This window comes from Odocoileus virginianus, chromosome 3 (assembly GCF_023699985.2).
Source record: "Odocoileus virginianus isolate 20LAN1187 ecotype Illinois chromosome 3, Ovbor_1.2, whole genome shotgun sequence".
NCBI lineage: Eukaryota > Metazoa > Chordata > Mammalia > Artiodactyla > Cervidae > Odocoileus > Odocoileus virginianus.
In genome coordinates this window covers 10,478,119-10,745,355 of record NC_069676.1, presented here as the reverse complement: position 1 = coordinate 10,745,355, position 267,237 = coordinate 10,478,119, and the positions used below count along the sequence as shown (strand labels likewise).

At 52.6% G+C, this 267,237-nt stretch overlaps 26 protein-coding genes, 1 long non-coding RNA gene, 5 other non-coding genes and 1 pseudogene across 63 annotated transcripts; 16 read left to right on the top strand and 17 right to left on the bottom strand.

Moving 5' to 3' along the window:
- Positions 1 to 6,996: 6,996 nt before the first annotated feature.
- Positions 6,997 to 22,628, bottom strand: MAN2B1 (mannosidase alpha class 2B member 1). The gene is made up of 24 exons (XM_070463584.1): positions 22,427 to 22,628; positions 21,639 to 21,741; positions 21,288 to 21,461; positions 20,727 to 20,920; positions 19,775 to 19,907; positions 19,409 to 19,554; positions 18,515 to 18,631; positions 15,309 to 15,394; positions 15,105 to 15,225; positions 14,942 to 15,020; positions 14,651 to 14,760; positions 14,308 to 14,415; positions 13,899 to 14,015; positions 12,932 to 13,078; positions 11,679 to 11,776; positions 11,479 to 11,596; positions 9,787 to 9,905; positions 9,605 to 9,706; positions 9,339 to 9,426; positions 9,083 to 9,163; positions 8,421 to 8,648; positions 7,790 to 7,945; positions 7,605 to 7,707; positions 6,997 to 7,245 (listed from the first exon to the last, which is right to left on the bottom strand). The coding sequence occupies exons 1-24, from the start codon at positions 22,586 to 22,588 to the stop codon at positions 7,136 to 7,138; spliced, it is 3,000 nt and encodes a 999-aa protein (XP_070319685.1). The 5' UTR covers positions 22,589 to 22,628; the 3' UTR covers positions 6,997 to 7,135.
- An 842-nt stretch (positions 22,629 to 23,470) lies between these two features.
- WDR83OS (WD repeat domain 83 opposite strand) lies at positions 23,471 to 37,612 on the bottom strand. Its single transcript, XM_020911941.2, has 4 exons — positions 37,506 to 37,612; positions 24,543 to 24,648; positions 23,989 to 24,086; positions 23,471 to 23,879 (listed from the first exon to the last, which is right to left on the bottom strand). The coding sequence occupies exons 1-4, from the start codon at positions 37,553 to 37,555 to the stop codon at positions 23,813 to 23,815; spliced, it is 321 nt and encodes a 106-aa protein (XP_020767600.1). The 5' UTR covers positions 37,556 to 37,612; the 3' UTR covers positions 23,471 to 23,812.
- Positions 24,765 to 24,909, top strand: LOC139034558 (small nucleolar RNA SNORA48). The gene has a single exon (XR_011487095.1). It is a non-coding gene; the product is annotated as a small nucleolar RNA SNORA48 (small nucleolar RNA).
- Positions 37,613 to 37,725: 113 nt separating the features above from the next.
- Positions 37,726 to 42,055, top strand: WDR83 (WD repeat domain 83). 2 transcript variants are annotated; one of them, XM_020911939.2, is made up of 9 exons: positions 37,726 to 38,060; positions 38,144 to 38,264; positions 38,348 to 38,453; positions 38,699 to 38,750; positions 38,833 to 38,959; positions 40,323 to 40,390; positions 40,482 to 40,590; positions 40,675 to 40,789; positions 41,750 to 42,055. In XM_020911939.2, the coding sequence occupies exons 1-9, from the start codon at positions 37,958 to 37,960 to the stop codon at positions 41,897 to 41,899; spliced, it is 951 nt and encodes a 316-aa protein (XP_020767598.2). In that variant the 5' UTR covers positions 37,726 to 37,957; the 3' UTR covers positions 41,900 to 42,055. The 2 variants fall into 2 exon arrangements, with proteins under 2 accessions (XP_020767598.2, XP_020767599.2); XM_020911940.2 differs by having other exon boundaries at positions 37,728 to 38,060; positions 38,702 to 38,750.
- Positions 41,937 to 45,588, bottom strand: DHPS (deoxyhypusine synthase). Its single transcript, XM_070463542.1, has 9 exons — positions 45,269 to 45,588; positions 44,544 to 44,708; positions 44,243 to 44,364; positions 44,059 to 44,155; positions 43,861 to 43,947; positions 43,348 to 43,453; positions 43,164 to 43,267; positions 42,243 to 42,368; positions 41,937 to 42,158 (listed from the first exon to the last, which is right to left on the bottom strand). The coding sequence occupies exons 1-9, from the start codon at positions 45,473 to 45,475 to the stop codon at positions 42,063 to 42,065; spliced, it is 1,110 nt and encodes a 369-aa protein (XP_070319643.1). The 5' UTR covers positions 45,476 to 45,588; the 3' UTR covers positions 41,937 to 42,062.
- Positions 45,589 to 45,619: 31 nt separating this feature from the next.
- Positions 45,620 to 53,474, top strand: GNG14 (G protein subunit gamma 14). Its single transcript, XM_070463571.1, has 4 exons — positions 45,620 to 46,022; positions 49,442 to 49,534; positions 49,623 to 49,790; positions 53,321 to 53,474. Exons 1-3 carry the CDS (start codon positions 45,711 to 45,713, stop codon positions 49,746 to 49,748), a joined length of 531 nt encoding a protein of 176 aa, XP_070319672.1. The 5' UTR covers positions 45,620 to 45,710; the 3' UTR covers positions 49,749 to 49,790; positions 53,321 to 53,474.
- On the bottom strand, positions 50,620 to 55,509 carry FBXW9 (F-box and WD repeat domain containing 9). Its single transcript, XM_020887123.2, has 10 exons — positions 55,010 to 55,509; positions 53,771 to 53,910; positions 53,564 to 53,692; positions 52,284 to 52,396; positions 52,107 to 52,198; positions 51,640 to 51,788; positions 51,436 to 51,549; positions 51,216 to 51,305; positions 51,063 to 51,128; positions 50,620 to 50,992 (listed from the first exon to the last, which is right to left on the bottom strand). Exons 1-10 carry the CDS (start codon positions 55,416 to 55,418, stop codon positions 50,918 to 50,920), a joined length of 1,377 nt encoding a protein of 458 aa, XP_020742782.2. The 5' UTR covers positions 55,419 to 55,509; the 3' UTR covers positions 50,620 to 50,917.
- Positions 55,510 to 58,512: 3,003 nt separating this feature from the next.
- Positions 58,513 to 76,815, bottom strand: TNPO2 (transportin 2). Of its 8 annotated transcripts, none has more exons than XM_070463527.1 (26): positions 76,731 to 76,815; positions 75,182 to 75,344; positions 71,055 to 71,166; positions 70,346 to 70,421; positions 70,114 to 70,263; positions 67,519 to 67,625; positions 67,300 to 67,433; positions 67,137 to 67,218; positions 66,943 to 67,065; positions 66,718 to 66,836; positions 65,522 to 65,582; positions 65,261 to 65,426; positions 64,905 to 65,057; positions 62,885 to 63,110; positions 62,508 to 62,679; positions 61,972 to 62,058; positions 61,788 to 61,895; positions 61,531 to 61,689; positions 60,974 to 61,061; positions 60,686 to 60,784; positions 59,834 to 59,929; positions 59,415 to 59,520; positions 59,088 to 59,187; positions 58,934 to 59,008; positions 58,684 to 58,811; positions 58,513 to 58,600 (listed from the first exon to the last, which is right to left on the bottom strand). In XM_070463527.1, exons 3-25 carry the CDS (start codon positions 71,151 to 71,153, stop codon positions 58,704 to 58,706), a joined length of 2,694 nt encoding a protein of 897 aa, XP_070319628.1. In that variant the 5' UTR covers positions 71,154 to 71,166; positions 75,182 to 75,344; positions 76,731 to 76,815; the 3' UTR covers positions 58,513 to 58,600; positions 58,684 to 58,703. The 8 variants fall into 8 exon arrangements, with proteins under 8 accessions (XP_070319628.1, XP_070319616.1, XP_070319623.1 ...); XM_070463515.1 differs by lacking the exons at positions 75,182 to 75,344; positions 76,731 to 76,815 and adding exons at positions 72,468 to 72,511; positions 73,778 to 74,529; XM_070463522.1 differs by lacking the exons at positions 75,182 to 75,344; positions 76,731 to 76,815 and adding an exon at positions 73,778 to 74,525.
- Positions 60,857 to 60,932, bottom strand: LOC139034574 (small nucleolar RNA ZL2). The gene has a single exon (XR_011487110.1). It is a non-coding gene; the product is annotated as a small nucleolar RNA ZL2 (small nucleolar RNA).
- LOC139034564 (small nucleolar RNA SNORD41) lies at positions 62,756 to 62,826 on the bottom strand. Its single transcript, XR_011487099.1, has one exon. It is a non-coding gene; the product is annotated as a small nucleolar RNA SNORD41 (small nucleolar RNA).
- On the top strand, positions 72,662 to 75,498 carry LOC139033830 (uncharacterized). Of its 2 annotated transcripts, none has more exons than XR_011486318.1 (3): positions 72,662 to 72,862; positions 74,529 to 75,233; positions 75,326 to 75,498. It is a non-coding gene; the product is annotated as an uncharacterized lncRNA (long non-coding RNA). The 2 variants fall into 2 exon arrangements; XR_011486317.1 differs by having other exon boundaries at positions 72,664 to 72,862; positions 74,529 to 74,926; positions 75,085 to 75,498.
- Positions 76,816 to 77,489: 674 nt separating the features above from the next.
- TRIR (telomerase RNA component interacting RNase) lies at positions 77,490 to 80,632 on the bottom strand. Of its 2 annotated transcripts, XM_020887127.2 has the most exons (3): positions 80,187 to 80,617; positions 78,207 to 78,284; positions 77,490 to 77,907 (listed from the first exon to the last, which is right to left on the bottom strand). In XM_020887127.2, exons 1-3 carry the CDS (start codon positions 80,538 to 80,540, stop codon positions 77,800 to 77,802), a joined length of 540 nt encoding a protein of 179 aa, XP_020742786.2. In that variant the 5' UTR covers positions 80,541 to 80,617; the 3' UTR covers positions 77,490 to 77,799. The 2 variants fall into 2 exon arrangements, with proteins under 2 accessions (XP_020742786.2, XP_070319662.1); XM_070463561.1 differs by lacking the exon at positions 77,490 to 77,907 and having other exon boundaries at positions 78,226 to 78,421; positions 80,187 to 80,632.
- A 674-nt stretch (positions 80,633 to 81,306) lies between these two features.
- On the top strand, positions 81,307 to 90,140 carry GET3 (guided entry of tail-anchored proteins factor 3, ATPase). Its single transcript, XM_020887125.2, has 7 exons — positions 81,307 to 82,225; positions 83,055 to 83,202; positions 86,899 to 87,047; positions 87,135 to 87,285; positions 89,007 to 89,114; positions 89,208 to 89,405; positions 89,801 to 90,140. The coding sequence occupies exons 1-7, from the start codon at positions 82,065 to 82,067 to the stop codon at positions 89,930 to 89,932; spliced, it is 1,047 nt and encodes a 348-aa protein (XP_020742784.1). The 5' UTR covers positions 81,307 to 82,064; the 3' UTR covers positions 89,933 to 90,140.
- Positions 90,141 to 94,264: 4,124 nt separating this feature from the next.
- On the top strand, positions 94,265 to 99,202 carry BEST2 (bestrophin 2). The gene is made up of 9 exons (XM_020887134.2): positions 94,265 to 94,558; positions 94,724 to 94,818; positions 96,014 to 96,247; positions 96,345 to 96,499; positions 96,867 to 96,944; positions 97,107 to 97,259; positions 97,347 to 97,427; positions 97,622 to 97,776; positions 98,384 to 99,202. The coding sequence occupies exons 1-9, from the start codon at positions 94,407 to 94,409 to the stop codon at positions 98,817 to 98,819; spliced, it is 1,539 nt and encodes a 512-aa protein (XP_020742793.2). The 5' UTR covers positions 94,265 to 94,406; the 3' UTR covers positions 98,820 to 99,202.
- Positions 99,203 to 100,848: 1,646 nt separating this feature from the next.
- On the bottom strand, positions 100,849 to 111,247 carry HOOK2 (hook microtubule tethering protein 2). Of its 8 annotated transcripts, none has more exons than XM_070463463.1 (22): positions 111,080 to 111,247; positions 110,470 to 110,555; positions 110,328 to 110,400; positions 109,254 to 109,304; positions 109,025 to 109,157; positions 108,860 to 108,927; positions 108,311 to 108,373; positions 107,920 to 108,000; positions 107,662 to 107,822; positions 107,436 to 107,576; positions 106,161 to 106,362; positions 105,767 to 105,877; positions 105,570 to 105,657; positions 105,111 to 105,180; positions 104,105 to 104,242; positions 103,937 to 104,009; positions 103,696 to 103,730; positions 102,001 to 102,083; positions 101,808 to 101,908; positions 101,532 to 101,642; positions 101,392 to 101,466; positions 100,849 to 101,314 (listed from the first exon to the last, which is right to left on the bottom strand). In XM_070463463.1, the coding sequence occupies exons 1-22, from the start codon at positions 111,122 to 111,124 to the stop codon at positions 101,048 to 101,050; spliced, it is 2,256 nt and encodes a 751-aa protein (XP_070319564.1). In that variant the 5' UTR covers positions 111,125 to 111,247; the 3' UTR covers positions 100,849 to 101,047. The 8 variants fall into 8 exon arrangements, with proteins under 8 accessions (XP_070319564.1, XP_070319559.1, XP_070319586.1 ...); XM_070463458.1 differs by having other exon boundaries at positions 101,392 to 101,463; positions 101,808 to 101,911; positions 111,080 to 111,246; XM_070463485.1 differs by having other exon boundaries at positions 101,808 to 101,911; positions 111,080 to 111,232.
- An 11,181-nt stretch (positions 111,248 to 122,428) lies between these two features.
- Positions 122,429 to 124,276, top strand: JUNB (JunB proto-oncogene, AP-1 transcription factor subunit). The gene has a single exon (XM_020887111.2). The coding sequence runs from the start codon at positions 122,739 to 122,741 to the stop codon at positions 123,780 to 123,782; it is 1,044 nt and encodes a 347-aa protein (XP_020742770.1). The 5' UTR covers positions 122,429 to 122,738; the 3' UTR covers positions 123,783 to 124,276.
- A 2,589-nt stretch (positions 124,277 to 126,865) lies between these two features.
- On the bottom strand, positions 126,866 to 129,925 carry PRDX2 (peroxiredoxin 2). The gene is made up of 6 exons (XM_020887110.2): positions 129,825 to 129,925; positions 129,206 to 129,317; positions 128,964 to 129,117; positions 128,261 to 128,383; positions 127,989 to 128,119; positions 126,866 to 127,189 (listed from the first exon to the last, which is right to left on the bottom strand). The coding sequence occupies exons 2-6, from the start codon at positions 129,306 to 129,308 to the stop codon at positions 127,104 to 127,106; spliced, it is 597 nt and encodes a 198-aa protein (XP_020742769.2). The 5' UTR covers positions 129,309 to 129,317; positions 129,825 to 129,925; the 3' UTR covers positions 126,866 to 127,103.
- A 97-nt stretch (positions 129,926 to 130,022) lies between these two features.
- Positions 130,023 to 132,800, top strand: THSD8 (thrombospondin type 1 domain containing 8). The gene is made up of 3 exons (XM_070463446.1): positions 130,023 to 130,296; positions 131,480 to 131,685; positions 132,712 to 132,800. Exons 1-2 carry the CDS (start codon positions 130,146 to 130,148, stop codon positions 131,677 to 131,679), a joined length of 351 nt encoding a protein of 116 aa, XP_070319547.1. The 5' UTR covers positions 130,023 to 130,145; the 3' UTR covers positions 131,680 to 131,685; positions 132,712 to 132,800.
- A 209-nt stretch (positions 132,801 to 133,009) lies between these two features.
- On the top strand, positions 133,010 to 137,080 carry RNASEH2A (ribonuclease H2 subunit A). Its single transcript, XM_070463428.1, has 8 exons — positions 133,010 to 133,136; positions 133,320 to 133,391; positions 133,517 to 133,643; positions 133,752 to 133,839; positions 135,367 to 135,504; positions 135,616 to 135,703; positions 136,648 to 136,771; positions 136,867 to 137,080. The coding sequence occupies exons 1-8, from the start codon at positions 133,010 to 133,012 to the stop codon at positions 137,000 to 137,002; spliced, it is 900 nt and encodes a 299-aa protein (XP_070319529.1). The 3' UTR covers positions 137,003 to 137,080.
- Positions 137,081 to 145,427: 8,347 nt separating this feature from the next.
- On the bottom strand, positions 145,428 to 152,603 carry RTBDN (retbindin). 3 transcript variants are annotated; one of them, XM_020887109.2, is made up of 7 exons: positions 152,472 to 152,603; positions 148,921 to 148,989; positions 148,106 to 148,353; positions 147,512 to 147,578; positions 147,288 to 147,398; positions 146,636 to 146,732; positions 145,428 to 145,891 (listed from the first exon to the last, which is right to left on the bottom strand). In XM_020887109.2, exons 3-7 carry the CDS (start codon positions 148,272 to 148,274, stop codon positions 145,664 to 145,666), a joined length of 672 nt encoding a protein of 223 aa, XP_020742768.1. In that variant the 5' UTR covers positions 148,275 to 148,353; positions 148,921 to 148,989; positions 152,472 to 152,603; the 3' UTR covers positions 145,428 to 145,663. The 3 variants fall into 3 exon arrangements, with proteins under 3 accessions (XP_020742768.1, XP_070319517.1, XP_070319515.1); XM_070463416.1 differs by lacking the exon at positions 148,921 to 148,989 and having other exon boundaries at positions 148,106 to 148,263; XM_070463414.1 differs by lacking the exons at positions 148,921 to 148,989; positions 152,472 to 152,603 and having other exon boundaries at positions 148,106 to 148,904.
- MAST1 (microtubule associated serine/threonine kinase 1) lies at positions 151,873 to 180,724 on the top strand. 2 transcript variants are annotated; one of them, XM_070463315.1, is made up of 27 exons: positions 151,873 to 151,991; positions 155,983 to 156,014; positions 158,017 to 158,105; positions 158,581 to 158,656; positions 160,823 to 160,901; positions 162,981 to 163,141; positions 163,261 to 163,336; positions 163,510 to 163,719; positions 165,676 to 165,777; positions 165,876 to 166,008; positions 166,088 to 166,155; positions 169,306 to 169,385; positions 169,475 to 169,683; positions 172,693 to 172,831; positions 172,955 to 173,087; positions 173,228 to 173,393; positions 173,499 to 173,600; positions 174,013 to 174,135; positions 174,646 to 174,755; positions 175,842 to 176,020; positions 176,098 to 176,345; positions 176,689 to 176,889; positions 177,077 to 177,306; positions 177,664 to 177,786; positions 177,915 to 178,051; positions 179,086 to 179,273; positions 179,371 to 180,724. In XM_070463315.1, the coding sequence occupies exons 1-27, from the start codon at positions 151,953 to 151,955 to the stop codon at positions 180,639 to 180,641; spliced, it is 4,704 nt and encodes a 1,567-aa protein (XP_070319416.1). In that variant the 5' UTR covers positions 151,873 to 151,952; the 3' UTR covers positions 180,642 to 180,724. The 2 variants fall into 2 exon arrangements, with proteins under 2 accessions (XP_070319416.1, XP_020742763.2); XM_020887104.2 differs by lacking the exons at positions 151,873 to 151,991; positions 155,983 to 156,014 and adding an exon at positions 156,172 to 156,351.
- LOC110133304 (translation machinery-associated protein 7-like) lies at positions 168,250 to 168,568 on the bottom strand. Its single transcript, XM_070463420.1, has one exon. The coding sequence runs from the start codon at positions 168,566 to 168,568 to the stop codon at positions 168,374 to 168,376; it is 195 nt and encodes a 64-aa protein (XP_070319521.1). The 3' UTR covers positions 168,250 to 168,373.
- A 259-nt stretch (positions 180,725 to 180,983) lies between the features above and the next one.
- DNASE2 (deoxyribonuclease 2, lysosomal) lies at positions 180,984 to 183,585 on the bottom strand. 2 transcript variants are annotated; one of them, XM_020887131.2, is made up of 6 exons: positions 183,202 to 183,585; positions 182,907 to 183,087; positions 182,737 to 182,815; positions 182,237 to 182,401; positions 181,948 to 182,145; positions 180,984 to 181,524 (listed from the first exon to the last, which is right to left on the bottom strand). In XM_020887131.2, the coding sequence occupies exons 1-6, from the start codon at positions 183,294 to 183,296 to the stop codon at positions 181,118 to 181,120; spliced, it is 1,125 nt and encodes a 374-aa protein (XP_020742790.1). In that variant the 5' UTR covers positions 183,297 to 183,585; the 3' UTR covers positions 180,984 to 181,117. The 2 variants fall into 2 exon arrangements, with proteins under 2 accessions (XP_020742790.1, XP_070319450.1); XM_070463349.1 differs by lacking the exon at positions 182,237 to 182,401.
- Positions 183,586 to 184,614: 1,029 nt separating this feature from the next.
- On the bottom strand, positions 184,615 to 195,301 carry KLF1 (KLF transcription factor 1). Of its 2 annotated transcripts, none has more exons than XM_070463362.1 (5): positions 194,795 to 195,301; positions 191,444 to 191,855; positions 188,508 to 188,714; positions 187,014 to 187,854; positions 184,615 to 185,270 (listed from the first exon to the last, which is right to left on the bottom strand). In XM_070463362.1, exons 3-5 carry the CDS (start codon positions 188,592 to 188,594, stop codon positions 185,095 to 185,097), a joined length of 1,104 nt encoding a protein of 367 aa, XP_070319463.1. In that variant the 5' UTR covers positions 188,595 to 188,714; positions 191,444 to 191,855; positions 194,795 to 195,301; the 3' UTR covers positions 184,615 to 185,094. The 2 variants fall into 2 exon arrangements, with proteins under 2 accessions (XP_070319463.1, XP_020742791.2); XM_020887132.2 differs by having other exon boundaries at positions 195,042 to 195,301.
- A 99-nt stretch (positions 195,302 to 195,400) lies between these two features.
- GCDH (glutaryl-CoA dehydrogenase) lies at positions 195,401 to 202,236 on the top strand. Of its 3 annotated transcripts, XM_020887094.2 has the most exons (12): positions 195,401 to 195,493; positions 195,580 to 195,709; positions 195,800 to 195,856; positions 196,145 to 196,288; positions 196,465 to 196,527; positions 196,837 to 197,007; positions 197,729 to 197,858; positions 197,944 to 198,160; positions 198,966 to 199,069; positions 199,354 to 199,479; positions 199,769 to 199,929; positions 201,691 to 202,236. In XM_020887094.2, the coding sequence occupies exons 2-12, from the start codon at positions 195,619 to 195,621 to the stop codon at positions 201,762 to 201,764; spliced, it is 1,338 nt and encodes a 445-aa protein (XP_020742753.2). In that variant the 5' UTR covers positions 195,401 to 195,493; positions 195,580 to 195,618; the 3' UTR covers positions 201,765 to 202,236. The 3 variants fall into 3 exon arrangements, with proteins under 3 accessions (XP_020742753.2, XP_070319439.1, XP_020742754.2); XM_020887095.2 differs by having other exon boundaries at positions 195,442 to 195,709; positions 195,800 to 195,835; XM_070463338.1 differs by lacking the exon at positions 195,800 to 195,856 and having other exon boundaries at positions 195,441 to 195,709.
- Positions 201,144 to 218,794, bottom strand: SYCE2 (synaptonemal complex central element protein 2). Of its 7 annotated transcripts, none has more exons than XM_020887100.2 (6): positions 218,464 to 218,695; positions 218,173 to 218,202; positions 217,959 to 218,086; positions 204,554 to 204,764; positions 202,809 to 202,997; positions 201,144 to 201,444 (listed from the first exon to the last, which is right to left on the bottom strand). In XM_020887100.2, the coding sequence occupies exons 1-6, from the start codon at positions 218,482 to 218,484 to the stop codon at positions 201,397 to 201,399; spliced, it is 627 nt and encodes a 208-aa protein (XP_020742759.2). In that variant the 5' UTR covers positions 218,485 to 218,695; the 3' UTR covers positions 201,144 to 201,396. The 7 variants fall into 7 exon arrangements, with proteins under 7 accessions (XP_020742759.2, XP_020742760.2, XP_020742761.2 ...); XM_020887101.2 differs by having other exon boundaries at positions 217,959 to 218,074; positions 218,464 to 218,694; XM_020887102.2 differs by lacking the exons at positions 218,173 to 218,202; positions 218,464 to 218,695 and adding an exon at positions 218,711 to 218,794 and having other exon boundaries at positions 217,959 to 218,092.
- Positions 218,795 to 222,173: 3,379 nt separating this feature from the next.
- Positions 222,174 to 233,482, bottom strand: FARSA (phenylalanyl-tRNA synthetase subunit alpha). The gene is made up of 13 exons (XM_020887093.2): positions 233,304 to 233,482; positions 230,039 to 230,176; positions 229,845 to 229,943; positions 229,638 to 229,756; positions 227,999 to 228,091; positions 227,778 to 227,906; positions 227,586 to 227,701; positions 224,387 to 224,471; positions 224,202 to 224,301; positions 223,938 to 224,106; positions 223,755 to 223,832; positions 223,485 to 223,599; positions 222,174 to 222,556 (listed from the first exon to the last, which is right to left on the bottom strand). The coding sequence occupies exons 1-13, from the start codon at positions 233,448 to 233,450 to the stop codon at positions 222,418 to 222,420; spliced, it is 1,527 nt and encodes a 508-aa protein (XP_020742752.1). The 5' UTR covers positions 233,451 to 233,482; the 3' UTR covers positions 222,174 to 222,417.
- TRNAR-CCU (transfer RNA arginine (anticodon CCU)) lies at positions 226,950 to 227,022 on the top strand. Its single transcript has one exon. It is a non-coding gene; the product is annotated as a tRNA-Arg (tRNA).
- TRNAG-UCC (transfer RNA glycine (anticodon UCC)) lies at positions 227,085 to 227,157 on the top strand. The gene has a single exon. It is a non-coding gene; the product is annotated as a tRNA-Gly (tRNA).
- LOC110133299 (cytochrome c oxidase subunit 7C, mitochondrial pseudogene) lies at positions 230,515 to 230,732 on the top strand (annotated as a pseudogene).
- A 5,438-nt stretch (positions 233,483 to 238,920) lies between the features above and the next one.
- Positions 238,921 to 242,750, top strand: CALR (calreticulin). The gene is made up of 9 exons (XM_020887096.2): positions 238,921 to 239,084; positions 239,445 to 239,546; positions 239,708 to 239,911; positions 240,353 to 240,447; positions 240,538 to 240,747; positions 240,830 to 240,943; positions 241,024 to 241,167; positions 241,781 to 241,873; positions 241,963 to 242,750. The coding sequence occupies exons 1-9, from the start codon at positions 238,994 to 238,996 to the stop codon at positions 242,161 to 242,163; spliced, it is 1,254 nt and encodes a 417-aa protein (XP_020742755.1). The 5' UTR covers positions 238,921 to 238,993; the 3' UTR covers positions 242,164 to 242,750.
- A 1,684-nt stretch (positions 242,751 to 244,434) lies between these two features.
- RAD23A (RAD23 homolog A, nucleotide excision repair protein) lies at positions 244,435 to 250,507 on the top strand. Of its 2 annotated transcripts, none has more exons than XM_020887091.2 (9): positions 244,435 to 244,616; positions 246,089 to 246,250; positions 246,417 to 246,598; positions 246,738 to 246,793; positions 246,923 to 247,050; positions 247,315 to 247,393; positions 247,523 to 247,653; positions 249,470 to 249,634; positions 249,719 to 250,507. In XM_020887091.2, the coding sequence occupies exons 1-9, from the start codon at positions 244,545 to 244,547 to the stop codon at positions 249,830 to 249,832; spliced, it is 1,089 nt and encodes a 362-aa protein (XP_020742750.1). In that variant the 5' UTR covers positions 244,435 to 244,544; the 3' UTR covers positions 249,833 to 250,507. The 2 variants fall into 2 exon arrangements, with proteins under 2 accessions (XP_020742750.1, XP_020742748.1); XM_020887089.2 differs by having other exon boundaries at positions 247,520 to 247,653.
- Positions 250,508 to 251,012: 505 nt separating this feature from the next.
- Positions 251,013 to 253,502, bottom strand: GADD45GIP1 (GADD45G interacting protein 1). Its single transcript, XM_020887092.2, has 2 exons — positions 253,120 to 253,502; positions 251,013 to 251,370 (listed from the first exon to the last, which is right to left on the bottom strand). The coding sequence occupies exons 1-2, from the start codon at positions 253,467 to 253,469 to the stop codon at positions 251,052 to 251,054; spliced, it is 669 nt and encodes a 222-aa protein (XP_020742751.1). The 5' UTR covers positions 253,470 to 253,502; the 3' UTR covers positions 251,013 to 251,051.
- Between the last annotated feature and the right edge of the window lie 13,735 nt (positions 253,503 to 267,237).

Below are 267,237 nucleotides of genomic sequence, written 5' to 3'. Positions count from 1 at the left end.
ATATGCAGGTCAGGAAGCAACAGTTAGAACTGGACATGGAACAACAGACTGGTTCCAAATGGGAAAAGGAGTATGTCAAGGCTGTATATTGTCACTCTGCTTATTTAACTTATATGCAGAGTACATCATGAGAAGTGCTGGGCTGGAAGAAACACAAGCTGGAATCAAGATTGCTGGGAGAAATATCAATAACTTCAGATATGCAGATGACACCACCCTTATCGCAGAAAGTGAAGAGGAATTACAAAGCCTCTTGATGAAAGTGAAAGAGGAGAGTGAAAAAGTTGGCTTAAAGTTCAACATTCAGAAAACGAAGATCATGGTATCTGGTCCCATCACTTCATGGGAAATAGATGGGGAGACAGTGGAAACAGTGTCAGACTTTATTTTTCGGGGCTCCAAAATCACTGCAGATGGTGATTGCAGGCATGAAATTAAAAGACACTAACTCCTTGGAAGGAAAGTTATGATCAACCTAGACAGCATATTAAAAAGCAGAGACATTACTTTGCCAACAAAGGTCCATCTAGTCGAGGCTATGGTTTTTCCAGTGATCATGTATGGATATGAGAGTTGGACTGTGAAGGAAGCTGAGTGCTGAAGAATTGATGCTTTTGAACTGTGGTGTTGGAGAAGACTCTTGAAAGTCCCTTGGACTGCAAGGAGATCCAACCAGTCCATCCCAAAGGAGATCAGTCCTGGGTGTTCATTAGAAGGACTGATGCTGAAGCTGAAACTCCAATACTTTGGCCACCTCATGCGAAGAGTTGACTCATCGCAAAAGACCCTGATGCTGGGAGGGATTGGGGGAAGGAGGAGAAGGGGACAACAGAGGATGAGATAGCAGGATGGCATCATCGACTCAATGGACATGAGTTTGAGTAAGCTCCGAGAGTTGGTGATGGACAGGAAGGCGTGGCGTGCTGCGATTCATGGGGTCGCAAAGAGTCGGACATGACTGAGCGACTGAACACATGTCTGTTTCAATTCTGGTTTCCTCGGTGTGTATGCCCTGGAGTGGGATTGCTGGGTCATATGGTAGTTCTATTTCCAGTTTTTTAAGGAATCTCCACACTCTTCTCCATAGTGGCTGTACTAGTTTGCATTCCCACCAACAGTGTAAGAGGGTTCCCTTTTCTCCACACCCTCTCCAGCATTTATTGCTTGTAGACTTTTGGATAGCAGCCATTCTGACTGGCGTGTAATGGTTACCTCATTGTGGTTTTGATTTGCATTTCTCTGATAATGAGCGACTGAACTAACTAACACAAAAGCTCTTGACTGATCAAGCCTGGTCCCTGGTCCCAAAGCTAAATCTTCTTGTTTGGAGATCACGAATCTGACATTGTTCACCACACGCTATCACTTCCCTGGTGGTTCAGTGGCTAAGACTCCACACTACCAATGCTGGAGGCCGGGTTCAATCCCTGGTCAGAGAACTAGATCCCATATACCACAACTAAGGGTTTGCATGGCTCAATGAAACATTCTGCATGCTACTGCAATAAAAATTAATTTTAAAAACATTTTGCATGCCACAACTAAAAAAAAATATGCCTCCCACAACTAAGACCCTGGTGTAGCCAAATAAATTGTTTTAAAAAAAGTTTTTGGAAATCCTACATGGAAATGAAGTCCTCAGGGCATCTTATAGGAACCTCCTTGACCTGCTGGGGGCCAGGGCTACACCCTCACCCCAGGCCGAATTGGAAATGATTTCACCTGCTACTTCAGATGATCAAGCATCTCTTGGGGACCCTGTCCATGATACCCGCCCCTGCACCGTACTGGTTGATCTGGAAGGGTTTCTGCCACCGGAAGGAGGCTTGCAAAGGTTTGGGGGGGAGTGTCTATGAATAGGCAACGCACTCCAGTATTCTTGCCTGGAAAATTCCAGGGACAAAGGACCCTGGCCGGCTGCAGTCCATGGGGTCGACTCCAGTTGGACACTGGGTGCCCTATCTCTGCCTCCCAGTTCCCTCTTCAAGAAGGAAAACTTTCTGGACGCACATCCAGCAACAGTGCCCTGCGCGATCCTGGCACCAAGAGGAGGACCTAGAAAATTCTCAGCAGGCGCTCCCAAATCCAGCACCAGGTGGGAATGAGGCCAAGCCCAGGGCGCCCAAATCCTGGTCACCTGAAACGCCTCAAGTCGGTCCTCGCCGGTGACGGGGACAACCGTGCGCCAGTCACCCTGCCCATGCAGTTCCCAGGTGCCCCTCTCCTTTATGCTGCAGTGACAGATTCAGAGGAGCCCTTGTTCGGAGGCAGAGAGGGTTCGTATAACTGCGCGGGCGGCCTCATGGAACTCGCTCTTTGGGCTAAGCTGTCATCCCACTTCAGCCAAGCTCCCGGGACGATATAAAAGTGGCCACCAGGCGGCGCCCGACAACCAGCGCAACCTGGACAGACCTGCACCCCCAAATAGCACTCTCCTGGGTCTCACTGGAACCTGTGACCTCAGCTCAGCAGCCCGAGGGTGACCTGGTGGGACCTGGGACACCATCCATGGAGCACCCTGGATGGCCGAGCCTGATCTCCGCCACCAAAGAGGGGTTTAGTCATTTCTGAGGAGGCATTCCCATACTAGAAAAACTAAGATCATGGCACGTGGTCTGTCGCTTCATGGGCAAATAGAAAGGAAAAAAGTGAAAGCAGTGACAGATTTTATTTCCCTGGGCTCCAAAACCACTGCGGACGGTGACTGCAGCCATGAAATTCAAAGACGCTTGCCCCTTGGAAGGAAAGCTATGACAAACCAAGACAGCGTGTTAGAAAGCAGAGACATCACTTTGCCAAGAAAGGTCCATGTAGTCAAAGCTATGGTTTTTCCAGTAGTCATATACGGATATGAAAAATCTGAACGCCAAAGCTCCAGTACTTTGGCCACCTGACGCAAAGAACCAATTCAGTGGAAAAGACCCTGATGCTGGGAAAGACCGAAGGCAAACAGAGAAATGGTAGATAGCATCACTGACTCAATGGACATGAATCTGAGCAAACTATTGGCGAGAGAGTGAAGGACAGGGGAGCCTGGCGTGCTGCAGTCCATGGGGTCACAAAGAGTCGGACATGACTTAGCAACTAAATAACAACCCACGACCCAGGCCTACATAGGGCTGTGACTCAGCTTTCTCCAGGGTCTCCCAGACCACCTCAGTTCTGTCTCCCCCCTCAAGAGGGCTTAAAAATATATAGGGGGGCATCCCTGGTGACCCAACCCCACACAGGACTTCCCCCAAACCCTGGACACCCACCAAGGTGGTCCCTAGCCCTCCTGGTCCCTGCCTCTCTCCAGAGGAGGAGTGGGAAACACTTTCTGGAAACATGTGATGAACATGTCTCCTGGGGCCTCCCTGGATGGCTAGGATCAGCTGTCTCCTCCAGAGGGAGATTTAGAAAAACGGAGGGGGGCTGTGGAGAGTGCCTCCAGCAAGTGGGCCACACAGATATCTGCAAGTGAAGTGGGAGCCCTCGAAGCCAAAGCCAGTGGCCCTCATTCAGGACTCCCCTGGTGTCTCAGACAGTAAAGCGTCTGCCTACAATGTGGGAGATCCGGGTTCAATCCCCGGGTCAGCAAGATCTCCTGGAGAAGGAAATGGCAACCCACTCCAGTGATCTTGCCTGGGAAGTCCTGCAGACAGAGGAGCCTGGTGGGCTACAGTCCACGGGGTCGCCAGAGTCAGACATGACTGAGCATGCACACACTCCAGTGACCAGGCCTTAAGTGGGTCCTTAGGTGGGCCTGGGCACCCTCCCTGATGGTCCAGGCCCCAGACAGGCCATGGGCATTCCTAAACAGCCTGGGCTGGCCCCAGTCTAGTGAGGAAGACTTAGAGGTCTTTTCAAAAGGCAATCTTGAAGGTTGGCACCCACACAGAACCTCCACGGGCTGGTGTGCCCTCACCCAGCCTCTCAGGGCCTGTGCCCTTGCTCAAGATGGAAGGATGCAGTGACCACAGCACAATGGTCCCACTCCACAGAACACAGTGGTCATCCAGTCCAGTCTACACCACCAGAGAGGACTAGACATGTTTTGGCTGGGCACCTCTTAAGATCGGGTCCCACAAACAACCACTGGCATGCCACCCAGAACTCTCTGACGAGCCTGGAGCCTGTTCACACTAGATCAGGACTTAGAAATATTGTAGGGATAGGTTTCTGCCCACTGGGACCTATACTGGACTGCAACTGGGTTGCTATGCCCTTGGGCCTCCCTGTCTGGCCCAGGCCAGACCTCGCCTCCATGAAAGGTCACATAAACTTTTCAGGAAGTGGTCTCAATGACAGAGTGATGGCACCTGAGCCCATGACTATGGGCTGGAATGTTCAGCTCCGCCCACTGCCTCTACTTATTTTTTTTTTTTAATTTTTATTCTTTTCTTTGGCTATGCTGGGTCTTCACTGCCTTGCAGGCTTTTCTCTAGTCGCGGCAGGTGGGGGCTACTCTCTAGTTGCAGTGCACAGGCTTCTCACTGCAGTGGTTTCTCTTGCTGAGGAGCACAGGCACTCGGGCTTCAGGAGTTGCAGCACACAGGCTCAGTAGTTGTGGCTGCCCCTCGGCATGTGGGATCTTCCTAAACCAGGGATCACGTCTCCTGCATTGGCAGCCAGATTCTTTATCACAGACCCACCAAGGAAGCCCAGGTTGTTGCCTCTTTGAATGGGGACATGGATATGTTTTCAGGAGGCACCACTAGGTGCCATGGGTCCAATACCAGGACCCATGCAGAACCACAGCCTGGCCCAGATGCCCATCCTGAACCTCTCTGGCTAGCCTGTGCCTGTCCCCACCACCACGGACACCTTGGAGAGGTTTACACGAATGCATCAGTGACTGGGCTCCAGGCAGGACTGAGGAAAGACCCAGGGCAACCTCCATGGGTCTCCCTGGATCCAGGTTGCCCTGGATTTGGATACATTTTTAGAAGGCATATGGATAACCAGACACGAAATGCTATCCCTGGGGCAAACAGCCTGGCCCAGATGGATCCCTGCCTCCAGAGGAATACTTACCAGCAGTTTTGGTGGGCGCTTCTTAGGATAGGGCCTGATACAGGACAGCAGACAGGCCCCCGACTATGCTGGCCAGCTCTTCCCCTCCTAGAAGGAAACTTTAAAAATTCTAGGGATGGATATTCCCTGGTGGTCCAGTGATTAGGACTTGGCACTTTCACTGCCATGGCTCCGGATTCAATCCAGGGGAATTCAAAAGTTCTGGGAAACATGAACTTTCCTGGTGATCCAATGGCTAGCTCTCCATGCTCCCAACACAGGGGGCCCAGTTTTGATCCTTGGTCAGGGAACTGGATCCCACATTGTGGTACAACTGGGAGTTTACATGCCACAACTAAAGCTCCTACAAGGACTTCCCTGGTGGCATAGTGGATAAGAATCCACCTGCCAGTACAGAGAAAACAGGTTTGATCTCTAGTTCAGGAAGATATCACATGCCACGGGGCACTAAACACGTGTGCCACAACTACTGAGCCCATGTGCTGCAACTACTGAAGCCCACACGTCCTAGAGCCCATACTCCACAACCTGAGAAGCCACCAGAGAAAGAAGCCCCTGCACTGAAACGAAGAGTAGTCCTCACTTGCCTCAACTAGAGAAAGCCTGCACGAAGCAATGAAGACCCAGCAGAGCTAAAAACAAATAATTTTTAAAATACTTAATAATAATAAGAAAGATCCTGCCAGTTGCAACTAAGACCTGGTACAGCCAAATTTAAAAAAAGAAGTCTGGAGAAGTTACATCCAGTGATTGGACCACATGCAGGATGGCAATTAGACTTGGATGCCCTCCTGGGGCCTCTCTGGTTTATCTCTCTACAGGGAGACTTAGAAAACTTTTTAAGAGGTGCATCTGGCAGCCAGATCCCATCTATGATCTGCCCAGGGGCTCCAAGCTGGCCCAGGTCCATGCCTGTTACCTACCCAAGGAGGCTGTAGACATACCTTCTGGAGGCACATCTGAAAATCAGGGGCCTAAGCATCCAAATACTGGTCTCTATGTGCACTGCAAGTAGGCGTGACAATGCACTCTCAGCCTCCAGAGGCCTTCAGGGGACCCACACAAAACTGTACTGACATCCTCTCAATTCTAAGCCTCAGGTCTCCTTCCTCTGAAACAGACTCCAGAATATTCCAGAACACCAGAACCAGGGCATGCCAGGCTCTCTGCCTGTCTCCTGGGAGGCCCACGTCTCCAGCCCACCTGTCCAAAGCCTAGCTTTGGAACCCGCCTCTGATTCTTCCTTCACACACCCTCCCCCAGGACCTCTGAGATCACCCACCTTCAGGGCCCCAAGGTAGAATCTGGGAGGCCTGCAGGGTATGTCTGGCTTTCTGGGCCCAGGACAAGCCAATACAAGCCTGTCCTCACGGGCCTCTCGAAACAGCTGTGCCAGGGATTTCCTTGGCAGTCCAGTGGTTAGGATTCAGTGCTTTCACTGCCATGGCCCTGGGGTTCAATCCCTGATCTGGGAACTAAGATCCCACAAGGCACAAGGGGTGGCAAAAATGAAAAATAAAAACACAAACACAGCTGTGTCACAGCCCGAGGGGACGGAAGAGTGAAGCAGGAGTGGAGGATGCAGCGGTGGGTGGGGTGGGATGTGAACTGTGTAGACTGTGGTCTGAGGACTCAGGCCAGCAAGTGGCCTTCCTGAAAGGACTCAGGTCAAGGGTCATCTGGGATTTGCTGACCTTGTGTTTTTGTGTTCAGTCACTCAGTCATGTCCAACTCTTTGCGACCCCATGGACTGTACCCAGCCGGGATCCTCTGTCCATGGAATTTTCCAGACAAGACTACTAGAGCAGGTTGCCATTTCCCACTCCAGGGATCTTCCTGACCCAGGATCGAACCTGTGTCTCCTGCACTGGCAGACAGATTCTTACCACTGTGCCACCTGGGAAGCCCTTGTTGACCTTTCTGGGTCATAAATTCCATTGCCCTCAAAAAAAAAAAAGGAAACCCACACTCAGCCACACCTTGACTTGAGCCTTGGTAGTGACATTTTAAAGGCTTTCATTGGTGGTAGCAACAGCAACAAGAGGAGGGGGAGAGTGGGCCCCGCCCCCGGAGGAGAGAGAACTCAGGCTGGAAGCCGGGAATCTTGTATCCAGTGGGTCTAGCCGTCCTCCTCCCATCGGACTGAAGCCAAGAAGGTACGAATTTCCATGGGATGCAGTGTGATGGTGGCGGAGACCAGACGGGAAGGAGAAGGATGGGGTGTGGGGCCTGGGGAGGTGGAGGGGAGAAGTGAGGAATGCAGACTTCCTCCGCCTGAACATCCTCTGTGCGCCCCCCGCTGAACACAGACATACCGCCGTAAATCTTTCCCCAGGCCCTCACTCCCAGACCCTTCAACTGTTTAACAGAGCCTAGATACCACCCCCAGATGCTCAAATCTCTCCCCAGGGTCTGGGCATTGTCCTCACACTCACAAGTCCCACCCCCAAGGACCGTCAAGCCACATCACTCCCTTAAACCCGTAACCTAAATCTGAACACCGACTAAGACCCTCTAAGCTCTTTAACTGGACCTGGTCAACATTCCCGCACCTCCCACACTGCCCCCCGCTCCGGGCAGGCTCCTACCCGTGTCCGTTGTCCACTGGAGCCTGGAGGCGTAGGCCAGAAGCTGGTTGGCTGCCAGCGTGGTCTCCCGCAGGTGGGTGATGGTGAAGGCGGAGAACAAGTTCTGCGGGCAGTGAAGGGCCCGGATGAGTTGGGACAAAGCGGGGTTTCCCCTCCCTCATCTCCTCAGTCTCCTTCCACCTCACCGTCAAGTCCAGGGTCACCGGGGAGCTCATGTTGCGGCCCGAGTCCTCCCCTACGGCGAACTGGTGCTCTAAGCGCAGCAGCAGCGTCTCCGGGCCCCAGCGGGCCAATGTGAGCAGATGTATGGAGGGTGGCAGCTCGCGGCGGAGACCTGAGAACTGAGGGAAAGCGCGGGGCGGGGCTGAGCCGGGAGGGGCGGGGCTGAGCCGGGAGGGGCGGGGCTGAGCCGGGAGGGGCGGGGCTGAGAGGCTTCAGAAGGCGGAGATTCAGCGCGGAGGGGCGGGCCTTGGCCGCGCTCAGGAGGCGGGTCTCAGCCAGGGAAGACTGAGCCAATGAGGGGACCGGACGGTGCCAGGTTAGCGGCAGAACTGTTCCCTTCCCAGACAGAGTTAGGACTGGGATGAATCCGGGAGAGAGACGTTGTTGGAGAAGGTGAGTGGGCGAGAGGGTTGGGCCGAGACTGCTGGGGTGACCACGCTCAGCTAAGCGAACGTTCGCTTACGTCCTCCCCAGGACGAGTAGGAACAGGCGAGGTGGGTCTCAGTTAAACCTAGGAAAACCCGCCCTCAACCCCGCCCCTCCCTCCGCAGGCTTCCTTAGGGTCCACATTCTGCCGGCCCCGAGGCTCCTCACCTGCGTGCGTGGGGCTACCTCGAGGCGATACCGCGCGCCGCCACCTCGCGCCAGCACCACCTGCGGGGCCAGGACCTCCATCTCCGCCTGTAACCGGTGCCTGGCGGCCGCAATCCCCGTTTTATCCAACAGCACGAGGTGACGTCCTCGCACCCAGAGCCCCGACCCCTCCTTGGTCAGCGGCTCCCCAACTCCGCGTGCATCGTCTCTCAGCAGCCTTCGGTGCACCTGCGGGGAGAGTGGCCAGGAGAAAGTGAGGGTTCCTGTAGCCAATTTCTGGGCCGGAATTTGGGTGAAAGTATGTGGGGATTTCGAGGCAAAAAAAAAAAAAAAGAATATTGGGGGAACGGATGAGGACGAAGGGGACGTAGGAGATCCCCAGTAAAAGTGGGGATCCGACCTAACAACGGGCTAGGGCAGAGGGTGGTAAGGACCTAATGGGGGCGTGCATAGGGTAAATCAGGGCCTGGAGGGGAGGCTTGGGTAGGGATTGGATAAAAGCACGGAGTGATTGTCTCACAGAGGAATGGAGGGCTCAGCTTAGCCGGGACCATAAACAGAGCGGTGCACCTAGCAAAAGAAACTGGCTTTGAGGTCCTGTAGAGGGCAGGAAGGGAACTGGTGGAAGGACCCTGACTTAGATGGGGGCTCAGGCCACTAACCATGAGTTCCAAGGAACCATCTCTCAGGCTACTGCCCCCCTGGGATCGGTCAGTCAGCACAGTCAGCTGCATGTTCCCATCCTGGGGGGTAAAGGGTGAGTGAGGGGCTGCACTGCTGGCCAGCCCCAGCTCCCAGGCAGGCCCCACAGGGACAGTGGAGACTGCTGAGGACAGTTGGGAGATGTCAAGAACAGGTGAACTCCACTCTGTAAAGGGGTGTCAGGAAGAGGTGGGGAGCAGGATGGGGGATGGGTACCGTGATGTAAATGCGGCTGTTGACTGGATAGTAATTTCCAGCCACGGGTTCCGTCTGGTTCAGCTTCCAGGTAGGTCTATAATCCCGCCTGGGGTGGGGTGGGATTTGATCAGGCCTGGAGTCTGGCTGCCCCCCCCCCCCGCCCCCACTCACCTACTCCTCCTTCATCCTCTCCCTCCCACAGTCATTAGGATCAGCAGATGCCCCCTCACCGCCCTGGGCCCCAGCACACCACAGACCACCCCTCGGTGCCCCAGTCTCTCCACCTCCTCTCCAGGATCTCCCGGCCGTTGCTGTCAGTGTAGAAAAGTCCGCCTGTCGCCAGCGGAGTGTCAAAGCGACTGATGACCTCCTTCCCCCAGCCGTCTCTGTACCCGATGAGATGGCAAGGTGGTGAGCTTCACTTTAACCTCACTTTGCCCTTTCCCCAGCCCCCAGCCCTGCTCACCCCACAGGTATTGGCCCCACTGTCCACTCCAGCTCCAGGTGCCGCTGTCTGGGATACAGGCGAACCACCTGGGAACACCAGGCTGAGAAGTTCTGGTGTACTTCCTGCACCAAGGATGCCTGTGGGCACATGGGAGTCGGGGCAGGTGTAAGCGTGCACCTGAGCAGAGGTGAGCCCTGCAAATGTCCACCCCAGCTGTGCAGATCACAAAGGCCTACGTCAGGGTCAACCCCACTAATAGCTTTGGAGCCCGACCCACCTTCCTTACCTGCCTAGGTATGATGCCCACACTTTACACCTCAGTCATTGCCATGTAAGTTTTTTTGAGTTTGGCATACATTCTTGCTGCCCGTGCACGTGTGCTAAGTCGTTTCAGTTGTGTATAAACTCTTTGCAACCCTTTGAACTATAGCCCACTAGGCGCCTGTCCATGGGATTCTCTAGGCAAGAATACTGGAGTGGGTAGCCATGCCCTCCTCCAGGGGATCTTCTCAACCCAGGGATCGAACCCACATGTCTTATATTTCCTGCATTGGCAGGTGGGTTCTTTACCACTAGTGCCACCTGGGAAGCCCCACCATTACCCTATCTCCCCTCCTTAGAATAGGATTCTAGCTTTGCACATGGCTTCCTGGAATAGACTGTACTTTTCAGTCTTCCCTGAGGCTTGCTGTAGCTGTGTGACCATGTTTGCCTACTGGAAAGTGATCAAAGTGTTACGAACAAAGTTCCTTGCCCCTTCCTCTCTTCCACTGGCTCAAAGGTAAATGTGATGGCTGGAGCTTGAGCAGCCATCTTGGGCCATGAAGTGGAAGGTGAATGTACAGAAGGCAGAGCAATAAGTTAGAAAGGAGGACTTTGCTGGCAGTTCACAGGTTAAGACTCTGCATTTCTACTGCAGGGGGCAGCACAGGTTCAACCTCTGGTTGGGGAACTAATATCCCACTAATATCCCACATGCCATGTACAGCTCAGCCAAAATAATAAAAAATAAGATAGAAGGGACCTAGATGACTATTGGATCATCCCACCTGCTGAGACTTTCTAATAGATGAAAAGAAACTTCCATCTTGTTTTAGGCATGGTTATTTAAGTAACTCTGTTACAACAGGCAAAACTGTATCCTAACACAATGACCCAGGTATGCAGGTATTCACTCATGTGAGACTTGCCATTACCTGCCCCGCTCCCTCCCTAAGAGGAAACATCAGTGAGAGGCCTCAGGAAACGTGCAAGCATGAGCCCCTGATTCCAACTAGATGCACCCTCAGATATCCATTCTAAGTGAGAATCACCCAAACCCTATCCAAGTGTGAACCCTCAAATCACCCTAGATAAAAGCCCTTCCTATCACAGATCCCTGATGAAATTTTCAGGCAGTTACACCTAACTCTCTGCATTCATGGGCCAAATGGGAACAGCCTACCACCAATTTCAAAAGCTAAATACAATCTTGATCCCCACGACAGATGTGAAATGCCTTTTCTATGAGCCTCCATGGCGTAACTGTCATACAACCAGCCATGACTATCAACCCTGTGTAAAAATCCTCAAGTATTCCCCTCTGGTCTTAGCCTTCTTATCTACTGGAGATGTAAATCCTCCCCACCACCCCTCACAAGGCACACCACCCTCCACATGCACCCCACCCCACACACCCTGTCCCCAAGTACCCACTCTTGACCCCCTGACCTTCACAACGTGGGTCTGAGCCCAGCGGCTCACGAACAGTGGGTTCTTCTGGTTGGGTCTGAAGATGTAGGCACCGGAGGCCTGGGAGCTTAGGTTGTTACCTGTACTGGCATTGTACCTGGGGCCAGGGCAGGCGAGAGTCAGACAAGGGACCTCAACTCTGCTCACACCCCCTCCCTGACCAGGTGGTCCTCCCTCACCAGTAGAAGGCTTGGCGAACAGGCAGCACGAGATTCTGCTCCAGGTTCTCCAACTCCATCAAGAGCCCTGTGTCAGGGTCAAACCTAGCCCGGAGGTACTGGGCAGAAAAGGGTGGACAGACATTAATGACCATCACTTCAGCCAATGGCTCTTCCCAGGGATCAGGAACAAACACTGATGTTGGGCAGGAAGGATTGAGTGTCTGAAATGCTGAATTAAAGACTGCAAAGTGGGAATTCCCTGGCAGACGGGTGATTTAGACTCCCAGCTTGCACGGTGGAGGGACAGTGTTCAATCCCTGGTGGGGAAAATAAGATCCACCCACCCTTCCCTCCTCTCTCCCTCTTATTCTGTATCATTGTTAGCAAATTCTGACAGCTCCATTTTCTAACTTATCCTCAATCTGACCACTTCTCCCCACCTCCATGGCCTTTCCTTCCCCATCTCCTGCCTTCCATGCTCATTCCCCAGTCTTTTCCCCCCACAGCTGCCAAAAGGCACCTGTAAGAGCAGAAGTGAGATCACAACCCATCTGCTTGGGACCCAGGCTGCTTGTGCAACTGAAAGAGGAACAAGGCCAGAACCCAAGATTTTTAGGGCCCATGGAAATGCATAAATCTCAATTTCTTTTAGGATCAGAAGAAAACTTGAATGAAGTAATAATGAATACATCAGGTCGAAGTCTGCATGGTTACTATCCATATTAATATCCATACTATCATGAAATATAGTTTTTAGCATTTTTCTATGGAAGGAGGAACCCACAAAGGCTAATGCTAGGACCCACAACAGCCTTAATGCAACCGTTTCTCCTGTGATTCCTTCACAGTAAAAGAGTCCTCCCCTCTGCTGGCCCTTAAGGCCCACATGATATGACTTGTCACCTCCCCCCACCCCCAACACCTGGCTTCAGTCACAATGAGTGTTCTCTGGACACCCACACCCTTCCACGTGAGGGCGCTCCCTGCCTGCCTGGATCTCTCTTACCCCAAAAGGCCACACGGCTACCTCCTCCATGTCTCTGACATGCCTCACTGCATTTGCAAACCCCTACCTCCATCAGCTCTGACATTTCTATCCAGTGTCACCCAAGGGTCCTCATAAAAGCCCCAAGAGAGGACACTGAGAACATACAGTGGAGGATGACACTAGACCGGAAACCTCAGACCCACTGACCCGCAGTCCACGTGGCTTACCGAAACATCTCAGAACTGTCACCCAGAAATGGAAGGGGGTCTGAACAGGGTCTCACCTCATTCTGGATGACCAAGACACGGGACCAGGACTTCTGGGGGCTTTGGTTAGGCATCCGGGATACCGAGTAGACGCTGAAGCCCAGGGCAGGCACTAAGGCTGAGAAAAGCAGCTCCTGACTGTCTGAGCTGGGAATCGGAACCACCTCAGGTAAGGGAGGAAGGAAACCAAGTCAAGAAGCTGGGAGGACACGCACGAAGCCACACCACACAAACAGAAAGGGGTCAAACTTGAGGAGGGCAAGGAGTCGCCACCTGCCAAATGGGGAAAAGAAATTTAGGTGTTGGGCAGGGGGCTGGGAGTGTCAGAAATGCTGAGTTAAAGACTGCAAAGAGGGAATTCCCTGGCAGTCCAGTGGTTAGACTCCACATCCACTGCAGGGGACACGAGTTTGATCCCTGGTGGGGGAATTAAGATCTTGCCAGCTGCATGGCCAAAAAAAGAGAAAAAGATTCCAAGATTCAGAAGGTGGGAAATCTACTAGGAGGGTGGACCTACTGTAGGAGGTGTGAGAAGTGAGGGAGTAAGTGTGGGAAGAGACTCTTGAGATGGGTGGGGGGGGGGGGAGAAAAACAGATTCTGGGGGGAGGAAATGGTTTAGGAGGAAGAGGTCTTCAGGATGAGGAGAATATTCATAAACAGGAAATTTTTTCATAGGGAGATATCAACAAGGGGGAGATATTCATAGGCGAGGAGTGGGAATGTTTCCAAGGGGGTATGATTTAAAGGGGCAGAGGGGAAAAGTATTTAGAAGAAGAGGCAGTAATGGGCAGATGATACTCATGGAGGAGGAGATATCCAAGAAAGGGAGGGGTCCATGGGAGAAGACATCCGTGGAGGGAGATAATCTTAAGGGAAATGTCCATGGGGATAAAGGAGAAATGCCCATGGCGGGAGGTTTCCAAGGGGGTAGGTATTCATCAAGTGTGCTATACAGGGAGGAATATTTGTGGAAATGAGCTCACATCGCTGGGCACAGTTTTGCCACCGGGGTCCCTCACGAGGTAAACGTGTTTGCTGACAGGCAGCCGCACCATCCTGTCCACTTTCCGCCCCAGGGGGTTATAAACGATCACCTGGAACTGGGGTGGGACGGTCAGAGCAGACACGGGTTACAAGAGGCCTTCTGCAAACCCACCCATGTGTGCAGCAAGGTCCCTGGGTGAGTCAAGCCTCCACGTGGTGCATTGGTCCCCGTCCTGTCCCAGCTTCACTGAGCCCTCAAATATCTTGCCCCAGAGTGTTCAGTAACCAGCTGAGCCCATCAGCCCCGCCTCCTTTTCACCCTGCCCAGAGGTTTCTCCGGTTCTCGTTCCACCCACCACCCATGGGACCTGCCCCCGGCCCCGCCTCTCCCGCTCCAGGGTGGCTCACTCTCTCTGCTGTCTGGGTGAGCGGACAAATGCTGATGTTGAGCTTGCGACAAAAGGCGAAGTCCTCCTTGGAGCCGCTGAGATGCGCCAGCGCATTGCTCATGAGAACCTGGGGAGGCGCGTAAAGCAAAAGGTCCACTCGGGACGCCCCTGCCGGTCTCCTCGCGATCCCGCCCTCAGCCCCGCCCCTGCCTCTCTCCGACCCTCCTTCCACAAGCCCCGCCCCACGAGCCGTTCTGGCGGCCACTCTGTTGCTTTTCGACCACGCCCCTTCCTAGGTCCGGCCCCCGTTTCCAGGCCCAGTCCCTTCCTGTCTCCGCCTTCCCCAGGCTCCACCCCCGCACCTCGCAAGGGCCCCAGCCTTCGGAAAGCTGGCGGGCGTAGTCGTCAGCCACGTGCTGCCGGGAGGTACCACTGACTGCATCGTGGTGCTGGAGCACCGCCATCGCCTCATCTGTAGGCAGACAGTGAGCCCGAGTGAGGTCTCCGCAGGACTCTCGGCCCGGACCCCAAGGACACGCGAAAAGTCTTGCGCGGGCAGGCTGGGTTCTTAAAGGCTTTAAGTAAGGGTCAGCAGAAGTCTGGAGTCCAGCTTCAGTCCCACCCCGCTGTCTCCTCGCCCGCCGGACACCTACTGAGGGGTGCGCTGTCCCCGGAGCCATAGGGTCCCACGTTGGCTGCCGGACCCGCCAGCGCCTCCAGCTGGTTGCACACCTGTGGAGCAGGTGGTATGTTGGGGCACCAGGCCTGTCAGGACCCCTGGGCCAGCCAGCCCCTTGGAGCCTGGCGTCCACCTACCTGCAGGAAATTGTAGCTGAGGCGCTCGTAGCGTTTGAGGGCAGGCCGGCTGGAAAAGTAACCGGTCCAGAACATGTAGGGGCCATCAGCGTAGGGGAAGAAGTCATCCTTTTTCACTGACCTGCAGCGGCAGTGACATTGAGGGCAGGGCCACCACCCACAGGGCATGCCAACCCCCCGAGGCTCCCCAGTCCCCCCAAATACCAGCTGAGGTTGGCCTTGTTCAGCTCCCAGAGGTAACAGGCAGGAGTGGAGTAGAGAACATTGACGCGGCTCCCGTTGGCCTGTTGCTGAGGGGAAGTGTGCCTGTGTGAACCCTCGGGAGCCCTTCCCAGGCGGGCCCACAGGTGTACACATGCACACAAACACAACACACATTCATGCACCCGGTTGGTTCAAAGTTTCTTTTTTTAAATACACAGTTTGAGTACAAACCAACGGTTAAGTGAAAATGAATGTTGGCCGAAGCTAAATATTACCAGCCCGGCCTGGAGGGAAATTCAGGGATGCAAGAATAAACCTGAGATTTTACTAAACTTTCAATAATTCCAATTTTATTACTTAAAACTTGCAGGGAGAAATGAAATATGACATTCTAGGGCAGGAATAATAATTTCTCAGCACTGTAAGGTTATTGCCAAATGACACAACTGTTACAATGAATGAAGGCTCACTTTCAAATGAGGGGGGTAGAGGAACAAGGTGACCTCCATGAGTTAAAGGATGTTTGTTCTGCTCAAGTTGTGTCCCCAGTGCCTTGTACCCAGTAGGTGCTCAGTAAACACTTGAATGACCTAGAGAACATTATCCTTAGTGAGGTAAGTCAGAGAAAGACAGATACCATATGATATCACTTATATGTGGACTCTAAAAAATAATACAAGGGAATCTAGATAGAAAACAGCCTCACAGGTATAGAAAACAAATTTATGTTTACCTAACAGGAAACAAAGGGGGGAAGGGATAAATTAGGAGTATGGGATTAACAGATACAAACTACACATACAATAGATAGCAACAAGGATTTACTGTATTTAGTGTCTTAGAATAACCTGTAATAGAAAATAATCTGAAACAATATATAGATATAACTGAATCATTTTGCTATATAGTTGAAGCTAACACGATATTATACTGTAAATCAGCTGTGTGCTTGCTAAGTCACTTCAGTCATGTCCAACTCTTTCTGATCCTATGGACTGTAGCCCACCAGGCTCCTCTGTCCATGGGATTCTCCAAGCAAGAATACTAGAGTGGGTTGCCATGCCCTCCTCCAAGGGATCTTCCCAACCCAGGCACAGAACCCATGTCTCTTACATCTCCTGCATTGGCAGGTGGCTTCTTTACCACTAGCCTGCCACCTGGGAAGCCCTGTAAATCAACTATACTTCAACTTAAAAAATAAACATTTGAGTGAATGACGGAAATGCACAGGACTTCATGACTTCATATGCAAACACATTTCTATCAATACATCGCTGAACAAACACTCATATACACATTTACACCCAATGTTCACTCAACAAACAATTCCTTAATATGCTCCAGATTGTGGACACAATCTATAACCAGTGGCCAGCCCTGCTCTCATGGAATTCATAGCCAAGTGCAGAGGAGAAAGACTGGTCAGTTGACTACAGTCAGTCTAGATGTAACATCACAGATATTTGTGGGCACTCCTGTGAGCCCAGAGGAAAAAGCAAGCTCTCCAGCTAGGGCCTAGTGAAGGCTTCCTGGAGAAAAAGACTTTGCAACTGGTGTCTTAAAGAAGAAACAAAAGTTTTTCAGCCCCAAGTAATAAAAATAAACAATCCTAACACTTATTATTTACCTGGCACTGTTCTACTGGTCTATGGAAGCTCATTAAACTTTCATCAATAGCCTTTTCATAACTACTATATGTAAAATAGATAGCTAATAAGGACCTACTGTACGGCACAGGGAACTCTATTCAGTACTCTGTAATGACCTATATGGGAAAAGAATCTAAAACAGAGTGGATATACTGCTACTCCCTCTCTATTCTGCCTTTCACTTTAGTTCCTTATTGCTTCTCTCTCTGACTCTATAAAAGAACCCGGCATCCAGACTGCGACAAGAAGGTTACTTTGAGACATTAGTCTGCCATCTTCTCAGTCAGACAGCTTTGTGAATAAAGTTGTAAAAAAATAAAAATAAAAATAAATAAATAAATAAAGTTGTATTCCTTGCCTCAAAAACAAAAAAATTTTAAAATGTGGGTATATGTATATGTAAAACTGATTAACTTTGCTGTACACCTGAAATTAACACAACACTGTAAATCAACTCTACTCCAATAAAAATTTTAAAAAAGAAAATAGCCCTATCAGGTGGGACCCACCACTGTGCCCATTTCCTAGATAAGAAAATTGAGGCACTGAGTGCTGAAAAACATTCCTCAAGGTCACAGAGTCAGTAAGTGGCAAAGCCAGGCTTTGAACAAAGGAAATTCATCTCCAGTAAAAGGAAGTGTGTGAGCGAGTAAGCAGGAGAAAAACCAAGTATGACAGTATGAACTCCTGGGAGCCCAGGAACATAGGTATTTGCAGGAGGAAGTGGTCAAGATGTTGAAAGCTCCTCAGGGCCCAGGGGCTTGGGGAGGACTGGGAAATGTCCTCTGGAAGGCCTTTGGTGACATAGCTGAGAACTGGTTTTGATGAAACAGCAGTGCAGCGGGTGGTGAAAAGTGAGGACATTAAAGATGGTGCCAGTAGACAATACTGGGGATGGAAGTGATGGGAGAGCGGAGATGAGGTTCTGTGCTAATGGGAGAGGGACTGCCTGCCCACACTGCCACAGGCCATTTACAGGGGCCACGACAATGGTAGGCAGAATAATGGTCACTCAAAGATGTCCATGTCTTGCTCCCCAGAACCTGTGACTGTTAGGTTATATGGTAAAAGGGAATTAAAACTGCAGAATTAAGACTGTTAATCAGCTGACTTTAAAACATTATCCTGAATTATCCAGTGGGCCCAATGTAATCACAAAGTTATCTTAAGTGGGAGAGGGAGGATAAAGAAGTGAGAGTGTGAAAAAAAGAGATAATGATAACAGGGGCAGGGTCAGACAGCTGCTATGTTGCTGGCTTTGAAGACGGAGGAGGATGCCATGAACCAAGGAATGTGGATGGCCTCTAGAAGCTGGATGAGGCAAGGACACTTTCCCCTAGAGCTTCCAGAAGAACACAGTTCTGCTGACATCTTGATTTTAGCCCAGTGAGACCCAAGTCAGACGTGTGACCTACAGAATTGTAAGGTAATATGATTGCTGTTATTTTAAGCCACTAGGTTTGTGGTAGCTTATTATAGAAAACTAACATAGCACCTATAGATAATGTATGTGACCCAAGGCCCTGGGATACAAATACATGGGGCAGGCACACTCACCTGGGCATTGACCAACTGGATGAGCTTGTCAAGATTTTTGAACCACGAGTTGGCGTTCTCATACTGGAAGTCTGAGCCCATGGTCATCACCGTGTGTTTGCTGCGGTAGAGTTTACCCTGCAGGCAAGATGGGGGTATCCTCAGGCCAGGGTGTCCTGGGCCACCCCTGTGGACAGCTGCGTCTTGGTATATATGTGGTCAAGAATGTGAGTGCACAGGGCTTCCCTGGTGGCTCAGTGGTAAAGAATCTGCCTGCCAATGCAGGAGACATGGGTTCGATCCCTGATCTGGGAAGACCCCACATGCCTCAGAGCAACTAAGCCCATGCTCCGCAACTACTGAGCCTGTGCTCTAGAGCCTGGGAGCTGCAACTACTGAAGCCCGAGAGCCTTAGAGCCCATGCTCCACAACAAGAGAAGCCACCGTAATGAGAAGCCCAAGTATCACAGAGAGCAGCCCCCACTTACCGAAACTAGAAAAATGCCCACACAGCAACGAAGACCCAGTACAGCCAAAAATAAATGAATAAAATTATTTTTAAAAAAGAAAAAGAATGTGAGTGCACAGAGGCATGGGGGTACGGGTGGAACTGTGTCACAGGGGAGCGGAGAGACACACAGAAAGAGAGCCACAGTGGTTGAGGAATTCTCTTGGGTCTACCACCCAGACGTGGGTACTGAGGTCCTGTGCCATGCCGTCTAGCAAACATGGTGGGGATGTGCTCTGGTGAAGGGGTCCACCTTTCTAATCAGAAATGCACACAAATCCAGGAGCAGGGTATGGTGATGGTGAATGGAATTTTACCTTCCCCCAACGAAGGCGAGGGATTGTCTGGGCCGATGGAAGGGCCCGGTGCGTGTGCACTAGAGGCATAGGTTCTGGACACCCGGTTACCTGGTCAGTGGCCAACTTCAGAAAGTAATCGACCAGCTCCTTTGCGTTGTACTCCGGGCTGCGCATGTCCTCCACAAAGGGCTTGTCGGCACACAGCATGTCCCAGCACAGACCTTCCGGCGGGTTGTACATGTTGGGGAGCACACCTGTGAACCACATTAGGCTCAGGGGGTGGTCATGGCCCCGAGACCTGCCAGGCCTCACCAGGGATGGATTTCAGAATTTGCTGGGCCCAGTGCAAACTGCAAATTGTGGGCCCAGGTTCATAAACTACTAAGAACTTCAAGACAATGATAGCAGGCTATAAACCAAGCCCTGGGCCCTTCTGAGCACGGGGGCAGCCCTCTTTCTACTCTACCGCCTTACTGGTGAAGAGGTCGGCGGTGGGAGGCTTCAGGCTGGCGCTGGCCCGCCACACCTGCTCCATTTGCAGTGCCTCTTTCCGCACCCTCTTGTCTTGATAATCCAGGCGTCCAAAGAAGAAGCCGTCAAAACCCATCTGGAAATGGGGCAGGGTGAAGACCAGGATGGGAGAACAAGAGAGGGCAGGATGAATAAGGGACCAGTCTTCTCATCACCAACCACCAACCTCTCAAGCACAGGGAGAAAAACCAAATCAAAGACCAGGGAGGGGAGGGGGGACCAGGATGGGGAATACATGTAAATCCATGGCTAATTCATTTCAATGTATGACAAAAACTACTGCAATGATGTAATTAGCCTCCAACTAATAATAATAATAATAATAATAATAATAATAATAATAATAAAATATGAATATTAAAAAAAAAAAAAAGACCAGGGAGGCCCTCCGGTTCATTTCAAAGGTTGGGGAAGGTCAGAAGCCCCGCAGGAGCGCAGGGAGGGAGCAAGTCCAACGCTACAACCCACCTCCACGTTCCCCAGCTCTAGGAGGCCTTCCCCTTTCCGCAGACTAGCAAGGGAAGGGGCATGATCATGGCACAGGTAATGAAGCTTGCTGAAAAACCTCAGGCCCTCCCCAGCCACCCAACTTGGCCAAGAGCCAGGATCAGAGCAAACTGGGTGAAATCAGGGGAGAGGGAAGAATCAGCTGGACAAGGGAGGCCAGGGTGTATGGGGATAGGTGATGAGGGTCAACCTAGGGTAGGACAGAGCAGAGCCAAGGCCAGAGCAAAAAAAGAATGGGATTCACAGGTCACCCAAGAGGCAGGGTCTTAAGCGGCGAGAGGGCCAGGGGTAGGGCCTGGCTCCGGTGAACTTGCAGAAAAGGGCGGGGCTTGGATAACGGAGGAGGAGTCAGAAAGAATGAAGAGGCGGGCCCAAGAGATATGAAAACCTGCGCGAACAGTGAGGCTTGCTCCCGAGAGTGGCCGAATGGGTCGATGTGCCAGGCCACACGGGGGCGCCCGTCACTGCCGAACGTCTCCTCCAGGAAGCGCAGCCCAAGTGTCATCTGGTCGATGATGGCTCCATAGTGGGTGGCCGCCTCATCGTTCATCACCCAGCCACCGTTGGCAAACTCTAGGCGTCCTGTGCCGGGAGGGGCAAAGTTCGAGTCAGTTGTCAGGGCCAGGAGTGGGGCCAGGGTTGCTGATGCCAGGGACGAGAAGACCTGCCTAAACGACCAGGCCTGAGAGGAGAAGAGGGGTCAGGGGTCACTCTCAGGCCAGTGTAAGAGAGCTATGGAACAGAAGGCCCCCTTGCACAGCAGGCTTTCTAGAGGATTCACTGGAGGTGGGGCCTTACGGATGTTTAGGAGTTCTCCAAAAAAGGGAACTTCCAGGCAGGTGCAGGCACATAGAGGCTGCACATGGCATGATAAAATCTCAGAAGCCAGGGTGCTAGAGATAGAAGCTGGGCTGGGCTTCCTCTTTTCACTTCCTGAGGGGAGGCTCACCCTGGCGCACCAGATCCCGCACGACTTTCTGTGTTTCATTTGTCTGCTGGTGCCACCAACGGGAGAAGAAGGCGATTTCCACATAGATGAAGCGGCGGGTAGGATCCGCCAGCAAGGAAGAGATGACAGAGTCTAGGATGTACTGTACGCCCGCCGGCTGGATGTTATTGTAGACTGTGGGCACAGGGGTCAGGCAATCAGGAACCAGCAAGCCAAGGGAAACATTCTTAGACACAGAAGCCCAAGCTGGGTGTTGCCCCCACCCTGATTGTCCAGGCCTGTAAAGGAATTTAAGGGGCTCTGCGGGACCATGGGAGTCCCAGGGGTCACTCCCCACCCTCCTCTACTCACTGCCATAAAAGTACTGGTCCACCGTCTTGAGCCAGCCTACATCATCATGTGTGTGAGGCACCAGGTGTACATTCAGCATGTCTGGCTTCACCTTCGGGCATGTCTGCACAGGGACCCCAAACACACACTCACTCTGTCAGTAACCCCAAGGTTAAGAGGCAGGCTGCAGTGGGGGGTTGGAAGGATATATGGTAAGTCTTGATCTAGAAGCAAGTGACAGGTGGGGATGGGCTCCCCCGAGAAGGACACACATAGTTGTGTCATAGATGTACTTCTCAATTGATAGAACTTCTCAGAGCACCTCTCGTTCATGCCCTGGGGAAATACTAGTAGTAGCTAACGTTTATTAAGTATTTGCTAATACCAAGCAGCCACCCTGGGACCTGAGGGCAACATTATCTCCAGTTTTCAGATGAGAACACGGAGGATCAGAGAGGTGAAGTGACTGGGCCAAGGTCACACTGCCAGCAAGTGGAGAAGCCAGGTTAGAACTTCAGGCAGCTGACTCCCAACCCTCAACCAGTCCCCATCACACTTACAGCCTGCTCATGTAAATGCTTGCAAAATCCAGGTAAGCCAACCCGCAGAAGCAAGACACAGACACAGACAGCCCCATTCTCAGACTAACACAGCCAGTCTCCTCAGTAACGCAAAGCATGAACCAGATCACACTGTCATATTAGCAACCATTCACTGGGCACCCACAAAACAGACCCACCCACACCTCCGGACCCTACTGGAGGCTTCACTACGGCTCTTGTACATTTCCGCTAGCGGGCCGCGCTCACCTTGTATCCCGCCGCCCAAGCGCAGGGCGCCGCTAGGAACAACACAAAGAGGAAGGAGAGAGGCGGGAGCGGTGGCCGCGGCGCGCGGGAGCTCGTCTGGGATCCTACCGCGCCCGGGCAGCCGCCAGCGCGAACCCTTGAAGGCCGCGCGTCACCAACCATAGCTCTGCAGCCGCCGCCGCCACCGCCTCAGCCTCCCGGGGTTCCCCGGCCAGGCTGAGGCTGGGTAAATGCCCCGCCTCCAGAGCCCGACTTGGCCAATGGGCACAGGCGGGGGCGTGCCGGGGCGTGACCAGGTCCATCACGAGACCGATGCGGTAGCTCTGGGTACCGCTGGGGGCGCTAGGAGCGAAAGAAGGCACTGGCGAAGTCACACCCTCAGGGTGCTGCTTTGGCCAGTGGAGCCTTAAGCGTCTTGTGGCCTCTATGTGACTGGAGTGCCCTATAGTGTCCCCCCCCCCCCGACCACCGGCGCTTAAGTCTCAGATTTTCCCGCGGATGCTGAGTTTGCCTTGGAGGTAGAGAACTGCCTAGGATTCTAGGGTATTCCATCGACTTTCAGGGCTATGGTTTGCAAAGGACCTAGCTTGGCTAGGAGCAGAGGTTAATGGGGGACCTCTTTTGTCCTATGGATTGAGACGTTAAATAAAGGAATTACCCTTACACTGCTGGGGAGGGGAGACATCCAGTCTTGTTCAAGAGATACCAGTGTCTGGTGAGCAGTGAGAACCTGACAGGTAGGGGAGAACTTCCTACCTTCCCCAGTCCCTACCAGTCCATCCGATGTGCTGACATTATCCTCACACATCTGAGAAAACCAAAGCCCAGATTCCTTAGATCAGCAGAGCTATCTGCTGAGTTGTCAGAGGGCAGAGATCACGGTTTAGTCTCTGGCAGCTGGCTTAAGGCTTGAGTCTTGCGAAATAAGCAAATGAACCAACCAAAAGGATCCAGATTGGGGCCCCACCCCAGGCCTGACTGAGTGGGAAGGTGGAGCCCTTCCCTCTATTAGGACAAACAGCCACCATGCACAGGAGAGAGGGGTCACAGAGAACAGCCCAAATGCAAAACTTTATTAACGGGTTTCAACAAGAAAATGAGTGGGTACACCTAGAAACACAGACAGTGTCTCCCCTGGGAGCAAGAAGGGTAGGAAACAAAGGTGGGGATGGAGGGGGGTAGGCCCAGGGGATTCCTTTCTCTGCTCCAGCAGTCGTGGGATCCCAGGGTCAGGGCCAGGTTCCCTCCGTCCAGCTGCAGGCCCAGAGACTGCCTCGCCCAGGGAAGCCCAGCACCGCAGCTGCCAGCAGGAGGCTGAGCAGCCACAGGTGAGGCCTAGGGCAAGGTGGCTAGAGAGGCCCAGGACATGACCCCTCTAAGCTGACATCACCAGGGGGGCGTCATGGGCTGAGGGTTCTGCAGATATGACATCACCACGGCAGAGATGGACAGCCTGAGATGGGAGAGAGATATCAGTCCAGGATGGAGAGGTGGGGGTGGAGGGGGTGGGGGTGCTCCCTCCCCTCCCCCAGGAGTCCCTCCCATCCCAGACCCAGCCTCACATGAAGCTACTCATCATCTGCTTCGTGTCCTCAGAGCTCCGGGAGTTGGCAAAGCTGATGAAGGAGCAGTAGACAGCGACCCAAGCACACCACTTCAGCTGAGAGAGGTGGGTGGACGGGTGAGTTAGGTCAGTGAAAGGCACCCCAATGAGCCATTCCCCTACCGATTCCAATCCCAGTTTCACCTGGTGTAGCTCCAACCTTGATCCCCAGGAGTCCCTCAGTCTCAGGCTCCCAAAGTTAACTCCAGGTACCCAAGTTCTGGTCCTACTCCCTAAACTGCATCTCTGACCCCACCATGTCCCCTCAGGCCTAAGAAGCCTGGCCCTTGACATCCCCCATCACCCTAAGGACCCCACCAAGTTGCCTTAAAGCCTCAGACCAACCTCCAATGTGTCCACCCTGACCCGGACCTCTGGATTCACGACAGCTCTGGCTTTCTCCACTTAGCATCACCCCAGCCCTGCACCCTTCAGTGCCGGCCCTGCTTCATTCTGAATCCAAGGGTCCCCACTGTCAGGCAGAAATATGGGGAAAGAAACAGCCCTGCCCACCTTGAGCATGAGGCCGCACATGCTGAAGATCATGCCGAGCAAGTTCATGTAGTCTGGTGTCGGATCATCCAGGGCTGGGTTACACTCACTCGGTGGGGGCTTGTACCTGCGGCAGGCTCAGGGTCAGGGGCACTCGACTTCTGCCCCTAGGATGGGCAGATGCTTCCCTGGGCCTCCAACCCACAATCTGAGACCCTCCCCATTGTTAAAAATAAAACCACAACTCCCTGGCAATGGGCAAAGAGGCACCTGATTGGTGGTGTTGCTCTTATATCAGTCAGGGGCAAAGCAGATGTCTAGTCCTTTGTTCATCCTAGCTTGATGCCTGGATTGGTAGCCAGAGCTATTTCATGCCTGGGGCACATAAAACATAGGGCTGTTTTCCTTTTTTCTGAAAATATCAGAAACCCCTGTCTCATAAGTTGACTGTTAATCGAGTTTAAGGGAATGTATTCTTGTAATGTTCTATGGAGGTGTCATGGTCATTCTGTGCCTAACTTCTGAACAAAGATAATGTAAGCAAGAAGTTAACGCAGAGCTCTCCTCTGGGGCCTTCGGGTCTAGAATACGATTCAAAAGTGAAGATCTAACATAGGTTCTATGACAGGACTACAAGAGGATACAGTAGTGACCATACAGAAATTATTTCAGGGCTATTTTTGTGAATCAGTGTGTGCATTCAGGAGCCATCCTGAGTTCAAATTCTGAGTCTGCCTTTTATCAGCAGAGATCCTAATCTTACATGGTATGTTTACTGGTTTCTTGCTTGAGGGGTTAGCTTAATAATAGTGTTTAAAATGGGGCCTGGCAGTTGGAGCTAATATAAAAAAGAAAAAAGAAAAAAAAAGAAAACCACAGGTTCAAAATGGAGTCATTTATGCTAGGCTATGCCACTAAACTGGGGCTTACTTTCTAACCTGAATGAGCGTCAGCCTCCTCCAGAAATGTAGTCTCTGACATTGTAATCATCTTTTTTTCTGCTTATGACTTCCTTGTCCTACCTTTAAAAACCTTTCCATTTCTATAGCTCTTTAATGCTCCCCTCTACTTGTCAGATGAGATGTTGCCAGATTCATGAATTCTTCAATAAAGCCAATTAGACCTTTAAAATTTACTCAGGTGAATTTTCCTCAAGTGATTTGGTGGCACAACAGGATCCAAAGTGAACCTCTGACATTCAGGGACAAGAAGAAACCCGAGGCGGCATACCCGTGAATCCCCTTCTGAGTTCACTGTCTTTCTCGATGTTATCTGGAGGCCGTGGGCAAGTTCCTCTCAGTTCTCAGCTCTGCTCTTTGTATCACGCTCCCGACCTAACTGGCTTTCCAGTCAGTTCCCCATTTGTCTGAAATCACTAGTTCCATGTTGGGAGTTGCTGGCGGTTCTGACTACAGTTCCTCATTTGACTAGAAACCAGGCCCTTGGTTCTGTTCCCAAATTCCTTGTTGGGACGTGCTGGTGGTTTGGTCTGCAGTTCCCAATTTGTTTGGAATCAGTCCACAGTCGCCATGTAGGGTCCACTCCTGGTTCAAGCCTTTCTCCAGCCCCAGGTTGCATATAGGCAGTCAGTGATGGTGTGCACAGGGCCTTTTTCTTGGACAGGCCACAGTAACTGGTTATGGCTGGAGTGTTACAGTATTCATGTCTGTCTGTCTTCCTTTGTGTAGATAAAAGGCCAGCCAAGAGAGATGGGAGCATCTCTGACCCCACCATGCCCTTTAATGAGTCTACCCATTGGCACACTTGCTTATTTTTACGACCAAGAACTATAATCTCAGAAGCTGTAAATATCTACAAAAATGGCAAAGTATGACTAAAAACTACCTAGAATTACAATGGCTGTCATGGGGAAGGTTTCTCTGAGACAAGACTGCCCTTGAAAGTGAGGGTTTCAGGACTTCCCTGGCGGTCCAGTGGTTTAAGTCTTCAAGCTTCCACTGCAGGGGTCTTGGGTTCTATCCCTGGTTGGGGAACTAACATCCTGCCTTCTGTGGGGCATAGCAAAAAAATTAAAAAAAAAAAAAAAAAAAAATCCTCAACCAAACAAAGCTTGCAAAACAGCAACTATACTTCCCTGATGGCACAGTGGGTAAGAACCCACCCGTCAATGCAAAGAACACAGGTTCCATCTCTGGTCTGGGAAGATTCCACATGCTGTGGAGCAACTAAGCCTGTGTACCACAACCTCTGAGCCTGAAATCTAGAGCCTATGAGCTGCAACTACCGAGCCTGCGTGCTGCAGCTACTGAAGCCCCACGCCTAGAACCTGTGCTCCGCAACAAGGGAGGCCATCACACAAGAAGCCCGCAAAGAGTAGCCCCTGCTCACTGCAGCTAGTGAAAGCCTGCACAAAGCAACGAAGACCCAATACAACCATAAATAAGTAAAATTTTTTAAAAAAGCAACAGACCTTTTATAAACTCTTCCTAGAATCTTCCCTACACCTACTGACTGGTCTATTATTCAAACATGTGAAACAAAGATGAATCTGGCCAACTTTAAGGCATGCTTGGAAGCCCTCCTCCTATGGTGTTTCGGTTCCATATGAGTCACTTAACCTGCTCCAGTGGCCCTGTTTGCACAGAGATTACCTCCTGAGATTAGTGGATTGATAAAAATACAGAAAAGAGGATAGGAGACCACCAGGCTGATGGAGCCAGTGACCACACTGAGCACTTTGAAACGACCTTAGAGTAAGACCACAAGCAAAAATTCCCCAAGTTGTTGGTCTTACAGTTACAACAGCTCCAAGGCCAGAGGGCTAAAATAACGCCCTCCTAGGGGTCCATCCAGAGAAGGCAATGGCACCCCTCTCCAGTACTCTTGCCTGGAAAATCCTATGGATGGAGGAGCCTGGTAGGCTGCAGTCCATGGGGCCACTAAGAGTTGGACACAACTGAGCAACTTCACTTTCACTTTCACAAATTGGAGAAGGAAATGGCAACCCACTCCTCTGTTCTTGCCTGGAGAATCCCAGGGACGGGGGAGCCTGGTGGGCTGCTGTCTATGGGATCACACGGAGTCAGACACGACTGAAGTGACTTAGCAACAGCAGCAGCAGCAGCAGGGGTCCACCATCAAAACGCTGGCCCAAGGACCACTGTCTCAAATGTAATCAACTGGGACACTGGAAAAAAGATTGTCCTCAAAAAAAAAAAAAAAGATTGTCCTCAAAGGTCTTATGCAAATTCTTCAACTTGAGTTCATCTTCATCTATCTCCTCAGTATTCTGAGGGATTCTCTGGTAAGCTGTTATCTGTAATCCCCTTAAACAGCCAAGGTGAAAATAAAATTAAATCTAATGGGAAACCTTGCCAAATTCTCGTTGATACTTATTGTTGTTCAGTTCTGTGACTCTGTCAGACCTTATCTCTGAATGCACCTGCCTCATACCTCTTGTTCCCTCTTCAGCAGGAATTCTCAAGATTGTAAGCCTTCCTTTGGTCCCTCACAGCCAAGCTATGTGCTGAGACTCTCACATGTTTTCCTGAGATGTTGTTGTTGTTCAGTCACTAAGTCGTGTCTGATTCTTTGTGACCTCATGGACTGCAGCATGCCAGGCTTGCCTGTCCTTCACTATCGTACAGTTTACTCAAATTCATGTCCATTGAGTCGGTGTTGCTATCTAACCATCCCATCCTCTGCCACCCCCTTCTCCTTTTGCCTTCAATCTTTCCCAGCATCAGGGTCTTTTCCAATGAGTTGGCTCTTCTTATCAGGTGGCCAAAGGAATGGAGCTTCAGCAACAGTCCTTCCAATGAATATTCAGGGTTGATTTCCTTTAGGATTGACTGGTTTGATCTCCGTGCAGTCTGGAACTATGTTTTCACCCCCATTCCCTTAAGATGACAACTCCCTCAGAGTGAAAAAGAGGTTTCCTAATGGGAAAAATCTAACAAAAGTTCAGAGAGAATTTCTACCTCAACCTGTACAAATGACTCTGGGACTCCTGACTGAAAAACATTCTTTTTCGCGATGACATAGCCCCAGTCAATCTATTTAGGTAGAGCTCTCCTTTCTAACTTAAAAGGGCTAAGACATTTTGTTTCCAATGGGGACTCTACCTTAAAATTTCCTGACCAACGTGAACCAGATCTTTTATGTTCTTACAATCTGTCCTTGACAGAAAGGAGGAAGAATTCCAACAAAAGTCCCTGAATTTAACTGAGGTGCCTCACAGTCTCGGGGTTCTCTCTTTATTGGGGCTGCACCAGATCTTCACTGCTGCGCATGGGCTTTCTCTAGTTGCGGCAAGCCGGGACTACTCTCTAGCTTCGGTGGCTTCTCCTGCTGCAGAGCGCAGGCTCTAGAGCTCCAGCTCGGCAGACCAGTGCACGGGCTTAGTCGCCCTGCGGCATTCGGGATCTTCCTGGGCCAGGAATCGAAATCCTGGACCACCAGGGAAATCCTCTGTGTATTATTTCTAATATTGACATTGGAAGAATAAAAAAAATACAGAGCTTATAAAGATTCAGACACACATAACTAAACCTCTCCCGCAGTTACATCAAATATCCTCTGAAGCCTAAAGCCACACGAAGCAGCATACCCACAACAGAAGACCTAATGTCCCAGGGGTAATTAGGCCTGCCTGACAGTAGTCACCACAACATGCAGATCCTGCCAGTCTGGAAACCTAATGGGTGAGGATGGTGATTTGTCCATAACTTAAGAGCTTCCCCCCTACTCCAGCCCCAGGGGAAGGTTTCTTTTGTTTTTTTAATTTTTATTGGGCGTATAGTTGATGTACAATGCTGTGTTATTTCAGGTGTACAGCAAAGTGAATTAGTTATACATGTTCATATAGCCACTCTTCTTTCGATTCATTTCCCATATAGGTCTTTACAGAGCAGTGAGTAGAATTTCCTGGGCTACAAAGTAGGTCCTTCTTGGTTATGTGTTGGATATACAGCAGTGTGTATGTGTCAGTCCTAGCCTCCTGATTTATCCCTTCCCTCAGGAGCTTCTGCAGGCTCAGCAGTAAAGAATCCACCTGCAATGCAGGAGACACAGGTTCAATCCCTCGGTCAGGAGGATCCCCTGGAGAAGGCAATGGCAACCCACTCCAGTGTTCTTGCCTGGAGAATCCCATGGATGGAGGAGCCTGGTGGGCTGCAGTCCATGGGGTCACTACAAGTCAGACATGACTGAGCGACTTCACTTTCACGCATTGGAGAAGGAAATGGCAACCCACTCCAGTGTTCTTGCCTGGAGAATCCCAAGGATGGAGGAACCTGGTGGGCTGCCGTCTATGGAGTCACACAGAGTCGGACACGACTGAGGCAACTGAGCAGCCAGTATTCTTGCCTGGGAAACCCCATGGACAGAAGGTCTAGCAAGCTACAGTCCATGGGGTCACAAGGAGTTGGACCAGACTAAGCAACTAAACAACAACCAGTACTTAAGGGTTATTAGCAAGTTATTCCCCTCTTCCCAGTTGTCCCAAACCTGGAACACCATTTTGTCATAAACTCCAGCAGGCTCAAAACACTGTTGTGGATCTTTTTCAGCCTTTTGCAGTATCCCTATAGATTCCAACAGCTGATGTCCGTCTGCCTTAACTTGGAACAATCAGCAGTAAGCCTGGACACTCATGCCTCAAGGGTTCACCGAGGCCCCTTCTGATTTCTCCCAAGTGCTCCCTCAAGATGTAAGGACCCACCAGTCCCCAGGAAATGAGCTCTTTCACAACAGGTAGATGACAACTTGCTGTGCTCAGTAACCAAAGAGGCATCCACAAAAGATTTCATTTATCTGCTGAAAAGTGAGATAAGAACTTGTCACATACTGTGGTATGGAGAAGTCATTCTAGCTAAGACATGACTGGACTTAAACTTTATGCTCATTAGAACAGACCATCTTGTGGCCTCTCAAACAGACATCTGCTTTAACCATTAAACAGACCAAAAAAAAAAGAAATGCAGTTATCAGACTATGCAGAATGTCCACTTTTGAAGAGGGGATAAATGTTCTTTCACCTTATTCCCACAATACCACTGTACAATTCCTTTGAATATGAGGTTCCCTTCTGTTCTCTAAGGTCATGCTGTCTTGCTGTGTATGTGCTAATCTGTCTCTTGAAACCTTGAAGCAATGTACCCGTTGTGTTTGATGTTTGTTCTTTGTTCGGACAAGACAGAACTGTGCTTCAGGCATCCAAATGGAGCCGGGTGGCCACGTTAACAAATCAATGAGGACCTGAATTTTCTGAACTGTATCAAATTTAACCACACCACCAGCTATTCTCAAGACAGTATCTGCTAGCAGCTGCTAACTGCAACCTTATGGTCTCAACATCTCCCCTTGTAACTATACAGTCACTTCAGACCCCAACGAATCCTTGCTTAACAAGCACCCTTATATCTTGCCAGCTCTATTATATTCTTTTTTTTTTTTTTTTTTTTGACCATACCTGCAGGCGTGCAGAACCTCCCTGACCAGGGATAGAACCCATGCCCCCTGCAGTGGAAGCACTGTCTTAACCACTGGACCACCAGGGAAGTTCCAATTATAATTCTTGACAAACAAGTTATGTAACTGCAGTTTTTGCCTGAATAAGCCTCTGCCATACTGTAGTCCAGCAAAATACAATTCAAGTGCTTTTGAATCTGCGTTTCCTGGGCCATAGGCTTCCATTTGGCTTAGATAAAATTCTTATTATAGGCTGGTTATTGATTATTTCAGTTGACAAAAGGAACATAAACTCTCCAAGGGAAAATTACAATTATCTGTAGGTAATGTTCATTACCTAGTGCTGAAGGAACCCAGCTATCTCCAACAAGGATCAGGCTAATCCAAGAATTTCCTAGGCCTACAACTAAGCGAGAGCTATGTGGATTTCTAGGCTTGATTGGCTCCTGTCGACTACGGGCTCCTAATTTCTCTCTATTCATTTCCCCACCCAATGACATTACACTTCTAGTCCGTCAGTCCCTTTCTAGGGAAGATAAACATAAGTAGGCTTTTCTGAAGACTAAAACAGGTGCTGTAAGAATGACCAGTCCTAGACCTACCTAATTACTCAAGACCTTTCCCTTTATTTGTGCATGAAAGAAATAACCAAGCCCTGGGAATGCTCACACAAGAGCATAGCAATAAACATAGCCAGTTTCTTATCACAGCATATAACTGGATTCAGTTGCCAGTGCCTATACCAACTGTCTTGGGTTACAGCTGCAGCTACAAAGTTAGTAGAAGCTTCAGCAGATCTAGTCTGAGGTAACAGCATTTATTCACAGACTCCTCATGCTGTCCAAAGTCTTCTTAACTCCTGGAACTTCTCTGGTGGTCCAGTGGCTACAACTCTGTGGGTCCACTGCAAGCAGCCTGGGTTCAATCCTTAGTCAGGGAATCAGATCCCACATGCCAAAACCAGAAGATCCTGTACGCTGCAACTAAGACTTGGAGTAGCCAAATAAATAAGTAAATAAATAAATATATGCAGAGGGGGCATCTCCTGGTCTCCTAAATGTATTAAAAAGGTAAACAAACAAAAAAACCAGTCTTCTTAACTCTGAATTGACTCAACATTTCCCTACCAGTAGATTAACCGTCTATGAGATCCTTTTGCTTCCTCCGCTTATGCACCTTTAACTTGCAACATCACTACCCCTACTGACTAAGATGAGCCCCTTAACTGTCAGGTAAGAACATCCTGATATAATCTTGTTTGCTGATGGCCCATACTCTAAAATGAAAATGAAAAAGGGACACCTTGTTCCCAAACTGATAATGCTATTACTAACCATTATGAATTACTTGAAAAGGAAACTTCCCAACAAGGGCCCATACAAGAAAGCGGCCCAACAAGCAGAGTTCCATACCCTTACCAGAGCCTGGCAATTATCAGATAACAAACTGTTAATATTTATACCAAGAATCAGTATGCCTTTGGGATCATCCATGACTTGGAGATGTTATGGAAACAAAGGGGTTTTCTGAAGTTCTCTCGGGCCCCCATCAAAAATGGGCAACAGGGACTTCCCTCATGGTCCTGCCAATGCAGGGAACATGGGTTGGATCCCTGGTCCTGGAAGACCCCACATGCTGTGCGGCAACTAAGCCCACACCCTAGAGCCTGTGTTCCGCAACAAGAGAAGCTGCCATAATGAGAACCTGAGCGTAGCAACTGGAGAGCAGCCTCTGCTCACCGCAACTAGAGGAAGCCTGCGCACAGGATCCCAGGCAGCCAAAAATATGAATTAAAAAAAAAAAAAATTTTTTTAAGGCAACAAGTAAACTACTATCTTACTTTCTGAAGTTAAGAAATTACCTGTCATTAAAGTTGAGACTCACACTGAAAAGACTGAACCAGAGTTCAGGAAACGCCCTAGTTGAGCTTCATGCGAAAACAGCAGCAACAGAATCTATAAATATCATGGCACTGAGAATTCCCTGGCAGCCCAGTGGTTAAGACTCGGCACTTTCTCTGTGGTGACCTGGGTTCAATCCCTGGTTGGGGAACTAAGTTCTGGCTTACAGAGCAGTAAAAATAAATAAGTATTATGGCACAGATGGATGAAGACCTTCTGCCTCAGCAAAACATGATCCCTCCTTGCCAGACCCTGGCCATCTTGATGTCCTTGTAACATCAGTCTGATCCTGAACAGAGAAATTAAGATGGGCAAACAATAGTTGTAAATTAGATAAACATTCAGGGCTATGGGAAACCCAAGATGGCCACGTGGTTCTTCCCAGCTCCTTGACAAATCTCGTTTTTCAGTTTTTGCATTCCTTCACTCATCATAGTGCATTTTAAGATGATTCAAATGACGAATAGACATGGGTGGGGAGACAAAATTACAAAAGCAGTTTACCACCAACGTTTGACCTGTCAGGTCTATAATCCTGGAAAAACTGTGTTCCCAGAGGCTTCAGACCTCCCCTCTCTGGACCTTCTGAGCACCTACAGCTGGACTTTATCCAACTGCCACCCAGTATGGGTTATTAATATGTTCTTGTTACCCTACACATGCTTTCCTAATGGGTTAAAGTCTTCCCTTGCCACAAGGCTAATGCTCTCACAACGGCAAGGAAGCTGTTAGAAAATGTGGTTCCAACTCAGGGTCTACCTCCCACAATCTTCAGGGACTGAGGCAACCACTTCAGTGGGCAAATCCTAAAAGCCTTAATGAAAACCTTGCAGACTCCTTGGAATTATCACTCTCCTTTTTACTTATCATCAGGCAAGGTAGAGAGAACTACTGCGATCCTCGAAAACCTCTAAACTGCTTAAACTACTCAACTCCCTCAGCCTAAGGTATTGCCTCTGGCCATGACAACTGTTCCCAGTACCCTCTCTGAAAACCTACACTCACTCCACATGGAACAGCCACCAGTAGACCAATGTCCACTGGTATACAACTTTCTGCTGATCCCTTGCTATCTAACATTAATAGGACCAGCTACTATAAGTCTTTCATGTCTTATGCTATCATTAACAGGTTTAAGAAAGAAGCCTTCCCAGATCCCAACTCAAAGGATCCTGTTGGTCACAGACTGGAGCCTGCTGACTGGGTATTCTGAAAACATCATCAGAGGAAGACAGCCCTCAAGCCCCATGGGAAGGGACCTTACCAAGTGCTCCTGACCACTGACAAAGACTGCAAGATGAGAAGGCGCGGAGCCTTGGGTACACATCTCACAGCTAAGGAAAGCGCCATCAGACATCTAGTCCTAAACAGACGCTGGAGACCTCTGAATCAAACTGACGAGGAAGAGAAGTAGTTGGCGTCAAGGTGGACTGCTTCTGTGCCAGACACCGGATCAAGACCATACGTTAACTAGACTGAAACCCTTCTTCCTTTTTCTTTTTTTACTCTGGTTTTCACCTGGAAAGATGATGTTCTCACCCTTATCACCCAGGTCATTGCTGAGGAAAGTAAGCTTTCAGACCGCTGGATTTGTCATTAAATATTCCAATTTGGGGGCTTCCCCGATGGCTTAGTGGTAAAGAATCCGCCTGCCAATGCGGGGCACACAGGTCCAATCCTTGATCCAGGAAGATCTCCACGTGTCGCAGAGCAGCTAAGCCTGTGGACCACAATTAATGAGCCTGGGCTCTAGAGCCTAGGAACCCCAACTACTGAAGTCCGCATGCCTAGAGCCTGTGCTCCACAACAGGAGAAGTCACTGCAATGAAAAGCCCTTGCACTGCAACCAAGAGAAGCCCCACACTTGCAGCAATTAGAGAAAAGCCCACAGAGCAACAAAGATCCAGCACAATCATAAATAAATAAATAAAATTTAAAAATTCCCATCTGAAACTTCCCTGGCACCCCAGTGGTTAAGACTCTGTGCTACCACTGCAGGGAGCAGTGGGTTCAATCCCTGGCCAGGGAACTACGATCTCGAATGCCACACTGCACAACTATAAACAAAACAAAAAAATTCCAATCTATCCATGGTGCTAGATACCTCCTGGTCCTCCTTGTGACCAGTTTTTCTTCTATTCTCAATGTCACAGGAAACGACAATCAAATCCGCTAAAAGTTTCTTATGCAATTCAACTTTCACAGCCAGAACAACCTATACCTTGTTTTTTCCTTTCTCCCGTCATAACCATACAGACTCAGACACAATTAACTGGTAAATCTCACTGCACTTGCACCCCCACATTCTCATGATAATCTAGATCAGATCTGCCCCTACTCACTAAGAGATCTCACCAACTGCACCTATCTTTGCAAGGTGTTTGGAGCAACACTTTATTTCAGGCTGGGAATTTCAGCTATTCCCAAATGTGCTGAAAACCTGACATCTGGCTTGAATGGGTAAATGCAGTAATCCCTGTGACTGAATCCATTAACAGTACCCCTCTAACGGAAATGGTCTATGCCCCCATAGAGTCTGTCTTTGTTCATAATGGTTATCATTCTCCTTCAGCCTCTAAATGCCTAGATAGCCAGTACAGAGGGCAATGCCTCTTAGGTTCTCCAACTGGGCTCCTAACTCTCCACAAGGGAACTAAGACGCCTCATTGGTCAAGTCCCCTGGATTTACATGATGAACTTAAAAAGAATGATGAGGATTTCGTGACTCAGGATTCGTGTCCTTTGGCAAGGCCATCAGCCCAAGAAAGATCCTTAGATTCTCTGGCCAAAGTTGTTCTTTTGTAACAGAACAGCCCTTGATGAGGGGCTTACCTTGTAGCTCAGACAGTAACAAATCTGCCTGCAACACAGGAGACCCAGTTCAATTCCTGGGTCGGGAAGATCCCCTGTAGAAGAGAGTGGCAACCCATTCCAGTATTCTTGCCTTGAGAATTCCATGGATAGACCATGGGGTCACAAGTCAGACACAACTGAGTGACTAACACACAGTCCTTGTTTATCTTTTAGCTGAGCAAGGCGTGTACATGCTGTGGTCAATACCACCTGCTACACTGGATTACCCCTTCTGGGGAAGCTGAAACTCAGTTACAAAAGATCACTGAGCAAGCCAGCTTGCGTAAGAAGGTGACTCCTTCAAGGCAAATTTTCTTTTTTTTCTAAACCAGGGATTAAACCCTTGCTCACTGCACTGGAAGCACCAAGTCCTAACCAGCACACCACCAGGAAAGTCCCGGGGGGAACTCTCTTTCATGTATTTGATTTTGCCTGGTTTCAATCCTGGAGAGCATGGCTCCAAAGTGCACTCCAAATATTGCTAATTATCCTGCATATTATAATCATAATAATCTCCTTAATGCACTGCATTAGGCAGCATATTAAAAAGCAAAGACATTACTTTGCCGGCAAAGTAATGGTTTACTTCTAGTCAAAGCTATGATTTTTCCAGTAGTCATGTATGGATGTGAGAGTTGGACTATAAAGAAAGCTGAGGACCAAAGAACTGATGCTTCTGAACTCTGGTGTTGGAGAAGACTCTTGAGGGCCCCTTGGACTGCAAGGAGATCCAACCAGTCCATCCTAAAGGAAATCAGTCCTGAATATTGATTGGAAGGACTGATGCTAAAGCTGAAACTCCAATACTTTGGCCACCTGATGTGAAGAACTGACTCATTGGAAAGACCCTGATGTTGGGAAAGACTGAAGGCAGGAGGAGAAGGGGATGACAGGGGATGAGATAGTTGGATGACATCACCAACTGGATGGACATGAGTTCGAGCAAGCTCTGGGAGTTGGTGATGGACAGGGAAGCCTGGTGTGCTGCAATCCATAAGGTCACAAAGAGTTGGATATGACTGAGCAACTGAACTGAATGCACTGTATTCTCTCAAAAGCTTTAAATGCTTAATCACAGTCACTAATCATCAAGCAAAAGATCTCCCCATGACTAGAACATCAGAAAAGTAACAAGAGAATAACCAACTCAGAGACTGTGAACCTGAAGCCAGCAAGGACCTGTGACTATCACAGGGGTTAACTATGGATAGCATGCAAAAGAACAACAAAAACTGAGAGAACCTCAGAGTAGCAGCTGAGAGTGGCGCTCATGCTTTAAGTTTTGATCACATCTCTCAGACAGTCTGATTGGGAGAGGGGAGGAGGGAAGAGAGAGAAGATTGTTAAAAAGAATACCACAGGTCCAAAAATTTGTACTTGGCCAAGCCACCAAATCGGGGCTTAATATCTAACCTAATAGAAGCTTCAACTTCCTCCAGAAATGCTCTTAATCGGTCAGTCAGGAATTTTCTGGTCAGCACCAATGAGGCAGTCTGTCACATGGATTCTCGCCCCTCTCCATCCTTCAAAAGGAAAATGAGGTAACCCCCACCTAGCAAGACCCTTTTCTCCCCAAAAGGAAACTAATCTAATCTGAAATCGTCCTTTTTTCTGTTTATGACTTCCTTGTCCTGCCTTTAAATAACCTTTTCCTTTCTGTAACTCTTCAGCGCTCCCCTCTACTTGCTAGATGGGATGTAGTCCAATTTATGATTCATTTGGTAAAGCCAATTATATCGTTAAAATTTACAGCTGAATTTTTTTCTTTTTTTAACACCATGACAGCTAGGAGCCTCACCTCAGCACTTTGTTGGGCCTCCGTGGGTCCGACATATTGTTCGCGGACATAGCGAGTCAGAAGTCGCGCCTCTTCCGCTGCGGGAATCGCAGCTTCCGGCAGCTTCCAGCTTGGAAACACAGGGTAGTTTTTAGAGTAACACTCTCAACCCTCGCGCCTCCGTTCCTATCGACGGTTACCGGAACTACTCCCCCACCCCCACCCCAGCCAGGGGATAGAGAATTTGGAGGAGCCAAAAATGCTCCTAGAAGACCATAAATGGGGAAACAAACTGGGAAGCTGGAGACAAGTTTCAGTGTTTCCAACACTATCTCCAAAAGCCTGAATGTAGAACCCGGAAGTGAGAAGTAGGAAGTAGACTATGGAGGACAATAATAAGGTTACACCCTCCCAGGGCAAGGAATGCTTCCGTGCCGGCGCGTGTAAGGTGGCGAGGAAGGGAAAGCCGAGGGATGGCTTTCCCTGAGCCAAAACCGCGGGGCCCCGAGCTGCCGCAGAAACGGTTGAAGACGTTGGACTGCGGGCAGGGGGCGATTCGAGCTGTGCGATTTAATGGTGAGCGCCCTGATCTTCTTTCCGAGCCCTCCTCCCGCCTCCTAAGGTCGGCGGCCCAGTAACCCCTGCCTGGTGTTCCCCAGTGGATGGCAATTACTGTTTGACATGCGGCAGCGACAAGACCCTGAAGCTGTGGAACCCGCTGCGGGGGACGTTACTGCGGACGTACAGCGGCCACGGCTACGAGGTGCTGGATGCGGCTGGGTGAGCCGGGGGCCAAGGCGGGATCGGGGCGCTGAGGCCAGGAACAGAAGTAGATGCTAAATTTTCTGTGCTCTGCCTTCTAGCTCCTTTGATAACAGCAGTCTTTGTTCTGGAGGTGGGGACAAGGCGGTGGTGCTGTGGGATGTGGCGTCGGGGCAAGTCGTGCGGAAATTTCGGGGCCACGCGGGGGTGAGTGCAAGCAAGAAGGGGACTTATTGAAGCAGATCTGAATTTGCATGTGGTGGTTACAGGGAGCCGCCTCCCCCCGCAGTTACAGCGCAAGGATCCTTCCCCATGGCCCCCACTTCATCAAGCCCCATCCTTGCAGTCCCCCCAACTCTTTGATCTCCTCTACCCTTAACTTTTTCCCTTGCTTTAACTTGCATTGGGAACCCTGCTTTTGTCCTCATCCTCTAAACGCAGTTCCTGTTTAGCAGAAGGTGAACACAGTACAGTTTAATGAAGAGGCCACAGTTATCCTGTCTGGTGAGTCCAGGGCCTTGGCGGGTGGGCCCAGGAGACTGCCTCTGCCCCCTAAACCTGATCCACCTTCATGCTGGCCTCACAGGCTCTATCGATTCCACCATCCGCTGCTGGGACTGTCGCTCTCGGAAACCTGAGCCAATACAGACACTGGACGAAGCCAGAGATGGTATATCCAGCGTGAAGGTGTCAGACCATGAGGTCCTCGCAGGGTGAGTCAGACCAGGACCTTGTCGCTCGCCAGGTGCCACTGAGGTTCACAGCTGTCTCTGTGCTTGGATTAAACAAATCTACTCTCCTCATTGTGCTCATAAGGCCCTGCATGGTCTGGTCTCTGTTGTGCATTGTGCTCTCCGCTTTTATGTGGTGGTTGTTCAGACGCTAAGTCTTGTCCAACTCTTTTCGACCCCATGCACTGTAGCACTCCAGGCTTCCCTGTCCTTCACTGTCTTCCGGAGTTTGCTCAAACTCGTGTCCACTGAGTCAGTGATGCCATCTAACCCTCTCATTCTCTGTCGTACCCTTCTCTTGCCCTCAGTCTTTCCCAGCATCAGGGTCTTTTCCAATGAGTTGGCTCTTTGCATCAGGTGGCCAAAGTATTGCAGCTAATTTCTGTTAAATGTGCCACACATGCTTCCATTCTGGGACCGGCATGCAATTGCTCTTTCTCCACCTGCACTGTTCCTATACTACTTAAGAGTGTGTCTGAGCACCTCCTATAGGTCCCATTTCTAGTCAGTGAGCGTGTAGAAGTGAACAAGATAGAAAAACAAGGAAAACCCCTGCCTACATAGATTTGACAATCTAGCTGGAGAAGACAATTAAAAAAAAATTCCCATGCAGGACTGCCCAAGTGTTGCCACAACCTGAGGGAGTGCTCATCCCACCACTGGGGGTGTTTGGACTGCTTAGCCTGTCAGCCCACCCATTTCCCACATACCCCCCCTTGAACTGAACATGGTTGGCTCCTTTCTCAGCCTCAAATCTCAATTCCAATGTCACCTCCTCAGGGAGCTGATGCCCCTCAGTCAAGGAGGTTCCACGTTGGCAGCAAGTGCTCCTGGCTTGGTAGCAGCTGTGTGCCAAGTCTCCGCACAGGGTCTGACCCAGAGAAGGAGCTCAGTAGAAAGCAGAAACAGATGGAATGGGACCTGATTGGCCCGTAGGTCTGAGTCTTAAAGCCATTGTCAGAATTCCACTTTTTTTTTTTCCACTTTTTTTTTTTTAATATTTATTTTTAATTTACTTATTTGGCTGCATTGGGTCTTAGTTGCAGCATGTTGGATCTAGTTCTCTGACCAGAGATTGAACCCAGGCCTCCTGCATTGAGAGCTCAGAGTCTTAGCCACTGGATCATCTGGGAAGTCCCAGAATTTCACTCTTGAATTCACTTCAGTGTATGTTTTCCGTGGCCGATCCTAAGCATGAGGTGACAGTGAAGGGTACTGGGAAGGATAGGTTCCAGCCTTGCCCTCGGGGCCCTGGCCAGGTGAAGAGGCTACAGGGACACCAAAGCTGGAGCTCTGGACCTGCCGGCCCCTGCGGTGCTTCAGCTGCAGCCACCCTGTCTTGCAGTTCCGTAGACGGCCGGGTGAGGCGCTATGACCTGAGGATGGGGCAGCTCTTCTCAGACTACGTGGGCAGTGAGTGTGACTGGTGCTGGGGGGCGGGCAGGGAAGGTGGGGACAGCCCAGGGGACCCCAGCCTGACATGCCTGTCCTCCCCTCCCCCCAGGCCCCATCACCTGCATCTGCTTCAGCCGGGATGGCCAGTGCGCCCTGGTGTCCAGCCTAGACTCCACCTTGCGGCTTCTGGACAAGGACACAGGGGAGCTGCTGGGCGAGTGAGTCCTCAGAGTCGTGGGGCCCCTCCCCCACCCCCAGTAAAACCCGCCTCTAGCCCCCACTCTGACTCCACTCACCCCCAGGTACACGGGCCATAAGAACAAGGAGTATAAGCTGGATTGCTGCCTGAGCGAGCGCGACACGCATGTGGTCAGCTGCTCTGAGGACGGGAAGGTGTTCTTCTGGGACCTGGTGGAAGTGAGCCTCCCCACCCCCACTCCACGCTGGGGTGCCTGCCCTGTCCTTCCCTGAGTCACTCTCAGGCCTGAAAAGGGCGGGGGGTGGCTAGAAGGAATGAGAGAATGAAGAAAGAAGGGCAGTCCTGGCAAAGGGCACAGCACATGGCAAAGCTTGGAGGTGTGGCGCCCGTGCATCAGTCAGGAAATGGAAGGGCTGTGGATGGCAGTGGTGGCAGCAGGATTCAGGTCAGGCGGGGCCACTGGGACTGACCCTCGGGGAGGGGGCTGATGGTGGCATCTCACCCCAGGTGAGATGGGGCTGTAGTTGTTCAGGAAATCTGAGCCACATCTGAGCATCCCCATGGTTTCCCGCCCTGTAAGCTCTGTCCTAATGTGTCTCAGCCTGGTGGGTCGTCAGAATGGGAACTGACCAGCCAGGCTTCATGGTGTCAGGGCTGGGGCTTGGCCACAGAAGTAAGCCCCTAAGAGGATGAAGGAACTGGAGGGCCCTGAAGAGTTGAGGAGCCAGCTCTCCCTTTGGGAACTAAGGAGGCACCAACGTTTTGCCTACTTCTCGAGGGTCCAGGACACCAGCACATGAAGGGGAGGGCACATGAAAGGACATTTTGCAGATGGAGAGAGGAACCCGATATGTTGAGACCATGACTGCAGGGTTATAAAAGGAGTGAGCATTGAGGCTGTCAGGTGGGCTGGTGGAGCCCAGATGGCAATCTCTGGGCACAGTCTAAAGGCAGAGCCAAGAGGATTTACTTACAAAAGGATTTGAGATGTAAGAGGAAGATCCAAGGTGTTTGACCTGAGCACCTGGAATGACAACCGACTGGCAGGCTCAATGTGGGACTGATTAAGTTTGCAATGTCTGGGAAGCAATTAGAGGCATTATAATGGAAGCCAGGGGAGAGGCGGCCAAGAGGAGGGGGACACCCTGATGACCACTACCAACCCCCTCACTCCACAGGGTGCCCTGGCGCTGGCCCTGCCTGTAGGTCCTGGTGTGGTGCAGTCACTGGCCTACCACCCCACGGAGCCCTGCCTGCTGACTGCCATGGGGCGCAGCATCCAATGCTGGCGGGAAGAGACCTACGAGGCTGAAGGTGCCCCAAGCTGAAGCCAGGGGACCCATTGCCAAGGACAGAGACACAGCCTAAGGAGGACCACTGAGATCATTTATTCTAGACATGCTGCTGACCAAGGAGTGGGGAGGGGCTGGGTCTGCAAACTAATAAATAGAGGAGGGGGCGGGGCTTCCCTGGGGCTGCACCAACCAGTGTTCAGTCCTCATTCTTCTCCGGCGTGAAGGCGTCTACCTTCTGGGCAAAGGTTTCAGCCACAAGCAGCGGGAAGACCAAGGAGGCGTCAGCATAGACCTATGGAGGGGACCCAGGTGAGCCAGGGGATCCACAGCTGCAGCCTAGGAGACCCTGTGCTCCAGCTGGCTGGCCAACCCTCACCTTGACAGGCTGTGCATCCATCCGGATCTTGCCCCATGAGACAGCTTCATCTGGCCGGGCGCCTGAGTCAGAGCCATCAAACTCCTGGGCAGTGTTGATGTAGACGGCATAGTCGGCGCCATTCCGCTGTGGGGAGGGACAGAATGGGCTGGTCAGCCAGATTCAGACTCCAGGACAGGGCACTGTAGCTAAAGACAGAGGGATGTGTCCCAGATACAGGAAGCCCTTGGTGGCCTTGACTCCAAGGGAAGAGCTCATGTCAGTACCTGGGCCAAGTGGGGGTGTCATGGGATGCTGGGCAGTGGGCAGCTTTGCTCCAGACTCGTCCTAGGTAGCAAGAGCCCACCCACATCTGCCAGAGAAGACCTCCGCACCTCTTCCCTCCCAGAGGGAGTCTGTGAGCGCCTGAGTGGCCCTCAAGGCCTTGCACTTTTCGCCTGTCACCTCTGGCCTCACCTCCTCTCACTCTCCCCTTCACTGGCCTTCAAGATGTGCTTACATCAAGCACCTCAGAACCTTTGCACTGGCCAGTCTCTCTGCTAGGAACTCATCTCACACCCATCCCCTAAGATAACCACATGGTTCATGGGGAGCAACCCCTGAAAAACCTCTGCTCACAGGTCACACTTCCTAGGAAACTTCCCCTTTTCTGAATAGCATGCCTTTCTCCTGCTCTCTTGTCATCATCCCTGGTCTTTCTTTGTAGCCAATACTGCCACCCGATGTACATGTCACCTTGTCACTGGTTTGCTGTTCATCTCCCTCACTAGAGCATCAGTTCGAGGAGTGCAGGCATCTTGGCCTGTCTAGTCCACACCTGTTAATCAGCACATGGCATGGGCCTAGTACACAGGCCCGTCTGCACAGCAGGCATGAGTACCACCCTCCACCAGGGACCACACAGCCTGCATCCCTGCTCACCATGAGGTTGGCATTGGCGATGTGGTGCTTGACCATGCCTCCACCCAGGATGATCATCCCCGTGCGCTTGGCGAAGATGGCCTGTGTGTTGATGAGCCTGAGGTCTGGGAGAGAGGGCTGAGTCAGACCACCACAGGCCCAAGCAGCCCTCCTCCCTTGCTCCTCTGGGGCCTCAACATCTTACCCTCAACAATGTCCAGGACCAGACCTGGGTTCTTATAGGAGTGGAAGAAGATCATGTCACCCAGCGAGCCATCTGTGAGTGCCGGGCTCAACACAGGAATGTGGTTCTAGGAAGGAGCAAGACAGGAGGGTGGCTGGATCTAAGCCCTGTAGGGGCAGCCTGCAGGCATTTCCTCCTCTGCCTGATTCTAGGCAGGATGCTTAACTTCACTTGGCCCTGGCACATGAAGAATGGTAGTTTGTGTTTTTCTGATTGCTGGACCCCAGAGCCTCTGAGGAGCACGGGGCCCTCCAACAGGCCCCATGGGAGCTGCTAAGTATTGCCCAACTACTTCCCAGCAGTCGAGGAGTAGAGCCAGAATACCAGATCCACAGTCAATAGCTATGGGACTGCTCTGTTTCTGAGGCTCCTTATGTAGAAGCAGGAATGAGGAGACTAGTACCAACTATCCAGGTGGCTGTGAAAAGCAACACATGCCAAAGCCTGGCATCTTTGCCCCCGCCAGTCCCTCACCTTCTGGGCCCAGTAATACACAGACTCTGGGTTGTTTATCTCCTTGCCAAGCCGGGCGATCATCTTGGAAGGTGTCCACTTCACACCCTAGGAGGGAGACACTGGCTTCAGGCAGTGGCGCCTCCCCTGATACCCACCATGCCATCAGCAAACCCATCCCCCTGCCCTGCCCCCGGCCCCAGGTTGCTCCAGTCTCACCTCTGTGTTCTGCTCCAGCACCATCTGGTCCAGAATGGGCATCAACCAGTCCTCAAACTTGCAGTAGTTGTCATTGGGCACCAGCAGGTTTCCAATCCTGGGGACAGAAGGTGTATGGACATCAGGGCCCAGGACCCTCAGTCTGCCTCCCTTACCCAGCACCACTCAGCCCCCACCCACCCACCTGTTGATCCCGTTCTCACGAAGCTCCTTCCCCCTGAGGCTGAACTCGCCCAGGTATGTGGGAGCCAAGCACTTGATGAAATCCTCCTCCACACCCCCAGCTGTGGTCACCAAGACGTCCACCTGCAGCCACAAGGCAGTGAGGTTATCCCAAGTAGAACCAACCCCCAACCCTCATCCAGTGACCCCTGTGGGGAGCTCTGCTGCAAAACAAAACTGACCCACATCTCCCTATCTCACTTAAATGGCCAGTAATCTTATTGACCCAGAGAGCCCAAGGCCACACCCCCACCAGGTCCCACCATGTTGTGCTGCACGAGGTAACGGATAGTCTCACGGATGCCTGAACTGATGAGGTTGGACGTGTAGCCCAGGAAAATGGTGCAGCCGGTGAGTGGGCGTCGGCTCTGGGTCAGGTCTGCATGTTGGTCTTCATCCTCAGATAGCGGCTCGAGTTTCTTCTCTATCTAGGTAAGGGCAGGGTCGAATTAACCTCTGGCCCCAAATTCCACCCCAAGGACCCCCGGTGGGTTTCGGTGTCAGACTCCCCGCCCAGGCTCTGCCCACTCAGGGACAGGGAACCACTTCTACCTGGAACAGGGGAAGGAACACCTCTGTGTAGGCTGCGCCCTGTTCACAGCCCAAGTCTCAGGTCACATGCTTAGGCTTTGCCCCTTTTCAGGAATCCGAGAGCATCACTTTTTCAGGCCCGACTCCTCTCCCCACCGGAAAAAGCAAACCCAAGCTCAGGTCCGGCCAGGTCTAACGGTCCTCCTCCAATTCCTCCCTCAAATGCACTCTCTAGCCCAGGCTCCGTCCCTTCCATAATACTTTCACCCGTTGCCTATAACGCCCGCTCCCCGCCCCAGAAACAGTCCACTCCCCAGCACAGAAACTCCCGGGCCCCATACTCTCTCCCACTATTGGACGAAGTACACACCTCCCTGAGAAGTCCCGCCCCCAGCTACCGCAGAGTGCTACTGGAGGCCACGCCCCCTCAACCCAGGCAGTCTCACTCAGGCCTCACCATGGCGTTGACTTGCTGTACCGCGCGCCCGAAGTTGGTGGCTTGGAAACCAGTGGTGCTGAACGCCTCTAGCAGCGCACGATAGTCAACGCCGCGGTTGAAGTCGTAGCCCCGGACCTGCGCGCTCTCGAAAGGCAGTGCCGAACTGTGCTTCAGCACAGCGGCCAGCGCCGCCGCAGGCACCTCCCTCTCCCGGGAACCCTCCATGTTCCTGCAGCTGCACTCTCAAATCAGAGCCGCCCCAAGCCAGCCTCCTGGCGGCCTCGAACTGCGCTAGGCCCCGGCACGTACTTCTGTAGGAGACTCAAGTCCTGGGGAAAACCTGGGGAGGGCCGGAAGTTGTATAATCACATGACCCGCCGCGCCCGGAATCCGGGGCTCGGCCATCTTGTCTTGTACAGTCCGTAATACGGAAGCCGCGAGGAGCCATTATTTATATCCCATGTGTTCCCAGCCGCCGAATGATTTTCACTTTTACTGCCGCCTGCTGGAAATCCGCCGCGTTGCGTGGAGCTTGCCAGTTGGTGTCTACCCTCTCAAAGAGAATTGTTTCTTGGACGTTGCTGTTAGAATTCGAATCACCAGGAGGTATCAGACAGTTTCTGCCTCGGAGAGTCTCTCGTCAAATAGAAAAATCGCTGTTCGTGTCTTGCAAGTCTCCGGAGCCTCCATATGCGGCATAACCCCTGGTCTTCTGTCTCTGGCAGCTGAGCTGCCACATCCCTCTGAGAAGTCTTCCTTGACCTTCCTCTGGGTAAGGGATCCAGGGCTGACATCTCTTTCCCTCTAGCGAGCCTTTGAGATGCTGGAGGGTGGGGTCTATAATCTCATGGGTCCTCCTAACCATGCATAGGGTTTAGTCCAGTGAGACCCCTGTAATCACTCACTCTACAATTTATGGAGTCTGCACTATACACTGTGTGCTTCCCTGGAGGCTCAGTGGTAAAGAATTCATCTGCCAGTGCAGGAGACACGGGTTTGACACCTGGGTCGGAAAGATGCCACATGCCTCCGAGCAACTAAGCCCATGTGCCACAACTATTGAGCCTGTGCTCTAAAGCCTGGGAGCCGCAACTACTGAAACCCACGTGGCCTAGAGCCCATGCTCGGCAAGAAGAGAAGCCTGCACACCACAATGAAGAGTACCCAGAGGCCTGGTAGCAATGATGTAGAAATATTCCAGCACAGCCAAAAATAATTTTTTTTAGAAAAGCCCTCTTACTGTGGCTTCCCAGTAAGAGTAATAGTTGGACTCTTCCCTGTGGCCTAAGAAAGCACTGACTTGCCTGCCCTCATCCCCTACCACTTGTCCCCACTCACTTTTCTCCAGCTCCACTGACCTGACTGATCTAGAGCCCACCAGGCTCTTTCCTGACCAAGGGGCAGTGTACTTGCTGCTCTCGCTGCCTGGAACGCCTGTTTCCCCAGCTCGTCCTCCTCTGGGCCTCAATCCAAATGTCACCTCCTCCAAGAGGCCTGCCCTGATTGTTCTTACCTTGGCCCTTGTTATTTTTCACAGTACACGATATAGTCTGTTTGCTGTTGTTCATCCCTCCCTGACTAGAACAGAAGCTCTGTGAAAGCAGGATCTTGTTAGGTTTCACTGCTGTTCTCTTCACTCTCTGCAGTGCCGGGCACACATTGGGATCTTAGCAAAAATGGATGCAACACACACAAAGACGTCAGGGTGATCTGTGAAGAAAGAAGGAGGGGTTGAAAAGGATTCAGAGAGGACAGAAGGTTCCAGACCAGGCAGGGCCCTGTGGGCTGTCGTAAGGAGGGTGGGTTTTATTCTCAGGGGCTGGGAAACCATAGGGAAGTTTTTAAAATGAAAGACTCTGATTTATTTTTTTCCAATTTCTAAAACTGTGGTAGAATACATAACATGAAATTGACATTGTAACTTTATTCTTTTTAAGAGAGAAAGCTCTGTAGTCTGTATCTTCTTTAAAAGATACTTTTTTGACTGCACTGGGTCTTACTTGCAGTATGTTGTATCTTTAGTCATGGCATGAGGGATCTAGTTCCCTGGGATTGAACCCAGGCCCCCTGCATTGGGAATGTGGAGTCTTAGCCACTGGACCACAGGAAAGTCCCCGACTGTAAACATGTTTAAGTCCACACTTCAGAAGCGTTAAGTACCTTTACATTGTTACACAACCGTCACCTCCATTCATCTCAAGAACTCTTTCATCTTCCCAAACTGAAACTTTGTACCTATTAAACACAACTCCCCATCCCTCTTTCTCCTCAGCAACTGGCATTCTGCCTTCTGGGATTTGACTACCTCACATAAGTGGAATCATGTATTAGCTGTCATTTTGTGACTGGCTTATCTCACTTAGCAGAATGTCCCCAAGTTTCATCCATGTTGTAATGTGATTTACTTATCAGATCCCACTGACTTACTGGAGGAGAATGGGGTCAGGGTGTGCAGGGCAGGGGAGACCAGACAACTGCACTGGCCCAGGCAAACTGAGATGGGGGGGCAGGACCCCAGTGCTACCAACAGCAGGGGGAGAAGTCACCAGTCTGACAACCTAATTTGAAAGTTCATCTGTAAACAGCACTGTTTATAGATGAGCTCTGTTCAATACCCTGTAATGACCTATACAGGAAGAGAATCTTTAAAAAAAAAAAGTGGATATCTGTGTATGTATAACTGACTCACTTCATTGTGCAGCAGAAACTGACCCAGCATTGTAAATCAACTATTCCGATAAAAAATTATTAATTAAAAACAAAGAAAGTTGGTCTGATGGCTCTTGATGAAAGATTAAATGTGGGAATCCTGGAAGAAAGGAATGAAGGAGTTAAAGATTGGAACCAGGGCAGTTGGGTGGGTGGTGGTGGTATAGCCACGCTCTCTAGGAAACAGACTCACTCAGAGGGACAATGCAAATAGTGGAGTGCAGTTTATTACACCGGCGGGCCCAAGGCAGAGTCTCCTCTTAGCCAAGGACCCCAACCAGCATTTGTGAAAATCTTTTATACCCCATGTGTACGTGTCCAAACCCACCACCCCAATCCCTTGAGACTTACATAAACAAAGGAAGGGTAAATACAACTACAATAATCCCATCATTCACGTGTTATGTGTTCAAACAGTCAATAATCAACAAGCCCGCAGTTACATTCCAAACAGTTAATAATCAATAAGCTTGTGGTCACGTTCCAACCAGTTAATAATCGATAAGCCTGTGATTACATCCCGATAGATACAGAAAAAGTTTATGACCTGTCCGGAGACAGGGGTGATTACAGTATGTTTCCTCTTAGGCAATGAGTAACCTGGATATGATCTTCAAGATTCCCCTGTCCGGAGGGGGTCTTATCCTTCCATTGTCGTTCCCACAGGCACTAAGCAGAGAGTTCAGAGTCCACTGGAGAGGTGGCCAAGCATGATCAGCACGGACAGGCCTCAGATGGAGTCCTGGCCCTAGGATTTCCTTCTTCAGTGGTGAACTTGGGGGATGGATATTTGGGGTTGGGGGGAGATGATCCAGGGTCCAGCTTTGGCCAAGTTAGGTGAGAGACAACTGAGAGGTGGGAGTGAGGGAGCGAGGAGAGAGGAGGGGCCTCGTGTGGGTCAGAGGTCAGGGAAGGGGCTGGGACGCAGGGGAAGCCATCAGTGTAAGTGAGTGAATTGAGTCATCTGTGGATAAGGACCCTGGGTCATGAGTATAGACACACACAGGAGAGGCAGGGCTGCGCCTGAACCAGGGTTCACGCTGTGCCTCCTCGAATCAGAGAAGGAGCCAGTTAGCAGGGGATCAAGCAGATCTGTGAGAGCCCGGGGCCACTCCACTCCCCCAGCAAAGCTGACACACGACAGCCACTGGGCCTCCTGGGCAGGGACCCCCTTGGCCTCGGCAGCTGCTCTTGCCGCTGGTGACATTTCACTCCATGAGCGTCCTGGCTTCAAAGTCTCTGCAGGCATTGTGGGGGTGGGGGGTGTTGGAGAGGCTGGGCTGGGGGAGGGCTCCAGAGTGGGGCCGCAGGAGGAGGACCGAGCAGCCAGGAGTCAGCCGGAGTCTTCAGCTGAAGTATATGGTCCCGACGGGTTGGGGAGCAGCCACCCCCAGCCCTCAGGCACCAGGGACATAGAAGGAGGTAGGAGCTTGGGGTTGGGGGTGCAGTCTGCTGCCTGTGGCTCTGCTTACCCTCCCTCAGATGTCCAGCAAGGTGACCGTTGGCAGTGACATTGGGCAAGCCCGCTGGGCCGTGGAGCAGCTGCGGATGGAGGCGGGCATTGACCGCGTGAAGGTGAGGACCAGGCTGAGGCGGGTGTGTCTGAGCAAGCGGGGCAGGTGGACGGCCCAGCCCAGGGTGGACTAACTGGGCTGGTCTGCAGGTATCCAAGGCAGCTGCCGACCTGCTGCAGTTCTGCACAGAGCAGGCCAAGAGCGACCCCTTTCTCGTGGGCATCCCAGCCGCCACCAACCCCTTCAAGGAGAAGAAGCCCTGTGCCATTCTGTGAACCCTGCAGCCCGGACCACCCAGGGGCCTCAATGAACATCAAGTGAGTGCTCCTCAGGGCATGGCTTGGCTGAGCTTCCGTGGTGGACTTCGGGTTTGTAGGGGCCAGGTGTGGGGTGTGCCTGGCCCAGCCTCCCTCCTCGCCCACGCCAGGGTCACGGCCACAGAGGCACACCCTGGACCCTGAATAGAGGAACATGCCCCTCCCTCACCTATCCCTTCCCTGACTGCCCCCTTCCCCACTGCCTATGGGGTAGCATTAGCAGGTGCCTGGTCCCACTGCACAAACACCCAGGGTTAGAGTCCTGATCTACGTATCAGCCCATGTCACACACATACACACCCACACAGTTCACACATGCAGGTACCATCATGCAGACAAGTGCCACTTCTCAAGTGTCTCCCTCTTCCTCACAGAAGCCACAGATAGGGCCACTGTAACCATGCATAGATCAGTGGTAAAGAACCCGCCTGCCAATGCAGGAGATGCGGTCTCAATCCCTGGGTCGGGAAGATCCCCTGAAGGAGGAAATGGCAACCCACTCCAGTATTCTTGCCTGGGAAATCCCATGGACAGAGGAGCCTGGCGGGCTACAGTCCATGGGGTCGCAAACAGTCGGACATGACTGAGCGACTAAACAACAGCCCGACAGGCCTCCCTGGGGACATTTGGGCACACATGATCCCTGAAATGCACCCGGGCAGGCACAGGCGCACCCAGAACTCCCCGCCCCCAGCACACACACAGCAGTGGCTGTCGCCCAGGCTTTCAGGCCCCATCTCACATACACACACCCACCCTGGGTACCCTGGTCCCAAGCAAGGAGGGACAGAGCCCTCAGGTGACACCAGGCTCACACTCCAGGCCGGAGCACCAGTACAGTAGGTTTATTTCTCCTTTGCTCTCAAGGCAGAGCCAGCATCGAAATCATAACAAAAACAGGGCCCGAGGGTGGGGAGCAGCCCCCTTGGTGGGCCTGAACGCAAAGCTCACCTCCCCTGGCGTGGGGCCCAGCCCAGGGACCCCACGTGGCCGTGGCCAGGACCCCTTGCCCTAGGCCTGTGGGGCAGGGCAGAGGCAGCACCAGCGTGGGGGGAGGTCCCCGGCCCTGAGAGCACAGGCCATGGCCCCGCCTGCCGACAGGCAGGCCCACACCCACATCCACCTGCTCAGGCCTGCAGCCTCCAGACCTCCAGCGACAGGCCCCCGGAGGCAGCCACCACCAGGTTGCCCTCAGCACAGATCTGTGAGGACAGGGACAGCAGTCAGGGGTGCTCTCAGGGGGCGGGCGGGGCGCGTGGGACAGGGCCTTACCCCATTCAGCACATTGTGGTGGCTTCGAGTGCAGATGGTCCTTGGCGGGTCTGTGGGCACGTGTACCTGGTGAGGGGCAGTGGGCAAAGGTCATGGGACGTGTCCCCAGCAAGTGAGGGTGGGTAGAGAAGAGGCACCGTCCTGGGCCCTCACCCGGATGGTCTTGTCGGTAGACGTGGTGTACAAGGCCCCCAGGGAGTGCTTGATCCCCGTGATCTGAGACCTGTGGCCCACGTCAAAGGACTGGGGGAGGGAGGGACAGGTGACACTCAGGTGTGGCTCTCCCTAGGCCAGTGCCCCACTGCCCCCCAGGGGTTAAGAGGCGGGGAGGCAGCCCAGGGAGAGTCGGGCAGGGGCGAGGGCCTTGGCAGACCCGGACAAGCTGGAAGTAGCCACTGCGGTTGGCAAAGACGTGCAGTAGGCCCTGGTTATCGCCGGCCCAGAGCTGAGGTTCCTGGTAGGACATGCAGAGCAGGTAGGAGTCCAGCTGCAGGAGGGACAGGGGATGGAGTGGCTCAGGCCAGTCCAGGCCACTCCACGCAGCCCCGGCCCTCTGGGCCCCCGGGGGAAGGCCCACCTGCAGCCGCTGCAGGACACTGTTGGCCCGGCGGTCGAACACCACGAGCGTGTGGTCCTCGCTGCCTGAGATGATGTGCCGGTCGTCCGCCAGCAGTGCCAGCACGGCGCTGGAGTGCAGCCGCCGGCTCTTCAGCAGGGCCGGGCCAGCTTTGTGGGTGAGGGGCCAGGGAGGAGGGGGACATCAGAGCCCCTTGGAGCCCCCCCCAGATCCCGGATCTCCATCCTCCATGGCCTCCTCTGGGGGCCCTCCAGTCCATTACCCCATCCCATGTGGAGACAGGGCTTCCTCTGCCCCTAGCATCCCGCACACCAGTCATCTTTGTGGCCCCCAGCTTTGGAGTGGCCAGCCTCTGGTTGTGTGATTGTTACCCCAGTCAGACTGTGAGGACCAAGTGTTTCTTTTCCCAAAATGACCCTGGAGACCCCAGGCAGTCCTGCTCTCCCCACCTAGGCCCCAGGGCCCACCTCTGGGATCGTAGACGGTCACCTTCTTATCGTAGGTGCCGGTCACCAGGATATCTGGCCGGTAGGACAGGCACAGAACAGCTGCCTTGGCCCTGGGGACACATAGGCCACAGAGCTGGGGCAGGAGCCAGACAGAGCCCTGCCCACCCAGGCCCCCCTGCCCAGGTCCCCTCACACTTTATCTCGCCAAACTGCTGTCCGTCAGCTGCCATGTCCCAGAGCTTCACTGTGCTGTCCCAGGAACCAGAGCACACTCGGTGGTCCAGCGCTGCCAGTGACCACACCCAGCCCTGTGGGACCAGAGCCATGTCCTGTGATCTTCCCCATTTCACAAAACCCAGAGTGAGTCAGCACTGAGGAGAGATTAGAGCTCAGGTCTGTGGGTCTGACTTCAGAACCCAAGACCTGCACAGTATTGTTGTGGTTTAGTTGCTAAATCATGTCCAACTCTTTGCAATCCCATGGACTGCAGCCTACCAGGCTCCTCTGTCCATGGAATACTCCAGGCAAGAATAACTGAACACATTGCCATTCCCTTCTCCAGGGGATCTTCCAGACCCAGGGATTGAACCCATGGCTCCTGCACTGCAGGCAGATTCTTTACTGCTGAGCTACCAGGGAAGCCCAAAACATGTACACCCCCACCTGATAATGTTCCTAAATCAAGTACTTCAGAGCCTTAGCACCAGCACAGGTTTGAGGCCACGTGACAATGTGATTAAGAATAGGACCTCCACAGAAATTCTCTGGTGGTCCAATGTCTAAGGCTCCCACTGCAGGCGGCCTGGGTTTGATCCCTGGTCAGGGAACTAGATTCCATGTATCTGTAAACCTGATATCTGAGCACCTACTCTACATGAGCCTGAGTGAAGCTCTTAATGCATAGTCACCTCATTCAACCTCATCCTAACTGAAACCTGGACAGAAGCAGTGAGGCCCAGAGAAGTCATATATTTTACCCAAAGTCACACGAACAATAGCAGAGCAAGACTGAAATCTATGAGGTCTGGGACTTTCCTGGGGACACAGTGGATAGGAATCCACCTATGTATGCAAGGGACACAGGTTCAATCCCTGGTCCGGGAAGATTCCACATGTCAAGGAGCAACTAAGCCCATACACCATGACTACTGAAGCCCATGCGCCCTAAAGCCTCACAGTGCAACTACTGAGCCCATGTGCTGCAACTACTAAATAAACCTGCTCTCACCTAGAGCCGGTGCCCCGCAACAAGAGAAGCCACGGCAATGAGAAGCCCGAGGACTGCAACAAAGAGTAGTCCCTGCTCACCACAACTAGAGAAGGCCACAGTGCAGCAATGAAGACCCAACATAACCAAAAAATAAAGATAAAAAAATAATAAATCTATGAGGTCTGGTGCCAAAACCCATACCCTCAGCCAGTGTCCTACCCAGGCCTCCCAGCTCCTGCCTTTGCCTGACCTCCTGTCCCCTCACCTTGTGAGTGCTGTTCTTCTGGGTTCCCAGGGTCTTGACCAGAACCTGGCTGGGCTCCACCCCCAGCTGCTGAAGGTCCCACAGGTTGACATTGCGATCTCGGGAGCCCGACAGGCAGAGTGTCCCACCCTGGGAGAGGAGCGAGGTGGTGTGGTTGGGGTCACCCTGGCCCCCAACTGCCAGGCCCTCCACCAACCCCCGTCTCACCTGAAGCAGCAGCACTGAGTCAATGGAAGCAAAGTGCCCATCGGCCAGGCAGAAGTACTCAGCCCTGCGCCCATCCTCTGCCCAGCGTGACAGGTGCTGCTCCAACTCAATGCAGGCCTTCGGCCAGTCAAAGTCCTCCTCTGTGGGATGTAATACCAGGGTTCCCAGTGGGCAGGAAACCTGCCACCCACTCCAGCTGTCCAAGCTCATCACTGGCTTCCAGGGAGCAGAAGACTTGGAGAGAATCCCACTTGGATCCCTTACCCCACCCAAGGAGGCCCAGGCTCTAGCTTTGGGACCACCATCCCACCCACCTGCCATGCAGGTCTAAGACTGCTGCTTACCGTTTCCAGGAATTGGGTAATTGGAGCCCCAGGATCACCTTACCAGGCCTCATTCTCCAACCTCAGGATGTTAAGGTCCTGCCTCACCCCTGGCTGAGGTCCAACCTCAGCCTTACCCTCCCCAACCCTCAGGCTGGGCACAAGAGCTAGGACTACATAACTAACACTTCCTGTTTTGGCCACCTGAACCAGACCCATGGAAGTGTTTCCCGAAATCAGTATCCCAAATCTGGGACCCTTGTCAAGGCACCCAAGCCCTTGACCCAAATATCTATATTTTAATCAAGCTGTTCAGTAAAGTCCCATCAATTCAGGATCACCATGCTTCATTATCCTCTAGGGACCAAAGACTTTGGTGGCAGAAGGAATGACCACCAGCCCTTGTCTGAGATCACAGGTTAGACCCTGAACTTGAGGGTCTGTGACTGATGGTATCAGGGATCCCAACCTCTAAACCATAGCTTAGGTTCAAGGGCTGTAGACTCTGGACCTGTGTCCATGTCTCACCCTCACCTAGGCCAAGACTCTAGGGTATGGGACTTTGACATCACCAGTTGCTGCCTTAGCATCTAGACCCAGAACCTGGGGATTCTTGGTCTTACTTTGAGCACCAAGCAGATTCTGACAGCCTGAGACTTTAAGTCGCTGTGGCAACCTGCCTGAGAATCATTAGATCTTTAGTTCAGGGACCACAGTTATCCAGGTGGATTTCTATAGCCTCAGGATCCCAAGTATCGGCCTCACGGTCCACCCAGAGGTCAGGGGCTTTGGTACTACCAGTAACTACCTCAGCCACCCTGAGCCAGGGCAGCCTGGGAGTTTCCTCCAGTGGACCTGGACCCCTCCCCCCTCGCCCCAGGCCTGACTTGGGCGGGCGACCCCCGGACGCGCGCACCTTCCACCACTGGGTAGGGCGCGCGTACGCGGCGCTGCGCGCGTAGCCTCCAGGTGACATGGTCACGCACGAGGTCGCGCAGCGCGTGGCAAACGCGTGGCAGGACATGGAGCACGAGGCGCGCGTCGAGGTAGGCGCAGATTTCGAGCAGCAGCTCCGGGGGTAGGCTCAGCAGGCCCGGAACCGCCACAGTCGGGCCCTTGGACGCGGCCCACGGTTCCAGAGTGCCAAGGGACACCGTGGGCGCGGGCAAAGGAGGGGCGCGCGGGGGTGCCAGCCCGAGTTTCGGAGGACTGAGCACGCGGGCCACGTAAGCCTCGGCCTGCGCGTCGGGGTCAGGCTCCAGCTCCGAGTCCGAGTCATCGTCCCAGGCGTGGGGATCATCGCGCGGCTCTGGAGGCAGCTCCATGGCGACCGGGTGGGCGCGGCTGGCCCTGCCCTGTCAGCCGCAGAGCCCGCGTCCTGTCTCCTAGGCAGCACGACGGCATTTCCGGCGCTGCCAGATGACGTTAGGCGCCAGCCGGAACCAAGCAACCTGCGTGGAAACTGGCCGCGTGATAGATGCTGGCTCCTCGGAAAGGTCTAGTTCTTAAGCTGCGTCGGCCTTGGGTTGGAAAATGCAGATTCCTGGTTCCTGCGTTTAGTAAACTAGCATGTCTGATGTTGCTGATGCAGAGGGCCATTGGACTCTGGTTTGAAAAACATGGCCCTAAAGCCCTTCTCACAGACACGGGAGCTCAGAAATAAATCCCTTTTTCCTGGTTCGAAGTCTAAGCATGCTAGATTCCTATCTTTTTTTTAGCGACCCAGAAACACTTACACTGCAGAGCCCTCGGTGAAAGTTACCTAAAATCCTACTGATGAAAACAGCATCTCATTTACCAATAGCCTCTTTTGAGCCAGGAAGGGTTAACTCACAAACTCTAAGCAGCACTAGCCCGTTTCCTCTTCTGATATGCACGTGACTCTTTGCTCAATCACCTTAGCAGACTACCCTAAGCACCCAGAGTACTGTAAGACTGATCATTTCCCAAAACGTACTCTCTCCCCTACCCCCACTATATTTTTCTCTATGGGACATACCGCTGTTTCACTGGTTAGCTTTATTTCTTCTACTAAAATGCACACACTTGTTGAATGAAAATTGGTCGTATCAGCATTCAAAATTTTCTTCCAGGTTGATGCAGGTGATCGCTGGGTTTAACAGAGGTTGCAAGACTTTATCCTGAGGCCTCTGCATCCCCAGATAAGAGATTTTTTATTTGCCTTTAACTGTTGTCCATGTTTTCCTCGGCCCCACAGCCTTGATGCTGGGTTGAGCATTCTAAAAATCCTGAGTTGTGAAACCAGCTGAAGAGTGCAGCAAGGCCTTGCTCCTTGCCACTCAGTTTAGTCTTTAGCCAATGGTGATTTTGAATCTGTGCTGTAGTGAGCTCAGGTTCTAGTGAACTCGCAGACTGTCATTATGTCCCAGAGACTGTGTTGCATGTGTTATGTTACCACATTTAATGTTTAATCTTACTTCCCCACTCCCCCAGTTATTTCCTGGTTACTGTACATCCCATTTCTAAAATTCTCCAGCCCCCCCTCTACATCTCTTCTCTACTGCCCAAACCCAAGGACACAAGAGGCCAGATGGAGACCAAGGGTTTCACAAGAAACTGATCTTTACTCAACAAAGTTCTACACAAGTGGAATCTCACGCCACCTTGGCGCCAGTCCCCAGCACAGCACAGTAACAAATGGACAGACCCTGGAGCCCGCAGGAAGAAAAGGATGAGGGGAAGGGGGGATGTGCGAACGAGAGGGACTGCAGATCGAGGCCAGTCAAGGTCTGCAGCCCTGGGCAGGGGAAAAAGGTTGAGAAGCTGAAACTTCGTTGTGCAAAAATCAACCAAAATAAATTAAAAAATTAAATAGTTTTCTTTAAAAAAAAAAAAAAAACACCTAGAAACAGGCCCCCCATCTTGGATGGAGAAGGGGTTACCAATCCCATCAGGCAGCCAATCCACACACCCCAAGACCCAGCAGAGGATGCTCCAAAGCACTGGAATTACCAGAAAATTAAATGGTTACTTTTTTTTTTCTTTTCTTTTTTTACAAATGGCTTCCAGAGACCTGCTGGAGTTTCACAGCGGGGAACCAGCTGGGTTTATGGAATGTGCACCAGTGCCCCTCTGGCGGGGCCCCAGAGGGATGGATGGAGCAGGCCCCAGAATGCAAGAATCCAGTCAACCCCCACCCCAGCAAATCGCAAATTGCAGAAAGGCCCCCAAAGAAATAGAAAGCAGGGAAAAGAGAAAAGAAAACCCCAGTATGGGGGTTGCAAGGCTTGGTTTCAGTTTCTAGGCCAAATGGGAAGTTACCACCCCTCCACCTTAGGGGAGCCTATCCCAGTGAAGGACTCCCCAAACAATCCCACAAGTTTCACTGCCCTAGTCTGGTGGGGTCTTAGGGCCTGCTGGGAACTGTGATCATAAGTCCCAGGGCCAGAGGGGGATAAGGGCGTATACCACCCTTCCCTTCCTCCAAGTCTTCAGTTTCTTTCTGGCTAGCAAAGCCTAAACCTTTGTCTTCCGTCACCATCAATTAAATGCCCTAGCCCTGGCCCTTGTGTTAAAACTCAGGGCTGAAAGAGTGCTCTTGGAAGCAGAGAAATGAACTGCCTTTGAAACGGACTTGCTTATAGCGGGGAAGGTGTCAGCAGCTCTGGCTGCTCCCAGCTCTCTTCAGCGGAAAAGGTTCCATCCAGCCCAGCATCTTCGTAGGTCACTGGGGCACAGGGGAGGGAGAAAAAGGCGACCTCTGGCCAGCCCTGGCCACTTTGGTGGTCCCAACTTTTCTGGCTGGGATGGGAGAAGGAAGGGGGACACACTGGCTGAGGCTGCCACAGAGCTGGCAAGAAGTGTGCGGAGCAGGTCCAAAGCGTGCACGTGCTGACTGAGTGGCCCCAAGGTGGCCATCCTCTTCCCCCCACCCCCGCCCCAGGGTCCCAGTGGAGGTCCCCAACCCACCCAGCCCTCCCTAATCACTGCCAATTCCGGCAAAACAGCAGAAGCTTCTTAAACTCTAGATGCAGGTTACACGGAAGGCCTTACGAGTTAACTCAGGGGTTCACTAATTCTACTGTCTCCATGCAGTCGGGGAAATGGTGGGGCGGCTGGCCCAGCCTGGCTGGCAACAGCACCCGCACATGCGTGTAGCCATGTGTGTACGTGTGAGTGTACTTGTCTCTACAAGGACCCCCCTCCCCGCCTGCTTTTCCCTTGCCTCATCCTAAGCCGGATTTGGTCGGCCGTGTTGATGCCTCCCTCCCACATGGCTGGCCCAAGTAGGCTGCCTGAGGTGACCCCAATTAGAGCAAGGGGTCCTTGCTTCCAGGAAGTCCCACCCCCCTCCCGTTTCTAGGATGAGCGTGGAGGCCCCACCCACCTGCCCACCCTCTGACCAACCTCCGGCCAGCCATGGCAGGTAGATGGACAGGGAAGGCGTCTGGATTTGGGTCCCGCTAACTCCTCCCTAACCCCCCTCGACCAGGGCACAGCGACTTCTGGACGCAGCACGCTCCCCAGCAACCCCTCTGACGACGACCTGTGGGGAGAGGAGGGCATTAGGGCCTGTACCATCAGGGCTCCTGTGACAGTGCCAGCCCTCTGTGAACACGGGCCCCACACCTGGCAGTCACGATGCTTGTCTAGACCCCGTAGAAGGCGGCTAGCCTCTCCTTCAGCAGTGGCGGGAACTGCTCCGAGAACTGCTGCCAGTTTTCCTCCCCCACTTGGTCTTTGAAGCCATGGAGGATCTGCGGTGAGAGAAGAGGAGTCAGGGGCGCCCTGGAGCAGCATGAGAGGAGGATGATCTCAGTCTCTCACCACCCTGCCACCTCCCAAGACTAGATTAGGGCCCAGCTGGGGGGGTCCTCACCTTATAAAACATGTCCCGAAGGTCATCCTTCGGGCTCACCCAGGAGGCTACAGCGTCGCAGAAGAAAATAAAGTCCTGAAACGTGACGGATCCCATGTGAGGGTCCGTCCAAGCCCAGCCCCAGCGCCTTCCCTCCGAGCCCAGCTGCCCCAACCTGCACGACGCCCCCAGGGTTGACGCCTATCATCATGCAGATCCCACGGAAGGCCGAGTCCTTCTCCTCGTTGTCCCTGATGTTCCTGAGGGACGTGCACCTGGTTTGGTGGGGTGGGGGGGAGGGGGGAGGTAAGCGGTGGGGAATCAGCCCCTGGGGCTGGGGCACTGTGGACATCTACGGGGGACACTGGGGAGCGGCGGCTGGGCTGGGGGAAGCAGGAGGTCAGGGCTCGGTGGGGCATTGTGTAATCCATGAGTGGGCAGGGCAGGGCTGGGTGGGTGCTGGCGAGGGCTGGAGTGGGGCCCCACCCGGGTGGGCACACACCAAGGCCGGATGAACTGCTGCAGCATCGGGGCCACCTCCTGCGGGCACACGTAGCCCAGGCGGCCGATGGTGATGGCTGGAATGGCAGAGGGACTCGTCAGGCGACCTGCAACCCCGAGCGGCCCGGGTACGTGGCGGGGCCTCCAGCACGAGGCGCCAGCCCCACCCCACGGGCCCCAAGGGAACAGCTCCTGCCAGCTGCCTGGGTCCCCAAGCTTGGGCCAGTCAGGGTCTCCACCCCATCCAACTTGGCCCTCTCCCAGGTCTCCCCTTAGGCCAACACCCTTTCCAGGCCTCTACCCACTGCCTTATTCCCATTACCCTCCCTGGTTCTTTCTCAAGACCTCTCTGTCAGCTATCCTCCTGGCTGGGAAGCCCCACCCCTGGGAGGCGGCCAGTGGCTCAGGCCTGGCGCCCACCTGTGTTTTCCAGCAGTGTCTTGGGCGTGTTGGGCCGGTTGATGATCTCCACCAGATTGTTGAGGACCATCTGCACATAGGGCTGCATCTCTGCCCCTAGGGGACAGGAGAGTCAGAGCCCTGGGTGGCCCACACCACTCAACCACCCACTGACCCTAACTGCATCCAGACACTGGCCAACCAGTGAGTGAACAAAAAGCCATCTCTAGATGTCCGTGGTCCAGGATCCATGGCCAACCAGAGACAGACCCGCACCCGCCCAACACCAGAAGCCTCCCTGGAGTCACTGCTGGACACCAGAGTGAGACCACACCGCCCCGTCTCCCTATGGGGTAGGCAGGGCCAGGGGGACCTTCAGAGAAGTCTCCCAAAGAATCCCAGTGGGGCTTTCAGTCAGTTGCTTAGAGAGGAAGGAGGTGATGATGAATCCAATAAGAATAGGCTTCCTGTCCCTGTGCCTCTTTGGAGAAGCCAGTTACATGTGCTCTTTCAGTCATCTGTCCCCATCTCAGATGAAAATGCTCAGAGGTTTCCCCCTCATCCCTGGCCAATCGGCACCTGCCTCAAGGAGCACCAGGGCCCTCAAGAGCAGTGGTCCCCAACCTTTTTGGTTACCAGGGACTGGTTTCGTGGAAGACAATTTTTCCACGGACCGGGGTAGGATGGCTTTGGGACAATTCAAGCACATTACATTTACTGTGCACTTTATTTCTATTATTACAGCAGCTGCACCTCAGATCATCAGGCATTAAATCCCAGAAGCTGGAGACCCCTGCTCTAGAAGGGTCCTGCCACCAGGCTGGGAACAAGCCAAAGGGAAGGGAAAGGGCCTGCCCACCTACGGGCACTTACCCATCTGCATGCAGATCTCACCGATGGCCCAGGTGGCATTGTTGCAGACAGAGATGAACTCGGGGTTCAGGTTGGTGCCCAGGATGGGCATGAACTCAGCTGGTGGGGAGAAAGAGGGGTGGTGAGCAGGGGGGGCCAGTCAGGGTGAAGCCTCCGGAAACCTGAAGGGCAGGCCCCATCAGACAGTACGAATACATCCCAGTTCGGTCACAGTACTCCCAGGTCATCTTCTCCATCACTTGAGGCCAGAGCTGGGGTCATGGGGTGTGGACGCAATGGGTGTCGTACCGATACAGGGCTTGACGTGGATGAAGCAGGCTTTGGTGAGGTCTCCCAGGAGGGCGAAGGAGCTCTGCCGGACCTCAGGCATGGAGTCCTGGGGGTCACAGGAGGGTCAGGGTGGCAGGGCTCCCCTTCCCCCAGCCAGCTAGGGGCGCAGTTCCTACAGCACGAGCTGACCCTGCCTCTTCCTAGCACCGAGGCTGCAGGCCCATCTGAAGATCCAGGACTCAGGGGCACATGAATGAGTGCCCCGCACAGGGTACCACTTAGAACTGCTTTCCATACTGATACGCTGGGGGTGGGGAAGAGATGTTGGAGGGGCTTCTGCTTTCACATTTCCTATTTTCTACTTTTTAATTTCCTACTCTGTTGACTTTTTCAATAAGATGTTACTCATATCTCATTTGAATCACTTTTTAACATAACCACCAGTTCTTTTAATAAGTTCTTTCTTTCTAATATCCTCGGGGCATAACTAAGGCCCCAAGTCCACCCCAGGCATCCCACAAAGGCTTCTGGGGGTCACCACTGTCCACTGAGAGGCCTGTGAGGGGTCCACCCACCTGCATGCACTGAAACAGCAGTGTCATGATGTTGCTACGGGCGACCAGCTGCTCCACGTGTCCACCCAGGCCCTCAGCCAGGCCACTGAGCAGGTCTAGTGCCACAATCATGAAGTCCTTGTCAGGGGCCTCATACTGCTCAGGGTGCTGGGTATACATCTGGGCACAGAAGGGGGAGGGCAGGGTAAGGGGAGTGAGCTCAGGCTGGGGCAGCAGCAGAGCGACGGGTGGTGGGGTGATGGCGGTGGGCTGCTCACCATGGCCTGGGCCAGCGTCTTCTGCACCAGGGTGACACAGCGCTGGTAGACCGGCTCGCAGTAGGGCAGGAAGCCGCTCTGCAGGGCAGTGGCCACTGATGACAGGCACTGGTAGAGGGAAGGGCAGGAGGTGAGCTTAGGTGAGTGGAACAGGGCCACGGGAGAGGGCCTGAAGCTGACCCACCTCCAGCAGGGGGAAGAGATCCTTGTCTTCGTCTTTGAGTTCGTTCCACTTCTGAATCAGCGGAGGCATCAGCTTCTGGATGTATTCCTGGAGAGGGAGCAGGAAGTTGGGGATCCCTGGGTGCGGGTGGTGGCCTGGGAACCAACACGATTCCCTCTGACTCAAGAGGTGCTCATCGTCTGAACCATGAGGTCTAGGCCCTTTTCTTTGGCTCCTGGGGTCCTCACCAAGCAGCCAGACCTCCAGGCCCTTCTAGTTCATTCCCTTCTCACCCATCCTAAGCCCCACCGAGTTGGTGCTTCCTGCTTCCCGCGGGCCCCTGAGCTCCCCCCGCCCAGCACTTACCACGCTGTCTCATAACTGTCTGTCTCCCCTACTAGACTGGGAGCAGGCTGAGGGCAGGGGCCGGGTCTGTCCGCCTGCCTGTCGAGGTCATGGCCACGTCCCTGGCGTGCGACAAGGGTCGCCACCAGGTCACTGGATGCCGAGGAGGGGACAGGGGGGATCAGGAGGAGGGAGCTGCTGTGGGGTCTCACCGGCTGGTTGAGGTGGTGGCCCACAGAGTCAGCCAGGGTGCCGATGGCGTCGTAGAGGATGAGCAGGTTCTTGTGCTGGTACTTGCCAAAGGCGAAGACAAGGGTGTCTAGGATGTAGCTGAGGTAAGGCACGAGCTCTGTGCAGGCCTCCTCCTCCAGGGTGGCGAAGGCACTGGAAGGGGCAGAAGTGTTCAGTGGGCCGCCACCAGTGGGACTGGGCTCTGGGTGGGGTTCAGGAAAGGGGCACTCGGGATCAGCCAGTACGAATACGGTGAGAAATCAGCACACTGTCAGGAGTCCTAAGTATCATCACTTCCCAGCGGGCAGCCAGTGGGGCAGGTGAGGTGAGGTCTGTGGGGCCAGGGGTCAAGGGTCACCTGCAGGCCGCCTCCTGTACCCTCTTGTTGCCATCCAGGATTCGCTTAAGCAGCTCTGTCATCAGAGGCTTCAGGTGCATGTCGGGGGGCTGGCTGACCACCCAGTGGGCATAGCGGCTCAGGGTCCAGCAGGCAATGGAGCGGACCAGGGCCTTCTTGTCCGACAGGCACTGGATGAGGTGCGGGATCAGCTCGGGCAAGTAGGGCACCATGCCCTGCATGCAGCCTGTAAGGATCGGGCACAGAAGCAAGGCTGAGCCAACTGGGCCAGGCCACATCCACCCTTCTGGGCAGAGGGGGAAACTGAGGCATGGAGGTTAAATAACTGTCTCAGAGGCACAGAGTCAGTGAAAGGCAGGGTGGAGATGGGAAATGGCATCAGACTTCCCTGGTGATCCAGTGGATAGGAATCTGCCTGCCAATGAAGAAGATGAGGGTTTGATCCCTGGTTTGAGAAGATCCCACATGTCTCCTGAAACAACTAAGCCCACGTGCCACAACTACTGAAGCCCATGCACCCTAGAAACTGTGCTCCGCAACAAAAGAAGCCACCTCAATGAGAGGCCCCTGCCTCAGTGAGTACTCTGCTCACAACAACTACAGAAAGCCTTCGCAGCAACAAAGACCCAGCACAGCCAAAATACATAAATACTTTCCATCAGTTTCACCCCATCCCAGGGCTTGTGCTGTCTACTGGTTACTTTATGTGTGTGCTCAGTCGTGTTCAACTCCTTGCAACCCCATGGATTGTAGCCTACCAGGCTCCTCTGTCCACATGGGATTCTCCAGGCAAGAATACTGGAGTGGGTAACCATTTCTTCCTTCAGGGGATCTTCCCAACCCAGGGATCAAACCCACGTCTCTTCCATCTCCTGCACTGGCACATGGATTCTCTACCATTTGGACACCTGGGAAGCTATCTGGTCACTAGTTCATAGATGGCTGGGCTGCAGAGTTAACTCAGACTTTATGGGCAGCAGCAACCCAGGTGGACAGAAAGCACCTTTCTTTTGAAACCTTTCTTAGATGTCCGTGACTTTTTTTCCTACTTTTCATCTTCCCTTTCTTAAAAAGAAAAAAAACCCTGTATGTGTCTGTCTCTCTTTTCACGGCAGATCACAGGTAAAGCACACCCCTTGATCATCCCAGCCCTGAGATCTATTTTTATCGACACAGGGTCAATTTCTTGAGATCTTTCCCACTAAAATGAAGAACACTGCACATGTTACAGCGGATCTGGGTGCTGAGGTAGTCTGAGTCTGTCTCCTCTCACAGATCTGGAAAGCCCTCTGGTAATTCACCCTGGTGCACACCATCGGGACAAAGGGAGCCAGAAAAGTGAAGGAAACACCACCTTTGCACACTTCTGATCCTGGCAGGCCAGCCTCGCAGTCAGAGCAGGTTTGAGGCCCAGCTTCATCCCAGTGACAAGAAAAGTGATATAATTCTCTTTGTAGCTGAGTTTCCTCATCTAAGAAACCCACCTCCTTGGGTGGCAGTAAGCTCATAGGACAGGGCTGCCTGGTATTACTGTAGCTGGAATTATGCTTAAGACCTCGTGGAACTGCCTTTCTTTGAACTTAAGGAGAGGGCTTACATTTGGAGGTCCCTTTCAGGCCTTTGGGCTGAGGTGGTTGTTGTTTAGTCACTAAGTCTTGTCAGACTCTTTGCGACCCCAGGGACTGTAGCCCACCAGGCTCCTCTGTCCATACGATTTCCCAAGCAAGAATACTGGAGTGGGTTGCCATTTCTTCTGCCAAGGGATCTTCTTCCCAACCCATGGATCGTGCCTGCGTATCCGGCATTGACAGGTGGATTCTTTACCACTGAGCCACCCAGGAAGCCTGATCTTGGGCTGAGGGTAAGATTCAAATCCCAGAGCTGCTTGGAGTGGGGTGAGCAGGCAGCTGGAGAGAACCTGGGGATGGCCTTGCCCCCACCAGCCCTCCCTGGGCCAGCCCCATCTCACACCAGCATGAGGCTCAGAGGTCACACGCAGTCAGGCTGGAGGGTGACTTACCCTCAGCAATGGCACCCAGCACCAGGATGCCTGACTCCTTGACCACCCACTCAGGGTGGAAGAGAAGGTCCTTAAGCAGGGGGAGCAAGTGGGGCAGCAGTTCCTCCCGGAAGACGTTGGCCAGGACATCCAGTGCAGCCGCCGAGCACTTCCCTGGGGCGGGAGGGGAAATGGGGGGCGGGCTCAGGGAGGCACGGGCGCAGGCCACCAGCCCTCCTCTCTGTAACCCCTGGGATCTGAGGCCGTGATTTGAATCTTCGTGATTTTGCTCTGCATAGGCTTCTGGTCACCTGTGAGGGAGCCCAGGGCCTGCTGTCCCCTACTCCCCACTTCCTACTGCAGGCCAGGCCACTCACTCAGATTCCAGTCGGACAAAGCGTCATCGTCATCATCATCCTCCGCGTCCTCTGAGCCGTCGGGCCGCTCGGCCTCATGGGGCAGTGTCACCGTGCGCGACTTGTGGAAGCGTGGCTTGATGTCCTGTTCGCTGTCAGGGACAGCCTCATCCTCCTCAACATCCCCCTGTGGAGCCAGGCAGATGGCTGAGACCCCCGGAGGCCCCCAGCACCCCAGCCTTCCTTCCCGCTGCCCGTGACTGGTGGTCAGCCCTAGCTAACCTTCAGCAGGATGATGTCGATTTCCGAGTACTTCATCCCTTTTACCAGGATGGGGATCAGCCTGTTGGGAGAGAGGCTGTTAATCAGGATGCAGGGGTCCTGAAGACAGCTTACAGCCTGGGGAAGAGGGAAGTGGAGAGGAGTTGCAGGCAGGAGCATCAAGGAGCCAAGGGGTAGACCAAACATAAGCTTGGAATAGTGCCTGACCCCTTGTTGTTTAGTCGCTAAGTGCTGTCCAACTCTTGCAACCCTACCAGGCTCCTCTGTTCATGGGATTCTCCAGGGAAAAACACTAGACTGGGTTGCCATTTCCTTCTCCAGGGAATCTTCCCGACCCAGGGATCACACCTGTGTCTCCTGCACTGGTAGGCAGATTCTTTACCACTGAGCCACCAGTGAAGCCTGATCCCTAACATGCCATAAAGCAGTGACACACAGCCCTGCCCCATCACCAGGCACTTCCTAGCATGGGGCCAGGTTGGGGAGCTAACAGGCAGGGCAGCCTCCCCAACTCCGCTGGAACCCATGCACCTCAGGATCAGAGATTTTGACTAGAGACTTCACTGAGTCGGGGACAGACAAGTGATTCAAGTTGATCAAAAAGGATCAGCCTTAGAACTTTTACAGAGACACTGTAAAGAGTAATGTAAAGAGAGAATGTCTTTACTCTGAGGTTCCCAAGCTAGAAGGCTGCAGAAAGTACTACTATGAGGGCAGGCTGTGCCTGAGAACAAAGTAGACACAGAGGAACTAGATCTGAGCCTAGACAGGCTGCCACTCACATCCTTTGAGCACCTGGATCCAGCTATGCCTGAAGCCTCTGTTGCCTTTTTTTTTCCTTTGGCTGTGCCAGGTCTTAGCTGGGGCACACAGGATCTTCATTGTGACATGAGGGGTTTTTAGTTGAGGCATGTGGGATCTAGTTCCCTGACTAGGGATCTAAACGTGGGCCTCCTGCATTGGGAGCAAGGAATTTTAACCACTGGACCACCAGGGAAGTCCCTCTCTGTTGACTTCATCTTTTCTACCTATAACAACCTAATTTTTAATCCATTAAAGCTACATACCTACCATTTGCGAAATAAACACACACAGGAATAAAAGCAAACCAAGACAGTTGATTGGGACAGGCTAGCACAGAAGGGAAGGCAGAGGGGTGGAGTCTGGGGTGGAGAGAAGGCAGGAGCAGCACTCACTGGACCAAGTGGGAGGCCAGGACTTCCTTGCAGATGGGCTGCTCGGCCAGCGTCAGCCAGAACTCACAGGCCTCGAGGGCCACGTTCTCATCGTGGTCTTGGGTCCTCTGCAGCATGTACTGGGGTGGGGTAGGAGAAAGACTAAGGCCCGGCCCAGTGAGGGGTGGCACCCCACAAGCCTCCCACCCCACAGCACCCCCACGGGCTGGCCCTGGCCAGGTTTACCTGGATGATGCTGTGCATGTGCGGGATGAGCCTGTCAATCCGCACTTCCAGCAGCATCACTAGTGCACGGCACACATTCTTCCGCACCTCAGGGTCATCGTCCACAGCCAGGGCAAACAAATGCTGCAGGGAAGCCGGGATCAGCTGCGCTGGGCCCTCAGCTCTCCCCCTGCACTCCCCAGCCCGTGGCCTACCTCAATGAAGGTGTCAATGTTGTCCATCAGTGCCTGGGCCCGGTCCATGATGAACTGATTCACACAGGCGATGGCGTGGGACCTGGCAGGGAGTGGGTCACATGGGTCACCCCCAATCCTACCCATCCTGCCCCCTCCCCACCCCCTGCAGACTCCCACACACCGGATCTTGGGGCTACAGTGCTTGAAGAACTGGAGGAACTTGGGGATCATGATGTTGAGGGGCCTGTTGAGGGCATCGCTGTCCAGCAGTTCGGACGAGTCCTCACAGATCTTCTGTAGGGCTCCGAAGGCTCCCTGAGTGGAGAGCAGTAGACATGGGTGGGAGTCCCAGTCGGACCCCAGCTCCCAGTCAGGCAGGCCGGCCACGCTGGTCGCCTACCTCACAGGTATTGTAATCCTCCGAGTTGAGAAGGTTGCACAGCTGGGGCAGCAGCTCGGGCCACATCTGCAGCTCACCCTTGGAAGCGATGGTGGTGATGAGAATGCCTGGGGCAGCCGGGAAAGGAGGCTGCCTCAGGCTAGGTGCAGGCCTGCCTGGCGCCCCGGCCCTCCCTGCTGTGCGATCATTCCACCAGCACACAGGCTCTAATCCCTACACACACTTTATTGTTTCTTCTTTTTTTTGGTCATGTAGCACGTAGGATCCTAGTTCCCAGACCAGGAATCAAACCCATGCCCCCTGCATTGGAAGCACAGAATCTTAACCACTGGACCACCAGGTCCCCTACACATTTTTTGAGATCCTCTTTGTCTTTCTGTGTGCCACGCCTGTATCAGGCCCTGAGATACAGCACAGAACTAAACACAAAATCCCTGCCTTTAGGAGCGGATCTGTCCAGTGAGGAAGGCTGCCTGAGATAAAGATAAATCAGTAAAAGTCCTGGGAGGCAAGATGCCAAGAGCTGAGGGAGGAAATAGAACTGAGAAAAGACTTAGCAAGGACTGAGGGTGAAGGTAACAGTTTTTAATTTGGTGGCTCAAGAAGGCCTTGCTGGGTGACACCTTGCTACCTGAGCAAAGACCTGAGGAGGTGGGGGAGAAGTCATCTAAGTCCCTGGGGAGAGAACATCTCCGGCAGGTGGATCAGCAGGTATAAGAAGTCCAGGGTCATGCACAGAATTGGTGTGCTCCAAGATGGATTGTAAGGAGCCAGAGGCACTGAGCAGAGGATGATGGGGAGAGTGGCAAGAGATGAGGGCTGGGACGGGGGAGAGGCACGTCATGCAGGGCCACGGTGGCCTCGGGGAGGACCGCGTCCTGCTTATTAGAGACCCAAGTGCGACCTGCAGTAGGCATGTGAAGTGTCAGGACTCTGGAGCAGTCTGGCAGCTGAGTTGAATATGGGAGATATCAGTGCACAGACACCATATTTAGAGCTGCCATCGCCAACACTCCAGATGACCCCGGTTCCCATGTCTGCTGGGAAAGACACTCCCTGCAGTGGGCAGACTGGCAACAGAGTGCCCAGGCCCATCCCTGTCTGTGTGACCTTGGCCCCATCACCTAAGGGCTCCATGCCTCAATGGCAATAAAGAACACCATCCTCCTAGGACTGCCCTGGCAGTCCAGTAGTTAGAATTCCACAACTTCACTGCCCGGCGTTCAACTCCCGGTTGGGAAACTAAGATCCCACAAGCTTAGGGTGATTGGGAGGCTTCAATGATTTAACTCAAGTACTTAGAGCAGAAACTGGTGCCGAGAATGAGTTTGATAAGTCCAGTTCCTCCTGGTGGCCTCAGAGAAGGCTAAGCGTCACTTTGAACAAAGACAACAGGCCCCAAGATCAACACTTCCAGCAGGTCCAGGAGCTAGCTCAAATTTTTAATACTATCTTTTTGTTCTCATTGCATTTATGATTAAGGCTACCTTCCCTTTGAAAGTGCAAATGTCCAAGGCTCAGTCGTCTCTGAGTCTGAGTAGTCCATGAGGCTCCTCTGTTCATGTAATTCTCCAGGCAAGAATACTAGAGTGGGTTGTCATGCCCTTCTCCAGGGGATCTTTCCGACCCAGGAATCAAACCTGTGTCTCCCAAAGTTAACTGAGCCACCAGGGAAGTCTACCCTGTTGTACAGAGCAAGCAAATCTGTCTCCCCTTCCCACCTTTTATTTTGCCATGCTGCACAGTTTGCAGGATCTTAAGGCTCCTGACCAGGGATTGAACTCCAGACCCATGCAGTAAGAATCCTAACCACTGTCTTGCTTTAAATAGTTATATACCATTTCCACTTTAAAGTAATATTTAAAGTTGATAGACTTAAATTTTAAAATTTTAAGTCAGTTATATGTCAATTATATCCAGTGGAATTCCCTGGCTATCCAGTGGTGGTTAGAATCACGTTTTCATTGCTAAGGGCATAGGCTCAATCACTGGTAGGGGAACTTATTAATTAATTAATTAAAATTGATGAATTACTAATGAAATAAAAATTATATCTCAGTAAAACTGGGCGGGGGGGAGTAAGTTGGGAACAAATAGTAGGGCTGGTGTTTATCAGTAGTGAAAAGGCTTGAGGTAAAATTCCTTGAAAGTTCTTAGTCTTCCTCCTGTATCTTCCTCAGGCAGCCTTTTAGAGACAAGAAGGTTCCAACACAAACCTAACCCATATTTCTCCTAAGTTATCACTGGTGAGAATTAGCAGGGAGCCCTCATATTTTAGTTTGCTATATCCTCAGAGATAACAGAAAATTCTGGACACTGAGTGACTGCCTAAGAAGTAAGAACAGCTCTTTCAAGAGGGAATGGTTCAGAGCATGAACCTGATTTGGTCACTTCTGAGCTCTGTTACTGGCCAGACCAGACTCTTCACATCTATGTGCCTCAGTTTTCTCATCTGTAAAATGGGAGCAGTAATAGTACCACCACCCACAGTGCTGGAACATTCAGTGAATCAACATTGTTAACACACTGAGGTTCGTGGCCAAGAGGGCCAGCTCAGAGCATCATCACAGGCCAACTCCCGCTGCACTCTCTCACCTATGGTGGCCCGGATGAGCGAGGAGGCGTCACCAATGTTGTTGAGACATTCCTGTTTGATGAAGTCGGCCACAGGCGGTGGAAAGCTCTGGTAATGTGCCTTCACATTGTTCTTGAGGATGAGGCCACTGAGAGAGCGAGTCGGCTCATCTGTGGGAAGAGGGCCAGGGCTCAGGAGACCACAGGGGAGAAAGTGGGGTCCGCCTTGGGTGGAGGGGCGCCAAGGGCATACCTTCCGACTTGAGTCTCGTCAGGACAAATATCAGGTAGTTGTTGAAGTCAGGAAACTGGTTCAGTTGTTTGAGTTTCTGCTAGGCTGTTAAGGGTCTTGGCAGACAGGGGCCTTCCCTGGGTGGGACTCCCCCCATTACTGCCATATAACCTCTGACTACTGGGATTGGGCAGCCAACTCCTGGGACCTCACGTGTCAACCCCCATGTCCAGAGTAAGGAAGCACTCCAGACACATGAGATTCATACAGCAGGTAGGAGAACATGTCTCAGCTTCCCACCACTCCTGAAGATCTGGCCAGAGCAGGAGAGGGTGAACAAACTCCGCTGTATCTGAAGATGAGCAGAGGCTACTCAGCTCTGCTCACTAGCAATTCAACACTGCATGCTTTTTTTCTTAAAGGGACCTCACACTTTCAAGTGAAACTTGCTTATGGTATATATAAATAGATTAAAAGTTTAAGAGTATTTTAAACGACCAACTGAAAAAAGGAAATTTTACTCACGAACCTAAACTAAAGCCAAGAACCAGCAAAAAGTGTCTCCTTCTCTGCTGGGAAAGGGACCCAAGAATTCTAATCCTTATTTCTTTGCCGAAGTCCGCTCCTGCCGAAGCAGAAAGAGCCTGGAAACTAGGGATTCGACCCCTTCCTCTCCGGGAGATGCACTTGTCGGCTGGGTCCCCCCAGACCCGGAAGGAAGGAAGGATACATCCTGCACGATGCGCTGCGTGGCTGTGTTAGGTGACTGCGAGTCTTTGAGCAACTGAAGGACCTGCTGGAGGCCTTGCTCGTCTGGCTGCCAGTCCATGGCGCAAGGCGAACTGCGGGAGTAGGGGCCAGGATCAGCACCGGATCCCGGAGGCGGCTCTGTGGCAGTCCCAGGCTGAGCCCCCACTGACGTGATGGCGGCGGCCGCGGTAGCGGGACTGGAGCGTCCTCGGAAGACAGGCGGAGGCCGCCGATCCACGCCCGCCCAAGTGCGGGGTCCCCGCCAAATGCGCCATCCACGGCCACGCAGTCGCGGGCTCGGGAGCGCGGGCGGGGGTAGGTGGAAGCGGGCCATTCGAGGCGGCGGCGGGACCCGGAGAATCCTCATCCCACCCAACGCCGGGCCATCGTCCCACCTCGGCCCATGCCACCGCGCTCGGCTGCGGGCCCCAAGGCTTCCACTTCCCTCGAGGCTGCTAGGCGAGGACCCAGCCACCTCCCCATTCAGGGGCCCTGCCCCAGAACACGACAGCGCCCCAGCCCCTGTGGTCTTTCCCGTGCCGGCACGCAGTCCAGCGATTCCCCTAATCAGACCGAGAACAATCGGCAGACAGGTCCCCGATGCCTCTCCAAATGAGAGTCTGCCAGGGCCCGCCTATTCGGCAACAGAAGCCCCCTGGACGAGTCCCTGTCGCTTCCCCAATCAGGTCTGGCCAAGCCTCCCCCCACACCGTTCCAACAACCCCACGCCCCAGTCAGCACTAACTCCCACTGATGGATCACTACTGCTTCCCCCAATCAAGTTGGACCAAGCCCCCCACCACCTCAAGCCGGAAAACGTCTTCGTCCGAGCCCTGCAGCTCCCCCTAGTTAGGCCTGGCCAAATACCCCCCGGGGCATTTCCCCCAACTGCACCCAGCTACGCCTCAAAGTCAGAGCCAGCACAGCCCTTTAGGCCGAAGTCTCACGCCCCTCCCTATCAGGGCCCAAAACCGCCGCCCCCAACTTTTCAACGGGGCCTCCCCAGTCAGACCCAACCGAGCCCCGCCGAAACAGACCCACACACACACCCGATCCTCGCGACGTCCCCCAATCAGGCCCTAAGCAGTCCCCATACACTTCCCCCATTCAGAGCCCCTCCAGCCCGACCCCAGCCGCCCCACTGGCCCAATTTTCGCGGCACGGGGACCTGGCCCGGCTCCGAGGCCCCACCCCCTAAGCCAGGCTCTGTTCCCCCATCCCCCGCCCCGGCCCATTCTCGCTGCCTCTCCAATTGGGCCCAACTAGGTTCTCGGCCTTTCTCGGTCAGGCGCGGCCCCGACGCCCGGGCCGCGCGCAGCGCAGGCCCGGAGCCCGGCGGGGGTCGACGCAAGCCAGGGCCAAGCCGGTCGGGGTCCGGGTGAGGCTCACTTACCCGGCCTCGGGCGGCAGCAGCGAGGCCTTAAGCTGCGGCTTCTCCTGAGACTCGCGCGGAAGGAGGGAGCCAAAGAGAGGGAGTAAAAAAAAAAAAAAAAAAAAGAAAGAAAGAAAGAAAAAGAAAACGCGGCTGTATATGAACCGCGGCGGCTTCCGTACACCGTTCAAATAGTCCTAAATGACCCAATCGCGAGAAGCAGCGGTCGCACGTGGCCTGGCACCAGTAAGACCTAGGCCCCGCCGAGGTCGGGTCACGTGACCAAAGAGCTGGCGGCCCTCTAGGCCTCTCTGGCCAGCTGGTCCGCCCACCGTCTCGTTTTCTCAGCCTCCCTCGCTGGCTTGACAGGAGCTCTTTGCTGGAACCAGGAGTTTGGTGGCGCGCGAGACTTTCAGGTATAACCCCCCTCAGCCAGAACCACCCGCCCCCCCCCCCCCCCCGCCCCAAGAACTGAACTGTGCTTTCCTCCCCCATTCTGAGAGTACTTAGCAGGAGTACTGTGCGAGCAAAGAATTGAGGGGACAGAGCCTGAGGTGGACTTTATGCCCCATAGACAAAGGAGGGAAAGCCAGACAAAGGGAGTGCCCGAGACTGGCTGGGTTCCTAAAGAAGCCTCTGCCATATTTTGCGTTATCTATTTACAGTGCCGTTTGACAAAAATATAGGCACCCTACGAGGACTTAAAATTTTAAACGAAGTGAAATAATAAAACAAACACTAGAGCAAAAGACCTAACTCCTTTCTCTACCTTAATCAGAATGAGGTGAAAAAATTCAGGAAATTTAAGGACAGGAAGATGAAAAAAAAAAAGACATTCCGTGATTCTTGCACCGTCTGAGGACAAAGTAGGGCACCTCTTTTCCAGGAGCAGGAGAGTCCCGGTTCTCTCCTCTCCCACCCCACCCCCATTCACGTCTCCACCCTGCTGACAAAAAAGGTGGGCGACCTTCTGCCATTCCAGCTTTAGTTTCTCCATTTGTCAAACAGATACAAGAATAGTTTGCTGGGTTAGAGATAATCCAAGTTAAGCATTACAAAACCTGCAGTAAATTGTTCCTCAAAAACGTGGTGTTTACTCCCCGAGGTTTAAGGTGGTCCTTTTACTGCATTTGGACCCTCCCTAAACCAATATTTACTGAATCAACTCGGGCTCTAATCCCAAAGGACATCTCAGTCCTGCCCGGAAGGCCGTTTTGGCCTGCAGGGAGGCACAGGTTAACTCTAGCCCGAGCCTGGAAGGAGACAGATTTCTCAGTCCAGTTGCCCTTGACAGTCAGTCCTGGCTCCGTTCATTCATGAAAAATAAATACCTAAGGCCTCTCTTGACGAAAACTGAGGCCGCCAGGATTTGGGACGAGTCAGTTGAAGCCACACTCCATTCCAAGAGTCAGGATCCTAAAGAAGACGACTCCCACCTCAGCCGGCTCCGCTCAACAGGAACCGGGTTTGAGAGACACGCGCCGAAAGCCGCCTACGCATGCGCAATGGTCTGCCCTCGTGCGACCTGAGGGCCTAGAACTACGAATCCCATCCTGCCTTGCGCAGGCGTCGCCGAGCTTACGAACTCTGGCTGGGACTCAAGCCTGAGAGGTCTAGAGACTTTCCGGAGTTGTGTTGAGCAGGACGAAAGAGGTTGAGGGGCTGTGACTAGATCTGGAGGTTGAGGGAGAGGTTGCAAATCAGTTTTCTGCTCAGGGTTAGGGGTTGCCTCAGATAAGGGTCGGGTAGGGAGCGAGTTGGAGATGCAGGAGAATTTGTTAATGCTCACCCCCCTTTCTTACTTTCTTTCCTCCTTTTTGGGGGGGGGAGCGGAGTGTGGCATCTGGGGAGTCTTAGTTCTCTGACCAGAGATCCATCCTGTGCCCGCTGCAGTGGAAATGCGGAGTGTTAACCACTGGACCTCCAAGAAAATTCTCCTCCCCCTACTTCTGATTTGTCGTTTACAGCGACTCTGCGCAAGCTTTGTGGGGAGGAGTCCGGGAAGAAGAATGTGACCGCTGCTGCCAGTATGATCCACAGTACTGGCCCTCGTATGATCACGGGTCTTTTTCTCTTCCCCAGATGGTGAATTTCAGTACTGAATCGAAAATCGGAAAGAAAGAAAAGAAAAACAAAAAGCCCCCTGACTTCTTATGCACCTATAAATGTATAAATGTATAAGTGTATAAATGTATAAATAAATGGTACTCACGACAGCCCTATACACAGCAAACTTACTTCAACTAAAAGAGCTCAGTGCAAAAAAGAATGTATAAATGTTTAAGTGTATAAGTGTATAAATGGTATTCTCACGACAGCCCTATACACAGCAAACTTACTTCAACTAAAAGAGCTCAGTGCAAAAAAGAAACTCAAAAAACTGAAGCCCAAACAGGAATCTGAGATAAGCGACAAACACATCTCAGTTTACAACAGCCTCCCTGCCTGAGCATCTCATCACTCTGCACCCACATGTCAAGGTATTTCTCAAACACGGTCCCCAGACACAAAGTAACTGCTTCACCTTGAGAAACAATAACAGCCCCCTTTAAATGTCAGTTAATTTTGACTATATGAGCATTGTTTTTACTTTAGAACTTCACTCTAAATGTTTCAATATTTTATCCCTATTTTATAGATGAATAACCTGAACCACAGAAAGGCTAAATAACTCACCGAAGATCACACAGCTAACAGACACCAGAAAAGTTTGAAACCGGGACTGTGTGACTCACCAAAACCTGAATTTGATTCTCCTCCCTCTTCACTTTTCCCAGGTCAGGGCAGGTGAGCTCAGTGAAAGGAAGTGCTGATACTCCAGAATAGAGGCTGAGCTGCTACAGGGGCGACCTACTTCTCCCACTTGTTTCTTTTTAAAGATCCAGCGGCTGTCAGTGGCTTGAAGGGAAGAGGTAGAGAAGGCGCCATTGGCTTCCTGTGTCCCCTCCCCCATACTACATCTCCAAGGCTAACATCACACCTGGGCCAGCTCAGCATTATGAAAGGAGGGAGACCTTTCGCCTCATGGGGGAAATAAACCAGACAAGCCTTACTGTGTGTTAGCAGGAAGTAAGGAGGCATGTCTCCTGTTCCAAAGTCTTATTTGTTCACTCTTCAAGCTGGGCGTGATTCAGCTTAGAGTCTTTGCACCTGCTGTTCCTTAAGCCTGCAACACTCTTCCAAGGACCATCCTCACTGCCTGTCCCACCTCCTTAGGGACTTGCAACAGATGGTGTGACCATTCTTGACCAGTTTACAGTTGCCATCTTTCTCCTCTCATCACAAATCCCCTTTCATACTCCCCCCCCCCCCATAGAATGTATAATGGTGTTGTGTATTTTGTTTCTTGTGTCGTCCCCCCCGCCTCCCCCCCACCCCAACCACAATGTTAGCTCCACTAGGACAGGGAATTTGGACTGTGTTGATACTTGCAATTCCCCACCCCTCACAGGCTGAATCTCACAGTGTAAAGCTGTGTGTGTGTGTGCTCAGTTGTGTCTGACTCTTTGCGACCCCATGGACTGTAGCCCACCAGGCTCTTCTATCCATGGGATTTCCCAGGCAAGAATACTGGATCAGGTTGCCATGTTCTCCAGGGAACCTTCCCGACCTAGGGATGGAACCCACGTCTCCTGTGTCTGCCACATTGGCAGGCAGGTTCTTCACCACTGGGCCACCTGGGAGACCCCGTGGACAGGTGCTAACTCAGCCCTCATCCTTCTGCCTCTACAGGTCCCAGGAATGTGGTGACCACCATGGTCTTTGGAATCATGATGCTCCCCTAATAGAAGAGGGACTGGAGCCTGGCCATAGGATGGGCATGCGTGCCAGGAGGCTCAGCATTCATGCCTGGGAGATGGCCCCACAGCTGGGATGCTTCAGTGTGGCTCCATAATAGGTTTGAGGAGTTAGGAGGCACAGTCATCTTAACACTTTGGTTGGCTCCATGGAGAGCAGGCAGCCAGGTAGCCTTCACTCCAAATAGGATGAGCAATGGGGCCAGGAAGCCACAGAATTACAAGGAACACTAGTGGGGGTCTAAGGGCATCAGGCTTCCTTCAGGAAGGAAGCCCTAGTATATCTTGTCCCCTAGTATAGCAGTTGCCTTGTTCTGCAAGGTGGGACAAACAAGCCCTTTTGCATTCTTTCTCCTGATCATACAAAAAAACCACAGCTTCCCTGGAAGCGCTACAAGTCACTGGCAGGACAGACCAACCCCAGTGGAACCCAGATCCTGGTCCTCTTTACTTCCTCCACTGTCAACACCCCATTAGCCCCTCTTGCCTGATCACAGCCTGGTCTCCTCCATCTCCCAGGTTCTGCCCAGACCCTTTCAGCCAGAGGGATCCTGTTAAGATATAAAACATACCATGCCGATCCTTACCACTGCCCCCCAAAAGTTTCTTCTTACGAATAAAGTCCCAAATTCTCACCCTAGCACACGAGACTCTGCATATAGCACACCTAGGCTTCTCACTCAGCCAGTTCCACTCACAGTGGCATCCTCAAAGTTCCCCGTAAAGGCCAAGCACCCTCCCTGTCTGTATTCTGGCTGTTCACTACCCCACAGACAGGCTGCCGCACTTCCGTCAGGATTCTGATCAGATGTCAACTTAAACACACCCCTCCCTGCAGTCTCTCTCCTGTACTTCTTTGCAGTCATCTCCCTGAATGGGTTCCCCTTTTTATCTGTGTCTGTTTCCTTCCACAAAGGCAGGAAGCATTTGTGGTGTTTTGTTCACTGCAGTGGCCACAGGGCCCAGAAAAACCCCGGCACCCGGTCAGTGCTCCTTGTCTTCTGACTGAACTGACAGCTCTGGCCCAGCCTAAACGGGCCTGTGCAGAGACACTGAACAAGAGCAGCAGCAGGGGTGGGGTGTGCGTCTTAGGGCCGACTCCTGAGGAGCGTTCAACCCCAGGAGGGGTTGCACCCCCGTTATCCCTGACACCCCCACATCACTGGGGCAGACCCAGCCTTTGGTGGGTGTGCAACCAGTCGAGAGGGAAGTTGGAGAGAGCAAAGAAGGCAAGCAAGCACACCAGTCCAGCACTAACTCATGTTCTTTACTTCCCAGAAGTGATGGCTAGAGGGTGGGAGAGGGGTGAGAAAAGGAAGACAGAAAGAGCCAGGGCGAGGGAGGAGAGGGGACAGTAAAACACTGTTCTATGAAGTCTCAGGAGGCAAGTGCTCAAGGTAAAAAAGAGTCCTGGAGAATCATCCGCAGCTGCGGGAAGCATGTCTGTTTCCTTCTGTGTATAAGTCCTTGGGGGGAAAGGCTGCCGCGCTGCCACTGCATTAAATAGTTATGTACATCGCAGAGAGTCCCAGGCCGTGGGCAGGCAGGGAGGGGGGTCATTTCACCAGGGGCCGCGTTTTATCATCATCACCGCACTGGTGGGCTTTGTACTTTTTCACCTCTGCCATGTACTTGGCCCATGCATCACCTTTACTTGTTAATACCTGTGGGGGGGGTGGGATACACAGGGGGTTGGGAAGGGGATGCCAGGAACCAGGGTCAGGACTGTCCTGAGACAGCTGACCCCCCCCCCCCCCCAAACAGCGTACTGGGTCTGAGATAAAGATAAGCAGAGTCAAGTTATCTAGGAGCTGGGTTGAAAGCCCCCCTCCTCCCCCACCCAGTACATCCATCCAAGGGCCAGATAGATACTGAGGAGGGAGGGACGGGGCACCTCGGCCAGGAGCTGAGGCTGGAAGGAAAAGGCAACGGAGGCAGTTCCTGCCACAACCAGTCTGCTCACCTCATCCTCCGTCTTCTGCTTCTTGGCTACTATTCCCGTCTTGAGGGCTAGTTTGTTCCCGCCTCTGCGCTTGCCCACCTGGGTGAAGGGACAGAAGACTGCAACGGTTACAGGAGCCGGGGCCCGCCCTTGGCGGCGCTGAGGCCCACTACACCTTCCTAGCCCGGCCCGGTGGCCCGTCCCGACGCCGCGCCCAGCTCCGCCAGCCGGCCGACCTGCGCAGCAATCAGAGAGGAGCACACGCGACTCAGCGCCTGCCCTGGGCCCATGATGCCCAGGCAGTCCTGGGCCCCCGAGTTGTCCTCCCAGGGAGAGAGAAGAATCCCCACGTGAGGGGGATGAGCTCTGTCCTCACTATCCCCTAGTATGGACCACACAGGCAGCAACAGCTCCCTTTATTGAGCACTTACTGTATACTAAGCCCTGTGCCAAGTGGCTTTGGACATACAATCTCCTTCCACTTTCACAGTCACCTTAAGGTGAAGGTGACAACGATCCCCAGTGGACAGATGAGGAAACACCTTTGAAAAGGAGAAGCCTGTCCCCTGGATCATGCTGACAGCAGACAGTGGAGCTGAATTCAGGGTCAGGTGTGTTGAGGCCAGGGAGCAGCATTCTTGGCCACTGCCTGACGCTTTTCCCTGACACCTAACCTGGCCTGGCCTGGCCTCTTTGAGGGCGCTCCCGCAAATGGCCCCTTGATGACCAAATGGAAAAGGCAGTGACAACTACTGCTACTCTCGTTCACAGGGGGGCACTCGGCTGCCACCCAGTTCTCACACCAGCCCAGGCCCTGTCACTTCAAATATAAGACTTAGCCTGAACTTTCCTCCCGATCCTCTATTTTCTCCCACAAACTGAAGACTTCTTGTGCACCAAGGGCTGTGACAGGCTTTACCCGACATCCCGTCCCTAGCCCTCAACCAGGTGTTAAGTGACCTGAGCTGCTGAGACTATTCTCACACTCATTTTTGACAGATGAAGAAACTTGACCGCGCCCCCACCCAAGTCCATTACTCTTAAGTCAGCACTTTTTTCCCCCCACCACAGGAACTTGCTCTCAACACCAGAGACAAAGCCAGCTCAGGGTTGACAATCAACATAGGTGCCCTTTTTTTAGCCTAGAGTTTCTCAATCTTAGGCACTAATGACATTTTGAACTGGATTATGTTTGTTGTTGGAGGGGGAGGAGAGAGTTGTTCTGTGCATTTTAGGATGTTGAGCAGCAGCCCTGCCCTCTGCTCATGAATATCAGTAGCACTGCCTCCTCCCACTCTGACGACCACAGATGTCCCCAGACTTCAAGTGTGGAGATGGGGTAGGGCGAAATCGTCCCCAGTTGAGAACCACTAGTTTAGCCTTTCCTATAAGGCTTTCCCAGTGGTAATCATATAATAAGATACCCATTTTTGCAAGCAGGGAAAATGAGGTTAGGCCATCTCAGATGCTTCAGGAAAGCAGTAATGCCTGTCATGTTCAACACAGCATATCCATCACCTAGCACAGTGCCCAGCACAAGGTAAGGTGCTCAATAAATGGACACCGGACGAATGAGAATCATGGAACTCAACAAACCTCCTAGGGTCACACAGTAAGCAGTCTGAGTCTTTCACTCACACAGCTCAGACTCCAGACTTGAATATGACCCATTCCCATAGTGGGAGATGGTCCCCAAATCCAAAGTTCGGGTGGTTACCACTCAAACAGGAATTCTAGTACCCTGGTTTTCCGATCCTGGGAACGCTGTTTCCAACGGAATTTCCCCCAGATCCCAGTTCCTGCGGTCAGACTCCTGGGGTCCCAATCTCCGCCCCCAGACCTCTCTTGTCGGGAATCCAGGTTCTGATCCTCAGCGGGTGACCCGGACGGCCCCCTGATCGGGGTCGGAGGGTGGACCTGGATCCCGATCCCCTTTCTCGGTCCCAATTCCCCAGGCCAAGGAAGACCCTGGCACCCGCCCCCACCCCCGCGGCTCCTTACGAAGCTGAGCGTGGGGCCCGGACCGCCCTTCCTCTTCGGATCCCCGGGACCCGCGGCGGCAGCGGTGGCTGGCTGATCGGGTCGCTGCGGGCCCGGGGGCGGCTCCTCCTGCCGCTGCCGCTGCTCCTCCTCCATCTTCCGCTTGAACAGCTCCAGGAAGCTGCCGTCGTTGGCGAACAAGTTCACGCCGCCCGACACCGGGCTCGAGCCCGCGCCCGACACTTCATCATCCCCGCTCTCGGGCGACGTCCCGGGCCCCGACTCAGCCCATCGGCTTCCGCCGCCGCCGCCGCCACCCGCGGGGCCCGGCGCCTCCCGACCCGGAGGCTCCGCCCGTCTCCCTCGGGCAGCCATTTTGTCACCAGGTGCCGCGCAAAGGACTCCGGGAAGGCCGCTCCCGGCCCCGCGCTTGGCGCCCGACAAGCCTGGTCCCGGGCAATGCATGCCGGGAAGACCCGTCTCCTTCTTAGGGTCCGCAGTGGGGGCGGGGCATGAGAGGCGGGGCGAATGAGGAATAAGGCCTGACGCGGCGCGCCCTCAAGCAGCTGTCCCGGCCCGCTCCGGCCCGCCCCGCCGGGTCCCGCGGAACATTATAACCCTGCTGGGCTCCTGCTGGCGTTACGCAGAGATGGTCTCTTCCGAAATGAGACTATTGTTTGGTTCTGGGTGTGTAGGTGGCTCTCGGGAGTGAGGTTCCCGCTTGGGATTCGGTGGTGTACTAGCTTTTCGGGGCTAGAATCTTCTGACACCAGGGATAATCTCAGTGAGGGGAGATACGTTGCCTGGCTGTGTGCTCAGCTGATACCTCGGAACCTGGGTCCCTAACTAAAACTAGCTAGAGGGCATATCTAGCCTGGTCCCCGAGAACAGAAATAGGGGTGTCTCTGATTAGGTACCTCTCTCTGGGATGGAGCTTTCATTTGGAAATAGAGACACAGCTCACTCCAAGGAGCTGAGAGGTTCATATCTGCAAATCAGGATATTTTTTTTATGTGCTAGAGTACTGAAATGAAGCCGCGGATATTTCTAGGTTGGAGTCTCCATCTAAGGTATAGTGTACGCAAAAGGGCCTGGGACCAAGCATGTATTCCTGCCCAGGGCAGAGTTTCAAACAGAATTGGCTGAACTGAAGTTTCCCCTCGAACCTGGGGTAAAGTGGAAGCAGGTTTTGGGGAATCAGGTGCCTTCTACAACAAGGATGCAAGCCCGCATAGATCAGGACTCACTGGACAAGGATCTGCAGACCTCGCCCACAACTGGAGTAATTCTCTCTCTAACCCACTCGCAGCGCCGAGACTGTCTTCAGCCAACTAATCGGTTCGTCTGTGATTGGTTTGCGTCAGGAACCCGATGGCTCCCAGCCAATTGAATAACAGAAGAGACGGACCTGAGGGGTGCTGGGACCCAGTTCGGAGAATAGGGGCAGGAAATGATCGACAAGAAGTTGAGCCTATGGAGTCAGGTCAGGGTGGACCTCGGAACTAACTTCTTGAAAAGGACATGGAATGGGTGTTTGGTCGGTTGCTAAGGAGAGGTTGGCGCTACCGGGACGTGAGAGTGATTGGTGAAAGTAAGAAAAGATGTAGCCAATGAAAGGAGAGCTGCTAGACTTAGAGGCCTATCAGTAAAGGGGAGTATCCTGGGATGTACCAATGTATTAATTAGACAGGGGGAGTCTCTGAAGAAAATGTAGACAAGAGGCTGACATGATGAAGCTTGGAAGGGAAGACATTGGACATATAGCTTCTATTAGCTCCTAGAAGTTAAGCTATGAGAAAATCAATTCAAGCTTCTAGCCTTGATGGGATATGATAGGAAATTTCCCCTGCAGGTTCTTTGCATGGTGCGCTCCGCCTGATCACGTGAGCCGGTTCCAAGATGGCGGCAGGGGCGGCCGGGTGGGGGGTTGAGGCAGAGGAGTTCGAGGATGCCCCTGATGTGGAGCCGCTGGAGCCCACACTTAGCAACATCATCGAGCAGCGCAGTCTTAAGTGGATCTTCGTTGGGGGCAAAGGTGGCGTTGGCAAGACAACCTGCAGGTAAAGAGGCTGCGGTGAGGGCCGGGAAAACGGGTGGGATGTACCACAGGGTGAAGGGGAGGCGAAAGACCGGGTCTTCCAGCACCAGCCGGACAGGAGAGCTGGGGCGGGGTCTTCTAGATTATACTCTCCAGAAGTTATCTGGAGCAAATGGAAGATAGCTCCTGAAAGCTGGCCGGGCACCCTCTGAGTTGGGTCATCCCTGTTCGGGCTCAAAGGCTGAACCACGTTGAATCCAGCGCACGGGGTCCGGGAGAGCACTTAGATGTCCCCATCAGGTAGACTGTACCACAGTGTGCCCAGAGTAGGGGAGGGGCACCTGAGCGAACTCTCCTAATCTGGTGAACCTTGTCATTCTCTGCCCACGTGGGGGTGGAAGGCGGGAGGGAGGGCACATGATCAGGCTCCCAGTCAGCTGGGAGAAGGGGGAGGGATCCCTCGGGCAGATTACCCCAGACAAATGGACCGAACCAAGAAGTGCAAAGGACCCTTTAGCTTAGCATTGAGGGAAGGGACACAGGGTCAGGCTATGCTGGCTGGACAGCCAGATAATGATGCCACTTTGTGCCAGCGAAGAAGCAGGCATCACACCAGACTGACACATTCAGCCAAATCTTACCACTCTAGCCAGGTGGAAGGTTCAGCAGGTGAGGTCTGAGAGGGTCCCACTGCAGAGATTGAGGCCTGATCTCACAGTGCTCCATACTCTCCTCTCAAGGCCCTTGCTGATCCAGGTCCCCTGCTCCTACGACCCTTCATCTCCCCTTGCAGACCTAGGGAGCAGAGCCTGACTCTTCACCGTCCACCTTTTGACCTTTCCTTTGCCCAGCTGCAGCCTAGCAGTCCAGCTGTCCAAGGGGCGGGAGAGTGTTCTGATCATCTCCACTGACCCAGCCCACAACATCTCCGATGCATTTGACCAGAAGTTCTCCAAGGTGCCTACCAAGGTCAAAGGCTATGACAACCTCTTTGCCATGGTGAGTGCAACAGAGCTCAGGCCCACGCCACGCCCCCCCCCCCCACCCCAACTCTGTCAAAGGCACCTCAGGCCTTTCCTGTGAACACCCACCATTAGCTACCATGTCCTGCCCATTCTCCAGCTTCTTGTCTTTCCACTTTCCCCTCTTCTTCAGCATACCCACAGGGGACTGGATGAGAAACGTTTGTGGATCAGAAAGGAAGCCAGAGTAATGAGATTAGTGAGCAAGGGGAGGGGAGGGAGACATCAATAAGAGTCAGGTGGTATAGGACCTAGCAGGCCGCTGGGAGCATCTAAGCTTTGTTTCTAAGTTTATATATTTTTTTATGTTATATTTATTTTTATTATGTATTTGGTTGCTCTGGATCTTAGGGCCAGGTCTTAATTGCAGCACACAGAATCTTTAGTTGTAGCATGTGGGATCTAGTTTCCCAACCATGGATTGAACCCAGGTCCCCTGCATTGGGAGGGTGGAGTCTTAGGCACTGGACCCCTAGGGAAGTCCCTGATTCCAAGTTTAATGGGAAGCTGTTTGTTTTAAGCAGAGTAATCTCACAGCCAAATTGTTTTTCAAAAAAGTTCCCTGTAGCTTTCATGAAGAGATTGGGTTATAAAGTTAAGAAGGAAAGCAAAGAGAACTGGGACAGTGACCAGGCTAGAAATGGTGGCAGCCAAAACTTGGTGGGGAGGGAGGTGAGAAGTGGTAAAATTTGGGATTCATTTTCATTTGTTTGTTTGGCTCCAGTGGGTCTTCACTGTTGTACACAGGGGCTTCTGTTGCAGTATGTGGGCTTAGTTGCCCCGTGGCACTGGGATCTTAGCTCCCTGATGGGATTGCGTCTGCATCCCCTGCATTGGAAGGTGGATTCTTAACCACTGGACCACCAGGGAAATCCCGGGGATGTATTTTGGAATTAAAACAATTTGAGTGCTCGGTTATAATGCATGAGGAAAAGAAATGGATTCAGTTCATCTCTGAGTTGACTCCCTGGGCAACTGAGATGGAGAAGACTAGGAGAGAAGCAGGTGTAGAAGGCAAAAATGGGGAATTTTATTTGGCTTAGTGAGACCAAGGTGCCCACTGGTCATCCAAATGGAGACATCAGGACAGTGGCTTAGTTATATGAGCCTAGAGGAAGAGGTTGGCATTGATTTGAGAGTCATTGTCCCAAGGGTGATATTTATTTAAAGCTGTGTAAATGGAATAAAGAGTGAGAGAATAGAGAGGCCCAGAAACAACTCCGGGGGCCTATCAGCATTTGGGGTCCCGCAGAGAAAGAGGAAGCATCAGTTAAAGAGGAGAAGGAGGAGCCCCAGGTGAGGTGGGAGGGAAGCAAGATAGCACGGGCTCCTGAACTTGAGGAGGACAAAGAGGCTTGGGCAGAAAGATGGTTGGCTCTGGCAGGCACATCCATTTTAAGCAGATCGCCCTGGGAATGGATGCAAAAGCCTGCCTGGAGTGGGTGAACCAAAGTGGAGACAGTGGTCACCATGATGGGAGCAGAGAAATGAGCGTAGCCATCCCTGGAGGGGAATGGGAATGAGAGTTAAGGAAGGCTTTTCTGAGAAAGGAGATGCTAAGAGCACATGTGTTTGCTGATGCAAATGCTTGAGAATTCTCTGGCAGTCCAGTGGTTAGAACTCTGGGCTCTCTCTTTACTGAGGACCAGGTTCAACCCCTGGTTTGGGAACTAAGGTCCCAGAAGCTGCTCGGTGTGACTAAAAAAAACAATGCTTCAACTGGGAGGGACAAATGATGCTACAGGAGGGAATAAGGATGCCAGCCAAGGAGGGATCTCAGGTGGGTGTCTGCTTGCTCCAGTGCATAGACCCAGGACTTGGGCTCTGCCAGGACCAGGGGCTTGGAAGGAAGGACTGGGGTATTTTCTAGGGTGAAATGAAGGTGTTGGCGGCCAGTGGCTTCAATTTCTCACTGAGGCACAAGCCCCAGCAGAGACTGAGGGCCACTTGGGAAAGAAGGTGTTTGAGGAGGGAGAAGATGTGGTATTAATACTCCCACTGGTGGATTGTCTGGCTCGTCAAATGCCCGTTGGAGATTTGCCATCAGCAGTGGGGAGCAAGGTGAAGCTGTTTGTCAGGCGTGTTCCTCAGTGTAGCCTCGGTGTAGCCATGCCAGCAAGCTGCAAATAATGAGAATGGGGCTTTTGCCAACTGAAGAGGGAAAAGGGAGTGTGTTTATGCAGAGGCATCCTCTGGAAACTGGGCTGGATAAGAGTGCCAGCCAAGAGGGACACTGACAGTGAAGAGGGGGGCAGAAGGTGGGGATGAGGTGGCCCAGAGAGATCTAAAATAACAGGAGTTGAGACAGCTGGGGTCAGAGAGTGGGCCAGTAGCTAGGAATAACCCATCAAGGGTGTGACTGGGGGGGGGTGATGTGTGGACAAGCTTGCCACAGGGAAGTGACCTCTGAGGCCAGGGAGTGGAGGGATTCACCACAGAAACCATGAAATCAAAAGGAAGAGGTAGGGGCTGCCCTGGTGGCTCAGTAGTAAAGAATCCACCTGCAATGCTGGAGACACGGGTTCAATCCCTGATGGAGGAAGATCCCACGTGCTGAAGAGCAACTAAGCCCATTTGCCACAACTATTGAACATGTGCTCTAGAGCCTGGGTGCTGCAACTACTGAAGCCTGAGAGCGCTAGAGCTTGTGCTCCACAAAAAGAGAAGCCACCGCAATGAGCAGCCTGCACATCACAATTAGAGAAAAGCCCTTGCAGCAAAGAAAAACTCAGCATTGCCAAAAATAAATATTTTTTTTAAAAAAGAGAAGAAGAAGAGGTAACACAGGCAGAAGATAGAGAGGCATTGAGTGCAGGACAGGCTAGGGACCCCAGGCTTGGTCATCCTTTCATGAATGCTACATCCAAATTGAGGACCTACTCTGTGCCACACACTTCACAGGTATTAGGGACACCACAGTGAACAAGACAGTCAAAACCCCTACCCTCATGGGGCCGGCACTCTGGTGTGGAGACAGGTGATAAACATGATAAGTAAACACCATGTGCGTGTGTGCTTAGTCGCTAAGTTGTGTCCGAATCCTTTGTGACCCCATGGCCTGTAGCACGCCAGGCTCCTCTCCCCATGGGATTTCCCAGGCAAGAATACTGGAGTGGGTTGCCATTTCCTTCTCCAGGAGATCTTCAAGAGGCCAGATGTTAAGGAGAAAGGAAAAGAGGGCAACGGGGGCTAGGGCTGCACTGTTAGCTTGGGCAGTCAAAGAAGACTCATGTTACAGGACTGATCTGGAAGAGGTCCTGGGCTGGGTGGGGGAAAAGCTAGTGAAAAGTCCCTGCAGGGACTTCCCCAGCGGTCCAGTGGTTAAGACTCCATGCTTCCACTGCAGGGGATACGGGTTCGATCCCTGTTCAGGGAACTCAGATCCCACACATTGCATGATGTGGCCTGATAAAAAGAAAAGGCCTTGCAATAGGCTCTGGCTTCCATCTGGGCGCTGAGCACAGTTGACGATCTTCCATCTGCTTGTTTGACAATCTGTGGTTGCCGGGTACCCGAAGCGCCTAAGGGAGGGGCCGTGGCACCTCAGGGGTCTCTTCAGCTGTGACCTGATGATGGGCTGTGCTCAGGCACCCCACAGGCTCCCTCAGGCTCTGTGCCTCGGTGCCAAGGCCCCAGACACAGCCGCCTGAATCTTGACCCCCTCGGCCCGAAGGAGATTGACCCCAGCCTGGGCGTGGCGGAGCTGCCGGATGAATTCTTTGAAGAGGATAACATGCTGAGCATGGGCAAGAAGATGATGCAAGAAGCTATGAGCGCATTCCCAGGCATCGACGAGGCCATGAGCTACGCAGAGGTGATGAGGTCAGGCACGGCCAGGGGTACTGGGTGCTGCCTGGGGCTGGGGGTGGAAGAAGGGGCGGAGCGGGCCTGACCCTCTTCTCCCTGCAGGCTGGTGAAGGGCATGAACTTCTCCGTGGTGGTGTTCGACACGGCGCCCACAGGCCACACGCTGAGGCTGCTCAACTTCCCCACCATCGTCGAGCGGGGGCTTGGTCGCCTCATGCAGATCAAGAACCAGATCAGCCCCTTCATCTCACAGGCAGGCAGGGCCCCCGGGCAGCCAGGAGTCCTCTGAGTCAGAGCAGGGCTCCCAGTCGCACCGTAACAAAGGCACCACGTGCCTTCTCAGTCAGCGCTTCCCAATGGGCGGATTGGGTCTTCACTGTGGAGGAACTGTCCACCCTCCTCCACAGCACTTGGTGTCCCTGCCTCCACCTCTTGAGTGCCCCAGACAGAGCTTGAAACCACATGCAGTAAGTCCACGACATATGAATGAGTTCCGTTCCAAGATCAAGTTTGTAAGTCCAATTTGTCCATAAGTTCAACAGAGTTAACCTTGGTACCCAAATAACACAATTGTCTATGTAGTTCTATACTGTACTGTTGTTGTTTAGTTGCTCAGTTGCTTCTGACTCTTTGTGACCCCATGAACTGTAGCCTACCAGGCTCCTCTGTCCATGGGATTTCCCAGGCAAGAATTTGGGAGTTGGTTGTCATTTCCTTCACCAGGGGATCTTCCCGACCCAGGGATCAAACCTGAGTCTCCTGTATTGGCAGGCGGGTTCTTTACAGCTGAGCCCCCAGGGAAGCCCATACCATACTGTAATGGGTTTATAATACTTCTTAAACAAATAATACATAAAAAACACAAAAAATTAAATATTTTTAAGCTTACAGGCCAGTACCTTAAAAAGTATAGTAGTGCAGTACAACAGTTGGCATACAGAACAGACAAGAGGAGTTACTGACTGGAGGAGAGAGAGGAGGTGGGAGGTGGTAGAGCGGAAGGATCGTCAGCGATAGGAGACAGAGGGCAAGCTGCAGTTTCAGTCGCGCCTGACATTAATGGCACAGGTTCTGGTTTCTGGCTGAAACCAGATGTATGTTTGTGTCTTTGAAAGTTCACAACTCGAAGGTTCCTATGTAGGGAACTGTATCCAGAGCCAGGTGGCCCAGGTTCAAATGCACCGCACTCTGGTGTGATACTGCTCTGTGACCTCAAGTCACTTCCCCTCTCTGGGCCATGTCTGTCAAATGGAGAGCATGCGAGTCCCCCCGCCACGGGTTATTATTAGCATGACAGGACAACCCTAATGGCCGCACGCTTCTGCACGCCACTTCCACCTCCCTGGTTATGGTGGTCCCCTGGTGGGGACTTGAATCTCAGGTAGTAACTTTTTTGTCCTATTGGTGGTTGCTCTCTCTGTTTCTGCAAGGGCTTTTCTCTAGTTACAGCAAGTGGAGATTACTCGCTAGTTGCGGTGCCTGGGCTTCTCACTGCAGTGGCTTCTCTTGTTTCAGAGCACAGTCTCCGGGTGCAGGGGCTTCAGTAGTTGCGGTACACGGGCTTAGTTGCTCCTCAGCCTGTGGGATCTTCCGAGATCAGGGATCAAACCCATGTCTCCCACTTTGGCAGGTGGATTCTTAACCACTGAACCATCAGGGAAGCCCCCCTCAGGTAGTAAAATTTGTGGAGCATTTCCTGTGTGCCAGGCACCCTTCTGAGTGTGTGACAGTGTGTTGTGTAGGACAGCAGCTCTACACATGTGGAAACTGAGGCACTAACCTGGCCATGGTCCCACAAAAATGGCAGAGCTGGAGTTGGACCCCTGTGATCTGCTCAAGGGCCTGCATCTTAAACCACTAGGAGGTGTTGGGATTCGTTTCCTCCCATCTCCCCCCTACCCGCCCTGCCCTCCACAAGACCCATGGAGTGTAATGGGTCCCAGGTAAACCGTGAGCCCTCTCCCATCCCCATAGATGTGCAACATGCTGGGCCTCGGCGACATGAACGCAGACCAGCTGGCCTCCAAGCTGGAGGAGACGCTGCCTGTCATCCGTTCCGTCAGCGAGCAGTTCAAGGACCCTGTGAGTTCAGGTCCAGTGGGCGGTGAGAGGCTTCAGGAACCACAGGGACAGGGCTGAGACCTGCCCTTCCCTGTCCTCTCTTGCCTCCCGCAGGAGCAAACAACCTTCATCTGTGTGTGCATCGCGGAGTTCCTATCCCTGTATGAAACCGAACGGCTGATCCAGGAGCTGGCCAAGTGCAAGATTGACACACACAACATCATCGTCAACCAGCTCGTCTTCCCTGACCCTGAGAAGCCCTGCAAGATGTGTGAGGCCCGCCACAAGATCCAAGCCAAGTACCTGGACCAGGTGTGCACGCCCTCCCTCCTGCCCAGTCCTCACACTTTGAGCCCAGAAGCTACGGTCTGGCCCAGCCCAGCTGACCTTTTACTGTGTCCTCTGATCTTTTGCTTCATCCCACTCTCTATTCATCTGCCTAGTCCCCTGCCCTTCACCTCCTGCTTCAGACCTGATTCTGGCCTTTGTAGACTAGCTGGCCTGGGTATCTCTGATCCTGGGGAGTGGGAGGTCCAGGCACATGGTCTCTGACCTCACTGGCACCACTCCCACCCATGACCCTGTGAAGTCCTTGCTCATATTCTCTCCCTGACCCTGAGACCCCCCCCAGCCCTGACTGTTTACACTGACCACATCCTGTCCCTGCCCCGGGGCCCCCTGACTGCCGCCTTCTGCCCCCGCCACAGATGGAGGACCTATATGAAGACTTCCACATTGTGAAGCTGCCGCTGCTGCCCCATGAGGTTCGGGGAGCGGACAAGGTCAACACCTTCTCTGCTCTCCTCCTGGAGCCCTACAAGCCCCCCAGCGCGCAGTAGCACCTCCACCAGCCCCAGCTGCCATTTCACACCCACCCGCCACCCTCCGGGGCAGAGTTTGCACAAAGTTCCCCCCCCAATACAGGGGAACCACTTGGGGGATGGGAGGCGGGGAGGGGGTCTTTTCCCCCTGGTGGGGCTGGGGGAGCTATAGCTGCCCCCCACCTCTCCCCACCTCTCCTCCCTCAATAAAATGATCTTAAACTTCTGTGGATATTGATATGATGTGGGAGTTGGGGCTTAGTATCTTCATATATGGTTGCACAGGTTGTACACTGCACAAAGATGTCACATCCAGAGAGGCATTGTCACAACAGAGATCTAATAGAGATGCATGTTTATTGTGGCAATTTTGGAAAGAGGGTTCTTTGGTAAAGGGGTGCTGTTTTCTTGGTCTTTGTGGGTCAGGGTGTCCTTTGGGGCTGTAAAGCCTGGAGTAGAAGAAGGAGCATCTGCCCACATCCTTCAGGGCTCAGAGCGTGGGAACCAAGAGGCCCCTTGGCCAGCCCCAGGCTGGCGGGGAGCGGATTAGGCCGGCAGCAGGCCCAGCACTGCCTGCTGTTTGGTTTGGGAATTAGTGGGCGCCCTGGGCAGAGGCTGGGCTTGCCAGACTGGGGATTAACAGTCTCCACCCACCTACCCCCCCCCAGCCAATTTCCTGTTCTGTGGAATGGCATGGCATCAGCCTGTCCCAGCACAGGACTGCAACAGGGTGGCAGTTTAGGGGACAAGATGACAATAAACTCAGAGGCTCAAAGGGCCCTGAAGTCCCATCCTGCCCCCGGAGCAGTCTTAGTGGCCTGTAGCATGTTTCCTGCAGTTTGAGCACCAGTCCCCTATTCTAAAATGGAGACAGAAGTGTGGCCATTCATAGGGCCGTGGCACAAATTCACCTGACCTTGGAAGGGTCAGCACACCAGCCTGAAAGACACCGAGCAGCCCGCCTTCTCCCCTTCACACTTCCCTCTGCCGCTCCCTGGACAGTCACTGTCACACCCTACTTGAGAGACCCAGGACTGGCATGATCTTGGGCATTTGCAAGTTCCAAGCTGGAGCTAAATGTGGGTGGGGGGAGAAAGGGGGTGCTTGAGGACACACATGAGTCAGGAAGTAGTGTTTAGACAGCGCACATCCAGGATCTAGGTGTGCCAGGGTGTGCATATGTAAGGGGACCCAGCCACGAGCCTAGACGTGTCCCCTCCAACTCCGTCGGGTTGCACAAGCCAGTATAGGCAGGTCCATGTCAGGGAAGTGTTTGTAACCTAACCAAACTGCTCGGGATTCAAATCCCAGGTGTGTCATGAAAGGGCTATGTGTCATCTGGGCCTCAATTTAGCGGGAATAATAGCGGGAATAACAAAGGCACCAAGTTCACTTTTCCTGCTTGTAAAGACACAATGAGATGAAATAGGTAATGCCTTTACAACAGCCCCAGGCATGTACCTGCCAAGGAGTGTTTGTTAATATTCGCTGTTACAATTAGTAAGCATGTGAACTAGCCTGGGCAACCTGCCTCCACCCCAGCAGGGGTCCAGCAGTCAAAAGTTTGTGGGGATACTGGGAGCTGGAGGATGGGAGATGAGCATGGGGGTGGGGGAGTGGGGGGAGGGCTGGCTGTGTGAGAATACATCCAAGAAAACAGGGGCCTCAGGCTGGGTATGAAGTGAAGTGAAAGTCGCTCAGTCGTGTCCGACTCTGCGATCCCACGGGCTATACAGCCCATGGAATTCTCTAGGCCAGAATCCTGGAGTGGGTAGCCTTTCCCTTCTTCAGGGGATCCTCCCAACCCAGAGATCAAACCCAGGTCTCCTGCATTGCAGGTGGATTCTTTACCAGTTGAGCTACAAGGGAAGCCAGGTTGAGTATGGAGCCCATCAACCTGAAGCCTGTCCCCTCCCCAGTTGCCTTAGCTAGCAGCATCACCCATCACCCTCTTTTATGAGCTGTCCAGCAGCTGGACAGCGGAGGCATGGGTCCGAGGACAGACAGTCCGGGCTGGTTCCTAATTACCCCGGGTGGGGCAGACACCTGCTGGGTTAGGAACACAGAGTCCTGGCTGGCCAGACCTCAGGGTGGGGTTGAGTGGAGCCATATGCACTTCTGGAGCTAGGGTGGACTGGAAAGCCTGAGGGGCACTCCAGGACGCCCCTCTTGGGGCTGGAGCCCTGAGCCTCTGCCCCTCTCACACTAGACTATGCATTCAAAGTTGAGGATAGATGGCTGTCTGTGCCAGGTTAGACTGCCCCCTGCGTAGGTGTGTCTCTGAAGGGAGGACATGTGTCCTGTATCTGTGCCAAGTGTGGGGACAAAGTTTTGTGTCCCTAAGCTTGTGTGCTCATGACAATGACGAAAGTGACTGCAACCCAGGGTGTGTGTGTGCGCCTGCCCGCCACCACCCAAAGTGAAGGGGTGTTGAGGAGGGTGTGTCTTATGGATTGATGTACAAATAAATGCAGGTGAATTTCATGAGGGATGATAGCCTGACTCCTGGATGTGACCCTCTGGGTCTGTGGGACTGTTGGGAGGGGTCAGTGTTACACAAATGTGTCTTTGCAACATGGGCAAATCTAAGGGACCACCAGACCTGGATCTGACCCCAGGACTGCGGGCTGCTGTGTTGAGGGCAGGTACTCCTGCATCTGACGTGTGGTCAGTTCAGTTCAGTCCCTCAGTCGTATCTGACTCTTTACGACCCTATGGACTGCAACACGCCAGAATTCCCTGTCCACCACCAACTCCCAGAGCATGCTCAAACTCATGTGTGGTCACAGGTGTGTTTTTGTATGGGAGAGATCAGGAATAAATGTAGGCTACCTCCCTCCGTGTGATGGTCGCCTGTGTGATGGTGTTCTGGGCTTGGGCTGTGGTCTGCACTTGGCTGGTTGTGTGACCTTGTGTGTGTCTTCACTACCTAGTACAATTATGACGGAATTCAGTGCTTGGGTCCCTGCCGTTGTGTTACTGAGTGGCTGTTTGGAGCACTGTGTGGGTGCCTGAGAGCTGAGAACCCACCTGAGAACAAACCTGGTGGGTTTGGGTTAGGGTCCGTTGGCTTTATATCTGCATGTTAGTGGGGGGCGGGGTACAGCTGTCTCTCGTGTGACTCTGGAAACCTTTGTGAGAGTGTGTGACTTCTTTCTGGGTCACGGTGATTGTGGGAGGCTGTGTTGAGGAAAGCTGAATTTACGTCTGGATCTATGGTATGTTTCCACGTGCATCTTTATGGTTGATTACAGGTGAGTTTCGGGTGACCCAGCCTCATGGAGCAGTGTGTGTACAACTGGGTTGGGTAAAGACAGGGTTCCTGCCCCCTCCCCCAGCTCTAGGGCTAAAGTTTCTGGGACCTGCCAGTGACTGACTGGGAGAAGGGACAGGGAGGAGCTAGGGAGGTCAGGGTGAATTCTCCACCCCCCGCCCCAGGTAACAAACTGAGGAGACTTCAAAGTTCTCAGGCTGCAACTGTGCAACTGACGGGGGGAGGGCCAGGGAAGGGCCACCCACGTCCACTCCCCAGCCCCCTCCCTCACAGAATCTGGCTTAAGCCCCACCCAACACTGAAGCCACCCGCCCAGCCCATCCTGTCCTTGTCCCAAGTGTCCCTGAACCAGCCATCAAGTGAGAAGGACCCAGGCCTGGGGGAGCTGGGAACCCTGAGGACAAGTTGGTCTGCGAGGGAGAATCCGTCTGAATCCTCAGGGTAGGGTGTGGAGGGCGAGCAGGGAATGGACAGAGGAAATGTCCAGGTGGATCCAGGGCCAGGGGGAGGGGGCAGAGCCAGGGTGATTGAGTAGGAGGGGGATAGACTGGGGCTGCCGCGCAGCAGAGGGAGCCAGTCTGAGGCCAGGGGAACTGTGGGAAGGGACCTGAGGGCCAGGAGGCTTGGGGGCCAGGCCTTGGAGGACTTCAAAAGAAAGCGCAGGGCGGAGAATGGGCCCAGATTGGATTAGGGGTGGAGGAGAGGAAAGGTCGAAGTGGAACTCGAGGAAAGAGAATTGGGGACGAAACTCAGTTGGAGCCCTGGGAACTTAGAAACTAAAGGGTTCGGGACTCAGGGAGCAGAGGAAAGTGTAGATGGCGTCCAGGTAAGGAGTATGGGATCTGAGAGGGCTAAAACGTAAGGGTCTTGAAGGTGGGGGACAGACGGAGAGGGCCAGGGAAGGTCTGCACAAGACGCTGGGTCCGGGAGTCCAAGGAAGAGAGTGACCTGGAAGAGGGGGCTTTGGAAAGGAGGGCTGGGGGCTAAGGTAGGGCAGAGCAGGTTGGGGGAGACGGGGACCCGAGCAAGAGCCGGAACCCAGGAGCTAGTAAGGTGGTCGGGCGCGGAATAGGGCGCAGAGTTGAGCCGGGCCCGCACCTCTCCACCCCCGCCGTAGCCTCCAGCCCGGCCCCGTCCCGGCCCCCCATTCCTCGGCCCCCAAGCCTAGGTCCGATCCAGCGCCCCCACTCCTTTGGCTCGACCGGCCCGGGCGCCGCGATGACCGTCACGTACACGGCACGCGTGGCGAACGCGCGCTTCGGCGGCTTCTCGAAGCTGCTGCTGCTGTGGCGCGGGAGCATCTACAAGCTCCTGTGGCGCGAGCTGCTGTGTTTCCTCGGACTCTACATGGCGCTGAGTGCCGCCTATCGGTGAGGCGGCCTGGGGGTGGGTGCGGTGGGGAGGGGATGGGGAGTGCCGTGCCTGAGGGAGGCCTGCGGAGGGGCTGCAGGGCGGCCCCGGAGTGGGTGCGGGAAGAGAGACCGGCTGCTGGGGACGGGGGCTCGCCGGTGACCCCGTGCCCTCCTCCCTCGCAGCTTCGTGCTGACCGAAGAGCAGAAACGCTATTTCGAGAAGCTCGTCCTCTACTGCGACCAGTATGCCAGTCTCATCCCGGTCTCCTTCGTGCTGGGTGGGTTTGCGCTCCGGAGTTGCCCATTCTCTTCATCCCAAGAAACCCATAGCCATTCCTGCTTTCCTCAAAGCCATCCCCGCACATCCCCATTTCTGCATCCTTTACGCCAGGTATGGCATCGATTCCCAGGACCTTGGAGGTCACCTGGTCAGTGTATCCCCTGAGGTTCCCCCATGAGAGAGCTCCGTGTCATCCACAGGTTTATCCCTGGTCACCTCAGGGACTCCCATCTGTGTTTGCATGGGCTTACCAGTGCCTCCCCTCACATGTTCTGGTCCCCAGTGTGTGTTAGTCACTTAGTCATGTCCAACACTTTCAGACCCCATGGACTGTAGCCCGCCAGGCTCCTCTGACCATGGAATTCTCCAGGCAAGAATACTGGAGTGGGTTGCCATTCTCTTCTCCGGGGGATCTTCCAGACCCAGGGATCAAACCCAGATCTCTTGCATTGCAGGCAGATTCTTTATCATCCGAGCCATCCCAGGGACCCCCTCCAAAGATCCCATAGGACTTCCTCATTTCAAGTCCATCCTGAGGGGCATCTCTCTGACAAGTCCCGGCTCCTGTCCTCAGTGATTTCCCATAATATCAGCCTTCCTCCCACCATTCTGGGCCCATAAGGATGGGGTGACCAGCTTGCCCTAGGTTTTCTAACTTAGACCATGTGCCCAACCCCTTCACACACCCCTGGTTCAGGGGCTCCCTATGGCCTTGGTGACAAGTTACCTGTGGCCTCCATGTCTTCACCTCGAAGTGTGTACTCAGTCGTGATCCTTGGGACGGTGCCCCACCTGGCTCCTCTGTCCATGGGATTTTCCAGGCGAGAATACTGAAATGGATAGCCATTTCCTACTCCAGGAGATCTTTCCCACCCAGGGATCCAATTGGCAGGCGGATTCTTTACCACTATAGACACCTGGGAAGCCCTCCTTCACCTCTATACGGAGATCTTAATCTCCCATCCCAGATGACATCCAGGCAGTCAGGGTGACTCAGCCTGCACCAACCTCTGACCTCAGGGCTGGATCCCCAGGTTCCCAGCCCACGTGGCCCCACATGGTATGGGTGTGCAGTTACCCCTGCTCCTGATGCAAGACCCAGGTCGGCTCCTCTTCCCTTGATCTGGGCTCCCAAACCCCTGACCCTAGTTTCCCAACTGAGCCCTTCTCCCCCATCCCCGGCTCTCGCGCAGGCTTCTACGTGACGCTGGTGGTGCACCGCTGGTGGAACCAGTACCTATCCATGCCCTTGACCGACGCGCTCATGTGCGTCGTGGTCGGCACAGTGCACGGACGCGATGAGCGCGGCCGCCTCTACCGACGCACGCTCATGCGCTACGCAGGGCTCTCCGGGGTGCTTATCCTGCGCTCAGTCAGCACTGCGGTCTTTAAGCGCTTCCCCACCATAGATCATGTGGTGGAAGCAGGTGAGGCTCCGGCCAAAACCCAAAACGGGACGCGGGCGGGGGGTGGGGGGGGCAAGGAAGGGGGCGGGGCAAGTAACTCCCGACCTCGCCCCCGCAGGGTTTATGACCCGCGAGGAGCGCAAGAAGTTCGAGAACCTAAACTCATCCTACAACAAGTACTGGGTGCCTTGCGTCTGGTTCTGCAACCTGGCCGCGCAGGCTCGGCGCGAGGGCCGCATCCGCGACAACGGCGCCTTAAAGCTGCTGCTGGAGGTGGGTTATCCGGGTAGTCATTCATTTAAAAAAGAAAACCACGGATATTGTACCCCACCCGCCCTGAGGTTGTGTCTTTTCCTGACTTGCCACGTGCCTTTCACAGGGCGGATTCCAAACACCCTTATCTAGAGCCCCGAGGTGTACACGTTATCTCTATGGGGTGGTTTCTAGGTGAATAATGCCCCTAGGTATTATTACACTAGGTATTATTACACACTCACCACTAAATACTCTCTCTAGTCCCTGGAAGCACAGGCCTGCCTCCCACTAGGTGACCACTCACCTCCATCCATTACCCCCCTACTTAATCCCCATGTGTGAGCTCACATTTCAGCCCCCTCATGACCTATATTTGCCCCACCAGGAGCTGAATGTGTTTCGGAGCAAGTGTGGGATGCTCTTTCACTACGACTGGATTAGCGTGCCCCTTGTCTACACCCAGGTAACCTGGTTGGGCCTTTTTATATCCTATGTCAGAGGCTCTGGAGCGTTGGTCTCAAGGAAAATCTAAGGACTAACTAAGACTGTCACAGTGACTAGTGATCCTAGCTCTGGTCTCTCCATGACTTTCAAGACCTGACTGGCACCCCGTTCTGTCCCCCAGGTGGTGACCATTGCTGTGTACAGCTACTTCCTGGCTTGCCTCATCGGTCGCCAGTTCCTGGACCCAGCACAGGGCTACAAAGACCACGACCTGGACCTGTACGTGCCAATCTTCACCCTGCTGCAGTTCTTCTTCTATGCCGGTTGGCTTAAGGTGGGTGGGGGTCCCAAGGCCAGGACTATAGAGGTGAAATGGGCAGGGGTTCTCAGGGCTCTGCCTACCTCCCCCCTCCCCACTCAGGTAGCTGAGCAGCTCATCAACCCCTTCGGAGAGGATGACGATGACTTTGAGACCAACTTTCTGATCGACCGATGCTTCCAGGTGAGGTTCTCTCAGTTGAGACCATCCCTAGGCTCCCAAAGCGACCTTGGCCCCAGCCCTGCCAAGACTCTTCCACACATCGCCCCTGAACCATCCTTCTCTGATAGCTGCCTTCCTACCCAGCCTGAGGGGTCCACCCTGTGGTGCCAGCTCTTTTCCATGCCCCACTCTTCCCTGCATATCCTCACGCACAGGTGTCAATGCTGGCTGTGGATGAAATGTACGACGACCTGGCCATGCTGGAGAAGGACCTGTACTGGGACGCGGCTGAGGCTCGCGCTCCCTACACCGCGGCCACCGCCTTCCTGATGCAGCAGCCCTCCTTCCAGGGCTCTACCTTCGACATCACGTGAGCCAGTGGGGGTGGACAGGGCCTCTTGGGCGGGGTCTCGTTCAGTCGCTCAGTCATGTTCAACTCTTAGGGACCCCATGAACTGCAGCACAACAGGCTTCCTTGTCCTTCACCATCTCCTGGAGTTTGCTCAAACTCATGTCCGACTCACACTCAAACTCATTGAGTTGGTGATGCTATTCAACCATTTCATCCTCTGGACACGTGACTGTGGGTTGTGTCTAATTGAAGGGGCAGTGGGTGACCAGGACAGGGCTAAAGGCTACACCCTGGAGATTCTGAGCTAAAAACTACAGTCAATAGGACTAGGATGAGGTGTCAGGGATCCGGGTCAAGGTCTGGGGCCGGGACACTAAGGGCTACAGTCTATGAGGATTGGGTGGACCAGAAGCGACACGAAGCAGAGCCCCAACTAAGCCTTTTAAGGCCCAAGTTTGCTCATAGCCAGAGCTAGAGGATAAGGCCAGGCTCTGGGGGGCAAGCCAAGACTTCTGGGAGAAGTGGAACAGTGAGGTGGGTGGAGGCAGGAAAAGTAGCATGCCTTGGTCTCAGCTCTGTTGAAGACGAGAGAGGCGGCAACGCTGATCCTCTGTCTCTCCTGCAGGCTGGCCAAGGAGGACATGCAGTTCCAGCGTCAGGACGGCTTGGACGCGCCGCCGAACGAAGCACACGGCGACTTCTTGCAGCGCCTCCTGCCAGGGGGCGCGGGCATGGCCACAAGTGGCCTGCTGGGCCGGCGCGTGTCCTTGCTGCGCCGCAAGAACAGCTACGTGTCGGAGGAATCTATGGCTACTAACTGCGCGTGTGCGGGCGCTCCCGACGGCGTGGTCCCGGAATGTGGCTGCGAAGACCCGCTGCTCGACTTAGGCCAGCCGGAGCCAGAGTCTGAGCCCCCCACCGGCCCCGAGTCGCCTGCCTCGGTCCCGGCCTCCAGGCCGCCCGCTGAGCCCTTTACCGCGGTGCCGATGCCTGGGACCCGGGGGCCGGCTCCGCCCTGGCTGCCCAGCCCCATTGGCGAGGAGGAGGAGAGTCTAGCCTGAGACCTTTGAACCCTGAATTTCCAAGGACAGGGAAACAAGCCTGCCTGCAGCAGTTTGGGTCTGCATAAGCTGCGTGTGGACTCGGCCATCCCCCTTCTTACCTGTCTGCGCCCCAACTTTACGTCTGGCACAGAGGGTTGGAGCGCCTCCTGTGGACCGAGGACTGCATTAAGGGAGGGGTATCCTTCCAGCTTTTTTGAACTGCTGGTCCTTACCACCAGCTCTACTTCCCGCCACTGCGTGAGAAGCTTTTATCCCTGCGCCCTGCCTTTCTTCTTTCTTTAGAATAGACATATAAGTGAGTGCCCATCTCCTGAGCTGTGTGGATGAAATGAAAGTGGCTTTAAAAGAAATGTTTGGTACATAACAGGTGCTCAATAAAATTGTAGTTTTTTTTTTTCCCTAAAAACTCAACTCCTGGCAGGCGTTATGCTAGGTATGCTTTAAGGATTATTTGATGATGTCCTGTCCACTTCCAAATTCTACTCTCTGAAATGGCCCCATTCAGTGCCCATGGTTTTACTCATTCATCAATATAGGATTCACAGGTCCCAAGACCACGCTTTCTCCCCCCAACCTTTTGTTTATTTATTTTTGGCTACGCCCTGCAGCTTAGTTTCAGGGATCCTAGTTCCCCAATCAAGGATTAAATCTGGACCCGTTGCAATGGAGAAGTCCTAACCACGGAACCGCCAGGGAATTCTCCTGCCAGCCTTGCTTCTGCAAGTGACCCCTCTGCCTCTTCAATGCTCTAGGTCTTACATCAATCATATGTAGATGACTCCTGAATTTAGAAGTCCAGCCAGGGTCCCTTCCCACACTGTAGATGCAGAGAGCCACCTGACTACTCGACATCTCTGTGTATGGATCTCATGGCACCTTGAACACAACATGCTCCCCTGTTCACAGGGGAACACACAGGAACACAACATGACAGGTCCCTGTCAACCCCCCACTTGCTTATCTTCCATCAGCTTTGCTCTTCCTGAGGACAAAACCTAGGAGTCATCTTCAACTCCTTTAAAAAAAAAAAAAAAAATTTGTTAAAAAAATTTTTTATTTATGTGGCTGCGTTGGGTCTTAGTTGTGGCACGTGAGATCTTTGCTGGATCATGCAGGATCTTTTGGTTTGGTGCAGGCTCAGTTCCTCTACAGCATGTGGCATCTTAGTACCCTGACCAGGGATCCAACCTGTGTTTCATGAATTGCAAGGTCGATTCTTAACCACTGGACCACTAGAGAAGTCCCTTTAATATATATATATATATATATAATGTTTTGGCCAAGCAGAGCTGCAAGTGGTGTCTTAGTTCCCCAACCAGGGATCAAACCCAGGCGCCCAGTAGTGGAAGCACAGTGTTAACCACTGGATTGCCAGGGGAGCCCCCAGGTTCTCTCTCTCTTTCATGCTTCTCCTTATCAACCCAGTAGCAAATCCCATCAGCTTAATCTTCCAGTTGTATCCAGAATCCAACCATTTCCCATTCCTCTAGGATTCCCACTCTGGCCAGAGCCCTCACTATCATGCAACCACCCACGTGGATAGTGACTCAATCTCTCAGCTCTGACCCTAACAGCTCCACAGTCTGTTTCTCCCACAGGACCAAAAGGAGCCTATGAATGCTTGAATCAGGTCATATGCATCCTTTGCTCAGAACCATCTGTGTTTCCCACTTCACTTGAATAAAAGCTAAGAGGGACTTCCCTGGTAGTCCAGTGGTTAAGAATTTGCCTTGCAATTCAGGAGACTTGAGTTTGATCCCTGGTTGAGGAACTAAGATCTCACATACTGCAGAGCAACTAAGCCCCTGGGCCACAACTACTGAGCCCACACACTCTAGAGCCCATGCTCCACAACAAAAATAGCTCCCACTCACTGCAACTAAAGAAAGCCTGAGCCAAAATGAAGACCCAGCTCAGCCAAAAAAAAAAAACAACAAAGAACATAAGCCAGGCTTTTCTTAAAAGCAATGATCTTAGCCCCTTGCCCACCATCTCCCCTTCCCTCAGTGCCCAGAGTCCTGCCAGGTCAGATTAAAAGTCTTTATTATTTTTCTTCTCAAATATAAAATCACTCTATCCCCTGGCAGCTCACTAACCCCAGGGAAAAAATCAAGAATAAGAACCACATTGCTAAAAAGAGTAGGCCCATTCCTGCCTCCCACCTGCCTCCTACACTCTTGTCCCAGCTGGGAGAGAATGGGGCAGAGACTGTGACTTCAAGGCTCTCAAGCAGCCAACTGAGGCATAATTCTAGGCCCCCTGTGAGTTGGGGGAATCCAGGGTGGATTAAGCTGGGCAGGTGGCAGGATCCTGCGATTCATCAGTGCTTGTCGGCAGGGCGCATGTTCAGGGTTGCTAGGCGTCCCAGGGGTCCACGGCGAGCATTGGTGGCCAGCCGCTGCTGTGCCAGGAATGACTGGGCATGGGCAGGGGCCCGCTCTTCCCCAGCTCGCTGCTGTAGAGCCATGCCCTGGAGGGAGGGAGGGGCAGAGCTGGGGTCAGATGAGCCTCCAGGACACCAGCAACCCCCCACGCTCCCAGTACTTCAGACAGGTAATGGTGCACTCACCATATTATACCAGGCACTGATGAGCAGCTTTTCTTCCTGCTCCCGCTGATTTCGACTCTTGTCAAAGTCCATCTGCTAAGGAGGGAACAATCAAGGGACTGGATATACTGGGAGCAGTGAGAGGGGGTTAGGATACCCACCTCCAGGTGCCGAATTCGGACGTCCCGCTCCCGGAGCTGTGTCCTCAGGGCATGGAGATCCGGGGGAGCCCCTCCAGGTGGCTGCTGCTTGGGTTCCAGGCTCTGTATGACCTAGGGTGGGGAAAGACACAGTCACAGTGACCTTGGCCCCACCGGCCATGATGTAGAAGTCTGCGATGTGATACGGTAGGACAGGTGTGGGGACAGGAGGCAGAGAATGCCAAGTGGGAAGCAGTGGCCTGGGCAGGACGCCAGCGGCGCACCCAGCATCCTCACCAGGCGCGCCCTGTCCACATAGCGGCGGTATCGCTCCTCCATGGCCCGTAAGTCCACGTCCTTCTTTTGCAGGCTGTGCTGAAGTTCCTCGATACGCCGGGCTGCTGGGGGGACAAGGTGGCCCCTAAGCTTGTGCTGAGCTGAGCTTAGGGGCTCCCGCCACCCATCCAGGCCGCTTAGCGCCCCCCCTCACTGCTGCTGTCGGCGGGGGGCTCCAGCTCCTCGATGTACTCGCGCTTCCGCTGCAGCTCCAGATCTGCTTCATGCAGCTTCTGCCTGTAGGTGGGGAGCCAGAGGCAGCCTCAGTTCCGGGCCCATTTCTCTGCTTCCCAGAAGTGTTCCTGCAGACCTCTCTGCCTGACTCCAAGCCTGGGGGCTATGTGCCCCGGCACAACCATCTCTTTAGCCATCAGAGCCGCAACCCTCCATGACCCTCATCAGGTGGCCCCTGGACCAGCCCTCCCTCCATCTGTCCACTTCTCTCCATTCCACAGCCCACATGCTGGTCCAGGCACCATCATCCCTTGCCAGCCTTCTACTCTCCATTCTCCACCCATCAGCCAGGGATCTCTCTAGAATGCAAATCTCTTCTAATGAAAGGAAATATAAGCTAATAGTTGGCATTCTGCCACCTGGAGCAAAACCCCAAAGATCCCCCTAAGTGAGCCTAATATCATGTATCATGGACTTGGAACATGCTATAACATCTAATAGTGAACCTTTGGCTATATCTACTAAAATTACAAAAGCATATGCCCTGAGAGCCACCCATTCCATTTTTTGTGTGTGTGTGATACATTTGCACATAAACAAAATGATACATATATAAGATTGTACTTTGTTGTACAGGTTGAAATTGCAAATGCCTAAAAGAATGAGTTAATTATGATATTACCAAAAAAATGCTATATGCCAGCCCTTCTGGACCAGAATTCTACAGAATTAAGCCCTAATGCCTCCAGGTATTCATCCTCTATAAGGAAATAACTATCTGTGCTCTAGGTTGGCATTAGGTACATTCCAGTCTTGGCAGAACTGAGAGAATAGTCATGAAAATCATTTTCTGTAAAGGCCAGTTTCCCCATGGAACCCCCATTGATAAAGACTGCTATATCAAGAAATTAATAATAAGGTCTCCCTTTATTTATTCATAAGAAGAAATTTCCCCAGTTAACTGGTTAAGTAGGGAAAGCAAAGTGTACATATTATACTACCTTTTGTGTAAATAAGGAATGAGAGTAAAAATCTATATTCATATTCATTTGAATTTGCTTTAAAAATTACAGAAAAATTTCCATAATCAACTAATAGGAATGGGGGTGGAATGGGGCAGAAACTGAGTTAATGAGGGAAGACTGAGATGTTTACCTTCTATTTCTGTATAACTTGGTATACCTTTCGGTTTTTTAAACTATAATTGTGACAGCTAATTAAAATAGTTTCTTTCTTTCTTTAAGAAAGTCCTTTTTAATAAAGAACTATATTTTTTGGGAATTCCCTAGCGGTCCATTGGTTAGGACTTGGAGCTTTCACAGCTGTGGGCCCAGGTTTTATCCCTAGTTGGGGAACTAAGATCCCACAAGCTGAGCTGTGTTGCCAAAAATGGGAAAAAAAAAAAAAAAAGTTTATCTAGTTTATCTTTTTTTAGCAATGCAAAAAAGTAATAAAAGGTGACTACCACTGTGTCACACAACCTTGCTGAAATTCCCTGACTCCCAATTGTTCCCCCAAAATAGTCCATACACCTTCCTTTGGTCTATAAGACCCTGGGTGAGCTGACACTTCAGTCTGTGTGTCAGCTGACCCCCTGGCCTCATAAACAACTCCCCATGGACACCAGATCCATCCCCTATACCTTTGCCCCAATCTTTCCCCCCACCCGACTCACAGATGTTCCTCCAGCTTCCTCTTCAGCAGGATTGACTGGGAGGAGAGAAGAGGCGCTGGGTGAGTGTGGGGATGAGGTGTCCAGAGGTCCCAACCTTCTCGGAGGGTGAGGGTCAGGAGTGGCACTCTGAGCCCAAAGTACTTACTATGGACTGCACGGGGCATCAGGCAGCAGTGGGGAGATAAAGCAGCGTTAGTGGGGGCACAGGGCAGGGCCAGGCAGGGAGGAGGTGGGCACTCACGTCCTGCTCCTGCAGGGCCTTCTGAAGGTCCTCCACTTGGGCCCTCAGCTCTGACAGCTGCTGCTGGTTCAGCCTGCGGAGGTGGGGGCCCCGCTCAGTGCCTGCGCCCTCCCTCGCGCCCCCTCCAAGCTTACGCGGGAGGCCCCCCTTCGCAGGGTGGGTCCTCACCGTTGCTGCGTCTCCAGGCCATGGCGCGCACGGTTGGCCTCCTCCAGGTGGCGCTGCAGCTCCTCCTGCCGTTCCCTGTCGTCCGCCTCCTGCTGGCACAGCCGCTTGTTCTCCAACTGAAGTCGCAGGAGTGTTTCCCTGCGGACCGGGAAGGAGTGAGCAGGGCTGGGGATGGGTCACCACTCAGGCCTACAGGGCTCAGGCAGGGAAACTGGGCGGACGGGGCCGGGAGAGGAACAGAGGCCAGGGGAAGGGCCCAGTCAGACCCTGGGGTAGGGTTAGAGTACCCGGGACAGAGCCTGGAGTGGGTGGGCGGGGCGCTGGTGGGGTGGGGAAAAGTGGGCGGAGCCATGAGCAGGGTCTAGGGGTGGATGGGGCAGGGCAGGGCTACATGAGCAGGTTAGAACACTGAGATGGGGCTCAGGGAAAGGAAAACACTGCAAAGAGAAACGTTGATGTGGGCAGGACACTGATCCCAGCGGGGAATACACTGAGAACGGGGCTGTGTCCTGGGGGCAGAACCTGATGTGGGCGGCGCTGGGCAAAGGATTTTTGCCTGGGCAGTGGAGACAGATGAGTTGGACCTAACTGGTGCACTGAGGGTGGATCCCAAAGAGGTCAGGTGAGCCACCAACAGGGATAGAGTCCCGGCCAGGTAAAAGCAGAATTAGAAGTGGGTGAGCATAAAAGGACTTCCCTGGTGGCTCAGATGGTAAAGAATCTGCCTGCAATGTAGGAGACCTGGGTTGGATCCCTGGGTCAGGAAGATTCCCCTGGAGAAGGGAATGGCAACCAATTCCAGTATTCTTGCCTGGAGAATTCCATGGATGGAGAAGCCTGGTGGACTACAGTCCATAGGGTGGGGGATAAAAAGCCCAGCTAGGACTTGGGAACCAAGCTGAGTAGGTCTGGCTAGTGGTAAGTACCTGCTCTGGGGATGGGGTTGAGGGTGGGAACTGGCAGGCTCCAGTGGGACCAGAGCTCTGAGTGACTGACCCCTGGATACCTGAGCTCTGCAGGTAGGATCTCGGCTGCTAAGTTTCCCACAGCCGGTGAGGTGGGATCCAGTGAGGGGTCTGGAGAATGTGAGAAAAGTCTTCAGGTGGCGCCAGAGTTCCTGTCCCCATCCCTAGGATCCTCTTTGAAGAAGCATCTTTGGGGACTCAAGTTTGGCCAATGCCTGACTTAACACAAACCCCACACCCAGCTTGAGAGGGAGCCATGATATTGGCCTGAGTTTGCCTTTTCTCACCCCCTCAGAGCCCCAAAGGACAGCTCTTGCTGCTTTCCACTGGCCCATGTCACCTCTTTCCACTTGAGACTATCTCCAGCATGGCCTTGCTCTGCGACCCCAAACTAGACAAGCCCTGGGCACTGCCTTTTATGCTTGCCCTAAGAGCACATGTGGCCCGGTGAGGCTCCAGGCCAGCGCTCTCCCAGGCCCTGGGATGAACCTCCAACTCACCGGCCTGGGCCAGCCCCCGAGGCTGCATCTGGGCGCAGCGCAGCTCCTCATTGGCCTCTCTCAGGGAGTCCCGCTCTGCCAACAGCCGCTGGAGGGACAGGGTGCAACAGGCCACTTGAGGCAGGATCGGCCTCCTGGGAAATGGGCTTTGCCTTGATGGGCAGGGTAGGGCTTGGGCAGTAGCACCTCAGCCTCACCTCCTTCTCCTTTGCCACCGACTCATACTTTTCCTCCAGATTGCGGCACTCGAATAGCCATTTCTCAGCCTTCATGGCCTCCTCTTGCTGTTGGCCCTGCAGTTCCTGAACCTGAACAGACGTGAGGGGAGAGGACTATAGGGTGGGAGGGAGGGACAGGGACTGAGCACAAGGTCAAAGGGTGGGGCCAGAGGGACCAGCAGAAAGAAATTTGGAAGAGGCGGGGCTTGCAAAGCTAGAGCAGGGTGGGCCTGTCTAGAGGGTGTGGCCTCTATGCAAACGAGGGGGCGGGCTCTGGGTGGAAGGGCTCAGCACCTCGCTGAGGGAAGGCCAAAGTCAGTAGCCAGGCAAGAGGAGCCCCCACCCCAGTCCGGGTCCAGGCTCCCACCCGCACCTGTCGCCGCTGCGCCTCAAGCTGGGCACGCAGGGATCCGGCCCGGCGCAGTTCTTCCTCCAGCTGTCGCGTGCGCTCCGCATGGCCGGCATTGCACTCCTCCAGCTGCCGCACCTGCCGTCGAAGCTCCCGCAGCTCGCCCAGGCGGCGCCTGCAGCTGTTCAGCGTGGCTTCCAGCTGCCCTGCGCGCTCAGAGGACTGCCTAGGGGCCGGGGCAAGTGGGAAGAGGAGGTGGGGGTCTGCGGTCAATGGTTCAGCTTGGATGCGAGGCCCTCAGGGCAGGGGAAGGTGTCAGGTCAGCCTTGGGCATGTCAGCCTTGGGCATTTGGGTCACAAAGGTCAGGGGTCAGCGGGGCCTGGTGATGTTGGGGGATCACTAGGGAGCAAAAAGGAAGACCTAAACATAAATGGCTGTGTTCGTGCTCGGTAGCTCAGTCGTGTCTGACTCTTTGGGACCACCATGGCTCCTCTGTCCATGCGATTTCTCCAGGCAAGAATACTGGAGTGGGATGCCATTTCCTTCTCCAGGGGATCTTCCCGACCTAGGGATGGAACTCGCATCTCATGTGTCTCCCACATTGGCAGGCAGATTCTTTACCACTGAGCCACCTGGGAAGCCCCAAACATCAATGGTTAGCCCAAGATCAAAATAAGGGGTTTTCCAGGGGACACAAAATGACTGGAGTTACAGAAGGAATGATGGGGCCCAGAGGGTCTGAGGAGCCCCCTTGGACACTCTGGGGTCATGAGTTGGCTGTGGGGCCAATAAGGGCATTGTGGGTGCAGGGGTCATAGAAGGGTCATGGGGGATCTTTGAGGCACAGCAATGTGGGGTTCTTGAAGGTATGGTAGGGGCTCACTGGAACTTTTAACATTACAGGGGTGTCATGGGGATCACAAGAGAGCTCTTTGAGGCTACAGAAGGCACACTGAGGTTCAGGGGTGGGTACTACGGGGGCCCACAATGCACTTTGCGGTTTCAGGGATGCTGTGGCATCATAAGAAGGGGAAGTCAGTCATGTCATGGGGGGGGGGGGTGGTCAGAGGTGTCACCAGGGGCAAAGTTATTGCATCGTGGGGCCCTGGAGGGCCCACCATGGATCCAGGGACTTTGGTGTTCTCCAGAGGACACGATGGGTTCCAGGATAGTGTCGCACGGTTCAGGACAGTACTTTAGAGTCTATGAGGCATTGTGAGGGCTCACTAGGAATTTGGGGGTTACAGAGGTACAATGACGTCAGAGGGGCAGTCTGGCAGTGGGGATCTGCCACTCACCGAAGCTCATCCATCTCATCCTTCAGAGCCTGCGCCTCCTGGGCCAGGCTGGTCAGAGCTTGGTTCCGCTGCTGCAGCTCCGCAACCTCCCGCTCCAGTTCCAAACAGCGCATGCGCTCGTCCTCCCTGCCACTCTCCAGCCTGGGGAACCGCGGAAGCGTCATGTGAGGGGGCTGTACCTGCCCCAGGCCCCTGGTCTGCTGGCCCTGTCCCCGCCTGGCCATACCTGAAGTTCTCTTCCTGCAGCTGCTCCAACTGGGTCTGCAGCAGCAGCAGCTTCTTGGCAGTGAGGCCGCTGGCACCCTCATCCTCCGGCCGGCCCACCCGCTCCCTTAGAACCGCATTTTCCTGAGCCAGGCTCTGCTTCTCCTCTGACAGGAGAACCAGCTGTGGGCAGGGCATACAGATAGGCTGGAGCTGGGAGGGGAGGCTGTGCGGGCGACCCTACCCTGGGAGAACCTGAGAACCCCCATCTCGGCCCCACCTGCCGCTCCAGATCCAAACAGCGTTGCCGCAGCTCGTCCCCCTCATCAGCCTCCTCACTCAGGAAGTAGTACCTGCGGGACTAATGAAAGGAGTGGAGAGACGGCGGGGAGCAAAAAACTCAGGGATCCAGGGGAGGAGGATGCGGAAAGGGAGGCTGGGATCTCCAGGGACAGAGAGGAGGGAGCTGAGAAACCCTCAGGATCTAAGAGAGAGCTGGGACCTGAGGGGACTGGAGGAAAGGCAACTCGGGAGCCCTGGGGACCTGGCAAGAGACTAGGATCCTGGGGGATGGGAGTGGTTTACAGGCTTAAGGTCAAGCCCCTCCTCCTTAGGCAGCCCTGGAAAAATCAGTAATAGGGGTGGACTTTAACAAGGTCCCCACCCCTTACCTGGCTATCAAAGTTCCCATATGTTTCTGGTGACAGGGAGTCAGAGGTGTCTTTGGTCATGAGCTGGAGTGAGGGGAGAGGGCAGTGGGAGAACACGGAAATGAGCTGGGGCCTCTGAGGGCAGCCTCCAAAGTTTCTACAATCCAGCCTAAGAATCCTCATCCTTCAAAACAAGCCCAGTCCAGAGGCTGCCCCACGTGTCCAACAAAAAGGGAGTCCTGGTCCTTCCTCCCCCTAACCCCCAGCTGCACCGTGAAGTATTTGGGATCCTAGATCCAGAGAAGGGACTGAACCCAGGCCATGGCAGTGGAAGCACTCATTCCTAACCACTGGACCGCCTGGGAATTCCTGAGACCTGGCCCTTTTAGCATGTTAGGTTGTGACTTCGAGCTGGGAGGAGCTGGCAGACACATGAGACAGAGAAATCTGGCCAGCTGAGTTCCACACAGAGCCCAGGCCTTACCAGGGCAGAGCCTGTGCCCAGCTGCCTCTGCCCTGGAAATGTCCCCTCCCCTGAAGCTCCTTGCCACAGTGGGCACCCCCACCTACCTCCTGGATGGCTTCCATCACCACATGCTGAACGGATTCCTCTAGTGTCATGATTCTCTGGATGTGCTCTGGGGGTCAAGGTGGGGGAGACTGAGGCGGGGCTCGGAGGGGCAAGGAGGGCTTTCTTGGGTCTTCCCATTAGGGACCACCCCTATCCTCCCATACCCTGCTTTTTCTCGCAACTGATGGCACAGCCCAGAACCAGCTGAAGCAGCTTGCCAAGCTCTTCTGGGTCTGAGAACTCGCCAATGAGGCTCACATCTGGAAGGTGCTGCTCCAAAATGGGATGCCCCAGGACCTGAGGATGGGCAGGAGGAAGGGGTATCAGGGGCTCAAGGATTTTCCTCTGCTCTTCCCAACCTAACCCACTAAATCCCTTTATATAGTTACTCACATCCTGGGAATACTCCACTAGGCTCTGTAAGATCGCCTTCAGATTGCTGACCTGGGGAGGGGCAAGGAGTTGTGTCCAGGGTCCCAAAGGCCCCCAGAAGGGGCCAGGCAGACCCCACCCTGAACCTGTCTAGCTCATCCTCTTCTCTGCCTAACCTCCTAATCCCTGGTCATCTCATCCTATTTGGCCCCATTCTCTGTCTGTATGTCCTCCCTCCTAGGATTGACCTGTCTGACTGCCTGCTCTTCTTCTCCACCTGCCCATATTATTTACGTGTACCAGAGATCCAGTCACTTCTCACCACCTGCCCCACTACCCTTTGACCCTAACCATCATCTCTCACACGGATGGTTACAACAGCTTCCAGTCTTGCTGCTTCCCCTCCGTTCCTCCACAAACAGCCAGGGGGAGCTTTTCAAAGCCCCAGCCAGGTTTGTGTCTTTCCTCTACTAAATCCTTTCTTGACTTTACACAGCTTAAAATAGAATCTACCTCCCTGCTCCAGCCTGCCAGGTCCCTGATGACCTCATCTACCATTCTTACACCCCTGCTTTCTGTTCTAACCTCCCTGCCATCCATTCCTCGATCACACCAAGCTTATTCCCAACTGAAGGCCTTTCCATTTACTGTTCCTGGGGTCTGGAATCCCATCCCTCCAAATCTCACATTGGAGATCAGCCCATCTAAGGTAACCACCCACCCACTCCTAGTTGGCTCTCTCACACGACCCAGCTTTTATTGGCTTCATAGAGCTAACTGCCATTGGAAGTCAATGTTAATGCTTGTGTATGCAGTTTTTTTGTGTGTGTTACTCCTTGCTGCGCACCCAGGCCTGCTTAATACGAGAATGAAGGAACAAATACATAGTTAGCTAGTCCCCATACATCTGTCCCTCTTCCTGTCCAGGTCTGTCTGTTCATCAGCCAGGATATGTCTAACTAGTTAGCTAGTCCCCATACATCTGTCCCTCTTCCTGTCCAGGTCTGTCTGTTCATCACCCAGGATATGTCTAACTGACCGGTCCCTGATCAACTCTTCACCAGTCTGTCCCCCATTCCTGAGTCCACCTGTCACCTTCAGCCTCCGGCTGGGAGCTGGGTCCTCTGAAATGCCCTGGAGCCACGCTTCGTTGAACCAGGAAGAGTCTCTGGGGGTGAGAAGGTGGGATGAGCTGCTGGAGGACTCCTTTGGGACCCTCCCCCTCAGCCCCACTCACATCTGGTTCAGCACAAAGGCTACTGCCAGGCCACTGCTCAGGTCCTGGGGGCTGGTACAGGGGGGCGGGACATTGAATGTCTGAAGCTGAGGGAGGAGAGGAAAGTGCAACAAGCAGAATCAGGGGCCGGACCAAGGAACCACGCCCCTTTCTCAGACTCTTCTGGTCAGCAGGACCCTCACAAGGTTGGGCGGAAATTGCTGGCCAGTTGCTCCAGCAAGCCAGCCCCGTGGGGGTGTGGCCTCTGCTCACCTGGACCAACCAGAGGGGGCGTGGCCTCACTCTACCTCTGCCCAACAAACTCCGCGTGACCAAGCGAGGGCAGAAACTCAAGTCACCTGGTCCCCATAGGCACCACGTGACCAGGCCAGCTCACCTGTGCCCTCCCCTCCACAAGACCCAGCCACAAAGGGGCGTGGCCTCACCTGTTCTTTCCAGCAAAACTGCCACGTGACGGGGCAGGTGCTCAGGCCAGAGTCCAACTGCCTAGCAGGCCGACGACCCCTTCCTCCTCCCAGCCCCAGGACGGAGGGGTGGACAGAGCCAAATTCGGGGCTCCCGGGTGAGAAGAGCAAGCGTACACCTGTCCGTGGCCCCGCCCCCGACCTACCCAGGTGAGCAGAGACCCGCATAGTTCGGCCTTGTCCATGCTCATGGCTCCCGATCGGATTCGACCCCGGCCGCGCAGCCCCGCCACCGCAGCGGCGTCCAGATCAGCCAACAGCGAGCGCCAGCAGCCCCGACCTCCCGCTCGGCCTGGAGCGCCGCCCCGCCCCTTGGCGCAGGCCCCGCCCTAGACACGTGATCTCCTCCGGGCTCCAGCTCCGGCGTTCATACCCGCCATCTTGGATCCGGGAAGCCGTTTGGGCGCCTGTACTGCCGCTAGGGGTCAGTCTGGGCCAACCTTGCGCATCCCCAGGGTGGCCTCGCCTCTTTTCCTCCCCGAGCTCTTTTTGAGGTAGTGGAGACCTCGCCGTCTTTCCTCAACCGAGGTGGAGTTGCCCCACCCTGTTATACAGGCGCATTCATGTCCCTTCCCTTCAGCTGAAAGAAATTCTGCTGTCTAACCACATTATGATCGGAGCCTTTGCGCGGGAGAAAGGCAGGCCATAACATATTCTATGGACTTAGGGAACACTAAAGGTTCTTCCCAGTGGAGGGGATTTGATAGTCTCGCTCAAGGGTAGACAAGGGCATTCGTGTCCTAAGTCGAGGGCAGGATAGTTAGTCCTGGGTAGTGAACAGACATATTTGCTTACCCTGGATCCGTCCTTCACTAAGCTTTCCCACCAGCCTTTTCCCCTCTCTGAGTCCTGCGCCTCAGAACCCATTACCGGGCCGGCCTGGTCGCCTCGGCCCACCAGGGGGCGCCCGGACCGCAGGAACGCAGCCTAGAGGGGAAACGACGGGCCTACTCTGAGACCCCTGGGCAGTGAAGAAGGCTTAAAAAGAAAGTGCTAACAGTACTACGTAACAATAAACTCGCAGTCACTATTTATGGAGCGCCTACAAGAATGCAGTTCTGCGCTAAGCGATTTAAATATATAGTTGGTTGGGATCTCCACGACTCTAGGTAGCAAATGCTCTTATAATTCCCGGTGCGCAGGCGAGGAAAGAGGTTCTGGGTGGATCCGGCTTGGGGGGCTGGGAGGCGGGTAAAGCCCCGGCCGGCGTCCTCTGACGCCTGAGTTGCCCTGCAGTCCCTCCCCCGCGGGGCGGGCGAGGTAATGAGTAGTAATTAGAGGTTATTAGCTGTACCCAGAGGGAGGGGCGGGCTCTGCTTTGGGGGTGGGTCTAAGTCTGAAAGGAGGGGAGCGGCTCCCTGCAACCTAGAGTTTGGTTCTGGCGACCCCTGCCAGCTCCCCCCCACCCCCACCCCCAGCAGGTTGGGCAGGATGACAACAGCTCCCCTCTTAACACCCCCTCCCTGCATTCCATCCCTTCCCGCAGTATCGCGGGAACACAATCACTCTAGCACAGACTCCAGCTTACAGCCCACTCAGACGCGCGACCGCACACACGCAAGGGACCTCGGAGGCTCGTCTACACGCCCACATCCCCTTCCCGAGTCGTTTTCAGTCTCCATCCCCTGGGAGCAGAGCCGAGGGAAGGAGTAGGAAGGGGACAAGGGCCGGCAGTGCGGGCTTCCGTACTGGGCTTCTTCCGGCTGGCGTGAGAACAACTGCCATTTATCCCCTATCCCGCACCCGTCAGGGAGAGAGAGGGTACTGCCAGTAGGGGGAAACGGGGGATGGGCGGGCTGCCCCCTGGCAGACATGGAAGGTGAGCGGAACTACGGCTGTGACAAGAATGGGAGGCTGGGAATATTTGTGAGAGAATGTAGTTACCCAATGTTGGGGGACGTGCTGGGACCGCCAAATATTTGGGAGTGGGGTCTCCGATATTTGCAAGACCCGCAAGGATCTTGATGTTTTGGAGGAATCTAAATATCTTGGAGCATGGACTTGAATTGTTTTAACGTTGCCGTGATATTATAGGCGTTATAGATATTCAGGGACCCCAAAGTCCCCAGATTTAAAGGAAAGTCTGGGTACCCCCACTTTGAAGGAGTCACAACCCTCCATTTGGGGCGGCAAGGAATCTCATGTTGGAGGGGAGAGGGAGTTCCCTACGGTGGTGGAAAAGAGCAGCAATCCCTATTAATGGAACACAGGGAACCTGGCTGTTGAAGGCATCCGTGTGCCCTCCAAGGAGACCAGTTACAAACCCTCATTCTGAAGCAGGGATCTTTTATTTGAGGAAAAGAGTCAAACCCCCATTTTGATGGAGAGACCCCCAAAGTTTGGGGAATGCTCTGAAGACCTCCATTAAGGACAGAGATGCTGGTCGGGGCCAGCAGCCCCGAGCTGGTTTGGGGACCCCACCCCCCCTCCTTTCCCCTCTGTTTCCAGGAACAGCTGGGCCCAGCCTGGGCTGTACTGCTGGGAAGCGGGTGAGTCAACCCCTCCCTGTGGCCACAGCTGGACCCCCGCCCGCCCCCTCTGGCCTTCACATCTGGGCAGAGACCCAGTCATGAGAGCTGGGATGGGGACCCTTCAGTTTACACATTTGGAGATGGTGCCGCTCCCCTCGGAGAGTGATCACAACCTCAGGGTGGACACCGTGCCCCACCCCCATATCAGGAGGGACTCTGGCAGCTTTTCTACACTCCAGACACTGACATTCTGCCAGGACTCCCATCCTGACCCCCTCCCCTGCCGGTGTCTGTGTATGTATCTCTGAGTCCTTGTGAAATGTGTTCACATCTATGTAGATGGGAGATGGTGGGTCTGTGATTGTGTGTGCACAGGCCTGTGTCTGCATAGACCTGTGTCTTGGTGAGTCTTGAGGCCCTGGGAATTTACACAACAGGCTATGTGTGTATGATTTGGTGGATTTTTTGGAGGAGGGGTGTGCTGTCAGGGACTAGGGCACGTGTTTTTCTTTATGAGACCTTGGTGCTGGTTTAGTCGCTAAGTCGTGTGGGACCCTTGGGACCCCCGTGGACTGTATCCCGCCAGGCTCCTCTGTCCATAGGATTTTCCAGGCAAGAATACTAGAGTGGGTTGCCATTTCCTTCCTGACCCAGGGATTGAAGCGGGGCCTCCTGCACTGCAGGCAGATTCTTTATCGACTGAGCTACCAGGGAAACCCTTATTTTGTGTCTATATCCCTATGTCATTCTTTGTGTAAGTAGTGAATGACTGATAATCAGTACTTCAGTATGCCTTTGTTTCGTGACCGTGTCCTACTTTATGTCATGTGTTTTTCTGCGATAGCATGAGGCTGTCATAGGTGGCCTTGGTTTGCCCATGTCCCCGAGACAGTCTGCTGGCCCTGTATGCGGCCTTGCGGGTTTGTCTTACTTTACGTGCCCTAATTGTGATGTACGCGGACAGTATGACCATCGAGTCTGTCCCCACAATGTGTCTGTGACTCTACAGTCTCCATGTGAGGGGAGTGGCTGGATGACAACTGGATTCCTGAGGCCCGAGACTTTATCTGTTTGCGTCTTATTTTGTGTTGATGGTGTGGCTTTATAGGAGTGTCTGTATATGTCACCTGTCTGTGTGTGAAGACGGCCCTGTCTGTGTCCCTACCACAAGCGGCGTGTGACAGTGTGACCCTGCCCGCATTCGCTGCGGGGCTGGCTGGATTAGTGAAGGTTTGTGCCAACGTGTGGCAGGTGTATCTTGTGTCCGTGTGACACTGTAGATCGGAGAGTTTGTGACCTTGTGGGGGGGTGTCAAAGTCACACAAGACAGCGTACTTAGCGGAGGCAGAGGCGGTGATGTGCTCCGGGGGTGTCAAAAACCCCGAGCTCCGCTGCTCTGGGCCCCGCTCCCTGCGCTGCGGGGGCTCGTGCGTCGTGCGTGACGTGAGGCACGACGGGGGTCGCTGCCTGCGTGGAGCCCGACGCGGTCGTGCCTGCGAGCGCGGGGAGGGGTGGAAATGGGCTAGTTGCGTGCGTGCGTGCGTGTGTGCGTGCGTGCGTGCGTGCGTGAGTGCGTGGGCAGCCGCGGGGGTTGGGCGCGCGGGGAAGCGCTGGGCGCAGCCCCACCCTGCCTGGGACTGTTGGGCGCGGGTGAAACCCTGGCAGTGGGGGGTGGGGCGGGACGCGGCGCCGTTAACCCCTTCCTGCCCGACCTGAAACTTGTGGCCCCTCGACAGAGCGCGGGGGCTTCCCCAGTGCTCAGGGACCGTCCCTGACGAGGGAGGAACCCCGCCTTCGAGCTGAGAGGACCCCCCCCCCAGTTACCATGGGAACCGGAGCTTCCCGCGCAGCCTGGCGCGTGCTTCCTCCCCCCTCCCGCTCTTTCTCTTAACTCCACAGTCCACCGATAATGGGCTTCCCGCTCCTGATCTCCGGGGAAGGGGCTGGGGTCAGCGAGGCCGGGGCGTGCGTGACTCAGGCCAGCTTGAGGGTCCTCTGGCCACAGCAGACCTCCCTCCCCCTTCCCCACCCCGTGACTCACCCCTCGCGGCTTTTCCCCGTGTGTGACTCAAGCCCCTGGGGAGGGGGCTGTGGACTCTGAGACCCCCTTCCAGGCAGTGGGGGCTGAGAACCCAGTACTGGGGCCCTGGAGCCTGAAGGGTGGGGCTCTCCCTCCAGCGAGGGTCGGTGTCGTGTTCTCCATTAGCCATCTCTTACCAAGGTCACTAGAGGCGTTTCCCCCCACCCCAGAATTGGCAGTACCTACCCCACCAAAACCCTCCGGGAACCAAGTCCCCAGCCCCTCCCCCTCAAGCCCACAGGAAGTTTTGGCAGAGCCCGTTGGCGATGAAACGGTTAAAGCCGTTTTCTTATTCATTTCATCCAGGGGCCCCTTTGACTCAGAGCTAGCCAGGCGCCCCCTCGAGCCGGGCCTCTTGGGGGCCTGGGTTCATACTCCCCACACGTACCATTTTTAGAGAGGGGAGGGAAGGCTGTTGGTGAGCTGACTGGGGGTCTTGGGGCGCATGTACAGGGTTGGGTTCAGATCCTGCCTCTGACCTCGTTGCTCCCTGGGTCTCAGTTTCCCCATCTGAAAATGGGGAATCATTTTGAGCAGTTTATTGTGGCATTGTGAGATTAGGTGAATAATAGATGGGACACTTTGTTTCCAGAGCTGGGCACAGGAGCAGAGAGGGGGCTTGGTCGGTAAAAGGACCCAGGCTCCTCCTGTCTCCCAGGCCTGGGTGCTGGGTGCCCAGCAGAAATGAGTCCTTGTGGGGCAGTCCATGCCCCACCCAGGCACTCTGAGGCCATAGGGTTCATCCCGTCCACCCCCTGCCCGGGGCAGGCACCCAGGAAGTGAGAGGCGGGGCAGGAATGAGGCGGAACCTGTTGGGCCCGTCGCCTCCCCACCCCCCCCCACCCTCATTCCGGGGCCCTCATGCCCCCCCCACATACGCTGTGGCCCCACCCCCACCGCCCTGGACGCCTGGGTCCTGACCCGAGGGTGGCCCAAGGGAGGGGATGTCGGCGGAGACAGCGTCTCGGGAACATCCTGTGGACTCCTGGCTGGACAGACGGGAGAGTCAGCCCCTCCCCGGGCAGGACAGCAGTCGGCTGGGGGCAGAGTAAACACGGCCCAGAGCAGCCAGACTTGGAGGGGCGGCAAGGAGCATACACATACACAGTCACCCCGAGAGAAAGCCAGTCTACACACACAAAACTCCTGTCACCCTGGCCACAGATGACTGCCAAACGGGGACACACTGACAGGGTCAGACACAAACCTGGGTAAAGACGGCTGTCAAATGCAGACACGGTGACGGGGTAGGCCAAAGAGGAAGACCGAAATGCTGTCAAACACTTGAAAACACTGACAGGCCAGAAGCATAAAGGTAACACAGATAGGTGAACAGATAAGTGCGCTCAGCGTACAGGCAAGATGGACACACCAACAAGCACAAACACAAGGATATTGACATTCAGGTGAGCAGTGCACAGCCTGGCAGACAGTCGCACGTCCACAGGCACCCTGAGACAAATGTGACAGGCCAGAAACACACAGGCAGGACGGACACACGGACGCAAGTGGGCAACGCAGGCATGTGGACAGACTCAGAGATAAGGGACAGTCACTTTCCGCGCAAGTGCCCCAAGAGGTGCACAAGAGATGTTCAGACACAATGTTAGATCCTGACACTCCGGAGAAGGCCACAAAGGCATACATGCGCACACACACTAGCAAGAGCACCAACTCAAAAAGATTAACTCAGAAGTGAAGGAGACAATCATAAACGTATGGAGAGAAGGACAGAAAGGACACATACAGACCATGACAGACAGCCCCAGCCACCATTCCTCCACAACACACACACAGTTGCATATATATCAGATAAGCTCTGAGAACACCAGAAATCAGCCTCATAGATACACACTACCTCACTGGTAACACATACATCAGACCCTCTGGCAGACTGGGCATATGAAAGCGGACAGACTGACATATTCTCAGACATGGTCTGGCCAGATAGTCACACCCAACCCAGAGAAGCATGGACAGGCCCCAGTCAGATATTCATTAACAACGTTGGCACAAGGACACCCTGACAGAACCTGTTGGCTAACACATGCACACATACACACCAGCCACAGAACCCACATGGACACACACACAGATGGTCACAGACACACACCGGCCATGGACCTCACACACAGACCTCACACAGGCAAGCCATGGACCTCACACACAGACACACATAACACGTACAGACCAGACACGAATAGATTAGCAGTAAGAACTCCAGAACAACGTAGACTCCCTATTCAGGCCAGCCACAATACAACCTATCATATAGCCCATACACATACACACATACACACTCACCCCCCTTCCCCCCTCCATCCCCCCACCCAAAGCAGACAGGCCCTACACACCCCTGCAGGGTTGGGCCAGCACACAGACACATGCCTTGAGAAGACAGACTTCACACACTCACACGCCCTGACAGGCCAGCCACACACAAACCCACAGCCAACCACACACACGCGCGCCCCTGGACCATGATGAGGTACTGTGGGGTTCTGGGCTTGCCAGCCCTTCTCTACCCCCACCCAGAGATCCTGGCGCTTACTCTCTCCAAACACCTCCCCCCACCCCCCTCCCAGACGGCTCTTTGTCACTTCCCCTAGGAGGCCCAGCTCAGCAGCCTAGGTCCCTGGTGAGGTGTGGGCCTGTTTTCTCAGCACATCCGCTGTAAATGGGGCGCCCGGGATTGCAGCCATGCTCAAGCCCCCCAAGACCTCGCCAGCAGTGGGGGGGGGGGGGGGGGCCAGAAACAGTCTTGTGGGAAACTCCCCTCATGCCCAGCTTAGTCAGCCTGAGGACAGACTCTCCTTCCTGCTTCCAAGAAAACCGAGCTACTTCCTCCCCAGGAGAGGGATAGGGACCCCCCAAACCACAGAGGTAAGGGAGGGATGCAGCTGGCAAGCTAGGGGTTCCTGTGGGGGGGGCCTCCATGATTCTCAGCCTCTTCCTGCCAGTTGCCTGTCCACACCCAGGGGCAGGGACAAGGGAGCCTGGGTGCTATGACTTGCGGGTTCTCGCCCTGGCCTGCCCACTGGCTGACTCACAGGCAGCCCCCAGCCCAGTTTCCTGGTGAGGGCCCTGCCGGCCAGTGGGGCCAGGGTGGAGGGGGGTCACCAGGCTATTTATAAGAAGGAGAAGTCCCTCCTGCCAAGGCCAAAAGCCCCAGAGAGACCCATGGGTGGGGGTGGGTAAACTTCCTCCTTATCCAGTCTCCCAGGTCCTGGGCCCCTGGGCATGAGGAAAGTCTGGGCACAGTCTCCTTAGGCAGATGCTGGTTTGAAGCCCATGGCCTGGGCAGTACCCGGCTGCTAGTCTGGGCACCCAGCGCAGACAGAGGAGGGGGCTATCCTCACACCCTCCTCACGGGGCTGGCCTTGGCGCCAGTGGGGCGGCATGAGGGGGTGGTGCCCAGGCCACAAGGGTGAGACTGGCAGGGGCCTGGAACCGGCTGTACCAGCTCAGCTGGGCCCCCGCCCTCCCTCCTGGCCCGATCCCCACCCCCTGCTCAAGCACTCGTGCAGAGAGCATGCTGGTCTTGCCCCCAAACACACCAGCACCCCTCTGTCCTGTTCCCAACCCCCATAAAGGAGACCCTTTATGAAAGGGCCTGCAGAGCTTAGCATATAGTTGGTACTGCATACATGCCTCTCTGATTGTGATTATCTACACAAAAGTGGCTAATACTCTGGAACCAGACAGCTCAGGTTTTAGGTCAACCCCAGGGCTTTGAGCAATGGGACATGAGGCAAGTTCCTTACCTTGCTGTGCCTAAGTTTTCTAGTCTCTTAAAGGGGGCTAATAGCAAATAGCATACATTTCGCTGGGTTGTTGGAAGCAGGCAATGAGTTATTCTATGTAAACCACTTAGAAGAGTGCCTGGTCTATGGTAAGAGCCATATCTGTGTGTGTGTTAGTCACTCAGTCATGTCTGACTCTTTGGGACCCCATGGACTGTAGCCCGCCAGGCTCCTCTGTCCATGGAATTCTCCAGGCAAGAATACTGCAGTGGGTTGCCATTTCCTTCTCCTGGGAAGAGCCATATAAGTGTTAGCTATTAAAATAATAATTATTTCTCTGTCTGCTTGTCTTAAGTGTCTCTGAGTCGTGCTGTCTGTCTGCATGACTCCAACCCTGCAGTTCTCCCTGCCCAAACCCCCACCCCCATACATCCATTTTTCCTTGCTGGGTCCTTGGCCTCCATCTCTACTCTCATTGGGACAGTCTCACCTCTCTCCAGGACTCCCCTGGCATGGCTAGCCTCAGCACTGGTCAGGGCTGACTCACTGTGGCCTCCTGGCCCGTGGGACCTGCAGGTTGGCTTCCTGAGATGCTGCCCTCTGGTCAGACCTGCCCAGCCCCCCAACGCTGCCCGCTGCACCCCCGCAGGGCCCAGCCAGATGTCAGCTGCAGTTATTAGCATGGGCGGGAGACACAGACCTGGCAGCTTGCCTGCCAGACTCAGCGGCCACTGGAATCTCCCTTGAGCCTCGGGCGGGGGAGGGGAGCAGTTCAAGCAAGGGAGGGGGGGACCCAAGGGTCACAAGGACCCTCGAGATGGGGACGCCCCCAGCTTCTCGTGGGACCTTCCTCCCCAACGCGCCACTGCTCTGCTGGACTTCCCCAGCCCCCGCAGAGCTGTTTCTCTTTTGCCTTCTTTCGTTTTGCTTCTCTCCTCCACACTTGGTGAACTCTGTGCTTGACCTGTAAAGGTTGGCTAGCCCCTCTCCCCCAGCCTCTCTCTGCCCTAAAGAAACTTCCATCTATCTCCCCAAAGATAAAGGCTTCACTCTCTGAGAGCCTGAGCTCATCTTTGGTTCTAGAGGCTGGTATCCTATCTGCTTGGAAGTTCCACTTTAAGTCTAAATCGAAGCCTCACCATCTAAACCTTCACTTATTCCTGGGGAAGGGGCTCTGGAAGGGTTCCCTCAGATGAGGGCGACATCTAAGGTGAGGGAATGGATCCCCCGTTAGGTATTCTGGATGGTGAGGAGCCCCCATACTAAAACAGGGGTAGGGCCCCTCACCCACATGAGTGATGAAGGGGGCACCGCAGCCCCTAGAGATGTATGTGCCAGACCTCCTGGCAGAAAGTAAGGGCACCCGGCTCGAGGTAAGAGGCAGCCGTGTCAGCCCGCCCAGGCGCCGGGGTCGCCTCGAGGCATTGGCCCGCCCCCTCTTCGCCCGTCGGGCTGGGGGCGAAGTCCGACCCAGGCCCGCGGGCAGGCGGGGACCTGCCAGGCTGGGTCGGGCCAGGCAGGGCCTGGCAGGACGCGGCCTCAGAGCGGCTGGGTGGGGCCGGGCCAGGGGGCCGTGGGGGCCCCGGGGGCGGCGGCCGGGGCTGGTCGGGACTAGCCGTCCGGGGGCCCGGGCGTGCCCTGGGACCTGGCAGATACCGGGGCGGCCGGCTCCTGGCCGGGGCCCCGGGACAGCGCTTGACCCACCCCTTCCTGTGCCCTTATATGGGCGTCGGGGCGAGACTCCGGGGGCCGCCCCGCCCCCAGTCCGGCCGGCGGACTCCCGCCTGTTGCCATGGCGACCAGACCCCGCTCTCCGGTGGGTCCCCCTCCCTCGGGCCGGTGGAATCGTCCGGGACTGCCAGCCTCCGCCATTCCCTGCGGGCTCCGAGGACTGAACCATTCCTGGGGTGGGAATCGGTGACTGGAGACCTCTGCAGCTGGGCTATTTCAACGCCCCTGGCTTCCTCGGGGGTCGCCTGCTCAGGTTCCTCTTCCGAGGCGCTGAACCCCGCCGGACACAGGGCGGGGCGCCTGGTCCCGTAGGATTCGAGTGACGGAGGCAGGGTCGGGCTCCGTCCCCCGGGGCTGTTGCCACACTTCCTGCCGCGGCGCTCTTTCCCCAGCCTGTTTCTAAGGAAGGAGTGGGGTTGGGCGACCGCGCCCCAGCCGTCGGGCTGGGTCTAGGCACCAGGAGCCGACACGGTGTCGGTCAACCTCAGGGTCACTAGGGGAGGGCTTTGGGGTGGGGAGTGTACAGGCACCCACGAGAGGGGGAGCCGATCATGGAAGGTCCCGACCCCTCCTTCTCTCAGGTCTCAACCGGGGACCCTCTCAATATTATCTCAATTCTGAAAGGGTGCCTCGACCCTTCTAATTCTCTCCTTCACTGGGGCTTCGCAGATGACCCCAGTGACCCCCAACCTCTGACAGTATCCCAATCTTCTACCCCACGTATTTTCCTTGCCTCAGTGTACCCCAGGACCCTCACTCACTTTATGCATTTCTAGTTTCTCTCCATTCCTTCCCCTTCCCACTTGTGGGGGACTCTGCCTCTCTCCGGTGGGCTCTAGGACCCCGACTCATTTTTTGCTTAGTGGACCCTCCAGCCTCTCCCGGGTGCACTTTTGATCGCTCCTCCTTATTTTACCTGGGTTCAGCTCCTCCTGGGAAAATTCAGTCCCTCAACCCTTCTGTACCCAGGACCCCCACTCAGTTTCTGAGTCAGATGTCTCCTCCCCCGCTTCCCCATCTACCTTGCTTTACCTTCCTGTCTCTCCTTTGCGGGGTCTCTCAGTGTATTCTCAGCCCTCCATCACCTCTGAAAGACTCCAGATCACTCAGGCCTCTCCGTGTGCATCCCGGGACCACCCCCTCCCCCCAACACACACACACTTGCTCAGTACCAATTCCTCGTATTCCTTATATCAGTAAAATCATCACTCTCCCCGAAACCTCTCCCGGTGTGCCTCGGATCGCCCCAGCAGCCCCTTCCTCAAGCACCCTAGGGTCCTCTGGCCCCTCCCCCTGCAGGCGCTCCGAGCCACCCAGCCCGTGGCTGCTGTTTACAAGGACACGCGCTTCCTGACAATGACGCGAGCCGCCTCCTCCCCTTCCCCACGCTCCAGAAGGGGGGCGCGGGGGCCTGGCTCGGGCGACAGCCAATCAGAGCGCACTTCCGCGGCTGACAACCGCGGTATAAAGGCTTGTGGCTCTGGCGGAGCGGCCGGGACCTTGAGCACGGCCAGGCCAGCACCGGAGCCAGCAGGGAGCAGGGAGCAAGGGGGAAGCGACACCAAGAAAACGAGCGCGCCAGAGAGGGGCAGAGGGGCTCGAGAAGCCGCACAGAGCTTCCTCGCACAGCCTCCGACTGGCCTCTCCCGACCAGTGCCAGCCCTCAGGAACGTTCGTCCAGACACCTGATACAGGCACAGCCGCGGACTGCGCGCGGCTCGCTGCAGCGAGGCCCGGGGCGGCCCCGCAGGGACCCCCTCAGACCGCCCGGGCCGCCCGGATGTGCACTAAAATGGAACAGCCCTTCTACCACGACGACTCATACGCAGCGGCGGGATACGGCCGGACCCCGGGCGGCCTCTCTCTACACGACTACAAACTCCTGAAACCCAGCCTGGCGCTCAACCTGGCCGACCCCTACCGAAATCTCAAAGCACCCGGTGCGCGGGGTCCCGGCCCAGAGGGCAACGGCGGAGGCAGCTACTTTCCCAGCCAGGGTTCGGACACAGGCGCGTCGCTCAAGCTCGCCTCATCGGAGCTGGAGCGCCTGATCGTCCCCAACAGCAACGGCGTGATCACGACGACGCCCACGCCCCCGGGACAGTACTTTTACCCCCGCGGGGGTGGCAGCGGTGGAGGTGCGGGGGGCGCAGGGGGCGGCGTCACTGAGGAGCAGGAAGGCTTCGCCGACGGCTTTGTAAAAGCGCTGGACGACCTGCACAAGATGAACCACGTGACGCCCCCCAACGTGTCCCTGGGCGCCAGCGGGGGCCCCCCAGCCGGGCCCGGGAGCGTCTACGCCGGCCCGGAGCCGCCTCCAGTCTACACCAACCTCAGCAGCTATTCTCCGGCCTCTGCGCCCTCCGGAGGAGCCGGGGCCGCCGTCGGGACAGGGAGCTCCTACCCGACGGCCACCATCAGCTACCTCCCACACGCGCCGCCCTTCGCCGGCGGCCACCCGGCGCAGCTGGGCCTGGGCCGTGGCGCCTCCGCCTTCAAGGAGGAACCGCAGACCGTGCCTGAGGCGCGCAGCCGCGATGCCACGCCGCCGGTGTCCCCCATCAACATGGAAGACCAGGAGCGCATCAAAGTAGAGCGCAAGCGGCTGCGAAACCGGCTGGCGGCCACCAAGTGCCGGAAGCGGAAGCTGGAGCGCATCGCGCGCCTGGAGGACAAGGTGAAGACACTCAAGGCGGAGAACGCGGGGCTGTCCAACACTGCCGGCCTCCTCCGGGAGCAGGTGGCCCAGCTCAAACAGAAGGTCATGACCCACGTCAGCAATGGCTGCCAACTGCTGCTTGGGGTCAAGGGACACGCCTTCTGAGCGCCCCCTTCTCCCCCGTACGGACATTTCCCCAACCTGGACGGCTGGGCGCACGCCTCCCATGGGGCGAGGGGGCAGGCGGTGGGCACTGGCCCTGGGGCCTGAGGACGCTACAAACCACACTGGACTCCTGCTCGCCCGCTCTGCGCCCAGTCCTTCCACCTCAACGTTTACAAGCCCCCCTTCCACTATTTTTTTTTATTTTTTTTTCTGCAGAACTCAATTCATATTGAATATAATATATTTGTGTATTTAACAGGGAGGGGAGGAGGGGACGATTGCGGCGGAGCTGGTTCCGCCGCCCGGTACTCTAGCCCTCGGGGATACTGGGGAGAGGACCCCCGCCCCCTGCCCTCCCCCCTCTGAACCGTACTGTGGAGAAGAAACACGCAGTCGGTTTCTAAAGGATTTATTTTAAGCTCTGTTTTTGTGTGAGTTCGTTTATTGTCCTTTTTATTGAATCTATTTAAGTAAAAAAAAAAGTTCTTTATTAATTTCTGTTGTCTTTTTTTCCAAGCCGGGAGGGTGGAGGGAGGGGAGTACTGGGCAGCCCCCACCCCGCGGCTGTTTGTGGCTTGCTCCTGAAACTGTGTCAACCTCGCCAGCTCTGTTCAGGCATCTTACGTCCTCAGCCCGGGTATCCAACCCGTCTCGCGTCTCCTGATCTCCCGGATTGGAAGGTACAGGGTGGGTACACAGTCCAGCAACCCCCCCACCCCAGCGCCAGGGGACAGGATGCCTGGGGCGAGACGCTCAGCGCGCAGGCGCGGCACCGCCCAGCCGCGCGCTCAGGGGCTTTCCCCGCTGACGCTGCGGAAGCGCTGTCCAAACATGGGCCGATTCTGCCCAGTGACGCGACAGCGGTCTCCGGGCAGATTCCGGGAATCCCCTCCCCCGCTCTGCCGGGCAGGGCTCCGGCGCCGGGAAGGGGGCCGGGATTTTCCCAGGCTGGCGGCTACCGAGGCCCGGAAAGCCCCAGGCCTGGGTCCAGAGCGTCCGCGGTGGGCGGGCCGCGCTCCAGAGCCCCAGGAGCCACCCCAGAGTTTCCCCCATCGGGCTGGCCCCTGGGTCCTGCCCAGCCCACGCCCGCTGCGTTTGACCTGACCCGGGCGAGGGGATGCAGTTGCCTGCGCGTCGTTGCCACCACGATCCCCTCCCCACCCCCGCCAGGAAGGGCGGTGCCCGCCTGCCAGTTTCCCCTCCCGGGTGCCAGGCCGGGAGCGGGGCGACTGCCAGGTCTGGTCCTGCCGGGGCGGCTGCTCGGGCCGCCGGGCGCCGCCGCCGCCCTCGCACGGGGCTGCCTCCCCCGCAGCTAGGACGGGTGGGAGGGCGGCTGGCGAGCCCCGATGGGGAATCTGGCAGGCTTCGGAGCTGGAAGCCCCCAGTACAGCAGAGAAAAACACAAACTGAGAAACCAGGCCACAGGGCCTAGGTGCGGTAGAACAGACGTTTCATTAATTTGTTTATAAAATACTGAACGACCCGGTCCTGGGGTCACTAGCTGGGCCAGGGCAGACAGACAATAAACAAGCAAACATGATTTGGAGATGGTGGTTAGTGCCAGGAAGAGGAAAAAAAAAAAAAAAACTGGTCACAATGGTCGTGATGAATCGGGGAGGTGAGCTGCTTTAGAGAATGAATTGGGAACACGAAACTTTAATGAGGCTATTTTTCAGCTGACCACTGAGAAAATCCTGAGTAAGAGAGTTCTGCCAGAGAGAATAGTACATGCAAAGTTTCTGTGGCCAGAACAAGATCAGGCTGTTAAAGAACACCAAGCCACTGTGCTTCAGTGGAGTGAACCCACGGAGGTGGAGATGAGGTCAGGGAAGACCACGTAGGGCCTTGTGGAGGAGTATAGATAAAATTCCAAGGCCGAGGACTTCCCTCGTGGTCCAGTGGCTAAGAATCCGCCTGCTGGCTTAGTTGCTGTGGAGCAACTAAGCCAGTGTGATGTGCCACTACTACTGAAGCCAGTGCTCTAGGGGCCCTGCTTCCGCAACTAGAGTAGCCCCTACTCGCTGCGACTAGAGAAAGCCAACACTCAGCAGTGCAGGCCTAGGGCAGTCAAAATAATTTACAAATTTTAAAAACAATAGAATAAAAGCTCCAGGGCTGAGATGAATGACTTTGGAGGGCATTAGGCTGGAGTACTACTAATGGTGGTGGGGGTTTAGTCACTAAGCCATGTCTGACTCTTTAGTGACCCCATGGACCGTAGTCTGCCAGGCTCCTCTGTCCATGGGATTTTCCAGGCCAAGAATACTGGAGTGGGTTGCCATTTCCTCCTCCAGGGGATCTTCTTGACTCAGGGATTGAACCTGCAACTCCTGCATTACAGGCAAATTCTTTACTGACTAAGCCGCTAGGGAAGCTTAATAATGGGTCTATGGATTAAATGAGCATGTCAGTCCTGTGGAAGGAAATGAGGACTAAGAATGGCAACACCACTTGCCTGAAAAAGTACAGCATCAAACTTCACACCTTAGAACACTGTGTTGCTCCCAACACCTGTCTTCTTGTGTAACCCTCACCCTTCCATTTCAGGGACAGGACATAGACTTTCCAACATCTGGTGGTGCAGAAATTGCAGCAGAACTATGCATGTACCTCAAGCTCCCACTCTTGGTTCTACTTTCAGGATTGGGTCCCCACCTTCTTCCAGTCCCAGGGACCTGGTCCTAATAACCATTAATAGAGCCCCGATCTTCACGTACTTCTTTTAACATGCATTGTCTTCATTCCCATTGGTCGTCTTTATTCCCGTTTTGCTATTGAAAAGACCCAGGGTAGATCACAGCTCCTAAGCGGCTTTTTAACCCAGGCTGGCTGCTAAGGTGTGGGCGCTGCCCGGCCTGGCCAGGTTTCAGGTAGTAAGGCAGCCTGGGACTTGCTCCCTGCAAGGGGCAACAGCGCCAACCTCCTCACCTTCAGGCCACGGAGAAAGGAAGCAGCGAGCATGAAGCAAGGTTGCCACCTTGTGGTGGAGATCGGTAACTACAATGTCAGTTTCCCAGAGCACAGCCTGGAGAAAGCGGCCGGGGGTGGTACCACACCAGGACAAACCACACAGAAGACTCAGATCTGTCCCTAATACTTTATTAGTCACCTATAGGCCTGTTCTCAGTTATGTGGGCTCCAAGGAGGGGGTCACCATTCACCAGCTCGCAGCTGGGAGCTTGAGAAGGACTTGGCCTAACCCTCTGTGGTCATGGACTGTGGAGTCTGAAGGAGCAGGTCCGGCATTTCCTGGGTCAGTACAGGACACAGGTAGGGGCCTAGAGGCGGGCCAGGAGCCCAGGCGTGCCACCATCTGCCAGCCTAGTTGTGTTTGGAGAAATATTCCTTGCTGTCGTCCACATTGGGCTTGATCGTGTCACTGCCCGGTGTCCAGCCAGCGGGGCAGACTGTGGAAAAACAGGGATGCACATGTGAGGCTTGAGTGCCATGTTCAAGGGAGAGCAGTAGTGAGGGGACAGAGAGAGGCCAAGAGCATGAGCTGCAGAAGCAAAAGCCTAGAGCCAAGTGGTCCAGGCCTAAGACCATGCTACATGATGAAAGAAACCCTCCGCGCTCAGCCGCAGGACTGTCTGACATTTTTGGGGGGCTGTACCTCAAGGCATGTGGGATCTTAGTTTTCCGACCAGGGATTGAACCTGTGCCCCTCGCAGTGGAAGTTTCAACCACTGAACTGCCAGGGAAGCCCCTGTTTTATTTTTTGGCCATGCCGTGTGGCTTATGGAATCGTAGTTCCCTGATCAGGGACTGAACTGAGGCCCTTAACAGTAAAAGTTTGGAAACCACTGGACCGCCAGCGAATTCCCTGGCTGATATTTTAGTTTCTTTCCGACTTCTTGAATCACATCTTTCTCTCTTAGCCCCTGCCCCAGTGGACTTCAAGGGCCAGTGGCCTTCACAGGAGAAGATAACTCTGATCCAATTAACATTCAAGCCTTCCTTGGTACAGGCCTTCTCAAATATCTTCTGTAGAGTTCTATTACCTCCCCAGTTATCTGCCCTTATACTGGGGTAGTATCTCCCCCACCAGACTAGAATTTTCTTGCAGACCTTGAGCTGAATCTTCTCTGGGGCCCTCACATCCAGCCCACACAAGTGATAGAGCAGGCCTTGAACATATGTGTGCATGACACAGGGGCCGTGTATGTACCCACGTGTGGACACATGTGACTGGGTGTGTCTGCTCACCTTCCCCATGCTCATCTGTGTACTGGAAAGCCTGGACCAGCCTCAGAGCCTCATCCACGGAGCGTCCCACGGGCAAATCATTGACGGTGACCTGGCGAAGGACACCCTTGCCATCGATGACAAAGAGGCCCCTGAGATATTGGAGTTCACAGTGAGGAGCCGGGGCTGCCGCTGTCAGGACCCGGGGAGGGAGCACAGACACCCTGCTAGCCATAGGGTGAGAGTGGTCCCCTCACCCTGAGGATGGGGGCTTCCCGAGGTTCCCTCAGTACCTGTAGGCGACCCCCTCATCTTCCTTCAGCACGCCATAATCACTGGACAACTTTCTGGTTACATCAGCCAGCAGGGGGATGTTCAGCGGGCCCAGGCCTCCCTCCTTCCGGGGAGTGTTGATCCTGAGGGTGGGGGAGAGAAGGTTGGGACCTCAGGATGGCTGGTGCAGCAGGGTCCCTACCCTGTGATAAGGGCCTGGGTGTGATAAGGGCTGGGAAAGGGGGTGCTGGAGGTGAGAGATAAGGGGCCTGAGAGCAAGTCCCAGGGAGCCTGGCCCACCCCACCCTGAAGTGGGTGCAGAGGCTGCTTCCCACAGCTGGAGAAGACTAAGCCAATACTCTAGCAAAGTGACTTCACATGTGCAGCAGCAACGGAAGGCAGAGAACCTGCCCTGAAGTCCCCATTCTCCTCTTTCGAACTCTTAAACTGGAGTTTCCACCTGGCTCAAATAGTTCTTGAGAGGGAAGCTGCATTGCCCTGACTGAGAAAAAACATTTATCAATCCCTATGCCACAGAAACTACTTTCCAAAGGTTAATTAATGTCATTATCATGAAGGACTTGGGAGTCACCCTCCCCATTATTTTCTTGCTGGGAACCGGATACGCAGAGGTTGCCCATTGAGCAGAACACACAGCTGGGGCCCTGGAGAGGTGTAGGTTTAGCTGCACCCTCCCTCCTTGCTGGTGATCTGCATTCCTACCAAGCCAGGTGGGTGAACTGAGAATCCACGGAGACGCCCAGCACCTCGCAGTTCAGCTTGTGGAAGTCCGCAGCACGGTCGCTGAAAGCTACGATCTCCGTGGGGCACACAAAGGTAAAGTCCAGCGGGTAGAAAAAGAGGACCACGTACTTCCCTGGGGTGGGAAGAGACGAGGAGTTGGGGCTCTGGCCCTCTAGGGCCTGTGCCCCGCCCCCCACCGCGGCGCCCATCCAGGCCCTCACCTTTGTAGTCTGAAAGCTTCACCTCCTTGAAGGCGCCATCCACCACCGCGGTGGCCTGAAATTCCGGGGCGGGCTTTCCGAGGTGCGCCTTGCCGCAGGCCATGACTGAAAGCTGAGACCCCCCCCCCGCCCGCCCCACCCACGGCGGGTCAGTGAGCTCTGGACGACCCTTTGTCTTCACTTCCCAAGGTCACGCTGCATATCCGGCCGAGTTACCAAGTCAGAGTGACGGAGACACTTGCTGCCCTGCCCCGCACCCTCTCCGGGACCAGGTCGGCGCGGCCGGGAGACTTTAGGAGACCCGCCCACCTGGACAGCTAGGGCGGCCGGGCTGCTGCCGCCCGCTCCCCAGTTAGCGTGTCGGCCGTAGCGCGATCACGCAAGCCCACTCGCCCAGGAGATGTCGCAAGTTGGGGACGGGGAGCATGGGGATGCGGCCGATACTCCAAGGTTCTGGCCTCTGTTTCCCGCCCCCCACCCCCACTCCCACTCCCGCAAGGACAAAGGCAGCCGCCAAGGCGGGCGGAAAACAAAGGCCGCAGACGCTGAGGTCTGGATTGGGCCTGAGCTGCTCCAAGGAGGCCCACCCCGTAGCCCGATGCACTCCCGGTGTCCATACCTGCGTGGGTAAGGGCGGGACGCACCAACTCTCGGATGCACGGACTTGATTTCGCAGGGCCGAGCGAGCCTGGGCCCGCGTCGCCTTTTATAGTCGGCCCGAACCATGACGCCTAGGGCGCGGGGAGGTGGGCGGACTTACTGAGCGGTCGGGTCCACTGCAAGAAGCTCAGGGGAGGGGAAGCGGAGCCGGCCGCGACCACGCGCCCCCGAGTGGCGGGGGGAGACGCGCAGCCTCCGGCCCAGACCACTGCACCCGACCGCGGGGGGTGATGCGCGGGGGCTCCTCTTTGGAGCGCGCCGGGGTCGGTTGGAGTCCGGCATGGCCCGGAGCCAGGCGGCACTGCTACTGCCGTCTCTGATGCTCCTGCTGCTGGTGACCCCTGCCCAGGTCTCCCCCGACTACCAGTACTTCGGCCAGCAGGGCGAAGGGGACACCTGGGAGCAGCTGCGGCTGCAGCATCAGGAGAAAGGTAACTGCAGGCCGCGGATATGACAGTGCAGAAAGGAGCCTCATTTGCCACCACTTCACCAACTGGTTGCAGATAGACCCTCCTCCAGGGACTTCAAGTTTCTGCCTTGCTGAGCCCTGGGGGTACCTCTTGGGCTGGTTACTTTGGCTTAGTTTTCTCATCTGTAAATTAAGATAGTGTCTTTAAGCAGTTTACACGGGGAGAGGGGAGTGGACAGGCAATAAACACCAACGCAGACGTGTCCATAAATTCATGGATAAGTGCTGAGAAAGGCGGAGATAGAGAAGGCAGGGCGCATGTAAACTTCTAAAGTCAGAGAAGGCCTCCTGGCTGAAGATAGGTAACCAGTGCAGCCGGAATGACAAGCAAAAAGCCCCAAAAGCGAAGATTTAAGGGGAGGAGCGCGCCAGGGAGTCGGAGCAGCAAGTGCCAAGATGGAAAGAGGAATGGAAAGAGGGCAGTGTTGTCTGGCAGAGACTTGATGAGGGCATGAGGTGTCAGGACTTTCTGAGCCCCAGACTTGAGCTAAGACCTGTCAGCTAGGGCCGTAGGGAAGAGTCTGTAAAAGAACAGTTGTAAAGGGCGTCTGATAAATGTAGCTGCTTTAAAAGTGGTCAAGATAATTGTTTTTGTATTCGTGCATAGCCAGGGGCTTTAAGTACCTTCATTATGCTAATTATGTCCTTTAATTTACCACCTGGTAACACCGCTGGTCAGGTGACACTGGACTTGTTGGACCGGCTTGTGATCATACCCTTGTAGGGAGAAGTCACCTTCAGACGGTGGCCACCATGTGTGTTGTACCACACCCCCAACTGGACAGGCAGGCACAGATGGGAAGTGTCATTTGGCAGCCCCTCTGGGCCACTCACCAGATGTGTGAGCTTGGAAAGGTGGGTTGCTCTTCTTAGGGCTCAGTTTCCCCACCTGGGACTAGTGGGAAGATTAGAGATCATCTGTGTCGGGATAGGTGGCAGACAAACATGGCTGAGCAAATATGCTGTTGTTCAGTCGCTCAGCCGTGTCCGACTCCTTGCGACCCCACGGGCTGCAGCACGCCAGGCTTCCCTGTTCTTCACCATCTCCGGAAGTCTGGAACTGTTATTTGTTAGTATATTTCTCTTCCGCCCTCCTTAGAATGGGGGGATATAGGTTCCCCCTCTACCTGGCCCTCCATCCCTAGAATTGGAAGACTCTGTCCTGGGCCCTTGGGGAAAGTGGCGCTGTTTCTGCGACCTGGGCAAGCAGGAGCGCAGCCGCGAGGTTGTGGGCACTTCGCCGGGCCCGGTGTTCATGGACCGCGAGAATCTGGTGCAGGTGCGACCCTGCCGGCAACGGGATTGTTCATCCTGCGAGCCGAACGACTGCGACTGGAGGCTCTGAGCCCGGGTGAGCAGCGGGCGTGGAGGAGGCGCCCCCCGCCCGCGGCGGGCTGGCTTGTCCGGGGCCCTGAGTCCCCAGGGTGGGAGGGGACAGAGGAAGGGCTGTACGTGGGGGCGCGGGTACGAGGCGGGCATCGGGAAAAGGAACACTAAATCTGGGGCTTGGGCAGAGCGTGGGAAAGCAGAGCTGAGTCAGGAGATGCGAGCCTCGCTGATATCCGAGGAGAAAGGAAGATAGACGGTGGGGGTGGGGAGGGGAAAACGGAGATGGAGGAACAGAAACCCACAAGCTGAGGGCGTGAGCCCTGATGAAAGCAGAAAATAGAAAGAGATGCGTTCGTTGGAACAAATCCAGGAGGCGTGCTCCTCGCTAAGACGTGAGAAAAAGAAGGAAAAGAGCAGAGGAGGGGACGGGGGCTTGAACCCTGAGTTTGGCAGGGGGAGGGAGCCTGCGTGATGGACGAAGACTCTAAGCTGGATTCTGGAGAAGTCTGGGGTCTCTGTTCAGAGGTAGAGGAGGCTTAGCCCGAAAGAGAAGATACAAAGCGGGCGGGGGGTAGGGGGGAGGCGCTTCCGGTGAGCTACGAGGGAGTTGGGGGTTCCAAGTCCGAAGGTTTGAGTCCAGTGAGAGCCAGAATCCCTAGTATAGGGGGCTTAGACTGTGTGGCGCTCCAGGGACCTCGAACACAGGAGGGCCTGAAACCAGATGGGGGCCGGGAACTCATTGATGCGGACACCGAATTCTTGAGTCTAGTGGTATTTGACCTTCTAGGCTTCGACGGGGCTTCCCAGGTGGCTCAGACGGTAAAGAATCCTCCTGCACTGCGGGAGACCTGGGTTGGGAAGATCCCCTGGAGGAGGGCGTGGCAACCCACTCCAGTATTCTTGCCTGGAGAATCCCATGGACAGAAGAGCCTACAGTCCTAGGGGTCGCAAAGAGTCGGATACGACTGAGCGACTAAGCACAGCACAAGCTTTGATGAGGTCGAGTCCTTCAAGTCTCCCCCTCAATTTCCCCTTTTCTGCCCACTAGCCGCGGCGGGAGGCGCTCCAGAGACACCGGGGCGGAGCTTGGAAAGCGACACCGCCCACCCGGTTCCCCAAAGGCGGAGCTCCCTGGTCAGCCTCGGAAACTACAATTCCCAGGAAGCTGCACGGCAGCGGCGTCGGCGAAGGCTGCGCAAACGTCAACGGCGGCTGGCGCGTTGGGGGCGTGTCCTGCGTGCCGATAGGTCCAGAGCTGGCCCTGCTGCGGGGCCCGCGGAAAACGCGCGGAGAAACCTTTCTTTGCAGACTTCGTTACTACGGCTGGTGGCGGCGGCCGAGGCGGCATGGATCTCAGCGAGCTGGAAAGAGACAATACGGGCCGCTGTCGCCTGAGTTCGCCTGTGCCTCCTGTGTGCCTCAAGGAGCCCTGCGTCCTGGGCGTCGATGAAGCGGGCCGGGGCCCGGTGCTGGGTGCGCCCCCGGGGCCGGGTGGGGGAGGGGCATGATAAAGGGGGATGCAAGTTGCACCAGACTCTGGGGAGGGGAGTGATAGTGGTGATGGCGATGGCATTGGTTATGGCACCGAAAAAAAAGCGGTGATGATGGAATAGAGGTGGCGGCTTTCACGAGCTCACTGGACTCCCTTTTCCCCAGGCCCCATGGTCTATGCTATCTGCTATTGTCCCCTGTCCCGCCTGGAGGATCTGGAGGCCCTAAAAGTGGCAGGTGAGCACTGGGGTCCGTCTAGGGAGGGGGTTCCTGTGCATGGGCACGGGTGGGTGTAGGCTAGAGGAGGAAAGCAGGAACTGGGAGAACCAGCCCCTCCCCTTCTCTCCCAACCCTCCTCCCAGACTCAAAGACCCTGTCGGAGAGCGAGCGGGACAGGCTCTTTGCGAAAATGGAGGAGGACAAGGACTTTGTGGGCTGGGCACTGGACGTGCTGTCTCCAAACCTCATCTCTACCAGCATGCTTGGGCGGTGAGGGGTCCCGAAAGATTGGGGGGGTAGGGAGGAGGGGCAACCAGAGTGGGTTGGAAGGGATGGGTGGCTGGAACGAAGTTGACTGGGTTCTGTCCACCACCACAGGGTCAAATACAACCTGAACGCCCTCTCTCATGATACAGCCACTGGACTAGTGCAATTTGCGTTGGACCAGGGTGTGAACGTGGCCCAGGTGAGCTAACTGTCGGATTGCCCCCATTTGATCATCTCAGGATAAAATAGGAGTGTAGGGGGAAAAAAAAAATAGGAGTGTAGAAGTGCAGTGGATGACTCTGCATCAGACATACCTAGAATATCTCAGGAATGTGCGTCACTGCTGCTGACATCCTACTGTTTTTATTTTATTTTATTGTCTTTTTTTTTTTTTGGCCACACTGCATGGCATGTGGGATCTTAGTTCCGCCACCAGGGTTTGAACCCATACCCACCCCTGCATTGAAAGTGTGGAGTCTTAACCACTGGACTACCAGGGAAGTTCCCCCAACTGTTTTTTCTACCCCAAATGTTTGCTCCACTGAGGACCATTGTGGAGCCCCCAGCCTCACCCCCATCTAATCTCTCTCTCTATCCTAAAAGTTCAGTATCTAGAACGAATCCTACATGTTTGCTTGCTCCATCCTCTTCCAGCCCCCTCCCCTACCACGTGCTCCCCACACAGCAGACAGTCATTTATATTTTTGGAATGTAAATCTTGACATTTAATTTTCTGAGCACTGTGGGAATTAGGAAAACTCACAGGCAAGTGAAGAAATGAGATGAAGTCTCCAGAGAGAAATAGAAGTTGGCACTGCAGCCAGTGCTCTGAGGCAAAGAACAGACTGTTTTGAGAGAATCAGAAGGGCAAGTACACTTGAGATAGGGAATGTAACAAGAGAGGCCTTGCCGAGGAGGTGGCTCAGGTCCAGGCCTCTCTGTGCAATGCTGTGGAGACAAACAAGGACCTTTGCCTATGTAAAGAATGTGGAGCTGCCTATGCAGTGCTGGGACAGACAGACAAGGACCTTGCCCTCAGGGTTCATGACCAAGTCAGGGGAGACAGATAGGCAGCTGGTAAGCAAATAATAAAGGTGGTTTCGAAAATAATAATAGCTGTGGAGATCACTTGTCCTGTTACTTTTCTGACCCCATTTCTGTTCCAGCCATGTGGTGTCTACTGCTGTCCGGAGTACTTGACATGGTCCGGCCTCAGGACCTTTGCACTGGCTGTTCCCTCTGCCTAGAACACTCTTTCTTAGACTTCCCCATGGCTCATTCCCTCATCTCCTTCAGGCCTTTATTCAGATGTCACCACCTCAGAGTACTTTTCCTAAAATACCCCCAAACTGTTGAAAATTATAACCTCTTCTCAGTCTCCCCGATCCTTTTTTATTGATCCTCTTTCCTGTCTCTGGCCCTCACCAGGGTATCTACTCCAGCATGCTTACTGCTGTGTCTCCAACACCTCGAACAGCCTGTGGCATGCAGTAGGTGCTCAGTAAATGTAGAATGGATATAGTGTGATCAGGGAAAGCCTCTTTGGGAGGTGATGTTTGAGCTGAGACCTCTGAGAGAAAGATGCAACCTGGGCCTGGTCATGAGCTGAGAGAAGAATATTCCAGGCAGCGGGAACAGCAAATGCAAGGACTGTGAAGCTGGGTCATCTGCACAGTTGTTTTTTCTGGATGTTTGTTGACTGAGTACATTTCTCTCACCATGGCAGGTGTTTGTGGACACCGTGGGGCTCCCAGAGACATACCAGGAACGCCTGCAGCAGCGTTTTCCTGGCATTGAGGTGACAGTCAAGGCCAAGGCAGATGCCCTCTACCCCGTGGTCAGTGCTGCCAGTATCTGTGCCAAGGTTAGGCCCCCACTGGCCATGGCCAGCTCCCAGCATCCCCCTGGGCAAGGAGGCAGGCATGGCTGCTTCACGGTGTCTGTTGGAGAACCCAAGTGCCTGTTTTGCCCACAGGTGGCCCGAGACCGGGCTGTGAAGAACTGGAAGTTTGTGGAGAAACTGCCGGACCTGGACACTGATTATGGCTCGGGCTACCCTAATGGTGAGCAGATGGCAGCCACAGTAAACGAACAAGGCGGGCTTGGCGTGCTTCTGAGGTTTTCTAAGTTGTTCCTCTCAGCCTACTCTGCAGCAGAAGAGGCTGAGGCTCAGATCGGGGTTCCACTTGCTTTCGAGTGGTAGCGCTGTATTCCAGCTGGCAGGCCCCTCTTCCTTCTGCCTCCCTCCCTCCCTCTCCGCTGTCTCTCTGGAGCTCCAACGAAGCACGGAGACTGGTGGTGGACCTAAGGGGCAGAGTAAGGGGTACCAGTTCCTGTCCAGTGGCCCCAGCTTGAATCCATTGTTTGTCTTCATTAAGAGGCTCAGTCTCCCTGTTTGTAAGGTGGAAATGACTGTGCCGCATCCCCAGTAAACTCTGCTGAAGGCACACAAGGGCAGAGACGATGATTCAGTGGCTGGGGACAAGGAACCCTTTGGCACTTGGGTGGGGCCACCTAGCAAGTCTGGGATTGTACCTAGGTGAGGCCAAAGGGAGGAAAACCAAGTCTAGGCCAAACACAGACTGGGCGGTGTTCATGCTTACTGGGCACCTCATATGTGCCTTGCAGAGCCAAGCCCTGGGGATTTAGCCATGAGCAAGGCAAGCAGGGACCTCCCAGTGCCCACTGAGTTGGTGGACATGGGAAAAATGGGCATTTACCTTATGGTCCACAAATGCTGGTCCAGTGCCTGTTGTCCTTGGGGAAGTAAGCGAGATGACCCAGAGGCAGTCTCCCTGAACTTCACCTTGAGCACCTGTCCTCAGGCAGAGGGTCAGTGGGAACAGCCTGTGCAAGGGTCCCGAGACAGGAAGACGTCTCAGACAGTGATGCATCCCTCGGGTACTCAGGAAGAGGCCTGAGATGAGGTGGTGGGCCCTCAAATGCCAAACTGAGAAGCACGGCAGGGCTCAGGGCTCTCCCACTGTCCCCCCGACCCTGCCCCCAGACCCCAAGACGAAAGCCTGGTTGAGGAAGCATGTGGACCCCGTGTTCGGCTTCCCCCAGTTTGTCCGCTTCAGCTGGCGCACAGCCCAGAGCATCCTGGAGAGTGAGGCAGAAGACGTGATGTGGTAGGTGTCTGGAAGCGAGGGTGAGAGGCCAGGGCTCTGCCTTGCCTGGGAGGACTGGTCCCCCAGAAGTTGGAGCCACCACCTCTTTCCCACAGGGAGGACTCGGAGACTGGGAATCAGGAGGGACCCGGGAAGATCAAGTCCTACTTCAGTGAAAGCCCCCAAAGCTGCCCCCGCCTCCCCCATCGGTACTTCCAGGAGCGGGGCCTGAAGTCAGCCACTGTCCTCTAGAAGCCAGCCTGGACCCCCTTTACCTGCCCCCGCCACACCCGTCCCTCCTCGGTTCGTGATTAAAATTCTTCAAGGAAAGCTAAGTGTGGGGATTCTACTTTGGGATAGAAGTATGCTCTGTCTGCATCTGGACCCAGTCGCTGACTTCTGGAACCTAAACAGGGTGGGTATTGGTTGATTTAATTTGACTTTTTAAATGCCTAGTATGTTTGTTTGATGCAGAATTAGGAACCAGTACACTGAGAAGCTAAGGGCTTCCCGGTGGCACTAGTGGTAAAGAACCCGCCTGCCAATGCAAGCGACATAAGAGACACGGGTTTGATCCCTGGGTCAGGAAGGTCCCCTGGAGGAGGGTATGGCAACTCATTCCAGTGCTCTTGCCTGGAGAATCCGTAGACAGAGGAGCCTGCTGGGCTCCAGTGAGAAGGTCACAAGGAGCTGGACACAACTGAAGTGACTGAGGGTCCCACCACATACCGCACTGAGAAGCTTCCCTCCCATACTACCCTCCAGCGTCCTGGTGGACTCAATGGGGTGTCTCAGTCCTTTGTGGCCTGTTGTAACAAAATACCACAGGCTGGTGCTTTATAAACAATAGATACTTATATTTAACAGTTCTGGAGGCCAGAAGTCCAAGATCAGGGTACCAACCCAGTTGGCTTTGGGGAGGGCCCTCATCCAGATCACAGATTGCCATCTCCCTGGGTTCTCACGTGAAGGGGTGAGGAATCTGTGGGGTCCCTTTTATGAGGGCACTAATCCCACCCATGAGAGAGCTCCACCCATGTGACCTTGTCCCCTCCCAAGGTTTAAGGTGTCCTCCTTACACCTAACACCATCTTGTTTGGGGGTTAGGATTTCAACCTGAGTTTTTTGGGGGCCGTCCAAACATTCGGACCATAGCAGGTGCCTCCTAGGCCCTTCTGGAGATACCCTGGCGTGTTACTCGTGTATACACAGATACATTGTAACTGGTTCTGTTTTTAAACAAATGAAAACACAGTGTACCTTAGATAGTATACATAGCTGTTTTTAAAATAAATTGTCTATTATTTATGTTTTGGCTGTGGCTGGGTCTTCCTTACTATGCTTTTCTCTAGTTGGGGCAATCAGAGGGTACTCTCTAGCTGTGGAGCTTGGGTGTCTCATTGCAGTGACTTCTTTTGTTGTGGAGCACAGACTCTAGGACACGTAGACTTCAGTAGTTGCAATTCTCGGGCCCAGTTGCCCTGTGGCATGTGGAATCTTCACACAACCAGGGATCGACCCGTGTCCCCCACATTGGCAGCTGAATTCTTAACCAGTGGATGACCAGGGAAGTTCAGGCATGGCTCTCTTTACCACTTACATCTTAGGATAATTCAAATACGTGTCCAAAAGCCTTTCTTGTTCTGATAACAGCTGCAGATTCCTCTGTGGTGTGACTGTCCTGTTGTTTATTTAGCACCTCTTGATAGACCTTGAGTTGTGCCCCAGCTTTCTGTTAAACTTGTACGGCAGGGAATGACAGGTTTGCAGTCACCTTCTCACATTGCTGTGTCTGTAGAACAAATTTCCAGGGGTAGGTTTCCTGGGTTAAACGGACTGTGTGATTTCTAAGTTTTTCTGTGTGTCTGTGTGATTTCTAATTTGAAGAGATATATCCAAATTCCCTCTGTGAAGGTTTGTGCTCAGTGGCACTCCCACAAACAATGTAAGTGAGCATTCGTTTCCCTCACAGCCTTGCCAGCACCAGGACGAGTTTATCTCACTCCGTGAGAAGTTTGGAAGTCAGGAGCTCAACATTAAATACTATCTTTGTTTTTCTGTTTTTAAAAAAATATTTATTTTGTTGCATCCGGTCCTAGTTGTGACATGTGGGATCTTTCGTTGAGGCCCATAGGCTTCTCCCACTGTGGCACAGGGGTCAGCAGCAGCAGTGTGCAGGCCTAGAGTGCAGTGTGTGGGATCCTAGTTACCCAACCAGGAATCAAACCCATATGCCTTGCATTTGAAGGCAGATTTTTGACCAGTGGACTACCAGGGAAGTTGCAAAGATGTTCTTTTAGTCCATCTTCTATTTTGCTAATGTAGGTGGTTTTTGCCTCTCATGATCCCAGGATGGCTGCCACAGCTCTAGACATCACATCCCAACCTTCAAAGGCCTCATCTACAAGCAGCCACCTTTTCTCTTCCTGGCTGAAAGTAGACTGCTTCTATGCCTGAAACAGTCTGTTGCCAGGGGAATGGAATATCTGGGGTAAAGGATTAAATACTGATGCCTGGGGGTAGGGAGAGACTCCGTATCTGCCCATTCTCCCAACTCCTGATCCCCAGGCACACACCTTGACTTGAACAATAGGATTTTATTTCACCCTTTTTTTTTCTTTCTTTTTTAATGTCACCTTTTTGGTGTTTTTTTGGCTGCATGGCTTGTGGGATCTCTGTTCCCTGACCGGGGATTGAACCCAGGCCACAGCAGTGAAGGCACCGAGTCCCAGCCACTAGACTACCAGGGAACTGCTGAAGAGTGAAGTTTTAGCAGAAAAGGAGAGAAAATATTGGGCTCTGCCAATTCTGTGTTGTGGCGTGTGGGATCTTTTTTGGGAGGGCTGTGCTGGGATCTGACAGTACATGGACTTCTCTAGTTGTGGTGCATGAGCTTAGTTACCCCATGGCCTGTGGAATCTTAGTTCCCCCTGGCCAGGGCACTGAGTTCCCACAGGCCGTGACCAGGTGTGGAACTCATATCCCCTGCATTGGAAGGTGGATTCTTTTTTTTTTTTTTTAAACAGGACAAATCCACACTTTTATTTATTTTCAAGAAGTTTAAATCCTCGAAGGGTACAGCATCACACAGATTCTGTGTCCAGTGGCCTTAGCAGGAAGGTTACTTTGGAATTTGGCACGAACCATGCCACTGTTTCCATGAGCTCGAGTTATCTTTCCCCAGATTACTCTGGTTTTGTTAGGTTTTCCACCAGGAGTTACTGTGTTGTTCTTTGCTTTGTACACATAAGCAAATCTCTTGCCTAGATAGAATTCAGTTTCATCTTGAGCATATACACTGGAAGGTGGATTCTTAACCACTAGACCTCCAGGGAAGTCCCAGCATGTGGGATCTTTAGTCCCAGCATGAGAGCTCTTGATTGTAACATGTGGGGTCTAGTTCTCTGACCAGGGGTCATACCTGTCCCTCCTGCATTGGGAGTGTGGAGTCTTAGCCAATGGACCACCAGCCAAGTCCCGGCTATTCACTTTAGTAAATGCTCTGATGGCAAAAAAAAAAAAACAAACAAAAAAACCAGGGCATTGTGGGAGTATTATTTATGGAGTGTGTATTATTAGTCAGCCAAGGCTGCCATAGGAAAGTATCTTACACTGGGACACTCAACCAACAGAAATTAATTTTCTCACAGTTCTGGAGGCAGAGTCCAGGATGAAAGTGTCGGCAGGGTTGATATCCGAGATCTCTCTCCTCGACTTGTAGACGGCCATCTCCCCTCTCATCTCCTCCGTCTGTGTGTGTCCTAATCTCGACTTACAAGGACTCCAGCCCTGTGAGATCAGGGCCCACTCATAGGACTTCATTTTACCTTAACTATCTCTTTTTTAAAAAAAACAGATTTATTTGTTGATTTATTTTCTTTTTGGCTGCGCCGCGTCTGCCGCTGCACAGAGAAGCTACTCTATTTTCAGTCCGCAGAGCGCGGGCTCTGGGATGCGCCGGCTTCAGCAGTTGTGGCTTGAGGGTTCTGGAGCACTGGCTCGGTAGTTGGATTGCAGGGGCTTAGTTGCCTCACGGTGTGTGGGATCTTCCCAAAGCAGGGATTGAACCTGTGTCCCCTGCATTGGCAGGCGGATTCTTAACCACTGGACCACCAGGGAAGTCCTTTAACTGCCTCTTTAAGGTTTATCTATAAATACAGTTACATTCCGAGGTACCAAGTCTTAGGGCTTCAACATGACTTTGGGGGGTGGGTGGGCGCAACTGAGCTCTTGAGAGAACACCCCTGCACTCTCTGAGTCCTGTGCTGGACATGGGGAAGCTGGGGCTGACTAGTCACGGTCACAAGCCTCCACTGAGGACCTGAGAGCTCCTGGAGTGCACATGGGGAGGCCAGCTCCAGCCTGGAGCTCCTGGCCTGGAGCCTGAAGATCTGACTGGCTGAGATCTGAAGTGTGAGAGGGGTGAAACGATAACAGAAGGGTAAAAGCGGTTCTGGGCTGCTCTGGTGGCGCAGGTGGTAAAGAATCCACCTGCAATGCAGGAGACCTGGGTTCGATCCCTGGGTTGGGAAGATCCCCTGGAGAAGGGAGTGGCCACCCACTCCAGTCTTCTTGCCTGGAGAATCCCATGAACAGAGGAGCCTGGTGGGCTGCAATCCATGGGATCGCAGAGTCGGACCCGATTGCGCGACTTAAGTACACATGCATGCAAAGGTTGTTCTAGGCAATGGGGATAGCAAGTGCAGAGACCCCAAGATTGAGAAGATCTGGCTGCAAGAAGGCCCCAGAGTAGAGGTGATGAGGGCAGACCTTGGAAAGAGCTGGGACCACCCTGTTTTTCTGCCTAAAGACATCTATTTACTCCTCTGCCAGTGGCTATCACTGTAGTTGCAAAGTATAAAACCTGACTCCATTTGCTTTTGTTTGTTTTTTGTGTTTTGTTTTTTTTTAATTCACCTGCGAGGCTTGTGGGATCTTAGTTCCCTGACCAAGGATCAAACCCACACCCCCTGCAATGGACGCGCAGGATCTTAACCACTGGACCACCAGGGAAGTCCCAACGTGATTCAGTTTGTAATTCTGCCCTTTTCTATGCCATAAATGTTGAGTATCTCAGACTTGCCTCTTTCCCTCTCAGAATTATTAGAAGTACAGTTCATCTTGAAATCATTGGACCTCTGACTACTGATGGAATTTGGCTTGATAAGAAGGAGAAACTGTTACCCTTTTTCCTCCCAGCTGGTGACAAGCAGAAACTAGGGGGTACTGTAAAGCTGTAACTCACAAATATTTCTTCCAACAAAAGTCTAGTGGGACTTCCCTGGTGATCCAGGGGATAAGACTTCACACTCCCAGTGCAGGGAGCTTGCGTTTGATCCCTGGTCGGGGGAACTAAGATTGCACATGCCGCAACTAAGACCCTTGCATCACAACTACTGAGTCTGTGAGCTCCAGAGCCCATGCATCATAACTTAGGACGCCTGCATCCCACGAGGAAGGCCACCAGCATCAAGTTCACCAGGCGGTTATAAATGTGGAGTCCAGCTGTGTGGAACTAAGGCAACCTCCCTAAGACTGTGATAGAGAACCAGGAGAATCACAAAGAAGATGGAATTGGGTGGAAAATCAAGAATAAATATGTGAGTGAAAAAAAAAAAGAAATGTGGAGTTCAGGGTTCCACATCAGACCTGCCTAAGATCCCCAAGGTTTTATTTAAACTGAAGTTGACAACAACGTTTGCTTCTTGAAAGTTTCAGATGATCACTCCCACACTCCTCCGTACACCCTTATGGGTTATTCCTCTGATTCCCTCTCATTCATCCCCTTCTACCCATTTTTCATTTCCTGTCCCAAGGTCCTCCAATCTCACCCTCCCCCTGGCTTGCTTGTTGGCCTGCAGAGTGTCAGTCGAATGGATCATCCCCCTGTGTCCCCCCTTCCACTTAAACCTTCTGTGGCTCTCACACCCCTCATTAATTGGTCTAAGTGCCTTTGCCTAGCATTCAGGGCCTTCCATGTTCTGACCCCGACTTCCATGCTCTGTTCCAGGCTTTCTGAGCAGCTGGGAGTTCCCAGAACCTGAAACCCTCAGGCCTTCTTGAAATGCACTTCCCCATGGCCTGGCTGGCATTCCTTCAAAGGCTTACCTCACTCCTCTTCCTTAAATGCCTGTTTCTCTTTGTCACAATAGCAGTGCATATAAAACATCAGCAACAACGGTGATTATGGATGATGTCTGCATTTATTGAGTGTTAATTACATGCCTGGCATTTTCTAAGCATTTTATTTGATATCCCTACCATTAGGAGGTGGAGCGTAGAATAAGAGCTGTCTTTAATGACTCAATGAATAGAAAGCAGAGGTGACACTGTGTGACTTTTTTTTTTTTTTTAGCCACACTGCATGGCTTCTGGGATCTTAGTTCCCTAACCAGGGGTCGAACCCAGGCCCTGGCAGTAAAAGTGCCGAGTCCTAACCGCTGGGCAGCCAGGGAATTCCAACACTGACTTCTACAACTTGCTAATCAAAAGTGAGACAATTTTCACATTCCACATGACTCTCTTGGGACACGTACCTGTAGAACCCAATGCCTTGTTATGAGGAAGCCCAAGCCACTGGGATGAATCGTGTGTAGCTATTCTGGCTAACAGCCCCAGCTAAGGTTCAAGGCAAGGGCCAGTACCAACCACCAGATACGTGAATGTGATTCCAGTCCTATCCACAATCTGAAGTGGCATGAGAGAACTTGAATGAGAGAGCCACCCAGCTGAGCCCAGGGAAAGTCCAGAACCATGAAAGATAATAATGGTTGTTTTACACCACTAAGTTTGGAGTTATTTGTTACACAGTATTGCATAACCGTAACAATTTGTATTAACTCATTCAGTTCTCCCAATAACCCTATTAGGGGAACAATTATGATCCCCATTTTACAGATGAAGAAACTGAGGCCCATAAATGCTGGGCAATATGCCCAAAGTTACAGAATGAGTAAACGGTAGAACTGAGGTTTGAACCCAGGTGGATATACTCCAGAGTCAAGGTCATAGCCACCGTTCTCTGTGGTCAATATACCATGACTCCCTGACACACACTCCTTCCACTTCTCCTGCTTCCAGCCCTTAAATTTCTTTCAGGAGGAGGCAGCCGCTCCCCCATACATCAGTTCACGTGGCTCAGATGGAATGCATCTCACCATGGACTTTAGGTACAAACAAAACCTAGGTCAGAGAGCACAGCATCTCTCCTGACACAATTATTGACTTTAGTGATAGGCTTATGAGGAGAGTGGATCAATGAGAGCCAGCCCTGGAAGCTTTGTTGGTTTTACAGAGAAGTAGGCCCATTTTTTTCACTAAAATCATGGAGTTGCTGGCCCGTCTTTGCTAATGTGAGGAGATCCTGACTCAGAGTACAGCCAAGAGAAAGCAAAACAAAACAGATTCCTAACAACATTTAAGAACCCAGATACAGCCATTCCTGAAACTTATCACTGTCTTGGCTAAAGGCTTTGACTTTTGTTTTTGGCCATGCCTCAGGATCTTAGTTCCCCAATCGGATCAGACCTGTGCCTTCTGCAGTGGAAGTGCAGAGTCTCAACCACTGGATAGCCAGGGAAGTCCCTAAGAGCACTTTGAACTGAGTTTGTCTCTGACATCTGAAAGATGCTAGTCTGCTACTCTCAGTAGGACACTTTACTTCTTATGCTATTTCATCTTCCTTGAGGGCAAGGAATGGGCCTGATATATCTTAGCACAGTGCCTGGATACATCCACCAATCTTGTGCTATTGAACAGAAGTTAAAGGGATATCAATCCTAAAGGAAATCAACCCTGAATATTCATTGGGAGAATTGAAATTGAAGCTCCAATACTTTGTCCACCTGATGCAAAGACTCAGTGGAGAAGACCCTGATACTGGGATAGACTGAAGACAAAAGGAGAAGGGGGTGGCAGAGGATGAAATGGTTACATGGCATCACTGACTCCATGGACATGAATCTGAGCAAACTCTGGAAGATAGAACCATGGAGCCTGGCATACCACAGTCCACGGGGTCGAAAAGCGTCAGATGGGACTGAACAGGATCCTGGTGACTGAACAACAAAAGGGATATTGCCCCTGTTTTCCAGGTGAGGAAACTGTCTCTCCTATGGATAAGGAGGAGGATTAAAGACTAATGCTTACAACCCAAACCATGAGTCTGAGTCCAGTCCTTTGCTTTAGGTCCAGGAATTTCATTTGTTTTGGCTGAACCTCGAAGCTTGCAGGATCTTAGTTCCCAGACCAGGGAGTGGACCCCCTGCAGTGGAAGCTCAGAGTCTTAACCACTGGACAACCCTCTAGAGAAGTCCCCAGGAATGGCATTTGGGAGAAATGGAGGAAGGAAAGAAGACCCCTCTGGGGCTTCTTAATCAGAGGTGAATGCCGTAAAAGGGTGTCGGGAGGTATGTACAAATCAAGAAGCTTGGTGGGGCTGGTGGCACCCTGTGGGCGAGCACACCTCTCCTTGTCGGTCCTTCTTCTGGACCCCTTCCCCATTTCTGGCATCCGAATGTTCCAAGTTGTGAGATGCTCCAGGGTATAGACCAGCCCTCATTTACATGCTCGCACGAATCAGTCGCTCTAACTTTAGGACCTGAGGATTCAGGAGACGCTTTCTGGCAACTATCCTTTCCACCCATTTCCCCCAAGAAGCAGTCACATCACGTGCTCTAACTGGAAAGTTTATTTAGGGGGTAGAGGGAAAAAATGAACTATTAATACACTTGGGTTATTTCTCAAATAATCTGGGGAGGGGCGAGTCTTTGGGGACCTTGGGAGGAAGGATGGGACTCTGGAAACTAGAAGGCAGTGAGGGACAGGGGTGGGACGCTGGCTGTCTTGAGGGGCAGGGGCGGGGTCGGGGGTGGGGGAGAGGAAGCGTATCTTCCATTTAGGTCCGGGCGCCCCCTAGGGGCCGCTGCCACTTCCACTGCCACTCCCGCTGCTCGCGGAGTCCAGGATCCTGGTGCGAGAGCGGCGGGAGCGCCTGAAAATGGTTCCCCAGGCCCTTCGTGCATGTCTGGGACGCGGCAACATCGAGACGGAAATGTTGAGGCAGTGACCAGAGCCGGGATCCGACACTGGTAGCGCGTCGCCCAGAAGCGAGCGGCAAAGCTCCGCTCCGTCTGCAAAAGTCTGGGGCGAAGGAGTGGACTCAGGACCTGAGTGGGTGGAGTCCAGAGACCCAGGGAACTGTGGCGAGATCTTAGGGTAGGCTATTCCCACTTCTGGGTCCTCCCGGGAGTCTGGGGGGCAGGACCATAGTGGGGGTGAGGCCATGGGGAGGGCGAGCTCTTACGGGGGAGCCTCAGGGGGCTCCAGCGGGGGGAGAACCAGATTAAGACTGAGGCCTTGGGGAAGGAGACTCCGGTTTCTGGGCCTTTTCCTGGACTGTGGATGGGCCTAGAGCAGAGACCATCCTGTGTGTGTGTGTGTGTGTGTGTGTGTGTGTGTGTGTGTGTGCTAGTCGCTCAGTTGTGTCCGATTCTTCGTGACCCCTCGGACTACATGATCCGCCAGGCTCCTCTATCTCATGGAATTCTCCAGGCAAGAATACTAGAGTGGGTTGCCATTCCCTTCTTCAGGGGAACTTGGCAACCCAGGGATGGAACCCAGGTATCCTATATTGACAGGCAGATTCTTTACCATCTGAGCCACAAGATAAGCAGAGGTCAGGGAGAGGGCAAATCTGGACTCAGCGGCTCTTAGGGATGCTACAGATATACCTACTATGGAGACTGGGCTGTGGAAGGGGAAAGGTGGGAGTGGGGGTTTTCGGTGGCCACGCCAGTCCAGACTCTTGGGACCTAGACGTGTTAACTCAGGACACCGTAAGGGTAGCTGTCAGTCTCCTCCCTGGTTCCTCTGCCCCATGCTCACCTGCCCATAAGTAGTGCAGCCAGGCTCGCAGCCCCTCTTTTCTAGGAGTGGGAGCCAAGTCGGGCTGCAGGTGACATCACTTTCGCAAGTGGCAAACCTGGGAATGGTGTGTGGAGAGAAGAAGGTGGAGAAAGGCTCCACGGCAACGTCTTTGTGGGATTCCTGCTCTCCAAGGCTTTGCCCCATTTGTCTCTCACCAGATCCAGGCCCTGCCTCTTAGAACCACGTTCCTACAGAAACCATTCCCTAGATTTCAACCTGCCCCATATTCTCTACATTTACCCAGGACCCTGTCACTTGAGAACTCATCCTTGCCGACCACAGACTATCTGTTCCAGGCCAGTCCCAACCTTTTAGCTCTTCTTCTCAATCAAGAGACCCTTCCCTTAAAAAACAAGAAAAAACAAAACAAAACAAAAAAAACCCTGCTCCACGGAAGGCTACTCCTCCGTACTGCCAGTCATAGAAGCCAGGGTTTCCACAAGCTCTGCCCCTTTCTTCCTATTCTCTAAACACAAGGCCTCATGCCTTAGACTTGGAGGCGTTGGACTCATGCCACGCCCCTTCAGGTGCCCGGAGGATCAAGGGGCAGATCCCTAGTTTGGCCCCGCCCAAAATATAGGCCACGCCCCTCCGACACCGCCTCTCCTACCAGGCGTCGCAGAGCTCAGAGCAGAGCGGCTGCGTCTGGCGTACCCCCAAAAGCAGCAAGTGGAAGCGACTGCGAAGGGCAGCTTGGAGGTGTACCAGGAAGGATTCGCACCTGGACATCGAGAGAGACAGGACGGATAGGTCAGGATGCGCAGGGACTTTGGCCCCTAGTTGGAGCAACTGGAGCAAAGAACACAGAGAAACCCCCGAGGTGAGTGTACTCACCTGGGGCTCAGCTCCTCGCAGCGCACTGGGAGGAGCCCAGGGTCCGATGCCTCTGGTGGGTTCATCTCTGAGGGAAGAGGCCCACAGAGAAAGGGACTCCAGTGAGTTCCAATCTTGTGTCCCCAGGTAGAGCTGAGGAACCAAGACTTGGGGTCCCTCTGAACTGGGAGACCCTAATTATGTAAGTCCTCCCAAACAAAAATTAAAGACACCTCGCTTGGGATGTAAATGCAGCTTCAATTAGTAATAATCACAAATCGAAATAAGCTTGTCATTTATTACATTTCTGGCAGCGATGTAAGTTCTCATATGGTTACATATGCTCCTTTACAATATCCCTATGAGGTAGATCTGTTATTTCTCCTCCTTACTTAATGGTCCACATGAGGCTCAGAAAGGTTGAGTGACTTGCCCATGGTCACACAGCTATGAAGTTGGAATATGAACCTAGGCAATTCGTGCTCTTTAATCACCACTAGACCCAGGTGCCTCCTTCAGTCACCCTAAATCCCTCTGGTAAGGAAATTCTGGCATTGTTGTGGTTGAGTTGAGGTTTCTGGATGTTAGAATTTAGGCATAATCTGGAATGCTTACCTTCCAGGTGCAGCTGGTCTGTGCCCAGATTGGTCGCCAGCCTATGGTGTCTCTGTGATCTAGCTGGGAGTGGGTGGCTCCCTCCACAAGCCCCCAGCAGCATCCATGCCAGGGTCAGTTGCAGGGCCCAGGCCAATGCCCTGGGTTGAGTGTGACCCCTGCAGGCCATATCCACTTGAGATGAGAGGTAGCTGGGATGCAGGGTGAGGTTCAGTTGTCCCTTTCTGGTAGCTCAGGGTGGCACTGTCCTGATGCCCAGCCAGGAGACAGTGCCAGGCAGAGCAAAGAATGGGAAGCTGATGAGGAAGCAATAGCCAAACACTCTCAAGTCCCCAGGGGCCACCAAGGCCTGTCTCTGACCCAGGAGCCCCCCATTGGACTCATGTCCCCTCCGTCCCTTCAGGTGCAGATCTCACTCCTGTTTGACCACGGTTCCCCATCTCCCTCCCCCGAAACAATCTCCCAATCTACAGGACCCCAGGCAAACTCCTCCATCCTCTAAGGGGACCTCCCTAGATTTTCCAGTCCCCTCTTCTGCCCAGTAATTCCATCCTCTCCTCTGCCCAGTTTCCTCCCTCCCTCCTTCTTGATCCCTGCTGGCCCCTTTCATGGTCACCTTCTCTCTCTCGGCCCACAATCGGCTTAGGAACTGCCACCCAGGGCTAGACCTTTGGAGCCAACCTTGACTGTGGCAGGACTCGGGTTCTGCCCCTGGGAGCCAAAGTCCCCAGGGCAGTGGGGACTGGGGGTCTGTGAAGACAAGGCAATTCTTTCCCCCTCTCTTCTTCCTCTGGCCACTTCTGGCCACCTCTCACCTGTTAGTCGAACTGGAATTTAGGCCGCTGCTGAGACACCTCAGGGTCAAAGCCAGGAAACAGCGACAGCTGAAAGGGGCGTGGTTTGATGCAGGGGAGTGGCTTTCCCTCACCCCTCCCTCTGCTCCAGGTGACCAAAGACCAGAGGATCTGGGGCTCGTGTGTATATACCCTTGTGTTTGTTTTTATGTAGAGCTTGTGGCTTAAACTCTGTATATGTGTGAAGTGTGTGTGTGTGTTGGATGAGGGTGTGTTTGTGTGTCTGTGTATGTACTGAGAGTTTATATGTGTTTGTTGTGTGAGAGTATGTTTATGCAACTCGCTTGGGTTTGTGTGCATGTGTGTGTGTATGTTCAAAATATGGGTAAGGAGATCTGTAAATGTTCCAAGCCTAGTGTGTCCAGTTGAGTAAGAGTCAGATAATAAATACTGGGGAGAGGGATGTAGGATGAGGGTAGGTATCCTGCAGAAATACTGAGAATAAGTCGGTGGATAAAAGTTGTTGACTATGAATGTTGACAATGAGTGAATAAGGAGGTATCATGTGTGGAGAGGATGTGTGTCTCCCTCTAAAATGTGTGTGTGCACACCCCCTTTGAAGTTTCTGTGAATTTTTGTCCCCTGCAAACATTCCCTCAATACATTCAACAAACATTTATTGAGCACTTATGGTATGCCAGCTTCTGGGGATACAGTGTTTTGACTAAGACATGAAAATCTCAATCCTCGTAGAGCAGAAGGTTTAGTGGCAGTGTCCAATAAGAAAAACAGCCCTCCAAAATAACTAAACTAAATAAACTAAAACTAAAAGAAAGAAAGAAAAACAGCCTTCCAGTGAGTGCATGAGTGTGTGTATGTGTGTCCATGTTTTGTGCTGGGAGGATAATGTGTCTGTATTTTGCACACTGTATTTTGTGTGCACCTGGGGTTCCCTTGGTTTGAGTTATGGTTGTGTATGCCTGCATATGCTTGTGTTTGTATGTGTTGTATGTGCCTGCATTTCTGAGTGTGGGTATGTCTGTGTTTTCTGAGTACGTGTTTGGATGTATGTTTGCAGAAAGTCAGTTTGTATGTATATGTGTTTCTGTGTTTGCTTCATATATGTTTGTATGTGTGTGTGTGTTTTCAGAATGGATGTTTTGTAGAGTGTTTCCAGAATGTGTTAATAGGTGTATGCGAGTCTGTTTGTTGCACATGTGTTGGTATGTTCATGTTCATATGTAAGCTTGCAGAGTGTGTGTGTGCCTGTGCTTGTAGAGTGTGCATGTGTTTTTGTGAGCAGTGACTACTACCACAACCTCTCTCCCTCTCGTCTCGGACTAGTGCAGAGTTTTTGCCTGTCTCTTTTATGGATGTACTCCCCCAAATCCAAACCACTTCTTTGCACACAGTAGGTGCTCAATACCTGTTGAGTAAATGAATCAAGAGGCACTGTCTCCTGGTCCCTGCATGGGTACACGCTGTTGGCTTCAGCAACCAATATCCAGTGGACCTCGCCCTCACCCACCCCATCTTGGGGTAGTTCAGGGTGTTCGTGGGTCATATCTGTCCATTTTCTAGGCTGCGCCTCCTGATAACCCTTCCTTTCCCGTGACCTTCGCCCCCAACCCTGCGCTCATAATTTCAGCACGACGGACAGGAGTGCTCCAGATCAGCACCACGGAGAGTTCCCTAGGCTGCAGGCTGAATTAGGGGGCAAGAGAAACGTTCCGACCTTGGAGAAAGAAGTGCGAGGAACAAACTCGGCGAGATGGCAACACAAACACGCCAACAGAGAGAGAAACAGGTCAAGACAACTCAGGCAAAGGCGCAGAGATGAGTAGAAAAGCGCCTGGGGAACACCAAGAAGCAGACTTCGAAGTGGCTCCCTTTGACTGTCAGAGGTCGCTCTGGCCCAGTGACCGCGCCCTCCAGGGCCTTCGAGAAAGTTATGGGCTGAGACCCTTGGGAAGCCGCCACCCCGCCATGCCCTCCAATGTCAACGCTGGGGTGGGGGCTTCCACTCCAACTCTGGGAAGCGTTGTTGGCTTGGCCTCAGCTGTAGGAACACTGCGGGGGAGTGATGAAAATCGCTCCCGCTGCCCCCCTCCCCAACTACCAGCTAATCGTTCCTATAAATACAGCCCAGCCTAGCCTGGCTTCTTAATCCTGACGATGAGGGAGGGGATCGCTGGGGGCTGGGGCGGCAGGGTTCCCCAAGGAGTCTCTGCTTGGGAAGAGGGTTCGTATATGCTTGTAAGTGTTTTTCTGAGGGGGCATCTCCTATGAGGACGGGTCTCCTCAGTGCAGATACACTCTGTAAGAGACTATCTCCTTGGGATATGAAGTCTCGTGGATGGGGGCAATTTCCCATAGAAACTATGGCTTTTATGGGGTCTTTCATTGAAGGTACTCTCAGCAGGCTCCCCAAGTGAATCCCCAGCGCGGATCCTTCTCTACAGAAATGTCTCTTCTTTGGAGGGTGGGCTTTTGAAAGGAAGTGTCACCTCTCAGAGACCATCTCTTTCAGAAATGATTGTCAGGGTAAAAGGAGTTCCTGATTGGAGAGGACCTCCCTGCGGGGACTACCTCCCCGTGGGAATGTGTCTCTCTGAGGGGATCACTGCGGGGAGGGAGTTGTCCGCATAGGGAATGTATCTTAGTAAGCTTGTCTCCCTTGGGGTGTTTCTTGCGTTCGGAGCCTACCCACGAGCATGTCTCCCCCCTGGCACGTCTTTCCTTACGGGGCTCTCACGGTAGCTTGACTTCACTGGGGGCATCTGGAGGCTCCTCCCCCACGCTTTCCCCCTTTCTCCCAGAGCGGGCAGCCTCGGCCAAGGCCGGGCTCGGGCGCCCAGACGCAGTGACGGTGCCGGGTCCGCCCCACTTTGCTCCGCCCCCGCCACCTCCCTCCGGTTCCCCCCGCCCCCCCGCGCCCCAGCCGCCGCCGCCGCGGTCCCCGCGGCTTCTCACTCCCTCCCGCCTCCCTCCTCCCGCCGCTGCCGCCGCCTCCCACCTCCCTCCCGGGGGCCGAAGCCGCTGCCGCCGCCGCCATGGACGATTCCGGCCTGATTCGTCGCCGGAGGCTGCAGGTATGCGGCGGCCCCGGGTGGATGGGAAGGGGTCGGCGCCCTGGGGCGGAGCCCGGGAGGAGGCGGGAGAACTTAACGCCGGGGAGGGCGCAGGCACCCCCTCCCACGGCCTCGGGAAGCTACCCGGGGGGAACGCGGTGGCCGCGCGTCCCGCCGCGCTGGGGACCCCGCCCCTCAGGCTCTGCCCGGGGACCCAGGGATCTAACGGAGGGACATGCAGCCTAGCGCTCCCCCTCGAGGATAGCCCAGGGGCGCCCGACCCTTCAGAGGAGATAGGGGGCTCAGATCGAGATCTTTGCCCTGGTGCTCGGCCAGGCTCGGGGTGAGGGGGTGCAGGGCAAAGTTATTGCCCCAGGGCTCGCGCCCCCCAGGGCTGCAGGTGCCGCAGCAGCGGTAAACATGTTTGTGTTGCAGCCTCGCCACTCATTACCCCAGGAGTCCTCTTCTGAGTCATGGGGACCCCCTACGACCTCCACGCACCTGCTTGGCCACCGAGATTCTTCCTACTGCCCTAATTGGACAGGGATCTAGACAGTCTTCCTCCTCACCCTTCATTCCACCCCTCTTCACTACAACACTACCCTACCCCCGCCCCCACTCCGCGATCCTCAAGTCCAGCCCAGCTTGTGGGTGGGCGGGAGCGATTTTTAGCTCCTTGCAGCCTTAGAAGATGTTGGTCTCCAGGCTGCGCAGGCGCAAGAGATGTGGGTCCACTGCACGGAGTGGGATACTGAGGTTTGCTGTGGAGTGTGGGGAACTCCCACCTCCTACATGGGTGGGGATTCTGAAGTTGAGAACGGTTCTATTTGGTCCGCAGCATGTACTTTTAAGGGTTAATATGGGGGTTCGGCGTTGCCTCCAAACTAACTCCAGAGCAAAAATTGATCAAAACTTCACCCTAAGGCCTGCCTGGCATCTGGTTCTTCTGAGCCTCCTCGATGCACAGCCCCGAGCTAGGGAATCTGGAGGAGTTTATGTAAAGCCTAGAATGGGCCCAGTCTCAAGCTACATCCCTAGCCTGGAGCTTGGGATGAGGCGAGAATTCAAACCCTCACCCAGGGGCCCTCTTCCATTTTTGGAAGGGGCCATTTCAGAGGGCAAGGACTTCTCAGGCGTCTGGATGATGCTGGAACCAGCCCTGAGTTTTAACCACAGCCCAGATGGACTCTTCAGGTCTTCCTCTGATTCCCTTCTTATCCCTGGGCTGGGTTAGGAGAATGGGTTCTGATGAAAGGAAGGGAGATGCCGCGAAGACCGAACAAGTGCTGAAGCAGCCAGATAGGGTCCGCGCCGTCGGGTCCTGGAATAAAGGGGGAAAGGGGAGGAGCCTTCCTAGGGTGTCCCGCCCCCTGGGTCGGCGCCGACTCCCATTGGCTCGGTGCCACGCGGGATTTCGTTCTCTCCGTAAGACCACGCCCCTTTCCCGGGATCCTCCCATTCACCCTCCAATCCTTCCCCAAGCTCGTCTTGGCCGAGCTACTCCGCCGAGATCCTGCCCAAACCTCCTCCCTTCTGGCACGGTTAACCACTTTGCAGCCTGACTACACTCTCACACACTGGTGCAACCCCTTAGCAGCTGTCCTACAACCGTAGAGCGCCCGTTTCCCGCGTGTGAATTCGGATCGTACATCAATCTAAGTTCAAATGCCCTGTCCGCAGGGCCCTCCTTTCATCAAGGCGATGCAGAATCCGCTGGGCAGAGCAGTTCTGTAACTGGCTTCTGTTTACACTGACACCAAGGTCCAAATTCTCTACCTCTCCACATTGTCCCTTTCCTCGACGCTAAAATGTTTAGGGATGCTTAGCAGATGGGGCTAGAGTGGAAGATTTGCTAGGCAGCACTCAGAACACCTAGAGCCCTGGGGATCAGCCTCGTAGGCCACAGTGTCTCTGAGTTTTGAGTACCGGACTCCATGGCCAGAAAATCCAGATCTTGGTTTTGACTGGGCCATTGCAGTCCCCCGACAAGGCTGGTCCAAGGGGCGGCTCATTCAAGCTGATCCTACAAAGACAGAAGGAAAATCTGGTAGAGACTTTTGGTCACCCATGGCTCGGGATGTCAGAGCTACCAATCTGGACAGTGTGCCCTTTGACCCCAACCATCCGTCTGTCCTCTGTACTTGGGAATTCGATGTCCCCCTGGCTCATCTTCTGCCATGTAGCATATACATCCACAATGTTCCTATGATCTAATATTTACTGAGCAATTACTATGTGTGCTAGGCAGCATACTAAGGTGCTAGGCACCTGCATAATCTGCAGAATCCTCTAGAAGGCATGAACTATTGGAAGGTCATTTGCCAAGGTTTTAAGTGGTAAATCTGGGATTCGAACCTAGGACTTTCTGCTATCAGAGATCCTAGAAAGATCCTAGAACATTCTTCAATTCTACCTCGTTGGTGGGATTCAGTCGTGTCTGACTCTTTCTGACCCTATGGACTATAGCCCTCCAGGCTTCTCTGTCCATGGGATTCTCCAGGCAGGAATACTGGAGTGGGTTGCTGTGCCCTTCTCCAGGGGATCTTCCCGACCCAGGGATCGAAACAAGGTCTCCCACACTGTAGGCAGATTCTTTACTGTCTGTGCCACCAGGGAGATCCCTGGATGGAGTCCCCACTAAAGAGGTTTTGAAACCCTCATCTGAATCTTTCTACTTGCAGCCCTACCCAGTCCCTTTTATTCACCTTAGCCTGTGGGCACAGAACTGGCTGGAAGATGATGTTGCTTCTCCCTTCTGTTCTTCAGTGCTCTCAGAAAAGTGTCCAGATCTCTAATTTCTGGTCCCAGTGGTGGCTTCCTGTGTGCTTGACAAACAGAATGCAAACGTCTTCTAATGTGGACAGAGCTAAAACCTACTCATGGTTATCATGTTTATCACTGCCATTACTGAAAACAAGATCACCCAGCCATCACCTGATTCCCCCCTCCCTGTTTTATTTTTGCCCATGCCACATGGCATGTGGGATCTTACTTCCCCGACCAGGGATTAAACCCACATCCCCTGCAGTGGAAGCCTGGATCCTTAACCGCCTGACCACCAGGGAAGTCCCCTGTTTTACATTTTGGATCTCAGTTCTGAGCCCTGCTAACGATCCCCACCCCAACTCTGTGAACCTGGTTGAGAGTGGGGTAGAGTTACTGAGGTGTGGAGGGGTCATTCATTCATTCATCCAGTCATTCAACCTTTCCTGCTTGAGCATGGCAAGTTTATTTCTGCCTCCAGGCCTTTGCAACTGCCTCTACTTGGAATGCTCTCTCCACAGATCCTCCCATGACTGACTTATTTTTCAGCAACCCACTTAAAAGTCACCTCTACAGAGCAGCCCTCTAGCCTTCGTGTTGCCCTCCTAGCCATTTCCCATCACATCACCTTGCTTAACTAAAAAAATAAAAATAAAAATTATTTTATTTGGCAACACCGGGTCTTAGTTGTGGAACATGGGATCTAGTTCTCTCTGGCCAGGGATTGAACCCGGGCTCCCTGCATTGGGAGGGTGGAATCTTAGCCACTGGAACACCAGGAAAATTCCACCTTGCTTAGTTTTATTCATAACATTTATTTCTGTCTAAAATTATTTCATTCACTTCTACATTAATATTTGCTTCTATCCTTTAAATACTGGTCCCAAAAGGGCAGAAAATTTTATTTGTCTCATGTACTGCTGTGTCCCCAGTGCCTAGCACCGGGGTCTGCCATATAGCAGGTGCTCAAGAAATGTTTTTCAGATAACAACTCTTGTTTCATTTGCACAAACACGCATTGAGACGCCAACTCAGGAGTCCTATATGGGGCTCGGGGTCAGGAGAGGAATCACCCTGGCACTTTTTGCCCAGGACTCTATCCCTCGACCCTAGGCCGAAGGTGCCGGTGACGATGCTGATGAAGGACCTGTCCTACCGGACTTCTATCCCTCCAAAGGGCTGACAGGGCTTTTGGGCAGTGGCTGTCGGTCCTCGCTGACCTCTATCCTTTTGCTCCTTTGCCTTCCAGAAAGATTTGCCCCTGCCCCGGAAAAGCAGCAGGTGAGCCCTGGGGGAGAGATGCGCGGGGCTGGCGGCCCTTTCTCCAGCTCGGGTTGGGGCGCCAGGAGCGCGCGCGGGCGGGGCCAGGCGCTCTGGTGCCCAGCAGCGCCCCCTCCTGGCGGGTGGCAGCCGCAGGCCTTTCCCCTCCCCCGCCCTCTCCTGCCCGCTGCGGCTCCAGCCTCCGCCCCGCGCGCTCGCTCCCCGCGCCGCCGCTGCCGCTGCCGCACCTGCCACCATGTCGCCGCCGCCGGGTCATGTCTGACTCTCTCTGGATCGCGCTTTCCAATTTCTCGATGCCCTCGTTCCCTGGCGGCAGTATGTTCCGCCGGACCAAGAGGTAGACCCCCGATCCCTCAGACCCTGACCCGGCCCTTCCCCCAAAGCCGCCCTCCTGCTGCTGCTGCAGGGCGGGGCCCGGGATGCTGCACCCGGTCCAGCTGCGCCAGAGGTGCCCGCGCTGAGCCTTCCTGCCGGGGTTGGGGCTAAATGGGGGGCAGTGTGGGCCGAGACTGGGGGGGTGGACTGCACGCTAGAAAGGACCGCCGCGGGGGGAGGGGGCTGCGCCTGGTGGGGGATTGCGGCGCCTTTGTCTGCTGTTGCTGCGGGCTCCCGCAGCCGGGGGGCGAGAGTAGGGGAAGAAGGGGAGGGTGGGGGGCTTAGCACCCTCAGAACAATAGCCCCAGCGTGGCGTCCCCCCACCCCCATGCCGCGTGCTCTGGCCGCGCAAATATGCTCAGTCACTGCTCTGGGCGGGGGGGGAGAAGGGAGTGGAGGGGCTGAAGGGTCCCTCTTTGGAAGCTGGGATCCTGAGGGGCAGAATGAAAGGGGGGGCTTTTATTTTAGCCCAACCGCCCCTCCCAAAGAACACAGCCTCATATGAAAAATAGTGACATACAGCATCACGCAGGACATGATGTCACACACACATACACACACAACAGCCCTAGTGTCCCAGATACACCTGGGAGTCGCCGCGGGTTCCCAGCCATACAGTGGCCATAGGTCAGAGACATGCAGAGAACATGGGGACACTCCCAGAATCATACAGACAAGTAAGTCTGCAGGCACAGTGCAGCGTACACCCAGAAAGATGTCACTTGTGTGGTGATACACACACACACGGCCATGCCATCTGAGATGCACAGAGACACACATGTGGCAGTGACATCTGTGCAATGTCACAATATACAATATCACCTAAGCATGTCCCATGCTGTGTCACACAGATGACAGAATGACCCAGAGTCGGAGACACACACAGTATCATGGTTTTCACACATTTTCATCTGTGTCACACATGGTGGCATGCTCAGACGTGCCCGGTGTCACAGGATGTTAAACACATACATATAGATCATCTATATGATGTATCACACACGTATAGATGCCATACATGGACACACATGGTGAGTGTCACACTCGAACACAAGGACAGTGTCTCTTACAGACTGCTACACAAAAGTATAGACACAGCAGAAATCATGCATGAGGTAGGCTTTACAGCCCACAGTGGCACATCTAGTCATGGAAAAGTGGCTAGACAGACTGTGTCAGACAGACACACAAAGCCACAGGCCATGTCACACAAGATAAACTCAAGGGCTGTCACACATGATGTCACACTCGAGTGGTCCCAGTGCTGACCTCACACACCTGGTGCCACGCCTGGATCCACACAGCAAATGTCATGCAAAGACCCAAAGACACACAGACACGAGAATCTCCATTGGTATCACGTGGACATGACTGACTATCACCCCATACATGGTCACACGTGATCCATCCACACCAGGAGGCTTGCACCAACACATCATATATGCATCCTCTCCCATACACAGTCCTTCACTGCCGCCTCCTCTGAGCAGTCCTTTGGGGGCACATTCGAGCACCCACTTGGTTGGGAGACAGATGGGAGGGATCTGAGATGGGAAGGTGATGGGTTGAACCCTCAGACTCACTGGGCTAAGGCCGGGTCCGGCTCCCTGCCTCGCCCTCCCCGCAGCTGCCGCACCAGTAACCGGAAAAGCCTCATCCTGACCAGCACCTCGCCCACGCTGCCGCGACCCCACTCCCCCCTGCCAGGACACCTGGGTAAGACAGGTGATGGGTTTGCGGGCCAGACTAGCGGAGGCGGGGCCATAGGAGGGGAGTGTGTCCGTGCCACAGAGGGGCGGTCCAGAGTCTGGACACAGAGGACCTGGATTGGACAAAGGGCGGGGCCATCCTTTTGTGGGCTCGGCGGCTCCGCAGAGGGACGGGCATTTGTGGGCGGAGGCCCAGGAGGAGCTTGTTTGGAAAGGGGATGGGGCAGAAAGGAGGAGCCATCCTTAAGGGGCGGGGCCCCCCGAAAAAGGCGGGATCGACCCGGGGAGGGGCGGGGCTGACCTGGTAGCCAAAACATTTTGGGGGGAGGGGCCACAGCTAAGGGAAGTGGCCCACTCATACACGGGTGAGATTAGACTAAGGAGCAGACAAGCTGCGGTTTGGAATGCACTTTGAGGATCAGGAGGTCTGATGGGACTGCCGCCCGCCCCAGGCCTGAAGACTCCCCCTCTTTCTGCCACAGGTAGCAGCCCCCTGGACAGCCCCCGCAACTTCTCCCCCAACACCCCCGCCCATTTCTCCTTTGCCTCTTCCCGAAGGTGAGTCCCTCTCCCCAGGGTCCCAGAACCCTGGCCACACCCTCCCCCGCCACCGTCTGGGCCACCATCTGTTCCCCTCATCACTGCATCTCAGTCAGAGCCTGAGGGACCAGCAGAGTGCCCCCAAAGTCCTGGCGGGAACAGGCGCCCAGCATTAGGGGCGGGACCACAAGAAGGCGGGGCCAGTCGCTGGTTCAGAATGGGGAAGGGGCGGGGCTCCCTTTGCCGCGGAGCGAAAGCGCTTGCGCTATGCTCCCCGGGTCTTAGTCGCCCAAGCCTCGCTCTCCAGGCCAGGCGTTCCCATAGCAACAGGACAGGGTAGCAGGGATGAAGTGCGCAAGCTCAGACTGCTTGCTACCCATCGAACGACTAGGTCCATGACGTGGGAGAGGGAGCCTTGGGCTATTTCCCCCGAAGGCCCAAGAGGAGGAATCTGAGATTTCCCTCCGGAGGTCCTGTGGATTTCTGGAGTGTCCCTGAGCTGAATTTTCTGAGGAGCTTTGGCAAAATTGGGGGAGGAAGAGAGAATCTTTGATTTTGAGGGGGAAACGTCTAGGATTCACCGGGGTGTTTTGCGGATCTCTTTTTCATCGAAGTTTATTCATTCTAAAAACGTCTGAACAGTTACTGTGTTCTGGGAGCTGGGGTATGGGGTGAACCGCGTCCCTTCTGTAGCCTCGGAGTTGAGTTTGGGCAGGCAACACAGATCACTGCAGAGGCTGGTGACAGTTGTGGTGTGGGAGTCACAGGAGACTGTGGGGACAGAGGATGGCTCCTTTGGGGGGGGTGGGGACCTCCCCTTGACCATGGAATTCAGCTGAGGGCGATGGGGAGTCAGAAAAGGGTTCCACTATTGGACCGGATGTGGTCACCTGCATGGAGGGTGAGCTGAGCAAGGACACTGCCTGAGGAGAGGCGTCCAGTTCATGGGAGTGTGTGTCCCTGTGAAGGTGCAATCTGTGTGCTGATGTGGATGTGTGCGTGTTTGTGAGGTCATGAATATGTGAGGCAGCCCACGCCTGCATATGGCTCCATGGGTGTGAGAGTGAATGTGTGTGACGGTGTACCGGTAGGGTTGTAAACGTGTGTGTGGATAGCTGAGGAAACATATACCTCCATGCGTGACTCCGTGTGAATGTGTAATTTGTGTGGGAGTGTGAATGAGTGTGTAGCTCCGTGAGGATTTGAATGTGTGACTGAGTGCGTGAGGGTGTCTTCGATGTGTGTCATGTTAATGTGACAGACTAGAGTGTGTGGGGGAGTGCGTCTGTATATGTCAGAGTGTGAGTACCAGGTCCCCGTGTTTGCGTCTTTGGGAATGTACGTCTCATTTTGCATGTGACTGTGTGTGTGTTAGCCTAGAAACATGTGATATCTGGGTCCATAAAGGGGACAGTGAGGGGCTGCCCTGGGGGCTCAGATGGTTAAAGATCTGCCTGCAATGCAGGAGACCCAGATTCAATCACTGGGTCTGGAAGATCCTCTGGAGAAGAGAATGGCAACCCACGCCAGCATTCTTGCCCAGAGGATCCCATGGACAGAGAAGCCTGGCGGGCTACAGCCCGGCTGCAAAGACTTGAACATGACTGAAGCGACTTAGTGCACACACACACACATACACAAGCTGGTGAATGCCTGTGAGTATCTATGCTGAAGAGTCAGGTGGTGTGAATGTGTGTGACTTTCAGTGTGAACTCAGCTGTACTAGTAACAGGGTTGGATGTGGCCATAGGAGCGATTGTGTCTATGGGATCCCGTGTCACACTGTGTATGTGCTTATGAGGAAGGGAACTTTCTTCTCTGAAAAGACTCAAGTGAGCTTCCTCTGAGAATTTTCTCAGAGGGAATCCTCTAGGGGTCATCTTTTGGGGTCCCTCTGGGATGATTTCCTAGAGTGGACTTTTTACTTTGGGGGCTTGTTTGGCTTGAGGATGAGGCTCACGGGAAGGAGCAGAGGAGACTGAGCTTTGCTCCAGGTCCCGGGTGCCTGGCTGCTAGATTTCTTCTTTACCTCCTTAACCCTGAGGGCCTTCAGGGATCTCAGAGCATAGATGTATCCTCCCACCCACCCCCACCCTGGCCATGGTCAGAGGCTTCTCTCACACCCTGAGGAGTGGGGGGACTGATGGGGCCTGGCAGCCTCTGAGCAGGTTGGCTGGGTTCCAGGGCGGACGGACGCCGTTGGTCTCTGGCTTCACTCCCTTCGTCTGGCTATGGCACCAACACCCCCAGCTCCACTGTCTCGGTGAGTGTGGCAGGCGGGGCCGGTGGGTGGGAACTGCAGGGGGCCTATGGGACTGGCTTCAGTAAGAGCTTCGGGTTTCTCTAGTTCTCCAAAGGTGTCACCTGTCCATCTCTTCATGTTCCAAGTCTCTTCCAAGGTCCTTTTCTCCACCTTCAATATATCTTTTTGGGGATCCTACTCACCGTGGACTCAGCTTACAGATAAATGACATTAAGGCTCATGTGTTAAGCCGCTTGTCCAAGTGTCTGCAGCTGGCTAGGGCCAGGCCACCTCCTTCACCTGGAACCATTTGCTCACCCACCGGAATACCCAAAGTCTTTCTCTCCGTCTGCCTCCTTTTAGATCTGTCTCTCTGGTTCGCTTGTCCATACATTGGTATGATGCTCAGCAGACATTTATCACATGACTTTCATGTGGCAGGTGGGGCTCTACAAGCTGGACCAGGGCCCAAGGATTCAGAGAGCCCTCATGGGAGGAGTCAGATACGTAAGAAGGCATTTACAACTCGGGATGCTGGAGTGGTCAGAGCTGTGATGAGGGGAGCATAAGGCAAGGTGATGAGAGCAGAGGGAAGGCACCTGACTAAGCTGGAGGGAGGGTCAAGGAAGGCTTCCTGGAAGAGGTGGCATTGAAGCCAAGACAAAGGATCAGTAGGGGTTTGGCAGATGGAAGAAGGGAGGGAAGAGTGTTCCAGGAAGGGGGAACAGCATGTGCAAACTCTTAGCAGCAACAGAGAACTTCACACATGGGGAAAGTTGAAAATAGCCTGTGTGGCTGGAGCTTTGGGTTGGAAGTGGCAGAATGGAGGTGACGCAGGCAGCAACACTCATGCCGTGGCTTCTTGGCCAGTGTGGCAAGGTGGATTTTATTCTAAATGTGGTGGGAAGCCAGAGGAAGGTTTTTTTGTCTTATATTAAATTAAAAATTTAGTCTGAACTATTAATATTTGAAATTATGATTCTGAATGTCAAATATTGGGCTTCCCCGGTGGCTCAGCAATAAAGAATCTGCCTGCAATACTGGAGATGCAGGTTCGATCCCTGGGTCAGGAAGATCCCCTGGAGGAGGGCATAGCAACCCACTCCACTATTCTTGTCTGGAGAATCCCAAGGACAGAGGAGCCAGACGGGCTACAGTCCATGGGGTCACAAAGAGTCAGACACGACTGAAGTGATCTAGCACACAGGCATGCACATCACAGATTATGTGCACTGAGAAGATTAATAGGTAATGATGGGATGGGGAGTTTTAAGCAGGAAAGTGAGTGATGTCATGTGGAAAAAGATCATTCCGCCAGCAGAATCAGGTAGCTGTCCTTGTGTTTCTCCACTGATGTCTGGGTCTGTGGTTGCCCCAACTGCATGCCATGCCCGGACCAGGGACTAAGCAGAACCAAGTTCCTGCTCTGGAGGAGCAGAGAGTAGTAACAAATAAGTCATAAGATGTACGGTAGTAAGTCAGGAGATGAGAAGTCAGCAAGAAACAAGTTGGGGAAAGGAGAGAGAATGATGGGTGTGGTCAGAGGAGGATGCCTCAAATGTGACTTGAAAGCAAAGACTTGGAGGATGATCCGTAGTAGATGTGTGAGAGACAGAGGGAACCGTCAGTGCAAAGGCCCCGAAGCAAGAGTGTGCTTGGCTTGTTCAAAGACCACCAAGGAGGCCTGTGAGGCTGGAGCAGAGCAGGTGGGGGGTGGGGAGAGAGTGGGAGGAGGCGATGGCAGGAAGACAGGGTTAGATCTTGCAAGACCTTGTGGGCTATGGAGAGGACTTAGGTATTAACCAGGAGTAAGGTGGGAGCCATGGAGCGTTCTGAACAGAGGAGGCGTATGTGACTTGACTTGGGTTTTCACAGGCTCTCTCGGGCCACACTCACGTCTGTGTTCCTGTACTCATCTGTGTCCCTGCTCGCCTGTCTGTCGCCAGGAATCCCAAGCTGAGCCTTGGGATCCAAGGATCATAAGCCAGGTCCAGATTCTGGCCTTGCTCAGTGGCCCGCCAGCCGCGGGAGTCCCAGGCCAGGGTCCCGAGCTGTGGGGGGACCGTGGTGACCTGACCCCGGCCCTGCCCCTCCCCCCAGTCTTCCTGCTCCTCCCAGGAGCGTCTGCACCAGCTGCCCTACCAGCCCACCGTGGATGAGCTCCACTTCCTCTCCAAACACTTCGGCAGCACCGAGAGCATCACAGACGAGGATGGCGGCCGCCGCTCCCCTGCCGTGCGGCCTCGCTCGCGGAGCCTCAGGTGGGTCTGCCTCCCCCGGCATGAACGACCTGGTGGGGCTGGGGGCTGGTGCCCTGCGAGACGCTCGTCTGCAGTTTGGGAGGGAAGGGGCTGGACGCGATGGGCTTCTCTCTCCGCAGTCCCGGGAGATCCCCCTCCTCCTACGACAACGAAATCGTGATGATGAACCATGTCTACAAGGAGAGGTTCCCGAAGGTGAGGCGGGGCCGGGGGCGGCCGCAGGGAAGCGGGGCGTCCGGAGCCCTCGCTCACCTTAGCTCCGCGCGCCCCCTGGTGGCCGGCGCCGCGGCGTGCAGGCTCTTGGCAGAAATAACCTCCGGGCCGAGCCCCGCGCGGGCATCCCCGCCTTGCCTCCCTCCCTCCCGCAGGCCACCGCGCAGATGGAAGAGAAGCTGCGCGACTTCGCCCGCGCCTACGAACCTGACAGCGTGCTGCCGCTGGCCGACGGCGTTCTCAGCTTCATCCACCACCAGATCATCGAGCTGGCTCGAGACTGCCTGACCAAGTCCCGCGACGGCCTCATTACCACCGTCTACTTCTACGAACTGCAGGAAAACCTGGAGAAGCTGCTGCAGGACGTGAGTGCCCCGAGGGGCCAGCCCCACCTCGGGCTCTGAACCCTCAAGTCTGGCCCAATGTCCCTATCCTTTCCTTCACGCCACATCCATTCAGGGGGCGCCTAACATGTGCCAAGTGGCTGGTGTGGAGCCGAGGACTGAAGAGTGGAGGAGAAAGACTAGATCCCGACTCTAGATCTGATGGAGGAAGTAGGAATTTTTGTTTGTTTTCCTCACAAAATGCGCCTTTTGCCTTTATCAAAATCACTATATTGTTATACCGAGATTTTCACAATATCACATGGTGATATTGACAGTACTATTAATAATTTGTTTCTTTAAACTTCTCTGGCAGTCCAGTGGTTAAGACTCCACTTCCAATGCAGGGGACACAGGTTCGATCCCTGGTTGGGGAATTAAGATCTCACAGGCAGCGTGGCTCGGCCAAAGTTTCTTTCTTTTTTTTTTTTCACTGTTTTAATTAATTTTTATTGGAGTATAGTTGATTTACAATGTTGTGTTAGATTCAGATGTACAGCGATTTGAATCTGTTATGCACATACATATATACACTCTTAGATTCGTTTCCCATATAGGTCATTACAAAGTATTGAGTAGAGTTCCCTGTGCTATACAATAGGTCCTTATTAGTTACCTGTTTTATATATGGGGTTTCCCTGGTGGCACTCGTGGTAAAGAACCTGCTTGCCAATGCAGCAGACCTAAGAGACTTGAGTTCTATCCCTGGGTTGGGAGGATCCCGTGGAGAAGGGCATGGCAACCCATTCCAATGTTCTTGGTTGGAGCATCCCATGGACAGAGGGTCCTGGTGGGCTACGGTTCATAGGGTTGCAGAGAGCTGGATACGACTGAAGTGACTTAGCATACAGAAAGCACATCAGTACCCGTCTCCCAACTTATCCCTACCTCACCCCCAGGAAGCAGGAATTTAACTTTGCTCACCTCTGTCAGGCCTTTACTCAAATGCTGCCTTCTTGGGTGACATTAGGACTGAGAGTAGGGTGAAGCAGGTGATTTTTTTTCCCCCTTTAGAACATTAATGATTGAACAAATTGAAAACAAAATGTTAAAATTTAATGTTCAGTTTAAATATTTTATAATTAAACCAAATTTTCTATAATTTTACTTTCCTGGTTTTAATGGAAACAAGCTAATCAATAGTATTTTTATTAAAACCATTAATCATTTGAAAAACATAAAAACACATAAAGATTTCCCCACTTTTTCTTTTTTTTTTTTTGGCTGTACCACACAGCTTGAGAGATCTTAGTTCCCCAACCAGTGATTGAACCTGGGCCCACTGGGGAAGTCCCTACACTTTTTCTTTTGATTCAGTTTCCAGTATGGCATGACTTAGCCCTCTGGGATCCTGTCCTTATTTAAATTTTACTGAGACTTCCCTGGCAGTCCAGTGGTTCAAACTTGCCACTTTCACTGCTGGAACCCAGAACTGGGTTAAATCTCTGGTTGGGAAACTAAGACCATAAGTAGTATTGACTTTGATGGGCATGATAGATAAATTAATATATGGCCTGTTCGATAGAAAACAAGAACATGAGAGAAGAGTAATGGTGATTGAGGGTTCACAGTAGGTAGGGTGCAATTTTGAATTGGAGGGGGTCAGGGCAAGCCTCTATGAGGAGTTGATAACTGAGCAGAGACTTAAAAGAGGAGAAGTAGGGAGCCATGGAGAGATCCGAGGAGAGAGGATGCTAGGCAGAGGGGTTTTTAACTTGGCCTGGATTGTAGAAGTGCTTTGAAGATTGAATGACTGAACATTTTAGGACCATGTTTGCTATAATAACAGTAATGATGATTTTTACCATGTGGCCTGAGTTTTCTCGCCTGTAAAATGGGACAATAGCAGCAGTATGGTCCTTTCCTGTGGGGATGGAAGAGAAGCCTGGCCAGGAAAGGCACCTGTAAATCCCACCCCTACTATGCCCCACATCCCAGGCCTATGAACGTTCCGAGAGCTTAGAGGTGGCCTTCGTCACTCAGCTGGTGAAGAAGCTGCTTATTATCATCTCACGTCCAGCCAGGCTGCTGGAATGCCTGGTGAGGGGGCTGGGCAGGGCAGGGGAGGAGGTGCTGGAGGTGAGGGGCTGGCTAGGGCCCCTTGGAGGTCACCCTGAACGCACCCTGCCTTGCCTTAGGAATTCAACCCCGAGGAGTTCTACCACTTGCTGGAGGCAGCTGAGGGCCATGCTAAGGAGGGCCACCTTGTCAAGACAGACATCCCCCGCTACATCATCCGCCAGCTGGGCCTCACCCGTGACCCCTTTCCAGGTGCTGACTAGGGGGTGCTGGGGCCTCTGGGTGAGCCGACTGGGCCCCAGGCCTTGACTCACCCCCATTCCCTTCCTAGACGTGGTGCACCTGGAGGAACAAGACAGCGGTGGCTCTAACACGCCTGAGCAGGACGACCTTTCTGAGGTAAGGCCTGGCGGCCAGTGGACAACGTTCTGGTCTGGCCCTACTGGTCGGGACTTACCTCCTGGCCCTTTGTCCTCAGGCTGATCGAATCTCTTGTTCCCCGCTCTGAGCCTCAGTTTCCCGATCTGTAAAATGGGTTAATAATAGCTCTTCCTCCACAGGCATTTTTCTTTTCATGATTAAATACACATAACATAAAACATACATTTAAACAAGTTTTAAATGAACAATTTATTGTTATTTACTGCATTGTGAGGCCATTTCCACCATCTAGCTCCTAAACATTTTCATCATACCAAAAGGAAACCTGTACCCATTAAGCAGTTTCTCTCCATCCCCTCCCTCCCCCACAGCCCCTGGCAACCGCTGATCTGCTTTCCAGATCTTTCTGTCTCTATGGATTTTCTGGATCTGGATATTTCATATAAATGGAATTATTCACTCTGTGGCCTTTGGTGCCTGGCATAATGTTTTCAAGGCTTATCCATACTAGAGCATGAATCAGTGCTTCATTGCTTTTCGTGGCTGAATAATATATGCCATGTTTTGTTTATCCATTGTTCATTGATGGACCTTTAGGTTGTTCATTTCTTTTAGCTATTGTGTGAACAGTGCTGCTATGAATATTTGTGAACAAGTATTTGTTTGAACAACTGTCTCAGTTCTTTTAGGTATATACCTAGGAGTGGAATTTCTGGGTCACATGGTAACTCTATATTTGATTTCTTGAAGAAATCTATATGGACTTTTGAATGGGTTGAGTGTCTCTCTGTGTTAACAACTCAGTGTAGTAAAAATTACTTAATTCCAACCACAGGCCAACCACACTTCGGTAGGTGTTCCACATGTCTGGGGGAGGTTACCCACCACAACGGCCATACCTGTGTTTTCTCTGAGCTGCCTAGTGTTTTCAAAAGTGTGAAACAAAATATAGAAATCAGAAGATTAAAGTTAAAATCTGGGTTAGTGCCCTTCTAAAAAGAATCAAAAGTTCTAACAACACTGTGATGGAACCAGCTGACACTGAATGGGGGCTGGCCTATGATATGGGGTTACCTATACCCCAGTCACCCATGACTCTCTCCTGGCATGTCTGGTTCCTGAAAGCATTTGGGTTTGTGTCCTTTACTTCAGATTATATCTATGAATTCACGTACACACACACAAAAGTCTGTCCTGTATTTTAAGAAATCTCATTATACCATTATATGCCATTTAATTTTTTGAATAGGTAATGGAATGACATCACTCAAAAGTCTAAAACTCTAAAAAGGTATTTATCTTTAATTGTTGTTTGTAGGATCCTTTGTAATTCCATTCAATCAAACTTGTTAATTGAGTGATTCAAATCTTCCATCTTCCTATTCATTTTTCTTTTTTTGCCAGATTGATTTGATAGTTTCTGAGAGAGATGTGTTAAGTTTGTTTTGAGTAATTTCTCTTTGTAGTTCTGCCAACGTTTCTGTCAAACTCTTTTGGGCTACATTCTAAAGAACATAGAAATTCAATATTTTTAAACCTCATATAGATCTTTTTGTGAACTATCAATGTAATAAATCTCTTATCCCTATGAAAAATAAAAATTATTTTAAAAAGCGGTATACAGTGAAAAATCTTCTATCCACTCTTGTCCCCCATACCCATATTGCCTCAAATATGATTATATTTTGCCCCTCTTTTTACATAAAATCATACAATACATATTCTTCCTTGTTTTTCCCCGCCATTTAATAAAATACTTTGTGGAACTTTCTGAATAAGTGTACAGAACTATTTTTCATTAAAAAAGAAAAAACAACAACAAACAAACAGTGGTAAAGGACTTCCCTGGCAGTCCAGTGGTTAAGACTCTGTGCTTCCACTGCAGGGAGCACGGGTTCAATCCCTGGTTCAGGAACTAAGATCCTGTGTGCCACACGGTATGGCCCAAAACAAACAACAACAAAATAGTAATACAATCAATATCCCTTTATATTATTTCGCTCATATTTTATTTAACCAGTTTCCTATGTATGGATTATTTCCACTCTTTCAATGAGTAAGAAAATATGTGTCTATCATTTTTTTTTTTACAGAAGTTTCTTCTTAAATGTACAATAGGTTCCAAGACAACACTTCATTCTAGCTATAGGTGGCAATAGATATCATGGCAGGGAATCCAGGTGTTTAAACAGGAATGGAACTAAGGGTCATCGTTGCCTCAGGCACAAGGAACAGCTTACTTTTTGCTAGATTTCTTAGTTCCAGCGGTGGCCAGGGGGCCTTTCCTCGAGGCCTGTGCTTTTAGCTCCTCGAGTTTCTTCTGCTCCTCCTTCGGCTTCTGCCTGAATGCCTTATCTTCCTCAGCCACCTCCTTGGCTTGCTTATTGGGCTGCTTTAGGGGCTGCTTCTTGCTGCTTTTGCGGCCTGACATGGCGCCTGCCGCCCATTCCCCAGACCCTGCCACCGGAAGTGGAGCTCCCCGTTCCAGCCCCTGCGCCTCTGTGCGTCATTTCTAACATGTGAAAGCATATCTGTAGCATGAATTCAAAAGTGTAAAAATACTCTTTTAAAGTGAAAATTGCTGGATTAAAGGAAGCATGCATTTGTAATTCTGATATACACCAAGTACCTTTAATGGAGACTGTACCAATGTATACTCCCAATAGCAAGGTATAGAAGTATCTGTTTCTGCACAGCTTTACCCACAGAATATGCCAGGCCTTTGGATTTTTTTTTTCTGCCAATCTACTGTGTGAAAAATGGTATCTTGGAGTAGTTTTAGCTTGCCTATCTGTCATTATTTGTGATGTTCAACATTTTTTTCACATGGTTAACAGCTCTAAGTCTAGTTTACATGTCTTGCGTATTTTTTCTCTTCAGTTGTTAATGTTATTGTTGACTTCCGGGAACTCTTTATATATTAGGATGATTAGCCATTTTGTAGGTTTCTTTCCTAATGAAGAGAAGTTTGTTAGATGACTTCACTGTCAGTCAGCCTTGGGTTTAAGTTCTGACTTTGTTAACTCCCTCACTGTGGCACTTGGATGAAGGGCTCATTCACTGACTTTGTGCCTCACTTTCCCCATGTGTTAAGTGGAATACCAGGAGTCTCAGTCTCATGATGATTATGATGATGATGATGCCGCCGACTCCATCTTTCCTCTGCAGGGCCGCAGCACCAAGGCTAAGAAACCACCTGGAGAGAATGACTTTGAGACCATAAAGCTCATAAGCAATGGTGCCTACGGGTGAGCCACCCGGGGCTCTGGCGGGGGGAGGGTGGCGGAGGCCGGGTGTCTCGGAGGTGACGGCCGGTCCTCGCTCTCTCCCCCTGCAGCGCCGTCTACCTGGTGCGGCACCGGGAAACAAGGCAGCGCTTCGCGATGAAGAAGATCAACAAGCAGAACCTGATCCTGCGCAACCAAATCCAGCAAGCCTTCGTGGAGCGCGACATCCTCACGTTTGCCGAGAACCCCTTTGTGGTCGGGATGTTCTGCTCGTTCGAGACCCGGCGCCACCTCTGCATGGTCATGGAATATGTGGAAGGTGTGGGTGCCTTCAGGGCTGTGGGAAAGATGAGGGGATGCCCGCTAGGGGTGGCCTGCTAGAACCCCGGTCACCGTGTTGGCTATCACGGGCTAACACCTGTGTGTTTAGTTTATCCACCCATTTATTCATCCAGTCATTGTTCAAACATTCCATTTGTTTATTTCTACCCAGTCCTCTATTGATTTATCTGTTTTCTTTTTTAAAAGTTTATTATTTGTGGCTGGGCTGGCTCTTCATTGCTGAGTGTGGGCTTTCTCTAGTTGCAGCAAGCAGGAACTACACTCTAGTTGCAGTGCATGGGCTTCTCATTGGGGTGGCTTCTCTTGTTGCGGGGTACAGACTCTAGAGCGCTTAGACTCAGTAGTTATGGCACACCAGCTTAGTTGCTCTGCGGCATGTGGGATCTTCCCTGACCAGGGATCAAACCTGCATCCCTTACACTGGCAGGCAAATTTTTAACCACTGGACCACCAGGGAAGCCCAATTTATCTGTTTTAATTTCTCTCAGTATGGGTACATCCATTCCATTATCCATCCATCTATCCACCTTCCTTTCATCTGTTCATTTGCTAATCCTTTCATTTTTCTATCCATATATCTACATGCCATCTCTCTATCTATCCATCTGATTACCCATCTATTTGTCCATCCATGTGTCTGTTTATCCATTACATCTTTTTTTTTTATCCATTACATCTGTATTTATTTTATTCAAGTATAGTTGATTTACAATATTATATTACATTTATTTTTAAAGATTTATCAATTTTTTTACTGTGCTGGGTCTTCGTTGCTGTGGGCTTTCTCTGGTTGGGGCAAGTGGGGACTACTCTTCATTGCAATGCTTTGGCTCCTCATTGCAGTGCCTCTTCTCTGGAGCATGGGCTGTAGGCACTAGGGTTTCAGTAGTGGCATTTGGGCTTCAGTAGTTTCAGCTTGAGGTCTCTAGAGTGCTGACTCAGTAGTTATGGAACACCAGCTTAGTTACCCCATGGCATGTGGGATTTTCCCAGACCAGAGATTGAACCCATGTTCCCTGCATTGGCAGGCAGACTTCTAACCACTGGACCACCAGGGAAGCCCCCACATCTATTAAAAAAAAAAGTAATAGACTTCATTTTTTAGAGCAGTTTTGGGTTTATAGGAAAACTGACTGGAAAGTTCAGAGAGTCCCCAGGTATTCACTCCCCTCCTGCTGTTTTCTCTGTTACTTATAACTTGTATTAGTGTGATACATTGGTCACAACTGACAAATACTGTACATTATTATTAACAACATTATATTAGAGATCACTATGTTGTACATCTGTTTTCCATCCATCCATCTTTTTCTATAGCTAGGCATTCATTCATCCATCTGTTTATTCACCTACCTACTTAACATCCATCTATCCACCAATTTCTATTTACCTATTTATTAATCTGTCACCCATCCATCCCTCTTTCCATCCATTTACTACTCTTATTTGTATTCATTCATCTAAACCTCCACTCTAGCAGCTATCTCATTTTATCTAGTTAGCAGTCTAACCCATCTACTTATTCACAATTAATCCATCAGTTCATCCATCCCTTTACCATCCATCCAATCACCAATATATATGTTTTTCATCTGTTTATGTAACCATCCCAAATATTAGTCCATCCATCTTCCAAACACAGAAGTACTAGGTTATACACATGATCTCACAGGGCTACAGCTGTGCCACCTCCAAGTCTTAATTGACCATTAAGTCACTCAACAGATATCCCGTCATCATCTCCTTCATGTCACATGCTTTGCTGATGACACAGTGGAGACTTGGACGGACACACCTTTCCCTCATGGAGGGAATAGACATACAATGAAACATACAATAAAACTGTATAGACATGCAATAAACAAGAAAAATAAGCTAAAAGAGAAAAGGTTGTTTCATATAGTGAGGATGGCAACGAGGGACATAGAGCTCAATGAGGCCATGGACACTCTGTTTTCTGCATAATGTGTGTAGGGATTATCTGGGGTTATGGCCAGATTCAGATTTCTGGGCCCACTCTCAGAAAGTCTGATTAATCAGTTTCTGACACTGAGATAAATCTAGCTTCAGGGAAAATTAGGAAAGAGAGAAATTTATCAACTTGTGGTTTAAAAAAATGTCAACTTCAGGAATGGCTTTATCTAGGTGCTCAAATTATGTCATTAGTAATCTGTCCATCTCTTGGGTCTATTCTCCCATGTGTGGACTTCCCACTAAACAGGGCTGATAGGGCATTCCCTGGTCATCCATGGTTAGGACTTCATACTTCTACTGCAAGCGGCACGGGCTCTGTCCCTGCTGGGGGAACTAAGATCTCACAAGCCACATGGCATGGCCAAAAATAAATAAAATGAAACAGGCCATGATATAGTGAGGTTACCATCCAACAGATCCCAGTTTACATCCTATGAGCTTAGCAATCTTTGTGAAAAAAGAGGGAAAAGTCATTGACTGAACTTGGGTTACATGCTGACCCAGCAGCTAAACCTGGAAGGAAATCTGACCCTTGTGACAAAAAGGAGAAATGGAAGCTGAGGGAGACTAAAATATGAATACTGCTTACAGTACATCTGGTGGGGGAAAGTAATTTATATTTTAAAATCTCAGACCCTCAAGGTTCAGACTCCAAACCAGGGTCCATTCTCCCAGACTCAGTTCATAAGCAGGCAGCTTCAGTCCCAACCAAACTTTACCTCCACCATCAACTCCCTGCCTGACCCAACCTCTCTCTAGGGTTGGGTGTAAACCAATCCCTTCCTGTGTAAAATCAACTGATTATGCTGACTTTGGAGGATGGCTAAGACGACAAGAGAAGCCTGGCAGAGGGCAGGCTGGGGAGAGGGAGGCCCCTCTCTGAGCCTGTTTTCCTTAGCTGTAAAATGGGGGCCATGTGAGATGAGAACTTGGTGCTATGCTGCCTGCTGAGTGCTCAACTCTGGGCCAGGGTTGCCTCCCTCTTCACATGCATCTATTCCTTCACCCTCAGGGGGGGACTGCGCCACCCTGCTGAAGAACATTGGGGCACTGCCTGTGGAGATGGCCCGCATGTACTTTGCTGAGACAGTGCTGGCGCTGGAGTACTTGCATAACTACGGCATCGTGCACCGCGACCTCAAGCCTGACAAGTGAGCCTTGACCTTCGCCATCACTCCTTCCCTGTCCCTCGGGGGTCGGGGGAGCCCTGACACAGAAGGGCCAGGAGTGAGGAGGATGGTCCTCAGCTCTAAGACCCCAGTTTGCTTCTGCAGCCTCCTTATCACCTCCATGGGGCACATCAAACTCACGGATTTTGGCCTCTCCAAGATGGGGCTCATGAGCCTCACCACCAACCTCTATGAAGGCCACATCGAGAAGGATGCCCGGGAGTTCCTGGACAAACAGGTGTGTGTGCGGGAGTGGGGGTCTCCACGGGTGGAGTGACCCGGCAGGACTGTGTGGGCCCTGGGCCTGGCAAGGGGGGGCGCTGCTCCCCCAGGAGGCCCCTCCTGTGGCCAGGGCATGGGCTGACCACCTGCCCCCAGGTGTGTGGGACCCCAGAGTACATCGCACCCGAGGTCATCCTGCGTCAGGGATACGGCAAGCCGGTGGACTGGTGGGCCATGGGCATCATTCTCTACGAGTTCCTGGTGGGCTGTGTGCCCTTCTTTGGAGACACTCCCGAAGAGCTCTTTGGACAGGTCATCAGTGGTGCGTGCCTCCGCGGTGGGCAGGCAGGGTGCAGGGAAACGAGGGAGGGCCCAAGGCCTCATGGACCTAAAGGCGAACCCCCCCCCCCAACACCTTGCTCTGCAGATGACATCCTGTGGCCCGAAGGGGAGGAGGCCCTACCCACGGATGCCCAGCACCTGATATCTAGCCTCCTGCAGACTAATCCCTTGATCCGTCTAGGTGCAGGTAGGGGGTCTGCTGTGCAGAGAATATGAGTTGGGGCAGGTGTGGGTGGGTAGTGGTGTCTGTTGTCCGGAGCAGGGCTTCCAGCTCTGTGTCCCTGGGTGGGAAAATGGGTAAGCTGGGCTGCTGGGCTACCGGGCTAGCCCTAAGTGTTAGCTGTACAGTCATGTCCGACTCTTTGCGACCCCATGGACTGTAGCCCATCAGGCTCCTCTGTTCATGGAATTCTCCAGGCAAGAGTACTGGAGTGGGCAGCCATGCCCTTCTCCAGGAGATCTTCCCGATTCAGGGATTGAACCTGGGTCTCCTGCATTGCAGGCAGATTCTTTACAGTCTGAGTCACCAGTGAAGCCTGGGCTAGCCATAGCTGTCACTTAAATTCCTTCCCTGATCGAGCCCACTCCTTCCTCCCCAGGCGGTGCCTTTGAGGTGAAGCAGCACAGTTTCTTTCGAGACCTGGATTGGACAGGATTGCTGAGGCAGAAGGCCGAGTTCATCCCCCATCTGGAGTCCGAAGATGACACCAGCTACTTCGACAGTGAGCGGGGACAGCGGGTGGAATCCTTTGAGGGGGCCCTTGGGTATGACCTCGGCTGGAACCCAGTTGGGTAGACTAGTCGGCTAGAACAGAGAAGAGGGCTGAGGTCGTCCCGGGGGCGTGGCTTGACAGAGGGGCGGGGCTCAGAGAAGAAAGGAGGTTGGGGTAGGGGTGGAGCTGGACCGGAGTAAATTCTAAAACTGGGAGTGAGCCTGGATTACGAGGCGGTGCTAGGACCCAGAACTAGGCTGGCGCTGGGCTGGCGGAGGCAGAGCCAGGGTGGTGAGCACCATAGGTGGAGTCTGGGGGTGTGGCTTTATGGAGGCGGGGCTACATGTAGCCTTGGAGAAAGTGGGACTGGGACTCAGCGTGGGGGCGGGGTCTGAATCAGTTACTGGTAAGGAGAAGGGGCGTGCGTGGCCAGGCTTGTAGGACCTAGACCTGACTTTCGCGGGGGTGTGATTTGAGGAGTGGACGTGCCCGCGGTCACTGTCCACACCTCCACCCCAGCCCGCTCAGACAGGTATCACCACGTGAACTCCTACGACGAGGACGACACCACGGAGGAGGAGCCTGTGGAGATCCGCCAGTTCTCCTCCTGCTCCCCGCGCTTCAGCAAGGTGGGCCAAACTGGGAGGTAGTGGTGGGGCGAGTCCGGGGGAGGCGGGGCAGGTGTTGAGGTAGGGAATGGAGGTGGGCTTGAAGTGGGCAGGGGCTCAGGAGGCTGTGGGGAGCAGGCACACAGACCTAAGGTCTCAGACTAGAGAATTTACTGAGGGAGTGAGATCAGAGTGACTAATGGCAGAGAGGGTGGGGTGGGGGGAAGCAGAATAGTCTTGGAAGTGGCCTTTGACGTTGAAGTGAGTGAAGGCGCTCAGTCGTGTCCGACTCTTTGCGACCCCATGGACTGTAGCCTTCCAGGTTCCTCCGCCCATGGGATTTTCCAGGCAAGAGTACTGGAGTGGGTTCCTTCTCCAGGAGATCTTCTGGTCTCCCGCATTATAGGCAGACGCTTTACCGTCTGAGCTACCAGGGAAGATGCCTTCGGCATTGAGTGGAATCTAATGGGAACCTAACAGTATGGAAATGACCGACAGGAAGAGCGGCTAATCTGGACCGGGCGGGGTCAGGACCTGGGAATGGAGAGATTGAGCAGGGAGGGCGGAGCTAGGCCGTGGCGAGGCTGGGCACTATTTCATTGTGAGGAACAGCAAGTAGAGGGGGCCACAAAGAGTCTGACTGAGCACACATACAATGTAGGGGGGTACACAACCTTGCTTGGGAGAGGGTGCGCATAACTGGATGAGACTTGGAGAGGTGAGATTCTTTACGGCTTGGGCAGGGCGGGATCTAGAATATGTCACCGCCTCATTTCGTGGGGTGGGGCCAGAGCTGAAGAATTGTGGGTGGTCGGGCTCAGTCCAGGAATGGGCAGGACCCAACTTTACTAGGATGGAGCTTAGTTTGTCAGGCTACAGTAGCGAGGTAGAGAATGAGATGGTTGGTTGGCATCATCGACTCAGTGAACATGAGTCTGAGCAAACTCAGGAGACAGTGAAGGACAGGGAAGCCTAGCGTGCTGCAGTCCATGGGGTCGCAAATACTTGGACACGGCTGAGCGACCGAACAACAGTAGCGGGAAGTTCACTGGTTCAGGAGGGAAGGCAGAACCTGGAGGCTGGACTTCCCTCCACTGCCACTTGCAGGTGTATAGCAGTATGGAGCAGCTGTCGCAGCACGAGCCCAAGACCCCCGTGGCGGCAGCGGGGACCAGCAAGAGGGAGCCGAGCGCCAAGGGCCCAGAGGAGAAGGTGACCAGCAAGCGGGAGGGCCTGGGTGGCCTGACCCTGCGCGAGAAGACCTGGAGAGGGGGCTCCCCGGAGATGTGAGCAAGGGCAGAGCTGGGTTTGGGGGCGGGGCCCGAAGGGGAGTAACTCCTCTGACAATGCCCTCTTTGCTCAGCAAGCGCTTCTCGGCATCTGAGGCCAGCTTCTTGGAGGGGGAGGCCAGTCCCCCGCTGGGCGCCCGCCGCCGTTTCTCGGCGCTCCTGGAGCCTAGCCGCTTCAGCACCCCCCAAGAGGAAGAGGATGAGGCTCGGTTGCGCAGGCCTCCCCGGCCCAGCTCCGACCCCCCAGGCTCGCTGGATGCGCGGGCCGCCAAAGAGACACCTCCAGGAGATGGAACCCCCAGCGCCGGGGACTCGGAGGCTAGTAAGTGCCCCCTCTTGTCGCCTTCCCCAATTCCCCAGGGGCCATGTATGAGCGTTCAATGAGCGTGGTTACTGCTTATGCAAGTTCTCCTATACTCTTTACACTCCAACCTGGGATTCTCATCAACATGAGAAAGACCCCTATTCCATGCTCAGTCAGTCAACAAATGTGTTTAAGCACTTCTCTGTGTCAGGAGCTGTTCCAGATGTATAGGGTACCTGCTCTTATGAAATTCACAATCCAGCGAGGGAGAGAGGTGGGAAGAGCATTTCATGCAGAGGGAACACCATTTAAGAGGGCTATGCCCTTGGACTGACTCCCTAACCCACCTGCTCTGTTGCAGCTGACCGCCCAGGCGACCTCTGCCCACCCTCTAAGGATGGGGACCCATCAGGCCCCAGAGCTACCAATGACTTGGTTCTACGCCGCGCGCGGCACCAGCAGCTGTCAGGAGATCCCGCGGTAGAGAAGCGGCCTTCTCGAACCGGGGGCAAAGTCATCAAGTCAGCCTCGGCCACTGCCTTGTCTGTCATGATCCCTGCAGGTGACGCTGGGTCCAACCTGGCAGGGGATGGGCTGCCCCCATTGGTGCGTTTTCCCGGTCCACGGTGATTTGCTCTGGGATGGGCCAATGAGAGCCCCGGGACTTTCACTTGGGAGGAGGGAGGAGCAGACACAGGGAGGGCCGTGTCTGTCTGCCCTGACCTCTGACCACGGGTCTGTGTCTGCAGTGGACCCCCATGGGAGCTCACCTTTGGCAAGCCCCATGTCCCCGCGCTCTCTCTCCTCCAACCCATCCTCACGGGACTCCTCACCCAGCCGGGACTACTCGCCGGCTGTCAGTGGGCTTCGCTCCCCCATCACCATCCAACGCTCGGGCAAGAAGTATGGCTTCACACTGCGTGCCATCCGCGTCTACATGGGTGATTCAGATGTCTACAGTGTACACCACATTGTCTGGGTGAGCAGTCATGGATGAGACTGTATTCTATGGTGGGGGTGGGGAGAGAGAATTCCACCCAGCCCCCCGCCAGCACCCCACACCCACCCCAGCCGCCCCCGCTCCAAGGGATGAGGGACAGCTCAAACTCTGGAACTAGGCAGCCTGAATGAGACTCCTCCATGACACCCCCGCACCCCGTCACTTTCCTCTCTGACTCTCAGTTTCTTCATTTGTAAACTGGCGAGAAAGATTGCTCTTTCGCTTGGTGTTATGATTACTGTGCCTACAGAGTTAGGTGTCTGGAACAGAAGCTTAGGGAGACTTCCTTGTTACCAGTCCTGTTAATCCTGCCCCTATGGGGTGCCCTGTCCCCAGCACGTGGAGGAGGGGGGCCCAGCCCAGGAGGCAGGGCTCTGTGCCGGGGACCTCATCACCCACGTGAACGGGGAGCCGGTGCATGGCATGGTACATCCTGAGGTCGTTGAGCTGATCCTTAAGGTGAGTCTTTGGGGGGAAAAGCGAACTGTCAGGGGAGTGGAAGGGAGTGAAGGGTGAGGGGGGGTCCCGGGGAGCTGGAGTTGCCAGAACAGCCTCCAGCAGAGAACTTTCCCCCTTTATAACCCCAGAGTGGCAATAAAGTGGCCGTTACCACAACGCCCTTCGAAAATACCTCCATCCGTATCGGCCCTGCACGGCGCAGCAGCTACAAGGCCAAAATGGCTCGGAGAAACAAGCGGCCCTCAGCCAAGGAGGGTCAGGAGAGGTGGGTGGGGCCAAGTGCAGTGGGTGGGGCTATGACCAGCAGGCCCTCTGGAGCATTCCAGTTTTTGAGCAATGGCCAGGGCTTATGTGGGATAGGTATAGGACAAGACAGGAGAAGGCATATTCACAGGAATGTAAGTTGTGCACAGGAAAGGTGGCCGGGGCCACTATGTGTGTGTGCTAAGTCGCTTCAGTCGTGTCTGACTCTTTGGGACCCTATGGACTGTAGCCCGCCAGGCTCCTCTGTCCATGGGATTCGCTAGGCAAGAATACTGGAGTTGGTTGCCATGCCCTTCTCCAGGGGATCTTCCCAACCCAGGGATCTGGAAGACTTAACGAGAACACCAGTCTCTTACGTCTCCTGCATTGGCAGGCGGGCTCTTTACCACTCGCGCCACCTGGGGGCCACCGAGTGAAGAGCAATAATGAGAGGAAGGAGAAGGAGGGGCTGAGAAAGTGGGAGGAGTTTTGGGAAATGAAGACGTGCCAAGCTCCAAAACTTTGGGAGTAGAGCAGAGCCAGCGGATATGGACCAAGAGGGCACCGTCGAGATGACCCTGCTTTTCTGGATGCATTTAAGAGACTGGGAGGGGCCAGGAGAAGAGATTTCTACCTGGGAGGAGCATACCAGGCCAGTAGAAATAATTTCTTCCCTTACAAATAATACAGAGTTAGGAGACGTGGGTGGAGCCAGGAGAGTTTTCTGTTTTGATCAGCGGGTTTGGCCTGGACAAAGAGTGAGTGGGGATTGGAGAGAGATGCGTCAGGCTGAGGCCAGTGCTATTCTTCCTGCCCTGATAGGTGGGTAAGGAGAGGGAGGGGCTAGAAAGGCGGACGGGGCCAGAATAGGTTCTGTTTGGAAGGATGTTTCTAGCTTGGACTGTGAGTGGTCAAAAAGCAATGGGCAGGCCAGGTGGGAGGAGCCAAGTGGGACAGGGTGGGTGGTTCCAGGAGGTGCCTTGAGGCCCTGAAGTGGGAAGAGCTGGGAGCTCTAGAGTCTGGTCCAGGGAAGCTGGTTCCCTCCTTGTCCTCTAGCAAGAAGCGCAGCTCCCTCTTCCGCAAGATCACGAAGCAGTCGAACCTGCTGCACACTAGCCGCTCGCTGTCGTCGTTGAACCGCTCGCTGTCGTCCAGCGACAGCCTGCCCGGCTCGCCCACGCACGGCCTGCCGGCTCGCTCCCCCACCCACAGCTACCGCTCCACGCCCGACTCCGCCTACCTAGGTAGACCCTGCGCCTGCGCGGGGCGGGCGGCTTGTGCGCGCGGGGCAGTGCCTGGCGGCGCCCACCCACTTCTTTGCCCTCTCTCGCCCGCCCGCAGGCGCCTCGTCCCAGAGTAGCTCGCCCGCCTCGAGCACGCCAAACTCGCCGGCGTCGTCAGCGTCGCACCACATCCGGCCCAGCACGCTGCACGGCCTGTCGCCGAAGCTGCACCGCCAGTACCGCTCTGCGCGCTGCAAGTCGGCAGGCAACATCCCGCTGTCGCCGCTGGCGCACACACCGTCCCCAACACAGGCGTCGCCGCCGCCGCTGCCGGGCCACACGGTGGGCAGCTCGCACACCACGCAGAGCTTCCCGGCCAAGCTGCACTCGTCGCCGCCGGTGGTGCGCCCGCGCCCGAAGAGTGCCGAGCCCCCGCGCTCGCCGCTCCTCAAACGGGTGCAGTCGGCAGAGAAGCTGGGAGCCTCGCTGGGCGCCGACAAGAAGGGCGCGCTGCGCAAACACAGCCTCGAGGTGGGCCACCCGGATTTCCGCAAGGACTTCCACGGCGAGCTAGCGCTGCATAGCCTCGCAGAGTCGGACGGCGAGACGCCCCCTATCGAGGGCCCCGGCGCGCCCCGGCAGGTCGCCGTCCGCCGCCTGGGCCGCCAGGAGTCGCCCCTGAGCCTGGGTGCGGACCCGCTGCTGCCCGAGGGTGCCCCCAGGCCGCTGGCATCAAGTAAGGAGAAAGAGTCCCCGGGTGGCGCCGAGGCCTGCACCCCGCCCCGCGCGACGACCCCTGGGGGTCGGACTCTGGAGCGGGACGCCAGCGGCGCGCGACACCAGAGCGTGCAGACCGAGGACGGTACAGGCGGGACGGCCAGGGCCGTGGCCAAGTCCGCGCTGAGCCCGGTGCAGGAACACGAGACCGGCCGGCGCAGCAGCTCCGGTGAAGCAGGCACGCCCCCGGTGCCCATTGTCGTAGAGCCCGTTCGGCCTGGGGTGAAAGCTGAGGTGTCTCAGCCCCCGAGTGTGCATACCCCGAGTGCGGACTCCAAGGCATTGCCCGAATCTGCACCCCTGGCGCCTCCCCCACCTGAGGCCCTCCGGGGCCGGGAGCGCTGGGTGCTGGAGGTGGTGGAGGAGCGGACCACGCTGAGCGGGCCTCGTTCCAAACCTGCCTCTCCCAAGCTCTCCCCAGACCCCCAGACCCCCTCCCAAGCCCCAACAAAAAATGTGCCCAGCAGTGCCGGACCCCCAGCCCCACCTGCTTCCCTGCCGGGCCCGACCAGGCCTGAGGTGGGGCCGACCTCTCGGTGCCCTGCTGAAGCTGTGCCCTCAGCAGGCCCGACCAAAAAAGGGGCGCCCTGCCCCACGCCCCCAGGCCCATAGCAGTGGGAGCCGCTGGCCCCGCACTGTACAGCCGCCTGTATACATATGTACACATATAAATAAAGTGCGCCCCTGCTGTGTGAGCTTTCTGGAGCTCCCCTCCTCCCCTAGCAAGGCAGGACATCCTGTTTCCACCCCCTTGCCTGTGTGCTTGTTAAGGGGTGAAACTTCCTCCAGTCCTAGTTACCATAAAGAGGGGAGTTAGGTCTTGGGTGGACCCTTACTTGGGGTCCTATTCTGTGTCTCACCTATGTGCCAGCTGCCCCAGACCCTGAGCAAGCTGCAATGCTGTTCAGAGTCCCATTATCCAGCTGAAGAAAGATGAATAGTCTCATTTACCAATTTCTCAACAATTACTCAGCAATTCTGAGTATGGTGTTAAAATGATTCCCATTGTACAGATGAGTAGACTGAGTCACAGATTAAGGCACATGATTAAGGCCAAACAAATAGGACGGGACAAAATAGATTCAAACTCAAGTCCACATTGGCCCCTGAACCTTAGCTCTTATATGTCCTGCTGGGCTTCCTAGAGAGAAGACCCTGCTCTTCTTTTTACAGGGCTCCCAGGCCTTCACCAGAGGCTTGAAGGCCTTCCAGAGCATCTGGGCACACAGAGTGCCCCCACCCCGGTGCTCCTCTCTTTGGTTCCGATTCATGTCACCCACACAGGCCCAGGGCCCTTTTGGGGTTACACACCACTTGGAGTGGTCTTCTGTGGCATTGAAGGCTGGCCCAGCTGGCCCAGGGAAGGCTGTCTGAGTCACATCATATACATGCTGGGCCCCAGAGCAGTTGGAGGGCAGGATACCGGGAGATCTTTGCCAGAATTGGACCTGCAGGGTACTGCCAAGGGCTTCCGCCAGCCAGCCAGAGTACAGGTCTGCAGAAGATGGAAAGAGGACATGGACAGGGTCAGGATCAATGCTAGGGATTCCCTAGGCCACTTCCCCTCTCTGAGCTGTTTCCTCAGTTGTCAATTCCTGGCGATCTGGAGGATTATAACATTAAGAGTAATAGCCCTTATGAAATGCTTTATATGTATCACTTTGCACACAGCAGCCCTTTCAAGTAGATACCATTACTATTCCCATTTTTCAGACAGGTAAGTTGAGGCCCTGATTAAATCATGTATCACACAGCCAGAAACCAATACCTGAACACAGGTATGTTGGTTGTTTACCTTGCATGTGATTATGACTTAGATGTGTCCCAATCCCTACCCATGACCTGCCCATAGCCATGGACACACCAGACAGCCCCTCTGCAGAGAAAGAGTTCTCCAAACATCAATCTCAGGCCTCACCGTCTCCAAAGTTTCCAAATTTGGCAAAGCTCTGGAATGTGGCTCCTTTCTTTGATGTGAGTGTTACACTGCTGTTCCACGGTCCCTGGCGAACGTGATGGCCCTCGACTACCTCCTCCAGGTAGGGGAATTTCTGGGCGAAGTCCCCTTCCAGCCTGTGGTCATACACCAGCGGGTAGGTATAGGTCAGCTGTTTGCCTGGAGGACATGGGGAGAAGAAAATGAGGGACTGTTCTAAGATTCCGATCTGGGAATCAGGGACTCACCCTGCCTCCCTGTCTTCACTCACTGATATCCAGGAACTGGGCAAGAGGAAAAGATACACAGATCAGGGTCTGCCCGTATTTTTGGGCACCAGGCGGCCAGCTGTACGCAGCAGAGGAGGCATGCGGAGGGAAGTTCGGAACGCTGTGGATCAACCAGAAGCCCCCTTCTTGGTCCAGGAGCAGCACACCTGAACCAGAAATTGGAGTTGATGGGGGGAGGAGACTGCTTGAGACATCGCACACAACAAGCACACGTGCAACCAGGAACACTCTGTTTGTAGGGGGCCCGGACTGCAGGACCAGCGGGCAGTGGGCAATGAATGTCAGGACCACTGCCGAGCTCAGCTTCCACAGCCATCAGTTCTTTTAGTTCAGAGGAAGGACCACGTTGACTTAAGATACGGAAACAGATATCCAGGGCCTGGCAGAGCAGCTCACCCTCAGCCCCAGGCAGGCCAGGAATGAGCTGAAGAAGATGCATAGGGAAACCAGAACCCTCCCCCAGCCCCCAATGTGGCCTCACCCTTCGTGTGCCCACGACTGGAAGAGTCCTTAGACTCGCTGGATTTAGGCGGTTGGTCATTGTAGAGCACAAAAGCGAGCTGGGGAAGATGGAGAGGGGCAACGTGAAGCTTCCCTCAGGTCAAGCCCACCCTAGAGTCCCACCCCAGGTTCGGCCGGAGGCGTCATCACCTGGCTGTTGTTGCTTCGGTACAGCGGCAGCAGGCTGCGGCCCACGGCCCCGGTGGTGCTGTTGATGAACCCCACGCCGTCGCGCCAGTCCTCTGAGTCTTCGTCAAAGTACTTGTACCGCAGGCCGTTCTGCGTCGCATCTCCTGATCCTGTGTGGGCCGGCAGCTTGTAAACGACGAACCTATAGGTTGGGGGATGGACAGAGTGGAGGAAGAAGGGAAGGAACCTGTTTTCTCCTAGGAGTGCAGCAAGCCCCAGTGCGGCTCTGAGGAATAGTGGGCGCCCGCGCACTCACCAGTCCACAGGGTGCCCCGAGTCCCCGTAGCAGGTCAGGGTTCCTGCAGGGACCCAGAGCAGCGCGGTCAATAGCAGCGAGCTCAGCATGGCCATACAGCTGGGGTCTAGAAAAATCTGTGTCAAGAGGGCAAGGCGCGGGGTCACGAGTTGGGACAGGCCCGCCCCTGATGACTTTCACTTCCCCAAATCTGCCTGGGAACCCAACCCCAGACTTCAAGAAGATGGAGACCCCGCCCGCGGGGTGAGAAGCAGAGATTTTAAAAGGCAGTCAAGGATCCTCCCAGGGGCTGGACTTTCTTTCCGGCCGTCACACCCATCTAAGTCAGCCCCCGATCCGGCTAGCCTGGGACCTCCTCCTGCTTCCGGCCGACTAGTCCCTGATAGGCTCCACCCTCTGGCTCGGCTCAGACACGCCCTCTCCAGCGTGTTTCCAGAGTCCGCCTCCGACTCTGCTCCTGGCCAACCACAGCTCACGTCCTTCTGCTAGGCCCTGCCTCCGTCTCTTTCAATTCAGGCTGTTGTGTGCTAGCTTAGTCGATCAGTCGTGTCTGATTCTTTGAGACCCGGTGGACTGTAGTCTGCCAGGCTCCTCTGTCCATGGGGATTCTCCAGGCAAGAATACTGGAGTGGGATGCCATGTCCTGCTCCAGGGATCGAACGCAAGGATTGAGCCCAGGTTTCCCGCATTGCAGGCGAATTCTTTACCATCTGAGCGAACCCATTACCGGCTAATCCCAATGAACACTCTTACTTAACGGTGCTCCTTCCCCGGTTTATCGGTCAGAGGCAATTTTGGACTTTATCCTTTCCTGCCTTACAGCCTGAGGTCCACTTAGTGTGACTTTTGCTCCTTTAAAGAGAGCTTGTGCTGTTGGTCTTCCCCGTTTTCATTCTGCATGTCCCCCCACCCTCACTCCGCCACCGTACACGAACTAGCCAAGGGGTCACTTTGGATCATGGTAAGGTGAAAGATGCTGGGGCTCTGGGACCGAGGTGAAGATTCCTTTTAAAAAAAATTATTTATTTTGGCCACTCCACGGGGCATATGGGATCTTAATTCCCCAGAGATCGAATCCGTGCCCCCTGCAGTGGAAGCACAGAGTCCTAACCACTGGAGCACCAGGGAGTTCCCTTAGGATTCTTAGTGGAGGAAGAAGATTCTTAAGTAGAAAAGAAGGTCCCTGTGAATGTCCCTGGGCTTTAAGGCAGGAAGCAAGGACAATGTAGCCTGACCTTGGGGTGGGGGAAGGGGGGGCTGCAAGGCAGTCAGTGCCCAAGGAAGGTTGCCCGGTTTTAGGAGATAAGTGTGTAAATGTGTGTTGTTCAATCGCTAAGTCGCATGTGTATGGCCCCGCAATATCAGCTCTGGGGTTACGGCTTCTTCCCAACCACCACAGCCAAAATCCACAAATTCAGGCCAACATAAGTTTTATCTGGGAGGGGCATTTTTACAGGACCCATAACCATTCACAGCAATGCCAGCCTCTATGTGGAGTTTCAGGTGTCACAGTGTGAAGTGTTCTTCTAGAATCAGGGTCTCTGGGATGCCTCACCCTCTCACTGTCTAGGGTCACCTGTGAGCTGGTTTGATGGTCCAGCTCTCTGAGAGTCTGTCTCTTTGTCAGAAGTATCTGACTATCCATTTGAGTCCGTTTATTTGGAGGTGTGTCTTGCTGGGTCTACATGATCGTGGCTGTCTGTGGCCGAGGACCTGTGGGAACTTATGTTGGAGGCTCTCCCGGGTACGTCTATGGGCCAGTCCTTGATCTTTTGCTACATCTGTGGGGCCTAGAGTCCAGATGAGGATTCATCCGAGGGAAAACCACCCTGCGTGGATCCACTCTTGTTCCAACCCCAGTCCCCAGGAAGGTCCAAGTGCCAGAGGCGGGGCTCAAAGATGACGCTTCATGTGCAAGGCCAGATGATCGGAGCGCGAAAACGCACGTGAACAGAGCTGGCAGCGGAAGGGGCGCTGTCCTGTGTGTTTTCGGTAGTGACGGGTCAGCTCGTCGGAGCGCGCGAACCGCCAGCCACAGCCGTCCCACGTGCAGGCGTATGGCTTCTCCCCTGTGGAGATGAGGAAGCCTTGAACGCCAGTGTCCACCACACTTGGTCCCAGGGTCTTCCCTCCTAGCCTAGACGGGGACTGCGTGCATGCTAAGTCGCTTCAGTTGTGTCGGACTCTTTGAGACCCCATGGACTGTAGCCCGCCAGGTTCCTCTGTCCATGGGATACTCCAGGCAAGAATACTGGAGTGGGTTGCCATGCCCTCCTCCAGGGAATCTTCCCCATCCAGGGATTGAACCCGAGTCTCTTATGTCTCCTGCATTGGCATGCGGGTTCTTTACCACTAGCGCCTAGGGTGAGGCAGGTGAGGCGCCAAGATCGTGAAATTTAAGGAGGCTTTCACTCTCGAGGACAGCCTGAATCTACACCCAGAACCGACATCCGCGACCTTCTGTGCCTCTTCTGTACCTGCTGGCGCCAGGCGCCTTTTCATTCCCGGGGCACAAGTCGCGCTGTCTATGCGGCTGGCCCTGCTTCCTGTGTCCTCACGTCCTGCCGCCGCATACTAATGCCCTCCCAGTTTTTGTCCTTTGGCACTGCTCCCTGTGTTCCAGGCTCTTTACTGTACCAGGGGACCCTCCAGCTGCTGTTCAATCCTGTTGTTGGCCTTGATCCTTGAGCCCCGAAATCCATTTGGTGTCCCATGCCCTGTCCCGGGTGATTACTTTTTCCCTCTGCTAGACTTGGCCCCTCCTGCCTACCGTCCTGGACAGGTCTGTACACGTGGCCCCATCCCCCTAGGCACAGGCCTCCTTCCTCCTCCTCCTGGCCGTCTATTCCATGTCCCCGCCCTCCTTTGGCTCCTTGGGTCCCCGGCTTTTCCTCCTGTGCCCACCCTCCTCCGTTTCCAGCTATTTATCTTCCTACTCCAGGAACTGCCTCTGCATCTGGGTCCCTCAAACTAACCCTCCTGAGCTCCAGCACGCCCCCTACAGTCTGGCCAAGCCGCTCCCTCTTTATATTCCTGGCTATGGCCCCTGAAAGGCTCCCAGGTGAAAAGTGAGTTAGTCGCACACTTTTTGTCTTTGCGGTCCCCTGGACTGCAGCTTGCCCAGCTCCTCTGTCCATGGAATTCTCCAGGCAGGAGTATTGGAGTGGGTTGCCATTTCCTTCTCCAGGGGATCTTCCCGAGCCACGGATCCAACCCGGGTCTCCTGCATCGGCAGGCAGATTCTTTACCAACCGAGCCCCAGGTGGCGCAGTGGTAAAGAATCCGCCTGCCGATGCAGGAGACGCAGGAAAGGCGAGTTCGATTCCTGGATCCGGGAGACCCCCCCCACCCCCCCCCCACACACACACAGAGTACAGTCCATGGGGTGGCAAAGAGTCGGACACATCTGAGCACGGCGGCCCCTGAACCCCTTACTCCCACTTGCCCCAAACCTGAACCCTGCGTCTTTGGCCCCGCCCTTGGTATTCCGGCTTTCTCTCCCGCGGTGCCTCCTCTAGCCCCGCCCCTACACAGCTTGCCGGGTTCTCTGCTTTTCGGCACTTCCTTGGTCCAGGACTTAGCCGTTGGTTCCCTGAAATGTTTTCCGGGTTCTCTCTCTGTCCCCACCCGCCTTCCCCTCTGCTCTTCGGCCTGCTCCTGATGTTCCAAGCACCCCAGCTCCCTCGGCGTAGCCCTTTGCTCCGAGAATTTGCTTTAGCTCCTCCCCTTGCTCCAGTTTCCAGCTCCTCGACAGCTCCCAGCTCCCAAGGCCCCGCCCAGCCCCGCCCCTGCACCGGGGCCCGCCCCCTCACCTGTGTGCGTGCGTAGGTGCGCCTTCAGGTGGGAGCTTTTGGTGTAGCTTTTGCCGCACCCCGGGTGCGTGCACGTGTGCGCAGCCTGCCTCTTGCGTGCCCACGATCGCCGGCTGCGCTTGGATGGCGCGGCCTCCGCGGTCCCTCCTGGGTCTCCTGTAGTCCCTCCGAGTCCTGCACCCGTCGTCCCGGGCCCTAGACAACTCAGGAAGGAGTGGGGCGAGGCGGGACCGGGTGCCGGCGCCTGGAGCCCGCGGAAGAGCTGGAAATGCCCTTGGTACTGCGGCATCGGGTACAGCGCGGGGTACCCGGACAGCAGCCCGTAGGGGGCGCCCGGCGCTGCAGGCACTGAAAGACCCGTCCTCGGGAAGTAGCTGCCGGAGGAACCCGCGCCCGGTCCCGGGTACAACGGCTGCAACGGCAGCGCTTTGGGCTCGGGGGTCGGGATCAGGGATGGGCCCACAAAGGTATCGGGAGCCGGGGTTCGTGGGGCCGGGCGCGCCCAGCCCAGGTGCTCCTCAGGGCCCAAGAGCCCAGCCACCAGCCCCGGGCCGCCCGCATACGCGCCCAGAGTCTCAGGCGGCGGTGGGAATTGAGCTCCGGAGCCCTCGCCGGGCGCCAGAGCACAAGCCTGAGGCACGCAGGTCTGGGGCGCGCCGCCGGGCTCTGGGCACGGGAAGTTGGTGAGAAGGAGATCCAGGTCCCAGGGGGTAGCTGCGTCCCTGTCATCATCTTCGTCCTCCCCAGGCGCGTCCTCCAGCTCAGGTCTCACGTGGAGGGGTGGCCCAGTATGGTCGGGGGGGCCCGGGCCCAAGTCCTGCACGTCTTCAGAGCGCCACCACTGGGGGAAGGAGCCAGTAACATGGAGCTTCAGTGGACACCAAGGTATCCTGCCCATAGACGGTGGGGGCCGGATGCCCTGATGGGGGCAGGCTGGCCAGAGCCTCAGTAAAGGGGTCTTGTTTGCTTTTCTCTCATGTCAGTCTGTCCCACTCCCTCACACTTGTCCGTCTCCCCCCTCAGCACCCCCAGCTCCAGAGACGGTCTATCGGGTCAGGCTGGAGACAGGAGATAAGGCTTATATTATCTAGAGTCTCCTGCCACGCTCAGCCATGGGGGAAGGGTTGGCAGAACCAAGAATGGAAGGCTGGGGGAGGCTCAGCCTTGCCTCAGTTTCCCACAAGAATCTTCCTCCCCTTCCAGGTCCCCTAACAAGATTAATTCCTGGGTGTCCCCTAGCCACAGCTGTCATTTCCCTCATATCTGGGGGTGTCTCACTGAGCCTAGATCCCTGCGTTGTTCTGTTCCCAGCCTGTCTTCCAGGACAGAAATAGGACCTTAGACCAAGTTCAGACCCCTAGCCTGCACTGAGGACTCCCGGTCCTAAGCTGGGCAAGATGTGAATTCCAGGACAAGATGCAGACCCGGTCCCCCAGTTCTGTGGCCAGGGCCCAGAAGCCCTGCCGGCCCACCTAGACCCCCACCTGACCCCACCTTGAGGATGTCTTCTTGTGTGTCCGAGAAGGGGCCCAGGGCGGTCAGCGTGCTGATGGAGGGCAAGGCGGTCTCCGCTGCAGCCATGGCTGGCTGGTGCCCACCCTGGGGCTCAGGCCTCCTCTCCCTTGGCGGCCTCGTGGGCTCTGAGGCTCTGATGGCCCCTTGGAGGGCTCCTCTCTGCCCTCAGCTGATTGGCTGCGGCCCCTGATAAGGGACAGGCGAAGGCGGGGGTCACCGTTTCTGGGGAACAGACTTCACCCAGGCCTGTTCGGGGCTGAGTCCTGAAGCTGAGCCTGTATGCGAAGCCAATCAGATGTTCAGGGTCTAAGGGTTCAGGGGATGGGGGTTCAGGAGATGGGGGTTCCGGGGTTGGGCAGAGTGAGGCACTGTGTTCCCAAAGAAGGAGAAACTTGGGGGCCTGTTCTCAGCTACCTTCCTGGAGAAGAGGTGACGGGCACAATGGGGATTCTGGGAAGGAGCTTCAAGACCCCCTTGCCCCTGACCAGGGCCTTGCAGCTCTCCCCTTCCCCATAAACAGCAGCCACCATGCTGATGGCGGGACTTGGCATGAACTCCCTGCCAAGCCAAGCATTATCAGACTCCCCAGACGTTGGAGGCTGCTATCAGGTGGGGGCCCAGAACAGCCAAGGCTCTGTCCCTGGTGAGTGGAAGGGCCGGGGGCTGGGGATTAACTTGGTTTTCAGTTTCCTGGGTTATGAACTCCCCAGGTCTGAGCCCAGTGGCAGGAGAGGCCCCTACCAATCAGTGGTCACTGTCTACCATGGACAGCCCCACCCCCACCCTAGGCGACATGCAGGGGGTGTGGGGAGGCTGAGGCTGGTGCAACTACAACTGCTCCAGATGGGGCCTTGGGACGAGGAGGCCGCCTGCTCGCCTGGGTGGGATGGGACTGTTGCATCAGGCCATAGGAAGTACTTGATCAGGAGGTGACCCGATTGCTGCTCCCTTGTGGCTCAGCTGGTGAAAAATCTGCCTGCAGTGTGGGAGACCTGGGTTTGATCCCTGGGTTGGGAAGATCCCCTGGAGAAGGGAAAGGCTACCCACTCCAGTATTCTGGCCTGGAGAATTCCATGGACTATATAGTCCATGGGGTTGCAAAGAGTCAGACATGACTGAGCAACTTTCACTTTCTACCCCACAGTGGGGAGAGATCTAGGTTCTGTACCAGAGACCTCCACCATGGTGCCCAGGGATTCCAGGTGATGACACAGATATATAGTTCATAGTCGCACATACACATTGTGCAATTGTATAATGACACAAATTCCTGGTCCCTAAGTCACACACCCCATATAAGTCCCTGCTCTGATAATTGTATGTCTGTGCATCACAGAGACTATGAACAAACATACAATTCCCAGGTGCAGAGACAACCATCTACTACACTGTTACACAACATTATAGTCATACACTGCCTCAGACATAGAATTCATGATCGGGTGCTGACAATGACACACAATTACTCAAATCACACATAATCACACACTCGGTTTTGCCACAACCAAACAGATCCATGGAGATCCCTGGATATACTGTTACAGAACTAGAGAAGATGCTGCCACACAACCCCATCAAACACAGATGAAGCCTCAGACGCAAAAGTGTAAAACACATCTACAAGGGTTTCCCTGGTGGCTCAGTGGTAAAGAACCCACCTGCCAAAGCAGGAGACACAGGTGAGATCCCCCATGCTGTGGAGCAACTAACATGCACCACAACTATTGAACTTGTGCTCTAGAGCCCAAGAGCCACAACTGCTGAAGCCCAAGCACCCTAGAGCCCGTACTCCAAACAGGAGACGCTACCGCAACAAGAAGCCCGCGCTCTGCAACTAGAGAGTAGCCCCTGCTCCCTGCATCTAGAGAAAAGCTGGCACAGCAACAAAGACAGTACAGACTAAATAAATAAAAGTATTAAAAAACACATCCACGCAACCTTTCATAAACACTTCTGATACAGTCAGGCACACTGTTATACATCAGGTGCAGACAATCACCCACAACAATCTTAAGTAGTCACAGTCACCTGTCTCTGATACAGTATATGATTATTTAGTCACACAATTACATAATTACTAATGCCCAATGCAGGGGGCACACCCAAACACAGACAACCACACTAACATGGAATCAAACACCCTGATGGTGAAAGGTGTACAACCTCACCCAGACATAGACACATCACACCCACAGACACACAACCAGAGTTTGTGCACCACAAATGCATCACAAAAAAGGCAAAAAAATTTATCATGTACAACAAGGTGGTCCAGTGGTTTAGAAGCTGCCTTGCAATTCAGGGTACATGGGTTTGATCCCTGGTTGGGGAACTAGGATCTCACATGCTTTGGGGCAACTAAGGCTTGTTTCACAACTGCTGAGCCTGTGTGTGACAACTAGAGAGTCCATGCACTGAAACAAAAAATCCCACATGATGCAATGAAGATTCTGTGTATAGCAACTAAGATGGAACCAGCCAAATAAACAAATAAAAAGATTTTCAAATCCCAAGAGTGGTGGGTGGACAAAAAAAAAAATAATGTAAAAGCCAGCTGGACAAACCCACTAGGATGGTTATTTAATATTTATTTGTATTTCTTTATTTATTTGGCTACCCCAGGTCTTCAGTTGCAGCATGTGGGATCTTTAGTTATGGCATGTGGGATCTAGTTCCCCGACCAGATATCTGACTCCAGTCGTCTGCCTTGGGAATGCAAAGTCTTAGTCACAGGAGCAGTAGGGAAGTCCCTATGGCTATTTTTTAAAAAAGAAAAATAAGTATTGGTGGGGATGCAGGAAAACTGGAACCATTGTACATTGTTGGTGGAAACGCAAAATGATGCAGCTACTGTAGAAAACAGTTTCATGAGTCTTGAAAAAGTTCAACATGTTACCATGCTGCTGCTCACTCACTCAGTTGTGTCCGACTCTGTGCGACCCCAATGGACTGCAGCACGCCAGGCTCCTCTGCTTGTGGGATTCTCCAGGCAAGAATACTTGAGTGGGTTGCCATGCCCTCCTCCAGGAGAGTTACCATATGAGGCAGAAATTTAACTCCAAGGTACATACCTAAAAGAATTGAGAACAGGTACTGGAACAAGTGGGCTTCCCAGGTGGTGCTACTGGCAAAGAACTCACCTGCCAATGTAGGAGACATAAGAGATGTAGATTCGATCCCTGGGTTGGGAAGATCCCCTGGAGAACTCCATGACAACCTACTCCAGTATTCTGGAGAATCCCATGGACAGAAGAGCCTAGCAGGTTTTAGTTCACAGGGTCACACAGAGTCAGACGTGACTGAAGCATCTTCCCACGCACTCATGCCCTGGAACAAATAATTGTACAGTAGGGTTCAGAGTAGCATTAGTTACAACCACCAAAAGGTGGAAACAATCCAAATGTCCATTAATGAGCAGATGGATAAACAAAAAGTGGCCCATCTGTGCAATGGAATATTATTCAGCCAGAAAAGTAATGAAGTGCTAATACATATTACAAGATGGATGATCCTCAAAAGCATGCTATGTTAAAGAAGACAGTTAAGAGGTCACGTTATATAATTCCACTTATATGAAATATCCAGAGTAAGCATATCCATAGAAACAGATGAGTGGTTGCCAAGGGCTGGGGGGAGAAGGAAGTGGGGAGTGACTGCTTAGTGGGTACAAGGTCTCCTTTTGGGGGTGATGGAAGGGTTCTGGAACTATATAAAGGTGGTGGTTGCACAACACAATGAACATACTAAAAGCCACTGAATTGTGCACTTTTTTTTGACTGCTCTGGGTCTTCCTTGCTGCACTCAGGCTTTTGCTAGTTGCAGCAAGTGGGGGCTACTCTCTACCTTTGGTGCGAGGGTTTCTCATTGCAGTGGCTTCTCTTGTTGCAGAGCACAGGCTGTAAAGCTTGCAGGCGCAGTAGTTGTGGTTCACGGGTTTAATTGCTCTATGGCGTATGGGATCTTCCCAGACCAGGAATTGAACCCTTGTCCCATACATTGACAGGTGGATTCTTAACCACTGGACCACCAGGGAAGTCTGAATTGTACACTTTATTTATTTATTTATTTATTAGTTCTACCACTTTATTGCTACAACCCATCTCCCTCCACCCTTGTGCACACATGCTCAGTCACGTAACCCCACAGACTGCAGCCCGCCAGGCTCCTCTGTCCATGGACTTTTCCAGGCAAGAATACTGGAGTAGGTTGCCATTTCCTTCTCCTGAATTGTACACTTTAAATGGTTCATTTTAGAGGACTCCCTGGCTCCAGTGATTAGGACTTGGCACTTTCACTGCTGTGGTCCTGGTTCAATGCCTGGTCAGGGAACAAAGATTCTGCAAACTATGTGGTGCAGCTGCAGGAAAAAAAAAATTCTTTTTATGTTATGTGAATTTCACTTTATTCAAACAAAATGGTTGAAATTAGAGTGGTTTCCTGGAGAGGAAAGCAATCCCTCTTGAGAAGACATCTCCTTGATTTAGGATAAGGGACTAACAGGCATGTTTGGCTCTGGAAGGTGAGGCAAAAGGGTGAGGGTCCAGGGTGGGAGTACCAGGCCTCTGGGAGCATGTAGCCAGTACAGATGACAGACTTCCCAGGGTGACAAGGCCTAAGTGTAGATTTGGGCTTCCTAGTGTGCGTGCTGTCATCACCCTCTACATCCCCTGTGCGTCAGAGAACTCCAGTGCTCACAATGACCCCAGGGCAGGGAGCATTAGTGAAAGAACAGGATAGAAGGAGGAAGGCCACTGGCTCCAGGAGGAGGGATGTCCAAAAGAATAAGAGCTATGCAGAATCCCAGACATTGCAGGGTGATGATGGACTCCCTACTGAGTGGGGAGGAGGGTTCAAATCATGGATATTAGAAGGGCCAGATACACCCAAGCCCCTTGGGGATATGCAGGCTAGTGATCAGATTCAGACACAGTCTCAGTTACTCCCATCATAGTCAGAGAAAATGTGTGAGACACAGCATTCTACACACAGACATGTGGGAAGGGGTGTTCCTAGGTGGGCAGGGGAGGGCCTGTCCTGGGAAGCAGGAAGACAGGATCCCGGGCCTGGTCCTTGTTCTGCACCTGGTCCATTTTTTAAAAATATAATTTTATGGAATAGGAAATAGCAACCCACTCCAGTATTCTTGCCTGGAAAATTCCATGGACAGAGGAGTCTGGTGGGCTACAGTCCATAGGGATCACAAAGAGTCAGACACAGCTGAGCACTTCCTTCTCCTCTCTATCCCCCTCTGCCTTTCTCTTCACTGATGCTTTGAAAATAAAAAGATAAAAGAAAAATACAATTTTGTTTATTTAATTTTGGCTGTGCTGGGTCTTCATTGCTGTGTGGGCTTTTCTCTAGTTGCAGTGAGTAGGGCTATTCTTTGTTGTGTGTAGGCTTCTCATTGTGGTGGCTTCTCCTGTTGAGGAGCACGGGTTCTAGAGTGTGCTGGCTTCAGTAGTTGTGGTGTATATGCTCCGTAGTTGTGGTTCCCTGGACTCTAGAGCACAAGCTCAATAGTTGTGGCGTGTGCGGGGCCTAGTTGCTCTGCAGAATGTGGGGTCTTCCTGGACCAGAGATGGAACCTGTATCTCCTGCATTGGCAGGTGGATTCTTTGCCACTGAGCTATCAGGGAAGCCCCTGCACTTGGTCTATTTTGATCTTAAGCAAGACCATTCTGCTTTCCGGACCTCACTTTCCACAGCTGGAAAATGGACAGGTCATAGTAGGTGAGTAGCTTTCAGACAGAGATGGTCAAGCGCGATGCATCCAGATTCAAAAGCACACCACATGTATGCTCATAAAAGTGATCTAGGTAAGCATAGCCACTCACTCAGGCAGACACTCAAGCTCACAAACACAACACAGAAACAAAATCACAGTGACACATATACATATAGACAATCCCACATGCACACACACAAATATCTAGTCACATTCTCCCGAATATAACAGCCGTATTTACAAAGAAAGCCATCAAAACAGTCATGCACATAGTACCACACAGACACGTGATTACACAGAATACCATTATGTAAGCTTACAATTAGACAAGAAACCACAAAGACATTCAGCCACACAGACACAGTCACAGACAGACACACAACTGCCCATAGTCAACAGCCCACAATGTCACAGAAACAGTCAGCTCCACTCACATACAGACTCATAGTCACATAGGCTCAATCAACTGCACAGAATCACAAAGGATAGGAAATCACTTATAGTAGGGCTTCCCAGGTGGCGCTAGTGGTAAAGAACCAACCTGCCAATGCAGGAGTCAAAGAGACTCGGGTTCGATCCCTGGGTTGAGAAGATTCCCTGGAGGAGGGCATAGCAACCCACTCCAGTATTCTTGCCTGGAGAATCCCCATGGACAAAGAAGCCTGGCGGGCTACAGTCCATAGGGTCTCACAGAGTCGGAAACAACTGAAGCGACTTAGCACGCACGCACAAGCTTCCTGGCACAAACTGGCAGACAGTTTGGGCTGAGATCGTCCACCTGAGCCTACCTCCTCTCACAGAACCCCATTAAAGGACACCTCGAGATCTGGGCTGGTGATTTCTAGTACTCATTTTCTCGAGCCTCAGCTACCCGTTTTAACTCCAGAATCTCTCGGCACTCGCCCCCTACAACTGACCAACCAAGAGTGGGCCGAGCCCCCTCCTAGGGCCAATCAGAGCAGGAATACAGCGGGCCAATCGGATTGACCCGCTCGCCTTCCGCCCCCATACCGGTACTTCCGCTCCTTAAAGGGGGTTAAGGTATCTAGGCTAGACGCGCCCGCTTCCATCTGCAAGGCTGCCGTGGCCCCTTTAAAAGGCAGAGACGTGAAAGAGCAGGGTCCTAGGACGAACCAATGACAAGCCCCATTTGGCCTCTGCCCCGCCCATCCCCACCGAAGGTCAAAAGCACTGTGGCCTGTGCAGTGAACCCAGAGGCTCCTAGGTTCAGAGGCTCCAAGTGAGGATTCGCGAGAGGGGCAGAGGGTGCAAAGGACCAGGGCACTTGGTGGGAGCCGCTCTGCTCAGAAGCCTCCAAATCCCCAGGTCGGCTGTGATTGTTCTGCTTGCCCGCTCGCTGCCCACATGGCCCTGAGAGGCGTCTACGCGCGGCTACTGTACCGCGGACCTGGCCTACTAGTCTTTCGTTCATGGAGCTCGGCGACAGCGCAGACCGGTCAGTGTTGGACCTGGGGTGGAATGGGGAGGGAGAAACTTGAGGCTCGGGGACTTTTTCGGGGTGATTTTTCCCGTCCTGTGTTTGCAGAGAAAGGCGAGAAGACCCAGAGTCGATCGGCCAAGCGTAAGGACCCCTGGTTGCGCCGTGCGTCTGCACTCCTCGTCCAACTGTCCCCTCTTCCAACTGTCTGTCCGTCCCCGATGGGTTCTGTCCCAGAATCTGAGGGCTGACCAGGCGGGGAGGCAGGGCCGTGGCCAGGGCCAGAGGCGCTGAGGCAGTGAGTTTCCCGAGAAAGACCACTTTGCCAGTCCTGTTTGCTGCCCACATTAGTTGAGGGTTGAGGGGCGGGGCTGAGGATTCTGGGGGAGGGGAGGGCGTAGTGGTCGGGTGGACAGGGCTGAGTAGAGTCCCACTCCCTCCAACCCCGCCCAGCTTCGCGGCCTGAGTTTGACTGGAGGGACCCACTGTTGCTGGAGGAGCAGCTGACAGCAGATGAGATCCTCATCAGGGACACCTTCCGCACCTACTGCCAGGAGCGCCTCATGCCCCGCATCCTGCTGGCCAATCGCAACGAAGGTGCTCAGGCAGGCGGGTGGGCACTCTGGAGCTCCCACTGCCACCTGAACCTGTACCCTCCATCATGCACACCAGTTCTGCCTGCTCTAGCTGGGCCTCAGAGCACCTCTGGCTCTGGGCTAGTGCTCCAGAGGGCCAAGGCTGGGCCTGAAGTTGGGCTGTCTGTCCCTTTGCAGTTTTTCACCGGGAGATCATCTCAGAGATGGGGGAGCTCGGTATGCTGGGCCCCACCATCCAAGGTAAGGACACATTTCTCTCCATATTCTGCAGCCCTCCACTGTGTCTTGAAAAGCCCCTTTCTTTCCCTGAGCCTAGTTTCTCAGTCTGCAAAGAGAGGCTGTTATGTCTCTGTCTGAAGCAGCTGTGGGGATGAAATGAATAAACCCTCAAGCTATAGCCAGCTTGGTGCCCTCTCCTTGGGTACTCCTATGGGGCTCTGTCTCTTGGGCAACAGGAATCACTGGTCTCAAGTGGGCAGGGCTTTGTTCCCCATTGTTCTATTTCTCTCCCCTCCTGCCCGCCCCCCAACCCTGGCCCATCCTCACCAGGGTATAGCTGTGCTGGAGTCTCATCAGTGGCCTATGGGCTCTTGGCCCGAGAGCTGGAGCGAGTGGACAGTGGCTACAGGTCAGCAATGAGTGTCCAGTCTTCCCTTGTCATGCACCCTATCTACGCGTATGGCAGCGAGGAGCAGAAGCAGAAATACCTGCCCCGGCTGGGTGAGCAGCTGCCTGGGGAGCCTGGTGGACAGAAGATGGTGCCAATGATCTGAAACTCAGGGTCAGGGCTGTCCCTCAGGCCTGCCTTATGTTCTCACCTTAAGGGTATTGCCAATGGCCCCTCAGGCCCCCTGCCAGACCCTGGACGCCACTCCCCCCCTCCCCCCCCCGCCCCGCATCTGATTCTCCTAGGTCTCTCTTGACTCTGCCCCTTTCTCACCACCATCATATCCCCTGTGATTTGCTTTCTCTGCTCCCCATTGCAGTCCAAAGTTTAAAGTCTTAACTTCCCAACTGGGTCCACAAGCCCCCACATGGGCAGGCCTCTGCTGACCTTTCCAGCTGATCGCTGACTACTCCCTTGACTGCTCCTTTGCAGTCAGACTCAGTGGCTTGGAATTCTCAGTTGTACCCCTGGACTTTTGCACATCCTGGTCTCACTGCCAGGACTGCTCTTTTGCATACCTCTTCCTGCTTAACTCCTTTTCACTGCCCTTCAAGACAGTTTAGCCAACCCCTTCCCGACTCCTGTTTGGACCTCCCCCCATTATGGCATTGTGACTATGACCTGGGTGAGATATCTGTTCCCCCCACCTCCTGGGAGTGCCATGAGGGCAGGGTCAGGTCTGCCTTGGCCTGGCTCAGTGGAAAGGCCTGCAGTTTTCAGTAGAGGGTTTGGATGGGGGACCCACAGCCTCATGATCTCGTCTCATGCCTGCAGCCAAGGGGGAGCTTCTGGGCTGCTTTGGGCTCACGGAGCCCAACCACGGGAGTGACCCTAGTGGCATGGAGACCAGAGCCCGCCACAACCCATCCAACAGGAGCTACACCCTCAATGGGTCCAAGACCTGGTGAGGCAGGAGCCTGGGAGCCTTAGGCAGGTGGGCAGGGGCAGTAGGTAATGGCCAGATCCCTCACTGCCTGTCCTGCTTCCAGGATCACCAACTCACCTGTGGCCGACTTGCTGATAGTATGGGCTCGGTGTGAGGATCACTGCATTCGGGGCTTCCTGCTGGAGAAGGGGATGCGGGGCCTCTCAACCCCCAGGATTGAGGGCAAGTTCTCTCTGCGGGCATCATCCACAGGGATGATTATTATGGATGACGTGGAAGTGCCAGAGGAGAATGTGCTGCCTGGGGTGTCTGGTCTGGCGGTAAGCAGCAGCCACCTTGGGAACTGATATCAAGTCACCTGCTGCTTCTCTTTTCTTGGGCAGGCCCCTTGCTAGGGACCCAGCTGGGGAACAGATACCCATGGAGCCCAAACAGTAGTGACTTGGAGAGGCTCTGCCTGGATCACTAATGTGTCTTCAAACTGCCCCCCTCTCCTTTTTAATTTTTAGCTGTGCTGGTTGTTCATTGCTGCATAGACTTTGGTCTAATTGCAGTGAGCAGGGGCTACTGTCTAGTTGTAGTGTGTAGGCTTCTGGAGTTGTGGTTCCTGGGTTCTAGAGCACAGGTTCAATAGTTGTGCACTGGCTTTGTGGCTCTGTGGCATGTGGGATCTTCCTGGACCAGAGATCAAACCTGTGTGTCCTGCATTGGCAGGTGGATTCTTTTCCACTGAGCCACAAGGGAAACCCAAAACTGCCCCATCTTGGTGACCATCTCACTCAAGCTGGCTCGGCCCGGGATGCATAAAGGCCTGAACCAACTTAATTCTGCTTGCATGTGCATCTTCCTGTCTCCTTATCTCAGACCCTAGATCTGAGCCTCCGGTCCAGATCTTGGACTGGGGAGAACTGTATGAAAACCAAGAGTGAGTAGGCAAGAAGCGAAACCCTATGTGCATTGTTGGCTTTGATGCCAAGGCCATGTGTGACTTCAACAGTTGTGCTGAGTCTCCCTGGTTTACACTGACTGTGTATCAGGGGTGTCTGGGGAGGGGCACTTAAAAGTTAGTTCTCTACAGGTTCTCTCATCTCTTGGTGGAGCTGAGGCCCTGTCTCAACCCTACAGGGCCCCTTCGGCTGCCTAAACAATGCCCGCTATGGCATCACATGGGGTGTGCTTGGAGCTGCTGAGTTCTGTTTGCACACGGCCCGGCAGTACACTCTGGACAGGTCTGTGGGGGCTACCATGACAACTCCCAGGGGTGTGAATGAGGGGAGGCTCGGGCTCCATCACTTACCCCTCCACCCTTGGCGCTCAGCCACCAGATCTAAGTTCCCTGCTCTGTGAATTGGCCGAGGAAGTCCTTCTGAGCAGTGAGGGGCTCAGTCAACAGCAGGGCCAGAGTGAGCTGAGTAGGGACACAGCTCACTCTGGAGCAGCCTGAAAAGGCCCTGGGATAGGACTGGGGAGTGCCCTCCACCCCATAAGATTTGCCTTGACCTTGCCTGCGTAGGATCCAGTTTGGTGTCCCACTAGCCAAGAACCAACTGATTCAGAAAAAGCTGGCGGACATGCTCACTGAGATCACATTGGGCCTTCATGCCTGCCTGCAGCTCGGCCGCTTGAAGGATCAAGACAAGTAGGGGCTCTGTGTGTGGGAAGGGGCAGGGGGCTATGGCAGGAGGACCCGGTGCCTCTTCCAGGCATGGTGGTGGTTGGGCCTGGAGAAAGATGCCCGGTGCCTCTTCCTGCCTGGTGACCCTGGGGACCCCGCCCTGCCTACCTCTCCCTCACTGGGAGCCATGTATGCTACTGTGATGTAACCCTCCTCCCTGGCTGGCTTTTCCCGTGGGGTAGGGATGCCTGGGTGCCCGGAGCAGGGTCAGTTCTTTGTAACCCAATGTTTGTGACATCTGTGCTGTTCCCAGGGCTGCCCCGGAAATGGTCTCTTTGCTGAAGAGGAATAACTGTGGGAAGGCCCTGGACATCGCTCGCCAGGCCCGAGACATGCTGGGGGGGAATGGGATTTCTGATGAGTATCACGTGATCCGGCATGTCATGAACCTGGAGTCTGTGAACACCTATGAAGGTGGGGGCTGGATTCCTGGGGGGTGGGGGGGGGTCACAGTGGCCTCACATCTGGGGAAGGGGACAGCAAGGAGGGGCAGGGACAGCAGGCTCAAATCCTGCTGTCAGCTGTCTGTCACCAGTTGGCAGCATGATGTGGGGCAAGTCCCACCCTCGGTCCTGCATCTGGAGTGGCCCACAAGGGGACCATGGAAGTATACACTCCCACATTTCCCCCATTATGCTCGAGGAAGGATGTTCTCAAGCCCACTTACAGCTTACTCGGGCATCCACAGATGGGGGCACAACACCCAGTGGGCTGGTGAATTCAAGGAGGTGAGTGTGCAGCTACACACAGGAATCAGCACTCCATTTTATGTGAGAAAAAGAGAGAGAAACGGTAAATCATTGGCAGGCTGTGGTGTTTGCACCTGGTAACTGGTTGTGACTCCTGTGGGGCCCAGAACCCCTTTCCTCATAGGAAGACAGACATAGAAAAAGATAATTAAAAAGAAAAAAGATGTGGGGACTCCCTGATAGTCCCATGGTTAGGACTTGGCGCTTCCACTGCGGTGGCCTGGGTTTAGTCCTTGGCTGGGGAATTAAGATCTCACAAGCCAAGCTGTGGCCAAAAAAAAGAAGAGAGATGTACAATTCTAGTGTGAGCCACACAGACTAGAGGGAGCTATAACAGGACTCAGTCTCTGAGGGAGAAAGTGGAACCATATTAAGCCTTGAGGGAGGTGTAGGAGTTCCCTGGGCAGAGACGGAAGTAGCGTCCAGTGCCGTCTGGGTGGGGCATTCCAGACAGCAAAGGGGAGGGGGAGGGGATTCTACGGCATGACAGGGACCCTGAGGACAAGCTGAGGGGACCTCCAGATGGTTTTATGCAGGGGAGGGGGCGGGATAGATTTGCACGTTAGGAAGAAAAGAGAATTATTTTGCTCTATAAAAAGGAGGGCATAATCTCTGGTTTCTGCTTTGGGAAGCTAAGGAAGAACAGATGAGAACATGGAGGCCTGTAGAGTGTTCCCTTTGTGGATGTGGGGTGGGATGTGGGATGTGGGGCTTGGGGCAGTGGCTTCAGGATGAGGGGAGGCAGGGATCAGCTGGGACAGGCAATTAATTGTCTGATGTTTGCTTTCCTTTCCCTCCTGTGAGTAAGAAAGGGCCTGATCCATTTCCCACAGAGCTCATTAGCTCTTTCCACCTCTGCGGGAAGAAAGCATGGCTGGGTTGAAAATCAAACATTTAATCAACTGTGTGGGGTTGGGGTGGGGTGAATCTGGGAGAGTACCAAAGCTGGGCCCCGTGGTGGGGGCTGGACTTGCTGTGGTTTGGGGCCTGGCACAAAGAGCATCGGTTGGGTTTTGTTTGCTTGTTTTTGCCAAAGAAGCATTGCAAAACTCTGAAAAACAATTTTCTCAGCATGGCCCAAACGGTGGCCTTCCTTGGTGGCTGTCACTAAGAGGGGCTCTCCTGGTAGCTGTCAGCATTCGCCATCTTTGTGAATCTGTTCTTCTTCCAGAGTAGTAGCCTGTGGGGGGACATGAAGAGTGACTTTAAAAGGAGTTTGTGGGGGATTTCCCTGGTGGGCCAGTGGTTAGGACTCTGCACTTCCACTGCAAGGGACACAGTCAGGGAATTAAGATCCCTGGTTGGGGAACTAAGATCCCACATGCCATGTGGCACATCCAACATAAATAAGCAAATTTTTTTTTAAAAATAAAGGGAAATTGTGAGCTATTAAGACTGCACACTGACTCTGCATTTATTCACCCAGGCACGCATGACATCCACGCTCTGATCCTTGGAAGGGCTATCACAGGGATCCAGGCATTCGTGGCCGGCAAGTGAACCCACTTCACCTGGGAGCCCAGATGGCACCAAACCCTTCTCCAGGGAGACACAGGGCTTGGAGCTTAGTTGGAGAGGTGGCAGATGGAGCCAGTTCTTCTGGTGGGAAGTGAGAGACACTGATTTTTAAATATCAAAATTTCCCTTTTGAAGTCACTCAAATGTGTTCCTTAAAGAGAAGATGGAACTTTCTGTACTGAGTGTCTCAATCCAGTTTTGACCATGGATGGGCAGGGACTCTACCTGCCTTGGAACAGAAGCTCCTTGACAGGGGAGCAGGGACAGGGGAGGAGAGTGACATGGAAGCAACTTGTGAGACCTACCAGTGGTCTAAGTGAACTGCTCCATCCACACGGTAAGCGTTCACTCTGTACCCTCTGACCCTCCCATCTGGGGGCAAGTGCCTTAATGCTGGACGCTGAAGCAGAATGAGTGATAAAGAGAGAGAATAATAAAGAGTGTGCGTGTCTGACCCCACCGTGTTGCATCACATTTTCTGGTAACCAGTAACAGGAAAAAGGAACACGTGAAAGGGCTGTGAAGCGCGCTGGGACCCAGCAGGGATTTCCCCAGCCCAGAAGTGATCTGGACCATGTCGGAGTCTTGGGCTCGGCTGTAATAAATAAACTCAGGTGGGCACTGCCAGGGCTCGGGGCTGAGGGCAAAGGGGACTTTGTCCTTTTTGTCACCCACCACAGAGCTGACGCACAGCGTAGGAAATAACAGTCCAGCTTCTCAGCTCGGACACACCACATAACAGGGGAGCATGGGGCCATGAGTAGGATGGCCAGGGCACCAGGGCCTTTGCAGAGATAGTGGTTCCTGTGGGGTTTAGGGCCAGGCGATGCTGCTCTCTGTTGATATTTACTTCAAAAAAAAAAAATTTTTTTTCTGGCCATACCTCATGGCATGTGGGATCTTAGTTCCCCGACCAGGGACTGAACCCGTGCCCCCTGCATTGGGACCATGGAGTCTTAACCACTGGACTGCCAGGGAAGTCCCTGCTGATGTTTACTTTCATCTTAGCCCCTACAACTCTCATACCTCAGGCTGGACACACAGGTCTTTGTACACAGTCTCCACAGTGTGGCACACTTGTTTGAGCTCTGTTTCCAGGTGACTGATCTTTGCCATCTTTTGGGTGAACTCTTGGAGCTTTTCCTGGATGATCTTGTTGTGGTGATTATAAATCTGATACATCCTCTCCTCGAGCTTCTCTGTCAGATCTGAAACCTTTGAAAGAATAAGAGGTGCTCTTAGAAAATCAAACAAGAGGCATCACGAGACATTTGTTCTGATTGGTTCTTTAAGATTTCTGCAGTTTATCTTATAAAAGTGGTAAAAACAACTCTGGTGACTGGGAGTAAAATGGCCTATATGTTAAATTTTTCTTTTCTTTTTTTTAATAAGAAATATTTTCAACTTTATTCATCTCCAAAGAGTGATTAAAAACATGATTCAGGGGACAGTAAAAGGTCAAATAAAGTGGAAGAATGTGACTTTACATATATATATTATATATACTACATATATGTAGTATATTTTATATACTACATATATAATTATATAACTTATAATAATTATATAATTATATATGTGTAGTTATAATTATAGCATATTTTATTATATAATTATATAATAAATTGTGTGATTATATAACATAAATTATAATTATATTAAATATATATATAATTATATATTGCATATATAATTATATATTACTTATAATATATATATATGGAGAAGGCAATGGCACCACACTCCAGTACTCTTGCCTGGAAAATCCCATGGACGGAGGAGCCTGGTGGGCTGCAGTCCATGGGGTCGCTAAGAGTAGGACACGACTGAGCGACTTCACTTTCACTTTCATGCACTGGAGGAAATGGCAACCCACTCCACTGTTGTTGCCTGGAGAATCCCAGGGATGGGGGAGCCTGGTGGGCTGCCGTCTATGGGGTCGCACAGAGTTGGACATGACTGAAGGACTTAGCAGCAGCAGCAGCATTATATATATATGTATTAGTGTAACCTTATCCCAGATCATTTTTCTTTTTAAAAAGAAAGGTGCAAAATTATGTAAATAAACTCAGCCTGGTTAGGAGGAACATATCTAGAATGGAGACTAGAGGAAAACATGCAACAAAGTGGCCTCTCAGTGATGGTATCATCTGAATATTTTTATCTTTTTTTCCTGCTACGTCATATTTTTCTCTAAATTTGCTATGTACCAGGTAGGTAGGAATGGGGCTGAGGGAGGAAGTCAGCCTGTCTTCTAGAGATGACGTGTGGAATTCACAAGTTGTCTGACTTACAGGACACATTCTGAAGACACATCAGGGACAACTATTAATAACAGACCTGAACATAACATTAGATTTTGTTAGACAAGCCCCAGCCATGTTCAGGGACTTCCACTTTCCCAAATCATGTGACTTCTGGAGGACAAGTGGGTGTGATAACTCAGGTTATGCCTCAATCCCCTCCTGCCACAGCCATTAGCCCAGCATGAAGGTAAGGGACTAGTCTGTGATACAGGTGAACCTTGGTTTTTCATCCTGGCTCTCCCACTCAGGCAAATTATTTCCAAACCTTACTTTATCCATCTGCAACATGGGTCTAATCTCTTCTCTGCAGGATTGCTACAAGGGTGAAATGAGGTACCATATGCAAACTGTATAGAACGTGTGGGGAACATAACAGCAGTTCATTGCCTCCTCCTTTATGTTTTACATAAGGAACACCCCCTCCCTTTCCCTGGGGTTCTGCAGTACGTGGGGGGAATCAATCACCTTGATCTTGAGGCTGTCTCTGAAGTTGGTCATGAGGGCATGGTCCTTCTGCCTGCTCTCGTTGATGTTTTCGATCAGCTCCTGGGCCCTCTTCTTCAGGATGTCAATGCTCGAGTCCAGAGAGGAAAAGTAGGGTCCTGACTTTCCTTCCAGCATCATCAGCTGGCGATTGGCACTGGAGGTGGCGACAGAGGGGCTAGAAACCTGACTTCTGCAAGTATAGGAAACTTGAGATCAGCACCAAAGTTTCCTGAGAATGGCTGATCTGAATTAGCTCTGTGGTGGGAGAACCTGCATCTTGTGTTTCCCGTTGGTGACACTTGTTTCATTAACACCCCCTCCCCCACCCTGCCCCTGAGGGGAAGGGACAGTTTAAGAGTCTGCCTGCCAATGCAGGGGGACATGGGTTCAATCCCTTCTCTGAGAGGATTCCATGTTCTGTGGGGCAACTAAGTCTGTGCACCCCAACTACTGAGCCTGGGCTCTAGAGCCCGTGCAACCTAGAGTCGAGCTCTGCAACAAGAGAAGCCACCATAATAAGAAGTCCTCGAACCACACCTAGAAAGTAGCCCTCCCTCTCCCCAATTAGAGCAAGCCTATGCACAGCAACGGAGACCCAGTGTAGCCAAAAATAAATTTTTAATAAAAAAATTAAAATTAAAAAAAATACCCCCAGAAGAGTTTGTCCCACATTGTGTGTGCTAAGTCACTTCAGTCATGTCTGACTCTGCAACCCATGGACTGTAGCCTGCCAGGCTCCTCTGTCAATGGGATTCTCCAGGCAAGAGTACTGGAGTGGGTTGCCATGCCCTCTTCCAGGGGATCTTCCTGATCCAGGGATCCAACCCACATCTCTATGTCTCTTGCATTGGCAGGCAAGTTCTTTACCACTAGTGCCACTTAGGCACTAATGCCACTTGGGTACTGTACAAATGACTATAATTATGCAATTCAACTAAATGCATAGTTAGTGAAATAGTGAAAAAAGGACAGCTGTCTAAAAAAGCTAAATAGAATGAACAAAGTTGAACCTAATAAAATACAACTGTTAAATCAAGTGTGGGCAAACAACGATATATTAGGGCCAAGAGCATAAAAATTTAAAGTATTTTGTCGAGGCCTATAAGTTTTTGCTTTGCTTTAGAAAAACAAAAGTGGGGGACTTCCCTGGTGGCCCAATGTTTAAGACTCTGTGCTCCCAATGCAGGGTGCTGGGTTTGATCCCTGGTCAGGGAACTACTGATAGATTCCACATGCTGCAACAAAAGATCCTGAGAGCCACAACTAAGACCCGGCCCAGCTAAAAGAAAAGACAGTAAAATAAATAAAAACACAAATGTGGAAACTGTGGGTAATGCATTATGAATGAGGTGTATGCAAGGAAAAAAAAAAAGTTGTGATCTGATCAACAGACCCATTGGTGTTTTAAATTAAGATAAAATGTTTAAAGGGCTTCCCTGGTGGTCCAGTAATTAAGTATCAGTTTGGCAATGCTGGGGAACACCAATCCCATATGTTGTCAAACAACTAAGCCTGAGGGCCACAACTATTGAGCCTGTGCTCTAGAGTCCAAGAGCTGCAACTATGGAAGCCTGTGTACCCTAAAGCCGGTGCTCTGCTACAAAAGCCACTGCAATGGGAAACCCACACACCACAACTAGAGAGTATCCCCTACTCACTGCAACTAGAGAAAGCCTTCATGCAGCAATGAAGACCCACCACAGCCAAAAAATAAATCTTTTTTTTAAAAAAAGATAAAAGGGTTTAAGGTAAGATGCTCTTTTTTTTCAGCCAATTTTTTATCTGCCCTACACCATGCTAAGCTACCCGCTTCATCTTGCTGCACCCTCACACCACGCTTTAGGGTCTGTCCCCATCGTCTTTACCTCATCGCTGAGGACACAGGCTCAGGACGACTGTGTCACTTTCTCAGGATCCCCAGTCTGTGCAGACCTGGGTGTGGCATCCAGCTGGCCTGACCCCCGGCCTGGGCCCTGCTCCCCCCAAAGTTCTCGTTTCTCTCCTCACCCTGAGGTGCTTCCAGCTCTGAATGGCTGAGACTCGGAGGTGCCAACACAGCAGCTCTTCCACACACCAGTTCACACAAAACCATAAAGCCATGACTGCAAGCCAGGCACAGCTACTGAGAAAAACACATCTTCATTTTTGGATGCTTCCTCCATACAAATATTTTTCTTGGCTTTTCTCCAACTGCTTGAGCTCTTTCTTCTGGCTCAGGATACAACCACAGGGAAACTTGAGTGCATGAGAGTTAGGGGAGCCAGACTCTCATTGACACAGAAGTCCTAAGGCCTGAGACCCTGGCTGTGTCCTGGTTCTCAAGTTCTCCTTATCAGATGGGTTTTTGCCTTTGGGCCTTTGCACTTGCTCTCTGACAGGGAGACCTAGCCTAGGCCACTACCTCTTTTGTTTTTAATATTTATTTATTCATTTTATTTTTGGCTGTGCTGGGTCTTTGCTGCTGCACGTAGACTTTCTCTAGTTGCGATGAGCAGGGCCTACTCTCTAGTTATGGTGTGTGGGTTTCCCATTGTGCTGGCTTCTCTTATTGCAGAACACAAGCTCTAGGCACTTGGACTTCAACAGTTGAGGTACAAGGGCTCAGTAGTTGTGGCACATGGGCTGAGTTGCTCCCTGACATGTAGGATCTTCCTGGACCAGGGGATTGAACCTGTGTCCCCTGCATTGGCAGGTGGATTCTTAACCACTGAGCTACCAGGGAAGCCCCCGCTGCCTCTTTTGAAGCACCACCTATGACCCCGTGCCTATCTCTACCACTGTGTGCTTGTCCCTGATGCCGCTCTCATCTCCCCATTTATCTCTGCATTCCCAGCATCCAGTACATTTTGAGTCCTCCACTATTAACAAACGAATGAATGAAGGACACTGATCTAGTCCTCCCTACTCTGGCTTTACACAAAGCATGCAAGTTCATCTGTCTGCAGAGCCAGAAGCTTGTGTTCAGAGCATCTGTCACAAATGCTCTGTGTTCAGGCACTCATGAGAAGGTGTGCCTCTGATCAAGGCAGATATTTTATAGCAAAACCTTATTGATAGAAAACAAAGACCACTTAAAGGCTCCCTGGGCATTCCTGTAAAAAAAGGTTTTGCTGTCCTCTTGACCTGCCTCTCATGGGAAGAATAATAAAAGTGCATAGAATAAATGAATGAGTGATTAGGAAGGGCTTTCATTACCATCCACGCTCCCATGTTTCCCAAACTTATCCTCAACCCACGCCTCTCCTCTGAGCTCCCAGTAAGGTACCTGACGACCCCCAGGCCCTCTCCACTTGGCTGTCCCAGAGGCATTTCAAACTCCTCTAAATTTACACACCAACTCAAAGTTGTCGGTCCTCCTCCTGTCATTGAAGAACACCAAAAGTCACCTGGTACCCAAGCCAGAAACTTGGCAGCCACCCTGGAGCCTGGCTTCTCTCCGTCCTTCCAAATCCTCTCACAAAATCAGACTTCTCTGGTGGTCAGGTGGTTAAGAATCTGCCAATGCAGAGGACACGAGTTTGACCCTGGTTCTGGAAGATCTCACATGCCGTGGGGCAACTAAGCTCCTGCGCCTCGACTACTGAAGCCCACGTGCCCTAGAGCCTGTGATCCACAAGAGAAGCCACAGCGCCACACGAACAGTAGCCCTTGCTCACTGCAACTAGAGAAAGCCTGCATGAGGCACCAAAGACCCAGTGCAGCCATAAATAAATAAATTTCTTAAAAAATAAAAGATTAAAAAAAAAACCAACAAAAACAAATCCTGTCACAAAATCAGACTAGCCTGGTGCTCCAGTGCTTAAGAATCTACCTGCCAACGCAGGAGACAAGGGTTTGATCCCTGGTTCGGGAAGATCGCTCGTGCCCTGGGGCAACAAAGCCCCAGGGCCACAACTACTGAGTCTGCTCACCTAGAGCCCAAGCTCCAACACAAGAAAAGCCCAGGCACCACAGGAAGAGTAGCCTCTGCTCTCCACAACTAGCGAAAGCCTGTGGGAAGCAACGAAGACTCAGCACGACCTAAAATAAATTAATTTAAAAAGAATCCAGTCACAAAATCCTTTCATTTCCACCTCCTAATTTCTCCCAAATCTATCATCTCTTCCCCACCAACCATTCGCAGCCCCACACCTATAGTTCTCACTTGGGCCTCAGGGACCTTTGAACCACAATCAGACACCACTTCTGCTCTATAGCCTACAAGACCCCCCACCAGCTGCAGGATCAGGTAAATTCCCTAGCACAGCACACAAGGCTTTCCAGGGCTGTGGAAAGGCCTCCATCTTCTCTTTTCACCCTCCACTTCCAGCAATTTGGAACCTTCCACAATTTCACCAAATCCATTAGCCTTTGCCTGAAATGACTTTTCTTTTCTGTCAACTTCATGAGACAGCATTCAGAGCACCGCTACCTCGCCATCGCTTACTAATCACAACACTGCCAGTTTGTACGCAGATTCCCTCCAGGCGCCCTATGCACTCTGGGCAGAGAGTGCATTGTATTCATTCCAGAGGCATCACCACTGTTCCCTGAACACCTAAATGAAAGAATTACCGCCTGAGATGGATGTAACATTCTTGCTCTTAAGCCACTTTGTACCCGGAGTTGCTCTGTTGTCCCCACTGTATAAGGGCTCTGAAATTAAAATCAATGAGAGAACCAGGTGTTTCTTTTTTGTGTCATTGCTCACAACCTGCTTGAGCTGCTAACTGTTCAAAGTCGCTCCTTTCTCAGGCTCTAGGGACGAAGCTGGAACCGGTCTCCGTGGCAGCTACACAAATGGTGAAAAATCACTTGAAATTGGCTCATTCAAATTTCGTGGTGGGACAAAGGCCTGCATCAGATGTCTGCAGAGAGAATCTTGATTTTCCCCAGCCTCCCCTTTGGGGTTTTATTCCTTTCCATTTCATTTTTCTTAATACTCAGCAGCTGCATATTAATCAGGATGCTAATGAATCATAGGCTTCCCTGGGCCTGCATTCACCAATTAACTTTAATAAACAAAACACACCATGTCCTCTCCACTGGCTTCCCTGGTTCTCAGGCCTGCTTCTGTTGCCCAACCCTGGACGGAGGCCAGGGACTGGAAGTGGGCCCAACAGAGCAGGCTGCCTGTGCTCAGGGTGGGGCAGTGGGGGGCCAGGGTGGGGGTTGTGAACACATCCCTCTGCTCATTTATGATGGTCTGTCCTAAGGAGTCCCTAATTCAGCTTCGAGGATTAGGACCTAGTTTCCGAGCACAGCCCACGCTGGCAGGTGGCCCAGGAACGGCAGAGGAAATGGGTCTAAGTGAAGAGACCATCTGTTCGCTCCAGGTAAAGCTGTGATTGGCAGGCGTGAGAGCCAGAGCTGCCCGCTGGTGGGGGCCCTCCCTCCGCGGGCCTCTAACAGATACACAAGTAAACAATTCGCCAGCCACTTACGACCACCACAGGCGGTGGTCCCGGGAGGGGAGACGAGCTAATCAAACATTCAAGGAGGAACACAACAGCATCTCTGGTGGCTGGGCAAAATCATGTTTTGCTGAAGTACAGCCAGGAAAGGGGAAGGTTTGAATTGAAGCTGCAGAGCTCACTCCTTTCACCCTCTGCTCTTCTCTCATGAAATGTGTTCACATTTTAATCATGTCATTGACAGTCTGCTGAGGGATCTGTTAACTGGCCCTTGCACTGGTTCTAATCCATGTTTCTCGACCCAAAGCTCTTTTAGAACTCCTCAAAGTCTCTCAATGATTTGCAATTGTCTGTGTCTCCTCACCACTTAGATCACCGTCTAAACATACTATTTGCAAGAAGGTGTTATCAAACAAACTACTTTAGTTCTCTTTTTCTTTTTTATGGTCTCCGATTGATAGCACACACTTTGGAAACCATTTCACCCTATGCTCTGTTTTACAACTGAGGCCTCTGGGAGGCAAGAGGAAGCTGGCTTTCTGCCTGCAGTCCTCAGGGGCCCTGTCTTGAGCCTCATTCTATTCCCAGGTGAGCTCCTTCACGGAAAAAGTGACTCCCACAGCGCCATCTCTCTGGCCCCTGGCCCCACCCATCCTGAGTTCTCCATCAGAAAGTCCAACCCAGTCCTGGGCTTATTCATCTGTATGTCTCTCAGTTCAGTTCAGTTCAGTCGATCAGTAGTGACCTCATGGACTGCAGCACACCAGGCTTCCCTTGTCCATCACCAACTCCCAGAGCTTGCTCAAACTCATGTCCATTGAGTCGGTGATGCCATCCAACCATCTCATCCTCTGTTGTCCCCTTCTCCCCCGCTTTCAATCTTTCCTAGCATCAGGGTTTTTTCAAATGAGTCAGCTCTTCACATCAGGTAGCCAAAGTACTGGAGTTTCAGCTTCAGAATCAGTCCTTCCAATGAATATTCAGGACTGATCTCCTTTAGGATGGACTGGTTGGATCTCCTTGCAGTCCAAGGGACTCTCAAGAATCTTCTCCAGCACCACAGTTCAAAAGCATCAATTCTTCGGTGCTCAGCTTTCTTTATAGTCCAACTCTCGCATCCATACATGACTACTTGGAAGACCATAACTTTGACTAGATGGACCTTTGTTGGTAAAGTAATGTCTCTGCTTTTTAATATGCTGTCTAGGTTGGTCACAGCTTTTCTTCCAAGGAGCAAGTGTCTTTTAATTTCATGGCTGCAGTCACCATCTGCAGTGATCTTGGAGCCCAAAAAAATAAAGTCTGTCACTGTTTCCAATGATTCCCCATCTATTTGCCATGAAGTGATGAGACTGGATGCCATGACCTTAGTTTTCTGAATGTTGAGTTTTAAGTCAAGTTTTTCACTCTCCTCTTTCACTTTCATCAAGAGGGTCTTTAGTTCTTCTTTGCTTTCTGCCATAAGGGTGGTGTCATCTGCATATCTGAGGTTACTGATATTTCTCCCAGCAATCTTGATTCCAAGATTGTGTATGTCTCTGGTCACCTTGAACTCAGCACGGGAAGAATGCATCTTGTGCCTCTGCCAGTTGGAAACCAAACCACCTCGAGCCAGAAAGCGGGCGGCCCTTTCTGTGCTGGTAAGCATTTACAACTGGTTCTCTAGGGGTGGAGGAGGTGGTGGCAGGGGAAACCTTGATTTGTAGTATTTGCCAATTTCCATGGTGCACGGACTCCCACTATAGCCAATTTCAAGCTACTAACATGAAGTCGCTAAATGCCAGGTTGGGAAGAGATGTGTAGAACTGGTTCCTGCTGGTAGGAGCCGGCTCCAGGCTCTAGGACATCGCAGCTGGGAGACCTCGTCAACTCATCCCTTTTCTCATGCCTCAATAAATGACCCCCCCAATCTTCTCTCCATCTGCCCTGCTAGACAACCTGCAGAAGCCTCCCACCTATCTCCCAGGTCCACTCCCACCCCCTTCCACCCATTCTTCACAGAACAGCTGGTGTCTTTTTATAAAAGGAACCTTAGCATGTCACTTCTCTGATTTCAGCCATTCTCCGCCTTGGTATTCCCTTTGTTTCTATCTAACAGAAACAAAAACTTGTACACGGATGTTCACAGCAGCCTTATTCACAAGAACCAAAGAGCAGAAACAATCTTAATTTCCAATAGCTGATGAATGGATAAATAAGGTAAATCCATAATTTAGAATATTATTGAGCTATATAGAGGAATGAAGTTCTGATACATGTTACAACGCGGATGAACCCTGAAGACATTATGCTCAGTGAAAGAAGCCAGTTACAAAGGATCACACAATTGTATAATTTCATTTATATGAAATATCTAGCAGAGACAAACTGTAGAGATAGAAAGTAGAATTGTTGCCAGGGACTAGAAAGGACATGGGCTTACCAGGCGGCACTAGTGGTAAAGAACCCGCCTGCCAATACAGGAGACATAAGAGATGCAGGTTCAATCCATGTTTCGGGAAGATCTCTTGGAGGAGAGCATGACAACCCACTCCAGTATAATTGCCTGGAGAATCCAATCCCATGGACAGAGGAGCCTGATGGGCTACAGTCCATGGGGTCGTAAAGAGTCAGACATGACTGAGTGAGCACACACATGCATGATTACAGAGAATACGTTTTCCCAGCAACCTGAAGTCTTTCATGTCAGTGCTTGTTAATACATGCCTTTCTTATCAGATGGAAGCACTGAGAATGTATGAGCCTGTCTGTCCAGTATAACCAGGGTATCACTACCACCAATCACGAAGCCTGCCACACTGGACTTCCCGCTGTTTGGTGACCATACCAAGCCTGCCCCTGCCTCAGACACTTGCAGCTTCCTCTGCTTGGAATGTTTGGGTCTCTGGACGCCTCCTGGCTGGCTCCTCCTTATGTGACCTCCTTAGAGATCAACTATTCCAAACTCCCTGTCACTCTAGTTTCTCCTTCTCGGTTCTGTTTCCTTACAGCACTTGTCACCAATTGAAATGACATTTTAAAAAATTATCTTATCTTTTAGAAAGTTCAGTTCAGCTGCTTAGTCGTGTCTGACTCTTTGCGACCTCACGGACTGCAGCATGCCAGGCTTCCCTGTCCATCACCAATTCCCGGAGCTTGCTCAAACTCATGTTCATCAAGTTGGTGATTCCATCCAACCATCTCATCCTCTGTCGTCCCCTTCTCCTCTTGCTTTCAATCTTTCCCAGCATCAGGGTCTTTTCCAGTGAGTCAGTTCTTCGCATCAGGTGGCCAAAGTATTGGAGCTTCAGCATCAGTCCTTCCAATGAATATTCAGGGTTGATTTCCTTTAGGACTGACTAGTTTGATCTCCTTTCTGTCCAAGGGACTCTCAAGAGTCTTCTCCAACACCACAGTTCGAAAGCATCAATTATTTGGTGCTCAGCCTTCTTTACAGTCCAACTCTCACATCCATACATGACTATTGGAAAAACCATAGCTCTGACTACACGGATCTTTGTCATCAAGGTGATGTCTCTGCTTTTTAATATGCTACCTAGGTTGGTCATAGCTTTTCTTCTTTTAATATGCTGTCTAGGTTGGTCACGACTTTTAGAAAGTCAGCTTGGCAATAGACCCAACATAGTCAACACAATATTCAAGAAGAATAAAGTTGGGAGGACTGATGCTACTTAATGTGATACCAGTGAAAGAACATAAAATAGACCAGTGGAACAGAATAGAGCCCAGATAAAGACCCACACATGTAGTCAACTTATCTTTGACAAAGGAACAAAAGAAAATTCAGTGGAGAGAGGAGAATCTTATCAACAAATGGAGTTGTAACAATTAGACATCCACATGCAAAAAAAGTGAAGTTAGACACAGATTTTGCACCTTTCACAAAAATTTTTTCAAAATAGATATCATAGCCCTAAATGTAAAACTATGGCAGAAAGTTAAAAAGAACTAAAGAGTCTCTTGATAAAACTAAAAGAGGCGAGTGAAAAACTTGACTTAAAACTCAACATTCAGAAAACTAAGATCATGGCACCTGGTCCCATCACTTCATGGCAAATAGATGGGGAATCATTGGAAACAGTGACAGACTTTATTTTTTTGGGCTCCAAGATCACTGCAGATGGTGACTGCAGCCATGAAATTAAAAGACACTTGCTCCTTGGAAGAAAAGCAGTGACCAACCTAGACAGCATATTAAAAAGCAGAGACATTACTTTACTAACAAAGGTCCATCTAGTCAAAGTTATGGTCTTCCAAGTAGTCATGTATGGATGCGAGAGTTGGACTATAAAGAAAGCTGAGCACCGAAGAATTGATGCTTTTGAACTGTGGTGCTGGAGAAGACTCTTGAGAGTCCCTTGGACTGCAAGGAGATCCAACCAGTCCATCTTAAAGGAGATCAGTCCTGAATATTCATTGGAAGGACTGATTCTGAAGCTGAAACTCCCAATACTTTGGCTACCTGATGTGAAGAGCTGACTCATTTGAAAAAACCCTGATGCTGGGAAAGATTGAAAGCGGGAGGAGAAGGGGACAACAGAGGATGAGATGGTTAGATGGCAACACCGACTCAATGAACATGAGTTTGAGTAAGCTCCAGGAGTTGGTGATGGATAGGGAAGCCTGGCATGCTGCAGTCCATGGGGTCACAAGGAGTCAGACACGACTGAGTGACTGAACTGAACTGAAACATAAAACACAAAACTGTAAAACTCCCTGAAGACATCATAGGAGAAAATATAAGTGGTTTTGGGGTTGGTGGTGACTTCAGGGTTGGTGGTGACTTCTTAGATACAATATCAAAAGAAAGAACTGGTAAATTGGACTTCATTAAAATGTAAAACTTCTACTCTGTAAAAGACACCATTAAGAATGAAAAGACCCATCACAGACTGGGGCAAATCTTTACAGAACACAAACCTGGGGCTTCCCTGGTGGGTCAGTGGTAAAGAATTGCCTGCCAGTGCAGGAGACATAGGTTTGATCCCTAGTCTGGGAAGATCCCACATGCCTTGGGGCAACTAAGCCTGTACACCACAGCTACTGAGTCCACATGCTGCAACTACTGAAGTCCGCGCACCCTCAAGCCCGTGCTCCACAGCAAGAGATGTCACTGCAGTGAAGCCTGGGCACCACAACTAGAGAAAAGCCTGCATAGCAAAGACCCAGCGTCGCCAAAATAGATATATAAATAAAATTATTTTTTAAAGACAAAAAAAAGACTTAAAAAAAAAACACCTGCAAATCTGATAAAGGCCTGACATCCAAAATATTCAAAGAACTCATGAAATTCAGCAATAAAAGAAATCCCCCCCCAAGAAAAGAAACATCCAATTTAAAAACAGTCAAAGATCTGGACACCATACCAAAAGATGTGCAGATGTCAAATAAGCATATGGAAAGATGTTTAACTTCATACCTCATAATGAAGTTTCAAATCAACATAACGATGATACCACCATTGCTTGTTGGAATGGGGGAAACCTAAAACATTGACAACACCAAATGCTGGTGAGGATGTAGAACAACAGGAACACTCATTCACTGAAAACAGGAATGCAAAATGGTTCAGCCACTTTGGAAGACATTTTGGCAGTTTCTTTCAAAACTAAAAATACTCTTACCATATGATCTAGCAATTGTGCTCCTTGGTATTTACCCAAAGGAGTTGAAAATTTACATCTACACAAAACCTGCACATGAATGTTTACTGTAATTATATAAACAACTAAATTGGTAAAACTTGGAAGCATAATTGCTGAAACTTAAAAGCAACCAAGATGTCCTTCAATAGGTGAAAAGAAGTCAGCTCCAAGAGAGTAGGAATTCTGATTTGTTCACTATTGTATCTTCAGCATCTAAAACAGGGTTTGGGTAAAGGAGACCCTTGATAAATATCTAGTGAATGAATGTGCAAGACAAGAATGTCTTTTTAAAGTAATCTGTAACACTGCCCTTTCTCTTGCTCCAACATCGCAATTTCTGTTAGTTTTATCTTCTTAAATCTATTCAAAATTTGACTACTTATCACCTCCATGGATCTGCCCTAAGTTAAGTCACAGTCATTTTGCACCTAAATTATTCCAGTTGCTTATCACTGGCCTCCCTATTTTCAGTCCAGCCTTTGATAATCTATTCTCTACTCAGCAGCCAGATGGTGGCAGTTTGGTCACTAAGTCGTGTCAGACTCTTGGCGACCCTATGGACTGTAGCCTGCCAGGCTCCTCTGTCCATGGGATCTCCAGGCAAGAATACTGGAGTGGGTTGCCATTTCCTTCTCCAGGGGATCTTCCCAACCCAGGAGTTGAACCCAGGTCTCCTGCATTGTAGGCAGATTCTTTACCAACTGACCTACAAGGGAAGCCCAGCAGCCAGAGGAAGGCTTTTAAAACTTTTGTCTAACGGACTATGGTGGTTTAGTCACTAAGTCATGTCTGACTCTTGAGACCCCATGGACTGTAGCATACCAGGCTCCTCTATCCATGGGATTCTCCAAGCAAAAATACTGGAGTGGGTTGCCATTTCCTTCTCCAGGGGATTTTCCTGACCCAGGAATCAAACCCCAGGCCCCAGGTCTCCTGGATTGCAGGCAGATTCTTTACTGATTGAGCTACGAGGGAAGCCCAATGGACTACACTTCTAAAAATAGCCAGACAGGAACACTTTTCCACTTTGCAGGCCATATGGTCTGGATTGCTTCTGGAGGAGCAGCCCTGTCCTAATAAAACTTTATTAACAATAATCCCCGAACTTCCCTGGTGGTCCAGTGGTTAAGACTCCATGCTTCCATTGTAGGGGGCACAGGTCCCATCCCTGGTCAGGGAACTAAGCCACAGCCACAAGCCACAGCCCATTCCGCCCACCCCCCATCAAAAAAAAAGCGCCTCACTCTGCAGTAGTCAATTCCTGTCGCTCCTCACGGGTAACTATCACCCAACGTCCCATCACCTGTCTAACTGTATCTCTTATTATTTCCCTCTTACCCATGCTTGCTCCAGCACAGTCCTCCCTTGGGGCCTTTGCAGCTGCTGTTTCTTGGCCTGGAATGTAGTCCTCCCTACCCTCATAGTTCACTTATCATCTCCTCCATGAAGCCTTCCCTGACCCTCTGATCTAAACTGGCCATCTGCCACACTCTCCCTATTTTTTCCCCCAGAACACTCAGCATCCCCTGACTACCATATGTTCCTGAGTTTACAGACCTTCTCTTAGAATGTCAGTTCAATGCTTTTGATACCATGCAGGGCCCTGTGGGGCTCCTGGGCTTAAGACCTTTCTGTGGCCCCCGTTTCTTTGATTACAGGAAACAACATTCACTCAGCCTCCATGCTTCCCAGAGTTCCAATGGGCTGATTCAAACAGTTGTTAGGGAAAGGAAGGGATGGGAGACCAGGGAGAAACATTCAAAAGTAGCCTTGGGGAAAAGTCCTATTTCCCTATCAGGGGATATACACAACAATATCTTTGAGCTATTTCTGCAGATACTGACACCCCTTCCAGGTGGGAGAAGCTGATGATTAATGATGGTAGGCTGCCCACAAACAGGTAGACCCCAGACCAGCTGGACTTGAAGGCTAATGCCGACTCCTACTTCCCTCACCATCAACCCCTCAGAACAATGCAAGCCTGTCACTACCTTGATCTTTATCACCTACCCTGACAACGAACCCTGTCTTTAAGACCTTTCCAAAGGGGGGGGGGGGAGTTCTTGAGGTGCTAATCTACTGTTTCCCTCTTTGTCTGGCAAAGAAAGAAAGCCACTCTTCCTCCTCCTTAACTCTCTGTATTTCTGTTCAGCATCAGTGCACAGAGAGCCAAGATTCTGGCATCACTGTGTCTCCAGTGTTTCCATCCCAGGCACATGGGAGATTGTGGACGATTATGTGCAACAAATGCACCAAGAGCAGACACTGGAAGGGTCTGGAGGAAGAAAAGGGTAAACGAGGGACTCAAGGGTCTGTTTGGGTCCTTTGGACCAGGTTCTTCCTCACCTAGGTGGCCCTTGACAAGCCTCCTCATCGCGGCTCTCCTCATCCTGCTGCTGCTCCTGGTTCTCCCCCAGCAGCTGTGGCTCCTGGTCCTTGAACTCTACGTGGGGCATGTCCACCTGTGAGCACAGCTAGCGCTTGAGAGGTCAAAGGAGGGAGGGAAGGAGGGCAGGAAGTGGTCAGGCCCCCCCCCCCCCTCCCCTTCAACCCTGGGCACCTCTGTGTGCTGCTGCGGCATGTTGCGGACCTGCAGGAGAGATGGGCGGGGCTGGGATGGGCACCACGAGGACGGGGGCGTGGACCGGGGGGACCCTGTGCCTGGAGCACAGGAGGACTGAGGTGGGGAGACCTGGAGGGGATGGGGTGAGGACTGGGGTTCCTGCTGGGGTGCTAGGGTGCCTGGGCTCCTAATGGGTGTGTGAGTCGGCTCGAGTCCTTCGAGGAGAGAGAAGTAGGAGAAACAGAAGAGAAACGCGTGCGGTGCCTGCGTGTCTGTGTCTTTCTCTACCCTACTCCTGTCACGCGCCATGGGTGGAAGTCGGTCCTTCTGGCCAGGGCTGTCAGCGCGTCAGTCACACAGTCGGTTAGTCAGGGCCCGGAAGGTCAGTCAGGAAATCAGGGCCCAGCCGGGAGAGGAGTGGCCTGGATGGCAGGAGACAAACGGCCGGTCTCGGGATCGTCGGGGAAGCCCAAGTTCGCTGCCGTTCCCTGCCCGTCAGCCCGCCGCCCGCGCGAAGGAAACAAGTGCAGCGTACTCCCTGTCGCTCCATTCCGTCTTTTCCCGCCTTCTCGTTCGTGCCCTCTGCGCACACGCTGGCCCCGCCCCCGGAACGCCCCGCCCCCACGCCTCTGTAGCGGCGCGAACCTTCGGCCCCGCCTCTTTCCGCGAACTTGCGCGCGCAGCGGGGCAGGGGCGGCCGTTATTAAGTGTCGGTTGGGCTGTCCAGGCGCTGCGTGCGCAGCCCGCACAGCCGAGAGGAGCCGGTGGTTTCTGTGCTCGCGTGTGCGCATGTGTGAGGCGGCACCAGGGCACAAGATGAATGGCGGAATACCTTGGACCGTGTGTTCATTCGTGTTTCAGTTCATTTCTCATCTGCTTAACCCGAAGAAATCTTGCCAATAAAAAATTCTGACTTTTGCTGTCATTTGATTACGACCTACTGCCCTTACTGAAAAAAGCTGATGTAATTACCACCTTGAATCAGTTATCTGCGCTCCAAAACCAGAAGCTCCTTGCAAGCATGGTGGCGCTGGCCCTTATAGAGTTGAGCCCATACCCTTCAATGATAATAGTAATAATGAATAGTGACAACAGTAGTCATAATTGGCACACGAGGAGAAAATATTTAAGAACTTGTATCCAGTATCCACAAAGACCTCTTGGAACTCAGTAAGACACAAAATATAAAGGGGGCGGCGGGAGGCGGACAGACGATTTGAAAGGGTGTGTGCAAAGGCCCGGAGGTCTGAGCAAGCTCTGTGTGTTTGAGGAGCAGTCGGGTCTGATGGGGAGAGCAGGGATTGGCAGAAGCAGTGGGTGAAGGACGAAGAGTTTGGCAGGGGCTGGGCTGAGTCAAGGTCAAGGTCTGGGACTTTGTCCCAACTGATTGCAGAGAAGGTGGGTGTTGCTTATGCTTTGTATCATATATGCTTCACCTGCACTTGTTTTTGCTTTTTACATGGCTTCTACCCCTCCCTTCATTTCTGTATTTATGTCACCGTGTCCAACAGGGGAAGACAGCTGGGATTCCCCCCCCCCCCCACCCCCAAACACACACACACATGCTCAGCCCTTCTGTTCAGGGCTCTGTCCCTGGCCACACACTCTAGAGCACACCCTCTTTACACCTATGTTCTGGAGAGCTGGAGGGGTTTGAATCTGGGCTGTCTCTTACCAATAACAGGGGTGATCATTAAACTGCCACTTACTCACAAAACTCATCTTTGTCTATTACCAAGGTGATAAAATCTAAAAGAGAGACTCTTCCTAAGGGTTTCAGGGGTAAACATCTGGAATACATTCAGAGTTTAATGAACAATAGCTAACATTAGTATCTTGTGGCAGAGCTAAAGATGTTACATCTTCCTGCAACAACAGATTTGAAGATTTGAGGATTATCTACAGAGAGAAATCTCAGACTTAACTTCTAAACATGAACACACAAACACAACGACCAAATCAAAACAAAGGCAACACAGGGACTTCCCTGATGGTCCGGTGGCTGAGACTCCGAGCTTCCACTTCAGGGGACATGGGTTTGACCCCTGGTTAGGAAACTAACATCCTGCAAGTGGCCAAAAATTAAGAAAACAAAACAAAGGCAACACGGAAGGTGCAGGATGATTTTTATGGTGCACGGTTTGTGTAACTTTTTTGAAAACATGCAAAAGGAAACCATGTCCTGTTAGAGTAACATGTAAATAGCAAAAGTTTAAAAGCACAAGAGAATGATAAATACCAAATTCAGGAGGGGGCAACCTTAGTGGGGTGGGGGGCACAAACAAGGACAGCTCATTAAGGTCTTCAAAACATTAGTCACAGAGATCTAAGAAGTGAAAGATCCAGTGCAAATATCTGTTCAGATTCAAAAGAACTAGGGGTGGATTCTTGGGTGTTTATTATGCTTTGTATTATGTTTCATCCTCACTAACTTTTACTTTTACATGGCTTCTACTTTCCCCTCCGTTTCTGTATTTATCTGTTCATCCACAGATAACACACAGTGTCAGCTCTTAAAGGCAGGGACCTAAAACAACTTTGCCTGCTGCTGGCACTTAAAGAGATGCACCTTTATTGAATGAAGAAATATTTTTCTCTATGACTGTATTATTTACTTTGAAATAAAAGATTTGAGTGAGGAGCCCTTGTAAGATTGGTAACCCCAGGCCCTGAGACCAAAAGAACCCAGCTGACTGCTAACTGCACTGGGCATAAAAGTGACCTCACGGTTACATAAGAAACCGTCCATGTTTCTAAAAGTGCACTGCACTGGGGTGGGTGGCAAGATCGCTGGGACTTCCTGGCCTAGTGGCACATAGAATCTTAGTTCCCCAATTAGGGATCTAACCTGCACCCCCTCCACTGGAAGCTTGGTGTTAACCACTAGATCACCAGGGAAGTCCTAGGATTTGCTTTGAAATATTTCCACATAAAACAGGTGTGCTCACTAGTCGGTGTGAGTGGTAAGCTCATGGAACTTTTATCCTGTTCACTCATGTTTCTATTCTGGGCTCATATGAAATCCTTATGAGATTTTTTTTTTTTATAAGAGTAGCTTTTTAGGGGGAGGACAAAGGGATGAATTCGTGGGACACAGGGGACTTTTTAAGAAATTTATGAAACATTAGGATATCATAATACAGGGCATCATGCGTTTGTGCTCAGTCACTATCGTGTCTGACTCTGTGACCCTTTGGACTGTAGCCCGCAAGGCTCCTCTGCAGATTTCTCCAGGCAAGAATACTGGAGTGGGTTGCCATTTCCTCCTCCAGGAGATCTCCCCGACCCAGGGATCAAACCTGCATTCCTGCATTGGCAAGAGAATGGATTCTTTAGCAATGAGCCACCAGGGAAGCCCATGTCATCATACATTTATCCAAACCCATATACAACATGGGGAGTCAACCGAAATGTAAACTATGGGCTGTGGGTGATTACAATGCATCAAAGCAGGGGGTTATGAGAAATCTCTGTACCTGTCACTCAATTTTGCTATGAACCTAAAACGAATCTGTTCTTTAACAACAACAGAAAGCAGTTTTAAAGGCTCAGCTTGGGATGTCCCCGGTGGTCTAGTGGTTAAGAACCTGCTTTCCAATGCAGGGGACCTAGGTTCAATCCCTGGTCAGGGATCCTACATGCCATGGGGCAACCAAACCCTCAGGTCACAACAAAGACCCAGCACAGCCAAAAGTAAATAAATAAGGCTATCCACCCAATCCCAGCAATGCCTGACTCCCAGTTGGTGGTAATCCTGGCTCCCAGGGCCCCACCACCACCCTGGCCTCCCCTTCCACAGGGGTAGGGGGTTCTGTGCCCTTCACTTAGAAGAGATCTGGCACCAGGAAGTGAATCGGTGAATGCTTGATGGAGCCAGTCTTCTCTGGTGGGTATCTGGCTCAGGCTGGCCAGGAGATCCCCAGGATCCAAGACCTCCAACCCATCATGTCTTATACCCGGGGCTCCAGCACCTTCCACCCCTAAGGAAAGGCACCAGATGAGGGCACATGCCCACTTTATTAGCCAACAGCTGGCCTGCACAGCTCCCCAAGGCCCACCCTCACAGGTGGACAACAGAATGAACCTGCTACCTGCTCCCTTGGGGCTGATCGGGATGAGGAGATACCAGGGGCAGGGGGATGGGCCTCACAGAGGCCTCGTAAATACAAGGGGGTCACTGGCAGGGATGCAAGAGGGGGCAGCAGGGTCTTGGGGAAGGTGGCCTATGGGGGGCGGCTCATGTCACGCGGCCTCTTGTGTCGAAGGGGGCCCCCGTTCGGCGTCCAGGCGGCACAGGGGACTGTCGTACACCATCTGAAGGTTCACCTTGTGGCCCACCAGCTCCCGGATATTGTTGATGCCATATTTGATCATCGTCGGGCTTGGGGGGGCAGGGGTGGGGACATGGTTTAACACAAGGTCAGGTCATGCCCTCTTCTGATCAGAACCTCTCTTGCCACCTTCCCTGGAGTAAAAGCCCCAGCTCTCCCTGGGGCTCAAAAGGCCCCACACCATCTACCTTGTCACCTCCCTCACCCCTATCTCTTCCCACTCTCCCCCTTCACTCACTGCCTCCTCCCACCAGTCACATTGGCCTCCTCAATGTTCTCCATACATAGCAGGCCTGCTCCAGCCTCAGGGCCTTTGCACTGGGTATTCCCTCTGCCTGGACCACCCTTCCCCAGATATCTTCACAGCTTACCAATTCAGCCACCTCCATGCGTTGCTCAGATGTCACCTCCTCCAAGAGGCCTTCCCTGACATCTCCTTAGGTCTCCCTGCTGTGTTTCTGCTCTAACATAACTTCTGATATTGTGGTTGTTTGGTCACTCAAATCATGCTCAACCCTTTTGTGACCCCATGGACTGTAGCCCGCCAGGCTCCTCTGCCCATGAGATTTCCCAGGCAAGAATACTGCAGTGGGTTGCCATTTCCTTCTCCAGGGGATTGTCTCGACCCAGGGATTGAATCTGAGTCTCCCACGTCTCTTGCATTGGCAGGTGGATTCTTTACCACTGAGCCACCAGGGAAGCCCCATGACACTGCTTTTGGACATACTCTAAGCTTTATTTGTCGAATTTACTTATTTATCTTATCAATTCTCATCCTCCTTGGTCCACTAGCATCCCAGCTTCATAGAGGCAGAGATGTGTGTTGTAATCACAGCACAGAATGGGCATACAGCAGGTGCTCACTAAGGATTTCTCAAATGAATGAATCAATGGAGGGAGCTGCAAGTCTACAGGACCCCATGCCTGACAAGTCACCTAAGTGAGGCAGCCAACACCCTAAGTGGCTTGGGTACTCACCGCTCCAAGGAGAGACCCCAGGCAATGACTGACACATTCTCAGGGAGCCCCATGGGGAGCAGCATCTCAGGGCGGAAGATCCCAGAGTTTCCAACCTCCACCCACTTCTTCAGACCTATGGAGGCAGGAACACAATGGGGCGGCTCGTGTGGGTGATACTGGGCATGCCAATGAGTTCAGGAGGTGGGGTCCTCAGGAACAGGGACCTGGGCTGAGCTGTGGGCAACCTGAGACCTCCCTCCCTGCCCCAGTACTGGGTTCCAGCCTGACCTTGGTGGTAACTGAATACTTCCATGCTTGGTTCGGTGTAGGGGTTGTAGGCCGGCTTAAAACGCAGCTGGGTGATACCTGGGTGGGGAGGCAGGCAAACAGAGTTGGGAGGAGAATCGGGCTGATGACCAAGGCATCTTCCTGTTACCCACCAACACCGCCCACTCTGGCCCGCCTGCTCACCCAGCTTGGTGAAGAACTCCCGCAGGACACCCATGAGGTGGCCCAGCGTGAGGCCGTGGTCGGCCACGACGCCCTCAATCTGGTGGAACTCGGCCAGGTGAGTGGCATCCAGGGTCTCATTCCGGAACACTCGATCGATGGAGAAGTATTTGGCTGGAGTGAAGGGCTTCTGGGGGTGACAGGCAGGCCAGGCCCAGGCATGGGTGAGGAGGTCGGTATGACAGCCCAGCCCCTCCCTCCAATGCTGCCAGAGCCCGGCCACACCTTCTGGGCCAGGCGGTAGAGGGCGCGGGCGCTGGCTGCTGTGGTGTGTGTGCGCAGCAGGTTTTTCCGAGCCTCGTCCAGTTTCCAGTTGTATTTGTACCTTCAGGGGGACATGCAAGGAAGTCCATGATGCAGCTCTTGGTCCCCAGCCTCTTCCCCACCCCAAAGTCCTGGTCCTCCCTTACCCCTGTGAGCCATAGCCGCCCTGAGAGTGGGTCCGCTTCACCCGGTGGACATAGTCCATTGGGAGTTGCTGGGCCTGGGCTGGATCTGGGCAGGACAGAGCAACATCTGGTCAGTCAAGGAGCATTTCTTTGGACGTCCTTGGCGGTCCAGTGGTTAAGATTCCAAGCTCCCAGTGCATGGGGAGCCTGGGTTCGATCCCTGGTCAGGGAACTAAATCCCACCTGCCATAACTAAAAATCCTACATGCTGCAGTTAAGACCTAGCGCAGCCAAAGAAATAAATAATGAACATTACTCAAATAGCCACCACAAGGAAAACAGACAGTGACTTAGGCAGCTCCCTCGATAGCCCTCTGTAACTGCCGGAGGGCACCTGGGAACACCTGAGGCAGTCACTCATACCCCTCCTCTGCCAGAACCTTCCCTGGTCCTGCTGCCTCCCCCCCTTTTTTTTCTGGCTATGCTATAGGGCTTCCAGGACTTAGTTCTCCAACTCGGGTATTGAACCCATGCCCACGGCAGTGAAAGCATGGAGGGTGAACCATTGAACCACCAGAGAATTCCCTCTTCCCACTCCTAACTGATCACTTCCTCCAGCCACAGGGCTTCCCTGCCGATCTATAAGCACACCAGGCATGTGCCAGCCTCAAGGCCTTTGTACTGGCCATTCCCTTTGTCTGGAATCTTCCTTCCCCAAATGTAGCTCCCTCTCTCACCTCCTTCTATCTTTGCGTAAGCAGCCTTTTTAAAAACATTTTTGGTCATGCTGTACAGCATGTGAGATCTTAGTTCCTCTACCAGGGACTGAACTCAAGCCCCCTGCATAGTGTACAAAGTCTTAACCAACAGACTTCCAAAGAAGTCCAAGTCCTAGCAGCTTTTATTTTAAAATGACCGTGTACGGAGAAGGAAATGGCAACCCACTCCAGTATTCTTGCCTGGAGAATCCCATGGACGGAGGAGCCTGGTGGGCTACAGTCCACGGGGTCGCAAAGAGTCGGATATGACTGAGCGACTTCACTTTCACTTTCAACCCTCAGCTGAGACTTTCAGCTCTTGTGTTTGCTATTGATTGTTTTCTTGAGTTCTCAAAGACCTGTGACCATAATTTTTTTAAGTTGCCTGTTTTCTAATTGCATCACTTTACACACTGTTGTCTAATAATACGTGGTATTTAGAATGCCTTCTTAATTATTTTGAGCAGCCATTGCCTGTATTTTCTTAGCACCTCCTTGGTTTTCTTATGTGAACTCATCTGACAGGGAAATGCAGCTTTTTTGTTTGCCCTCTCTGCATACTGGACCATCTGAGTCAGTGTTCTAACTAATCCCTGATGGTCTCTGAGCTACTGTTCTACCAGACTCAGTAGTTATGTGCTTCAGGAATTTTTCAGTAGAATTGGTCCTATTAGGAGACTCTTGGTGTCACCTTTGTTATCTTAAAAGCTGGTCCCTTCGCTGAGGCTCTTAATTTTTTGAAAACTTGATTCTATTTCAGCTGAAAATTGGCAAAGCTATTTAAAAAATTGATGGAAGCCATTTAAGAAATTGAAAAGTAATCGCAAACAACATTGGGTAGTTGTGACTTTCAGTTCTGTATCAGTTGAATTTTTGTGCTCTTTTCCCTGTGTACGTGGTGGTTCTATTTTTCTCCAATAAAACTTTTTATTTAATAAATAAATAAATAAATAAAATAAAATGACCGTGTACAACCCCCAACACAATGTCAGTTCCCCCATCTCATTTACTGCCATCTTGCATCATCATGTTTACAGCTTGTTGTTTAGTCACTAAATCACGTCTGATTCTTTTCTTGACCCCATATGCTGTCCATGGGATCTTCCAGGCAAGAATACTGTAGTAGGTTGCCGTTTCCTTACTCAGGATTTAAGGCACATCTTGCCCAACGAGGACAAGAGGGTCTCAGGGCAAGGACTTTTGTCTCATTTGTGGCTGTGATCCAGATGTTTAACAGAAAAGTCAATGCACAGGAGCTCAATGAACCTATGCCACATGAATATGCCAGTTCTTACAATTTCCTTCCTGAAATACAATTTTACTGTGCCCAAAAAGCCACACATCCATTCCCAGCTCCACCTCTTACAAGCTATGACCCTGGGCAAGTGATGTCTCCTCTCTGGGCCCGTTTCCTCATCTGCAAAAGGGGGCTGACAATCTACTTCCTGTAGTTGGTAGGAAGATTAGGAGAGTGGCAGCCCAGTAAGTTTTGTTGTGAATACTTTTTCTGGCTGTTGCAACTTCCCTAACCAGGGATCAAACCCACACCCCCTGCGGTGAAAGTCTGGAAACTTTAATCACTGGACCATTATGGATGCCCTCGGTAAGTTCTGGATGCCGTGACGATGACAATTAACATTTTGCTCCTGGCCAGATAACAGGCACACAACAGCCTTGTCTGCCCTCCTGGTGGTGGGGAGACAATGACTATTTTAGAAAGTCATGTAACTTCAGAGAGCACTGACAACTGTGGAAGAAAGAAATGGGAATCAAAGTTGAAGACTAGCAGTGAGGAGCTTTTTAGAGCTTGGCTGGAGAGGGGAACTTCCCTGATGGTCCAGTAGTTAGAACTCCATGCTCCTAACGTAGGAGGCCCGGGTTCGATCCCTGGTCAGGGAATTATATCCTGCATGCCACAATGAAGATCCCATGTGCTGCAACTAAGACCTGATGCAGGGATTTCCCAGGTGGTCCAGTGGCTAAGACTTTGTGCTTCCAACGCAGGGGGCCTGGGTTCAATCCCCGGTCAGGGAACTAGATCCAACATGCTGCAAAAAGACTGAAGATCCCACGTGTCACAACTAAGACCCAGCACAGCCAAATAAGTAATTAAAAAAAAAAAAAAAAGAGCCGGTGCAGCCAAAAAAAAAAGAACCCGGGGGGACAAGAGCATGTTGGCAGGGGCCCCTCTAAGGTGACATGTGAGCAGAGATTTGATACCAGAGGCGGCCATGAAGACCTGGGAGAAGACAGTTCTCGGCAAAAAGCACTTAGGACAAAGGCCCTGCGGTGAGAGGAGGGGAGGTGGTGGAAGATCACAGAAGTTGACAACAGTAGCTTACACAGGCTTTGCTGGCCACCCTGAGGAGGATGGAGTTTATCCTGTAAGATGGTATGCTGCCCAGAAAGGCTCTGCCCAGGCCCAGGCCCTCAAGTAGCACGGGGCAGCAGGGCCCACCCACCTCGCAGGAAGAAGGTGTCATGCTGGTCACGTGCTGGGTGCTGCTGGGGCTGAAACAGTGCATCGAAGTTCCAGAAGGAGCTCTCAATGTAATTGTCAGTCGGCATCTCGGTGAACCTGGTGGGAGACAGGGTCTGACTGCCCTGCCTGTGCCCCAGGCCTGGGCTGGCCCCGCCCCCGGGCCAGTGCTCACCCCATCTCCAGGAAGATCTGCCGGAACTGGGAGCGGACCTTGAGCAGCGGGTGCAGGTGGCCGCTGTCGGGGAGGACGCCGTGGGCCGAGAAATTGTAGGGCTTGAAGGGCCGGTCCCGCCAGGAGCCGCTATGGGGGGCACAGTGCAGGGTACGTGGGCATGGTGGGGGCTGCCTACCACCCTCCCCCAACCAGTACCCAACCCTGGGGCTGCCCCCTACCTGGAGATCATCTCTGGGCTCAGCTCTGTTTCCTGCTTAGAGATGCTGGTGCTGAAGGCACTACCTTTGCTCACCCAGTAGGTCTTCAGGGTCCTGAGGTCGGGGGACATTGCTGTTACCTCCTTCAGGTCGTTTCCCTTTACCCCCCCATCTAATGCTGACCCCCGTATCACCCACCAAGTAACTCTGCTGCATTTTCTTCCTGACACCTACTGTCTCCTGAAACACCTATTTGGCCCCACCTACATCCCTATGTTCATGCACATCCTCATTCAACAAACATTTATTGAGAACCTACTGTGTGCCAGGGCCCATTCAAGGCACTAACCACAGTACTATGAGTGATAATAATAGATCAAATTTACCTATTTATTAGTTTTTTGGCTGTACCGTGTGGCATGGGGGATCTTAGTTCCCTGACCGGGGATTGAATTCATGCCCCCTACAGTGGAAGCATGGATTCTTAAGCAAAGACCACCAGGGAAGCTGAAGTCACTCAGTCATGTCTGACTCTTTGCAACCCCATGGACTGTAGCCTACCAGGCTCCTCCATCCATGGGATTTTCCACCAAGAGTACTGGAGTGGGTTGCCATTTCCTTCTCCAGAGGATCTTCCCAACCCTGGGATTGAACCCAGGTCTCCCACACCGCAGGCGGATTCTTTACCAGCTGAACCACCAGGGAAGCCCTTTTTAAAAATGAAAAATTAAAAGAAAAACTTTTTTGCCTTGCCACATGTTATCGGAATCTTGGTTCCCTGACCAGGGATCGAACCCATGCCTCCTGCACTGGATGCTTGGGACTCTTAAGCACTGCCATGGCCAAGGAAGTCCCCCCATAGGTAAAGTTGAGAGAGCTTATTCTACACTAGGCTCTGTTCTATAGTCACCCCATAACCATGTGTGAAAAGGGGCCGTTTCACATATGCGTAAACAGAAGCCTGGAAAGATCAGGTGAGTGGGTCAAGGTCACAGAGTTAACGTATGGCAGAGCTGGGAGGTGAACTGGGCAGCCCTACTCTAGTCTGCGTTCCTGTAACTGCTGTATCTGCTACATCTGCTCAAGGAGACGTCGGCCCTGTGACGGCAGAGCCCCCAGCCCGTACAAGTCCAGACAGTGCTGGCACCTCCCTGGCCATCCAGTGGTTACGACTCCACTCTTCCAGTGCAGCGGGCATGGCTCTGGTTCCTGGTCGGGGAACTGAGATCCCACATGCTGTGCGGCACAGCCAAAAACCAGTAAATAAACAAATACTTAAATTCCAGGCAGTGCTTAGGACTGTAGAGCAAGGAAACAGGGAGGACAAAAGGGCTGGAGGTCCGGAGTGTGGGGCTTTTATGGAAGTCGGAGGGAGGAAAGCGGGTCACGGTGGTGGTCTGTCTAAGCTGACACGAGAACAGAGATGTGATGTCAGAACTTGCCTTGAAGAACAGTGAGAGGATCTTTCTGGGCAGAAGCACACATAAAGGCCCTGTCGGGGCACGTGTGGCAAGTGCACTTGACAACCTCAGGGTCAAGGGGGGTGGGAGGAGCCTGATAGCACACCGGCCCAGTACGGGCAGAACGCTTCCCTGTCCCCTCCGCCACTCCAGGGCCAGGTAGGTGACCCAGGTGTGAGCCTGAGGTGGCACCCACTCACACTTCAGTCAGCAGCTTCCGCTTCCGGAGCTCACTCCGCTCCTTTTCTCCCAGCTTCTCAGCCTGCCCACCCCGGACCAGCTGGAGCCGGCGCTGCACCTCATCCTCCACGCTGTCCACCTGCCACAGGGATTGGTGTGAGAGACCCTGAGGGCCAGGGGCCCGCCTGCCCAACCAGCTAGCCCACCGCCCTCCAGCAGGGACTCACCACTCGGAACACGCGGGGCCCATCAGCAGCACTCTTGTCCACCCGGATCCACTTGTTGGACATGGCCTTGCTGAAGCCCACCTTGCCACTGGGCAGTCGCTGGGGGAACAAGGCTGCAGTGAGGGGGGCACGGGCACAAGGGCTGCCGTCACCCCAACACATCTCCTGCGGCCCTGGCCCCCTCAGGCTCCTACCATGAGCTCGCTCTGGGGCAGGCCCTCTGGGGGGATGCTGCGAAACACCCGGGCCTCGTGGCTGCCCTCCTGGGCAATCTCCTCACCCTCAGCAGTCAGCTCCCAGCGCTTGCTGGAGCGCAGCTCAGTCTCGATGATCTGTAGAAAAATAGGGGGGCATGGCAGGGACAGGGCTCAGATCCAGGCACCCCCTTGCCACAGCACTGGGGGTGCACGGTCTCTGAAGCCAGCTTTGCATCCCAGCTGTACCACTCCTGAGCAAAGTGATCTGCCCTTGCTGAGTCTCGGTTGATCTTTTGTGACATAAGGATAATGACAAAGATGAGTCACACCTCCAAGAGCAGGGCAGAGTACTAAGGGTATTACCTGCCTGAGAAAAAACAAATTCCATCACTTAAATAAAAAGAATTTGAGGAACAAGGTCGTGAGGAAGCAGCTCGAGTTTTGCGGCTGCCATTTCTTCCGCCTTCGGTCTTGATCTTTTGTAGAGCTTCCAACAGCGCTATGTTGGGACAGAGCATCCGGAGGTTCACAACCTCTGTGGTTCGTTGGAGCCACTACGAGGAGGGTCCAGGGAAGAATATACCATTTTCAGTGGAAAACAAGTGGAGGTTACTAGCTATGATGACTTTGTTCTTTGGGTCTGGATTTGTTGTGCCTTTCTTTAGTGAGACACCAACTGCTTAAAAAGTAACCCATTAGACAGATAGGAAAAGGGACATACTAAGGGGTGCAGTCTCTCAAAAGGATCAAACCCTTGAACTCAGCATCCTAGATATGTTTGTAAATAAACTTATGGCATAAATCCCCCAAAAAAAGTACTTATTTATTCAACTGTGCTGGGTCTTAGTTGCAGCATGCAGCATTTTCATGCTGAATGTGTGTGTGCCAACTCTTTGTGACCCCATAGACAGTAGCCTGCCAGGCTCCTCTGTCCACGGGATTCTCCAGGCAAGAATACTGGAATGGGTTGCCATTTCCTCCTCCAGGGGATCTTCCCGACCCAGGGATCAAACCTGCCTCTCCTGTGTCTCCTGCATTGGCAGGTGGGTTCTTTACCACCAATACCACCTGGGAAGTCCCTCCTTGTGGTATGCGGCATCTTTTAGTTTCAGCATGTGGGATCTAGGTCCTTGATCAGGGATCAAACCCAGGTGCCCTAAATTGGGAGTGTGGAGTCTTAGCCACTGGACCACCACTTTTGAACCTTGGAAAGATTTTTAAAGCCTCAGGCGACATGATTTATGTGTTTGCATCTCAGCACTCAGATGTCAGAGAAAAACCCCAGGGATCCACATTACACACAGAAACCCTAGGCGCCCATGTCATTCTAACTTCTAGGCCTGCTTCTCACCTACTGTGTGACCTTGCTGAAAACTGCTTAACCTCCCTGAACAAAACTTCTTATACATGAGAAAAAGGTGTGGTAGGCTTTAGCTCAGAGAGTTGTTTTGAGGCATAACTAAACAGAAAAGATGCAGAGGACTTCCCTGGCAGTCCAATAGTTAAGAGTTCAAGCTCCCAGTGCAGGGGGCACAAGTTCAATCCCTAATCCAGGAACTAAGATCCTGCATGTCACCCAGTGGGGCCAAACAAACAAAAACAAAGAAAGGATGCAGAGCACTTAGTATGCAGCAAGTGCTGTATAAACCTAACTACTACTATATATTAATATCATCATCATTCTTACAATGAACCACATTAAATTGCCACTACTTAACCCTCTGTAGACTACACAAATGTCAGTTTCACATCAATCAAGGTACTGTCGTCCCACACACCACAGCTTCACTCCCTTTTTGCACTGATGACCTCAGGCTTTGCAGCCTGGGTGCCTAATTTCAAATTCAGGTTTGCCTGTTCCTTCTGGTGACACTGATTAAGGTTCTGATCAATGCTTAGAAGTTGTCCCATCTTCAACCTGGGAATAAATAAGTTACATCTTATGTATCGTCTTGTTTGTTTGTTCAGTCACTAAGTTGTGTCTGACTCTTTTGCGACCACATGGATTTAGCCCGCCAGGCTCCTCTGTCCATGGGATTTCCCAGGCAAGAATACTGGATGGGTTACTATTTCCATCTCCACATATCCCCTTACTCTTATGTAAATCTAAGGTTAGGTCAAAGATTGAATGAAAAATAGAGCTGAGGTCAGGGACTTCCCTGGTGGTCCAGTGGTTAAGAATCTGCCTTGCATTGGAGGGATCACAAATTCAATCCCTGAAATTCAATCCCTGGTCGGTTCTAAGATCCCATGTGTCTCAAAACAAGTAAGCTCAAGGGCTAGAGAGTCCGGAGGCCACAAGTAAAGATCCCACATGGAGCAACTAAGACACGACTCGGCCAAAAAAAAGCTGAGGCCAGAAAGGGCACATAATATGATTTTGATGAAAAAACAGTCCAGCTATGTTTTGAGTCCTAGCCTCATGGATCCAGGCTGCTGGGTGGCCCAGGGGTCCCATCAGCATCCTCTCCTTCTGGATCCATCACCCTTCATTTGTCCAAGTCAGAAGGCTGGGCTCTGGCTCTCCCTACCTTGCCATGAACCCAATTTCATTCCTTCACCTGAACCCCTTCTCCAGTCCAGCTACCTCCCTACAGACAGGGAACAGTCCCTCTAGTTTGGGGATATGCCAGTCTCTGCCCTTGTCCCCTTGCCTCCCGTCCTGCCCCTGCCAAGATGGATGTGAGCACGTCTGACTGGTTCCAGCTCCTGCCATGGCCCTCTAGAACCCCTGGTAAGATAGAGACCTAGAAGGCCTTGCAAAATCTGGCTCTTCTGTGTCTCTCACCACCTGTTCCTCCCTCCCACCCCACTGATCCCTAAAGTGCCATGGCTTTTGTATTCAGGGCAGAAACCGGATTCAGCTCTCATCTCCTTTGGGATGCTCTCCCTGATCCTCAAGACTGTGGATGTTAACTAACATCTCTGAATTTCCTGGACTTCCTCCATCACTCCGGTCACTTGAGTACATCCATCACACCGCAACCTGCGCGAAGGCAGCGATTGCGTCTTTCTCGTCCCCCATCCTCCTCCCGACTCCCTCAAAATTAATTAATGCCTCAATGGACATTTACCGCACGAGAGCGTCCAAGCGCCTGGGTCTTCACTTTTTCCTGACTCCCCGATTGGGCACTCTGGGCGGGACACGGATACAATCACCCCTAATCAGGGCTGAGAGAATCTGTTCTGGAGGCAGAGCCCTCCTGGCGAAGGAACTGCAGATGCAAAAGCGAGGAAGCCCAGCATCAGCCACCCGGCTCACCTCACCCAGCGCCTGCAGGCTCTTCACGGCGCCCACCACAGTCTGGTGCTCCACGCCCAGCTCGGTCGCCAGTTCCGCGCTGTCAAGGCCGCCATCGGCCGTCTCCAGCCGCCGCAGCAGCACCTCCGCCACCGGACCATCCGCCATGGTTGCTCCCAGTGCGCTCCGCGTGTCCCTGCCGGCGACCAGAACCACCGGAACCGGAATCGGCCCCTGGATTGGGAGGGTGAGGCGCGCTTGTGTCGCCATCTTGAGTGTGGCGGACAATGTTGCAGGGCTCGGAGTGCCGCCATTTTGAGCGTGTCAGAGGGGTTAGGGACCCCCTAGAGGTGTCTGGTTGACCAGAGAGGTCACATTAATGCCCTCAAAGGCAGACTCACAGCACCGTTTTAAACTTCACACAGCTCCACCTGCAGTGGGCTGTGTGACCTTGGACTTCTGTCTCTGGGCCTAAGACAGTCCGCCCTCAGAAGAATTCTTTCTCACCCCACAGGAGGGCTCTGGGTGGTGGACTCCAGACATAATCAAACTGCTGATGTAAACTACTTTCAAATTTTCAAAGGGAGACTGGGTAGGGACCAACCCTATAAAAATAGGGAGAAGAAAAGCTATTGTCAAAGTAGCTGCTAACTTGCATGGTCATTCTCCCCTGTGCCCAGGCCAGTGCTAAGCGCTTCAGGGGTCTTTATTTCACTTTCCTCCAAACTGTGTGCAGTACATACTGATATAATCTACATTTCACTGATGAAAACTGAAGCTGGGTGATATGCTTTGCGTAAAGGTTTTGCAAGGAATTGGTGGAGATAATGTCAGAAATCATAAACGCTCCAGAGCCTGCCCTCCCTCCCCCACACCCTTACTCTGAGATCAATGTCAGGGAAATCATTTGCAGTGCAGATCAGTGCTGTCCTATAGAAACACAATTCAAGATACTAGGAATTCTCTGGTGGTCCAGTGGTTAGGGGGTCTGACCCGGTGGCTCAGACAGTAAAGAATCTGTCTGCAATGCAGGAAATCTGGGTTCAATTGCTGGATCAGGAAGAGCCCCTGGAGAAGGAAATGGCAACCCACTCCAGTGTTCTTGCCTGGAGAATTCTATGGAGAGGAGCCTGGCCGGGTACAGGCCACATGTTCACAAAGAGTCAGGCCCTACTGAGGGACTAATGGTTTCACTTTCCAGTGGTTAAAACTCCACAATTCCACTGCAGAATTCATGGGTTTGATCTCTTGTTGGCATGCCTCGGGCCTGACCAAAACTAAGAAATGTAATTTGATACAAATATAATTTTACCCTTTCTAATTATCAATGTTTAAAACAAAAGGGGTCAGGACTTCCCTGGCAGTCTAGTGGTTAGGAATTTGCCTGCCAGTGCAGGGACATAGGTTCCATCTCTGGTCTGGGAAGATTCCACATGCTGAAGAGCAGCTAAATCCTTTGCACTGCAACTCCTGAAACTCATGGGCTCTGGAGCCAGTGTACCACAACTACCGCGCCGGTGTGCTCTAGAGCCCATGCTCCACAAGAGAAGCCACTGCAACAAGAAGCCCAGGTGCTGTAACTAGACAGTAGCTCCTGCTCGTCGAAAGCAGAGAAAGCCTGTGTGCCACAAGGTAGACCCAGCACAGCCTAAATTATATAAAAACTTTTAAATACAAAATTAAATGGGGTGGTATTAATTTGAGGAATTTATAGAACTTAAGATGTCCAAATTTTCATTTCAATACCTAATACTAGTGAAATATATTTTTTTTAAGTTCTACCACTTGATTGCTACCAATCCATCTCCCTCCACCCTCGGGCACACATGCTCAGTCATGTAATCCCATGGACTTCAGCCCGCCAGGCTCCTCTGTCCATGGACTTTTCCAGGCAAGAACACTGGAGTGGGTTGCCATTTCCTTCTCCGAAATATTTTACATTCTTTTTTGCATACTAAGTCTTTAAATCCTGATGTATATTTTACACTTACAGCTCATCTCAGTTCAGAGCAGCTACATTTCAAAAGGCAATAGTCACATGCGGCTATAGACAATAGTGGAGACTACATTAGGCAGCACAAGTAGAGTCTAATCCCGGATCTGCCATTTTTGTCACCCCCGCAAAATCACTTAATCTTTCTGTGCCTCAGTTTCCTCCCTTGGATGGAAATGATATGAGCCCAAGTAACTGAGAATTAAGTACGGCAGTATTTAAAGCAGTTATTTGCTGGTACACACATGTATGCAGTATTTGCTGGTATTGAGTGTGAACTCTGTCAGGTGCCAGTCTAAGCAGCATGCATTTATTCATTTATTGTTGTTTAGTGGTTCAGTTGTCTCCGACTTTTTGTGACTCCCCCACCCCCCACCCCCACCCCCACCCTGGCCATGGAGCCCACCCGGCTCCTCAGTCCATGGAATTTCCCAGGTAAGAATACTGGACTGGGTTGCCATTTCCTTCTGCAGGAGATCTTCCCATCTCCAGCACTGACAGGTGGAGTCTTCACTACTGGACCACCTGGGAAGCCCTATTTACTCACTCAGCCATCACAATTGTTACTTGAACCTGGAAAATGGGGTTACTAATATCCTCCATTCTGGACGTATAGTGAGGTCCTGACAAAAATTCAGAACGCATCCCTCAAAGTCTCGTCTGAGTTTCAAAGCACTTCCCCCAGGACTTCCCTGGTGGTCCAGTGGTTAAGAATTCACCTGCCAACTCAATACCAGAAAAACAAACGACCCAATCAAAAACTGGGGGAAAGACCTAAGCAGACGTTTCTCCAAAGAAGACATACTAACAATCACATGAAAAGATGCTCAACATTGCTCATTATTAGAGAAATGCAAATCAAAACGAGATATCACCTCACACCAGTCAGAATGGCCATCATCAAAAAGTCTACAAACAATAAATGCTGGAGAGGGTGTGGAAAAAAGGGTACACTCTTGCACTGTTGGTGAGAATGTAAATTGATAACAACCACTATGGAAGACAGTATTGAGATGCCTTAAAAAAACAGAAATAAAATCATCATATGTCCCAGCAGTCCCATTCCTAGGCATATAACCTGAGGAAATCAGGTTTGAAAAAGACATATGTATCCCATTGTTCATTGCAGCACTATTTACAGTAGCTAGAACATGGAAGCAACCTAGACGTCCATTGACAGATGAATGGATAAAGAAGTTGTGGTACATATACACAATGGACTATTACTCAGCCATAAAAAGGAATACATTTGAGTCAATTTTGATGAGGTGGATGAACCTAGAGCCTATTATACAGAGTGAAGTGAGTCAGAAGACAAAGATAAATATCGTATTCTAACACATATATACAGAATATAGAAAAATGGCACTGAAGAATTTACTTACAGGGCAGCAATGGAGAAACAGACATAGAGAATAGACTTATGGACATGGGGAGAGGGGAGGAGAGGGTGAGATGTATGGAAATAGTAACATGGAGACGTACATTGCCACATGTAAAATAGATAGCCAACGGGGATTTGCTGTATGGCTCAGGAAACTCAAACAGGGGCTCTGTATCAACCTAGAGGGGTGGGATGGGGAGGGAGATGGGAGGGAGATTCAAAAGGGAGGGAATATATGTATACCTATGGCTGATTCATGTTGAAGTTTGACAGAAAACAACAAAAGTCTGCAAAGCAATTATCCTTCAATTAAAAAAAAAATTCACCTGTCATTGTCAGGGGACCAGGGTTCAACTCCTGGTTTGGGAAGATTCCACATACTGCGGAGTAACTAAGCCCTTGCACCCTAGAACCCCTGCTCTGCAACAAGAGAAGCCAGCACAAGGAGAAGCCTGCCCACTACTAGAGAGTAGCCCCTGCTCACCACAACTTGAGAAGACCCCGGCACAGACATGAAGACTGTACTGCCAAAAAAAAAAAAAAAAAAAAGCACTTTCTCTGTTTTTGCTTTTTTAATTCTAGCAAGAGTCCTTTGTCCCTTCCTTCTGTCACATATCAGGTAGTTTTTTTTCTTTTTTAACATCAAGTAGGTTTTAAGCCTGTTCTGTGCCTCGTGCTATAGAAGACACTGTGGAATGGTGAGGTGAACAGGACAGGCACAGATTCTACTGTCCAGAAGGAAGCACCAAGCTCCTTTGTCCATGACACGTGGTGGGAGAGAGAGAAGGTGTGAGGAACGTCAGTGCAAAGCCTAGCGTGGTCATCCCAGACTTGGTGGGTGTGGGCTTCATCAGTGAGGACCACTTTGGGCTATACGCCATACTGGTTTGGGGAAGGAGTAGAACCCCAACTTCTTCAAAACTCGTCATACCTCCCTTTCCGAGTCCCCACCACAGGAGGGGAAGCACCCCCACCCCACCCTTTTGCCAGAATCCCCCCCTCTTCAGCAGTTTATTCCCACTTCCCAAGTACAGAGCCTATTTGCTGAGTTTGGGAAAGTCCCAGGTCTCCTTCCTCCTTCCTGCAGCCTGGGGATATGGAGCTGGTGTCAGTCACTGTCGGTCATGTGCCTGTGGCCTCAGTAGAAGGCTCTAGTCTCAGGGGTCCTGCCCACCTCCCTCGGACCTTATCTTCCTCACCATCTGTCCCTTTTTTTCTCCTCACCAACGGAACCCCCTGCCCTCTCATATTCAGCCGTTTAATTGCAAAAGCAGGCCGTTTGTGGGAGACCACAAGGCGGCGACCCCTTTCATTTACCGGCTGGGGTGGGGGTGGGAGGGAGCTAAAGGACAGGCTGCAAGGAGAGGAACAATACTAGGAGCCACAGCCTATCGTCACATCTTTTGAGCCGTCCGGGCTTCCTTCCCTTTGTCCCAGTACATCCCTAAAAGCTTGGAAAGCATTTCTGCCGGGCAGCAACTGGCCGGGGTCGCTCCTCCTGGCCTTTCAAGAGATCCTGTGATTTCAAAGAGGCTGATTGCCCCAGCTCACACAGAAGCAGTCTGACAGGCTGCCAGGTCACTACGGGGGCCGTACGGAGAAGAGAACAGGCACTCCCCCCGCAGGCCCGCATGGCTCCAGCGCCGGGAGGAATTGAGGAAGTGAAGCCCCAGGGCTCGGTGCCCTCTGCCCCATCCTGGCGGGGCGGGGGGGGGGGGGCAGGGGTGAGGAGGGGAGGACGGGAAGAGGAATGGGAAGAAAGAGAAAGGAAAGGTGGGAATGGTGAGGTTCTCCAAACTCAAGAGTAGAAAGATGCTGGGAAAACCTTGCCCACTCATCCCTGTAGAAGGGTTGAGCGGGGCCTAGAATGAAGCCGGATCCTAGCTGCACGGAACACCCCAGCTCGCGCGTGTTCTTTAAACGCCTAGATCCCGAACTCTGCGCGCGGGTGAGGGCGGGGCTGGGCCGAGGTCTTGTCACATGACCTGGCCTGAGGGGCTCGAGGCCCCCACTTCACCGGTGGGCGTCCCCCACAACGCGTGGTCGACCTTCATTGGCCAGTGGTGCGGCCAATAGAAATCGGCCATCTGGGAACCCAGCGTTCCGAGGCACAGCCTAACATGCTGAGCCCAGAAGGGTCCAATGGAAAGGCAGGGCTGTGGCCACAGACCAATGATAAAGTGAGGGAGGCGGGCCAAGAGGCCGGACCAGGCTGGTTTGAGAGCAGGCGGGGTATAAAAGGGCACGGCCGGCGGCGGCGTCCGTCCCCACTGCAGTCCTGCTCCCGGACGAGTGACTTAAAGGGCCCGCGCGCCACCGCCCCCTCGGCCCGCCATGCTGCTACCCGTGCCGCTGCTGCTCGGCCTTCTCGGCCTGGCCGCCGCTGACCCCACCGTTTACTTCAAGGAGCAGTTTCTGGACGGAGGTAACGGCTAGTCCCGCTCGAGATCGTCCTAACGACGCGGCTGGCCCCCCGGCCCATATCTGCGTGTCGCTTGTAATTACTGTTCAGAGGGCCAACACGGTTTCCTTCAGGGACTGGAGCCGCAGGCGAGCCTTACTTCGGCGTCCCTGGGGAGCGTGGAGGGAGCAGCGGCTTTCCGAGGCGGGAGTTAGGGTTTGCCTGAGAATCTATTAAGTCACCAGAGATGTCAAACTAGAGGTTGGGGTGGGGACAGTCTGGGGGGAGGGGGTTATCTTCTTCCTTGGTCCCAGCAATTTGTGGCTGGGAGGTTTGGTGGGGGGTTGATCACAGCCGCTCTTACCTGCTTCTTTGGTCGTCTAGACGGGTGGACCGAGCGCTGGATCGAATCCAAACACAAACCGGATTTTGGCAAATTCGTTCTCAGTTCCGGCAAGTTCTATGGTGACCAGGAGAAAGATAAAGGTAAGAACTTAGGAGTGGGTGCTCAGATCCAGGAGGACAGAGTTTGGGTATCCCTAGGAGTAGGGCAGGTGGAGGAAGAGGGGACTGGTCTGTATTTTACATCCTTAGGGTTCCCCGGGGGGTTGGTGCTGAGCCCTGATCTGACTATAGTGTCTCGGTAGGCCTGCAGACTAGCCAGGATGCCCGGTTCTATGCTCTGTCGGCGAGATTCGAGCCCTTCAGCAACAAGGGTCAGACTCTGGTGGTGCAGTTCACGGTGAAACACGAGCAGAACATCGACTGTGGGGGCGGCTATGTGAAGCTGTTTCCAGCTGGTTTGGACCAGACAGACATGCACGGAGACTCCGAATACAACATCATGTTTGGTGAGGGGACCCCACCCTAGCGCTGATTTTTGGTCACTTGGAGTTTGAAACCCCGGGAGTTCTTTATAGCCCGTGAACGGTGGTCTTGAGAACATAGAAAACACTTAAACGCTTCTTTGACAGGGAAGGTGAGGAAATAGTTAGGAACGACTTACTGCATTTTTATCATCAGTTTAAGAGTAACTCTTGCAGTTTTACTATATAGGCATTTCTTTGTTCCCAGTTGTGCAAGTGAAGATACTGAGTTCTGGAGCACTGATTTGTTTTTGGTTTTTTTTTTTTCCAAGTGTCCACCCCCAGTTCCTTAGAAGCTCTGAATTCTGTTTTTTTCAGCTTGACAGTCCTGAGTTTAAGAACCAAGTTGTCTTTTTGTAAAGGGGTGGGCAGGGGCTTGTAATGGTGGACAGACTGTAGTTCTGACCAGATCTGCTTCTCATCAAGGTCCGGACATCTGTGGCCCCGGTACCAAGAAGGTTCATGTCATCTTCAACTACAAGGGCAAGAATGTGCTGATCAACAAGGATATCCGCTGCAAGGTGTGCATTGGGGGTGGTGACAAATGGCTGTGAGGGGAGGCTTCGATCCCAGGCCGGTGGGCGGGGCCACTCATCTTCCATTCTCTTCAGGACGATGAATTCACCCACCTGTACACGCTGATTGTGCGGCCTGATAATACCTATGAGGTGAAGATTGACAACAGCCAGGTGGAGTCAGGCTCTTTGGAGGATGATTGGGATTTCTTGCCACCCAAGAAGATAAAGGATCCTGATGCTGATAAGCCTGAAGACTGGGACGATCGCGCCAAGATCGATGACCCCACAGACTCCAAGCCTGAGGTTGGTGCTTGGGTAGGGGCTCCCCGCCATGGAGGGTGTGGAGGACAGCTGGGCCTACTCTGACCTCCTGATGTATCCTCAGGACTGGGACAAGCCTGAGCACATTCCTGACCCTGATGCTAAGAAACCCGAGGACTGGGATGAAGAGATGGATGGAGAGTGGGAACCACCTGTTATTCAGAACCCAGAGTACAAGGTGAGCCTGGCACTCTGAGGAGGGTGGTGCACAATGGGGAAGGCACTGATCTTCGCTCAGCCATCGGTTTACTTCTGCAGGGGGAGTGGAAGCCCAGGCAGATCGACAACCCAGATTACAAGGGCATTTGGATCCATCCAGAGATTGACAACCCTGAGTATTCCCCTGACAGCAACATATATGCCTATGAAAACTTCGCTGTTCTAGGCTTGGATCTTTGGCAGGTGAGAGGTGGAGGGAAGAGGTGGCTCCCTTGGGGACCTCAGGTGCTCAGGGTCAACCCAGGAGAAAAGAGGACAAGGGTGGGCAGACTCCAAAATGGTGCGGCCCCCCCTCCCCCAAGAAGTTACTGGTTTGTCATTACTGGGTTCTTACAGCGCTTGCTTTGGCTTGTACTTAATATGTTCCAGGTACTACTTCCCAAGTATCTCTGTGGGAACTCACTCACTTAATTGCACCCCAAAGCCTAGAAAGGCAGGTACATAACCCCATTAGAACTTAGCTTCACAGGGACTGAATTTTTGTCCTTTTTGCCAACATACTTTCTGCATCTAGCATGCTGCTTGGTACATAGAATGTACTAGAAAAATAGTTTGAAGAAGAGAATGAGACCCCATTTTATAGATGAAGATACTGAGGTGCAAAGAGGTGAAGTCACCAGCTCAAGGTCATATATAGTAAATGGCAGAGCTGGGGTTTGAATCCAGGCAGCCTGTTTTTCAACTGTAATGTTAGACTGTAGTATTGTGTAGTGGTTATGTGAGCATGGGCAGGAGACCTTTTCAAGGCCAAGGCCAACAGGTAGCCCTTCTGACCACGCATTCTGGCCCTATACAGGTCAAGTCTGGCACCATCTTTGACAACTTCCTCATCACCAACGATGAGGCGTATGCTGAGGAGTTTGGCAACGAGACGTGGGGTGTTACAAAGGTGAGACCAAGGTCCAGCCTGGGTTTGGGGGTGGGCAGGGCGGGCAGGGGAATCCAGGCCTGAGGGGTGTGTATGTGGTTTGTACACAGGCAGCAGAAAAGCAAATGAAGGACAAGCAGGATGAAGAGCAGAGGCTAAAGGAAGAGGAGGAGGAGAAGAAAGGCAAGGAGGAGGAAGAGGCAGACAAAGATGATGAGGAGGACAAGGATGAGGATGAGGAGGATGAAGATGAGAAGGAAGAGGAGGAAGAAGAAGATGCTGCCGCTGGCCAGGCCAAGGATGAGCTGTAGGGGCCACCTCCGCTTCCAGGGCTGGACTGAGGCCTGAGCGCTCCTGCCGCAGAGCCGGCCGCGCCAAATAATGTCTCTATGAGACTGGAGAACTTTCATTTTTTTCCAGGCGGGTTCCAATTTGGGGTGGATTTTGTTTTTGGCTCCCCCCTCCCCCCCTTTTAAAATTTTTTTTTCATATTTTTTTTTTTTTACTGGCATTTTGTCTCTTGATTCTCCTGTAGCCCTCACCCCTGGCCTTCATCTATCTTGATTGACATCTTTGCTTGCTTCTGTCTCCTTCACTCCACATCCCTAAGTTCCCTTCCAGCTTGGGGACTCAGGGTGGGATGTGGTGTGGAGGAGAAGCCCAGGCCCAAAGTTCCATCTGTTCTCCTTCCTGGATCCCAGAGGGTGGGGTAGGAGAAGAGGGTGGCATCCCCCGCCCCCCAGCACTGAGGAAGAATGGGGCTCCTAAGGCCTTAGCTCTGATCCTTTCCCCTTTCTCCCTGCCCCCAGGACTGGGCCACTTTTGAGTGGGGCGGTGGGTTCTAGCTCAGCTCATGCTGAGAATGTAAGAGCTACAAACAAAATTTCTATTAAATTAAGTTTTGTGTCTTCCTCCTGTGTCTCCTGGGAGAGGTAATTGTTTAGTGAGATTTGTTTTTTAGCCACTAGAATTGCTGGCTGAATGTCCCCATAAGGTTACAGGAGCCCTTGTTTACCTCCAGAGCCTCAGGTGAATGAGAAAGAGTAACCATTTCCAGTGCCATTACAAATACACACCACTTATTAGCTCCTGGAGTCTTTTCATCAAACTGGTGAGTTTTGGTTCTAGTATCAGTTGAGTTTGAGACATTTAGGAAGAGGTGGGGTTTGAACCCACACCTTAGCCACCAATTCATGTGAACTCAAGATGTTGAACTGCATACACATCTCTTGCTGATAAAGGAGCAAGACTACAACAGCTATTAGTTTTAAACACATTTTCTGATTACTAGCCAGTGTTAAAAGCTATTCCTTTTATAGTCAAGGAAATAGGTTCAGAGATGTTATCTACCCCAATGGCCTTGAGTGGCCAAGTCAGGGTTTGAACCTCTTGAAGGGAAAGAGGTGGCCCCGGGGGAGGGAGTGAAAGTGTCAGAAGAGCCTGTGGGCCTGTAAGGTTGGCATAGGCCCACTTTGTTGTGCCTCACAAGGCTGCCATTAATGTGTAGTGGGTGGTTGGGAACTGATGTCCCTTATCTGCAGGAGAGAGGGAAGAAAGAATTCCTTCACCCCGGTGTCAGCTAGGCTTGTGAAAGCTTACCAGCACAGGATATGCTGTGAAGGAAGAAGCTGCAGGACCTGGTAATAGTTGGGTAAGGAATGAGGTGGCAGGTCCCGGCCTGGTGTTTTCTCAGATGTGAATGGTAAGAAGAGCTGGTTAGGTGGCAGGTAACGGTCAGTTCAGGATAGGGGTAGATGGAAAGTCCACCCACTAAATGAAAGATAAGTACATCACCTCCATCCTGTCTGCCAAAGCACCTTCAGCTTTGGCTAACCAACCCTTCCACTCCTTGTTCCATGGGTAGGACTCCTTCTAGTGTCTTGGGGCCTATCCCCACCCTTCTGGGAGGCCTCTAGAATTGGTATATCCGGTGAAAGTTTAAGGAGAGAATTGTGTGTTCAGTGTAGGGAAACCATGAACGTTACATTTTTCTCAAGTACTCAGATGGAGATAGTGATCAAAGTGAACAAAGTGATCTGGGGAGGAGCAGCAGACAGGGAGACCCAAGAGCTAGAACTGTTAAGATTCATTCCAAAAATCCAGCTCTTCCCTTAGGATTAATGAGGCCACAGAATGGCCTTGTGTCCCCACTTCGGTGGCAAATTTCCGTGTTTAACTGTTGGTGACCTTTCAAGTATCCTTGCTAGTTCTTTCAGGGCTTGATAGGCTTCCTGTCAGGTGGCCAGACCAGAGTAGTCTCATTTGGAACGAGCAAAAAGACATGAAGATTTTGTGGAAGAAATGAAAATTTAGCAAGTACATTTTTTGTTAAACATCAACAAACTCATGGGCGTGAAACTGGGGGTCTCGGAGCCATTTTGTGGCCTATGACGTCACCGCTAACGGGCATGGCGTCACTCGCAGGAAACCTCTTGATGGTAGAGCAAGAAGTCCCCCCTCCCCTCTCACGGAATAGAATTCCGTCTGCGCATGCTTCGCTCGAGGCCGCGCTCGTGCGCATGCTCACGATGGCCAAGGGGGCGCGCTCAGGTCACGTGCTGTGGTGGTCGGCGCGCGCACTGCCTGCCCCGGAAGCTGTCGGCGTGCGGCGCGGCTGGGCGCTAAGATGGCGGCGGCGTGAGTTGCATGTCGTGTGAGGATTCCGGGGCCGCCGTGTCGCTCGGGTCCCACCATGGCCGTCACGATCACGCTCAAAACACTGCAGCAGCAGACCTTCAAGATCCGCATGGAGCCTGATGAGACGGTGCGAGGCCGGCCGGAGCTCCGGAGCGGGAGCGACGGGTGCAGCGGGTGGGGTGGGGGCGGGGAGGCCGGGATCCCGACGAGAGAGGCGGGGAAGACGGCGCAGGGTCGCGCCCTGCCCATTCTCCCCACGGGCTTGACTTTCCCAGATACCCTGATGATCCCCGGCTCTGCCCCTGGTGGCTCGGGCAGCGCTCTTGGGTCGATCTCCAGGCGAGGCCCCACCTCCGGGGCGCCCGCCAGGTCCTGGCTCCAATGTCAGCGCTCTCGCGGGGCGCGGGATCCGCAGGCTCAGATTCCCGGCCGGGCTGCTTTCTCTGGAATGGGTCCTCCGAGTTCCTACCCTTGTAGGCTTTGCCTCGGGACCTTGGTGGCCAAATCTGGGAGTAGTGATCAGGAGATGCCGGGTGATGACAGCAACTATGATGATGATGATAATAAACGGTCTGAGTTTCAGTCGTCCGTGTTTGTTTTTCACCAGTCGCTGAGCGTTTTCATGATGTTTTACTAATTCTGCGAAGTAGGCTTGTCATTTGGGCACTCTTGAGTGTCTTCACTTAACAGATGTGGAAACTGGGAGCTTGAAGAACTTTGCTATAGTCGCATATGCATACAGCAAGGCTTGACGGAGCTGATTTCAATTCGGATTTGCCTCAAGTGAGAGCCCACGGTCTAAACATGATGCTGTGTTTTTGGCCGGAAAGAGACTTAGGACCTAAAAAACGTGTATTTGGCACTTTTTGCACAATTTCCCCCATGAGGGAGATATTGAAATTCATTTTTTGTAAAAAGGAAACAAACTCAGATTTTTTGACCAACCCAGCTGTTTGGGCAAGTTAGGTAATCTCTGTGCCTCTATTTTTCTCAAATACAAAATAAGGATATGGAACTTGCTTCTTGGTGCACTGGCTGAGGCTGCACTTTCAATGCAGGGGGCCTGGGTTCAATCCTTGGTCAGGGAACGAGATCCCATATGCCGAAACGAAGATCCTATGCAGCCAAATAAATAAACAGCTTTTAAAAAATGCAAAATGAGGCTCATGGTTAACTATTCCACTCAGTTACTACAAGGGGTTGAACCTGTGACGTATACATTTATAACAGCACTATCAACTCAGGATTCTCTCAGTAAACACCACTGTCGGCAACCTTAGGTCTCCCCTTTATAATTGATTTGCGTTTCATCATGTTTACATCATTTGAAATATGTATTAGTTTTTTTATTCTCCCACGTGAGTGTCCTCTATGAGAACAGGGACTCATGTTGAGTCTTTGTGCTCTGTCATCTGTATCTAAAATTGCACCTGGCACATATTAAGTGTTCAGTAAATATTTCGTTGAATGGTACAATGGTTTAGTATGCTTGATTATGAAGCTTAGCTATTCGGCCATCAGGGCTTGCAGTCTGCCCACTAACTAGAAGGGAAGAGAGAATCTGGGGGGTTTGCAATGATCATTTACCCCTTCCTCCAGGTGAAGGTGCTAAAGGAGAAGATAGAAGCTGAGAAGGGTCGTGATGCTTTTCCCGTGGCTGGACAGAAACTTATCTATGCTGGCAAGATTCTGAGTGATGATGTCCCCATCAGGGACTATCGAATCGACGAGAAGAACTTCGTGGTCGTCATGGTGACCAAGGTGGGTGATGTCTGCTGGTTGGGAGGGTGGGTGGATTGGCTGGGGAGCTGGCAAACAGCCTGTGCCCAAGAGAGATTAGCCATGGACAGGGCGGGGCGGAGCTGTGGAGGGATGTCAGGGCTAGATAGGGGTACTGATGCCTGCTCCCTTTTTCTGGGTGTCACAGGCCAAAACCAGCCCAGGCACCTCAGTACCCTCAGAGGCCTCACCCACTGTCACCCCGGAGTCTTCCACATCCTTCCCGTCGGCCCCTGCCTCAGGCATGTCCCACCCCCCACCTACTGCCAGAGAAGACAAAAGCCCATCGGAGGAATCTGCCCCCACGACGTCCCCGGAGTCTGTGTCAGGGTAAGGCAGGGAGCCGCAGCCGCAGTTTGGGCCCTGTCTTCCCTGCCCCTTTCAGCTCCCACGGTCGTGGTTCCACACACCTGGGGGGAGGGCAGGCCGCCAGAAGCCAGGGTCCGATTTCTCTCTCTTGAATTTGCAGCTCTGTTCCCTCTTCAGGTAGCAGCGGGCGAGAGGAAGACGCGGCCTCCACGCTAGGTGGGTGGGTGGTCCCCCAATTGAAAATGGCTGGATGCCGCAGGCATCAGCTGGCCTCCTATGGGCACGGGAGGGCGAGGAAGCTGCCCTTTCTTCTCGGTGACCTGGCCTTTGCTGCTCCCTCCACAGTGACGGGCTCTGAGTATGAGACAATGCTGACGGAGATCATGTCCATGGGCTACGAGCGAGAGCGGGTCGTGGCTGCCCTGAGAGCCAGCTACAACAACCCCCACCGAGCCGTGGAGTATCTGCTCACGGTGAGGTGGGGCTGCTGCTTCCCGCGGAGTTCTCAAGGGAGCATGCGGACTTTGGTGCTCTGAAGGGTGGTCAAAATCTGTCCCCCAAAACCTTTGGGTTAGGGTTCTAGCCAGAAAAGAACTCCTGCAGGAGCCGGGACGAGAGTGGTGGGGTGGGCCTGGGAGGGCAGAGCGGAGGCCTCTTGTGTCTCCCACCAGGGCTGAGTGTGCAGGAGGGGAGGCAGTGGGCAGTCTGTGCTTGGAACTAAACAGGACACCTGACAGGGAATTCCTGGGAGCCCCGAGCCAGAACATGGTTCTGTCCAGGAGAGCCAAGTTTCAGAGCAGCCATCCACAGAAGCAGGTGAGTGATGGGGAGGTGTGCACGTGGGGTGCCTGCTGTTGCGGCACCTGGCACCTGACTCATCCCATCCACCCTGTACTTCTGGGAGCCCAGGGGGTGTCTGACCACACCTCTTCCCCCTGCCAGCAGGAGAGAACCCCTTGGAATTTCTGCGAGACCAGCCTCAGTTCCAGAACATGCGGCAGGTGATTCAGCAGAACCCTGCGCTGCTGCCAGCCCTGCTCCAGCAGCTGGGCCAGGAGAACCCCCAGCTCTTACAGGTACAGGCCTGGGGGCAGAGGGAGTCAGTGCAGGCCCCATCTCCCTTACCCTGTGGGTACCACAGCCCCCAGAGAGCCCAGCCCAGCGTGGTGGATAGGCACGACCGACACGATAGTCTCCTGCTGTTCCCTGTGACTCGACGACCTCCATGATTTCACATGATGCTTCCAACCACCTGTGAGGTGTAGGTGCTGTTGTCACACTCCCACAGAGGAAGGTGCCAGAGGTTTGGAGCTGCCTGGCAACTGGTGGAGTGTGTGTCTGCCTCCAGCCTCTGGGGCCTGCACTCTGACTTGGCTCCACATTTAGCTGTTGCTTCATAAATGCCCATTGGGTTGCAGCACTGCTGTGCCCTAGTTGGTTTTGACACCTCCGAGCTCAGCAAAGCTCCATCCTGCCCTTGAAGGTTCCGAGGCAGAGGAGCAGTGGCCCCTGAGTGTGACAGGGTCCTCTGGGTTCTCTGTGAAGCCTGCCTCTCCTGATTCAGGCATCTGCTGCTTCTACCCCAGACGTTTCAATCTCCTTTGCTGCCTCCTGCTCACCTCCTCCAGATGCTGGAGGGCCTGGGCTGCCCATCTTCATTCTTTATGTGCTGTCAATCCTGGAGCCTTTAACCTGTGTATGTGTGTGAGTCACTCAGTTATGTCGGACTCTGCAGTCCTATGGACTGTAGCCCGCCAGGCTCCTCCATCCATGGGATTCTCTCAGCAAGAATACTGGAGTGGGTTACCATGCCCTTCTCCAGGGGATCTTCCCGATCCAGGGATTGAACCTGGGTTTCTTGTATTGCAGGCAGGTTCTTTACTATCTGAGCCACCAGAGAACGGCCCCCTGCCCCCCCTTAAATTTGTATGATCAGCGTGGACCCGCTGGATGCCATGTTCTCCATGACTGACTTGATGCCTCCATGAAAATGCTTTCTACATATCCAAGACCAGAACAGATTCTCCCAGCCTTCCCTAACCCTGCCAGGACCAACCTGGGCTTGCTTGAGCCCCAGGTGCTGGGGGCCTGCTGGGCTTATCCCCAACCTGTCCTGTTTGCTCTGCCTCCAGAACATTCAGCCCAGCCCTGCCCTCCACCTCTGTGGCTGCCACCTCATCTTCTACTGGGTCCCCAGGCGGCCACTATCCAGGCCTCTGCTTCTGCACTTTCCCTGTGGTTATTCTCCACCAGAATCCAGATTCCTGAAAAAGCGCTTTTTCCTTTGATGTGAAAATTGTCAAGTGTACATAAAAACAGGGGCATATCAAACCCCCCAGATGTGCAACACCCAGATGAATTCATCTTTTTAAAAAGTACACAGATGTCTTTTCCTAGTTGATTCTCACCACCATCGTGTCCTGTCACTCTAGAAGGCACTAGAAGAAAGCAGTTTAGACTTTGTCTCCCTCTCTGATCTCATCTTCTGCTTCCTCCTTCCCTTTCTTGTTTATAGTTTTGCCACATGGATTTATTTGTTTCTGGAGTTTTCCAAATACACTCCTATCCCTGGGTCTTTGCACTTGCCGTTGGCTCTATGTGGAAAGAAACTTTCTTCTCCATTCTGTGGATCACAGGCCCCTCCCTCCTGGCTTAAAGTGTCTTTCTCAGCCCAAGGTCTACTCTGATGTATGGCAGGGTCAGTATTTACATTGTAAATAATAGTCAACTTATTTGCTTGCTAGCTCCTCTAGGACAGGCCCACACAACTGTGGCTGTTTGGCCAGAGTAGGTACCCTGTAAATGTTTGCTGAATGAGCGAAAGGGGCTGAGAGAGGGACCTGGGGGAGGGGGGACAAAGGCTATGGGTCACCCTTCTCCTGTCTCCTATAGCAAATCAGCCGGCACCAGGAGCAGTTCATCCAGATGTTGAACGAGCCCCCTGGGGAGCTGGTGGACATCTCGGACGTGGAGGGCGAGGTGGGCGCCATAGGTGAGGAGGCCCCACAGATGAACTACATCCAGGTGACGCCGCAGGAGAAGGAAGCTATAGAGAGGGTAAGAGGCCTGGCCAAGAGGGCTGTGACCTCGTGGGTGGGCAGGGCCCTCACCTCTTGCTTATACCTGCCCGTCTTCCCACAGTTGAAGGCCCTGGGCTTCCCAGAGAGCCTGGTGATCCAGGCCTACTTCGCTTGTGAAAAAAACGAGAACTTGGCTGCCAACTTCCTCCTGAGTCAGAACTTTGATGACGAGTGATGCTGGGAGGCCAGGCTGCCCACCGCCCCCTCCTCCCCACCCTCCTACCCTCTCCACAAAAGTTTTATAAAAGAAAAAAATATATATATATATTCATGTTTATTTAAGAAGTGGAAAAAAAAAATCAAAAGCTAAAAAAAAAGAAACTCCGACTCAACTTCCCACTCTCCTAAAGTGGCCCCTCATTCCCATCTTGGCCTGAAAAGACCTGGGCCAGACAGCTGTCCCCCCTCCCCACCCCCCACCCCAGCCCAGCCTGCTCCAAGGAGCTGGCAGAACTGGAGGTGACAGATGGGCCCCTCTTGGCCTGTGTCCCAGCTCCCTGCAGCCAGATGGAGAGGCGGCTGCTTGCTTCCCCACTCCCCCAGAGAGCCCCCGAGACCTCCCCCGCCCTCTTCCAGGGTGAGGGGAAGCTGGAGCTCCAAACTTTTGATCCTCCATTGGAGTGTCACATCTTTCCATCTGGGGTAAGCGCTCAAGAGGCCCAAGGACTCCTCCGTGGTTTGGCCTGGGCTTCCATCCTGCATCCCTTTGCTGGGGGGGAAGGTCTGGTTTGTCCTGCTTGGGGAAGGGGAAACATCAGAGTCGCTCTGGAGTTTGAGGCTAGCCCCCCACCCCAGAAGAGAACTGTTGTCTCTGATAAAGGTTTTGAAGTGAATAAAGTTTTAAAAGCCAGTCCTGTGGTTCATCCCTACTGGGGCTTCCCATTCCAGCTGGTCTGGGTCTAGGGGCTAGTTGGGCACAAGAGATGGGGGAATGCCATGAAGGGGCAGAGGGGTCTGTCTGCCTCTGCAGCTTGTGGCTCCCAGTGTACCCTGCCCCCCACCACCAAGCTGTGTTATTCCCAGGCAGTGGGCCCCAGCCTTGGAAGGGCTGCTGCTCTCTCCACCCCCCCATCATCACCACAGTCTGTTTTGGCTACACTTCCCCCCTGGTAATTGGCTAATTACTGGAGATTAATGTTGGTAAACAGAAGCCGCCTTCTCCTCTGCCATCTGCTCCTCCATTATTTCCCCATTGTGCCCCCCCTTTTATTCCCCCTGAAGCCCCAGAGTTGGTCGGCATGGTCTTGAGTCCCCTGAGTGAGCAGAGCCAGGGAAGGGTGGGGGATTCCCTGGCTCCAGGTGTTGGGGAAGGAACCAGTGTGCCCAGGGAGGGGTGTGATAAGAGAACATAGCTCTTCAGGGGTGGGGCAAGTTTTATTGGGAAAGAACCCAGCTCAGGAGTTGGGTGTTTCAGAGTCTGCTGGATCCTGGGCCGCAGCAGCGGCCATCGCAGCAGCTCGTGCCTCCTTCTTCTTTCTTTGTTTCTCCTCCTTGAGGCGCTTGCGATGCTGCTTCTCCAAGTCCTGCAGCAGCTCCTGGAAGCGGGCACTCCTCGGGTCCACGTGGTATCCCAGGCGCTCCTGGGCCTCCGCCTGCAGCCGGGCCCTCCGCTCCTTGTCTGCTTGCTCCTTCTCCCTGCGTGCCTGCTGCTGCCGCCGCCAGTTCTCAATCATCTGTGGCATCTTGGCCATGCACTCTTCAATGAGCTGCTCCCTGCCAGTGAAGGAGGGTGGTTGATGAGGGCAAGCCCCACCCAGTCAGACCAGTACCCATACACCCACCCCCAAGCCTTTGCCCACATCCTGCCTCTTCCAGCTCCCCCATATTTTGAGATGAAAGGCTTACGGTGGTCTTTAAAACGGTCAAGAAAAGTCCTTGACAAGTGAAGCAAGAGGCAGAAGAGAGAAACTAGTATGTGTGAAAGTGACAGTGTTAGTCACTCAGTTGTGTCTGACTCTTTAAGACCCTGTGGACTATAGCTGCCAGGCTCCTCTATCCATGGAATTCTCCAGGCAAGAGTACTGGAGTGAGTAGCCATTCTCTTCTCCAGGGGATCTTCCCAACCCAGGGATCAAACCCCGGTCTCCTGCATTGCAGATTCTTTACCATATGAACCACCAGGGAAATACATATGTATTTAACCTTGAGCAAGCCCCAGTCACTCCAGGAGCAGACCCCAAGTCAACCCAACGTTTCCCTGAGCTGTCTCCTGAGCACTCCTAAGTGCCACATGTTATTCCCATAGCACATTCCTTCATCCTACAGACATCAATGAGTACCCACTCTATGCCAGGCCCACTTCTAGATACAGGAGTGGAGGCAAGAAATGAATCTGACCTTTCCCTCCAATAGGTGGTAGGTGTGAGTCACTGTTCCATTTTAAGGATTAGAAACATGAAACTGAAAGCCCCATGGTAGGGTTAGCCAGCTGGGATAACTGGGTTTATTTGACGTAGGTTCACATCCCAGCTCTTCGTTCACTGGGTGACTGGACAAGTGACTTCGCCCTCCTTGGCCTCAGTTTACTATCTTTCAAATAAGGGTGATTCCCTCTTCCTCTTAGAGCTGCTGTGAGGACAGGAACAGTAAACACCAGGAACACACTTGCCTGACTTTGGCTGCCCCCTCTCTTCAGTAAGTGACACAATCAATATCTTCGCTCTTGCTTCCATTCTTCTTCCCTCTAAATCCTTCAAACCTGCCTCCCAAGTCCGATCTGTACCCTTGATCCCATGCTCCATCCCCTCTCACACCTCCCCAGCCACACTAATGCCCAGGCTGTTTCTTAAAGCACATACCTACCTCAGGGCCTTTGCACCAGCTGTTCCCTTTACCAAGAACACTCTCCCTAAGATCTTTCCATGGCTACCGCTGATCATTCATCTCTCTGAGTTGCTCAGTCATGTCCGACTCTTTGCGACCCCATGGACTATACGGTCCATAGAATTCTCCAGGCCAGAATACAGGAGTGGGTAGCCTTTCCCTGCTCCAGGGGATCTTCCCAACCCAGGGATCGAACCTAGGTCTCCTGCATTGCAGGTGGATTCTTGACCAGCTGAGCCACAAGGGAAACCCAACAGGTCTCTGCTTAAACATTTTAAATGTTAAGTTCTCAGAGAAGCCTGAGGCCTACCAAGGCGAAGTCGCCCTCAGGCGTGCACGCTCCACCCAATTTTATCTTCCTAATAACTCTGGGTCACCATCTGAAATTCATTTTGTTCCCCACTATGCGCTCAGCACCCGGGACATGGCTTTGCGCACAGTAGGCGCTAGGTAAAGATTTGTTGACGGATGACTAAATGAACTTAGCCAGAAGTCTTTTTGTATCTAGGTGAGCGTGCACGTAAATACTGCACGCAAACCCCGCGATAAACCGCCCAATGGAGTAAGCACTGTTGACGCACAGTTCACCACCGGCCCGCAGGCCCGCAGCCCCGCTCCCGCCCGACCGCACGCAGGCACCTGGCTTGTCGCTTCTGCTCTTCGGCCAGCTGCTGCACCCGCAGCGATTCCTGCATGACCGCCAGGCTCGGGTACCATTCTCGCTCCTCAGCCTCCAGCTCGAGCAGCTGTTCCCGCGACGGCCATAGAGAACCGGGGTCAACCCCGGAGGCGGCGCCATGCCGCGCGAACTGCTTAGCTGCGTAGCGCGGCCCCAGCTGCCAGCGCGGGGTCAGTGGGTCATCCGGGTCGGGCCACCAGGGGTCCCGTGAGCGGCGCGGAGGCGGCGGCGCTCGGTAACCGCGGGAGCCCGGGCCCAGGGTCGTCACCCACCCGAGCAGGCAGCGAGTCTGCCGCATGGGCGCAGCCATCTTGGCCGTGCGAGGTCCTCGCGAGCAGGCCGGGGCTGGCCGAGGCGCTGCCTGCGCGTGAGGTGGGGGCCGGGAGGAGGCAAGGAGCTTCTTGGCTGCCTCAGTTCCGCGCAGGGAGTCGAGGGGGGTAGTCTTATTTTTTACACATCTTTAATATAATTATAAAATTTCCTGTAGCAGTTAATTTATTAAAATCGTATTTAAATTTTTTCTTAGTTTTTTGTTCATATTTAAAATTTAATTTTATATGTTAAAAATAGCATTTATTTTAAATATTAACATTTAAATGTTTTAAATTTAAACTCATTTAAATATTTATTTAAAACACTGAAATATTTTTATTTTAAATTCTATGTATTATTTTATATTTTAAATCTATGCAACATATTTAATTTTTTTAAAATCCAGGCAAGAATATTGGAGTGGATTGCCATTTCCTCCCCCAGGGGATCTTCCTGACCCAGGGATAGAACCAGTGTCTTCTACGTCTCCTAGCATTGTAGGAGGATTCTTTACCCGCTGAGCCAAGGGGGAAGCAACTCCTGGCTACTTTCTAGGTCCATGGGCTTCGATAGTTGCTACTCGCTGGCTCACTACTTGTAAAGGGACTCTGGTGCCCTTTAGCATTGGGATCATCGGTACCAGGGAACAAACCGTGTCCCGTGTTGGGAGACGATTTCTTACTCACAGCACCACCACGGAAGTCCTAAATATTTAAATTTTACATAAACACTTATTTAAACATTGTTCACAACATTAACTTTTTATATTATGCTTTTTCATTTGATTTTAATCTTTATTTAAATTTTAATTTTGAATAATTACTTAAAAGTTTCCTTAACATTTATTTAAATGTTTACATTTTGGGGCCTTCCCTGGTGGCTCAGATGGTAAACAGTCTGCCTGCAATGCAGGAGACCTAGGTTGGATCCCTGGGTGGGGAAGATACCCTGGAAAAGAGAATGGCTACCCATTCTAGTATTGTTGCCTGGAGAATTCCATGGACAGAGGAGCCTAGTGGGCTCTAGTCCATGGGGTTGCAGAGTTGGACATGACTGAGGGACTAACACTAATATTCCTATCTAAAAACACTTGAATTTGAAAGTAAATATTTATGATATTCATAGAGAAATTTTACTTTACATCGTATTGTAAATATTTAGTTACTTTATACCTTTTAAGTTTTTTTGTGTTAAAACATTTAAAACATTCAATCCTGGTGTAGAAACTAAATACTATTTTTGAAAAAGGATTTCTACCTTAAAAAGAAAGGAAATTCTGACCCATGCTACAGCATGGATGAAATTGAAAGCCATTATAGTGAGTGAAATAAGGCAGTCAGAAAAGGACATAAGTTGTATAATTTCACTTATATGAGGTCCCTAGAGGAGTCAAATTCATAGAGGCACCAAGTAGGAGGGTGCCTGGGAGGGGCAGGGAACTGGGGAATGGGAGTTACTGCTCAATAGGTACAGTGGATTTATACTGTATTGAGTATAGGTGCTCAATAGGTGCAGAATTTCTGTTTGGGATGATGGATAAGTTCTGGAGATGGGTGGTGGTGGCGGTTTCACAACGTTGTGAATGTGCTTAATGCCACTAAACAGTACACTTGAAAATGGTTAAAATGTAAATTTTATGTTGTGTATATTTTAGTATTAAAAAAAAATGTCATTTGCCCAGTGAGCCAGGGAGCCTGGACAAGAATGTTCATAGTTCATAGCAGTACTGTCTATCATATATATTAATCTCAAGCTGAAAACAATTCGCACCTGAGTCCATCTGCAGTCGAGTGGATCCCTGAATATTGATGTTTCAGCCAACAGAATACCACACAGCACTCACAGTTGCTCACTGCCTTGTGGATGATTCTCATCAACATCTTATGCAACAAAGGAAGTGGGACCCGAATGATTCTTTTTCATAAAGGAATGTTTTTGATTGTGTCAGGGCTTCCCTGGTGGCTCAGTGGTAAAGAATTCACCTGCCAAGGCAGGAGACTTGGGTTCAATCCCTGGGTCAAGAAGCTGCGCTGAAGGAGGAACTGGCAACCCACTCCAGTATTCTTGCCTGGAGAACCCCCGTGACAGAGGAGCCTGGTGGGCTACAGTCCAAGGGCTCTTTTAGTCTGACATGACTTAGCAAGTCAACAACAGAAACAAAGTTTACACAAATTGTCCTTTTTTTTTTTTTTGTCCTTTTCATATAAAGTTGAAAAGTCCTAGTGTTATGGATGCACTCTTTAAGAGGTAAAAGATAAAGAAAAGCCAAACAGTGACCATTCTGGAAGTCAGGCTGGTACACCTCTGGTGGGGATAAGGAGGCAGCTGGGTGGTGGTCACATGGCAGATGTGGGAGGGGTTTGCTTTGTAACAGATTACTGAGCTGGGCATTCCCATTCTGTTAGCTTTTCTCTAAGTGGACTGTATTCCGTGTTATTTCTTGATCCGGGCTTTAGTGATGCCTGAGTTATAATTATTCTTTCAGTTGGATATAATTGTATATGTGTGGGTTGCGCACTTTCCTGTAGCTTTATTATATTTTGCAATTTAGAAAAATGAAAATACACGCAACAAAAAGGATTTCAGTGAGAAGTCCTACTCCCACCTGTCTCTCATCCTCTGCTTCCTTGGAGCCCCCCCACCATCACGTGTGTTAGTTTCTTATGTATCCTAGAGTTGGTTTGTACATTCTTTTTTTGAATTTTTATTGAATTTGTTACAATATTGCTTCTTTTTGTATTTTTGGCTTTTGGCCCTGGAGGCATGTGGGATCTTAACCCCCTGACTGATGAGGGATCAAACCCACAACCCCTGCATTGGAAGGCAAGGTCTTAACCACTGGACAACCAGAGAAGTCTCTATACTTTCTTATTTACAGTGCTAATGGGTTATTTCACAAGGACAGAAGATTACGGTCATTGTATCGTCACCCAGGTTTAACAAATACTCACACTTTGGCTCCCTTGCTTCAGGGTGTTGTTTTTTGTGTTTATTTCTTTAAATAAAACGAGCCCTATTACAAAAGCTTCCAATGACAGTAAGGCCTCTGCCTGCAGATTCCAGTCTTCCCTCCACCCTTTACCCCCTCCACCCATCACCCTTCTCAGGACTGACAGTTACTTTGAAATCAGCTTATTCTTCCAAGACCAGTCTTTATACATTCATTACTTACCTAGAGTGTGTGAGAACAATATTAATGCATTAATATATTTTAAACAGTTTGCATAAATGGTATCCTGAATGTATTAGTTTGCAACTTTTTCCCCTCAGCCTCTTGGTTTCCGGATATCTCCAAGTGGATTCACGTAGATTTCTGCTGTGCAGCTGTGTTTTTCACAGTGTGGGTCACAGGGCCCATTATTGATTCAGGAAGTCAGTGAACTGGGTTCCAACCAGCATTTATCTCTAGGTTTATTTACAGTTAAGGGAAGAATGATTCATAGAAAGCTTCTTTTCATTTTTAAGGATGTTTTATTTTTTAAAATGAGGTGACACATAAAACTTAGTGCTGTAACTTGTTTTGGCTACGCTGCTTCTTTGTTGCTGCCTGAGGGCTCTCCCTAGTTGAGGCTAGCGGGCGCTGCTCTCTAGCTGTGGTGCTTGGGTGGTGGTGGCTTATGTTGTTGCAGAACACCAGTTCTAGGGCATGTGGGCTCAGTAGTTGTGGGATGAGGGCTTAGTTGCCTTACGGCATGTGGAATCTTCCCGGACCAGGCATTGAACCTGTGTCCCCTGCATGGGCAGGCAGACTCGTAACCATTGGATCATTAAGGAAATCCTCGTAACCATTTTAAGGTCCACTACTGTTCAGTGGCCTTAAGCACATTCACATTGTTGCGCAACCATTACCGCCATCCATTTCCAGGAATTTGTCATCTTGTAAAACAGAAACTCTTTCCCCATCAAGCAACTAACTCTCCATTCTCCACTTCCCTCAGCTCCTGGCAGTCACCATTCTAATTTCTGTCTCTGTGAATGTGACTGCTCTTGGGACCTCATGTAAGTGGAATCGTATAGTATTTGTCCTTTTGTGACTGGCTTGTTTCACTGAGCTTAATGTCCTCAAGGGTCAGAATTTACTTCCTTTTTAAGGCTGAGTAATATTTCATTGCAAATATTCACCACAGTTTGTTTTTCTGTTCACCCACTGATAGACATTTGGGCTGCTTCTACCTTTTGGCTATTGTGAATAATGCTCCTGTGGACATGGGTATAATTGCAGTTATTATTAATGAAAAATACAGAATAAAATTAAAATGTCAGATTGTATCACATGTACTAACGGTAAGTATTGTTTGGTGAAACATTTATTTCTGTCACATATGCATGTATGTGTATATACTGGTGATGCAGTTGTCATTAATGGTAACAAAGCTTCCCCAAACAACTATTTTGTTATGCTTATTGTGTAGATCAGGAATTTGGGCGGGGCACAGTGGCGATGGTTGTCTCTGTTCCATGCTGTCTGCAGCCCCCAGTGGGAATAATTGAAAGTTGAGTGACTTACCACCTGGCAGCTGGCATCATCAGAAAGCGTCTTTATTCATCCATGACTTACGATGGATTCTGGCTGGATATTCAGCTGAGGTGTTGGCGGGGACAGCCACCCAGTGGTCTCGCTTTTGGTCACACAGTCACCAACATTGTCTAGCTTCAAGGGTAGGGGTCAGAGACCTTGTCACTCACAGGAGTCTCAGGGCCGCATTGTCACAGTTGCATACAAAGGATTGTATATAGAACATGTAGGATAGGACATATTTTTTAAAACATGTATTTATTGTATTTGGCTGCATCTGGCCTTAGTTGTGCCGTGTGGGATGTTCACTGTGTCATTCAGTGTCGTTCATTGCGGCACTCAAACTCAGTGGTTGTGATGTTCAGCCTTAGTTGGTTCATGGCATATGGGTTCTTACTGCCCTGGCCAGGGATCAAACCCACAATCCCTGCATTGCAAGGCGGATTCTTAACCACTGGGCTACCAGGGAAGTCCCAGGGCATATTATTGAGGCCTCTTTGGAAACTACAGTCTGCTACCTCTGGTTCATAATATAAAATGTATTTCTTACTGTGTTTAGTGGTTTTTAAAAAAAGGTTGGAAAAAAAAAGTCTGCTCAGGAACTTCCCCGGCGGTCCAGTGATTAGGACGCTATGCTTTCACTGCAGGGTGCACAAGTTCAATCCCTGGTCAGGGAACTAAGAACACATGCCACACAGAGAAAATAATTAAAAAAATGAAATAAAGTATCTGCTCGATATTGTCCATAGTATGAATAAACTATAATTATTCTGTCATGCTGTTTTGATGGACGTTTGTTTCCAATTTTTCTTGACTGCAGAAATGGTGCTTCAGTAAACTGCCCTTACTGTATCCCCATGTGCCCGCTCAGGGAGCTCACTTTGAGGCGCTCAACAAGTCTGTCCCCAAGGTTTGCTGAGGGACACGTACCAGCGTGGTTGAAGTCCAGTGAATGAAGTGGATTGAAGGAGGAGGTGAAGTGAATAGTGTTAGGTAGTACCCAGCCATGCTGGAAATATAAGCCAGGGCAAGAGTTTCTGGTTTTATTCCAAGGACAAAGGGGAGCCATGGGAGGTCTCTGAGTGGAGCAGTAATGAATATGACTTATGATTCTCCTCTGGCTTCTGAAGAGAAAAAACATTGATGGAGCAAAATGTAGAGAAGCAGGAAGACCCATTAGGAGGTAGAAGGGGCATTAGGAGGTAGAAGTACCCATTAGGGGTAAGAGGGTGGTCCCTGACCTGCACTGGCCTCAGGGCATTTGCATTACTTTTCCTGCTGCCAAGCTTAGAACTATCTCCCAGGATCTACAGCTGGTGGGCTCTTTTTTTCCTTCTGTTTTTTGGCCATGCCTTTCGGCATGCAGGATCTTAGTTCCCTGAGGATTGAACCTGAGTCCCCTGCAGGGGAAGTGTGGTGTCTTAACCACCGGACCACCAGGGAAGCCCCATGGTGTGTGTGTGTGTTAGTTGCTCAGTCATATCTGACTCTTTGAGACCCCATGGACTGTAGCCCGCCAGCCTCCTTTCTCCATGAAATTCCCCATGCAAGAACACTAGAGTGGGTTGCCATTTCCTTCTCCAGGGAGTCTTCACAACCCAGGGATCAAACTCAGGTCTCCTGCATTGCAAGCAAATGCTTTACCATCTGAGCTACTAGGTCCCCAGTGGTAGGCTATTCCTTGTCATTCAGGTTTGACTCAGCAGACACCTTCCTGGCTTCTTGGAACTTTGTTTGTGCTAAGTCACTTGTTGTGTCCAACTCTGTGACCCCATGGACTGCCTGCCAGGCTCCTGTGTCCATGGAATTTCCCAGGCAAGAATACTGGAGTGGGTAGCCATTTCCTCCTCCAGGAGATCTTCCCAACCCAGGGATGGAACACATGTCTCCTGCATTGGCAGGTGGGTTCTTTACCACTAGCACCGCCTGGGAAGCCCTTGGAACTTTGAAGACATACAAAATGAAGTAGAGTTGGTCCCTGACCTCAAACACCTCAGTCTTGTGGGTGAGACATCCAAATAATTACAGTGAAGATGAAGCAGGAAGAAAGTGCCTGGAATGGGGCTGATAGGCAGACAGGTGTGAATTTCTGAGCTAATTTGCTACCAGACCAGGAAATTTGGGGACCACGGGGCTCCCAGGTGGTGCTAGTGGTAAAGAATCTGTCTGCCAATGCAGGAGATGCAGGAGATGCGGGAGTTGGTCCCTAGTTTGGGAAGATCACCTGGAAGAGGAAATGGCAACCCACTTCAGTATTCTTGCCTGGAAAATTCCAAGGACAGAGGAGCCTGGCAGGCTACAGTCCATGGGGTTGCAAAGAGTCAGACATGACTGAGCACATGCATGCATGCTGAGTTATAAGCTGGGACTCCAATGTAGTAATTGATTTGCAGCACAGTCTGGACAAGGGTCTCTAACATGCAGCCAGGAACTTGAACCACTGATAAGGAGCAAACTTGCAGTAGAGGAAGTGCAAAAAACCAGGTGCAGAAGAACCACTTTTGAGAATTTTCTTTGCAAGATGGTTTGTGACAGTTAAAAAAATGGATAATGGAGAAAAAATTGGGGAGTATGTACGTGCAGTGAAATACTCTTAAGCAGTAAAAATGAAGGAACATGAAGGGGAGGGCAGATGAAAGTTAAAAGGATACATTAAGATATCATATATATTGTTTTATACAAAACAATTTTATGTATCTTTTCTGAATGGACAGGTACATAGTAAAACTGTGAATACCAGTCCTGGGGATTAAAATTGGCTAATTCAAGGATTAAGGACAGTATAAAGCCAGTTTCTCTCATATTTGTAACCTTTTATTTCTTAATTGGGTTAATTGTTCAGTCACTAAGTCACATCCAACTCTTTGTGACCCCATGAACTGCAGCATGCCAGGTTTCTCTGTCCTTCACTGTCTCCTGGAGTTTGCTCAAATTCATGTTCATTGAATTGGTGATGCCATCCAACCATCTTATCCTCTGTCTCCCCTTTCTCCTTCTGCCTTCAACCTTTCCCAACATTGGGATCTTTTCCAGTAAGTGAGTTCTTCGAAACAGGTGGCCAAAGTATTGGAGCTTCAGCTTCAGCATCAGTCCTTCCAATGAATATTCAGGATTGATTTCCTTTAGGACTGATTGTCTTGATTTCCTTTCTGTCTAAGGGACTCTCAAGAGTCTTCCCCAGCACCACAGTTTGAAAGCATCAGTTCTTTGGTGCTCAGACTTCTTTACGGTCCAACTCACATCCATCCATGACTACTGGAAAAACCATAGCTCTGACTACACGGATCTTTGTCAGCAAGGTGATGTCTCTGCTTTTTATTTATTTATTTTTATGTCTGTGCTTTTTAATATGCTGTCTAGGTTTGTCATAACTTCTTCCAAGAAGCAAGTGTCTTTTAATTTCGTGGCTGTAGTCACCATATGCAGTGCTTTTGAAGCCCAAGAAAATAAAAACTATCATTGTTTCCACTTTCCCCCCATCTATTTGCCATGAAATGATGGGACTGAATGCCATGATCTTAGTTTTTTGAAAGTTGAGGGTTTTTTTTTTTTTGAATGTTGAGTTTTAAGCCGGCTTTTTCACTCTCGTCTTTCACCTTCATCAAGAGGCTCTTTAGTTCCTCTTCAGTTTCTGCCACTAGGGTGGTATCATCTGCATATTTGAGATTATTGATACTTCTCCCAACAATCTTGATTCCAGGTTGTGAGTCATCCAGCCTGGCATTTGGCATTTTGCATGATGTACTCTGCATATAAGTTAAATAAGCAGGGTGACAATATATAGCCTTGACATAGTCCTTTCCTGATTTTGAGCTAGTCAGTTGTTCCATGTAAGGTTCTAACTGTTGCTTCTTGACCTGCATACAGATTTCTCAGGAGACAGGTAAGGTGGTCTAGTATTCCCATCTCTTTAAGAATTTTCCAGTTTTGTTGTGATACACACAGTCAAAGGTTAGCGTAGTGAATGAGGCAGAAATAGATTTTTAAAAAAATTCCCTAGCTTTTTCTATGATCCAATGAATGAGTACAGGGTAATGAGTACAGTGGTGTTATATTTTTATCTCTTTCTCTCCCCTCCTCCCATATATGACGTATTTATTTGGCTGTGCTGGGTCTTAGCTGCGGCACACGGGATCTTCAATCTTCCTTGAGGCATGAGGGATCTTTCAGTAGCGGTGTCTGGGACTTAGTTCCCTGACCAGGGATCGAACTCAGCCTCCCTGTATTGGAAACTAGGAGTCTTAGCCACTGGACCACCAGTTGTTGTTGTTGTTTAGTCGATAAATCATGTCTGACTCTTTGTGACCCCATGGACTGTAGCCCGGCAGGGCACCTCTGTCCATGGGATTTCCTAGGCAAGAGTACTGGAGAGGGTGGCCATTTCCTTCTCCAGGGGATTTTCCCAGCCCAGAGCCTGAACTGGAGTCTCCTGCATTGGCAGGTAGGTTGTTTACCATGGAGCCACGAGGGAAACCCCTGGACCACCAGGGGCATCCCTATATATTCTACTTTTATATTACCTATATCGTATACATATTACCATATGTTTATCTATATCTATAATGTATTTTATCTATCTTTATACTTGTTTGAATGCCCAAAATATCAATACTTCACTTAAAAAACAAGGGGCAGGACTTCCTGGCTGTCCAGTGGTTAAGACTCTGAGCTTCCACTGCAGGGACACGGGGTCAGTCCCTGGTTGGGGAGCTGAGATTACTCATGGGGCACTGTGCAGCCAGGAAAAAAAAAAAGCAAAACAAAACCACAAGGGGCAGAACAAAGGTATTCATTGCTTTCATGTATGTAGTTCTCTCTCTTTGTCTTTGCATTTTTTTGCGTTGAATTTTTAAACTCTAAAATGAAGCTCCCCCCTCAATCTCATCATGCCCCTCCCCAACAGGAAAATCCTGCTGCTCTTTTCATTGTGCAAATACCTGTAAGTTAACCTCCTTCCCCCCAAAGGTCAGCACCTTGTGAACTTTTCTTAACTTCATTTTTTTTTTTAAATGCTCTCTTTCCATGTTGAAACTTTGAAGAGTGTCGCAGCCCTGTGCAGCTGTGTGGGATTATGGGATTATGCCTGGCGAATCTGGAGAACAGTAAAGAATCCACCTGCACTGCAGGAGACTGGAGAGACAAGAGAGACAAGATTCTATCCCTAGGTCGGAAGATGCCCTGGAGGAGGGCACCCCCTGAAGGAGGCCAGCTCACTCCAGTATCCTTGCCTGGAGAAACCCATGGACAGAAGAGCTTGGCGAGTTGCAAAGAGTCAAACATGACCGAGCGACTGAGCACAGCACCGCGTGGCTGGAGGCAGTGAGAAAACCGGGAGAGAGTGCGGAGAGATGGGTGTGGGGGATGGGGTGGGGGTGTGTGGGGAGGTGGTGGGAGCAGACAGGGCCAGGCCTGGAGGGCTGCAGGGAGAATTTTTTTGCTGTTCCTGAGTGAGATGGGGTCTCTGAACGGGCAGGAGCAGGGGAAGGGCGTGCCCAGCCTCAGGTGCTCACAGGCGCTCTCTGGGGGCTGTACGGGGAACAGATTTGGGGGAGGAAGGAGGCGGGAGTTGGGGTCCCAGGGCGGAGGGACTGCTCAAGTTCAGGAGGGAGATGATGGAGACCATGTCCAGGTGCGGGACCGAGGAGGCAGTGGGAAGTGGGCGAATTCTGGACAGATTCTGGAGTGGATGGGACCTGCCGTCATACCAAATTGGGGAAGGGGTGGAGTCAGAGAGAGGGGTTAAAGATGCTCCTCCCAAGTTTGGAGCCTTAGTATCAGGCAGGACGGAGCTGCCATCGGCTCGGTCTAGAGGACAGCGGAAGGGAAGATCGCCGAGGGGGGCGCACTCAGGGGATCGGATTTAGAAGGGTGAGAGGGAGGTATCCGTGCACCCTCACGTGGGGAGCTGGGAGGCCGGTGTCCAGGGCACGGACGCCGTACAATGCCGAGAGTTGCCGCCAGAGGGCGAGCGCACCCCATCACACTCGCTGCTCAGAGGGCCGCTGGGAGGACCGGCTCGGCCGCTTCTCATGGCCCTTTGGCTGCAGCTCCTCACCTGGGTGCGAGACGGGAGCCTCGCAGGTGTCAGGGCCAGGCGACCCCGAGGTCCCAAAGACTAACACGACGCGGCCGGTCCTTTATCTGCCTCGAGCACTCCAACCACCACTCCCCACTGTGCTGCTCCCACCTAGGGTCTCTGCAAAAGTGCCACCTCCACAGAGGGGCCTTCCCTGACCACCCTGGGGGCCCCGACCCCTCTAAGGTACATCCCGTTTTAGTCTCTTCCTAACAGTTAAGGGGCTTCCCTGGTGGCTCAGCTGGTAAAATCCGCCTGCAATGTGGGAGACCTGGGTTCAATCCCTGGGTTGGGAAGATCCGCTAGAGAAGGGAATAGCTACCCACTCCAGTATTTTGGCCTGGAGAATTCCATGTTACAGTCCATGGGGATGCAAAGAGTCATTCATGACTGAGCAACTTTCACATTTCAACAGTTAAGACTCTCAAATCATCTTATTTATCCTGTGTTGCCTGTTTTCTGCAGTTCAATTTAAAGTCAACGCCAGGAACTTCCCTGGTGGTCCAGTGATTAAGTTTCTAGCTCCCGGTGCAGAGGGCCTGAGTTTGATACCTTGTCAGGGAACTAGATCCCACATGCTGCAACCAAGAGTTCACATGCTGCAACTAGAATCTGGTGCAGCCAAATAAATAAATGTTAAAAAAAAAAAAAAAGCCTGTGCCAGTGAAGGCTCATTTTCTGTGTTGTCCATTTATAACCCCAGAGTTCAGAATCATTCCTGGCCTCTAATTTGTGCTAGAGGAAAAAAAAAACCCCAAACCAACAATGTGTTCATCATAGCTTACTCATGGTGCTACTGTGTACCAACCTCTGTTTGAAGCTCCTTACATAAATTATCTCCAGCCTTTAGAACAAGCCAGCTAAGTAGAGATTGACTTTCTTTTGTCTTGTTTTTTGGCCACACCACCCAGCTTGCAGAATCTTCTTTCCCCAACCAGGGATTGAATCCCAGCCATGGTAGTGAGAACACAGGAGTCCTAAGCTCTGGACCTCCAGGGAATTTCCCCCAGGTAGGGACTGTTGTTATCCCCACATTACAGAAGAGGAAACTGAGGCCCAGAGAGATGCAGGAACTTGAGACTGCACAGTCAGGAAGTTTCAGTGTCGAGTGAAGTCCGAGTTCTTCCTTGGTGGCTCAGTGGTAAAGAATCTGCCTCCCAATGCAGGAGACACCGGTTCGATCCCTGATCCTGGAAGATCCCACATGTCTCGGAGCATTGAAGCCCGTGTGCCACCACTACTGAGCCTGTGCTTCAGAGCCCATGCTCCAGAGCCCACGCTCCGAAACAAGAGAAGCCTCCACAATGAGAAGCCTGTGCACCGCCACTAGAGTCACCCCTGCTCCCCATGGCTCGAGAAAAGCCTGCACAGCAACAAAGACCCAGCACAGCCAAAAATAAATCAATTTTTTAAAAAAGTTTAAAAAAAATTTAAAAGCTTTAAAAAAATACCCAACAGAGTGACATCCCAAGATAGTGCTCCATGGTCTAGCTCAGCACAGGTAGGAGATAGCAAACCCACTTTACTGGTCATTTGTCTGCTCAGATTCAGTACATTGTATTTTTTTTTAATTAAAAAATATTTTTTTTTAACACCAAAAACATTTTGTTTTGGGGTACAGCCAATTAACACTGTGTTTGGTACAGTGTTTGATAGACTATCACTGACTAGAAAACATGGATGTCACATCTCTAGAAAGAAAACCTGTAGTAGTTCAATTCCCAATATGTACCTTAGTTTTTTGTTTGTTTTTAGCTTTCAAGGGAAACTAAGAATCTCGACCAACTTTTCACTCAGCCGTTCTAGTTTTAAAGGATGAGCTACAGGCTGTGTGTTTTTCTTTACCAACATAGTGCTTATTAAATACTTTTGTACCATGAGTAAAATTTGAGGTGTTTTTGCAAAAAAAAAAAAAAAGTGCAGCCTGAGAAGCCCAACTGCAAAGTCTGAGTTTGCTGAAGGGTGAGTGGGGTCCCAGTGGTAAAAGAGCTCCTCGGGGAGCCCAGCATTGTGTTTTGAACCCCTGTTTCTACGCCGACCCTTCTTGGTCTCCACAGTCTCCACACTCACAGCCCAGTCCCCAGATACCCTGCCAGGCTAGCGGGAGGGGTGAGAACCCAGCAGGTAGGGGGTTCACTCTTCTTCCCATTGTAGGTTTGCAGAGGTGCCTTCCAGGCTGCCCAGGTGGGGGGCAAATCATTCAAAGTGGCTCTGGAAGGAGTGCCCTGGTGGTCTGGTGCTTAGGACTTGGTCCTTTCACTGCTGTGCCTGAGTTTGATCCCTGCAGATCAAACTCAGGTTTGACCACAGATCCTTGCACAGATCCTGCAAGCCTTGAAAAAGGGCCAAAAAAAGAAAAAAATGGTCTGGAGGCCCCAGATTCCAATTACCAGACAGCAGGGATGGCTGCCTAAGGCCCTGAACCTGGTCCCAGACTGACCAACAGACAGACAGACCCATGATCCTCAGCCAGCTCAGCGGGGCCTGGCTGCCCTTAGGTTTGGGGAAGCCCGGACCATGAGATCTTCCAGCTCAGCCCAGGGCTGCTGCCAATCAGACCCAGTCTCTGGGTCAAGGGGCCCCAGCCTTCCCAGTGCCACTCTTTGCCCTTGGCAGCCAGAAGACCTTCTTGGACTGCACCAAACTGGGTAACTAGGGACAGGCAGGCTGTAGCATGGGCAGGATGTGGCTGCCACTGTTTCTCCGCCACTGGATCCACGGGACGTGGCCTCAGAGCTAAGCAAGGCTTGGCCCCTCACGCAAGTAAGTGTACAGGTAGGAGGAGGAGAGGGCTGGGTCTTAGTGCTGATCGAGCACAGGCTGAGGCACCAGACAGATTGGGCTCAACCTTGCCTGCTTCAGCTGAATGTTTCTAATTTTTAGTTTTCTCTCCCACCCGGGCCAAAGCAATTGCCACCATCTTGGCCCCAGCTTTTGCTTATGGCCACCCTGTCCCCTGAGTCTGTTTTTCCGTCTCATGGCCAGAGGGCATGAAGGATTTTTTAGTTGTGGCATGTGGGGTCTAGTTCCCTGACCAGGGATCGATCCCAGGCCCCCCCTGCATTGGCAGCATGGAGTCTTAGCCACGGAACCATCAGGGAAGTCCTGCCTTAATCACTTCTGCAGCCCCATCCCTGCTCTAGCACAGAAGAGCCCGGCACACAGTGTTTGCTG

Bases quoted from the DNA above. Each gene is read 5' to 3' on its own strand.
- CALR (XM_020887096.2), top strand. From the start codon at position 238,994: ATGCTGCTACCCGTGCCGCTGCTGCTCGGCCTTCTCGGCCTGGCCGCC. The intron at 240,448-240,537 runs GTGTGCATTGGG...CATTCTCTTCAG, and splicing joins ACAAGGATATCCGCTGCAAG to GACGATGAATTCACCCACCT. The intron at 241,168-241,780 runs GTGAGAGGTGGA...GGCCCTATACAG, and splicing joins TAGGCTTGGATCTTTGGCAG to GTCAAGTCTGGCACCATCTT.
- DHPS (XM_070463542.1), bottom strand. From the start codon at position 45,475: ATGGAGGGTTCCCGGGAGAGGGAGGTGCCTGCGGCGGCGCTGGCCGCT. The intron at 44,365-44,543 runs GTGGGACCTGGT...TTGTGGCTGCAG, and splicing joins ACCTCGTGCAGCACAACATG to GTGGACGTCTTGGTGACCAC. The intron at 44,156-44,242 runs GTGGGTGGGTGG...TTCTGTCCCCAG, and splicing joins CGTGAGAACGGGATCAACAG to GATTGGAAACCTGCTGGTGC.
- RAD23A (XM_020887089.2), top strand. From the start codon at position 244,545: ATGGCCGTCACGATCACGCTCAAAACACTGCAGCAGCAGACCTTCAAG. The intron at 244,617-246,088 runs GTGCGAGGCCGG...CCCTTCCTCCAG, and splicing joins GCATGGAGCCTGATGAGACG to GTGAAGGTGCTAAAGGAGAA. The intron at 247,654-249,469 runs GTACAGGCCTGG...TGTCTCCTATAG, and splicing joins AGAACCCCCAGCTCTTACAG to CAAATCAGCCGGCACCAGGA.
- GNG14 (XM_070463571.1), top strand. From the start codon at position 45,711: ATGTGTTCCCAGCCGCCGAATGATTTTCACTTTTACTGCCGCCTGCTG. The intron at 46,023-49,441 runs GTAAGGGATCCA...ACCCTCCCTCAG, and splicing joins CTTCCTTGACCTTCCTCTGG to ATGTCCAGCAAGGTGACCGT. The intron at 49,535-49,622 runs GTGAGGACCAGG...GCTGGTCTGCAG, and splicing joins CGGGCATTGACCGCGTGAAG to GTATCCAAGGCAGCTGCCGA.
- JUNB (XM_020887111.2), top strand. From the start codon at position 122,739: ATGTGCACTAAAATGGAACAGCCCTTCTACCACGACGACTCATACGCA.
- GCDH (XM_020887094.2), top strand. From the start codon at position 195,619: ATGGCCCTGAGAGGCGTCTACGCGCGGCTACTGTACCGCGGACCTGGC. The intron at 197,008-197,728 runs GTGAGCAGCTGC...TCATGCCTGCAG, and splicing joins GAAATACCTGCCCCGGCTGG to CCAAGGGGGAGCTTCTGGGC. The intron at 197,859-197,943 runs GTGAGGCAGGAG...TCCTGCTTCCAG, and splicing joins CTCAATGGGTCCAAGACCTG to GATCACCAACTCACCTGTGG.
- THSD8 (XM_070463446.1), top strand. From the start codon at position 130,146: ATGGCCCGGAGCCAGGCGGCACTGCTACTGCCGTCTCTGATGCTCCTG. The intron at 130,297-131,479 runs GTAACTGCAGGC...CTCCATCCCTAG, and splicing joins GCTGCAGCATCAGGAGAAAG to AATTGGAAGACTCTGTCCTG.
- WDR83OS (XM_020911941.2), bottom strand. From the start codon at position 37,555: ATGTCCGCGAACAATATGTCGGACCCACGGAGGCCCAACAAAGTGCTG. The intron at 24,087-24,542 runs GTGGGCAGGGCT...CACCTCTCTCAG, and splicing joins TGTGCGGCCTCATGCTCAAG to CTGAAGTGGTGTGCTTGGGT. The intron at 23,880-23,988 runs GTGAGGCTGGGT...CTCCCATCTCAG, and splicing joins CAGATGATGAGTAGCTTCAT to GCTGTCCATCTCTGCCGTGG.
- PRDX2 (XM_020887110.2), bottom strand. From the start codon at position 129,308: ATGGCCTGCGGCAAGGCGCACCTCGGAAAGCCCGCCCCGGAATTTCAG. The intron at 129,118-129,205 runs GTGAGGGCCTGG...TTCCCACCCCAG, and splicing joins GAAGCTTTCAGACTACAAAG to GGAAGTACGTGGTCCTCTTT. The intron at 128,384-128,963 runs GTAGGAATGCAG...CCCCACCCTCAG, and splicing joins CAGTTCACCCACCTGGCTTG to GATCAACACTCCCCGGAAGG.
- FARSA (XM_020887093.2), bottom strand. From the start codon at position 233,450: ATGGCGGATGGTCCGGTGGCGGAGGTGCTGCTGCGGCGGCTGGAGACG. The intron at 227,907-227,998 runs GTAGGGGGCAGC...TGCCCCCCATAG, and splicing joins AGCCCAGAGATGATCTCCAG to CGGCTCCTGGCGGGACCGGC. The intron at 227,702-227,777 runs GTGAGCACTGGC...GTCTCCCACCAG, and splicing joins CAGATCTTCCTGGAGATGGG to GTTCACCGAGATGCCGACTG.
- DNASE2 (XM_020887131.2), bottom strand. From the start codon at position 183,296: ATGGCCATGCTGAGCTCGCTGCTATTGACCGCGCTGCTCTGGGTCCCT. The intron at 182,816-182,906 runs GTGATGACGCCT...CATCTTCCCCAG, and splicing joins ACCGAAGCAACAACAGCCAG to CTCGCTTTTGTGCTCTACAA. The intron at 182,146-182,236 runs GTGAGTGAAGAC...CATGTCCTCCAG, and splicing joins TGCCCAGTTCCTGGATATCA to GCAAACAGCTGACCTATACC.
- MAST1 (XM_020887104.2), top strand. From the start codon at position 156,269: ATGTCTGACTCTCTCTGGATCGCGCTTTCCAATTTCTCGATGCCCTCG. The intron at 158,657-160,822 runs GTGAGTCCCTCT...GCTGGGTTCCAG, and splicing joins TCCTTTGCCTCTTCCCGAAG to GGCGGACGGACGCCGTTGGT. The intron at 178,052-179,085 runs GTGGGTGGGGCC...CTTGTCCTCTAG, and splicing joins GCCAAGGAGGGTCAGGAGAG to CAAGAAGCGCAGCTCCCTCT.
- LOC110133304 (XM_070463420.1), bottom strand. From the start codon at position 168,568: ATGTCAGGCCGCAAAAGCAGCAAGAAGCAGCCCCTAAAGCAGCCCAAT.
- GADD45GIP1 (XM_020887092.2), bottom strand. From the start codon at position 253,469: ATGGCTGCGCCCATGCGGCAGACTCGCTGCCTGCTCGGGTGGGTGACG. The intron at 251,371-253,119 runs GTGCCTGCGTGC...CTTCACTGGCAG, and splicing joins GAGCAGAAGCGACAAGCCAG to GGAGCAGCTCATTGAAGAGT.
- TNPO2 (XM_070463499.1), bottom strand. From the start codon at position 71,441: ATGAGGATTCTCCGGGTCCCGCCGCCGCCTCGAATGGCCCGCTTCCAC. The intron at 62,680-62,884 runs GTGACCCTTGAC...TGCCCCTTCCAG, and splicing joins GTACAGGAGGCGGCCTGCAG to TGCCTTCGCCACCCTGGAGG. The intron at 59,009-59,087 runs GTTGGGGCAGCT...GTCACGTTTCAG, and splicing joins ACCCTGGGGGCGTCGTGCAG to GACTTTATTTTCTTCTGCGA.
- RNASEH2A (XM_070463428.1), top strand. From the start codon at position 133,010: ATGGATCTCAGCGAGCTGGAAAGAGACAATACGGGCCGCTGTCGCCTG. The intron at 133,137-133,319 runs GTGCGCCCCCGG...CCTTTTCCCCAG, and splicing joins GGGCCGGGGCCCGGTGCTGG to GCCCCATGGTCTATGCTATC. The intron at 133,392-133,516 runs GTGAGCACTGGG...CCCTCCTCCCAG, and splicing joins GGAGGCCCTAAAAGTGGCAG to ACTCAAAGACCCTGTCGGAG.
- GET3 (XM_020887125.2), top strand. From the start codon at position 82,065: ATGGCGGCAGGGGCGGCCGGGTGGGGGGTTGAGGCAGAGGAGTTCGAG. The intron at 83,203-86,898 runs GTGAGTGCAACA...CTCGGCCCGAAG, and splicing joins ATGACAACCTCTTTGCCATG to GAGATTGACCCCAGCCTGGG. The intron at 87,048-87,134 runs GTCAGGCACGGC...TTCTCCCTGCAG, and splicing joins AGCTACGCAGAGGTGATGAG to GCTGGTGAAGGGCATGAACT.
- BEST2 (XM_020887134.2), top strand. From the start codon at position 94,407: ATGACCGTCACGTACACGGCACGCGTGGCGAACGCGCGCTTCGGCGGC. The intron at 94,819-96,013 runs GTGGGTTTGCGC...GCTCTCGCGCAG, and splicing joins CCCGGTCTCCTTCGTGCTGG to GCTTCTACGTGACGCTGGTG. The intron at 96,248-96,344 runs GTGAGGCTCCGG...TCGCCCCCGCAG, and splicing joins AGATCATGTGGTGGAAGCAG to GGTTTATGACCCGCGAGGAG.
- SYCE2 (XM_020887097.2), bottom strand. From the start codon at position 218,484: ATGGCGCGTGACAGGAGTAGGGTAGAGAAAGACACAGACACGCAGGCA. The intron at 204,765-217,958 runs GTGAGGAAGAAC...CTATACTTGCAG, and splicing joins GCTTGTCAAGGGCCACCTAG to AAGTCAGGTTTCTAGCCCCT. The intron at 202,998-204,553 runs GTGATTGATTCC...ATTCTTTCAAAG, and splicing joins GAGACAGCCTCAAGATCAAG to GTTTCAGATCTGACAGAGAA.
- RTBDN (XM_020887109.2), bottom strand. From the start codon at position 148,274: ATGGCCTGCAGGGGTCACACTCAACCCAGGGCATTGGCCTGGGCCCTG. The intron at 146,733-147,287 runs GTAGGAGAGGCG...CACCATTCCCAG, and splicing joins TCTGAGCTCTGCGACGCCTG to GTTTGCCACTTGCGAAAGTG. The intron at 145,892-146,635 runs GTGAGCATGGGG...CCTTCGCCCCAG, and splicing joins GCTGCACTACTTATGGGCAG to ACTTTTGCAGACGGAGCGGA.
- FBXW9 (XM_020887123.2), bottom strand. From the start codon at position 55,418: ATGGAGCTGCCTCCAGAGCCGCGCGATGATCCCCACGCCTGGGACGAT. The intron at 53,693-53,770 runs GTGAGACGGGGG...CTCCTCTCCCAG, and splicing joins ACTCAGTGCTGCTGCTTCAG to GGTGGGACACTCTGCCTGTC. The intron at 51,789-52,106 runs GTGGGCCCTGGG...TCACCCACAAAG, and splicing joins GACCGTCTACGATCCCAGAG to CTGGCCCGGCCCTGCTGAAG.
- MAN2B1 (XM_070463584.1), bottom strand. From the start codon at position 22,588: ATGGTTGGTGACGCGCGGCCTTCAAGGGTTCGCGCTGGCGGCTGCCCG. The intron at 18,632-19,408 runs GTAACCGGGTGT...TCTTGCCTGCAG, and splicing joins TGAAGTTGGCCACTGACCAG to GGTAAACTCTACCGCAGCAA. The intron at 13,079-13,898 runs GTGAGCTCATTT...CCCTTACCTGAG, and splicing joins GCAAAACTGTGCCCAGCGAT to GTGGTTCCGATTCCCAGCTC.
- KLF1 (XM_070463362.1), bottom strand. From the start codon at position 188,594: ATGGCTGCAGCGGAGACCGCCTTGCCCTCCATCAGCACGCTGACCGCC. The intron at 187,855-188,507 runs GTGGGGTCAGGT...TCCTTCCCCCAG, and splicing joins CACAAGAAGACATCCTCAAG to TGGTGGCGCTCTGAAGACGT. The intron at 185,271-187,013 runs GTGAGGGGGCGG...TCATCTCCACAG, and splicing joins GCACCTACGCACGCACACAG to GGGAGAAGCCATACGCCTGC.
- WDR83 (XM_020911939.2), top strand. From the start codon at position 37,958: ATGGCTTTCCCTGAGCCAAAACCGCGGGGCCCCGAGCTGCCGCAGAAA. The intron at 38,265-38,347 runs GTGAGCCGGGGG...TCTGCCTTCTAG, and splicing joins GAGGTGCTGGATGCGGCTGG to CTCCTTTGATAACAGCAGTC. The intron at 40,391-40,481 runs GTGAGTGTGACT...CCCTCCCCCCAG, and splicing joins CTTCTCAGACTACGTGGGCA to GCCCCATCACCTGCATCTGC.
- TRIR (XM_020887127.2), bottom strand. From the start codon at position 80,540: ATGGCTGCCCGAGGGAGACGGGCGGAGCCTCCGGGTCGGGAGGCGCCG. The intron at 78,285-80,186 runs GTAAGGAGCCGC...CCCTTCACCCAG, and splicing joins CGGGCCCCACGCTCAGCTTC to GTGGGCAAGCGCAGAGGCGG. The intron at 77,908-78,206 runs GTGAGCAGACTG...CCCCCCCCACAG, and splicing joins AGCAGAAGACGGAGGATGAG to GTATTAACAAGTAAAGGTGA.
- HOOK2 (XM_070463485.1), bottom strand. From the start codon at position 111,124: ATGAGCATGGACAAGGCCGAACTATGCGGGTCTCTGCTCACCTGG. The intron at 105,878-106,160 runs GTGCGGGTGGGA...ACGTCTGTTCAG, and splicing joins TTGAGGCGCAGCGGCGACAG to GTTCAGGAACTGCAGGGCCA. The intron at 102,084-103,695 runs GTGAGTCGGGTG...CCCCACCTACAG, and splicing joins AGGAAGCTGGAGGAACATCT to GCAGAAGCTGCATGAAGCAG.